Here is a 228,356-nt window from a genome sequence, read left to right on the forward strand (position 1 = left end):
GAATCCGATGTGACTTAACTTATGCGATGAATTCCCTATTCTCAACTCCAATATATGTTTTATGATTCATAAATTCTTCTCGATTATCAGACTGAACAAGCCTCGTCGAACTAAACTGCTGTTGAATCCGATTTGAAAATTTTCTCGCCAGCTTCTCCAAAGATTGACAAGCACCTGTTGATGTGTTGTGGGTCGGCAGAGGGGAAGATGTTTTTTTTTCGCGAACATTTCTCGCAGACGATAGGTACACGAGGAGATGTTCGAGACCATCTTACCGGGCGCTAGCGTCATCGGTTGAAGCCTCCCGAAAAGCCTCACCGCCGTCGGACACCACAGACAACGGGAATGAAAGCGAGTCACCAGCTGCATTCGATCTCTGCATCGCATCAGTTAAACTTGAACTTCGAAAGCGTACGGTTGGTTGTGGAGTGAACGGTAAGGGTCCCATTCAGAGAGCGCGTGTTTGTCCGATCCCCGTTTTGCGAGATTGGATCCCACCGAGTGACTCGAGCGAACAGGTCTTTCGAGCCACGATCGAACATAACCCCATAAGTCACATTTTGAGGTGGTGGGTGCGCGTGCGTGTGACAACAAAAAAATAGTGATGAGAAAAACGAAGGCGACAACCGAATCGCAGGTCCCACGAAGCCTGCCGTGGGGTATGCGGTGTGCACTTGTTTCACATTGAATTGTGGCGTTCGGTGAAAATACTCATAGAGCTATGATGGATTTGTTGCCCGACGGATACATATGCTCACTTGTTTAAATCGAAAAGTGGTGGTACAAAATGGTTCAGCATAGTTTTACTCCACGCTACTCTGCATGCTCTCGAGTTTCGATTCAGTTTTTATAAGTTATTAAGTGGTCTCGAAGAAAGCAGGTACAACCAGCTCCTGGTTCAATGCAACTAGTTTCGCTGGTTTGGAGCTGCTTATGTTTTTTTTACTTTAGAAAAAAGTACGCAATTTTCCCCGTAAAACAACGCGCGCGTTTCATCGCCTGAGGAAAGTGTGTGTATGTCAGTGTGTTTTCTATGCCCCTTTGGAAATCTCTTTTTTCTTGTTTTCAATCGAACTTGATTTCTTTTAGCTGCTCCAGTGATTTAATTAGTTCAAATAGCTTTTTCCCCACAGTCGTGTATTTGTGTGCAGGTTGAGCAGGAATTTTCAGCAGTCGGCCTTTTGTGGTTTTAGTTTTTAGATTTTGGGGATATCAGCGGACATTTTTTTTTTCAATCAAGGGTGTGATGTGGACAAGTGTCATTGCCCCGTTCCTTCTCTGAGAAAAGACAAATTGTGTTTGCGTGAAGAAACCTGTTGAAGTGTGATTGTGGCGTTTCCGAAAAAAAAGACGAGCAGCGGAACTCAACCACCCGGAAAAACGATCGCTTTGCGATGGTTTCCCCACATGCGCACGCTTTGACACAGGCCAACCGACGACCGAAATAATGAATTCAGTAGCAACAAAATCTGTTGAATTATAGCAATTACAAGACAAAAACAGGCGTGACCGCCAGGCGGAAAAGGTGGCTAGCTACTCTGTTTAAGTGTCCGTTTCTATTAATTTCTCTGACATTTCAAGTGCTTTGACGGAACCCGTTGTAAAGTTTAATTTTATTTCTGTTTCAAGTTCTAGGGAGTGTCTAGTGCAATATAAAAACTTTTCACAGCAATGACGAAACCAGTAATTGAGTAATTACATACAGTTAAATGTGCCAAAAAGCACCCAAATAGGTGCAAAATAAACCATCAACCTTGAACAAGCAGAGCTGAGGAAGAAGATTTTCTGAAAAACAGTGCAGTGGAGTTTTTCTCGGCTCGCCACGAATTAACGGGTGTGTGACTATCGTACGCAGACAGGAGCATAACTGTTGCTTCGGTTGGCTGGTGACGGAGACGGTACAGGAAGCCGGCGGTGCTGCTGGTGATCGCGGTCATTAGGCGCTTTTTCGGATCTTCGACCGTAAATGAATAATTAGCGGGAAAGATGAGGCGTCCCGTCGATTTCAATTTAATCATCCGTAAGTATCGTTGAGTTCGAACAACTTCGTGAAAAATTGTTTTTTTTTGTGAATTTGGATTCCAAACTCATTGTGTAATTAATGAGAAATTTGAGTATGTATTTTATTCTTCAAACTACTGTTAATGGTAGATTGAGAAAAGACATTAGCTATTTGAAGTCTGAAAGTTTGTGAGGGTTTTAGATTTTTTTTTATTCCGGAAATAATAATAAAACATGAATTTTTACTTAGAAAATTATAAACTTTAATACAATCAAAATGTTTCAAAGGCTTGTTTTACAATCCAGTTGTCGTATATTCCAACCCTAATATGGAAGCATTCGTAGTCAGTAGGAACAAAATTACAATTATGTCTCAACACACTTCGCAATATTTTTTTAATGTACTTAACAATTACATCATTAGATATGCAATGATTATGTACACACAAAATGGCTGCGAAGTTTGTTGAAATAAAATGGTGTTGAAACAGAATTCCTCATATGTAGTTCAAGGTAATACCAAGACTATTTGCAGTACGCCTTTTATTTAACAATAGTGAATAAACCAAAACCGAATAATTATGAGATGATTTATTTACATAATCTCAGTACTTTTTAAGGTATTTTTTTTAGTTCAATATGAACAATATGCACGAATTATTCAACAAACACCTTTGCATAAAAGCTCAGTTTATTTAAGATCGGATATTTTTGACGATGATTTTTATTTTGTTTTATTGAAAATTGATGAAAACCGATGATGAAAAAAAGAGAAAGAGACAAATCCATTTATTGTTTTCATGGATTTATATTCGTAACGTGTTGTCAATGTTCTTTCTGATGTTTAGTATTTCGAGAAATCGAAATTCGATGAGTTAAAGATTTAAAAGTCTGTAAAAATTTTTTGATTGGAAAAATACAGTTCATTTTTATGGGAAAATACAGTACAAATTAAATTAAGATTTCTACTGCGATTGATTTGACTACTTGACAAAACGATCTTGAATTGTTTTATTATAACAAAATACTAAAGAAAATATATGATTTTTTGAAACTACTGTAACAATAAATTAGTTCCTTCAATTTTATAGACAATGAACTTTAAACGCGTTTTTCTCGAAAGCAGATTTTGAAAGTCCGTGTCTATCGTCATACGAAAACTATTTCACCAATTATTTTTAAATTATGGACACATTTTCTACATGTAAAATACTAGCCCCAAAGTTTTCCTTTTCGTGTTTTATTAGTTTGGGGATGTTTTACAGTTACAAAATGGCGGATTTTTGTGTGGAAAATCGTAGTTTTGACTTTAAACAACCACCAAAAATTCAAAAAATGAAAAACAAATCAAACAAAAACTTTGGGGTCTAGAAATACAACTATTCTGCTTTGATTTGTTTACTTCTGATTAGACTTCTCCACAGTTCGTGCTCGCATCTCAGCCAACACAGTCGAAAATCGTTTGCGGTCGAAGCAAAAGAAACAAAGACAATACAGTGCAGTGAACAATAGAGTGTACGGAATGGTCAAATACGATTTAACAAAGCCTGAAACTTGGCCAACAAGACCAAATTCAATTTGTATAGATTTCAAGCGTTGCAAAGTTAGACCAGCAGCAAATGAAATTGAAATCTTACTTAAAGAACGAATGCATCTAGACGCTAATAATGTAACTGAGATTCAATTCAACAAGGCGTCTAACTGTGTGTACATTATGTTTTAACGTGAAAGCGATGCAATTGCATTCGCTTCGGTTAACAACGAGGTGCACAGCGTTGAGTGTGACAACATTAAATACAAAATCCCTGTGCACATGGTGGACAATGCTATACAAGTACGCGTGCATGACCTTCCCCCGCAGACCAGCGATCAGTGCGTTCGGGAAATCATGTCGCAGTACGGTGAAGTTCTTTCCATCGAAAGAGAAGTATGGCGGAATTTTTTCCCCGGCATCCGGAATGGCGTGCGAGTGGTACGTAGCAACTACGTCAGGCAATTCCATCATACATCATTTGTGGTCAAGGTGGGACACATCCGTGTAAAACGCTGATTACCTTTGAAAATCAGCTGGTTACATGTCAGTTTTGTGAACAACCTGCACACTACGGTAAACCTTGCACTGAAACTGCGAAAAGAACATCTTCAACCAAAGACAAGGTCAACCGTTCAACAACGAAAACTAGTGAGCGTAGTACTCTTGTTTCGCCATCAATGGAAGCTCTTCTCCTTCTAGAAAAAGAGTGACAATGAGATCCACTTCAAAAAATTCTTTATTTAAAAAATCGACTAATTCGGCCACGTAAAGCTTGTACGCAAATAGGTCTGAATAAAAATATCTTTTAAATAAAAAAAAAAGATTTCTCCACGCCTTTTTACACGGATTTCCGAAGTTACACGTTTTTTACGTGGATTTCCGAAGTTACGCGTTTTTTTCACGGATTTCCGAAGTTTCCCGATTTTTTTTCTACGCCGATTTCCAAAGTTACGCGGTTCTAAATTCTCTTCCGATTAAAAAAAAATATTTTTGAGAATACACCAAATCTGGATGTTTCATGCATTTCTAAGACATTTGGTATCAAAAAAATTTCTTCCATTTTGCGGTTTTTTTCTACGCGGATTTACGAAGTTACGCGGTCTCAAATTCCAAAATGGACGTTTCATGCAGTTCTAAAACCGAAGTTACACGATTTCAAATTCTTTATGTTTTAATCGATTTAAAAAAAAATTGATTACACCAGATGTCAAAGTTTCATGCATTTCTAAGATATTTGCACAAAAAAAAATTCTTCACTTTTACGAAGTTACGTGATTTTCTACGTAGTACGTATCCCCCGCGTAAGAAGAGACCTCAGTGTAATCTAAAACTGAATGTTAAATATGTTATTTGATTTTAATTGCCGAATAATGTCTACTTTATCGATTTTGATAGGTTGTTTTCGGCAAGCATTAACGTGGAGAAGAGAAAGATATGAAATGAAAAGACGGATTGGTATTCTAGATTGAATCAGTTATAAATTTGGATGGAAAAGCTAGCCTAGGCAAGCTTATATAAGCATGATCAGAATAAAAAATGAGTTCTATTTTACCGACCGGTGTCAGTAGTCAGTGAAGAACTACACTTATTACACGACTACTCGAATTTAGTGTTCGATCCCCTCAAGTAGAAGGTAAAATAAAAATCAATTGTTCTCAATCGCCTAGACTAGTTTTCCCGTTCTTAACATATATAACATATAATATCTTTCGCTTCTCCCAGTTAATGGTTGGTCAAAAAGAACCAATCAAAATTGATATAATGAATGTTTATTAGTATTTTTTGCGATAATTGATTCAACTAATTGTTTTCTATTCAACCAATACGGTTTTTGATTTGAATATATTCAAAAAGCTTAGTAGTTGAACAATGTATTGTTTTGAATGCTGTAAAATTCCGGTGCCAGCAGAAAGCAAAACGAAACTTGCAATGCAATATCAACCATTTTTTTAGTAGAAATCTGTTTGCGATGCCAAAAACTGAAAATGACATCGAGGGTTATTGTAGAAATTTATGTTTTCATAACAAAGGCTTACCGATCAGCAGTTTAGTGATAAACTCAACTTTGTATTACCAAAATTAGTCAATGCATACAAATTAGTTTTTCGTACATGAAATACATAAATTAATGAGATTGCAAATAACAAAATGAGCCCAATTGAATCTTTAGCCCTAATATCATATGCATCTCAAATTCAGACATGAGGTCTATTACATTGTTTTCGGGAAACCCATGTTAATAAATAATCATCACTTATTCTTCAATGTATGCATCAACATTATATCTTCTAAGCGATTGGTTTAGTGTTGAGTCCGTCTCAATTCATGATTTATCCAAATTATTGGTTGCCTTGCCTCGAAAGACAAAAATAATGCAATAATCTGCTAACATTTACGCCAAAGTGTATTGCCAGCATGGAAGTTAAAATTAATATGAATGTCGTTTATACGGATCTAGAAGATGCTTCCGGCCAAACTGGCCACACAATACTTCCCATTAAATTATCTCATCTCGGATTTTCCGTGAATCTTTTGCTGTGGTTAAGCTCATAACTCTTCGAAAGAGTTCTTCGAATAAAATTGAGCAACAGTAGGGGAGAGGTGGCAATTAGTGCGCACCTAACCTTTTTGAAGTTTTTCAAAAAAAATATTACATCTTTCATAGCCACGTCACGTCTACGTCTACGAAAACTTAAACTTAAAATATCCTCAAGTGTTTGATGTCACGGCGAAGAAAAATTTATGTATATTGCCTATGAAATAAGCATATTTATGAAAAAAATATCCTCAAATGAACGATTACAATTATTATGTTGCTTACGAACACGAAAGCCACTAAATGGTCGTGTTTTGTTCCTAATAATGCTCAAGGGTAAGGTACTAGTGCGCAGTGGTCCAAAATTATGTGCACAATGAATTTTTAGTAATACTCTAACACTCAAATTTTCCATAATACTCGGAATACTCTACGATAACTTCGTTTGGGTTGAAAAACTGTTACTAAACAAAGAAAAATGTGGTTTTATTAGACATAAATATAAAGCTTATTCTCTAATAACAGATCTTATATTTACGTCTGTCGTATTGATATGAAATTAGCAAGGAAGGTGTAATATAGCCGAATAAACAATTTCCCTGTTAATTTCATATCAATACAACAGATATGACATTAACATTATGGCTGACGACAGTACGTAAGAGACGTAAGTTGAATGAAATATCAATGAAGCGATGAATATCAAAAAATTCACCTGACAATGTCTTCGAAATCTAGAGAATATTCTGTGAAATTTTCAGAGTGATTCATTGAGTTTACCGCTCGTGTTGTATTTTTTCTAATGAAAGAACTGCTGAAAATTTCAACGCTTGGAATGGCATACCTCCTCTTGTTCATCGACTATATCGACTTTTAAGGCTTATATCATAAATCTACCATGACAAATCTAGATAATTTGGTTTTGATACGATTTTTACATAAAGCATATATGCTGTCACGATAAAAATTAAATCCTATATTTTTCTGTGAAACACAGTCAGTTTAGATACGTCCGCCATTTATTCATTTTAGTTTCCTAGTAGCGTGCGGAAAAAGGAAAAGAAAGATGAGCGATTAAATCGACCTCAATGATGGTCCTAAACACATAATCGTAAACGGGATTGAGGGAGTCACGTGGTCGATTGAAAATCTTCACGCGGCCTTAAGGGCTGAGGCCAGTAGGTCGCGTATAACCACGTGGCTCGCTCTGCGTATTAAATTTCTCTCAATGCTCTCTCGCAAATGTGCAAAATAACTTTCGATGTGGCCGAGTGACCAAGAAAGTTTCGATATTTTCGGTTACAAGTTTGACTACATCGCATAGAATCCAATAAAGCTGCCGCTTGTTTGGCAGCCTTGCTGAGCCGATTTTATTTCTCTCTCATGTTTCGTTACGTTACCAGGATACAAGAGCAGAAAAAATGGTGCCGCCATAGAAATGGACTTACCTGTACAAAAATAACATTCACTTAATTTTTATCGCGACAACATATATGTTTTTATGCACTAATCGCAAACTAAATTATTTAGACATTGTCAGGATAGATTTTTGAGCCATGCTTTTGAGCGCGAGATATTCAATGAACAAGTCGAAAGACGGCGTTTTCAGCTAAGCAAATCTTCCTTCAGAAAAAAGACTTTCCCGACCGCTAATGTCAATGAATCATTCTGAAATTTTCACCGGATAATCTAAACTAAATTTTTATCTGTCAGTTAAGTTTTTTTATATACCTCACCGTGTTTGAGAAAATCAGATTTGAAGCGTGAAAATAGCCCTCTAAAACGCCCTAAAACACACTGACCTCAGCCCTTAATAGAGCCAAATATCAATGTTTATTGCAGGTAAACAGTGGTAAACATTTACAGGAGCTCACAATGAGATAAACACTAAGATGTACCGCGAACTTTTACTCACCTTATCCCTACATCATCACAATTATCTAACAAATCAAGAATTCTACAGGGCAGTAGTTTGAGACCTTTTATTTTCGTGTTATTTTTTATGATGTCTTATTTGCTTTGGAAAATGGCTACAAACTGTTATATGCAGATGATTTGAAATTGCACCTCGATATTCGTACTGTACAGGATTGTTGGCGGTTAAAACATGCACTAGAATAGTTCGAAAATTGGTGTAGCGGTAACAAACTTTTGATAAACGTCGCAGATGTCAGGTGATCACGTTTCATTGTATTCTGAGTCCTGTTAATTTTGGCTATCGCATCGATGGCTTAGTTTTGAATAAAATCTAGATAGGCGATTTTTTCAGTAAAAATAACGTTTCATCTTATAGGTACCTCGGGGTACTGCTGTCACCAATGTTTTTTTTGTACTGATATTTCAGTAGAATGAAAATGTTCGTTAGTTCCTATGTTCAAAATTCGTAAAAAGATGCAAAAATCGTCGAATGTAGTTTAGTGTGTACAGCATCGTTACAGCTTTTTCTCTCTGCTCAACTTTTTCAAGGATAGAAATATTAATTTGAACAAACTTAGGCTCTTTTGAAGGTACCATTTGGTTTGTGAAACAAGTTCGAAGATTAATGGACTATCATTTATAGCTCCAGAGATAAAATGATATGAGTGACGTAATCAACAAAACGTACACGGGCAAAATTCCGATTCTAGAAATAAGCAAAACGAGTCATGATTTGGGGAAAATAATATATTTTCATGTTATGATAATACACCATGATTAAAATTTCTCGGATCATGATCCATTCGGACTGATTTCGATGAAATTTAAACGTAACGAACTCGAAGTTGTTGGGTTTAACTTCAGGTGTGTTTCTACTACGATGGTAATTTTTACAACATAAATTCAGGCGTTATGTGTGATTTTTGCAACGATGGTCATTTTTGCAATATAAATTCAGTGAAAAGCACGACAAACTTCTTTTAAAATAAAAATTTTCTGTTTTCAGTACTTGAAAAACGACGACGCAAGAGATAACGTGTTTACGTGCGTTCATTACTTCAGTTTTCATTTTATGTTTCAGAATTTAAACACTTAAACGAACTGCATGAGAAAATACGAGTGAACAAGCCTCTTAAAAAGAAACTCTATGTCGAATTCTTGTCTTATTCATAATATTTAGGTGCATCAATACAGCTTGTGTTGTTATATCTATGAAACAAATTAATCAAAGTGGTTGAACAAAATATTTTTCTGATTTTCGTTAGATGGTGTTCCAAATTCACAATCGAATTAAACGTTAGCTCTCGGAATATTGTTCTAGCAACAACGATCACATCAAATATGTAATTGATGTTTGTCAAATGAAAAGCGTAGCCGTGCTTAGTCTCTTATGATGTCAATTTTCGATTCATTAGCTTTATTTTCATGTTATGTTTAATTCTCTATCAGCCGGTGGGTAAAACAACACGATTATTAAATAACATGCTTCAGGATCAAGTAAACATTTTCAATAGGTCTTGCTTTTCAATGTCTGCTTTTTGCTTTACCATTAATCTATTAATCTATCACATCACTTGAGGCAGAGGGTTCAAAATGATATCCTGGTAGAAAATTAGAGTTACGAGCTTTGAAAGAAATGCATTCTTTAAGTAACGCATTTTCGAACCATGATTAATTTTCGTGGGAGAAGAGTTATTGCTCATGATTTCATGATAAGCTAAAATAAATGGTTTCATAATTTTCCAATCATAACAACAGTAACGGATTTCTTTCCGTGTATTTTTTACTCTCCGCTCAATTTCCTCGGTAAAGGCTAAACCGATTTTCACAAACTTAGTCTTGCTTGAAAGCTACCTGTGGATTATGAATGAAATGAGAAGAACATATGACTGTTATTTTTTATTCCGGAGACATAATGATAAAAGTGACCTAACCGTTAGAACGCAATTTTTTCTCTCCGCTTTAATTTTATCAGAGATTGCTAGTCACAAGCTTAGGCTCAGTCGAAAGCCAGGCTTCTGTAAACTATGTTCGAAGACCAATCGGCGGTCTTTTTTGGTTTTAGAAATGTAATCGTGCACGGAACGACCGAAATTAGCTCTGCGCCTAATTCGTATTACTGTTTTTGAATTAGTTGATTTTAACAACAAAATTTCCAAAATAACTATAAAATTAGTTAAAATTGAGAATTTATTTCCTGAAAAAAACTCTTATTTTTAGAGAATGTGTTTAGTTGGCGAATATTCTGGACACAAACCAGCAATATCTCAATCCAACACGAAATTCTCATTGACAACTAATTTTGTTTTTAAAATCATAAAATTTGTTTCTATTTATCTATCACCAGTTTATTAGCCACAAAATTCATGAGAAGTGTCAAAACAAAACAATCCAATAAAAAGCTAAAAGGGACAGTCTTGTTGAAACTGCTTGCAAATTGTTTAGATGTTTTACGCATGTGTTACGATGTATCCATATATAAATTTCTAAACCGGTATGTAAAAATGGCGTAAACTGTTAGTGGAAAGTGTATTTATTCAGAATTGGTGCGCATTTGAAGCGATTGTGCGTAATAATGTTTTTACGCGGAACAGTGAATTGAGTTTCGAATGTTGCACTCTAATTGTACATGTCAAATGATGTTTTTTGTATCTTCTAACCTTCCGGGCCACGCCGTTCGATGTACTACTTGTATTCGGTTTTTATTTTCCGAGTGCTCAAAGTTTTCAGTGAGAGAGTCGATTTCGCGAAGTCGAATGAAGAAAACAGCGATTTAGAATAAAAATGTTCAAAAAGAAGTTTCGCTTTTTCTCCAATACAACATCGTATTTATACCTGCCAATATAGAAAAGACAACCGCGACTGAAAGTTTTTTCGGTAGTAGTGTGCCATCTAGTGGCTAGTAGTCATTACGGTGCGTTATTTCGGCGACAGAGCGCCATATAGCTGCAAATTGCAGAAACCAATTCAACCATTTATGTTGGTTGAAAACAACGTATATTTCTCTAATTAAACTAAAAAATTAGTTGAATGGATATGAAGTGTGCCTTAGCTAAGAAATGACAATTGGTGAATTCAACTAAAAAAATTGCCATTTCAATAAATATTTTATTATTATCAAGGAAATTAGAATTAAAAAATCTAAATTAGCAAAAGTAAGATTTGTTTAGTTGTCTCAAAAAATAACTAACTAAAATCAGAAAATCAACTAATTTTTTCGCCAAAATGCTGATATCGGTCTTTCCGTGTGTAAGTAACAAAACGCATTTTCTCCCTCCGCTCAATTTTCTCGGAGATGACTGAACCAATCCTGACGAACTTAGGCTTATTCGACACTAATATTGGGCTGTGAATCAAGTCCGGATCAATCTGAATGAACTGTTGTCAAAAATCAGTCCAAATTCGTGTCAGAAATTATCTTATTGTAAAAATCATGTTTTCATGAAACTTTTTGAATGAAAGGAAATAGACATTGGATCAAGATCAATTTTTTTTTATTTTAGATACTTATTATTTTGAACCTGTCACCCCGAATGCTTCTACGTGACAATTCATCAAGATTGAGAGAGGAAACCCATCGCCCGTTTAGACAAACATAAATGTTTTCTTCTAGGCAAGTTAGACAATATGTCTTGAAATGTTGAAACAATTTGCACGACTTTTGATTTCATCGCTAATTTCTCGAGGAGTTCGTACAGTTTTGTTAAAGAATAATTGGTTTTTCCATATCTGAACACAGCATGAGAATACTATTATGTTTTAATTTGACTTCACAGTGCAGCCAATTTCGATGGGCTAAGGCCATTCGCTTTCATAAAGCCAAGAGAAATTTTTCTAAAATTAACCCTAGCTTCATTATCTGCTAAAAGAGTTTCACATTAATAGCTGGGAACATAAAACCTTTAAACGACAACATCAGATTACGGTCTGAAGAAGCTCAACCGAATTACGAGTAATGAACAGATAGTTATGTTGTTACTGTTAATGTTCACCGTACACTCAATTGACATCAACCATCACCCCGTCGCCCTTTACAAACTGGAAAACATGGGACAAATGATGGAGAGTTGAGCCAACCGTGACACCAGACATCGAGATATCGTTGGAATCTCGTCAGGGCACAGAAGTTAAAGCTGATGTGATGAATAATGTGCTGGAAAAAGATGGAGCTGGGAGATTTTCTTACATATTGCACATAGCATCTGAGCACCTCATAAAAAGTACGTGGGAAATTTTCAGCCGATCATTACCGTAGTGTGTAACTGTAGTTCAAGTTGGGGCCACATTTTCATGCCCTTTAAAGGGTCGATTTCCATGCAACCGTTTGTCGATCTACGCCCCCATACAGAGTCCCACAGCACGAATGTGAAATGTGAAGGAAAAAATAACGAAAGAAAAGCTTCAGAGATGTACACTTCTTGACCTTGGCCAACATGCCTACCGGTTATTATGTTTTCTTTTTTACCCTCCGTCCTACTAATGTGTTAACTGCTGAGCGAGAAAAAAAACCTAAGACGTAGAAAGACTTGAAAGTGGAAAAGCCTGTAATCGAATGAAAAAAATGACTAACTTTACTGCATGGAACATAAGATGAAGTGCACGGAACGACGTCTTGAGCTAACCTATTGTAATTATCCGGAAGAAAAAATCTTGAAAGGGCCCCGGCTAAAGAGGAACGCAGAAATCTGGCCTCATTTGACACAATTTAATGTAAAATCGGAACTTATCTAGTAAGGTCTATCAATTAAGCGCTTGATAAACAAGCAGTAAATTAAACCTCCGTTACGAAAGAGTAATTTCAGAGTGGCATTCTTTAGTAATGGTACCACAAATTACGGTGTCATTAACAGTGTTATATCACAAGCTCGCAAGGCATTAGAACAAACTATTGCAGTTTGAATTTGATTTTTTTATTGTTGAGAAAAGTACTTATGCTGAGCAATTATAGTTTGAAGATCTAAAGCTTAGAAAAGAGGTTTTGCTGAAGAACTGTGCTTCAAAGATCGGAGATAGTCGGAAATCGATGCTATTATATTTTTTTCTTTTGAAAAGTTATGCAATCACTATGGAAGTCGACGTTTTAACCGTGGCCCAAAGAACTGTATTGTATTTACCATTAGAATCAGTACGACCGACAACTTCTAATGATTTATATGACTTAATTCGTTGTAACGTAAAGTAATCATTAACTTAGCTTAACTTCTAATCAATACCCAACGGAAGACACGGAGACCTTCTCCAATCATTGGAACTGTTTTGTATATCCTGGGATGCGATTAGACGCATCTAAGAAGACAATTCATTTGAACACAGCATCACACATTTACATTTTTCATGGTTGATGTGAAGGGTGATTTTCAAGAGGTATAGGATTTGATTTTCAAAAAACCTGTTTTAATCCACCTAGTGGTGTAATGATGCCTTTCTCATATCAATCATATTTTCATATATAACACTATGGTATTCTATTCAAAATGTTCCCCTTCGATTCTTGAAAGAAGAGTTTTTTTGAGCTTGAGCTTGACCGACCACCCCTGGTTGCTACTCCGTTACTGATCGGGAATAGCTGAAATTGTACAGGGAATTTCTAGATGATCCGACCTGGGACTGGTAAATCATCCTTCCTCTGGCAACCCCAGAATTCTTTGATCAGTACCGGCGCCTGCCAGCCCCGAACGTAGATCGTCTGAGGAATGGGAAGGGATGTTACTAGAGGCCGTATATACTACTGCGCACTCCACAAGTGTCACGGGAGAAGGATATTTGTTAGTAATGGTAGTATTCTCGCGCGTCTCAGTGTGTTCCGGTTTCAAGATGCTCGGGTGAACCACTAAACTCACTGACTTCCATAGTAAACGTTTCAACAATATCCGATACTGAAGTCCCGGGAAGTCTTGATTCACATTGAGGAAAATTTGAAATACTATCGCGTAACGAATAAAAACTTCCATATTTTTCTAAATGGAATTACCTGCTACTAAATAAACGAGTGAAAAGGATTTAGACAATATAGTTGATTCTTTGTAGTGACATATTCAAAAAATTTTCATAAAATCATTTTAAATCACCAAACAATTTATGTTTTCAGACAGCAGAATTGTCAAATGACTAAGTGCTTCACGTATGATTCCATTGTTTTTCTGATTACCTAATCTACAATCAACGGAATGTGACACACACACGCTTTAGCTCAAAAAGAAGTATCACAAAAAATTAATGTGAGCAAATGCACAGGTTGTCATCTCATCCTTCGAGTCAATGAACTGAACAGGAATCCTTCTCTAACGGCTTCGACGGAATGGATATAAGGTGCCACGTTTTCCGTTCTAGATGTGACTCTTACTTCCGGTAATCGAAAAAAAAGCTCACTAACCATAATGTTGGATTGATAAACTTAACACAATGTTGCAGAGGTTCTCTTCTAGAGTTGTTCATTCGGTAGAGTAAGATATATTTACAATTTGTTTATAGCCCAAGTAACCAAAAGTTCGTTAAAAAGGATTTGGCTTAAGTAGAATACAAAACATTCCCAACAGTCCGTTTTTAAGGAACTACTCAAACTTGAATGTTCACCCGACGCAACAGATTAAACTTTGCAGAAGTTCCTTGTACAGCTTTAAAGCAACGAGAAAGTTTTCTGGGAACATTTTCTGTACGTTCTAGTTGCTAAAAAGTACCACGCGTACATTAAGGCTCTAATAAAGTCAATACTTTTCAGGTACTGTGCAACTTTTGGTTGCTTGGAGAAACGCGCTTAAATTTTAATTTGATATTTATCCTACCAATTCCAACATTCTTCACAGAATATGAAATAGAAAATGGCAATCTCAATCCATTATGGTAATCATCTTGAGCATTGATCTAATTGCCACTAGGCGCACATAGTGTAATCTAAAACATTCGAAAGTAAAATGCAAGGAAGATCTCTTAGTTTGGCCTTAGCGCTTCTACAGCACAATCTTTTCTTTGGTTCATTCAAAAATTTTCAGATTTTTTAAACTCGCGCTCACAATGATCAATATTATTCATCTGATTTCATTACACACAATTTTTCAACTGGATATCAGAATTTTTCTTCTACCTGCAGCGGTCATACAATCATATCCATTCTGTCATTAATTTATTTACCAAGCAATAATTTTGATACACAATTAATCACGTATGCATGAGAATTCTCCACACAAAACATCTCGTTGCGCGCCAAAAAAATTATTCGATGATCTAGTATTCTTTTCTTCGACGGCCAGCACTTATGCAACTCGTTGCGCGCCAAACATCAATCGTAGATCTAGCAATCAGTTCAATTTTCAGTGAGAAATTCCATTGTCCATACAAAACAACTTTATGGATTTTTCCCACATTTCCGGAAAATTTTCCTAATTTTTTTGATGTACGAACCCGGTGGGGGTAAAAACTAATCAAACAAAAAAAAAGAATCATGTAAATCCGTCCATCCGTTCTTACGTGATGCGATTACAAAGAATGATCTCTGCATTTGTATATATAATAGATAGTTCATTTTTATCATTCAATTTATAATCTTGAAAGACAAGCAATAACAAAGAAAACATACTTTAGATAATTTGATAATTTAGTAAAATAGAGTAATCAGAACTGCAAAGTTGAAAATACCTGATGACTGAAAAGAGAAAGAAACTCCTGTAATTGTCGCTTTTTACAACATGGACGTAGTACCCAATGGATCTATCCTTGGCTCATTTTTTTCAAAGGATCCCACACGGAATCTAGGCTGGTACTGTCCGGAGAAAGATGTTAGGTACTATCAATCTCCTAGTGGATCCAAGCCACTCTGCCATCTCTGAGGAGAGAAAGTGAGATCCTGTTTTGAGTATATGACTATTATCTTATTTCCGGTGCTCCCGGAACCGGAAGCCGGGAATCAATATGGCTACCGATCAGAGTAGTTTCGAGGCCAGTTTAGATTTTTTTTATGATTTTTGATTCACCGCTTTAAGTGGCAGTATACAATTTTTAACACACTGTACCCTTTAATTCCGGAACCGGAAGAATACCTTTTATTTGTTAAAATCGGTTGCGCCATCTCTGAGAGAAGTGAGGAAGTAATTTGAAAATTAGAATTTTTTCATTAATCACCCTGTAGTTCCGGAATCAGATCGAAACAAAATCCAGGAACTTTGTATGAGACAATCATAACTTTCAGTTGTATCTAAGTTTGTGTAAATCTGATAAAAATTAGTGCACTAATTTTAATTTTTTTGCGCATATCACCTGTAAATCCGGAATCGAATATCAGATTCGAATAAAATTCAGGAACTTTGTATGAAGCTACAAGACCTTCCATTGCAATCTAAGTTTATGAAAAACGGTTCCGCCATCTCCGGAAAAAGTGAGTGCAAAAAAATGTTAAACACGCACACAGACACATACACACATACATACACACAGACACTCATGCAGGTATTATGCGTACTCGACGAACTGGGTCGAATGGTATATGGAATTTTTGTACCTCAGTCAATATTTCTAGAATCGGAAATCGTATTCGGATGAAATTTGGTAGAATTATATGGGGTTGTGGGTCTTTTTATTTGAACTTACGCTTGTGAAAATCGGTTCTCTGGAAAAATCGATGATACGTTTTTAGTTCATTTTGCACATTTTACCCTGTAACTCCCGAAACCCCCTATCTAAATAAATACTAGTAAAATTTGTACGTCGTGTTAGTTGGTGGCCATACGAACCGACTTCGTTTATACTGGTTCTCGGGTTCCGGTGCTGGAGGTACCTGTAATAGTCAACCTACTTCGTTTTCTTTAGGATGGCCTTAGCGATCAAAGCACTGTTTTATTCTGTAGGTTATACTAGTTAATGCACAAACAATCTCTTTGGTTTCTTGCAAGAATCGAAGAGATATATTTTGAATTGAATACAACAGTATTGTACAGGGTCCGCCATGTAACTTTTTTTTTTAACATGCAATAAAACACAAACGGTTCATCCGATTTCAAAATTTATTATTTCATATTAAAGTACAATCCTTCCGGTTAATTGTGGAACATAATTTCATTCAAATGGCTGCCTCGGCCGACCTTGCAGTGCGTAGTACGGTCGGTCCAGTTTTTTAGTACATTTCCGATTGTATGCTGCTTTATTTCAGCTATGGCTGCACGAATGTTGTCCTTCAATGCTTGAATTGTCTCTGGCTTGTCCACATAACACTTATCTTTGACAGCCCCCCCAGAGATAATAGTCTAACGGCGTCAAATCACAGCACCGAGGCGACCAAACGACATCCGAATTTCGACTGATAATTCGATCTTCAAAGACTGTGCGCAGAAGATCAATCGTAGCGTTGGCTGTGTGGCACGGAGCGCCGTCTTGTTGGAACCAAATGGTGCCCAAGTCTTCCTCTTCAAGTAACGGGAAGAACCAATCGCTAATCATGGCGCGGTAGCGCTCGCCATTGACCGTGGCGGCGGCTCCTGCCTTACTTTCGAAGAAAAATGGCCCAATGATGCCGCCAGACCAAAATCCGCACCAAACCGTCACTCTCTGAGGATGCGTCGGCTTCTCCATGATAACGTGCGGATTTTCCGTCCTCCAGATGCGACAATTTTGCTTATTAACATACCCGCCGAGAAGAAAATGTGCTTCATCCGAGAAGATGAGTTTTTGGCACACATTTCGCAACAATACCATGATTTTCAACGTAAAACTGCACTATTTTCACGCGTTCCTCAAGCGTATACACAACCATTTTCTTTCAGCGGAAGAATAAAACTAAGTTTCTGTCAAATCAGAAGTGACATTAAGGTTACCAATGTCGAAATAACCGCTATTTTAAAAAAAGTTAGATTGCGGACCCTGTATATGAGAATATGATTGCTATGAGAATGGCATCATTACACGACTAGGTGGATTAAAACAGATTTTTTATTTAGAGTATGCAAGTTTAGCTTCTCCTCGACGTTACCCCGGTAAACGATCTGCAGAAAAACGAGCATAAAGTTGCAAAAGTTTATTGGATTCTGAGTAACAGTGGGTATCAAGTATCTCGAAGTATACCAATTATTTCACTATTCACTGAATGCAAATTTTTTCTTAACACATAAGAACGATCAAATACGTCATGCTTGTGGTTATTATCGATATGTGGAGGAATTTTCACAATTCCTAGAACTTGTATTCATTTTGAATTTAATTTACATCGGTTTAGCGAAGTTTCTGATCTTCTTGCATATGCCATCGAATATTTATGCGAGCTGTTACTCCTAAATTTGTTTTATATCTCGCACCCCTGTCAGATACAATCAATATTATAGTATTGATTAATTAATTATATTTCTGTATCAAATCGACAAAACTGCTTCCTGCTCTTCTACGTTATTTCGTATCCCTTCGCTGGCCCAGTAATCAACAAGAAACGATCGACACACAACGGGTTTCCATTCATAAATAAAATTATCGTCCATTCAGCGACGGGCAACGAGGCAACGGTTTCATTGATTTCGCGTCCGATGATAAATTTCACACTACGCCAAGTTGAGTCTAAGGAATTTACATATGTTCGGGATGTCATTTTTTGCTAGGTTCTTCACTCATCTCGCAACGGTTTTCAGAGTCTCACGGAAACGACTGGGGTCGTGTTACACGACCGTTCCGAGGGCAAAGAAATGATGTTATATGAACATAATGATTGAAAACTAAGTGAGTTGATTCTACCAGGCTAAATCTTTCAAACTTAAGCTAAATTCACAATAATATTAATTTAATCAAAAATTAAATTAAATCTGTCTTCTCTATAAAAATAATGGTTTCGTCGAAATTTGCCTTCAGACATCTTTTTTTTTATCTGGTAACTGCGAATCGAGTTTGATACATTTTTCGCATTAAAGACAGTGCCAGAAAGTATGGACGCAACTAGGGGAAATGTGTACTTTTTTATTGAATATACTATTAATACAATACTAGTAAAACAGATTGTGATTCTTGTGAATGTTCTTCATTAGATTATTCATTCTGTTGAATAACAGAGACATGCACACCTTTGCCATTACCTAAAATTCTTCAATTGGTCGAATTTGTGAGCGTATATCATTCTACCATTGATTTTGCGTAATGGCAAGGCGCAATATTACAACATAACCAGAATAACCATTCCTTGATGTATATTTCGCTGTTCATCAAAGCAGTTGTTTCGAAGAGTTTCGGAATTTCGCCGCAGCTACAAATAACTTGGCTGGTTTGATACATTTTCTTCTCCTTCTTTTTTTCTCGCATCGTATTATATTGTGGCTCCGGCCAGGATTCGTAATCGAATTTCACATACCTTATGATCAAAAAAGAACCGGAATTTTCATTTTAAAATTCCCGCGCTTGTCCAATCGGTAAACTTTTATTCTCTCAACGTTGGCAACACTTTTATACATATTCTGTCAAATTTTGACGCATATCGTACGATTAGTTTTTGTTTGGCGTCTATACAAAGAAGTTAAAAAAATTTCGTGTGGCGATTTTTATAATGGATGAAAATTTAGAACAACGGCTCGCCTTCGAAGCGCCATTCGGTCGATTGTTGTGCGGTTTCGACGTCATATTCATAGATCCACACCTCATCACCAGTTATGATGCATTCGATGAATGTGGGGTCACTATCTGCGTTGGAAATCATCTCTTTGGCCACATCAACACAACGTTGTTTTTGAATGAAATTCAGCTTTTTTGGCACCAGCCGAGAAGCGACGCGTTTCAAACCCAAAACATCAGTTAAAATGTGTTCGGCTGATCCATAAGAGATGCCAACAACACAGCAATCTCTATAATCGGTACAGAACGATTTTGCAACCCGATTTGCTTCGCCGTGTTTTTCCTAGACCTGTGTTTTTCCTAGACACGATTCACCAAAGGCCTTTCCAAACATTTTGGACGTTTCGGAACACTTAAATCCATCTGCAACACAAAATTTGATGCACGCACGTTGTTCTAAATTTTCATGCACTAGCTTCGGAGGCGATGAATCAGCAACGGGGATCCAGATCCTGCAGCAACTTGGCCTATATGGAACGTAGGCCTGCATTTTGTGCACAACCCGGAAAGTGGTACCGTACACCTATATTCACTAGCAGCAAACTTATCGATACTATTTATTGATCCCTTTGGATCCACTTTGAACTTATCGATGAAGGATTTTTGAAGCGGATTGATCCATTTGGATCGACTTCCACTAACTTTTTTTTTTAAACGCACTGTCACATTGGTTTGTGACCCGCTGCTACGATCTTCACTCTTTCGGGCTGGTAATATACTCGAAACTCCGCAATGGTTTTCCCGCGGGTTTTATAGGCTGGTTGTCCGGTTTCCATCGCATACCCACCGCCACCCTCAAAGCATGCCACCCCGCATAATATGTTGCGATGATGACGATGATGACGACGATGACAGTGTGCAGACAGATGACGGTTACAATAATTTATCGTTTTATTATGGTTGGTGTCATGAACTGTGTATTTGAATTTTAGTACTTCTATAAGTGTATTTTCTATTTTGTTTCCTTTTGCCGAAATAATCATAATTTATTAAATAAATTTGTATAAAGAAATATATGAGCTTACGAATGTAAATAAATGAATAATATAAATAAATAAATAGTGTAAATAAATGAAAATGAATAAATAAATATATTGATAAATAAATAAATAAATAAATAAATAGAATAAATAATTGAACAAGACCCTACTTTTGACACCAACCTTTGCTATTAAGTAAAACTTAAACGTGACTCAAACATGTAAACACGGAGTATGAACGCGATTGACGTTTAAATTCTACTCAGACATTTACTGACAATGAAATAAACAAAAATATACAATATTTGAAAAATATATACAAGCTGGACTCAGTGACCAAAGGAACAACATTGTGACCAACGAATAACAGGTCACATTTTTCAAAATATTCTCGTAGATGATCAATACATTTTTGCTTACGCTTGAACCAATTTTCATAACATTTATTCCACTTTTCTAGAGAAACATGGCTTTTGAACGCTTCAGCAGCTTCTTCAGGAGTATTGAATCGCTCTCCAGGCAGTTTATTTTCTGTACGGAAGGAAACAAATAGAAGTCATTGGGTGCCAAGTAAGGACTATACCGGGGGTGGCCCATCAATTCGACGTTTTGGGTGCACAAATATTCGGTTGTTTGAGCCGATGTATGAGAGCTTACATTATCGTGATGAAGAATGATTTTGCGTTTTGCGTTTGTTTTCCTTATTTCACGAAAAACTTCTGGTAAATGAAAAGTGGTATATCAATCAAATTGACGGTCTTGCGATCCTCTAAAGCAACGGCAGCGATATGTCCGTTCATACCAAAAAAACAAGACATCATTTTCTTTGAAGTACTTCGAGCGCGAACAACTCCTGTTGGACTTAGTTTTTTTGGAACACCCATTAGTCTCGCGCTCATATGAGTAAATTATTGTTTCGTTACCTGTATAGATGTTATACAAAAAAAATTTGAAACACCTCGATTGAATTTTTTAGAATTTATTTGCACCAGTCGACACGAGCCGTTATACCAGTTTTTTACAGTCGCATAGGATGGTGCTACACTGCCAAAAGTCGAATTAAGTTGATTGAAGCACTCTTGTCTTGATAATTAAAGACGAATATCGTAATAAATCATTGCACAAAAATGTTCACAATTCAATGCCATTTTTTTTGCTGAGGTAAAATTTCCAACCCACTGTAAACAAAACAAATAGCGCTCAAATGACAGAATGTTCTGGAGATGGTAATGGTTAAAAATGTCAAACTTTATGATGGAAACGTCAAATCCACCGGTAAAAACTTATTGCTGCCAAGATGCTGCCAACTTTGTGCTCTGAAGCTTTTCATATCCTAAAAGGGACTGGTGTCCACTAGGAGATTGATAGTACCTATTAGCTCTCTCTGGACAGTACCAGCCTAAATGCCGTGTGGAATCCGGCGGAAAAAAATGAACCAAGAATAGATCCACTGGGTTCCTGCTCTCATGTCGTAAAAGGCGACAATTGCTGGAGTTTCTATTCCCTTTCAGTTATCAGATATTTTCAATGTTTCACTTCTGATTACTCTATTTTACTAAATTATCTCTTCATTCAACCTATCAATTTCCGTCTAGCTTCGGAGAAAATTTTTATTTGGAATGTTTTCTTCTATGTTATTGATTGTCTTTCAGGATTATAAATTGAATGATAAAAAAATCTATTGCGCAAATCTGTTGATATTACAAAGTTAATAACAGAGATAACACATATCGGTATTTTGAATTGAATTGAATTCTCGGTAGCCGGCTGTCCAGATCAACCAATATAACCAATTAATAATTTTAATAAATATTTAAAATAATAAAGCGGAAATAATACAGAATCAAGACGCACGTGAAATCTGTTGACCTTTATTTGGTGATTTAAAATGATTTTATAACAACTTTTTAGAATATGTCAATGCAATGAATCAACTATTTTGTCTAAATCTTATTCACTCGTTTATTTTGTATCACATAATTTCATTTATAATAAATAGGGAAGTTTTTTTTTCTTCAGTTTCCTCGAATAAGAGCTGTGAATCAAGACATCCCGGGACTATTATATAGGATATTGTCGAAACGTTGACTCGGGAAGTCAGTGAGTTTAGTGGTGCATTCGAGCATCTTGAAACCGGAACATAATGAGTCGCGCGCGAATAATACCAATACTGAAATTTTTACTAACAAATATCCTTCTCCCGTGACACTTGTGGAGTGCGCAGTAGTATATACGGCCTCTAGTAACAACAAGTGTTGGACTAACATCCCTTCCCATTCCTTAGACGATCTACGTTCGGGCCTGGCTGGCGCCGGTATTGATCAATGAATTCTGGGGTTACCAGAAGACGTACATTGAAAGATGATTTACCAGTCCCAGGTCGAATCATCTAGTACAATTTCAGCTAATCCCGATCAGTAACGGAATAGCAACCAGGGGTGGTCGGTCAAGCTCAAGCTGAAGCTTTTCATATCCTAACAGTTCCAAGACAAATTACGTAGGTTGTTACTTATGTTAAACACATACTAACATAAGTAACAACCTACGTAATTTGTCTTGGAACTGTTAGGATATGAAAAGCTTCAGAGCACAAAGTTCCATTGTGAGATAAACCGAGGATTACTACCACATCGACAGTTGATTAAACGATCATCGGTTTATTCGAAAATAATGAAATAGAAATTCAAATATGCTTACTATCATATTATTTTATGTGTCGCTGAATTTGACATGTTTTTTCAGATTTTGTGTATATTGTAACTCGATTGGTTAGTTATTTAAAAATATATATTGTCATAGTTACGGCGCATATAGCAACTAGACGTTTGCTACTACGATTAATTGAATAATTTAACTGAATCGAGTTTATCGAGGGTCCTATTTGCATGGTACATGGAAAATCATAAATCACTCATCTTGAATAGATTATTGCGTCGATGCTTACGGTTTTTATCCGATAACATACGTGGAATCAGAAATATTAGCAATAATACATTTGAATTTAATCGTTGGACTCTGCAAAAAAGAATGCGAATAGAAAAAACTGCGACTTGTCGGTTACGTCATTTATACGATTATAACTTTGGAACACAAACTGTTCGTCATGGACATTGTGAACTCATCGAATAACCTAATGGTAGCTCACCAAAACGTCTTATATTTTCGAAATCGGTTCAGACAACTCCAGAAAATTATGCGCATTGATATAAACTGCGGTTTGTCGGTTACGTCACCTATGAAATTGCATCTCTCGAAGCGAAAATTCTCATCTTAACCCTCACAAACTCGATCAATGACCTCATAGCTTTTGAATAAGTCTAACTTTCTCGAAAGCCGTTGAACCATCTCTGAGAAAATTAGATGTTTATAAATAAGAGCTGTTCATCGGTTACGTCACTTAATATCTCCATAATATTACCGGAACCAGGAATTAGAGCCATTAAATCTTCAAACTCAATATAGTGATATATTGCATACTGTTGTTGCATCGTTCTTATTATAGAGCTGTACAAGGATTACGCTAGTCGTCTTATTTAGCTGCGACAAACGCACCAGTTTTAAATCTTGATGCCTTTGCTTTTTCAGCAAGGTTTCTGTTTCTTGTACCGATATTTGAACGTGAGCTCGCTAGAAATTTTTTTTTATACTGTTGGCTGCTTTTTTCGTTCGTTTGTTTTACTCATTTCGAAATTTCTAGCTAGACTATGATTGTTTTGAACTAATTTTTTCCTTCAACATTAACATTTTTTTTCTAAATGATTCTCTTTCGTCTTGACAATTGGGTGGAGACTAATGGCTTGCTTTCAGATACACAATTTGGTTTCCGCAGGGGCAAAGGAACGAACGATTGCGTTGCTCTCAACAGAAATTCAAATGGCATTTGCTCGTAAAGAACAAATGGCGTCAGTTTTCCTCGACATCAAGGGGGCCTTTGACTCAGTTTCCATAAACATCCTATCTGAGAAGTTGCATCAGCATGGTCTTTCACCAATTTTGAATAACTTTTTGTATAATCTATTGTCCGAGAAACACATGTATTTCGCGCATGGTGATTTGTCGACAATACGATTCAGTTACATGGGTCTTCCTCAGGGCTCATGTTTAAGCCCCCTTTTATACAATTTTTACGTAAGCAATATTGATGAATCTATCAACACATCTTGCACGCTAAGACAACTTGCCGACGACAGCGTTGTGTCTATTATAGGACCCAAAGCTGCCGATCTCCAAGGACCATTACAAGATACCCTCGACAACTTGTCGACATGGGCTCTTCAAATGGGTATCGAGTTCTCTACGGAGAAAACTGAGCTAGTTGTATTTTCAAGGAAGCGAGAACCAGCACAATTACAGCTTCAACTAGGGGGTGAAACCATAGCTCAGGTCTTCACATTTAAATATCTCGGGGTCTGGTTCGACTCCAAAGGCACCTGGGGATGTCACATTAGATATCTGAAACAAAAATGCCAACGGAGAATCAACTTTCTTCGTACGATAACCGGATCGTGGTGGGGTGCCCATCCAGGAGACCTGATCAGGTTGTACCAAACAACGATATTGTCCGTTATGGAATATGGATGCTTTTGCTTCCGATCCGCGGCGAACACTCATTTCATCAAGCTGGAAAGAATCCAGTATCGTTGCTTGCGTATTTCCTTAGGTTGCATGCAGTCAACTCATACGATGAGTCTCGAAGTGTTGGCGGGCGTCTTACCGTTGAAAAACCGATTCTGGGATCTCTCATATCGATTGCTAATCCGATGCGAAATCTTGAATCCGAGGGTGATTGAAAACTTCGAAAGGCTTGTCGAGCTCAATTCTCAGACCCGTTTTATGTCCTTGTATTTTGATTACATGGCTCAGAATATTAACCCTTCTTCGTTTGTGCCCAACCGTGTCCTATTCTTGGATACTTCTGATTCCACTGTATTTTTCGACACATCCATGAGAGAAGAGATTCGTGGAATTCCGGATCACGTACGCCCTCAAGTGGCCCCCAATATTTTTTATAACAAATTCAGAACAGTCAACTGTGAAAAGATATTCTACACTGACGGATCATACATCAACGAGTCCACAGGCTTCGGCATCTTCAATCAAAACATCACCGCTTCTTACAAACTCAGTGATCCAGCTTCAGTTTACGTCGCAGAACTAGCTGCCATTCAGTACACTCTTGAGATCATTGAAACCTTGCCCAAAGACCATTACTTCATTGTCACGGACAGTCTAAGCTCAATAGAAGCTCTTCGGGCAATGAAGCCAGGAAAGTATCCCCCATATTTCCTGGGGAAAATACGGGAACATTTGAGAACTTTATCTGGACGGTCTTATTCAATATCGTTAGTCTGGGTCCCTTCGCATTGTTCCATTCCAGGCAATGAACAGGCAGACTCATTGGCTAAAGTGGGCGCATTAGAAGGTGATATTTATGAAAGACCAATATGCTTCAATGAATTTTTCAGAATCTCTCGTCAGAAAACTCTCGAAAGTTGGCAAACTTCATGGAGCAATGACGAACTGGGACGATGGCTACACTCCATTATCCCTAAGGTATCGACGAAACCTTGGTTCAGGGGGATGAACGTGAGTCGCGATTTCATTCGTGTTATGTCGCGGCTCATGTCAAATCACTACACCTTCAACGCACATCTCCGGCGTATTGGGCTCGCGGAGAGCGGTCTCTGCACCTGTGGCGACGGTTATCAGGACATCGAGCATGTCGTGTGGTCGTGCGTAGAGTATCGTGACGTCAGGTCGCAGCTACTGGAATCCCTTAGGGCCCGAGGTAGACCGCCTGAGGTTCCGGTTCGGGATGTGTTGGCGAGTCGGGATAGTTTATATATGCTTCTAATATACCAGTACCTTAAACACATTAATATACAAGTGTAACTCGTAATATCCTCTCTCTTGTCGAGGCTAAGAATAATCTTCACCTATAGGTTCGAGACTAACATTCGCCCGATTCTCCCAATCCCTAGTCTGTCCACCATCTCTGTCGAAAATAACAAGATCTTTTTGCTGTCACTAATTTTTTCGTTCCCTTTTCTTCCGTTTCTCCACCATCTCGATGTCAACTAATTAGATCTTTGTCGTATTCAGTCATTCGTTCCCATACTCCCTTTTTTCACTCCGTTTTCCACAAAATTACTTCTCCATGTTTCTTTCAATCTCTTAGGTAACATCACCATCATCGTCCACGGAAAACTGCTCCAATCGATGACCAACATGCGGACCACCCGACGGGTATCCGTGGCCTGGGGGTGTTTCTCGCGGACCCACGTAGAATCGTCATCTGGAAGACACTCGTATTACATTCAATCCATCGACCATTGCCGATCGCCAACTGCAACTGCAACTGAATCTGCCAGAATCGACCATTGCGACCGGAATACGTCACTACCCTAATGATAATACCCTAGTTTTAAGTTAGTCGTTAATCAAGATAAGAAAATACTCTTGGCATCTTAGAGCATTAGCAGTGTGCCTTTAAATATATTATTAATGAATAAAAAAATAAAAAAAAACATTTTTTTCTGTTTGATTTGAACCAAAATTATGGTCTAGTCAAATGAACAAAGTATTTGTTCCGGATGATTTAATTGATGGAGTAAACTAACTATTTATTACATGTCAACCAAAGTTGAGTTGATGTTAACGACCATGTCTACGTTGATTCAATCCTGCTATACGTTTATATCAAGAAAAAAATTGTTTCAATTTATCTATGATCTAATTTATGGAACTAACTACTACTGTTTAAATAAACCTTACTAGTTATATTTCCTTTAAGGCATAGCAATTTTTTCCCGCGTGAATAAGCCGAGCATTTTTTTCCCGCGGATAAAGTTTGAGCGCGTTTTCTAAGTGAAAGTTTGTCTTCTTTTTTCATTTCTCAGGAATTTTCAAAAGTTCAAGCGTATGCATTGTTAACTCATGATATTTATGAAAATTGCATAACATTACATAATAAATTTTCTTTACAATAAAATATTTTATGCATAGATCTTGACCGGACTGATGAAGGGCCAAGTTATTGGATACTAATTCAAAGGCCAGGGCTTGGTGTATGTGAATGATTTGATCGTCTTGCGTAGCGACGAAAGGGCTAAATGCCTTGAAATTGGTAATTTCAGTCAAAAACTTGATTTTTATGAATTTGAAAGCGAAATAAAAGTACTATCATAAATTACCTTCCAAATTAGTTTGAAAGAAATCATTTTATTATTTAAACAAACAAAAATGTATTATTATAACATACAAGAATATTAGTAGAAATAACTAAATTTAAGTTGATTAATTTCAATAAAAAAGTTAGTAAACTCGAAGCGCTACAATTATTGATTTTAACTAGAGTTCGTTTATAATTTTCTAAATTGAATTTACTACGAAATTGTTTGTCAAGAAATTAACAGGAACGCACAAGTAAAATATTTGTTATTGTTATCAAAATATGGATTGACTCAAACTAATCAACTGAGAAAAATAATTATCATGTTTAGTAGTTTCAAGCAGCAATATTTTCTATATCACACCTGATTTTGTTTTGTCACTATTTCAATATAATAAATCGTTGTGTGAACCCCAAATTTTGTTACCTTTACAATTTTTTTCTCTGCGTGTAGTTTACATATTGTATTGTTTTTTTTTTTTGTCTTTGTGTCCCGACCGCAAGCTCATTATTTTAACGACTGTCTTGGACGCGATATGAAAGCAAACTGTTCTATACTATGTGATTCTATAGTAAATTCTTTTACTACGAACAGCACTTCAGCCATAATATTTATTTCAGTCTCTTGATAACTTGTTTTTGGTTAGACCTTTTTTCCAAATCTTCAGTGAATTTTCAAAATTCAAGTGAGGTTTCATCACAGCTGTTAGGGGCTGTCCATAAAAGACGTCACGCCGCAAGGGGGAGGGGGGTGCTTCATAAAACGTGACCTTTTGTGAAAGGGGGAGGGGGGGGAGGTTTTTGGAATGTGACATCCAATATTTTCAATGAGCGCATTTTTGAAATACCTAATTATATTACTGCTTTGCACTATTTCCTGAAAAAATCTCCACAATAAACGTTTACATTCTATAGGAAAACGTGTATTTGTTGATGTAAAAGCTTCTTCTTGTAAATTCGGAAATGAGTGATGCAGGAAATCATTTCTGTTGTGATTAGCAAAAGTGCACGGAGGAGCGAGTAAATTAGCGAAATTAATAAATTTTGCCTAATATGAGTAAAAAAGAAAAAGATGCCTTCAAACGGTTTAACTTAAATTATACACTGACAATTTTTTCAGTAATTTGATTTTCTAGCATTGATAATAGTATATCATAAGAATTTCTCTTATCTGATCTGATTAAACAGATGATTTAAATGTTTCATCAATTCCAACCAAATACTTTTGTTAATTTATATAATTGATATTAATAAAAAAATTCCGATGATTTTGTAGTTTTAGGGATATTTTTCAATCTAATGACAGCATGTAATAAATCGATTTTTCCCTCATATTTGTATGGTTTGTCATACATATTGAGAATGTATTGAGATGAATTTTATTTATTTTGAATTCGTGACATGTGACATAGGGGGGGTGGGGGGTCTTTGCTTCTGTGACAATTTGTGACAAAGGGGGGATGGGGAGTCAAAAATCGCCAAAAAAGCGTGACGTCTTTTATGGACAGCCCCTTAATATAGCAAAGCAAAGCAAAGTCCTGGCATTACATTCCTTGTGAGGAATTTGGCCTTTCTGTTTCAACAGACTTCGCAGCTGATTCTTAGTGCACAGAATCATTGCATGGCTAGTACTATGGATCCTACTGACACTAAGAATCCTTCCAGGTCGGGGCTCGAGCATACGACAACTGGCTTGTAAGACCAGCGCCTTATGCATTGAACCATCAACCCGGGCCAATATAGCACTGTGCGTTAAAAAAATCAAAATAATATTCTAATAGCAAATTTTGACAGATTGTGGTGCAGAGAGAAATTTTAATACGATATAGAGTTGGCAATTGCACTACTCTCATCCAAATCGTGCCAAATTATGTCCATTTCTCAAGCGCAGCAATTTCGGAACAAAGTACCGCTATTTGAGCTTGAAACGACTAACATCCATGTTTAACTGTCGTTGAATGAGGTCTACACCGCGAGAAAACACCGAGGTAAAAGATAAAATCAATCAATTTATCGGGTGCCACTTTGATACAGGTTTTGTTGCCCGCGGGATCGATAATTGGCACATGGTGCGGTACCATCTCGATAAAACCCGCCTTGCATGGGCCCCCTAGAAACGGCGCGTAGCAATGGATTGCAGACAAAGATGAAACCGAAACTAATAATTTATCTTGAAATCTGGACTTAGGTAACGAAGCCGTATTTTGTTCTTCTCAGTTCGCTTACGGTGATGCTCAAATGGTAACACATTAGAGCTTCGAAACAATCGATTAATTTGACCATTAGGGGTGATAATAATCAGCGTTGAGACGGAAATGGGTGAAACTTCCTTGCCAATTTTTCAAAGGCCACCGGGGTAGCGATTTCCCACGAATGGTGGTCTTCCAACAGACAGGTGATCTGCTTTGTGGCATCTATAAGGGCTTGTAGTGGCGCACGCTCATGGATTTTATGGGCCCGTTATATGTCAAATGAATATTGTTGAATTTTGTGTGATTGAACGTAAGAAAATTTATATTTTCAAAGTTACTAACATTTTATATTTCTTTTTCTCTTCGGCAGGAATATGGCTAGTGTTAATTAGTATCAAGTATAGTCAGAGTGAGAATGCTGAACCTAGAGCATTAGATTTATCAGTAAGTATTTAGCAGTTACATTCCGTTGCTGTATTTATTTTTGAGAAGATTCCAATATAATTATAAAATTTCAGAGAACACAATAACATTTCAAAACATAATGTAATACTTATTGTTTCACATGCACATATAATAATGAAATTTGCTGTGTACTGTCAAGTGGATAAAATCCAAATTAATGACGCATTACTTATCCACTTTGTTTCGTGTTATGTTGAGTTTCGCTTAACCCTTCCAAACACTTTCATGGAATCACAGATATCCATTATCATGTTATGGTGTGAAAACAGATACCCGGAAAATCAATCAATTCCTTCAATCAATCTGGGTAATATTTTCTTAATGCTGTGCCATTAGCGATGGTTACGAATAGCGGTAACCTGTTTTCACCATATTTCGCAGTGGACTTGCTCTATTCGAGATGTTAATAAAAAGTGGTGAATACTATTAGTGTTAGTTTCTGAATGGAGAAGCTGAACAATAGACAAATACAGCTAAATTTTTAATGGGATAATTGTTTCAATCATCTGCTTCAGACTTCTAGTTCGAAGTTTAATCACTGTGACCAATATATTGAGACTATAAGTGTAAAAACGCATATCCGATACCAGAAAAGTAGGGGAAACGTTACAAACTTGTTATGGATCGAGGTCAACCAATGGGAAATAAAGAAGTTACGCTTCTTTTGTTTGCGATGCTAATTTACGTCAAACATGTGTTTTACCTGTCTGGTGTCTGATGAGATTCTCCAGCATGAGAAATTGTTTCGGAATCATTCAATGGTGATTTTCTTGGGTTCCTAATGATTTTTTTTAACTTTTACAGTATTGAAAAGCACAAGCTCAGCTTCAATAGGTAAAAGCAATGTCTAGGTAACAGAATGACAGTCGATTTCTATTGGGTAGGATAATTTTATATCCCATTGACCTATTGATGTGATTGACTTCAAGTATCCTATACATATACACTTCTATTTGCTTCAATATATAATATTCTTTAAATTAAATAGCAACGCAATCATTCCAGTGCCGCTCTAACATTTCAATACCACTTTCGTAGCACGATTTATGTTTTGCCTCAAAATAGGCTTCAGTTTCAACGATAACTTCTCCATTCGTGCGAAATTTCTTACCGGTAAGCTTTTTTTCAGGACTGCGAACAGCCAGTAGTCGCTGGGAGCCAAATCTGACGAACACGGTGGATGTGGGAGCAATTCGAAGTTCAATTCATGTAGTTTTGCCATTATTTTGATTGACTTATGACACGGTGTGTTGTCTTGATGAAACAACTTTTTTCATCGCCATATGCGGTCGTTTCTTTGCAATTTTAGCCTCCAAACGCTATATAATATTCACTGTTAATTTTGTATTGTGTATTTCCTTTCTATTTGTAATGTATTTCCTTTCTAACGATAGTCGATAAATATTACACAAATGTCAAACCTAAGACCTCATTGGTATCACTTTTATAGCACAATTCCTTCTTAGTCTCAAAAACGATTCAGTATCATTCGATGAAAATCTCTTTCCAGCAAGATTCTTTTGACGTGAATACGTAATTCTTTCTCCATTCTATCAAAAATATGTTCGGCAGTACTAGGGAATTCGCAAAAACAACTGTTCATTCAATAGAAATCTTAATCTAACAAACTCTACAAATTCTGTTTACCCTGTAGTCCCGGAATCGAAAGTAGTATCTACAATCAATTTAGGAATTCCATATGAAACTGTAAGACTTTTCCTTTGAACTTATGAGTTTGAAAATAGATTTGGCAGCAGCATAAAACATGTATTATTATGTAGTATGATTGTTATTATTATTACTATTATTACTATTATAATTATTTTTATTATTGACATCATTACATCACCCGCACGGTATTACTACACTACCGGCTGTGAAAATTGCATTGACATTCTTTTATTTTACTTTTAATAAAATTTATTATATATTTATTATATATATATATATATATATATATATATATATATATATATATATATATATATATATATATATATATATATATATATATATATATATATATATATATATATATATATATATATATATATATATATATATATATATATATATATATATATATATATATATATATCTATATATATCTATAACATTCTTTTATTCTTTCGGTCGCACTTATAATAAAATAGCTAAAATTTTTATCAACCACCGCACCGTATTTTACCAATACCACACACTAGTAGCAGACATCCGTTAGCGTTTCGTTTTCTTTATATCGTGTACGAAATAGAACAAAGTACGCATTGTTCCTTTTGTTCGTTTCTTCTTCCACCGTACCCCCACGTACCGGTGTTGTACATACTGTCATTCTATATGACGATTTGAAAACTTTGACACTCATCGCCCTGTAACTGCGGAACCGGAGGTCGGATCCGGATGAAATTTCACAGTAGCTTCAAAGATAGTATGAGCTTTAATTCAAAAGAAGAATTGTGAAAATCGGTTCAAGCATCGCAGACAAATCGAAGCAAATTCTCTTTTTGGAGTTTTTGCTCACCACTTTCGGTTCTGGAACAGGATAAGGGGGGTGCCGAATTAAGTTTATATGCCCACAAACTAGCAAGCTCTGCAAACTAGAAGAATATCAGTTTTATGGGATTTGTACCTGGTTGTGACTATCGTTTGTGAAAAAAATGCTAATGAAATTAGGTCCGTAAAGTGTTAAATACTAACGCTTTAGCTCCGGAACCGGAAGTCGTATCCGGATAAAATATTTTACATTTCATTTGAATCTTGGTTTGTGAAAGTCGGTTTAGCCATCTCTGAAAAAAGTGAGTGTATATTTTTTTCCTTTTTTTTTGGTACATATCATCCTAAATCTCCGGAACCGGAAGTCGGATTGGGATGAAATTCAATAGCAGGCTATGGGACCATGAGACCTTTCGTTTGAATCTTATACCGTTTTCGTTTATTGATCAGATAAGCCCAAGAGCTGACCCAGAGTCGCCCAAACAACTTTTGAGATGTTTGTTTTAGCAACCTGGGGTCGCTCTAGATCGGACTTCAATCGCGTAGTTTCGCTTTGAAAATTTTCTCAGGTAGTACCACAACATCCATGCGAGCTTGTTTATTTTTCTTTTTTTTATGAGTTGTTCAGGGCGCGTACCACGTGTTCGTTTTATTCGGAGTTAGAGTCGGCCGCGTGTGGGTTCAAAAACGAAAACGGTATTAGTTTGTGAAAATCGGTTTAGCCATCTCTGAGAAAAGTGAGTGCATATTTTTATTACACACACATACACACACACACACACACACACACACACACACACACACACACACACACACACACACACACACACACACACACACACACACACACACACATTTGATCAGTTCGTCGAGCTGCGTCAAATGGTATATGACCTTGGTTAAAAAGTCAATTTTCACAGTAATTGCATAGCCTTTCTATAGAAGAAACGCAAAACAAATTGATCGTTTTGAAAATGGGCCCTTATGCAAATTTTATGGTATACAATGTTTGAAATATTTTTGAAATATAATCAAATTTGGTCGTGGAGTGCAAACATTATGTTCAAAAATGAGTTCTGTAAACCTATACTGTGAAAACACCGTAAACATTGCCTGTATGACCTTGCTTCGCGTCTTGTAGCACGCCGTGAAACAAAGTTCTTCGTTCTCGTACAAAACTAATGAGAGTGAACCCTTTAATTCATTGCGTTGCTATGGATTGCTTAGTTCATGTGTTAACTGAGTCTGAGAGCACCGGCAAACATCCAGTTTCTTTCCAATATAGGCCTCTTATTCAGCAATGTCAAGCAAAGTGTTCACAGCGGATGATTTCAGTTCCTTCGTTCGTTTGAGGATTCGCAACACAAGCCCCAACTATACCAAGAGATTGCGAATTGAAGTGAATATAATGAATTCGATTTAATCAGAATTCTTTGATTGTCACTATTCTTACGATAATCATGAAATTGAAGCTAACACCGTTTGAGTTAAATATCTTTGTTATCCTTTCTTTAGTTCGCCTGAATTTGGGAATCAGTTCAGTTTCAGTTGGATCAATTAATCTTCAATCATTCGTGTCATTACATGTATACATCTCAATGCATGTACATATTCCAATTTTTAGGGGAAGAGAGATTTGACCTCCTATCTAGCAGTACAATCGAAAATGTTATCAAGTCTACTTTCATTTGTTTCCATCATATTTGTTTTGCGTGTTAAATCAGAAACATGTGTGTCAACAGCAATAAATTTTTGGCACGGTTCGAGACACGATATGTCATGACACGATTCCGCGCGGATCAATTGTTCGAAATCTGTTCTATAAACACTCTTCAAAACTGATACCAGATAAGATTAGAAAATAAGCAGCCACAAATAATTATCATCGATCATATACCCACCGCTTCCGAGCTCGTTTTTCATGTACGCTGTATCTTGTTCAATAGATACATTATATGATCTAAAACACAGGAAATTACCAAAACAAACAAGCTGGGAGCGCAGCAGACTGCGAATCAACAACGAAATTGATCTAATAATTAGATGATACAACGATAATAGCATCAATCAAAAAATTTGACTATCGATTGAGAAGATCTTCCTTCTTCCGTCAAAAAGAAATTCCACTCTTTGACCCCGACGTGATTTGAACACGCAACCTTCTGATCTGGAGTCAGACGCGCTACCGTTGCGCCACGGAGTCCGATGATCAACTAACAGTCAACTCATCATTGCGGTGAAGCAATCGCGGTACTTGTTCAATTAGTTGATAAAAATAGCACTGAAGTGACACAGCGTTGATCACATTCAACGCGTGGGGCAAACTGGTATCGCTTGAGTGAACAAGGGATACGATGCACAGCTAAATTAATAAAGATTTTCTGCTATACACGTCAAACTAAAGGAATTTTTACCGGCTTAGAGAGTATGATAGGATGTGTATTGCACATTGTGAATTTTGTTTATGCATTAGAAATAAATGCTGGTAGTGCAACATAATTTCAATATAATCTCAATTATTGTATTGTGTCCACGTGCATTATTGAACACTGGATCAAAACAAAACATAAATAGTGAATTAGCTCACATTGGATGTTGTGGTTCTTCACGAAATTCAGCAAATATTCAACTTATTTTCATACACCAAAGCTATATAGGTCATCGGGTCATGTTCGCTTGCACGAGAAATCATTACCATTTACCGACCCAGTCGAATGACTATTCGCTTTTCTTCTCGATTATGTCCCGCACTGATTGGAATCGCCGCTGCTTTGATGCGACTAACTATCAACTATTTCCTTCTCGCAAGCTTGAAATAAATTGTTCACACCTTCTGCTACAAATTACCGCGGTCAATCGTCGCTACACATCGTGCTGTCGGCGGGTTCCGAGTCCGATGCTCTCTGAATCCATTGTACGGCGCGAGCATCACCAGTCGCTGCTTTGCCTCTGATCATTTCATGATTGGCTGAGTCGTGTACGGTTTCTTGGCGAGGGAACCAATCAGCTATGTAAATAAATGCAACCCCCTGCCGAGTGACCCCTCCCTGAAAGTTTGATGATTGATGTGAGTTTGTGATTTCGGAAACGTATTTGCCTGCGTGAAGAAACAGCTTATTATCCAGGTGAGTGGAGAAAATGTTGGATAACATTTATATCGACCACGTAAGGTCAATACCTGAATGATCATTACCTCTTCAATGATCTTTGGGATGGTGGTAATCAACGGAGGAGGGTGGGGTCTTGAACTTGGAATGAGGGTCTTGCTAGGAGGGTTCCTCGCCTGCCGTCTACCTCTTAATTATGATTATATATTTTATGATAAACATTAATTTTCATCGCTCTGCTTTGAGTAACAAGTGGAACAAGAAGAAAAATACTGTGATACATTTCAATCCACTCCGATTCAATTTTCATGAACGTTTCGTTGAATGTAACTAATTACTAAGAATATAAAAGCTTATTAAACATGAATCTCAGGACAATTTCTTCAATTTTGCCCAGACGAAGAATAGTTAATCGGACTTGTGGAGGTAAATCACGATGTTAGTTTCCAATGTGTGTAAGAAATTTTACTGCTATTTCAAAAGTGTTCATCTAGTAGTAATTAGCGCACAAAAGATTTTCGAACGTCCCAACAACTATTTACGGCCATTTACTTTCGCGCTGGCGTACAATGGCGAGCAAAATCGAGAGCTTTAAACAACACCTGAGTGTCCATTGACAGGATCTCATTCTGTTCTTTGACGTGCAATGGTGGATCTAGGTTTTATCCATCAATCAACATAGAAAGTTCAACGGACCCCGCATCAGCAAGCCCGTCACTTTTCCGAAGTGCACTCACAGTCATAGTTTTGGTCCGAAGTCAGCATACGCGAACGCATGCATATTTGCATACAACTGTACAATTTTGAAATAATCTGAGCTGTATTGCGTAATTTAACATAGTCAACCGCTTTTTTTTAACGATTCATTTATATGAGATAAGTACAAACCATTTAAAACAAACATGGCTGGTTTTATCTTTTTTTGTAAATATAAAAAGTAGGCATAGAACTTGCTAAAACTTTAGAAAAAAAATCCGAGGCCCGGAGGGCCGCGTTTCATATACCAATCGATTCAGCTCGACGAACTGAATAAATATCCCTGTGTGTTGTCAATAATGAGGTCTAGATCTCAGAGATGACTGGACCGTTTTTGATAAAACTAGTCGTAATTGGAAGGTCTCTTAGTCGCCCTAAACGCTATTGAATGTTTTTGAGATCGGATGTTTACTATTTGAGTTATACGAAGTATCAATTCAAAATGGTTTTAGACGGTAATAGCTCTCCAACAAGCATTAGATTGTTAAAATCCATTGATTTTTAACGGATTTTTTTTTGGGTAATCGACTTTTTTTCCTATTCCAAAGCACAGTGGTTCCAATTACGTTAAGGTTAGTTTTGGAGCCTAAATACCTTCAGAAGAATTTTCGATTCCCCTTCCTTTGATATAATTAAAGTTATCACTAATCCACCTAGAAGTGAAACTAAAGTTATAATTTGTCTACATTGCGTGACAGAGAACTCATTTCATCGGAGAAGTTTCGGCTATTTTTCGGCGAAATGGCATTCGCCGAAACGGCTTTCGGCGAAATGACCTTGATCCGTTAAATTCATATAGTAAAACTAAATTGTACAAAAAAGTAAAAGCGTTCAAATAATTCTGTTTACTGCGAACAGTTAGCGAACAGTTAGCGAAGCTAAAACTTTAGAAAAAAAAAATCCGAGGCCCGGAGAACCAAGTGTCATATACCAATCGACTCAGCTCGAAGGAATGAAAGTCGAGATCTCAGATATGACTGGACCGAATTTGATCAAACTAGTCACAAATGAAAGGTCTCCCCTCTCCCTGAACGCTATTGAATGGTTTTGAGATCGAATGTTTACTTTTTGAGTTATACGAAGTTTTATGTCAAAATTTTCTGTTTTTTGACAATAGCTATCGCAATTGACCTTGAATTGTTTTAGACTTAGATTTCGCACGTTGATAGCTATCCAACAAACCATAGATTGTCAAAATCCGTCCATTTTTAACGGAGGTATCGATATTATTGTGTAAGCGACTTTTCGCCTTATTCCAGTAGTAAGAGTACCAAAAAGACTGTATACAGCATACTATTTCATGAAATTTTGCCTCTTACCGGTTTTAGCACGGTTCGTTTTTGGCAACATAATTGTTCGAATATGACATATGTAAACCAGATGATGGCAGCATTTTCGAGTTGAAAGCAATTCCACAATAATATTGATTTAATCTACTTACAGCAATAAATGCTGGAAGAACATAACACCCATATACCATTCGAATCAGTTTGTCGAGATCAGCAAATGCGTGTGTGAAAAATAATTTCACTCAATTTTCTCGAAGATGACTGTTAAATCGTGTTCATATGAAAAGTCGTATGCTTCCAAACAAGGTTCCTGAATTATGTTTGGTTCCGACCTCTGGTTCCGGAACTACAGGATGATATGTGAAACGAAATTAAAATTGTGTTACTTATTTTTCTCGTAGATGGCTAAACCAATCTAAGATTTAAATGAAATCTAGGAACCATAAAAATTCAAAATGAATGATCTTAAGATCCTATAAAACATCTTGCTAAGACTAAAAAAGTCAGATCCAACTTCCGGTTTAGGTGATACAGGGCCATTAGTATAAAAATGTCCTATTCACATAATTTTATCTGGGTTATCGGGTTTGTAGATTTGAATAGTCGATAACCATATAAACATATTTCAGTTTTAGCGGTATTCAGTTTTCGATTCCAAAGGTACTAAAAAAATAATTTGCACTACAATTTCTCAAAGATGTCAACACTGATTTTCAAACAGTTTGAGTCAAATGTAAACTATACAGCTCCTGAGGTGGATTTAAATGACTTCGGCTACACCGATTTTAAAATTCCGGTTCCAGTATCGAATCGTTTCTCAAAGCTCAATCGTTTTCTCAAAAAAGGCTAAATCGAATTTCAAAAACAAATATTTAAATTAAAGGATTTATGGTCCCATACAAAATTAAAGAATATTATCCGATTCTGGAATTACAGGGTGATGAGTTCTTAAAATGCATACCAATAGAAGATGACAGTACAAAAAAGATTTAGAAGATGACAATACAAAAAAGCTTCAAAGTTGGACTCAAAACTGTTGCAATTTATTCGTCAAAATAATTTATAGCCATACGAATTGTTTTCGGTTATGCTTATTCCTGAATACCGGTTCTGGAAGTACCGTGAATAACCGTAAACTTTAAAGTGGAACTTACTTCGACATCTCATGGAATGTTCAATCAATTATTACACGTTTAGATTCAAATTCGATCCGATTTGCAGTATCGATATTACAGGGTAATGAGTAAATAGAACTTTAAATTGCCGCTTGAAACGACGGTCATTAAAATAATGTCATGAGAACTAAAACACCGAAAGATATTCAGATAAAAAACACATGCGGATGATAAAAAAGGTATCATCTCACTGCTGGATGGATTAAGCACGTTTTTGAAAATATCTGTCACAATTGTCCTTGTAAACAAAATATGTTTTGAAACTATCATGTTACACGGTAATAGCTGTCCAATAAAGTATAGATTATTAAAATCCGGAAAAGAAAAATATCGATGTCTTCGATGAAAATAGACGGATTTTAATAATCTATACTTTATTGGACAGCTATTACCGTGTAAAATCATAGTATCAAAACATATTTTGTTTACAAGGACAATTGTGACAGATATTATCAAAAAACTGAAAATTTTGGCTAGAAGTTCCAGCAGTAAGAGTTCTAAGAGCTGTAAAATAAATTGGTGCTTGGGAGCAAAGTGAAACACGATTTCTTATACTGGTGTATGCAATTTTTTCTAAGTACCTAATAGACTATGCACAGCATCACTATTCATGACGTTTTGCCTCGTTTCGATTTTAGCACGGTTGGTTTTTGGCAATATAATTGTTCGAACATGCCATGTTTTAAATGATATTTTTATTTTCGAATTCAAACAATATCATATTTAAATTGATTCAAACCGGAAGAACAACTTACTTACGAATGATGTATTGGAATAACTTCTTACATCATTCGAATCAGTTCGTCAAGTTCAGCAAATGTATGTGTGACAAATAATTTCTCTCAATTTTCTCTGAAATAGCTTAACCGGTTTTTACAAACCTAGACACATATGAAAAATCATATGCTCCCATAAAAGGTTCCTGAATTGTCTTTGGATCCGATTTCTTTTTCCGGAGCTACAGGATGATATGTGTAACGAAATTATAATAAAGTTACTCATTTTTCTCGTTGATGGTTGAACCGATTTCCTCCATTTAAGAGCTCAAGTTGAGATTTTCATCGATTTTTTTTTTTCAAAAATTTATAAAGAATTGACCGATCTTGATGCATTTGATGTCAAAAAAACCGGGTATTCTTTAATTTTATTCTGTTTTTATCGATGTTAATATGCTCAAAAACACCGAAGTTATTCCAGATCGTGTTGGGGTAAGTCTTTCAGAAGTTATAAATTAAAAAAAAACTTTAATGAAAATCTCGAATCGAGCGCATAAGTGTTAAAAAGAAAGTCCTTAAGATTCCATTAAAGCTTCTATTTTTTTTTATTCAATAGTATAATATATTTTTAGGCACACTGCTTAAGCTCTAAGATGCCAAGGGTATTTTCTAATCTTAATTAACGACTAACTTAAAACTAGAATAGTATTATTAGATTATGTCGTCTCGAATTTTCGAAGATCCAGCTTTCAGCTGGCGTTCGGCAGTGGTCGGTGAATTGAATATTGCATGACTTCCAGATGGCGCTATCTATGGCCGCTTTCTTTCGGTTCGTGTGGGTCCGCGGGAAACAACCCAGGCTACGAAGTCCCGGCGGGTGGCCCGCATGCTGGTCATCGACTGGAGCGTAGGGCCGTAGGCGGTGATGGTGATGTTACGAAGAGAATAAAAAAAAGTAAATATTGTGGAAACCGAGGTAAATAGGGGGTATGGAAACAAAATGTCTGAAAACTACAGAGATCTAATTAGTTGCCATCGAGATAGTGAAGAGACGAGGAAAGGGGGAACGAAAAGTTAGTGACAAAAAAGATCTTGTTAGTTCCAATGAAGATGGTGGACAGGCATATAAGAGATATCCCGACTAGCCAACACATCTCGGACCGGAACTTCAGGTGGTCTACCTCGGGCCCTTCAGGAATCAGAACAAATTGGCTCAAATGGCACGTTCCCCTTGATATTTGGAGATTTGTGCCTTGCCATCAATATGTTTTTAGCATCATTTTCCCGATATATAAGAGGGAAGGATTGAAAGGAAATGGTAAGGGTTGGACTAGGAGGATGGGAAAAATTGACGACACAAAAACACATAAAAGCAGAAGTAAATTCTGCACCCCTAAGGGATGCTGAACAATCTGCTGAGGATCACATTTAGTGGAAGCAGAAGGAAATTCTGAACCTCTTCGAGGTCCCGAACAGTCTGCTGTTAATAAAACCTCCAACCCCCGAGAGGATTTAGAGATCTTACAAAAGCGACACCATTCTGCACTCCCGGAAGAATGCAGAACGACTCGCAGTATGTACGAGCAGAAGTAAATTCGGTACCCCCCAAAGGATGCCAAACAATCTGCTAAACCCTATTTAAGGTGAATACAGAAGGGATTCATTCACTCCAGGAAGAACGATGAACCCTTCTGACTATAGCTCCTTACCACATTGGGTGAGAAACGAGAGAATATCCTTCAATTTTAGCTCCGCATACACAGACTCAACCATGTATGGAGAACCAAAAACCCGGATACGTAGCTGAAATGCAGTAGACACTTTGACATTTTCAGATTTAAATCTGGTAGAAATGCTTTTGTCTGAGCGCAAGTTTGCAAGCTGCGCCAGTAGCTGGCATGTTTGGATGCAGCCCAAGAACGTATCTTGTGCGTTATCCAACTAGTTGAAAGTGGTAAAGCTGGTTCAGGACCAACGAAATCATTCGTTGCACCAGCTCTAGCCAACTCATCAGCCCATTCATTTCCAGTAGTACCAGAATGGCCGGGTACCCATAAGAAGTAAACAGCATTTGAAATGCTGAGGTCTTCAATTTGAGTTCGACATGCGATCACTAGATTCGACCGTGAGTCATACGAACTGAGTGCTTTTAAGGATGACTGACTGTCGGAACAAAAATAAATACGTTTACCACAGATCCTTTGCTGCAGTGCTGATTGCACTCCACACAGAATCGCGTAGATTTCTGCTTGGAACACAGTACAGTATCTACCAAGTGAATGAGACTGCTCCAGCCTCATTTCACGACAGTAGACACCTGCACCTGCACGACCATTCAACAGAGAACCGTCCGTAAAACAAACTATGTGTTCATCAAGTTGTCGTTCCAGACAACCAGACAACCATTCCTAACGAAGAGGATAGCTCACATTGAATGTTTTGAAAGGAAAACTGCATGTGAGAGTTAGGTCACTAGGAGCGAGTAAATACTCATCCCACGTAACCATTTGAGACCACAAGCGAGTGTGGCTGGTAGCATAATCTAATGGGTTACTGTTCCAAAGCCCTGTAACCCTAAGACGGTATGCACAAGATAATGCTTCTTGTTTTAGGAACACATGTAGTGGTTTAATGCACAGTAGCGCCTCTAGAGCAGCAGTAGGAGTTGTCGTGAATGCTCCTGTCATCGCCATTAGGACCATCCTTTGGAGATGATTTAGCTTTGACTGAACTGTCGCGACTTCTCCTTTCTGCCACCATACAAGAAATCCATATGCTAAAATTGGTCTAACAATAGTTGTGTAGATCCAATGAATATATCTGGGTTTGAGTCCCCATGATTTTCCAAAAGCTCGTCTGCATTGGCCGAAAGCCATGCAAGCTCTTTCAATCCTGAAGTCAATGTGAGCAGACCAATTCAGTTTTGAGTGAAGAATAACCCCGACGTATTTAACTTGATCGACCACAGTGACCTCTGAACCAAAGAACTGTAACGGACGAGCTCCTGTAATTATCCTACGATGAGTGAAAAGCACCATTGATGTTTTGCCCGGATTTACAGATAATCAATCCAACCTGACAACACCATTGTTCAGCAGATCGCAGGGCTTGCTGCATTAAATCAAAGAGAGTGTTAATGCTTATACCGGTCATCAATATATGATAATCGTCGGCAAAACCATAAGTCGGAAATCCAAGGTTATTAAGTTTCCTTAACAAACCATCAGCGACTAGGTTCCATAAAAGTGGGGATAGTACACCACCTTGAGGAAAAACCCAAGATATTCCGTTTACGACTGCAATGTTTAACCTCCTGCAGCCATTCAGCCATCGGCACGGAAATACACCTTGACTTAGGAGTTCCTATTTTTGTGGCCTTTTACGACATGGAACAGGAAACCAGTGGATCAATTCTTGGTAAAAAATAATTCCGCCGGATGCCACACGGCTTACCTGTTTGGTGGACTTATACCACCGGTACAGGTGGACCGTAGCGTTATTCTTAGCCAGTTGGGAAACCGCTACCGACACTACACGGCTATCTAGGCTGCTCAGAGAGGGAAGTTAACATTGATGGTCAACTTCCATGGATGGCCGAGCAGCCTTTTTTTTTAAAGCCTGATGTTACGAAGAGAATTAAAAAAAAGTAAATATTGTGGAAACCGAGGAAAATAGGGGGTATGGAAACAAAATGTCTGAAAACTACAGAGATCTAATTAGTTGCCATCGAGATAGCGAAGAGACGAGGAAAGGGGGAACGAATAGTTAGTGACAAAAAAGATCTTGTTAGTTCCAATGAAGATGGTGGACAGGCATATAAGAGATATCCCGACTAGCCAACACATCTCGGACCGGAACTTCAGGTGGTCTACCTCGGGCCCTTAGGGAGTCCTTTAATAAAGACCTGGCGTCACGATACTCCGTACACGTCCATATTCAAGATATCGCATCGGATTAGCAATCGATATGAGAGATCCCAGAATCGAATTTTCAACTATAAGACGCCCGCGAGCACTTCGAGACTCATCGTATGAGTCGACTGCATGCAACCTAAGGCAATACGCAAACAACGATACTGAATTCTTTCCAGTTTAATGAAATGGGTGTTCGCGGCGGATCGGAAGCAGAAGCATCCATATTCCATTACGGACAATATCGTTGTTTGGTACAGCCTGATCAGATCTCTTGGGTGGGTACCCCACCAAGTTCCGGTTATTGTGCGAAGAAAATTAATTCTCTGCAGGCATTTTTGTTTCAGATACCTAATATGACATCCCCAGGTGCCTTTGGAGTCGAAGCAGACCCCGAGATATTTGAATGTGAAGACCTGAGCTATGGTTTCACCCCTTAGTTGAAGCTGTAGTTGTGCTGGTTTTCGCTTCCTTGAAAATACAACCAGCTCAGTTTTCTCCGTAGAGAACTCGATACCAAGTTGAAGAGCCCATGTCGACAAGTTGTCGAGGGTATCTTGTAATGGTCCTTGGAGATCGGCAGCTTTGGGTCCTATAATAGACACAACGCTGTCGTCGGCAAGTTGTCTTAGCGTGCAAAATGTGTTGATACATTCATCAATGTTGTTTACGTAAAAGTTGTATAAAAGGGGGCTTAAGCATGAGCCCTGAGGAAGACCCATGTAACTGAATCGTATTGTCGACAAATCACCATTTGCAAAATACATGTGTTTCTCGGACAATAGATTATATAAAAAGGTTTTCAAAACCGGCGAAAGACCATGCTGGTGTAGCTTCTTAGATAGGATATTTATAGAAACTGAATCAAAAGCCCCCTTGATATCTAGAAATACTGATGCCATTTGTTCTTTACGAGCAAATGCCATTTGAATTTCTGTTGAGAGTAACGCAAGACAATCGTTCGTTCCTTTACCCCTGCGGAAACCAAATTGTGTATCTGAAAGCAAGCCATTAGTTTCGACCCAATTGTCTAGACGGAAGAGAATCATTTTTTCGAACAACTTCCGGATACAGGAAAGCATAGCAATCGGCCGATACGAATTGTGATCGGAGGCTGGTTTCCCAGGTTTTTGAATGGCAATAACTCTCACTTGTCTCCAGTCGTGTGGAACAATATTACCCTCGAGGAACTTGTTGAATAAATTCAGCAAGCGCCTTTTGGCAGAGTCAGGAAGATTTTTCAACAAGTTGAATTTAATTCTGTCTAACCCCGGGGCTTTATTGTTACACGACAAGAGCGCAAGTGAGAACTCTACCATCGAAAACGGTGTTTCGTTTGTATTCGAAGTCGCGGCGCGGGATATCTTCTGTTCCGGAACAGAATCAGGACATACTTTTTTAGCGAAATCGAATATCCAGCGGTTAGAATATTCCTCGCTTTCGTTCGTTGTGTTTTGGTTGCGCATTCGTGTTTCTAGTTTCTCAGATATCGATATTGCGTAGCATTTCCAATCAATATTTCGTGTGAGGTCATACAAAACATTGATTGTTTCCGATGGTCTTAATCCGTTGGCGATTGAAATTACGATAGGCAGATGATCGCTACCATGGGGATCAGGGATCACCTTCCACGTGCAATCCAACCGTAGCGATGTCGAGCAAAGGGATAAGTCCAGCGCACTTGGTATTGCTGGTGGTGCGGGAATTCGTGTCATTTCTCCCGTATTCAAGATTGTCATATTGAAGTTGTCGCAAATATCATGGATCATAGCTGATCTGTTATCATCATGAAGACAACCCCATCCCGTACCGTGAGAGTTAAAGTCTCCTAAAACTAACGTCAGTGCGGGAAGAAGTTGCATGATACTGCTGAGCCAGTGGTACCCAACTGAGGCTCTAGGGGGAATATAGATGGAAGCAATACAAAGGTCCTTGCCTTTAATTGTGACATGACATGCGACAACTTAAATACCTGGTATCGAGGGGAGGTTAATTCGAAAGAAGGAATAGCACTTTTTTATCCCAAAAAGTACTCCTCCGTAGGGATTATCTCGATCCAGGCGAATAATGTTAAAATCGTGGAAGTTTAGTGATACATCAGAAGTTAACCAAGTTTCGCACAATGCAAATGCGTCACATTTCAGATTATCTACTAGGTATTTAAAAGGATCTATTTTCGGGATGATACTTCTACAGTTCCACTGTAAAACAGTGATAGAATCCTTGACCTCGTTCGAAAAATTAGCCATCGAAGGATACGACTGCTGAGAGGAGGGGCCATTTTGCAGTCAGCTGCATTGAAAACATTTTAACTTTTGGTAGGAAAGTCATCAAAATACCTTTTAGGGGGTCAGAAATGTTGAAGACGGAAAATATAAAGTCCACAATGTCAGTGAATTTTACAAGTCCAGCACTTGATGTGTTTTCTGGTTCCTTGGGGACTTTCGGGGTTTTGGGTGTCCCCGGAAGTGTTGGATTTCAAGTCTCCGGAACTAGGAGCTTTTGGTTTCGTCTGTTCGTTTTTTTTTTACCAACACTTCCTTCTGCTGTTACTTTTGGAGGGCCTTCAAGAGATATCTTCGAACCCTTGCTAGGGAGTTTAGGAGATGATATATTTCTCCTCTTCCTAAAACTACGAGGGACAGTTGAAGATGTACCTTCTTGAGGATCGTCAGAGTCGCAATCGTCCGCAGACAAGCAGGTGTAGGGGTTCTGTTCAGGTGGTGTGGCGATTTTCAGCATTTCTGCGAACGAGTCATGCGGGGCCGCCCCACAGTGAAGACACTTTTCAATGTCTCTGTCGCAAACGCCATCCGCATGACTCTCACCACACTTCGAGCAGCGGGGCCGATTTCCACAATGGGAAACTGTGTGTCCTAGTTGTTGACAACTAGCGCAATTCATTACCCGTGGTACGAAAAGTCGTACAGGCAGACGAACCCTGTCCAGGAGAACAAATTTCGGCAAAGCCGAGCCGGAGAAGGTCACCCGATACGAGTCCGAGTGGGGATAAGACTTTGTCCCATCCGCGGCAATCGATACTGAATGCAAACGTTTGCAGTCCAGTATCTTGACATTCTTAAGCAAGGGATCTTTAAAACATCCGACCCCATGTTTGAGAATGTCCTCGCATGTCAGACTTGGATCCGTGATCACTCCGTCTATCTCGACTTCGCGAGCTGGTATGTAAACGCGGTAGTCCCGCGTAAAGTGATCGTTTCGAGCAATCTCATTAGCATGTTTCAGACTGGTCAACGAGACCCTGAGCTTATCGGGACGAATTTTTGAAATACATTTCAAGGTTGTATATTTTGACGCCAAGTCTTTAGAGATTTTCAAAATATTAAGCGGTTTATTCTTCTCTTTGGTCCGGAAATAAACCACATAAAGGCCGGTCGAGGTTGAAGGCTCTTGGGGATACTCTTTAATCCGGTAAGTCTTGCTATTTGGAGCAGATTTAGAATCTGTTTCCATTTTATCTTCGGGGGGCAGGGGAGTACTAAATGGACTTGCCATAGCGCGGTTGAGGTTTCGCGCAAATTATAGGGGGAGTCAAAATATAAGACGATAAAGGGACACGAAGGGAAAAAATATAATACTTAGCTAATGATCCGTAGAAACTCGGCCGCTGAGGCCAAGCGTTAGTTACAACGACCTCTGAGAATTAATAAGCACACAGCACCGGTTCACGGCACCACACTAAACGTCCGTTCACTGTTCGTATTGTTTTAACACAATAACACCCGGCACTGTCTAACGGTATTTATTGTTTATACTGTATTGATCTACTGCACAAGCTCACGAATACAAAAGATTTGATATCAAATGACCTTGAAACTGATTAGAATGGATTAACGCACAGCTGCTTTAATGCAAACTACCATCCGATCGATACGACGGTCATGAAAGGAATGTGATTAAAACTTCTTGTTTTTATTCGGATCTGACTTCCGGTTCAGGAGATACAGTGTGATTAGTGTCAATTGTCATCTCCATATAAATTAATCGGGTTATCGAATTTGCATATTTTGATAGTCGATTTATTTCAGTTTTACAGATGCTCGGTAAAAAAGATTCAAACCGTCATAGAAGATTACGATACCCATAAAAAAAATTCAAAGATGAACTCAAAACTATTAAAATTTATTCATCATAATTATTCATCACCATACGAACTGTTTCAGGTGATGCTGGTCTCTAAATACGGGTTCTGGAAGTAAAGTAAATAATGGAAGTATGGAATGCTCAATCGATTGTCACACGTTTAGATTCAAAAGATTAATTTTATGGTTTCATATGATTTCTCTTTTCGTTCCGACTTGCAGTTCCGAAATTACAGGGTAATGAGTGAAATTTCAAACTGTCATTTAAAACGACGGTCAATAAACTAATTTCATGAAAACTGAAAACACCGCAGAATACACCGAATTAATAAAAAAGTTATCATCTCACTGCTAGATGGATTAAGGATGTTTTACAAAAAGTCTTATTTAACAACAAGCAAACATTAAAACTGAGCAGCTGTAATTGGAGATTTTGATTTGTTTAGCAAAATCACATGAAACTAAATTTTTTTCAGTATTGTTCAAGACAGAAACTCTACGCATATATTAAAATATGACCATAAAGATTTAAAAAAAAATTAAATTCTGAACAAAGCACAAATAAGGATAAAACTCGCTATTGCCGCAAAATGATTGAACGCATCTTTACATCTCGACCACAAGAACTGGTTCAAAATGATCGCAGGGAAAAAGAACTGTTCTTGGTAGTTAAACAGCTCAAAAAGTAACGGAAGATAAATTGCTGTGTGAAAAAAATATTTATGCTTTTAACCGTTTGGAAATGGAATGCTGGCAATTTAATGCGGGACGATCAGAACGAAAGAACAATCACAAATATATACTAGGTCAGTTGCTAATTGAAGAGAACAATGATGAAGAAATGATCGAGAGGTGCGAGAAACAGTTAATAGCTCATGAGAATTCTTAATTAAATTAGATGATGATGTCGGCTGATGGAACTAAACGATTTGATTGGTCTAGCTAGTTATAAGTACTTCCTGTTGAAATTCGTTAAAAATAAACTTCCGTTGAAAAATGTATCAAAGTGTGTTTATAAAGATTTAAATACAGCTAGAACAAATAGTTTGAAAGGAAATATGTTATCGTTCTGTACTAAGGCAATGAAAAATCTTACTCCAATTGATGATTTTAATAAATTGATGAGGTGACATTAATATTAGTTCGGTTACCCTATCGCAGCTTACCAGCCAAGTCAACTCTCATTTCTGTATCAACTAGATCTCCACTACCTTCGTCCGGCAGAGGGGCAGTAACCGAATTCCGTTCAAAAGACGATTTTTTGCCATCATTTTCAGCATATTTATGGGTGTTTCATAAAGCAATAAAAAAAACCCATTCACGCAACCACGGAAAACGGCGTCAAACCAACGAAGTTTCGCACAGTTCAGCTCGCACTTCACTCCCGCTAGGTTGATGGTGCTGAGACTCGAAACATGTTTTTTTTTCTCTAGGAAGCGCTAAAGTTGTCAGTTGGGGACCAGCACTGATCGGTTACCCAGTTTACTAACTAGTTAACGATGAGGATATCCGGTTCGTCTTCATTTATCAATACAACTCCGTAGTGCTAAAAGCTTCAAGCTCGTGAACACTGTTCCACGCATTCCCTGTGGATGTTGAAAAATGTCAGGTGAAATAAAAACGTACAGCATCACGTCAAATGTAGAACACAAATTGGGTGCGCAAAACTTTTAAGAGCTTCCTGGTGAATGTATTCTGCATCCGTGTACCGTAAAAATGGGGCTCCGAAAATCGCCAGAGAAAACAAAAGCAAACATCAACAGTTCGTGCTGAAATGCCGTAACCTAATTATGGGTTCCGTGGCACTTAATTGAATTTTTTGGCACTTTCCTCTAATCAGTGCTGAAAAATTATAGACTGGATGTTTGGATGTGGTAATTGAATTAAAATAGCATCATAACGCTGGCTTCAGGTTAAACTAAGTCGGCCCACTTTTGATGGCCAGGATATGGATGGGCATCGGAGGAAACGTACAGTCGCTCTAGTGTGGCCCAGTTTCCATCGCTTCAGTGAACCCGAACAACAAGGGAAAACAAAATTGTAGCTGAGGTTGTTTCGTTTTTTTTCTATCTAAATTAGTCATAATCTTGGTCTCGTTAATAGTTAAAATAACAGAAATTTAATGTTACCTACATACTTAACCCTAGAACACTCTCGTGACTTTTGCTATACGTAAACGCTCTTTGGGGGTGAATTTCAATTTATTTACAAATAAACGATACACCTCCATTCCAAAACCATACGCAAACAAGCCGTTATCATAATATTTAAATTTTATAACTTTTTCTATGAAATATACTTTTTTTTATAAAACAAGTCCCTAAATACGTCAAAATTCCCTTTTGTCTCAATTTTGGTAACTCCAGCATTCCACAAACGATTTGGAAAATTTTTGTTTCTTTGTAAAGGTTTTGAAATTGTTTTTACCTTTCTCATGTAGAAAGGCTATACAATCACTGTAAAAACCGACTTTTGAATCGAGGCCCGAGGGCCGAATGTCATGTTGAATCTAAAATAAAAATAAAATTGCGGAGTCTCTGCAATGTCTAATTTGATATATCAAATTATTATAGTTATTATCAAAATAGTCAGCAAAAAGTTTACTGTCTGTTCGATATAGCTTTTACTGAATTACGTTACGAAGTGAAATTTCTGAATTACCTGACCCTGTCGGCTTGGAGCGAAATCATTCATCCGTTCAGCAACGCCATCGCACGACATCACATTCAACTTATCATGTCAATTGTATGGGTGCGCAGTGCTGTTATTTTGGCGCGTACGAATTTGATATTTTCTTGCCCTACTTCCATGTGCGAGATTCGATGAGGACTCACCTGAGGGCGTGATATTCGCTAAAAAGGATGTTGCCAATGATTTGTTCGGGAAATGTGAGAGCTTGATATCTTGTTAATATAATGTCTTTGGAATTACTGAGCCTTCAGAATGTAAAAGTAAACCAAAAATTTGTGTTATTTAATTGTAAACATTCAACTGGGGATCAAGTACTCATTTTATTTCATGTTTCGAGGACGTACAATTGTAAAATATGTAATTCGAACTAAACGCTGATTGTCGAATATGTTGGTCGACACGTCTTTGAAGTTTTTAGACATATTCTATAATGACTTTCCGATAATGAAAGCAGGATCTGGAAGCAGCTTTCTATAAGTAATCAAAAATAATTTGTAGTTATTATTCTTGCTGGATAGATAGTCTTCCTTGTGGAATAATTCCATTTTTTCTAATGACCGCCGGAATTTTTCTACAAAATATTTCGACTGAAAATAACTACGTAGTGCCAAACGAAAATTTCAAATGTAAATGACAGTTGTCTAGCCGAGTTTCAGCAAAAGTTAACACATGTTCTGAAATTTCGGCAAACGCATTCGCTAATTTCGAGATACTTGTTAATCACCGATGATTTTAAAACGTCGTTTCAGTATTTTCAATAGCATATTATTGAAAAATTGATTTGAATCGACCTATGTTTTCACGAGCCAATCAAAGTATGTCATCATGATGTCATCCGTTTGATTTTTCTCGCACGGCCGACGGTTTCGATCGTTGCTTACTGCTCGAATTTCATTTATGTCATTTTGAGAAAACTGAAACTGACCCAGGGTGGTTTCATCAAACAATCACTTGATGTCGTGTTGATTTTTTTCGGTAACTAGCGGGCCAGTTTGGAACTATCGATTTTTTTTTTCGTAGCGCTTAAATTTTCGTACCAAATTTAAAGCACTTGTTTGAAGTTGATTTGTTGATGAATTTGCCACATTTAGCTTGATTCGAAAGCATTACTTCAGTATTGTACGCTTAAAATTGGATTGGATTTTCATGTGCATAATGTGTAATCAAATTGTTAGAAATTGAATTTTTTTGCAGTAAACGGTGTACTTAAAGAATATGGTCAGAAATACCGTAATTTTAAAAGCTTATAGCAAGGTGATTTTATGATTAATCTATATTATTCCTTGATGATGAACATTAGGTTCTAATTAAAAATGACAGATTCTCTTTGTTTAATTCTCTTTTAATTATTACGGCGTTATTGGCAAATCATCTCACAATTTGCAGAAAATAATAACTAATACTACCATATTTTAAGCTGCACTGAAAAAACTATAGAAAAATATAAGAATATTTCGTAATAATGGGAAGAGAAAGTAAACAAAGAGCAACTGTCATTTGCACTCAGGACCTAATCTAATGTTAATCGAGAAATAATATAATTCACCTTCAAATCTCTTCGTTAGAAGGGTTTAAAATTCTGATAATTCTGTGCCTGATTATCGAAATTTAACAACCAGTAGGTTTGGAAACATTTCTTCGAAACAAGCGTAGCAAAAGTATTTGATATTTATTATAACTACTTATAATAAATTGGAATGAACTGATGGATGCTTGAAAGTGTCAATTAGCGCGCGTAAACCAGCTTGATAAGTGGATGTGAATGATTGTTGTTGTCGATACTGTTTCAAATCTCTACATATGGGTATTTTGGAACAGGATTGAAGAGAATGTTTCAAACATTGATGTTTTGAGTCACTATTGAACCTAAATTGGTGACATCCACTTTAACGAGGTTATTGGAAATTCTTACCATATTTTTTTTTTTGTGCGAGTGTAATGTCAGAATGCAATCCAATGCAATGAGCTATTTGCTATCGTTCGTTCAAGCCAATCAGAGTAGCTTGAATATCACTTTGTCGTTCGAATATTCTACAGCATCAGTGATTACAGTTTTTCCAATACAGTATGATAAAATGGATCGTCATGGATTCCACTTATTTCTAAGGGATAAATGCAGTTTATCAAAAAGTAGATATTGGTGTCAATTAGATTATAGATTTATGATAAAGAAAACCGGTGAGAAATATTTTTCGTCAATTTAACATTCAAAAGTTATATGATCATACTTGAACAATTCTCAATTTCAATTTTCTGTAGTTTGCTAAAGAAATACATCAAAATACATCAGTTCTAAGAAGTACATCCGTAGAGAAAGTAGAAATCCGTAGATATGCATCAATTTTCATATAGGCTTTTCGAAAAAAAAACAATCTGTTGTTCGGAAAAAACAATCTGTTGTGTGTCACGTACGACCATTATTCAACGTTACCCAATAACATGCATCAAACATAGCAAACATAGCACCGGTAGCGCTTGTCGGGAACAGAAATATCTATTTACGAACGGGAGTAGAAATTCTAAAAAAAAACTTTTGTTATCAATATTATTATAAATACTTGTTGAACGCACTGGCCGATGATATATTAGTAACTGTCGATTTTAACTTCCTAAAATTAGCTTCAGAATCCTAGATAGTATTTCACAATTATTTGCCTATTTTTTAAACTTAAATCTGTTGCATTTTTAATGTTGTTATGATCGGTCGTGTCTCGTACACAATCCTGTTGAAAGAGATTCTTGATCAATTTAAAAGAATGTTCTATTCTTTGAATGAAAATATAATGGTATAAGTGACCTAACCGACAAGGCACGTCGTTTTCTTACCGCTCAATTTTCTCAGAGATGGCAGAACCGATTTCAACAAACTTAGGCTTGTGTGAAAGCCCACTATTGGGTCATTGATTAAGCTCGAAGATCAAATGGCTGTGATTCCTGGTTCCGGAGATATAATGGTATAAGTGCAACTATACGCGCTTTTTGTCTCCGCTCCATTTTCTCGTAACGGTTGAATCGATTTCAATAAAGTTAGGCTCGTTTGGAAATTACTATTGATTTATTAAACAAGTTTGAAGTTCAAATGGCTGTCACTGGCGGTTCCGGTGATTTAATGGCATAAGCGACGTGAACGTCAAAGCTCGTTACTGCTCAATTTTCGTGTATATGGATTAGCCAATATCAATCATCTTAGGCTAGTTTGAGATTAAAATTGAACAATGGGTCGATTTCGAAGATCATATGGCTGACACTTGAAGTTCTGAAGATATAATCGTTCTAGTGACGTAATCGACAAAGTCATATTTTTCTATCTGTATAATTATTAAAGACCTATCAGGTGTACAACTTTGCTTCCGCCGTTTTCCGATAGGTGGCTGTACCGGCTGAGGCTGGTTAAAATACATAGATGATAATGCCTTTAAAGTGAGTATGTACAGTGCTTAACGAATTGTCATCTCCGTTTCAGTAAGTTATTCTTGTTTTCGTATTATTCACGCTCGAAAATGTCTGTTTATGTGGCCAATTCTTGCCACTCGCGGGAAGTTTTACTTTTCTGTTACAATTCGAAAAAAAATACAACTGAAGTGCATCGAATGCTTTCAGAAACTTACGGTGATGCTGCTCTGAGTAAAATAATGTGTCGGGAGTGGTTTCAACGTTTTAGAAATGGTTTTTTCGATGTCGAAGACAAACATGATGGTGGAAGAGAAAAAACCTTCAAAGATGAATAACAATTTACTACGAGCTCTTAAAACCGGGTGAAACCATCACAGGAGATCGCTACCGAACCCAACTGATGCGCCTTAGTCGCGCGCTAAAAGAAAAGTGGCCACAGTATCAAGAGCGACATAATAAAGTCATCCTCCAACACGACAATGCTCGGCGTCACGTCGCAAAAGTGGTCAAAAAGCACCTGGAAACGCTGAAATGGTAAGTCTTGCCCTACCCGCCGTATTCCCCAGATGTCGCCCCTTCTGACTTCCACCTATTCCGTTCGATGGTACACGGCCTGGCAGATCAACATTTTCAATCCTTCGAAGAGTTGGAAAAATAGATTGCTTTATGGATAGCGTCAAAAAAGGACTCCTTTTTTCGAACCGGGATCCGAAAATTTCCGGAAAGATAGAAGAAAGTTGTCGCTAGCGACGGACAATACTTTGAATAATACATCTGTAAGCACTTTTTCGCAATAAAGCTTCAAATTTTGAAAAAAAAACGGAGGAGGTAAAGTTGTACACCTAATATGACTACGTTCTAATGTATTATTGCTGATACGCTTGGTCTGAGAAATGTAACTGAATATGTGACATAAACTTTCGTCTTTGACTCATCAGTGCAGAGCAGTTCAAATTGAACTGCTTAGTGCTAAACTCGGTAGTTAAATTTGAACCGCTAAGCAGACGTAAAGTTTCTGCTATTTGCAGAACACTTTTTGTTTTGCAACGGAGTGCATTGTCTTTTGTGACGTGCCGAACGAAAACGTGTTTTCGACTATTTCTGGCCGATGCATTTCTGGCCGAGTTTAGCACTAAACAGTTCAATTTGATCTGCTCTGCACTGATGAGTCAAAGACGAAAATAATAAAAACGGTTATGTGCCCTAGCACAAAATTTGGCATACTTCATGGTTTTGTGAACTACCCTAATCAAAAATATATCAATAAAAGGTTAATAGTATTTTAATAGGGCTGTGTTTATGGAAGAAAAAGGCATTATCACACCAGTAGACAATCCGAATAGTTTTTAAAATTAAAAATGATGCTTAAACTTAATTGCTCAGATAAATTCCTGAATGAACAGTTCTCGTAAAAATATAATCTATATAAATAATTTGTTACCTTTTTTTATAAATATAAAAAATAGGTATAGAATTCGCTCAACTTTAGAAAAATTTTCCGAGGCCCGGAGGACCGAATGTCATATACCAATCAATTCAGCTCGACGAACTGAGCAAATGTCCGTGTGTGTGTGTGTCTGTATGTGTGTTGTCAACTAAGAGGTCGAGATCTCAGATATGGCTGGACCGATTTTGATCAAACTAGTCGCAAATGATAGGACTCCCCATCACCCTGAACGCTATTGAATGGTTTTAAGATAGGATGTTTACTTTTTGAGTTATGCGAAGTTTTATGTCAACATTTTCAGTTTTTTTTACTGTATCTGTCACAATTGACCTTGAAAACAGAATATATGTTCAGACTTAGATTCCGCACGGTAATACCTATCCAACAAGCCATAGATTGTCAAAATACGTCCATTTTTAACGGAGATATCGAAAATTTTGTGTAAGCGACTTTTTCCCCTATTCCAGCAGTAGAAGTTTTGAGCGCTGTCCGGCAAAGAAGTGCTTGGGAGCAACATAAAACACGATTTTTATGCTGTTACATACATTTGTATCTAAGTACCCAAAAGACTGTGTACAGCATGATATTTTGCCTCGGACCTCGGATAATCGTTCGAATATGCCATATGTAAACCAGATGATGGCGGAATTTTCGAGTTGAAAGCAATTCCATAATTATATTGATTTAAACTACTTACAGCAATAAATGCTGGAAGAACGTAACAGCCATATACCATTCGAATCAGTTCGTCAAGATCAACAAATTCGTGTGTGGTCTGGTTTCGGAACTACAGGATGATATGTGAAACGAAATTAAAACTGTGTAACTCATTTTTCTCGCAGATGGCTGAACCGATCTAAGATTCAAATGAAATCTAAGAATCATCTAAGATTCTATAAAACATCTTGTTTTTCAATCAGATTCAACTTCCGGTTTTGGAGATACAGGGTGATTAGTATAAAAATGTCTATTTCACATAAAATAATCAGGTTTATCGGGTTAGCAGATTTGGATAGTCGATAACCAAATAAACTTATTTCATTTTTGGTTGTATTCAGTTTTCGTTTCGGAAGGCACCCAAAAATTGAATTCGCACTACGATTTCTCAAAGATGTCTACATTGATTTTCAAACATTTTGAAACAAATGTAAACTATACAGCTACTTAGGTGAATTTGTCGGACTTCGGCTACACCGAATTTCGAATTCCGGTTCCAGTATCGAATCGTTTCTCAAAAAAAGCCAAATCGAATTTCAGAAACAAAAGTTCAAATCAAAATAAATCCAATTTTATCCAATTCTGACTTCTGATTCTGGAATTATAGGATGATGAATTTTTAAAATTCAAAGCGATATAGATGATGGCAGTCCTGAAAAGCTTTAAAGTTGGACTCAAAATATTGCAATTTATTCGTCATATGGCCATACGAATCGGTTTGGGTTATGTTAGTTCCTGAATACCGGCTCTGGAAGTACCTTAAATTACCCTAAACTCTAAAGTGGAAATTACTTCGACATATCATGGAATGTTTAATCGATTGTTACACTTTTAGATACAAATTCGATCCGATTTGCAGTTGCGACATTACAGAGTAATCAGTGATTAGAATCTCAAATTGCCGCTTAAAACGATGGTCATTAAAATAATGTCATGAAAACTGAAACACTGAAGAATATTCATGCAAAAAACACAGGCGGATTGATAAAAAAAAGGTATCATCTCACTTCTAGGTGGATTAATCACGTTTTGATTGTTACATACATTATACATTTTATTTCACAATATAAGGCACTGGTTTCGCAAACCATTTAACGTACATATGTTCGACTACCAACCTGAATTCCTGAGCATCAAAATGTTTGTCTCTTAGTTAATTTGTCGAGTTGCTCTTGTGAATTTTTTATCAATACTTCGATTTAATGAGCGAATGCGTTCTTCTAGCACAGTCTGATTAACATAGTAAATGGTGAGTCGCTGGAATTTCTTTTTATTTCAGTGCATCTGTGCTGCATCTCAAACCCTCGGGAGAAAGTGGTATGGAAACGCGTCATAACGCTTTGTAATACAATAATTGTACAGCACATGTACATTTTACCTGATCAGTATATATTTACTAATTTATGAGCTTGTTTTTTGATTCCTCATAGATGGATTATGCACATACATTTTTACGGTTTGTTAAATCTACAAATGATGATAGGTGGTTGCTGTCTGTAACGAACCACCATCCAACTGCGCTTGCAAGCGATGAATATTGGAAATGACTATATTTTTGGTTGAGGTGATAATGATTTTCAAAAGTAATGCAATAACTCAAGCTTACAAGATAGCTTGAAAGCTAATGGTTCGTGTAAATATTAGATTTATTTTGCATGGAAATCATAAGCAGACAGATAAGATACCTCTTGGTAAATTTACTCGGCTAATATTCATTACACACCTCAACATCCAGTGAAAGACGCTGCAGAAAGTAAAACTAATAACTGAAGAGTTTAATAGCATAATATTGCTCTCTTTCTTTGTTCGTTGTTCTGTGATTGCGAACGCCACCGTAGATCGGATTTCATTTTCTCTTGGTTTGTTTTTATTGTTACGCTTCGAGTAGTGGCTTTCAGCGAGCATATTATAAATAAGCTACGGGGATGTTTCAAATTTGATTATCTCGCTTCATGCTTATTTGCATATCAAAATTATATTCCATGATATAGGCATTGAAGCTGGTGGAAACAGTGGTCGGCAGCGCAGACGCCATGAACCAAAGAAAAGCTGATCAACTACAAAGGAAACAACAACACAGCCGTGCAATCACTTTCATTCTCATTTGGAGGTTTATGGTTTATGTAAATGTTAGCGTTACATTTCTCAGCTTATTTTTTTCTTGTGCAGAGCAAAACATGAAGTCAAGGAGGCTGTTGTTCACTAGAAGGTTGATAACTCAATTGTCTGACCAAACTAGCCCTCCTTTACACGGTGTGTCATCCGAAGAAAGATTGTGTTTTCCACTCTTCCATTTCCTGGTTTCCATTATTTATCGTTTTTTATGTTATGTTTGTTGCCACAGTTTAGAATTATCTTCAAATATAGTGTTTGACTCAGTGTAATTTGCTATAGAACAACTGGTGAAAGTTTGATGAAAGTAATCGATCGCGTTCAGAAATAACGTCAAATAGAACTCGAAAGAAGAAAACAAAATTGTTCACAAACACCTGGAAAGGTTTGGTTTCAAACTAGCTAAAATGCTTACTCTTGTACGACCGTATTTTGACGAAACAAAAGAACTGCACATATTTTTTTTATTTAAAAGATATTTATTCAGGCCTATTTGCGTACAAACTTTACGTGGCCGATTGAGCCGATTTTTTAAATAAATTTTTTTTTGAGTTGGATCTCGTTGTCACCCTTTTTCTAGGGGAAAAGGAGCTTTCCTTCTGCGAGGATTGAGGGGCACTTCGTTCGTGGTTCGCCTCGTCATCCATTGCCGTATCGATGGTATTGTTGTTCGTTTTCTTTTCGTTGCTAGTTGCTGTAGATGCACCAAATACAAATAATAATACCCCTAGGTCCCATACAAATCAATCGATAATGTTTGGGTCATCAAAAGATCAATTTAGCCTAGCCTGTTCCTCAGCTAGATAGTGACAAGTTGATATATTGAAAAAATAAATCAACTGGCAACTCAACGACATCAAAGTATGCTGATAGTTGCTATACTAAACGTAATTGTTATGTTTATTTATAAGAAAACGAAGAGCGAAAAGAAACATCCAATCTGAAAACCATTACGAACCATTTATTTTAGTTATAAATTTATCGTTAAAAGACGTTTGGCGAATCAACGCAAAAAACTATCGATAACGGTAGACCCTTCTGAATAACTGTTTTTAAATTACGAAATATCATTCTGTGAACACTTACAATTTTCAGGGCGTGAAACGAATTCGCTTCACTACCAAATATTCACACTGCACATATGGAATCGCACAAAAATATCTATAATACCAGATCTTGAGCAGCTATTAAGTCAGCGGATATAAATATGATCGAAAAGAATCATATAGAACTGCTGAGAGAGCGATGTACTTATATTCCTGGCATCAATAAAGTGGAGTATTTTCCGCAGTTCGGCCACAAAGTTTTTAATTTGGAAAAGTTTTCTTTTAAATTGTTTGCAATGTTCTATAAATAGTAAAATACATCCATATATAGTAGACAACCAACCTGTTTGCTACAATAAATAATGAGTTATCACTATAAATACCACTTTCCTTTTTCTAATTCAAAAAGCACTCTTTACTTTAGAAACTGAGAGCGTAGAAACTGCACTTGAGGTTTTTAAAAATCAGATCGTCTACGCATTCGCATTCAATAACAGAGACAGGATCGATAATTTAATCAAACTTTATTGAATTCATTGCTTTATAGTAATTTCGAATGCTCAACTTTAACGAATGTCGATTGTGGCGAGTTTTATAAACATTTATTCCTGAATCGACATGAAGAACCATCAAATATATTACTATTCAGCTAGCAATCGCTTATGGGAGCTCACACGCAGACTAGAATACGAAAGTGTTACTTATTTGAGGATAGATTTGCTTTGATATACACCAATTACTGTTGCATTTATTTGAACTGTTACTGTGCATTTATTTGAAAGAGTTCATTAGACTTAATGTTTGAAAACCAATTTTAGCACTTGTGATAACATTTCCAGCATTTCTTGTGATAACTTTTCATGTTTTCAAATACGCAACAGCCAACTGCCAATATTCTAGCTGAGTACGTTGTCATGTCTCCGTATTGGGACATAGTTTTGCGAATATATGAATCGGTGACGCTTGAGGGAAGATCATGCACACACACTTCTATAACACTATCTTCCATATATACTGGAATGTTGTAATTAATGTTCTCGTGCTCCACATAGTGCACATTGTTATTGTCTTTTGCGAATTGAAATGCATCCAACTCTTTATTAAACTGGATGTAAACAACATTATTTGTCTTATTGCATTGAAGTAAATGCACATGTTTAATGTCAAGATGCATTTGCTCCTTTAGCAAACCTTCAAGTTCTCGTATCGAAGGTCGAATTTTGCACTGCCTGAAGTCAACAACAATTGTATTCTTTCGTGTCGGCAGTAGCTTTTGTTCGTTTGGTTCACTCATTTCGAGGTCGTTCTATTGTTCACTACACAATACTGTACTTGATTTCTTCTGTCCCGAACGTAAGCGGTTTTGTTTTATCGACTGACTTGGATGAGATGTGAAAGCAAACTGAGAACTGCACATTGATCGATGACGAAGCATACTCGATTTTAAGCTGCTTTCCGATCAAAATTATAACATCGTGACTGGACGTGGGGATGTGCCGGAAAGATTCAAGTTCAGGAAAAATCCCAGAGAAGGCTATAATTTAGTAAGCGATTTGTGGTTACTGCCAGGAAACGGAAACATTCGTCACATCCTTGACAATGACATCCAATATTTTCATCGAAGAAAATACGTGTTTTGCCGTTCATCCACAAAGTCATCTTTTGTCACGGTTTGATCGGCTGCCTCTACTCCAAAGTGGTTTTACAGTTTTATGCTGTCAACAAGATCGGTGTTTTCCCCAAACTAATGAATCCCCCGAATTGGCCATAATTTCGACCGGATCAGGGTCATTTCGCCGAAAGCCGTTTCGCCGAAAGCCATTTCGCTGAAAGGGTCATTTCGCCGAATTCTTCAATAATCCTCATATCGTTAGTGGAATTGATTTGAAACAAATACAAATGAAAATGTTTACTCCCGTTTTGTTGAACTACAATTGTACTTCTGAAATAATCCAGAAATATGATTTATTTATTAATCTTTTCACTTTTTTTCATCTTTAGAACGAAAATCCCAAGAAAACTTGTTGACTTTATTAGAGTATCTACCAGGTAATCGTTTGTGGTATTTCCCGATAACTGCAAATGAAAATAATATCGAATGCTGCTTCGCCACATCGTTTTGCTCGTGTGCTATCCGACCTCGCTACCGCTCGTTCAGACCTAACTGAAGTGAAGAAACCTAGCTTTGAATTGGCCGGACAAACGAGGCGGTTACAAGTTTGTATGCAAGAGGTCGCCGCTTCCGACGGCGGATCGGTGGCCAACTCAGCTGGCGTCGCCTTGGTGTCTTTGTGCCGCCGAGCCATCTTAGCTTCGCTTATGAGGCTGCGCCACATTCAATTATCCAGGAAACATTAAAATAAATAGATGATTTGGTGAAATTTGGTCCATTCGGCTAAATAACCTCTTCGGCGAAACGACTTTCGACGAAATGACCCATTCGGCGGAATGGCATTCGGCGAAATGGTTTTCGGCGAAATGACCTGCTCTTATTTCGACCAATTGAAAACCTTCCATCTATTTCGAAATAGCGATCTATTTGGGACATCTTGCAAATACGGGCAAAATGGAGTGCGAAGTATTATTCAAATCGGAGCAAGTCGATCCTTTTCGGTTGCAAGTTTATGGAATTACTCCTAAATATGTACTTCCCTTGATATCTACAGGGTTGTGCAAAGGAACCTGAAACATTCTGTTCTCCGGTTATATTGGAACCAAACAAGGGAGGGAGAAACTAAACACGGCATCGGAAAGTAGAAGAATGAAGGTTTATGTTCTTAATCTAGAAGTTTTCCATCATGGAGCACTGGAGTGCCGTTCACTGCGATTTTATTTATAGTTCGTTCATGAAGAATAAGTCGTACGTTACAACTATTTGTGAGTTTAAAAAACATTTTAAATTTAAACCGAAAATGCCGACATTCAAAGAATTCAATTTTCCGTTGAAGTATGCTATTCTAACAAGTGCCGCTTTTTGTTTCATTTAAATCTAAAATTATGAAAATCAGTCCAACCATCGCGAAGAAAATTGAGTGTCTATTTTTGTGACACACCCACACACATACAGAGATATTTTGCGATCTCGACGAACTCATTCCCTCCGGGCCTCGGTTCAAAAGTCCAGTTTCTTAATGATTGCTTCTTGATGAGAAAGGCAAAAAATTTAAGGGACTATATTATTTCAGCTCTATCTTTTCGGCAAACTTTCTAATACTTGAAAAAGCGTTAAAGTTTATTCTGCGTAAATTTAGTTTAGAGTGCCTAATCGATTTTCAACAACTTTTTCACAGACATCCTTCTACGATTCACGTGTAGACGCTGGTAAATAAATTCGAAAAACAACAACAGATCGATGCGATTTTGTTAGATTTCCGAATGCAATTCGTTAACAGTTATAACCGATACCTCTTTTGACATAAAAGTTTGTATGACTCGGAAAGTAATCATCAGACCGAAAGTAATAGCGTACATACTTTCAGCAAGACCTTCCATTTGCAACTAGTTTGCTCAAAAGCAGTCCAGCTATCTCTGAGATCCACGCTTCTTTATTCTGCTTACACATACAGATATACATGCTTACACATACAGGCATTTGCAGTTCGTCGAACTGAATCGATTGGGCTCCTGGCTGCGGAAATGTTTTCCAAAGTTTTAGCGAATTCCACACCTGTCTTTTATATTAACCAAAAAAGTAAAACATTTGCAGCAATCACTCATAATTTTTATAGGAGCAGGTCATTTCGCCGAACGCTGTTTCGCCGAAAGGGTCATTTCGCCGAATGGGTCATTTCGCCGAAAGGGTCATGTCTCCTGTATAACTGATGTGGCGCAGCCACATAACCGAAGCCAAGATGCCTGAGATGGCTGAGTTGGCCGCCGACCCGCCGTCGGAAGTGGCGGCCTCTTGCATACAAACCTGTAACCGCCTCGTTGGCCCGGTCTACTCAAAGCTAGGTTTCTTTGCTTTAGTTAGGAAAATACCACATACATTTGCCTGGTAGATACACCTATGCAATTGCTTTGATGCTTAGTAATTAATAGTCAACAAGTTTTCTTGGGAACTCCGTTCATGAATCAATCTTTATTCAACAGTACAAGAATCAATCTTTATTCAAGAAGTACAAGTGTAGGTCAACAAAACGGACGTTAACGCTATTATCTTTAATTTGTCTTAATTTTAAATCAATTCCAATTACGATTTTAAGATGATTTCAGGATTCGACGAAATGACTGATTCGGCGAAATGACATTCGGCGAAATGGCATTCGGCGAAATGGCATTCGGCGAAATGGCATTCGGCGAAATGGCATTCGGCGAAATGGCATTCGGCGAAATGGCATTCGGCGAAATGGAATTCGGCGAAATAACCCTTTCGGCGAAATGACTCTCATTCATTTTTATAACTCAAAACAGTATTTATTTATATAAAAGCGATTAGTGATAGTTCTTATTCTTATCTATGCATTCACTTATTTTTATCTATGCATTCTAAGCATTCATGGCCAACTTGGCTGGCACATGATCTTATAGTACATTATAGTTGGCCTTTGTTGAATTTAAAGTTTTAATATTAGATTTGATGTAACAATGAAAACTGCTGCGATTTCTTTTTTATATTTAAAAAATTACTTGAGCATGCTGTGAAGAGACTGAAAAACGGATTTCTTAGACCTCTTTGATTTCCTCATACCTTACAAACCATATCTTTTGAATCTTCGAAAGGCTTGGAGCTTCGTTTTCGAACAGTTTCAACATCACGTTTGGCATGCCCCAGGGATGTCATCCTGAACCACTATTATTAGTACGCTTTATCAACGACCTCTGTGACAGACTTATGCGTTTTAAAGCTATATACGGGGATGAACGCATTACATCTTTACACCTTAAATTGGCAGTTGTGCTTCGTAAAACAAGCATGGAAAAAATTATGATATGGTGCGACAGAAATGGTATGAAGGTCAACCTCGAAAATTCAAGCATTATATTCAAATATTTTTTGACCCCAATTATTTGACCATTCGATGGAAAGAACGACGAGAAATTTGCAAATCAGCCGCATATTTCTTACCCAAACGCGCTGGACTCTTCACAACAGCGGATCGAACTCGTTTGTTCTACATTTTCTGGTGTCCGGACAGTCCGGATGTGGCTCGGAGGAATTATTTTGGTCACGGAATCTGTTTTTACAAAATTTTTCACCCACCGCTTCACAGTGTTATGCGAATAAACCGGTACTTTCGGCTTTAAGTTATTTTTTTTAAATTCATGAATATTTGTAACCTACGACTGATTCTTCAAAAACGAGTAATAAATAAAACCGTGATGAGCGACACTCCAGTTATTCGTGATGGAAAACTACTAAACGAAAATAAACCTTATTTATTCTACTTTCCGATGCCGTGTTCGATTTCTCCCTCCCTTGTTTGGTTCCAGTATAACCGAAAAACAGAATGTGTCAGGTTTCTTTGTGCTACCCTGTACTTGCTGTCAGCGCTTGATGAACGTTTATATCTCTTTCGAGTTCAAAATTATGATAATACTTTCAAAAGAATGAAAATACTTTCATACTTACCACTGGCACAGGGTTAACCTAGAATAAGACACCTATGCGATAATTTTTTTTATTATTTGACTATAAACAAACATAAAACTTAGGTGACAGTTGTAATATCAGCATAACAACTGATAAACTATTACTTAAAAAGTTTACGAACTGGCCCTAACGGCATCGTTCATTACGTCATAATGTCATTGATTAGTTTGTCATTCGAAAGTTCTGTAAACGTGTTTGGGTTTTCCGGCTGGGTCCATCCAATCTGAGTATAATGTCTCCAAAAGTTGTTCGATATATATTATTCGTTATTGATAAGCTATTTTCTCTAACAAGACGTTAATGTCTGGTTTCCAGTGCCAGCAAAAAATATTACTTTTCCGAAGCGTTTATCCGGCACCATCAGCAAAGACTATCTAAATTACCCAGTAATTTCAGTAGCATGGCATCAAACTGAACAAGTTATCACTGAAGCTGCATTAATCAACCGAGGCCAACATCCATGATTGTTTTCATTGCGCAAGGCCACTCGAAACCTAGCTTGAACCCATCCATCTCTTCACTAAGCCATGCATTCTTACAAACATCTAACAGAAAGTGAAAAGATCATCATTCGTTCATTTTCTTTCACAGTTTTCTTCCTAAGTTCACTTTCTTTCCCACTATTCGCGGTGGTATCACCGTGGGGTCAGCTTATAATAGAAGACGGCTGCCCCACTAATTTCATGCAAACGTGCAATTTGAGAAAATTGTATCCATATTCCTCGGTCCGTTGGCAATGACTGATGGGCATGCCAGAGTGCTACAGACTACAGGCCGGATGCCGACGGTTGCTTGATGGCAAGAGCCAAACATTTGTTGGATTTTTTTCTCCCTCGGAAAGCCACAAACCATCAATGAGTTGTTGGCCAGTTTTTATGGCTATTATTGTTTTGCTTCTGTGCAATATGATGCTGGAAAATTATTTTCACTTGTTTATCACCTGTTCCACTTGATTTATTGACTCTCCGATACGAAAAAAAAACATCCAATGAACAATGGCGAATGTTGTTGTTTTTACTCTGAATGCTGAGGTTTACTTGCCGTTCATGAACTACCAGGTAACCAATAAGGATGTGTTCAGCTAACTACCTATTCAATGGAAAGAGTATTTGTCGGAAGGAATATCCCTTCAGAGCAGAACGACTGGAAAATATTCCTCGTCAAGCAGATTGTAACATTAAAAATATTCGTAAACGGTAGCGGCTTTTCGACAAAATACGTTAATCCAGAACTGTATCAACACCATGCTACTAAATTTGTTTAAATGATTGTCTTTCACTCCATCTACGTTGAAGCAGAGGTGGAAATAAGCCCATTTTGCGCATAAGAATGTGAATCAAGATTTCTGATTGTGAATCAAAAAACCGAACACCGTGAATTAAGAATGTGAATCAAGATTTCTGATTGTGAATCAAAAAACCGAACACCGTGAATTAAAAAATTGGGTAACAAAACTAACATTGAGATTATTTTTTTAATTGTGGGAATTGTACAGCACGCAGAGTAACAGCAGACCTTATACGCTCTTTGTATTGTACTGAGACAAATTTGTTCTCATTCTCAGAAGACAACCGTGCGCAGGCGAAGAGCTTTAGCTGCTCTCACAAAAACTCGTTCGCAGCATAAGCGGGAAAAGTATCTGTAACTATTCAATCATTCTAAAGCTTTTTTATTAACTTCATAAAAATCCTTGTGCGATCTTGCTCAACATCACATTAATATTTATTTAAAACTGTTTGCATGGTCATACATAAAAACTGTTCAAACACGATCTGGAATTAAATATAGTAATCTCGTTAGTAATTTCAATTATACTGAACTTCTTTTCGAACCTGATAATATCGATAATAGGTATAATTATTTGAATTTTGATTCCAAAAAATATTTTAATAGACATATATTATCGAACTTAATTCGTCAAGATAAAAATATTTAATTTCTATACAATTAGATTAAAATGAATGGTTCGTCATAAATATCCAGTATTCAGAAATCTTTTAGATCTCAAACGATTTTGAATCTGTTAGTTAAAATAGATAACATTCGAAATGTGCCCGGTTATCCCCTTCAATTTTTTTCCCGGTTGTTGCACTAAAAATGATTTTAATCGTTTTCTGCTCTGGAAAGTTCTAGTCCGGTTTTGGCACACAAAATATTAATTCGGTTTTCGTATTCAAAGCTACTTAAAGGGGCCGACCCGGCGAACGACCAAAATTAGGTTAAAGCCGGGTATAAATAAACGATATTAAAAAATTTGAAGGGTTTCGACGATAAGTTGCACTTATTAGCTAAATAAATAAACGATATAAAAAACTTGAAGGGTTTCGACAATAAGTTGCACTTATTAGCTAAATAAATAAACGATATAAAAAACTTGAAGGGTTTCGACGATAAGTTGCATTTATTAACTATTCATATAACACTCAATCACTTTTTGAAATCTGCTATGTTTCAAACATTATCACATACATGGATTTTTTGATAAAAATTTTTAAAAATGAATGTTTCATTCATGTCGATTCATGTTAATTTGAATATGTGTATTAGGCCATAAAAAAATTTAAAATCACAGTGGTCTATACCTCCAAAATGAAACTGGTACCGATCGATTTTCACGAGCTTAGATTCAAAGTTTGAATGGTGCGTTTGAATTGGTGTAGCAAAATCCAGCAGTCCTGTTATTTCTGTGTATGATGTTCGAACTAAATAGGGTAATATTAATCAGCTGCATAGCACGCAAAAAATTGGACATGTTTTTTTTATTTTTATAATTATTATTCATCGTGGCATGTATTAGCTGTTTTTATTGATGATATTACTCTACCACGACGGTATTGGTGAATAAATTTCGAATTCATCACGACGCATGGAATTTCGATGCGACCGACGAAATAAAGAAAAAATTAAAAAAAAACAACCTCACTCCGGTTGTAGGGATCCAGAGGCAAGTGTAACTGCTGTAATTTTTACATTTTATTTACCTGGTTGGCTTATATGATCTAGTTGTTTTATAGTCGAGTAATTGCTTGGTTCCGCTGATATGCCCACATAGCATTGCACTTATTTTGTCTTCATTTTATTATATTTCAGTTAAAATAATTGCCATGTTGGATGCATCTGTTAGTACTGATTAAACGGAATTTCTCAAGTTTTAAGTATCGATCTATGCATGTATTTGAGTATAATTTTCGAACATCCTCACTTTTTCATATCGATAGAACCAACGCATCAATTTACTCCGAGGATCGACTCACTTCGATTTGTATGAAACGTAGTACACGTTTTCGGTATGGCAAACCATTAATTTTTCACGGCTAGAAAGACCGATTCGACTGAAAACTAACACTTGAAAATTAATTATTTAATCATTAACAGTTAATCTAACTTACTTAATAAAGGGTGTTTTTTTAAGAGATGACTGATTTGAAATTTAAATAAAACACATGCCAAATTATGAAATTATCAATTTTTTTATTTGGTAGAAAGTTTCTTGGCATTTAACAATTAAATATGATTTCCGGCATATGGCCGTCACAACTTTTTTTCACAGAGGTCATCCTGGAGGTCCAATTTTCGACCACTTTTTCAAGCATTTGAGGGCGTATTTCCAAAGCATTAATCGTTGCTGGTTTATCCACACAAACCAATGATTTCACGTATCCCAAAAAAAAAAAATAACCGGGGTGAAATAAAATAATAATCGAGTGGTGTCAAATTACACTAATGCGAAGATAAATTCACTGGTCTACTTCTCGAAATAATGCTGTCGTTGACAAGTTCTTTCTATGCTTTCGATTGTTTCGGCCTCAGTATGACAAGTGGCACCATCCTGTTGAAACCACATTTCGTTCACATCCATATCCTGAATATTTGGCAATAAAAAAATTCATTGATCATGTTTCTGTATCGATTTCAATTCACGGTAATGCTTCGTCCTTTCTTATTTTTAAGGAAATAAGTACCGATGATTCCACCAGCCCATAGACCGGACCAAACAGTACATTTATAGGGATGCATCTGTAATTCTTGACCGACGTGTGGATTATCTTTAATCCAAATACGGCAATTTTGCTAAAAATGTTTCATCACTGAAGACAATTTCGCGCTATAAACCGTTTTAATCGAACACTGATTTTGAAAAGAAATTTCTACGATTTGGAAGCGTTGTTCTGGAGTTAACCTATTCATGCATGATTTGCCAAACAATACTGAGTAGAGACGTCACTTTACACTGTCAAAACAACTTTCAGATAATATAGTATTCCCTATTGAGGAAACAAACCTCCTAACCCGAACGACCGTAACTAGATTAAAACCGGGTATAAATAAACGATTTAAATTAAATTAACAAACCTTCTACAAATTTATTTTCTACTAACGACGATCTGTTCTCCCTAATCTGTAAATTTATTTAGTAATTGAATAAAAGAATTAAATCTGTGTATTGGGTAGGTTAAAAGTAAATTTAAATCTGTAAAACGTTCTAAGATGTTCATAATTCATTAGACTTCAGTTCTCTAGAGATGTATATCGAATCGTTCTGACCGATTTTCCTTCATACAATCGAAAAAAAACTATGCCAACAGGAACATGAAATCGGATTGATTTTCATTGGCTGGTCCAAAATGAAAGTCTCTCCAGCAAGTCTCTCCAGTTCAGGTTAATGACTACCCAATTAAATGACAATACATAAAATTGTAACCCATTAACTGTACACAAATGGTTAAAATTTGTCATAAAAGCTCTGCACCATCGAATGCCGTATACAAATTATACCCAAGATAACGGGTCAACCGAAATTGGTTTCGGAGCGGCGGTTGATCTTATTTAAATCTGATCGTTTATAGCAGGGTACCGAAGTCAATTAGAATTGTGATTGGCATTTTTCTCATCTCTATCATTTCTCTCGTTTGCTTTTCTTCTTTCCAGGTTCCATGGAGACCCATCCCGTACCACGTGCCTCAGCAGCAGCTGATTAGTGTAGCCAGTTTTGATACTACCAGTAAGGACGAACTAGTTCATATAGCGCAGCACAATGCGCAAATTCTGAAGCATTTCAACCAGCCCATCACACAGTACCAGAATCAGAACACCTTTCAGGTACAATCGGTTAGCCAACAGCAGCAGCAACAGCAACCGCAACGTGGGCACACTCTTGGTCCAAAGTACATGACCACTCCGCTACTGCTGACTAATGTGAGCCCCGCCATCCAGACCACCGCTCGGCATGCAAAGCCGTACGGAAAATCGGACCAAATCACCACGCTGAACATTGTGCACCCATCAACACCGAAAATCGTAACCCAGATCTCTCATCTCGCTCCGGTTGGAACAAAATCCGGCAAATTCAATGCCCAGTTCAGGTGAGTTGAGTAGAAAAAATCCGATGGCACATTCCAGTTTCTGGGAAATCTGTCTTACAAAGTGTTTTAGTTTCCATTTGCATACACGTTTACTTTAGTCCATTTACTTTCACTTACTTTACCCCTGAGAAATTGTCATAGCATTTGGGCAGCGTTTTGCAGGTCTCATCTGCGGGAAAATAATGAAAGCTTCTGATTGTATTTTGTTGTAACTAATCCCAAGATAGCAGTTGTCGGAGCAATTCCAGAAATCAACAACAGGAAAGTTTGCAAAATCAGGATCAACACTTATGTAGTATGGCAAAGAATTTGACTTTAAAGAGTACAATCTTTTTGCATACGAAGTTCGGTTCGGTTCTTATTATCCTAACCTATCTTAGTTTTTTATGTAAGTTGTGAGAGATTTTGCTCGAACCCATGAGACTTGGCATTAAAATGTAAATGAATTTTACCCGGATCAGACTTCCGGTTCGAGAATTACGGGATGAAAAGTGCGAAAAAAAATCTGAATAAAAGAACATTCGATTTTCGCAGAGACCAACTTTCACAAACTAATGAACATTAATGAAAGGTCTTCCAATTCCATTGAACCCTATCAAATTTAATCCGAGTACCACTTCCGGTTCCGGAATTACGGTCTAATGAGTATAAAAATTTCACTTTCAATAGCGTGTTTTATATATGACACTGAAAAATTGAGCAAAATACTTTCAGTTAGCCGTACAATTCTTCAATTTTGGCTCGAAATTGTTTTAATTTGATTTCAGACATGCCAGTTCCCAGTTCCTGGTTCCGAAAATTCCGGAAATAGTAGTCGAAAACTCAAAAGCAGAAGTCTCTTCATTTTTTCGGAGATGCATAGATTTCAACAATTAGGCTCAAATGAAAGGTTTTATGGAATTCTGGTTCCAGAAAAACAGGGTGAAGTTTGTTAAAAAATTATACCGTCATGTAGAGCGAAAATGTCGTCAACTATATGAATGTTAGACATTATCCTGTCTCTACCTCAGCACAGTATTCATGAAGAATCGCACGGTAGCAAACATTCGTGCCTGTGCCGTGATTCTGATTTCTTCAAAATGATTGACAACTCGGACCCATGTGTGCTCGGTGTCGATAGACTCGCTTGTGTTTACAAGGTCGAGCTTCTCTTTTTCTTTATTGTGTGTACGAAATCGAACACCACATACAGCGTGCTTCGTTCGTAGAGGCGGTATTGTGTTTTCTTCTTCCGTATTACCGCATGTACGTATCGGTGCGATTTATGAAACGGTTGGAATTTGTGGGCATTCATAACCATGTTATTTCGGAACGGGAAGTCAGATCCGCATGGAATTCAGGAGTTATATATGAAATCATAAGACCCTAAGCCATGGCGGAGAAAAGTGGATTGGTTCTATTTTAGAGTTTGTGACTACTATTTCCGGTGCTCCCGGAAGCTGGGGACTGGTATATCCGTAATAGAAGTAATTCAGAAGTTTTTTATAGGACCGTAAGCCCATTCATTTGAATCTAAGTTTGTAATGATCGATTAATTATCTCCTAGAAAAGTAACTACTAACCATGCAATGATTTTGTACGCTATGAATCGGCTGCGAATTCTGTCGAAACAGAAAGGTCAATTTTCACACAAGGAATGTTATATTTTTTAAAGTACTATTCTTATGCAATGAATATTTGTTAGAAAAATTGCTGAGGAAAAATACGTATACGTATTTCGCGCTGCTATTATTTCGCACAGCACTGTATTTAGGGGTGTCCAGATTTTGTTGGATAATTTCTAAGTCTCTCAGAGTACATTCTTTAGCGTTCAACATAGGTAAAAATCAACTGCAAACGTCTCACGATGGCAGCTTGTAGAAGAGAATGCTATTTATACTGGTTAGAATACTATACTCTTCGTGATACATGTTCTGAATGCTATGATGGCCAAAGCATGCTTGGTTCTTCTAGCCAATTGGGCTGTATTTTCGTGTGTTTTCATATGCAGTCTCTGTGGTAACATTTTCGCGGCTTTCATTACATAGTTACAACATCTTTTTCCCCCGTTAGATACCGACCAAATTTAAAACGATCTCAAAACGTATTTACATCTTAACAAAACTAAAACAAATCATTAATAAAAATTGTCAAACTGAAAACTCGAACAAATGCAAACGACAAAAATGATCATCAAGAATTCATTTTAAGTCGTATAATTTTGAAACTGTCAAGTAGTAACATATTAACTCTGTTTTTGCAAAGTTGGGTTATTCAAACTACTCTCCTGGGTGAAATTGTCCGCTAGCCATTAAATCTTGTGCAACACTTGCGTTATCTTTCTTACACATTTTCATCCGCTCTTTTTCCAAATCCTGGTGGATTTGAAGATCTTCCCTGTTTTCCGATGCTTGTCTTTCATAAGCACCAAGAATTTTACTGGCGAGTCTTGCCTGTTTGTTTCCTGTGATATTTCAGGAGGCCATCTTCTTTATATAGTTGGCCTTTTATGGTGCCGGGCGTTATGTACACCTTGTTTAAGTTATCGCACCCACAGATTTGCTGCCGCACCAAATACTCCAGGCAGATTTTTACATGGACGATCTGTTAACCGGCTCAAACAATCTCAAAGCCTTGAAGAAAGTGTGCATTCAAGTAACTGCTATACTAGAGTCGACAGGCTTCGCACTTAGAAAATTCTCTTCTAATTCTCAAAAGATTCTCGATCTTATGCCCGTATCGCTAAGAGAAACGAAAACTTTGCTAAAATTTGACAATCATTCGTCTGTAAATGCTCTCGGTCTACTTTGGGAACCAGCTTCCGATTTACTGAGCTACAAAATTCCGGAATGACCAAGAATTGAAACGAATACAAAACGCACCGTACTGTCCCGTATGTCGAGCCTATTCGATCCGTTGGGATTACTTGGTCCAGAAACCGTAAAGGATATTTATGCAGACGCTGTGGAAGACAACGTTATCGTGGGTTTCCAACCTGCCCGTTTCGTATCAAATCGCTTGGGAAGAGATACAAAGCCAAATTCCTCAATTGATATAAAAACCAAAAATCGTCAAAATGCACGAATTCAGTAACGCGTCTGCACAAGCTTACGGCGCTTGCGTCTATATTCGTTCGATCACCGATGATGGATACTGTACAGTTCGGCTTTTCGCAGCCAAGTCAAGGATAGCTCCTTTGGAGGTCAAGTCCATCGCCCGTCTTGAGCTTTGTGCCGCCCTTCTCTTAGCAAATTTATTTTAAATGGTTGCAGACACCATCGCACACAACGGCAAAGTATTTCTCTGGACCGATTCATCCATCGTACCACATTGGCTTGCTTCGTCGCCGTCTAAATGGCAAACATTTGTTGCGAACCGTGTTGCGGAAATTCAAAGGCTGACCACCAGTGGAATTTGGAAACATGTTCCCAGTAGTGACAATTCCGCCGACCTAATTTCGCGGGGAATGTTTGTTTCGGAATTGTACAACAGCTCTCTTTGGTGGAACGGGCCTAACTGGATAATGTCTGTCGATCAGCCTTGGCCTGTCGAAATGCGTGAAACTATGTTAGGCACACGTACGCGTTGTTCAACAAGAGTGCTTTGCCCCTGAGATAGCATCTCTTTCTGTCAACCAAGATGTACCTCGATCGTCGACTTTGCGATTTCTTCAACCCAATCCTCGAAGACAGCCTGATACGTGTTGGTGGCCGGCTACAACATGCATCGATCAGCTACGATAGAAAGCATCCTTTAGTACTACCAGTGAAACATCCATAACGCTACTGATCGCAGAATCTGTTCATCGGCGAACCATGCATGGCGGTACACAGCTTACATTAGCAATCATGAAACACGAGTTTTGGCAATTGCGTGGTAGAGATCTGGTATGACGAGTAGTACACAACTCAGTAACGTGTGCAAAGGCCAGGCCCAGGAATCTCAAGCAACGAATGGGACAGCTACCACCGGAGAGGGTTAATCGAGCACACCCCTTTCAATACGTCGGAATAGATTTTGCGGGACCAGTGTATCTCAAACCAAGCACACGCAAAGGAGCTCCTGTAAAGTCATACGTTGCAGTGTTTGTTTGCCTGGCGGTCAAAGCAGAGCACCTTGAGCTCGTGTCGGATCTCACGTCGGCTGTATTCATCGCGGCACTTCGTCGTTTCATTGCGTGCAGGGAATTACCGAATACCATCTTCTGTGTTAACGCAACAAATTTTACTGCAGCCCACTGGGAACTCAAAGACCATCGACAGATGTTCCTGTCGCAGCATCACAAAAATGCTGTTGTACTGGAAGCAAGTACCCAAAAAATCGCCTTTCACCACATGCCCCTACGTTATGGCTTGCGTCAAGTCTTCCAAGCATCATATTCGCAGAATAGTTGGAAATAGTCAGCTGCCGTATGAGGCCTTTACTAGCGTGCTTGTGCAAACTGAGGCATGCCTTAACTCGCGACCAATTACTCCACTGTCCAACGATCTGAACGATGAAGAAGCACTTACTCCAGGACACTTCATCATCGGACGACCGCTTTTAGCCGTACCTGAACCCGATTTAGCGCACATTGCAGAAAATCGTTTGGATCTTTGGCAGAAAATGCAAAGTCTCACGCAACACTTTTGGAAACGATGGAGCAAGGAGTATCTGTGTACCTTGCAGCTCCGGTACAAGTGGTCTACGGTGAATCAAAACTTGCTGAAAGATTCCATCGTTTTTTTTGTTTTTAATATTACAATATATTTTTAGGCACACTGCTTAAGCTCTAAGATGCCAAGGTTATATTCTAATCTTAATAAACGACTAACTTAAAACTAGAATAGTATCATTAGAATATGTGATCTTAGCTTCTCGAAAATCCAGCGTTCAGCTGGCGATCGGCAGTGGTCAATGTATTCAATATTGCACGAGTCTTCCAGATGGCGTTGGTAAATATTTAGCGCTGGCCGCATCCTTCGGTCCGTGTGGGTCCGCGGGAAACACCCCCAGGCCACGAAAGCCCGGCGGGTGGCCCGCATGCTGGGTTTTCGACTGGAGCGGTCTTCCGTGGGCGGTGATGGTGATGTTACGGAAGAGAATGAAAAATAAAGTAAATATTGTGGAAACAGGGTAAAAAGGGGATGTGGGAACAAAATGTCTGAAAACGACAGAGATCTAATTAGTTGCCATCGAGATGGTGAAGAGACAGGGGAGAGGGAACGAAAAAGTTAGTGACAAAAAAAGGTCTTGTTAGTTCCAATGAAGATGGTGGACAGGGACGGGGATTCCATCGCTTTGATTCGGGATGACATAACAATAGGTACAAAACTGAGTTGAACAATATATTGTCCCCAATTATTAGGATCTTTTACATGTGGCCACGCGTTGTCTATTATAAATCAATTAGTTGAATTAAATAGCTTGGATCGGACACAACGTTGTCGTCATTAGTCCGAAAACCTAATCCGCCTACAGTCAAAGGGCTTAAAAAAAACTCCTTTCCACTCGCGAACCTTGTCGTCGAAAATTTCTTACTGTCGTCTCGAACTCTTTTCTTACGCTGCCAGCTCAATAAAACACATCCAATTCCAATTGGCTAGAAGAAACCTTCGCTGTTTTTGGTCACCATGGCATTCACATACAGTTTTATACCTACGGAAAAAAAATCAACAGAAACACATACACTGACCACAAGTCTATTTTTTCCTTCTGCTTTGCCGCCGACACTAATTCAAGATTTTTCTCTTCTTGTGTTTTCACATGCAGGGTAGTCCCCAAGTAGCAAATGTAACTTATCGAAATTTAAAAATGTTCTACAATTGTTTTTTTTTCATAAATACGTTTATTTCTTAAGGCAGTTTACATAAGTTTTTCTTCGCCGTAGCATCACTTTTACATAATATTCTTATCCTAATTTAATTCTAACATAGTCACAACGTTTTGCATTTATTAAAACATATTCTCTTATTACTTAAATATCATCTTAGGTAACTCGTCATTAATTATGAAATCTACTCGGAAATATTATTTGAACCAAACGATTAACTTCTATAAATTATAAAATAAGCTGTTATTTTCAGACATTTTGTTAATAATTTCATAAACTGTTTCGAGTTTGTTTGTATCATTACATTATTTTTATTCTAATTTAGCTATTGGTTGAACTCATGGACGCAGCTGGGATCAGAACTAAGTCTTGAAAGGGGCCTTTATTAAATTGAAACTCCAGTTTTCTTTATGAAATGATAAATAAGTTTCATGTATGGAAGGTCACGACAAGCAAGAATGTCTCGAACTGGGATATTGGATAGTCTACCTTGGGTACGCAAAGAATTTATTAGTTGAGATCTGACATCACGATACTCCACGCATGTCCAAACGACATGATCAATATCTCGATAACCTTCGCCACAAGCACAATGATTAGTCTCGGAGAGCCCAATTCGAAGGAGATGTGCATCTAACGTGTAGTGATTGGACATGAGTCTGGACATCACACGAATGAAATCTCTACTCACATCCAGTCCCCTGAACCATGCCTTTGTCGATATTTTCGGAATAATTGAGTGCATCCACCGACCCAGATCATCTTTATCCCAAGAAGCTTGCCAGCTGGCAAGTGTTCTTTGGCGAGACGAGCTATAGAATTCGTTGAAAGCAATTGGTCTCTCATAAATTTCACCCTCAATAGCACCACGTTTGGCTAAAATATCGGCTCTTTCATTGCCAGGAATGGAGCAATGAGCCGGGACCCAGACTATAGTGATTAGATAATTATTGTTCAATATGTCGTTCAGGCACTGTTTTATTTTGCCCAGGAAAAACGGTTCAGTCTTGCCAGTCATGTTTGAGCGAATGGCTTCAATTGCACTCAGACTATCTGTGAAGAGGAAATAATGGTTTGGAATTAATGTGACGATTACACTCAAACTATATTGAACTGCTGCTAGCTCTGCTATATAAACAGATGCAGGTTCTTGAAGCCTAAATGAGGCCGAAACATTATTGTTGAACATACCAAACCCTGTCGCTTCTTCAATTCGCGATCCGTCCGTGTAAAACATTTTCTCAGAGTCAATATGCCTGAACTTACTTGAAAATATTTTTGGGATTTCCGTCGAACGTAGATGATCCGGGATTCCACGCACTTCGCGCTGCATGGATGTATCGAAAAATAAAGTTGAGTCAGGGACATTTAGGAGGCTGACACGGATAGGAATATATCTTGAAGGGTTGATTTCCTGTGACATATGGTTAAAATATACTGTCATGAATTTTGTTTGAGATCGAAGCTCGACTAGTCGTTCGAAATTATTAATTACCATGGGATTCAGCACCTCACATCTTATTAGGAGGCGTGATGAAAGCTCCCAAAATCGATCTTTTAATGGAAGAACTCCCGCCAGAACTTCAAGACTCATTGTATGTGTCGAATGCATGCAGCCTAAAGCAATTCGCAAACAACGATACTGAATTCGCTCCAGTTTGATAATATGAGAGCTTGCAGCGGAACGAAAGCAAACGCATCCATATTCCATCACTGAAAGTATCGTTGTCTGATACAATTTTATTAGATCTTCCGGATGAGCACCCCACCAAGATCCTGTTATTGTTCGAAGAAAATTTACTCTTTGTTGGCATTTTGTTATCAGAAACCTAATGTGTCCTCCCCACGTGCATTTGGAATCGAACCACACCCCGAGGTATTTAAAAGTTAAAACCTGTTGGATCATTCTTCCCATCATATGGAGCTGAAGCTGCGCGGGATCATGCTTTCTTGAAAAGACGACTAACTCTGTTTTCTCCGCAGAGAATTCGATACCAAGATGAACAGCCCAATCGGACAAGTTATCTAAGGTATCTTGCAATGGTTTATGCAGATCAATAGCTTTGGGTCCAGTAACTGAAACCACGCCATCATCTGCCAATTGTCTTAGTGTACATGGGGTTACTAGACAGCTGTCAATGTCATTTACGTAAAAATTATAGAGGAGCGGACTGAGGCATGAGCCTTGCGGGAGACCCATGTAACTATTTCTGAGTGTCAAATCGCCATGTGAAAAATGCATGTGTTTCTCTGACAAAAGGTTGTGCAAATAATTATTTATAACCGCTGGGAGTCCATTTTGGTGAAGCTTGTCTGAAAGAACATCAATGGAAACTGAATCAAATGCTCCTTTAATGTCTAAAAATACAGATGCCATTTGTTGCTTTTGAGCGAAGGCAATTTGGATGTCAGACGAAAGTAATGCAAGGCAATCATTCGTCCCTTTATTTCTACGGAAGCCAAACTGAGTATCTGACAACAAACCGTTCGTCTCGACCCAAGTGTCGAGACGTCGTAGAATAATTTTTTCGAACAATTTTCTGATGCAGGACAACATCGCAATGGGTCTATATGAGTTGTGATTTGAAGCTGGTTTCCCCGGTTTTTGAATGGCGATAACTTTCACTTGTCTCCAGTCAGGTGGAACAATATACAATTGTTTTAGAATTATTAATTATGTTATCTATGTTCAGAAAGATTTTTAAACATATTAAAATTGATTGTGCAATTTATCATTGTAAAGTTTCACAATACTGCCGAAAAAATCACTGTAGAACTACTTTCAGTACGTCTAAATCAACTATGCAGCAGATCACCAACTTGTCCATATTGCACTAACAGTTGTAGAAGTTCTGCAAAAATTTTCGCATCGTCATGTAAAATGGAAGTAACTACACCAATTGTGCAACTTATAAAAAAAATTCCAAATGGCTATCATAATTGTATTGGACACAAAATATGTCGAAATGATTATTAATCTCTTGTGGAAGAAAAATTAACAAAATGATGTTCTCCTCAAGATAAAAATTGATAAGCGGAATTAGAACCTTACTGTGAAAAAACAGTTTCTGTTAAGTCTGCATAGTTTTGACTGGCTCATAAAATTGTAGGTCAGTGTGAGTAATTTTCTTCATTTTTAGAAAAACAATGATATGAAATCCAAAACTTACAAAAACGTTATGCAAGATTTATCTATTTGAAATAAAAACAAAACTTACAAAGATGAGAATATTATCATGAATGTTGCGGAAATACATCATTACATACGCAATGAAAACAAAACTCAATCAGCACAATTGTGTTTGGTTTTCATCTTGCTGAAAAAATGAGCAGATCTGACATCACTTATGAAAGAAAAGTAAAGTTCATCAAAGTTACTTTCATGATACTGTTTGTGCAACTCCAACACATGGGCTTGCCAAAATAATACCTACAGTGCGTATCACAAATGTCGGGCCCGTTAAGATAAATCTTTATACTGTATTGTAATTCAACTAGTTTGTTTAAAATAAAAACAAAACGTATAATATTTCTCTCTAAAATATTCACATGTTAAAGTATCCCGTTATTTAGATAATATCATTATCATTACGTTGCGTGAACCATTTTCTATTCAACTCACTGTTACCATCGATGCCATATTGGAAAAGATTGAAGAAAAATTCATTTCGAGAATTTTCAGATTCAATAAAACATTAGTTTGATCAAAACCGTCTGGAAATTTCAAAGTATGTTTGAATATACGTCTTTTAAACACCATTCCGATGATTCTCTTTAAAAATAATAGATTGTTATTTTCACAGAAGTTGGTGTAAATCATCTAAACGCGTTAATTCAAAGGCGCTTGAGAAAATTTCATGCGTACGAATACATGTTTCACCATAAAAAAGCAGTTCGTTGTCGATTTTTCATTTACAAAAACACGAAAGATCATTTCTACAACATGTAGCATTATCATTTTTCATGTGCAGGTTATTTTACAAGATTCATGTTTGTGTTAAGTACAGTTGTTGAAAGTCAAATGTGAAACTTATTTATTAGAAATTAGGTTTGTTATGTTTTTGTAAACGTCATTCCATTTCTCGTTAACATTAGGTCGTAGTTTTCACGAGTTTCACAATTGTTTTTTCGCTGATTTTATTACTGCTTCTGTGATGGGATCGACGCATGAGTTTTGCATCAGTTGCACAATCATTGTGAATAAATGTTCGTAATAACGGAAGAACTTAAAGATATGTTGCACAACACAGAAAATTGCGCATTTTCCATAACACAACAGTTACTAGAATAGTAATATAAACCTACATGATAAATTTCACAATCAGTAGAAAAATACAAGACAGCAACTTAACATGCTACTTGGGTTTAATTGGCAAAACAACTTCCCCGGTTAGAAGTTAGCTACGGGTTCGAGTCCCGTTTCTTCGGAAACATTTGCGCGGTTTTCATTACATAATTACAGTCGCATGTCAATTTTCCAATCTGTTTTCCCCGTTAGATATTGATCATATTGAAAACTAGCTCAAAACGGCTCTAGGTCCTAACAAACTGTGCAACACAAATCGTTGATATCATCTTCGATTCTTTTACGCCCAGCATTTCTAGTTGAACTACTAGTACACTAAAACAGTTTGATATTATCTCCTAGATAAACGCAAAGCTAGTGCTATTAGATAAGTGATCTATGCATGAATATACTATTTCTATGAAAAAAAAACTTCGAAAGTTATACATCGATTATTTTTGTTTCTTTTTTTCCAGAGAGCCTGTTCACAATTCACCACCAGGGATTCATCAAAAATCCACCTTGAAACCACACCCGGTTATGAACAAACTTCAAACACACATGGCGGTTGCCTACAGACAGAAACAACCCGTAGCTGCCACCTCGAATCGCTTGGAGCATTTTGTCTCGCCGAATCAGCTGTACGGTACCTACATCCAATTCGGACAGGCTTCTAGCCCCCTGCAGACAGCAAAAACTAAATTTATCAGCCAACTCGCCAGCCATCCTAGCTTTGATGCTCAGCTCAAAGGTTTGCTGCATGCTGGCGTTGGAGCTGGTTATCCGCAAACATTTTCGCATATGAAAAATTTCCAAAAGATGAATTACCTACAGCAGTCGAACAAACTTCCATCGTACTACAATCATATTTCGGCAGAGGCAGATCTTCCCAAGAAATCGCTTTCTTCTGGGGAAAAAGACTACAATCCGACCACCACATCCAGTCCGCTTTTCCCGCATATTCCTCCGAGTGTCCTTACCCCTTTCTTCCAACAGGTACAGCAGCAGCAGCAACAGAATAAATACAGTTTTAGTTTGAAAACACAGCATCCTGCTCCGCCCGCCGCATCACCAACTCCTACAAATTTCGCCTTTAAAGAGAAACCACACAAAATGCAGCATCCTCATTTCCAATTCGAAACTCATCATGTTCATCCTACCCAATTTGGTTCCTTCAAAGAACATCATGGAGGAGACTCTTTTGGTTTCACTTCATACCAAAGCCACCAACAGCCACCAATCGATCACCAACCTCATGAAGTAGCTAAATTCAAAGAAGTTAAACATCACAACGGATTCAATGAAATTCATGATGAATATAGTAAAAATCTAGTCCCCCCGCCACCAAGCACTCAGCAAGCGTTCCTACCAACAATCCAGCACCATTCAGAACCAAGTAAAGACCCAATAGAAATTCTGAACAAATATAACATAAACCCACATTCACCCCTGCAAGATGCCAATCGTTTTGCGTATGAATCGTTTGTAAAACAAGGCTCGTCCTCTCACGTTCAGACTTCTACTCCAAGTTCGGTATCAACAACCATTTCTTCCACTTCCTCTTACTATCCATCGACGACGACACCTCGCCAACCATATTATTCTCATTCGATTACTTTCGGTGGTGATCACAACAACTACAACAGTCCCGTTCTGGTCACGCCCATCAACGACAACTGGATTGGTCGTGACAAAATTATAACAACTGAAAAGCCCAACATTTTCAAACACCTTTTCCGTTCAACTGAAAGCGAATACAAACAGCACAAGCTGATGCATCCGGGTTATACAGGATTACCGCCGAACAAACGGCCATCAACAACCACTCCGGGAACGGTATCCGATGCCTCAACGGAAGAACCTCTAATTACCCACAGCTTCTTCACGATCGAAGATGCAATATCTGATCCCACATTAATTCCACCTGGAAGTCGCAATAAGTACAAGTACACCACCGAGGCAGAAGAAAATCTATTGGACGAAGGGCATCCGGAAATTGTTACTTTCGGACCGTATCTGGATTCACAGGAGCAAGGCACTACCACGATTTATCCAATGTTCAAATCTAAAGGCCGAAGACGTCGCCCTAAACCACAGCAGAGTACCGAGTTTTCAGCAGAAGCGGACAGCACAGAGAATCCAAATAAAACTCGCGTTCGAGCCCGTCTACGACCGACCACCGAAGCGGAAAATGAAACCAAAACTACTCCGTCACCGCCCACGACTCCCTTCCTCGCCGAAGAAAGCTCAATTCGCAAACAGCGAAAGAAGTTGCCAGCTAATTTCAGCCGTAACCGATTCAGTCCAAGCGGCAACCGTGACGAGCAAGATCAAGATCGACCTACGGGGGATCAGCAGGATGTCTTCACTCAAGCACCACCGATAACCACGACGGCGTCCAACTCGTTCTTTATCTTCAATGGCAATGACAATAATCAGTTTGCTATTGGAGGCAATGGTTTTCGGTCACGCTTTAGACCAACCGGTGGGGACCGAGCAACCAGTGCGGAACCGAAACCCATTCGTCAGAAAACTAAGCTCAACGATGAATTGGACGATCTGTTTAAATCGAGTGAGATTACCAGAGACAGTGACGGGTCACGACTTAATTTCAAGCTCCCTAATACCAAGCCCAGCTTACGGTTACCATCGGTTTCTTATGGCTCCAGTACAACAACGACTTCTGTTAGTTTAACGTCGGCCGAAAGCAGCTCAGAAATTAACAGAACTCGTGGTGAACTCAATCGTCCCCGTTTTAGCATTAAGGAGTACCGCAGTAAGCTGAATCGAACGACAACAACTACACCTTTCGGTACAGCGGACCTAGAACTGACCACACAGGCAGCAACGAAATTGCGTTTCCCCACCAGAAATCGGTTTCTGTTAAACACTCGTCCGAATAAAACAGCTGAATCTAACGAAGTGCTTTTGCTTAGTTCTAGCACTACCGAAAAGTCGACCGCTGCCAATGAGTCCACAACTACGACGAGAACCTCGTTCCGACCGACCGGAACACGAAGCTACAACAATCGCTTCACGGTTAAGAAAGCCACCTCGGACATGCCACCGCAGATACTGTCTTCAACAACCAGCAGAATAATCAACCGTGGACGGATCCGACAGCAGGACACCACAACACAATCGGTAAGATTTTGGCTTGTTGAAATTTCCCGAAACAATTACGATAACATGTCGATATTTTGTGTGTGTTTATGTCAAACTATCACAGTATGATAAAAAAAAATAACTTATTCAAGTCATCTTTTGTCAAACAATAAGCGCCGATTTGGGAGAGGTCGATTTCCTGACAAAAATTATTTTTCAAGATTACACCAGATCTCATGCATTTGTAAGATATTTGGCACCCAAAAAAATGTTTCGATTTTGGAAATCTCCCAAAGTCTCAAAGCCGATTTTTTCCAAACAAACTTTTGTCGAGATAACACTAGATCTCAATGTTTCTTGAATTTTTGAGGAAATTTTTTCAATAAAAAATTTTTATTTTAGTTCTGTGTTTTTTACCTTCCGCATATAGTAATCACTTCATTCGACTCAGTTCGTCAAGTACGCAAAATATCTGTGTGTGTATGTATGTATGTAACGTTTTTTGCACTAGCTGGCTGGACCGATTTTTGCAAATTTAGATTCAAATGAAAGGTCTTGTGGTCTTATACAAAATTAATGAATATTATCTGGATCCGACCTCCGGATCCAAAAATCCCAAATAGGGTAAAATGTGCAAAAAATTGTTAAAATAAGTGCAACAACTTTTCTCGGACATGGCTGAACCGATTTCCTTGAACTTAAATTCAAATGAAAGGTCTTGTAATCCCATATAACATTCCTAGATTTTGTTTGGATCTGACTTCAGGTTCCGGAGTTATGAGGTAAACTGTGCACAAAAATATAAATATGCGTACCTTTTTTTCCCAGAGTTGGTGTGACCGATTTTTACAAACTTAGATTCAAATGAATGACTTTATGGTCCTTCACAAAACTTCTGAACTTCACTTGAATCCGACTTCCGATTCCGGATTTATAGGATGATTAGAGTAAAAATTTCAAATTACATACTTACTTTTCTCCAAGATGGTGTGACCGATTTTTACAAACTTAGACTGAAATGCATGGTCTTATAGTTCTATATAAAACTTTCGAATTTCATCTGTTTCCGATTCCTAGATATTTTTTACCATCACTTAAAGGGGCGGAACAAAAAACTTAAAATAATTCCTAAACTGGCCTCAAAACTACTCCGTTTGATAGTCATTATCAGTAGACGATCAAACAAATCAATTCCGGCTACCATGGTTCCAGGTTTCCAGTTCCGGAAACACCGGAAATAGTGATATTTTCCCAAATGGATCTCACTCACTTTTCACAGCGATGGTTTGACCGAGGTTTCCAGTTTTGGAGGCACCGGAAATAGTGATTATATTTTCCCAACTGAATCTCACTCACATGAAATGGTACATGAAATTTTCGAAATCGAAAAAAATTTTTGATACCAAAAGACTTAGAATTGCATGAAACGTCGAGATTTAGTGTCATCTCGAAAACAATTTTTTTTTAAAAAATCGACTTTCAGAGATAACACTAATTCTCGGCGTTTCATGCAATTTTAACACTTTTGACACTAAAAAAATTTGATGGTGCTGTTGCTTCCTATGGTGCTTTTTCAAGATCGGAAAATGGATCTCACTCACTTTTCACAGCGATGGTTTGACCGAGGTTTCCAGTTTTGGAGGCACCGGAAATAGTGATTATATTTTCCCAACTGAATCTCACTCACATGAAATGGCACATGAAATTTTCGAAATCGAAAAAAGTTTTTGATACCAAAAGTCTTAGAATTGCATGAAACGTCGAGATTTAGTGTCATCTCGAAAACAATTTTTTTTGAAAAAATCGACTTTCAGAGATAACACTAAATCTCGGCGTTTCATGCAATTTTAACACTTTTGACACTAAAAAAAATTTGATGGTGCTGTTGCTTCCTATGGTGCTTTTTCAAGATCGGAAATTTTCAAACCTTAAAAGCCGGGCAGCACCCATGTCCGATTTAGCTCAAGTTTTGCATGGGGACTTTTTTCCAGGTGCTTTAGAGCATTAGTGCTGTACGAAATAAGAGATGCTCCCAAAATAATGGCACCCATATATATAAGCGGTAAAAAACAACGTGTTTTGTCGGTTACGTCACTTATACCATCATATCTCCGGAACCAAAAGTCACAGCCATTTGATCTTCAAACTTGATCAATGGCCTTACAATAGCTTTCAAAAGGTACTAAACTTGTTAAAATCGGTTTAGCCTTCTCCGAGAAATTTGCGCGGTTTAGCCTTCTCCGAGAAATTTGCGTGGTTAAATGTTTTGTCGTTTAAGTCACTCATACCATTATATCTCCGGAACCAGAATTCACAGCCATTTGATCTTTAAACTTGATTAACGGCCAGACAATAGCAATTGAACGAGCCTAAGTTTGTTAAAATCGGTTCAGCCATCTCTGAGAAAATTGAGCGGTAAAAATTTCTTCGAAAAGTGCACAAATACAGACATTTTCCGATCTCGTCGAACTGAGTCGAACGGTATATAACACTATGGGTCTCCGTTCAAAAGTTGGTTATTCCAGCAATTCTAATACCTTTCTATAGAGAAAGTAAAAAAAAGAATTCGACTAATCGGAAGGTTATGTTCATAAGTTGTCATGGATTGTTTTTAATAAGATTGACCGCAAATAACTGTATTCTGTTTTACCCCAAGTCATCTTCTTCCATGAATTTACAGAAAGTAAAATTCTAATGATCAGTGTGTGGATCAACAATGGTTCAACTAGACAGTTTGTTATGTTTCACACATAACCTCATAAAATAATTAACAGATAGTTTCCATGATCGCATGAATCGTGCTACATCGGTTTACGCCAATCTCCCCACCTAAATAGTTTTATATTGAATTCAGATTTATAATTCCGAAGCAGATCCAATATGACCTAACAATATTGGTCTATATTACGTAGAAAACTTCAGTGATTCAAATACACATAATATGAATGACAATACTAGCCCGTTTAACCCCATTTACCCCAACTTTTTTTTATAAGTGGTATATCTGGATGAACTTTCTATCGCACTCCGATAGGAGGCTAATTGCGATTGATTGAAATCGATTGATATTACGAAGAAAGACCTAAAAATAATATCGATAATTAGTATTGGGGTAAAACTGGGGATAAAATGGCATAACAAGATGCGTGCGGTCATTGAATCTATTTGTAATCTTATTTTTAGGTCTTTCTCCGTAACAACATTCGATTTTAATTAACTTCGATCAGCATCCTTTCGGTATGTGAAAGAAAGTTTAAGCCGAAATATGACTTATGAAATAACTTGGGGTAGGACGGTATAACAAGATCAGTTCGGTCATTGAACCTATTTGTACTCTACTTTTTAGGGCTTTCTATATGTGAAAGGAAGTTTATAAGGAAGGAAGAAATACGACTTTTGAAATAAAATGGGATAGAACGGTATAACAAGATTCGTGCGGTCAATCCATTTGTAATTCTATGTTTAAGTCTTTCTTCATAATATCAATCGATTTTCATCAACCGCAATCAGCCACCATTCGGAATCTGAAAGAAAATTAAACCACGACTTATGAAATAAATTGAGGTAACACGGATTAAGCAGGCTACTACTGTTACTCCCATTGTATTCAATTGGATCACGGTTATTGTGTACGTAATATGAACCAATATTGATACATCGTGTTGGATCTGCTTTTGAATTGTAGATCATATTTCAACTGAATATTATAACTAGAAAAGAAATGGGGTAAAACGGCACAACGAGTTTGCTACTGTCATTAAAACTATATACAATCGATTTGCTAGACTTTTTTACACCAGAAACACTTTATTCGCTCTACTGCAAGTACTTCGGTTTAATGTTATATAGCTAAGCTTGAATACAACACAGTAAAATAATGGAGCTTGGGGTAAAATGAACATGACAGCGTTTCGTGCGGTCCTTCTAAATACATAGAATCGATTTTACTGACCATTTGACACCAAAAAAGTATTCTGTGGTCAGCTGTATCATGCCTCTGAAACAATCGTCGCGTTTTTGATCCACTTTTTTCCACTGTGAGATGATTTGACCGATTTCCACAAACTTGGATTCAAATGAAAGGTCGTGTGGTTCCAATTCGTGTGGTACAGAATCAATTAGAGGGGCGAAATAAAAAACGTAAAAAAATTAAAATCGACATCAAAACTACTCCAATCAGTAGTAGACGGTCAAACAAAGCGACTACGGTTATTCTTTCAAAAATTGAACAAAATTATTTTGATGAATGTCACAGTACTATATATGATAAGTGGATTGAAAAACGTTTTTCGCGCGGATTTCCGAAGTTACGTGGTTGTTTCAATTTCGAATATAAATAATATCAAAACTACAGAATGCTAGTACTGAAGGTAGTAACTTCTTTTAGTAACTTAACTTTTACCTTCTTCCAGAGGAGCCGAGCTTGAGCACCTCATCAATGCAAATCACTCGAGTCTTTGGTATGCCGGACAGTACCTTTTACCATTTACTATTCGAACCGGCAAAAGAAAAGTTACCTTTCTGCTTTCGGAAGCATTCTCATGCTCAATGAGTTCCGCAGCGATATCGTAAAGAAGTCCACCTGAATTCAGAACTTAGTTTCAGGTTTAGAACATAGTTTCAAAATTTAGATTCAAAACTCAGTTTCAGAATTTAGTTCCAGAATTCAGAGCCTAAATGCTGGAACTGAATTCTGGAATAGGATTCTAGAACTAGATTTCGGAGCTAAATTCAACTGAATTTTGAGCCTATTCCAAGTTCTGAATTTAGTTCGTGATTTCAAGTCCAGTTCCTGAAAATCAATTCTATCATAATTCTATTGATACATTCCAAAAGAACTCTTCGAAGTTTTCCTACGATGTAAATCTACAAAAAACGACTATAACATTGTTGTACTGACTTGAATACGTCTTACTTTACTTTTGTAATTAGCCCGGTGGAAGAATGGGTAGAACTCAATCGTGGATATCTTGAGTTGTACTAAGCACAACAACGTAATTATTTCTCCATGCCATCAGAAATATGATCAAAAATTTACGTTTAAATTTTCAATTGTGTGAGATATCTACAAATAACTAAAAAATTAAGTGCTTAAACTTTCGGTAACAATGAAAAAAATTCATCACGTTTGTTAGCTTACTTGGAACTGGACGTCGTGGAAAGAACCTTCCACCAACAGAACCTTCTGCGTGGTAAAAAGCCTTATTTGGATTGAATTCTGGAGCTGAGTTCTAAAACGGAATTCAGACCCTGATTGAATTTAAATTTTAGGTTTAGAACTTAGTTTTGGGATTTACCTCCGGAATAGAAGTTCAGAATTTGGAACTAAATTCAGTGTCCTACTAAATTTTAGATCTGAACTCCAAATCTGAATTTTGGAAATCGAGCTGTAAAAGTCGCATAATTCACAAAACTCGGGTAAATGTTATTTGCAAACAAATAACACATTTTATTATTAAAACCAAACGTCTCAATGGAAGAAATTAACATTATTTTGTTTGAAATAAGAGTCAAAATGTCAAAAATCATAACAAAGTGTGCATGAGAAAATAGCAACAAAATATAAAATTCTATCATTGTAATATAAAAGCATGAACAAAAATATTTATAGAAGACGAATTTTTACGTAATGAAATTGGAATATCTCATCAATAACGAAATCAGATATAATAACTAATTTTGATGCTAAACAGATATTTTACAATGTCTCGATTCCTTCGATACAATATCAAGAAACCATCAAGTGTCGCTATGACAGCACAGAAACATCAAGACAAGATATGATGGTAACATTTTTTATTGTTTTGATCTTTGTTTATTATTTACATCTACCCAGGAATCAATTAATCGAATACGAAGGATTATCGATACTTGGAAGTATCAAAGAAGCAAGCATGTTTTTTTTTGTATTCGCGTCTTCCAGTTATGTCTGTGACATTACCTACCCGCCTTTTGTATGCTATAATTTTTATAAACCCTTATAAGAATAAGACTAGCACAGAGGCATCATATTACCAAGATATTTAGCTCACAGTGTTTACGTAAAAAATCTGTTTCGAAACTCGTACATGCTGTCAAACATGTGCACGCGAAAGTTACTTTCACAAATGAGTGATACATTTGAAATAACATGTGAGGTCTTTCTCACTTGAAGCTGACTGGGTCTGAATGCTGTGTAAAACTTTGCTTGTATTTTTCAAGCACATGAATAGGAAAATTTTTTATATTTATTTTTGTATTCTATTCGACACCTCCAGTGCTATCAACTAGAATCAAAACTCAACTTTTAGATGTACTTTCATAGACCATTTCGCTTGTTCGTTTGGCAGTGTCTGATATGCTTATGTTCCATTTATATTTCTTCTCGATTTATTTCTTGTTCCAGTCACTCAGCCGAACTGCCATCCCATCCAGTCTGAATACCAATACACTAGCAAACCGACGGCCAGCCAAAATCAGCCTACGACAGCGCATTCAGAACTACAACCGCAAAAAAGAGCCCGATAACACGCAGAAGGACCCGGAACAGGAGAACAATAGCCTGCTGGCTACCTCGGACGAAACCAAAACGGCGATCGACGATCTGAGCAGTTTGGGTACGGTGGACACGCAACAACGCTACGAGGACAGTGTCCCGGCATCCTCATCGTCCACCACCACGACCGAGATATACCGACATCCGGAGACGGCGATTATGAAAATATCTCCAAAAGATTCTGCGTCCAACTCGTTTACCGACGGGGACTGGGACCTGAATAGTGCTTCGTCTGATTATTCGAAAAGGGTGGTCGAATTGACGCTGTCTGCCAGCAAGGAAAAGGGCTTCAAATCGGTCAATAAGGGCTTGCTGTCTAGGCGGGTTCCCGGATATTTTACCCTAGCAACTGAAGACCCGATTCTGCCGATAGAGGCTTTCTTTCCACAGGTGAAGAAAGTCAATGCGTGATTTTTTTCTCGAGACGCCGAAAGATGCGAACACGTCGCTGCGATTGAGTGCTGAATGAATGAAAGGTGTACTGTGAACGATTTGTGTTGAGTTGAATTATCTGTGCCGTTATGTATGAGTGCGGAAATAGACGTTATTTCAGAGCATTATGTAAATGCTGCGCACGAGGAAATTGATGTCATTGTGCAGTTTGATGCCCAATGGATGGTAGCGTCAAGATGAACAAAAAATAATGATGACGACGAACACGATTAGAAAACATTAGCCTCGTTTGCAATAAATGGAACTGAAGCGGAGCGAAATTTGGATTGAATGATAATTTTTTTGTCTGACTTTTGTCAGAATTACATATTATCAATACAACGCGCAGCAATAGAATTCTTATTGTGTCTGTATTTTCTGTATGTATGCTAGGGTTTTTACTTTTATTGTGCATTATTACCAGTTCACTGTACGTAACTGTACTAAAGAGTTGAAAAACTGTCTCATAAGATCGAAGTGAATTTCAATGCATATTTTTTAGCCAGAGACCGGACGAAAGCTATTTATTCTAGTGAACGAGAGTACCTTAGGGCAGTGTAACTTGGATTAAGTGCGGTGCATACTAAGCATGACAGAGACATATCGTGCTGTTGTATGGCATCTGTAAATTTCAATCAGTTGAATTATTAGGAGTTGTATCTACATTATACGGTAGCGACACGTTCAGTAATAGTCCGATACGAAATTAGATTTAGGAGACTAAAATAAATATAAATCTGTACATATTTCAAAATAATTAATTTTTTTTATAGTTACGATAAATGCATGAACACGCAATCCCTAGGCCTTGTGAAAGAAAGTCTTGCTCAAATTTATAGTTGAAACCGAACACAATATTTTTGTTTAAAGATCTTTGAGAGAATGTTTGTAGTATGCATTATTCACGGTGCTATCCAAATTTAAATCAATTTTATGTTTTCCTAGAATGGTTTAGTAGATTTACTGATTTTTCGGGAAAATGCATCTTTTCGCTAAGATTTGGCAAAATCTTTTGCTGAACTCATCGGCGATAAACAATTAACTCGAAATCAGCAAATGCGTTTGCCGAAACTTCGAAATACCTATGTGTTAGCTTTTGCCGAAATTCGGAAAGTCAACTGTCATTTACGTTTTAAATTTTTACTTGGTGCGGCGCAGTTATTTTCTGACCAAATATTTCGGCGATAATTTCCAGAATTAGTCCAAAACGAAGGCGTGAGAATTTACGATCTACCCAGTAAGTATAGTAATTATTGTTGATTATTTATTGAAAGTAGTTTCCAGATACTGCTTTCACTGTCAGAAAGACATTCTAGAATGTGTCGAAGAACTTCAACGAATCAACCAACATATTTAACAATAGTCTGAATTGCATATTATTTTTTCAATTGCAAGTCTCCGAAACACAAGTGATGTAATGTTTTTTGTACGATTATAAAGAAATAAAATGAAAGCTTAATCCGAAATTGAATGATGACAATTGAATTAAACGAATTCTTTGTTTACTTTTAATTGCTGAAGGGTCAGTAATTCCTAAAATTCACTTCGTTGCATTTTTCGAACAGACTGTAAACTTTTTGCTGACAATTTTGGTAATAGCTTTGCAATTTTATCTTTCGCCGAGATGATTGACGAGTACTCAGCGGCGCAAATCTTGTCAATCATTTGACCGAGATTCAACGAAAAACATTAGTGTGTAACTACTTGTAATTTTATGCAAGTTTTGTTTCAGAAATTTTGACTACTATTACTGATATCGGAATAGCAAAGTAAATTAATAAAACCTAAACTAATAGAACCCATATTTCAGAACAGTCTTTAGCACAGTACCACAGAGTTTACACGTAGTTTGCATCGTCACCTCGAATGCAAGTTTATAATTTATTTGACACTCGGCCCTCCTAACTACTGTTCCAAAGTCGGTCTTCGCAGTGAAACCTTTCTATATAAGAAAGACAAACAGATTCTCGATCTTTGATAAACATTTTTGCGAGGCAAAAGTTAGATGAATGAATTGAGCTCTTTCAGATTACACCGTGAAGTAGTGATTTCGATTCTGCACATGCATACTGAGGACTAAAAAGGCGAACGCTAGCACACTTCGGATACATTTTCGGCTATGGTGATTAGAGTCGGTTGGACTTTTGGTGTCGGTTGGAAACTGTTGATGAAATCCATTATTATACGACAGAGAACAGAAAGATTGCCCATCAATGGACTGACGTCGGCACGAGTGCTCCGAAGCGGTCTAGGGAAACCGCATAGGGCGAAGAGGTCATGAAGTCGAATCTTTGAGAATGTCATGGTATAATTTTAGTGAACTACCTCGAAAAAGGAAAAACATTATTGGAGCTATTGAAAACCGAAAAAATCGTGTTTTCGAGACAATGAGTTCCATTTCGGAGTTCAGACCGCTACTTCCGGAACTGGAAACTAGAAACCGTCAAGGTAAGTATGTATAAACTAATATGACCTACAAACTGAATGAGTTTTGATGCGCGTTAAGAAGACCTTTTCCGTTCTTCACGAGTCGAAACACTGCTTAAGCACTAAGATACCGAGGGCAAGAGAGTGCGCTTTCCTTTGTTAATTATCTGTATTAGCGTTTCTGTTCCTTTTGCTGAGCCTCCCCATCCGAGATTAGCAGTATTCCAATCCAATAGTGCCGATTAGTACGCAGCTAAGCTTGCTGAAGTATAACAAATAAAACATTACTTTTTTCAAGATTGTAGACACGTCTACAGAAACATAAAACTTTGCTTTATAATATCCTCAAATGAACGATTACAATTATTGTATTATTTACGAGTAAGAAAGCCCCAAAATTGTAGTGTTTTGTTCCTCATAGTGCGCAAGGGAAAGGTAATAGCACCATTTCCCTAGCAGTTCGAAAAAATCTTGTGATTTTACATCTTATAAGATGCACATGAATGAAGCGTCGTATTTCACACAAATTTTCATTCAAGAACATGTAAAATTATGTGATTTGAAAATTACATGGCTTGAATTCGAACGAAATAAAAAACAAAAAAAAGTTAGCAGCAGCGCGACTTGAACCGAGAAACATTATATCACAAGCACATCAGTTACTCAACTGAACCACAAAGCTCATATGGATTCATTGAATAATTGATGCATAAAAATCCATACAGTGGCACTTGGTAGCCGAGTGCAAATTTCACTGCGAGTGGAATATTGCGCAATTAAAAAATTAAGTAGTTGAGAATTGTATCGTTCGTAGAATTCTGTTACCTGTAAAATACATTTTTTTAAGTGTACATAAAAATTGAAGATTGGGCAACCCTTAGATTTTAGTAATCCACGTTTAGTTCGAAAAGTTCTTGTGATTTTACATCTTATCAGATGCACATAAATGGAACGTCATATTTCACACAAATTTATATTCAAGAACATGTAAAATTGAGTGATTTGAAAATTACATGGCTTTTAAACGAATGGAATAAAAATCAAAAGATCGACAGCAACAACGCGACTTGAACCGAAAAACATTAGAAACACAAACACAAAGCACACCAGTTAGTCGACTGAGCCACAGAAGCACATATCTGCTTGGCTGGTAAATCGTGCATATAAATTCATACAGTCTCACTTGCTAGCCGAGCGCAAATTACTGTACGAATGGAATATTGTGTCATTTGAGAGGTTAAGTAGTTATGAATTGTATCGTTTGTAGAATTATGTTACCAGTAAAATTCATATTTTTTTCTGTGCAGGAGAAGTTCCCCTTGAGCCACCTTTTAGAAAATTGAGCTGATAGATAAACCGTAGAAATATTCACACATGTACATGTTTTAATATCCCGAATAACATTCGGAGCCTGTAACATTATGTGCAAGTGGAAAATTGCGTCTTTCGGAAAGATAAGTTGTTATGAATTGTATCGTTTGTAGAATTATGTCACCTGTAAAACTCATAATTTTTTACAATGTAATTTTTGAAAAACATTCAGTTTTTTCCAATTTTTTTTTTTGAGAGCACGAATGATTATCTACAACTTCTTGTTGGACACCTGTTTTGCTAAAATAGCAGTTTTCGAGTTACTACGACATGAAAAAAATCTTGAAAAAATCAAATACGCCCTTTTTGACAGTTAGTCTTGAGTCGAATCGGGCTCTCTTTCCGTGAAAAACTGATGGTTTTCCGTACAGGAGTTCCGTTGCATAAAGTACCATCTGAATCGAAACAAGTCGATCCTGATTTTGCCTCCTTTTCTGCTGTTAATATCCGGAACTGCTCGTATGGGTCTTATAATTCTCATAATCCTAATGCTGTAAACAAAAAAAAAATATCGTGACTGAAATATTTGAGAAGTGATTTCAGACAACAAAATCATGGATCAGAAAGCTTACTACAGAAAAACTCAGTACATTTTTTTTGCAAACGCGATTCTCACTGAAACTGACTTCACACGGCAAAAATTCAATTGTAAACAGTTCACTATCGAACGTACTCTTCTATGATATTTAAGAAAAAAGTTCGCACATTGAAAATATCTAATATGATTCTCGAACAAATGGTTTTTGGGAAATGAATTTTCATCACCGTTATATATCAATCTCTCGATAAGTGAATCAATAGTGGTGATGTATTCGAAATTTATTCGGCAATACCGTGATGGTGAAGTAATATCATCATTAGAAGCAGCAATATTATAATGGTAATAGAAACACCAATAGAAAACAATCACAAAGCATGCTATGCAGCTGATTAAAAAATATTAGATTAATCTAAATAGTGCAGCGTAATCAACCATACTGACCACCCTATGTGCATCGAAAATATAGCAAAGATTATTTCTCAGTTTCGATTCAATGACGAATTTATTCAGTAGAGATTTTTTTATTGATAAAACATAATAATTAAATCTTGCACGAATTACTTCGGTGTCGAACTGAATCGATGTGGAAATAAAGCATAGAAATATCATCGGAGACTTCTCCCTTTCGATTATCTATATAGCGATATTTCTGTGACACATAAAATCACTGATGAACTTCGAGGCTTAGAGTTTTGAACTGACAACAACTGATATTCACTGACTGAGTCTAAAACGAATCGCGAAGAATACTAGTATCACTTGGATTCCTAGCAGTACCGAACGAAAGACAAAGTGGAAAATTCTGGGTGATGCAAAAAATTCTAAGTATTTTGGGTCAAAACGAGCAAAACAAAACGAACTACGAGAAAGATTGGGCCACGAATTCCTCTCAAGTACACATGGAGTTCAGTAAGATTCACGAACACATTGTATTGCAGAAATATGACACTCATTGCATTTATTTCTATGCATTTAAATTTTGCAGAATACAATACTTTGGTAGTTAAAACTTTGCTTCATTACAAGGATTCAGTAAATATGTTGTATATATATAATTCCATGCTTACGGTAATAAATGTCGAAACTGTTATTCGAGTAATGTAGATTTATTTGTTTATTTGTAACAATTACATGCGAATACAGTTAGTTTGGGTCTTCGAGGAACCAAAAGATTTGTTATACGATTTAGTTTGAAAAAAGTGTAGTTCTGAACAAAAAATCTTTGAGAAGTTACTGCATTAGTACTTAAAACACTAATAACTTTGCGTGTAGTTGTTGCTCTTATTAGTGAAATTTACATTATAACAGTTCGGCTTTAGGGTTGCCCTCGTCAGATGTCATTGGCGCATTGCTGCTTCACTTAAATTTTTTTTAGAGAACAGCATTCATGTTTTTGTAGCAAGTATTTTACAGTAATTTGTTATACAGTTTTGACACCTTATATTTGGACGCCTTCTAGTTCGGACTGCCTGTATATTGTCTACTTGATTTTTATTTTCAATCGTCATGATTTATGTAGATTTTTCCTACATAGTTTTTATTACTATGTCATTTAAAACACTTTTATAGGGTATTATTTATTCAGTTGTTAGATTTCCATTTATTTTCATCATTTAATACGTTCGCGTCAGCTAGCCTATGGTTTGATTTGATGTTAAGGCGACTTGCCTTGAGTTTTAATCTACATCAGGATGTTTTTGAGCAAGTCGGATAAATTCAAACCATAGGCCAGTATTCTTGGAACATACATACTCGCGCGAAGAAGTTATAGTCAAATTTCTAGTCTGATTTTGTAGACTTGGTTGTGGTCGTTATACTCTGTTGATTTTAATTTGCATATATTACGATGATATTTCATCTGTTTTCTTTGTTCTCTGTGTCTGAATGAAGATGATTTAACTTCATTCATGTAAGTTAGAAATAAAAATAATTTGTTGTACTTCAAGTACGTTAAATGTAGATTTAAGAGTTTTGATAAAATAAATGCCTCATTTTGTATATTTATCCTACTATCGAACTTTCGAAGCTTTCTACAGCCCAAAAAGTATTCTAATTATTTTTTCAAAGTTTTTTATATCATGATACCGGACTGTTACTCACGGCAATGGTACTTATCCTTTCTCGCACTGTCAAGGCCTTTTTAACAATATCAAAAAGAAACATCAACAATCGGGAAAGTGTTTCTGCACATCGCCGCAATATCGGTTCACATCACTCTCTTGAACGAAGCTTTTTCCATGATATGTCTACGATTGAATGTTCTTCATATCGAACGGAGAGCTTCTTTTGTGCCTAGTCAGCGTAAAGCTGCGCTGCGATGGTGTCGCTATCTGCATGCTATATTAGCTGTTTATCAATGTCAGATCATGGCTGTGCCGCCTGTACACCTTTATGGAAGCCTAATCAACGAAGTTTTCAGTTTGCTTTAATAGCTTATTGACATGGCCAGTTGGACACGTTTGAAATAAGTGGAATTTGGGGCTACTCAATACATTATGATGATCTTTTAACTTTTCCTTAGCTTCGGTTTTCGAATGTTGAACAGATTAATCTCCATCATTTTAACTTATGATACAGGTTTGATTTGATTAATTATCGAATGAATGTATTACACACTCTTGGATAGTATGCCAACATTGTAATTATTTCATTGACTGCTGGAAAACATGATGAAATGGGAATCTTCTAGAATCAGGATATCCGGTTAAAAATTGCAGGGCTTTATAGAACTATGGTGCGATTCAGTTGTAATACTTTGTATTGGAATTTTCGGGTATTCCGATGCTACTACTAGCTGCTGAAATTTCAGCACGTAATTTACAATCATATATCTACCTAGATGTTCCAGTGTCATAGTCCTTGTTTGGTGGGCCGAGGTTTTATCATCGACAAGGGAAGGTCCGATTGTCGTTCCATTGATGTTGCGCTAGATCGAAGCAGGCCTAATTCAGTACGTTGTAGCCTTTTTTGGCAGCGATCGGAAGCTTTTCACCTCGCAGAAAGGGATTAGAGCTCTGAGGAAAAAGATACAAAAAATAATTAAGGTTTGGGAAGAGGTGATCAATACATTCACTGAGATATTGATATATCTTAACTATAGAAACATATACGTGATAATTTCATGTATGATTTCCTTCAACCACTAGTGTTTGACTCAATGGGCCGTATGAATGAAACGTAGCATGCTTGAATTTCAGTAGTAGATGCTACATGTGGATCACGTTCCTGTCAAAAGTAGAGACTTTACTACACAACAACGTTCGAACATGTAGTATTTACTACAATTTTTCGGTAGGTTGCTACTCGTGTATTTACTAATAAAGTGAAGTAGAAAAATTAAATAAAATGGCATTTTTGCAGCAGTAAGTACTTTTCTTGCTTTGTGCATACTTATTCCAGCTTTTCCGGTTCCGAGTCGATACGGCGTTCGAACTTGTTTTTTTATTCATACCAAACGTGTTTTACTCTGTGGACTATGTTTTTGAGAAGATACTACAAACAACAGACTTTACTACATTTTATTCATACGGCCCAATGACAAGCAAATATTCACCGCACTCATTTAAGTCTACAAAAAAATATCTTTTTTCCAAAACTATTGAACATTTTAAGCTGCCAATCCTGGGAAACATGACAAAATTACATTTTACATTTCGGGAAGCCTCATTTATCTGAACATAGAACGGGAATATATAAAAACGGAACGTTTTAAAATTTTTAGAATGTTCCTGTATTTCAATGAAACATATGATATCCGGATATGAAATCTTAACCTTGACGCTGGAATGGAAATAAGTAGATAGAGCTTTGACTAAAGAAGTCCTCAAGTTGAACGATTCTATTTGGTTATCAACTAGCAAATTTTAGTAAGTTTTCAAATAATATTTTCATGGGTTTGTTTTTTGCTCAGGGTAGCCGGCTACCGAGAATACGTTGCAATTTGATAGCGTTTTGTATTAATATGTGCTTCTTACTAAGATACGAAATTACTTTAAAAATTCGTAAAATTCCGGACAGCTGTCGGGAGGCTCGATATTAATTCATACATTTAATTCATTGTGTTCTGTTTGTTTTTTCTTCAATAGAAAAGTAATACTGGCAAGGTCGTCGATATCTGCTCTCTTTTACCAATATAATAAAATACAGAATGGATCCTCCTCGCAGTCAAAATTATGTTTACATACGTCCTAGTCAGAGATGCCAGGTTCGCAGATTAATCTGTGTTTCACAGATTTTCAATTTTCTGCACAGATTTTAAAAATGACACAGATTTTCACAGATTTCTGAAAATGATCACAGATTCTGGAATAAATCACAGATTTTCACAGATTTTTGAAATCGAGCACAGTTTAGCACCAAAAAGTACAGAGCGATTGAGGAAAAAGGTACAGAGCGTGTTGGTAGTGAACCCTATTTTTTTGCTCACCAAATTGAAATTTTGATCTGCTATTATGGTACCGGCAAACGGGCACAGATTTTCACAGACAGGTTTTTGGCTTGATCACAGATTTTTGAAATAATGACCTGGCATCCCTGGTCCTAGTTAAGAACGGTCGCAAAAAATATCTGCTGCATTGTTGCAGACCAATTTTAGATTTTCAGGTTAAATCACACGGTTGACTTGTGAGTTTTCACACATTCCCTATAAATCTCCATTTGCAAGGGTTTTCAAGGAATATAGATAAACTGGAAGTCGTCATCTTGGATATCGGAACAACGTCAAATATTGCTTTCTTGTATCTAATCATCAAATGCGTTCCAAAAGTGTTCCAATTATAAGAGTTTTCAATGATTATCTATTAATCGGAAGTTGTCTACCAATCCTACTACTAATCAAATCCGTTCCGAGAATACCCATATTGTCAGGGTTTTCAAGGAATATAAAAAAAACGGAAGTCGCCATATTGGATTCCTGAAGGATTCCTCAATCATATCCGTTTGGAAAATACGGGAGTTAAGAAAATTGTAATGATTTTCAAGGCATTTCTATAGACCGGAAGTCGCAATCAACGACCCCAAACATCATTTTCCGGAATCTATTCTTCAAGCTTGTTCTAAAAATACCTATATTGTAGTGGTTTCCGTGGAATGACAATTACCCGGAAATCGTTTGCATTTTAGGACCGTTTAACCAAATGCAGCCTTTTGAAAGTGATCTTGAAGTGAATCTTTCCCCTGTACTAAGTCAGTTCACTCACAAATATAGAATCATTAGATGGAATGTCACATCAGATCAGGAGTGGTATGTCCCATCTACAAAAAGGGTGATAAGCTAGATTGTTGCAATTACTGCGCAATCACATTGCTGAACGACGCCTACAAGGTACTCTTCCAAATCTATCACCAATAACTAAGAAATTCGTAGGGCCGTACCAAGCGGGATATACTGGAGCCCGCGCCACTGCGGATCACATTTTCGCGATAAGACAAGTACTCCAGAAGTGTCGTGAATACAACGTACCCACGCATCACCTATTCATTGACTTCAAAGCGGCATACGACACAATCAATCGAGAACAGCTATGGTAAATCATGCACGAATACGGTTTCCCGGATAAACTGACTCGATTGGACAAAGCAACGATGGATAGAGTGATGTGCTACGTCTGAGTATCTTAAAACACTCTCGAGTCCCTTCGAATCTCGGAGAGACCTACGGCAAGGTGATGGACTCTCTTGTATCTTTTTCAATATTAACGTGGAAGATGTGATTCGAAGAGCGACACGGGTGGCACGATCTTCCGAAAGTCCTGGTGACCGCCGATAATGACCATCATTAGACCGGTTGTTCTCTATAGCCACGAATATGTTGGCAGAGGACCAACGTGTCCTTAGTATTTTCGAGAGAAAAGTACTAATGACCATCTATGGCGGAGTGCAATTGGAAGACGAAACGTGGAGACGGCGTATGAATCACGAATTTCAACAGTTGCTAGGAAAACCAGCCATAGTCAGAGTTACCAATTTCACAGATTTTTCTGTAAAACCACAGATTTTTGACCTTTTTTGTCACACAGATTCTGTGTCACAGAACACAGATTTTATCAAAATTCACAGATTTCTATAGATTTTTATGAATATTTCAGATTTTTAAAAAGTTTTTCACAGATTATGATCGAAAATATGCAATACAGATGGTACACAGATTTTTCAAGTTAAAACATAGATTTTGAAATGGCAACTCTGCCCATAGTACGGACAGCTAAAATCGGACATCTACGATGGGCTGGGAATGTCATAAGGATGTCGGACGACAGCCTAGTAAAAATGGTTCTTGAATCTAATCCGACTGGTACAAAAAGAAAAGGGGCGCAGCGAACAAGGGGGATCGATCAAGTGAAGGGTGATCTACGAAGCATCCGTGCCTTGAGTGGCTGGCAACAAGCAGCCAAGGACCGAGTTATGTGGAAACGTAGACGTGCTTGATTTAGCAAAGGACACCCCAGAACTATACTTGTTAGCAACAACAACAGCTTTTTCTCTAATATTAACCACCCACCTTTTTACTCAGGTTTCAAAAAAATTAAAATGAGTTAAAATCTACTCTGTGCTGGAGACTCGTTAAAAAAATGAAAAGTAAACAATAATAGAATACTTAAAATCAGTTAGATTTTAAATCATTTATTAGTGTCAAGTTTATGAAAAATGACTGTTACACTGCTTTTTCTGTATTTTATGACAAATGAATATAGAACCTATTTTTGTTGGTAAACGCGTTTAGGAAATCAGCAGTTTTTAATCAATTTAATGGAGTGTGTAATTTTTTTAAGTGGGTAGCATGCAAGCAATCTAAAAAATAACTAAATAATCGAAAGAAATATCGACTTCAAAAGTAAATATTGATCTGCAAAAGTCAATTTTTGAAGCATTTCAAATCGGATGGCAATTTGCAAATAATATTATAATGAATTTAAAATTTAACAGTGATGTTTAATAATTATTTGAATATTTTAAATTGGAATGCTCGATCTTTGAAATCGAGTGAAGATGAATTTTATAATTTTCTCAAAGTTCACAAAATCCATATTGCCATTGTGACAGAAACTTTTCTTAAACCAAATGTCAAATTGAAAAGTAATCCACATTATGTGGTTCATCGATTTGACAGGTTTACTGGAATGGGTGGTGGAGTTGCCATTTTTGTCCAACGGCAAATTAAACATCCAATTTTACCTTCTTTCAATACTAAAGTTATTGAAAGCTTGGGAATCGAAGTTGAAACCATTCATGGAATTTATTTCATCGCTGGAGCATATTTGCCATTCCAATGCACCGGCGAACAAATAAATTTCTTTAAAGGCGATTCGCAAAACTCACAAGATATCGACCGAAATTTTTCGTAATAGGGGACTTAAATGCTAAGCATGTCCAGTGGAATTGTAGGCAAAATAACAGTAATGGTAAAATACTTCATAATCAACTCTCAGCTGGTTACTTCACAGTTCTTCATCTCAGTAATCCTACTTGTTTCTCTTCCGTGAAAAACCCGTCTACAATTGATCTGGTTCTAACGGATCAAAGTTACATTTGTACTGAACCGATTACACATGCTGACTTTGACTCAGATCATCTTCCTGTAACATTCAGACTTTCCAACGAAGCTATAATTAATCCAATTAGTTCTATATTCAACTATCATAGAGCTAATTGGTTGGATTACAGATCTCACATTGAAAATCATGTGGATCATGAAACAATTTTAGAAAATTCTGCGGACATCGACTCAGCAATTGATAATTTGAATCATTACATTATCGAAGCTAGAAATCATTCAGTTCCCAAAGCTCCAACTAAATTAAATTCTCCTATCATCGATGACAATCTTCGGTTGAAGAATGTTCGTCGACGACAATATCAACGTTCTCGTGATCCTGCTATGAAAAACATAGTTAAGGATTTACAAAAAGAAATTAAACATAGATTTACTCTTTTGCGAAATGAAAATTTCGCTAAAGAAGTTGAACAAATTAAATTATATTCTAAACCTTTCTGGAAACTTTCTAAGGTTCTTAAGAAACCTCAGAAACTAATTCCTGCTCTCAAGGAAGGAAATCAAATACTTTTTACAAATGGCGAAAAAGCTCAAAAACTTGCTCAGCAGTTCGAGAGTTTCCACAATTTTAATTTGAACGTTGTGAGTCCTATTGAAAATGAAGTCTCACTGAAATATGAGCATATTTCAACACAAGTGTTATCACACGATGACATTATTGAGACGAATTTTGATGAAATTAAATCAATTATTAGGAAACTCAAAAACATGAAGGCTCCTGGTAATGATGGAATTTTTAAAACTCTTATTAAAAATCTTCCCGATGTTGCCTTGAGACTCCTGGTTAAAATTTTCAACAAGTGTTTTTCATTAGCTTACTTCCCAAAAAGATGGAAAAACGCTAAAGTAATTCCTATCCTGAAACCTGATAAAAATCCAGCAGAAACATCAAGTTATCGACCAATTAGCTTACTTTCTTCTATCAGTAAACTTTTTGAAAAAATTATCTTGTTGAGAATGATGTCTCATATAAATGAGAATTCAACTTTTTTACCAGAGCAGTTTGGATTTCGTCATGAACATTCAACTACTCATCAACTTGTCAGAGTAACGAACATGATAAAAGCAAATAAATCTTCTGGGTTATTCACTGGAGTTGCTTTTCTAGACATAGAAAAAGCATTCGACAGTGTTTGGCACAAAGGTTTAATAGCAAAAATGTCTGATTTCCAGTTTCCTATTTATTTGATCAAAATGATTCAAAATTATTTAATTGATCGTACTCTTCAGGTTAGCTATCAGAATTGTAAATCTGAATTGCTTCCCGTACGAGCCGGTGTATCAAAGGGGTCGAGCGTAGCTCCAATCTTGTATAATATTTTCACTTCTGATCTTCCAAATCTACCCGTTGGTTGTCAGAAATCGCTATTCTGTGACGACACAAGTCTGTTAGGTAGAAATCTAATGCCGTTTTTCATTGAAAAACACTGGTGGCGTGGATTGCTCTGATTTTGCACTTTCGAGCAGAAATGCAACATTCTGACGGTGTTTCATTGCGATTTCTGCTCGAAAGTGCAAAACCAGAGCAATCCACGCCACCAGTGTTTTTCAATGAAAAACGCCATAAGAGTGATCTGCAGTCGCCTACAAAGAAGTTTAAATATTTTCAGTGATTATCTGTCAAAATGGAAAATTAAACCAAACGCAGCAAAAACACAATTAATTATCTTTCCTCATAAGCCAAGAGCTTTTTTTCTTAAACTAAACAATAATCTCATTCTCAATTTGAATGGCTTGGAATTGCCATGGCCTGATCAAGCTAAATACTTAGGTTTAACGTATGATAAAAAAACTCACCTTCAAGGATCACATTGAAGGAATCCAGGCAAAGTGTAATAAATATATTAAATGTTTATATCCTCGTATAAACAGAAATTCTAAGCTCTGTCTAAAAAACAAATTGTTAATTTATAAACAAATTTTCAGACCAGCCATGCTTCATGCAGTACCAATTTGGTCAAGTTGTTGTTCCACCAGGAAGAAAACGCTTCAAAGGATTAAGAATAAAATTCTGAAAATGATTTTGAAGCGGCCTCCCTGGTTTAGTACAAATGAGTTACACAGACTCACAAATATAGAACCATTAGAAGTAATGTCACATAATATTATAAGCAAATACCGACAAAAATCGATGCAATCTTCACGTTGGAACTTATTGTAACTTAATATGATGAGATGTCAATTCTCAATATTATTTTGACTCCATTGTCACCATCATAATATGACTTGTTTCGTCGTGTTTGTCATGCGACCATTATGCAGCATCTGCATCTTATTTTATTTTTTTATGAACAAGTTACATGTGCTACTTGGATAACTTGTTGACAGTTATTAAACTGGTTCCTTCAAGGACTATTCCGATTCAGTTCCGTGACGGTTCAGTGAAAGTGCCTTCAGTGCGCCGTCAGTGTTCTTTTTTTGTCGGAATCCTTCCGTTCCGTTTCCGTTCCGGCACAGCAAAGGCAGTGACAGGCCGACTTCAGTGAAAATAAAAAAATATCGGCGACGACGAATTTGAGTTTGGCGGACGGACGCTACACTGATGGCGAGCTGCACCTAAACGTCACTGTGCCAGATAGGAGTGAATGCGGGCATAGAAAACGAATGAAATAATATCAGTGTCCGTGCACGGTGTCGTGCTGGCACTGAACCGGATCGGATATGTGTGAATAGTCCTTCATTCATGGTACCAGCTCTAGCTAACTCATCAGCCTATTCATTCCCAATAATACTAGATTGTCCGGGTAATTTTTACTTTTCGGTGCATCACGCAATGCAGCAGTGTCGTCCGAGAGAGTTTATGACTAACAATTTCCAGCATCCGAAATTTCAACGACGGGTGGAACCAAATCCGCGTCACCCATCTTATGAGGTCCTGTCTCGTAGGATGAAGATACAATATTAACTTCATCCTACATTTGAATCTCGGATACTGGAGTGAAATGCGTAACCATTTCGAGAAGCCTTACCGAATGCGATATGCTTTGCAGAACCAACAAACGACCCATAATCGAGAGTGTTCATGAAAAAAAGGAAAGATTATGTCGGATATCACACAACACTAGGCAGCGTGATAAAATAACACTATAAACAAAAAAGTATTGTATGAGAGCTAATATATAGGAATGATTTTACTAGTGATGACTTCAGCTCCAATGGAAATTATATAATATGAAGAATATGAACACTCGACGAAGACCGGCTATGCAGCAAATATGCCAAGTAATAGACATATCGACAGACCCACGACAAAAGGGGCTAGATGCAAATGACAGTTTCTCTTTGTTTACTTTTTCCTTCGCGGTTTACCGCACTGAATTGATACTTGACGCCTTACTCTTCGTAAAACTGTCAAGGTAAAACCACAAGCTTTTGATTTATATTGGAAACTTTCGAGAAATTGCTGTAATAGCTCTAATGAACAAAAGAGATAGTAAAAGAAGAGAGGCTCTCATTCGCAGATAGGCCCTTTTGTAGTGGGACTATCGATATTTTCAGTCTATGCCTTCAATTCTTCAGTCTAACTGTGACAGGGAGTTATGAGCTCCGCAAGGGCAAAGCTCACAATTCGTAAGTTTACAAATTCTCAGTAAACCTTTCTATACCCGGGTAGAAGTGATTTGCAAACCAATACCAAATTCTGTCATTAAAATCAAACATCTCAATGGTAGAAATTAACATTATTTAGTTTGAAATAAGAGTTAAAATATCAAAAATCATAACAAAGTCTGCATGAGAAAATAGCAACAAAATAAAAAATTCTGTCATTGTAATATCAAACCAAGAACAAAATATTTATAGAAGATGAATTTGTTCATTATTTTATATTCTAGCATTTAGAATAGAGTAATATCTTAAGTATTTCCCTTATCTGATTCTGATGCAGTTTATTAAATGGTATTTTATTTGAAAATAAAACTACTGGGTCAATTTACTTAATGAAATTGAAATAGCTCATCAATAACGAAATAAGATATTATAACTAATTTTGATGTTGAACAGATATTGTACAATGTCTTGATCCCTTGATGAAATATCACGAAAATATCAAGTATCACTCTGACAACACAGAGACATCAAACCAAGATATGATGGTAAAATTTGTTATTATTTTGACTTTTGTTTGCTATTTACACCTACCCGGGTATAGAAAAGGCAAACACAATATTTGAAAAAAAATGAATAATGTAGTTTTTTTTAATTGAACATAATCTTACGGTAATATTATAGATAACCGGATATTGTAAGCAAACTGAGCTTGAGCTTGCACTCACCTTCTTAGCGTGATATTTCTTTGCCACCAAATTTTTATGCTCCTGTGTATGGAACTGTCTGGCAATAAAGCTCTCCAAGTCTGAATCCATTTGTGAGCTGGGTTCACTCTGCTGCTGGGAAGGGCAGTTGAACATATGCTCAGCGTCGCACATACAATCCTGAGCGGCCTGATATTCGCGACTGAACGCAGCAGTATTCTCGAAATCTAACGTACAACCTTGCTCTTCCGTGTATCCAACTGGACAGGGATTTGGCGGATTGCAGTATGCCGGTAGGCTGGCGTCTGTCTTCACCTGTGGTTTCTGACGGTGAGGTCCCTCTCCCGTTCCACCTGATACGTACTGATGACCCCAGAGAGAACTGTGCTGCAGGTATTCTTGGTCTCGTGGAGACGGGTTCGGATTACCATCCAGTAGTCCCTCGTAGTCCAGTTGCTCAGATTCCAGATCCTTGGTAGCTCGAGCCATCATCGCCAAGCGACCGGGAAACTCATCCATAGGATCCACGTAAGAATCGGCTGCTTCTGCTATGTCCTTTCCCATGCGATCAACGATCTCACGCAACAAGACGTCCGACAGTAGCTGATCCTTTGAGCCCGCTGATAGGTATGCCAGCACCGGCTGGGTGCTGACAACCATCAGCGAGGCAAAAACAAAAAAGAAATACATTTAAGGGTGCTTTCACGCGGAAGGCACCTGTGTTAGGGCTGGAAAAGGGAAAAATGGAATCCTTATTTAAAAGTTCTAATCATAAATCATAAAAATAATGTTTATATTGTTAATTCGGCTTCCCCCAATGATGACGTTTACAAGTACAAGCTTATGAATGAAAAAAAAACATACTTTTCAGCAGTCAAGTACCATCAATGGGAGAACGTTATGCGCAAAAGCTACAATCAAGAGATTTTTTTTGTTGACCTCTAGCCCCTTTTGACATCTACAACAAATTGACATGTGAAGGGGAATACACTTGAAAAAAATTAACATGATATCCATCTGTTCAATGCAACGCATGAAGGTATACTTCTGCAAGTGATCTATCCAGTAATCCATGCACCAAACAACCTATAATGAACTGACTGCCATAGTTTTATGTTGCCAGTTGTTGTAATCAGTGGTATGTACAACGTGATGACGTATGCAGCTCATTCATCCAGATGAAGATGAGAAATTGCATTGTCACAGACGAAGTCACGTCTCAACATTCTCTATCTGGGTTATTCTGAATGTTTGGTTTCGAGAATGATACCCGCACCTTGGATTCAAATCGAATAATAACACAAAATAATCAACCTCAGATTACATTTCTGCTTCCACGTCAGCCAACAAACCGATCGATATGGTTGACAAATCTCAACTCTATCAAAATTGGGAAAGTGTCATCTGTTTTCGTAGCTGATTCACAGGCTACCGAAATTCAGCATCTATTGGAAGAACTTTAGCTTCCAATAAAAAAAAATTACAAGTGCACAATTCTTCACAGCGAACATGACATCATAACAAATGCTAGACATTGTCCATATAAGATTCACTTGGTAAACTTTCGGTCTAATAACTCAAGGAACATTTACAACCACAGCACTAACTGACCTTTAACGTATCCGTAGAGCTAGCTGTGACTTACTGAAGTATCGAAAAGAGACTGCTAATGCGTTGGCATTCAGTCTTAAAACGAACGAAGGAAGCTTTTCCGAAATCGGCACACAGAAAAACATGGAAATAATGGAAACGGTACGAAGCTTTCGACAATGGCGTGCGCGCCGGCGCCGTCGGAAAACACCAGCATTACCAGAGATTCTAAAATGCCTGTGTGTATTTATCCCTTACGCCCTAACTAAAAAAACACACGTTTTTTGTCAAAAATTTTATTCCTCAATGTGATCTATTTCAAAAGCAATTCAATTATTTATATTAAGATTTGTATTTTGCCTCAAAATAGACTTCACATTTAGCAATTGTTGATAGCAGTTAACCAATGAAGAATTTGAGTTAAATTTCTTACCGGCGAGCACTTTTATGAGATTAGCGAATAGGCAGTAGTCACTGGGAGCCAGATCTGGACTATACGGTGGAAGAAGAAGCGATTCGAAGTGTTGTAATTCGTTCAATTTAACCATCGACTGGTGAATCGCTGCATTGTCTTGGTGAAACAGCGGGTTTTTCTTCGACACATTTTGCATTCAAACGATCTATCAATACTCTGTAGTATTGGCTAGTGATTGTTGTTTATTTCTCAAGATAATCGATGGAGATTATATCATGTGCATCCCGAAATACTGAAGCCATAACCTTCCCAGCTGACTGTTGTGTCTTTGAACGCTTCGAACGTAGTTCATCGGCTGCAGTACACTCAGATGATGATCGTTTTAATTCCGTGTCATCCTTAACTCGAAGAGAATCTTGCAGAAACTCGTACACAAAATACTAACAATAAAACACTGTCATTTGTCAAACCAGAAACAACGACTCCAACATCGCGTAAAATATTAGGTATAGTGAATAAATGGAAAGAAATTCACATTCATCACCAACAACCCTTCCTAATCTGCCTAGTGGTGTGATAATTCCTTTCTCTCTTCAGTTAAATAGTCTCGTTAAAACATTTGTTGGATTTTATCCTCGGTCATTAGTATTGTGAGCTTATCAAATAGACTAATAGTAGTTTTCAAATGATCTTTATCTCCGAGAAATTTTGTTGCATTGAAAAACACTGGGATTTGTTGTCCCATATAACATAACAACTCTCGAGCCGGAAATGTTCAGCCGATGAAAAATGTGCGGTTAATCAATTACGTCACTTTTACCATTTTATTTCCGGAACCAGAAGTGACAGCCATTTGAGCCTTAAAGTTAATCAATGATACAGTAGTAGATTTCAAACGAACCTAATCTTGTTGAAATGGGTTCAGCCATCTCCAACAAAATTGAGCGGTAAAAAAAACAACGCGTTTTGCCGGTTACGTCACTTATACCATTATATATCCGGAATCAGAAGTCACAGCTTTTTGATCTTCGAGCTTGATCGATGACTCAATAACAGCTTTTCAACGAGCCTAAATTTGTTAAAATCGGCAAAGTCATCTAGGAGAAAATTGAGCCTTAAAAACGACGCTTTTTTAGTTACGTCACTTATACCGTAAATAAATCGTTGCAAGATACTCACACGGACATTTTCCGATCTCGTCGAGCTGAGTCAAATGGTATATAACACTATGGGTCTCCTAAGCTCAGTTCGAAAATTTTGCTTCCAGCAATTCTTTATAAGTGGAAAAACGCGTTTCGTGAACCAATCAGCTTTTGATCCTTGCTAAAAGTTTTTGACAATTTACATACTCAGCTCTAAATCATATGTAATGGCAACTTGTATCGCTATTGAAAAATATATCTCATTACATTCTCTGTTTCAGTATTCAATATTCTTAGGCCGACCTTTCAAACACCTCATCCCTGCACATTTTGGATGCACGTTCTTGACGCCACTCGATTATTTTTTGTGAAGATACGTGAGATCATTGGTTTATGTGGATAAACCAGCTACCTCCAGAATGACCTTTGTGAAAAATAGGCGTGGCGGTCATACCTTATGATAAAAAAAGAACCGGAATTTTCATTTTAAAATTCCCGCGCTTGTCCAATCGGTAAACTTTTATTCTCTCAGCGTTGGAAACACTTTCATACACATTCTGTCAAATTTTGACGCATATCGTACGATTAGTTTTTGCTTGGCGTCTATACAAAGAAGTTGAAAAATTTTCGTGTGGCGATTTTTATAATGGATGAAAATTTAGAATAACGTGCGTGCATCAAATTTTGTGTTGCAAATGGATTTTAGTATTCCGAAACGTTGAGAATGTTAGAAAAGGCCTTTGGTGAATCGTGTCTAGGAAAAACACAGGCATACGAATGGTATGTACGCTTCAAAGGTGGTCGTACAAGCTTGGATCATGATGAGACCCTGGCCGCCCAACAACATCTGTTTTTTTCGATATTCGTGGTGTGGTGCACTATAAATTCCTTCCGGGCGGTCAAACGGTTAATAAGGAATATTATTTGGCCGTTATGCGTCGTTTGCGTGAGGCCATTCGCAAAAAAGGCCAGACTTATGGAAGGAAAACTAATGGATTTTACACCACGATAATGCGCCGACTCACACAGCGTTGGTTGTGTCGCAGTTTTTGGCCAAAAACTCAACCAATATCATCAACCAAGCACCGTACTCTCCAGATATGGCCCCGTGTGACTTTTTCCTCTTCCCCAGACTCAAATTGCCATTGAGGGGAACGCGTTTTGAGACCATAGAGACCATAAAAGAGAATTCGTTGCGTGAACTAAAGGCCATACCTTCGGCGGCCTATAAAACTTGTATGGAAAATTGGATCAAGCGTTGGCATGCATGTATTCATTAACTTTTCGTTTGAGTGTTTGAACAGAATGATTTTACAAGGATAATTTTTTTTTAAATATTACCATTTAATTCTGTTATAAGTTATAAGTTATAAGTTATAAGTTATAAGTTATAACTTATAACAGAATTAAATGGTAATATTTAAAAAAATTTATCCTTATGCATGTATTGCCGCAGGAGGAGAGTACTTTGAAGGCGATAATAAAGAAATTTATTAAAAATTGAAATTTTGCGTTTTGTAATAAAATTCTTTTTTGATCATAAGGTATGCCCGAAATCATATTTAATTGTAAATTTTCGGAAATTATCTACCAAATAAAAGAAATGAAAAAAACCTTTTTATACAAATTAGACCCTTGAAAAGAGATTTTCTGATCTACTAAAAATTAATTCGTTTACACATATCTTGCTAAGGAAAGAGAGCTCCAATATTGCACAAATGTAAAATTAAGTTCGTACTTACTCATGCTGATAAAACCAATCGTATTAGTAATATTACCCTTATTTTGAACGCTCGAATGATGGAAAAGTTTTGAACGCTCAAATGATAAAAAAAACATCACTAAGATCAATCAAATTTATGCTAATTTTCTGATTCGAATATCTAAGCTCGAATGGACAAATGGCCATCCAGCAACTGCATAAATTGTAACGTTTGCATTTTAAAAAAAAGTTGAAAAATTGCCGATTTTTCATGGGTTTTATTTCACCCGCACTGACGAAAATACCCATGCAGCTTCAACCATAGTAACCCATGAGACAGCTGACAAAATTTGACAGCTTTATCAGTTGAACTGTAACTGTGATGGCAAAAACAATACGAAGAAGCTCCGTGCAGAAGTGTTCATGTCCAAATAACGGCACCCCGCCGCGTCGAAAACGGACATCGTGCGGCACTTTGTGGACGCCAGATACGCCCGTTCCGACATCTACAACATTTGGCACTATTAGACAACAATCAAAGCATCGAAAGAAAACCCGGTTCCGGACCCTGAGCTACACGAAGCTAAAGGAAGCTGAAGAGGAAGACCGTGGGTAAAGTGGTTAAATATCTGCGTGAGCTTGGCCGGAACCGGCCAAACAGTGAGAAATTACCTAGCAGGCTGCAGAATTTTGAATGTCAATTTTTTTGCACTTAATCTTAAATAATCAAAGGGAAATTTATCAAAAGCAATTATCTTTCTAAGCTTTTTTCATCACCATCCGAAAAAAAGTTACTTTTTTTAATGCAAACGTTATCACAAATGAGCAAGAAACTCGTTGTGCGGCTCAAAATTTCCCACGGGAAATAAGTAATGAAATTGATCTCATTTTAACGTCTAAAATCAATAGTTACTCACTAGAGTGCTTGCGAAATGATATTTTTCCATAACAAACTGAGCTAGAAATATATGTAATCTCAGTATCGAATGTAAATGTTCGCTCGAATAAACATAAATGAAAATCAACTTGAAACAAATCACCCTATTTGGCTTAGTCCTGGGTCACTCTTTCGCCTACGCATAAGATATTGAAGAGAATTCAACTTAGCCCGGTTACATTCTCCAAGCCATAAACAGAGGATACATCGTTTGTTCAAAACGACACAAAGCCAAAGACACATTGAGCAGAATTTGCATTTGTTTCATTATTTCCGCTACATTTCTCAACCATGTACACCATCACTTTCCATCGGCACAGAACGGAATCCCATGCCGCCGGGCAGAGGAAAACTCTCTCATTGGGGAGCACAGTCTTACCCATAAGCGCAACAGCCAACTGCAGGCAAACACCCACACGGCAATTCTCGAGTTGGATGGAATTAATCATTGTGAGCAAATTTCAACGAAACCTACGTGCAAAACGAACCGGAATGCCAGGAGAATGCCAGAGTAACGCTGGTTCGGACGAAATATGACCTTTTCGTGCGATCCCCGCTTTGACACTCGTTTTGTCATTTCCTTTCCCATGCTTGTAAGCTTTGTCTTCATTGATACTTTTGGCAATACCCGACTAACGATGTACTATCCCTTCAGTGGGACAAAATTATACGCAAAACGCAATCCTTCCGGAGGATATTGCGCGTGGGCAGGCCCTCTTTTCGGTAGTAGAGGGAAAACGTTCTCGTATTGGTTGATTTCAGAGCCCACACAAACGGAATGTGCCAGAAAGGCATATATTGCGACGGCTGGCTGAACTTTTCACTCTGAATGATACCGAATTTCATGGTTTGGGCTGGGGTTTACAGTTGACTAGTCAGATTCATTGCAGCCCACACATGATTCGTAATGAAGATTGCTGTCATGATACCAGGACGAAATATACAAGAAATATCGAACCCAATATACAATTCTTGGCGAATAAAAGCTTGATTGCAGCCATGAATAACAATGCAAGCAAGCGGTTTCGGTGCCAGCGGATGTTTATCAAACACACATACGTGTGTGTGTGTGTGCTTACTTACATAAAGAATGAACAATACACAGTGCGCAGAATCCATTTTCCGAAAGCGGTTAAACTATTTTATGAATGAAAGCTCTCATCGTATGAAAAGCTTGCCTTCGAATAACGACAGTGGCATCTCGCAGAAAAGATATTAATTTGACAGCTCCTGTTCTGGATCGATTTCGAAACTAGGAAAGAAATTAGCTATTTGCTCTAGTTAAAAAACACAATATAGCTTCTAAAGTTTAAAAATAAGAATGAAAAGTGTTCAAAAAACAAAAATTTCTTCGGTCTGATAATGGCGTGGCCCATCTAACGATGCTGCTAATACTTTTATTTTATCATGCATTCTCATATTGACCGGTCTTCTACATTACGTTGATTAGATAATCGAATAATTCGATTTGAATTTATTCCTTCTTATCTCACAATATATTTTATTTGAAATTGATGGGAACAACGCATGCCACAAATAATATTTATCACTCTACAAAGATATGATCTAACTAAGTGATCCAACATGAAAATTTCCCAAATATACACGTTTACCACGCATATCAGTGTGGTAGTGTATCAAAACTGTGGAAATCATCATCAACTTTCTGTAAACAAGAAAAACGTCTCAGTCAATTTTCAATCTTCAAGTTATCAAAAAGAAAAAAACTGCAGTATCGAAAACCTACATAGAGAATCTATAGATTATCAATTGAGCGATTTTGAGTTATTTATTTACTAGCTGATTTACCCGGCGTTGCTCGGAAATGTTTCGGGAAGGCAAGGCCGAGAAAATTCTAGAAATTGTCCTTCCCACTGATATTCTGAATGTAATGAAACACAACTTAGACGACAACCCGATTGAACAATATTCCGTAATATATAATCATAATTTTCATGGTATTCTTGACAAATTGAGTAAGTTTCATATTCGAACCCTTTTGTTAGAAACATTTAAAACACCTTTCTCTCTATAACTACCTTTACAGTAACCTCCGAGTTTCATATGTATATGTGCTTGTAATGTATTAGAATTATTATGTATACGTGCTTGTAATGTACTTCTCAAGTAGCAAATGTAACTTATTGAACTTTCAAGATGTTTTACAATTGATTTAGAAATGTTATTTATGTTAGATTTGCTCAGAAATATATATTAAAATTGGTTGTGCTTATCACTTTTAAGTTTCACAATACTACAATACAATACAGATTTACTGCAGTAAATCACCAACTTGTTAATGTTTCACTAGAAGCTCTACAAAAAATTTCACATCGTCATGTAAAACGGGAGTAACTATAACAATTGTGCAACTTATCAAAAACTTTCCAAACGGCTGTCATAATTGTACCGGACACAATATACGTCGAAATTGATATAAATCTCTTGTGGAAGAAAAATTGGAAATGATTGATGCTCTCCGCAAGGCAAAAAATGTTAAGTCGAATTGATAACCTTGCTGTAAAAAATATATTTCGGTAGAGTCCGCATTGTTTTGACCTCATGAGTTTTTAGATCAGTGTGCGCAGTTTTCTTCAGTTTTAGAAAAACATTAAAATAAGATTCAAAACTTGCAAAAAAGTTGTGCAAGATGTTTGAATTGAACGCAGACAGACGCGCAGACATGAGATTATTATCATAAAAGATGCAGGAATACAGCGTTATATACGCAATGAAAAAAAAAATCAATCAGATAATTTGTATTCGGTTTTCATCTCGCGAAAAAAATAAGCTGACCTGACATCACTTTTCAAAGATATTGAACGAAAAGTTTATTTCATCACAGTTACTCGCATAGTTATATACTACCGCTTGTGCAACTTGTTTTTGCAACTACAGCACACGGACTTGCCAAAATAATACCTACAGTGCGTATCACAAAAGTCGAGCCCTCTAAGATAAATGACTATACTGTATTGTTGTTTAATTTAACTAGAAGATTAAAACTGATAAAAAACAAAACATAGAGAATTTCTCTCCGAAATATTAACATGTTAATGTTTCCTGTTATTTAGATAATATATGTCATTACGTTGGGTGAACCATTTTCTATTCAACTCACTGTTACAATCGATGCCATATTGAAAAATATTCAAGAAAAAATCATTTCGAGATTTTTCAGGTTTAATGATGGATGAGGTTAAACTAATGGTTTGATCAAAATCGTCTGAGAATTTTGAAGAATGCTTGAATACACGTATTTTAAACACCGTTCCGATGATTCTCATTAAAAATAATAGACTGTTATTTTCACAGAAATTTGTGTACAATCATCAAAACACGTTAATTTAAACGCGCTTGAAAATTTCGGGCGTACGAATACATGTTTCACCATAAAAATGCAGTTCGTTGTCGATTTTTCATTTACAAAAACACAAAAGATTAATTCTACAATATGTGCATTATCATTTTTCATGTGCAGATTATTTTACAAAATCCATGTTTGTGTTGAGACAGTTGTATTGAAAATCAAATGTGAAACTTATTTATAAGAAATTATTTTTTTTTTCCTAAATACGTTTATTTCTTAAGGCAGTTTACATAAGTTTTTCTTCGCCGTAGCATCACTTTTACATAATATTCTTATCCTAATTTAATTCTAACATAGTCACAACGTTTTGAATTTATTAAAACATATTCTCTTATTACTTAAATATCATCTTAGGTAACTCGTCATTAATTATGAAATCTACTCGGAAATATTATTTGAACCAAACGATTAACTTCTATAAATTATAAAATAAGCTGTTATTTTCAGACATTTTGTTAAAAATTTCATAAACTGTTTCGAGTTTGTTTGTATCATTACATTATTTTTATTCTAATTTAGCTATTGGTTGAACTCATGGACGCAGCTGGGATCAGAACTAAGTCTTGAAAGGGGCCTTTATTAAATTGAAACTCCAGTTTTCTTTATGAAATGATAAATAAGTTTCATGTATGAAAGGTCACGACAAGCAAGAATGTCTCGAACTGGGATATTGGATAGTCTACCTTGGGTACGCAAAGAATTTATTAGTTGAGATCTGACATCACGATACTCCACGCATGTCCAAACGACATGATCAATATCCCGATAACCTTCTCCGCAAGCACAATGATTAGTCTCGGAGAGCCCAATTCGAAGGAGATGTGCATCTAACGTGTAGTGATTGGACATGAGTCTGGACATCACACGAATGAAATCTCTACTCACATCCAGTCCCCTGAACCATGCCTTTGTCGATATTTTCGGAATAATTGAGTGCATCCACCGACCCAGATCATCTTTATCCCAAGAAGCTTGCCAGCTGGCAAGTGTTCTTTGGCGAGACGAGCTATAGAATTCGTTGAAAGCAATTGGTCTCTCATAAATTTCACCCTCAATAGCACCACGTTTGGCTAAAATATCGGCTCTTTCATTGCCAGGAATGGAACAATGAGCCGGGAGATAAGAAATTATGTTTGTTATGTTTTTGTAAACGTCATTTCATTTCTTGTTTACATTACGTAGTAGATTGCACGAGTTTTACAATTGTTTTTTCGCTGTTTTTATTACTGCCTTTTCGATGGAATCGACGCATGAGTTTTTGTATCACTTGCACAATCGTTGTGAATAAATGTTCGTAATAACGGATGAACTTGAAAGTATGTTGCACAACACAGAAAAATTTCGCTTTTTCCATAACACAACAGTTACTAGAATAGTGATGTAAACTAACTTGATAAATTGCACAATCAGTAGAAATATACAGGACAGCAACTTAACATGCTACTAGGGTTCCGTACTTCCTCGTCACATTCGATCTACAGGGTTCGTCATGAAACTTTTTTTTTAAAAATGCAATAAAACACAAACGGTTAAAATTAAAGTACTATCCTTCCGGTTGATTGTGGAACATAATTTCATTCAAATGGCTGACTCGACTGACCTTGCAGTACGCCATACGGTCGGTCCAGTTTTTTAATACATTTTCGATTGCATGCAGATTTATTTCAGCTATGGCTGCACGAATGTTGTCCTTCAAGGCTTGAATTGTCTCTGGCTTGTCCACATAACACTTATCTTTGACAGCCCCCCAAATATAATAGTCTAACGGCGTCAAATCACAGCACCGAGGCGACCAAACGACATCCGAATTTCGACTGATAATTCGATCTTCAAAGACTGTGCGCAGAAGATCAATCGTAGCAATGGCTGTGTGGCACGGAGCACCGTCTTGTTGGAACCAATTGGTGTCCAAGTCTTCCTCTTCAAGTAACGGGAAGAACCAATCGCTAATCATGGCGCGGTAGTGCTCGCCATTGACCGTGGCGGCGGCTCCTGCCTCATTTTCGAAGAAAAATGGCCCAATGATGCCGCCAGACCAAAATCCGCACCAAACCGCCACTCTCTGAGGATGCATCGGCTTCTCCATGATAACGAGCGGGGTTTTCGTCCCCCAGATGCGACAAGTTTGCTTATTAACATACCCGCCGAGATGAAAATGTGCCTCATCCGAGAAGATGATTTTTTGGCAAAAATGGACGTTTTCTTCAAGCTGATTGCAAGCCTAGTTGGCACTATTTTCGCGCGTTCCTCAAGCGTATACACAACGATTTTCGTGCAGCGGAACGATAAAACTAAGTTTCTGGCAAATCAGAAGTGACGTTAAGGTTACCAATGTCGAAATAACCGCTAGTTTAAAAAAAAATATGTTAGATGGCGGACCCTGTAGAATACCTTTTGCTTCCATGGCTATAAACACTTCCTACTCCCTCCTCTTTATGAAAATTTTATGACATAATTATTTCCACGTAATTGCTCAATGTTTTCCATCAGATAATAATTATTTTATTACGAAAAACTGTTTAACATCATAACTACATTTGTACTATAGAATAATTTTTGTATACACGGAACGACCGAAATCAGCTCTGCGCCTAATTCGTATTACTGTTTTTGAATTAGTTGATTTTAACAACAAAATTTCCAAAATAACTATAAAGTAGTTAAAATTTAGAATTTACTGTACTGAAAAAATCTATTATTTTTAGAGAATGTGTTTAGTTGGCGAATATTCTGGACACAACCCAGTAATATTTCAATCCAACACGAAATTCTCATTGCCAACTAATTTCGTTATTAAAATTTCGAAAATTTGATTCTATCTATCTATCACCGTCACTACTGAAGGACAGCACAAAGAAAACAAAAATGAAATTGGTTTTATTAACAAGTTTATTAGCCAAAAACTCATGAGAAGTGTCAAAACAAAACAATCCATTGAAAAGCTAAAAATGACAGTCTTGTGAAACTGCTTGCAAATTGTTTAGATGTTTTTCGCATGTGTTACAATATATCCATATATAAATTTCTAAACCGATATGTAAAAATGACATAAACTGTGGAAGTGTGTGTAATGTGCCATCTACTGGCTAGTAGTAATTACGGTGTTAACTTTTTTTCGGTGACAGAGCGCCATATATTTTATTATTATTAAGGGGCCTAGAATTAAAAAATCTAAATTAGCAAAAGTAAGATTTTTTTAGTTGTCTCAAAAAATAACTAACCAAAATCAGAAAATCAACTAATTTTTTCGCCAAAATACTAATTTCGGTCTTTCCGTGTATCAACTATTTCACCCCGGCTTTAACCATTTTGGTCTTTCACTGGGGAGGGAAACCTGTAGAATAACGATTCAGTTAATACAAATGTTGTTGTAAACTTATTTCCATCACCTTGAGTCGACAGTTTTCTCAACTTACATTAAAAAATTCACATTGATTGTATGATTTCGTCAATTCAGATCAATGTTGAGAATACTTATTCCTCCTCCCTCTTTATTTTTATGAACCTCACTTAGTTGGTAGAAATATGCTGTACTCGTAAAGAAGTACCAATTTTTCGTAAAACTCGATCAATTTTCCCTTACGCTTTCCATGTTCGGGTCACTTGCTACATTTCCTAACCCCCAAAATCTTATAATCTAATTTGACCTGTTTGTCAGTGAATTTACTATAGATCTCCTCCATGATTTCCTTGAGTAGTGGAATGGAATGGAACCAGACTTTTGAAATTATTTAAAGAAAATTGCGTTGCACTCAACAGCAACAACAGCAATACTATCTACTTCGACCTTGAAATTCTTTTGTTATACAAAAAATGGGAGATGAAAATTTATTTTCAAAAACCCCTCCTTCTTGTCTAAATTTCGATTCCCCCATGTTAAGGATACTTGCTACACACTCTCCCTCTCTGAAAATGTCCTAATGATCATCTCTGAAGAGCAAGAAGTATCTGTGCCAAATTTGATAGCAATCCGTTCAGTAGTTCCGGAGTTATGCCGTTACAAACATTACATCCCCCTTTTTAGAGGCACGTACTACATCTACCCCACACGAATACCCTTATAATCATATCTAAATCTAAATCAAAAAGTATCCGTGGTCTTCAAAAAAAAATTTTTCATGACTCATGTTATGGACACTTGCTACGCTTCCTCCCCCATCAAAATACCATTACAACTATCTCTGAAGAGCAAAAAGTATCTGTACCAAGTGTGATAACAATTCGTTCAGTAGTTTCGGAGTTATGCCGTTACATTTTTTTAAGGCACTTGCTACATCCACCCCCATAAAATCATATCTAAGGTATACAGAATGTTTCTACGGTCTTATCGATTATATGAATTTTTTCATGACACTTACTACACTCCCTCACCCATGAAGGTGTCTCTACGACCACTTTTGAAGTCAGCAAACCAACGTTTTTGCCTTTCTCATATAGAATGGCTAAGCAACCACTGTGAAAACCAACTTTTTAACCAAGGCCGGAGGGCCGAATGTCATATACCATTCGATACAACTCGACGAACAGAGCAAGTGTCTGTGTGTGTATTCGTCCGTCCGTGTGTGTATCCATCCGTCCGTGTGTGTGTGTGTGTGTGTGTGTGTGTGTGTGTGTGTGTGTTCGTGTGTGTGTTCCGGTTACGGATGCTTGCTACTGGTGTGTGATATTGGTAAAAGACGGTGCCGGTGCGGTGCGGTTGATAAAAATGTTATAATAATAATAATAATAATATTAATAATAATAATAATAATAATAATAATAATAATAATAATAATAATAATAATAATAATAATAATAATAATAATAATAATAATAATAATAATAATAATAATAATAATAATAATAATAATAATAATAATAATAATAATAATAATAATAATAATAATAATAATAATAATAATAATAATAATAATAATAATAATAATAATAATAATAATAATAATAATAGTAATAATAATAATAATAATTATAATAATAATAATAATAATAATAATAGTAATAAAAATAATAATAATAATAATAATCCTACACGTTTTATGCTGCTGATTCATGCTGTTTAGCTCGACTTACATATGCAGAAGTAACAGAAACACAGGTTCGCTTCGTTTATTAGATTTCGTTTAATTGATTTCATCGAAATAGAGCATGAGATAGTAAGTCTAGACTTAGCTAGATTCAAAACTATTCCAATTTGTAGGTCATATTTGTTGCTAGCAAACAAACCAACTCCGGCTATTCCGGTCATCTGAATCCGGTTTCTGGAGAATTGAAAATGGTGATTTTTTTTTTCATAAATACGTTTATTTCTTAAGGCAGTTTACATAAGTTTTTCTTCGCCGTAGCATCACTTTTACATAATATTCTTATCCTAATTTAATTCTAACATAGTCACAACGTTTTGCATTTATTAAAACATATTCTCTTATTACTTAAATATCATCTTAGGTAACTCGTCATTAATTATGAAATCTACTCGGAAATATTATTTGAACCAAACGATTAACTTCTATAAATTATAAAATAAGCTGTTATTTTCAGACATTTTGTTAATAATTTCATAAACTGTTTCGAGTTTGTTTGTATCATTACATTATTTTTATTCTAATTTAGCTATTGGTTGAACTCATGGACGCAGCTGGGATCAGAACTAAGTCTTGAAAGGGGCCTTTATTAAATTGAAACTCCAGTTTTCTTTATGAAATGATAAATAAGTTTCATGTATGAAAGGTCACGACAAGCAAGAATGTCTCGAACTGGGATATTGGATAGTCTACCTTGGGTACGCAAAGAATTTATTAGTTGAGATCTGACATCACGATACTCCACGCATGTCCAAACGACATGATCAATATCTCGATAACCTTCGCCACAAGCACAATGATTAGTCTCGGAGAGCCCAATTCGAAGGAGATGTGCATCTAACGTGTAGTGATTGGACATGAGTCTAGACATCACACGAATGAAATCTCTACTCACATCCAGTCCCCTGAACCATGCCTTTGTCGATATTTTCGGAATAATTGAGTGCATCCACCGACCCAGATCATCTTTATCCCAAGAAGCTTGCCAGCTGGCAAGTGTTCTTTGGCGAGACGAGCTATAGAATTCGTTGAAAGCAATTGGTCTCTCATAAATTTCACCCTCAATAGCACCACGTTTGGCTAAAATATCGGCTCTTTCATTGCCAGGAATGGAGCAATGAGCCGGGACCCAGACTATAGTGATTAGATAATTATTGTTCAATATGTCGTTCAGGCACTGTTTTATTTTGCCCAGGAAAAACGGTTCAGTCTTGCCAGTCATGTTTGAGCGAATGGCTTCAATTGCACTCAGACTATCTGTGAAGAGGAAATAATGGTTTGGAATTAATGTGACGATTACACTCAAACTATATTGAACTGCTGCTAGCTCTGCTATATAAACAGATGCAGGTTCTTGAAGCCTAAATGAGGCCGAAACATTATTGTTGAACATACCAAACCCTGTCGCTTCTTCAATTCGCGATCCGTCCGTGTAAAACATTTTCTCAGAGTCAATATGCCTGAACTTACTTGAAAATATTTTTGGGATTTCCGTCGAACGTAGATGATCCGGGATTCCACGCACTTCGCGCTGCATGGATGTATCGAAAAATAAAGTTGAGTCAGGGACATTTAGGAGGCCGACACGGATAGGAATATATCTTGAAGGGTTGATTTCCTGTGACATATGGTTAAAATATACTGTCATGAATTTTGTTTGAGATCGAAGCTCGACTAGTCGTTCGAAATTATTAATTACCATGGGATTCAGCACCTCACATCTTATTAGCAGGCGTGATGAAAGCTCCCAAAATCGATCTTTTAATGGAAGAACTCCCGCCAGAACTTCAAGACTCATTGTATGTGTCGAATGCATGCACCCTAAAGCAATTCGCAAACAACGATACTGAATTCGCTCCAGTTTGATAATATGAGAGTTTGCAGCGGAACGAAAGCAAACGCATCCATATTCCATCACTGAAAGTATCGTTGTCTGATACAATTTTATTAGATCTTCCGGATGAGCACCCCATCAAGATCCTGTTATTGTTCGAAGAAAATTTACTCTTTGTTGGCATTTTGTTATCAGAAACCTAATGTGTCCTCCCCACGTGCATTTGGAATCGAACCACACCCCGAGGTATTTAAAAGTTAAAACCTGTTGGATCATTCTTCCCATCATATGGAGCTGAAGCTGCGCGGGATCATGCTTTCTTGAAAAGACGACTAACTCTGTTTTCTCCGCAGAGAATTCGATACCAAGATGAACAGCCCAATCGGACAAGTTATCTAAGGTATCTTGCAATGGTTTATGCAGATCAATAGCTTTGGGTCCAGTAACTGAAACCACGCCATCATCTGCCAATTGTCTTAGTGTACATGGGGTTACTAGACAGCTGTCAATGTCATTTACGTAAAAATTATAGAGGAGCGGACTGAGGCATGAGCCTTGCGGGAGACCCATGTAACTATTTCTGAGTGTTGCCAAATCGCCATGTGAAAAATGCATGTGTTTCTCTGACAAAAGGTTGTGCAAATAATTATTTATAACCGCTGGGAGTCCATTTTGGTGAAGCTTGTCTGAAAGAACATCAATGGAAACTGAATCAAATGCTCCTTTAATGTCTAAAAATACAGATGCCATTTGTTGCTTTTGAGCGAAGGCAATTTGGATGTCAGACGAAAGTAATGCAAGGCAATCATTCGTCCCTTTATTTCTACGGAAGCCAAACTGAGTATCTGACAACAAACCGTTCGTCTCGACCCAAGAGTCGAGACGTCGTAGAATAATTTTTTCAAACAATTTTCTGATGCAGGACAACATCGCAATGGGTCTATATGAGTTGTGATTGGAAGCTGGTTTCCCCGGTTTTTGAATGGCGATAACTTTCACTTGTCTCCAGTCAGGTGGAACAATATTTTGCTCAAGAAACTTGTTGAACAATTCCAACAAACGTCTTTTTGCGAGGTTGGGCAGATTCTTCACCAAGTTGAATTTAATTCTGTCCAACCCTGGAGCGTTATTGTTACAAGACAAGAGTGCTATAGAAAATTCCATCATTGAAAATGGGTTATTAATAAAACCATTATTTGGAGGAGATTCCCGTATAATGCTCTGCGTAGGAACAGAATCTGGGCAAACTTTCCTAGCAAAGTCAAATATCCATCGGTTCGAGTATTCATCACTCTCATTGCCCACGGTACGATTCCTCATTCGTCTGGCCGTGTTCCAAAGAGTGCTCATTGAGGTATCTCTTGACAAACCTTCGACAAAATGTCTCCAATAGCTACATTTTTTGGCTCGAAGTATGCTCTTGTACTTGGTTTCTAAAACCATAAGTTTTTCAAAATTCTGAGGAGTTCCTCCTCCCCGTTTTAGAAACGTCTTGCAAGCATTTTGTTTTGCGAGTTTAGCCTCTGAGCACTCTTTGTCCCACCAGGGGTTGGGAGGCCTTCTGTTAGTCGTTGGCCCAGGAAAGCGTTTAGTTTGGGATTGTTCTGCTGCCTCCAGAATCGAACAAATGAGGAAGTCATATTCTTCAAGTGGAGGGAGCTCTTCCATTGAATTCAAAATACTAGAGATACTACTTTGGTATTTAATCCAGTCGATATTTTTTGTCAAATCATATGGAATACTAGCGGAAGTAGCAATGCAATTGCTACTGCTAATTGAGATGATGATTGGTAAATGATCGCTACCGTGTAAATCAGGCAGTATTTTCCAGGTGCAATCTAGTCGAATTGATGTTGAGCAAAGAGATAGATCTAATGCACTTGGGCGTGCCGGAGGTCTTGGGATCCGTGTCATGCTACCCATATTTAATACCGTCATGCTAAAATTGTCACAAATGTTTTGTATTAAAGATGATCTGCTATCATTGTAAACGGAACCCCACATAATACCGTGCGAATTTAAATCCCCCAGAATCAATCGTGGTGCAGGAAGGGCTTCAACCATTTCATTAAGCTGTTGCTGTCCAACTTGTGCTTTTGGAGGAATATAAACCGAAGCTATGCAAATATCTTTGCCTTTAATGTTTATTTGGCAAGCAACAACTTCTATACTAGAAGTTGAAGGGATGTTTAATCTATAAAAGGAATAGCATTTCTTAATTCCCAAAAGCACTCCACCATACGGAGAGTCTCTATCGAGACGTATAATGTTAAAATCATTAAAATTTAAAGCTATGTTTGAAGTAAGCCATGTTTCGCATAAAGCAAATACATCACATTTTTGACTATGCAATAATATTTTAAATGAATCAAGTTTTGGCATGATGCTTCGACAATTCCACTGCAGGACAGTGATTGTATCATTTGCGACGGGTGATAAATTATCCATCAAAAGATACAAAACCTGAGACAATTGGCCATTGAGCTGATAACTGCTTCAAAAAATTTCTAGCTATTGGAAGGAATGCCATTATGAGGGTCTTTAAGGGTTCAGATATATTGAATGCTGAGAAAATCCATTCAACAATTTCCGAAAACTTCAGTAATCCTGTTGGTGGCTGTGAAATGGAGCCCACTGGATTATTATCTTTTTCTGTACTAGATCCTGGATTGGTTTGTGAATTTGACAAACCAGGAGGCACAGTCTTTGGTTTTGACTTTTTTTGTTTAACACGGGGATCTTTTTTTGAAGATGAAATTTTAGGTGTCTTTTTTGGTAATTTGGAGGAAGACTTCTTTCTCTTAACTGACCCTTGGGTAGTGATAAACGAATTACCTTCACTATTTTCGTCAGAGTCAGAGTCCTCTGGTTCCTCTAGATTTGAAAACCCGTGTTCGGTTTCCAAAGGGGGGACATCAATGACCGTTTTAAGCATTTCTGCATATGTGCGCTTAGACCGTGCTTTTAAAGAAAGCTTAATTTTGTCTTTGTGCACTTTAAATGCAGTGCATACTGAAATATCATCATGAGGACTATTCCCACAATAAATACATTTTTCAATTTCCTTGTTGCAATCATTATCTTTATGAGGCCCTTCACACTTAATACATTTTGGTTTATTACTACAGTAAGTAGCTGTGTGGCCGAATTTTTTGCAGTTCGTACAATTCATTACATTTGGAACAAAAAGCCGAACAGGGAGGCGAATTTTATCGACATAGACATGGGACGGCAACGCAGACCCGGCAAATGTCACTCGAAACGAGTCTGATGGGCGATAAACTTTTTTTTCCTCTTCATGAACTACTGAGTACAGTTGTTTGCACTCCAGTATTTTCACACCCTCAAGCATAGAGTTCTTGAAACGACCAACACCATGCTTGAGTAAATCATCTACCGAAAGACTCGCTTCGGTAACAACACCGTCAATTTCGACATCTTTGGAGGGTATGTAAACTTTATACTCTTTATTGAGATGTTCCGAAGAGACAATATCATTCGCGTGTTTCAAATTATTTACCACAACACGAATTTTATCGTTATTTACTTTTATGATCTCTTTGATTGAAGAGTATCGTGATGTCAAACCTTTATTAATTTGAAAAATGTTTAATGGCTTTGATATACGTCTAAAAAAGACTATCCAAGGCCCAGAAGAGCTCTCCTGATATTTTTTCGTTCGTGGGGGTATCGGATTCATGCTAGGATTTACGTCCATGGATTCATCCATTACATTAAAATTTTTAACTAAACTTTAAAATAAAATTTGAAACCAACACTACACAGTACTCAATCAAAAGGAAAAGAAAAAACTTCTACCTTGAAATTGTTGTCTATCTCCGTTGCACTGCCGTGTAGATCCTCGTTGCTCTAGATGTTCTTGTTGGATGTATCTGTACGTTGATACAATGCTGAAGCTCACTGTAGCGATAGAATATGATGTGATGCTACTGCTACCTGACATCCAGCACCACTCGAATTCCGATTTGCTTTCGTCTTCGCCAGCTGTAACCAGCGCAGGTCACCGGTGTATACCTGCGTGTTGTATGGCAGTGGAATGACCGAGTTGTCTTGTCTCCTTCTTCCTAGTGCTCCGCACCGATATGCTTCTGCACCGAAGTGCCTTCGCACCGGTGTACCTTTGCACTCTCCTGCTTCTGTGTGCCTTTGCACTCTTCTTCTTCAATGTGCCTTTGCACTCTCCTGCTCAGCACTTGTGGCTGTATATTGTGGCCTGGGTAGAGCTTGGGAAACGCCCTTTGTTGTTTCCTTCACCAGCTTGGCCCAGCACTAGGGCTCTCTTATGCAGCACGATTTTACGTTTTAACGGCTGCTGCCAACAGGTCTCTACCTGTAGTTCAACCGTTGTCGTATTTAACGCGTGTAAACCAACCAGCGTTATTAAACTGTACGCTTCTATACACAACCTTCTCGGTTGAACGGCTATTACTGAATGAAAATGGTGATTAAACACAGCAAAAAGAGTCTCACTCACTTTTCTTCTAGATGGCCGAATCGATTTTCACAAACTAATAGGTTCAAATTTTTTTCGTGGACACTTCTTCCGATTCCGGAACTACTGGGTAAACAGGATTTGTAGAGTTTGTTAGATTAGGTCCGGGCAAAATTTCCTATTTCTATTCAATGAACAGTTGTATTAGCGAATTCCACAGTAATATTTATGATGTTATGAGTAATATGTGTAAGGCATCATTACACCACTAGGTGGATTAAGATTAAGGTTGAAATACAACACGGTACAAAAAGAAAACTTGGGGTAAAATGAACATGATAACGATTCGTGCGATCTTTCTAAATGCGTGCAATCGATTTTACTGATCATTTTACACCGAAAAAAGCTTTGTGGTCAGCTGTGCATATTGGCTCAAATCAGATAGTTTTTTAGGTTTATGAAGATACGATGAATTACTATTACTATATAAATGTTATTATTTTATTACACATCAGTTCAACATTTTGTAGAATATCAACAGCGAGTATATAAATCTGTACTAAAAAATAAAATTCATGCAGCCAAACGAAAGACACTGAAAACAAATTTCATTTTTAGGGATTGAAACAATTTTTTTTCGCGTTCTCAAATAACACTAATTTTGAATAACCTTAAGAGACCTATATAACCGAACAAAAACCTCAATTTGATCTGAACTTATTCTTCGTGAATGTATTCCATTTCAATAAAGTGTGCATAGTCTTTGCTTTGCTAACTTCTCTCTATCTCCTAGCGAGGAGCTTCACTGGAAGTCCCTTATCGGGTCGTAGTACGAGATCAGTTTTGACACGGAGTTTTGGCAGCGACTCACCGGGCAGAATTTTATAATTGAAGATAAGTTTAATCAGTGTGGTTTTCATTTCTAGCATCGCGTACCGTTGACCGATACAATTCCGTGATCCCACACTGAATGGAATGTAGTCGTAGGGACCTCGTTTAGATTCAGTGGCATCAGAGAACCGGTCAGGATCGAATAGTTCCGGATCGGGATATACCTTGGGATTCCGATGGATCACATAGATTGGAATGAGGAAATCTTGTCCAGCTTTAACAATCGTACCGTCTATCGATAGTTGAGTAAATCATTAGTAAGTATACATTAGAAATTAATTCCACTTACTCATTTCCAAATCTTCCACCAACTTTCTGCCTATGAATGGTACAGGTGGAAACAAGCGCATTGCCTCTTTTATCACTGTTTCTAAGTAACGAAATTCCTGTAGAATCGCACATCTAAGGTCAGTGGTTTCTGGATTGCTCCCAAGTACGGATACAATTTCATTAAAAACGCGATCCTGAACATTCTGATTCAAAGCCAATAAGTAGATGGTAAATGAAATTCCACTCGTAGTCGTATCATGACCCTACCGATGAGATTTAACTAATAATAAAACTGCAGCAAATTATTCCAGAAGATATACTTCAAACATGAATGTATCAACTTCCTCTCGAATGTCAAGGTCAGAGAACGGTTCACCCTGCACGTTTATATTTAGTAACAAATCCAGGAAAGTCAATTTTCTCTTGGAATACAAATTTTCCTCGTTCATGTCGAACTCAACTTTGTTCTGCTTATCTTGTGCCAACTGTTTTCTTCGTAATTTAATAATGGAATCGGTAAATTGATGAAGCTGTTTGATTATTCCCCGTTGTTCATATGCATTTGGGTGAAACAGTGTGTATAATGTTGGAAATCCGGCTAATATGCTGACTATTCGAAGAAGAATCAAAACAGACATTCTGAAAATAAAACAAATTCTGTAAGATACTCATTCATAGGAAAATTGTGCAAAATATTGCCTTTTAACATTTCGAACATATTTATTGTTCGGATCTTTCTGCGCATTAACGGAAGTTCCCATCGATGTTTCTGTAATAAACGATAGTAAATCTCTACCGACCTGAAATTATTAATCATCTGTACCGCATATACTGTCCAACGCCATCAATGTCACATAATCATATATATCAAACTCTTTCCCGCCGACATGCTTCTTCAGATTATCTACCATAATATCTGATTCTTTGTTAAAAACAGTCACGAATTGTTCCAAAATTTTGAAATGAAACGTCGGAGTGATAATTTTTCTTCGTTGGAACCATTTTTCTCCACTGGAAATCAACAATCCAAAACCAAGCCAGGGCTCCACAAATGAATACAGCAGTGACTTTTCGGTTTGTTTAGCCATCAACACTTTCTCGACATTTTTGGCACTGCAAACATCGATTACGCTTAGGTTCCCCAAAGTCCAGAGAATAAGATCAGGTCCGTGACGCTTGTGAATATCAATGATGGTTTCAAATATACCTTTAAAAAAATAAGTAAAATAAAACCCAGGCATGTACAGGAGTGCTCTAGTTCTAGATGCATAATTTATGTCAGTTTAAAAATTTAAATCTAGAAATTATAACAAAATAAACTGGCAGCCCCAACAGCGTTTTATCTGTTTCAAATATAGAAAAAATAGAACGGCAATGTATACCAGTTTTAAATTTGACAGTAGAACTGGTCGAATAAATACAACAAAAACGGATTGCTGGGGATACGTTTGTTCAGTTTCATTTACATTATAGACCACCCATATGAATCTTGCAGCTGCTGAATTTGCTCTAAGTGACGCAACCGACAAAACGCATTTTTTCACTCCGCTCAATTTTTTCGAAGGTAACTTGACCAATTCAACAAACCTAGGTTCAATTGAAAGCTACTCTTAGGTTGAAGTCAGAGTGAGCGCGGAACGCGGACCGAAGCGAAGCGATTCAATGCGATCGCACCGCATTCACTCTGACAGGTTTGCTTTGATCGAACGCAACTAGCTCGCACGCGCACCTAGACGCTTTGCGTGACGCTTTCACTCTGACAACAACCTAAGGTTGATGATTAAACCGACTTCAGCAAGCTTAGGCCAGCTTGAACGATACACAGAATAAAATGTGACGTAATATTATATTCAATTTCCTGCTTCGAATATGCGCTTGAAAATAGATGTGAATCTACAAAATATCTGTGTACTGTTTATTCATTGATCAAGTTCGAATACCAAATGATGAAGCCTTCCGTGTCCGGAGATAATATGGCGTAAATAATGTAATCGAAGAATCATATCTTTTCTATCGGCTCAATATTCTCGGAGATTGCTCATCAAATTTCGAATAACTTAGGCCTATTTAAAGAATATTGTAAAGTCATTTGATCAAGTTTGGAAAAGTTATGGAAAACATTATCTTATAGATGAAGTAGTCGACAAATTGCAGCTAATTTCAATACATTCAGTTCTCGGAGATTTTGGAGACGATTTTGGAAATCTAAGACGCATTTTAAAACTACTATTAGGTTATTCGATGAGCTCACAAGCAAATTGTCGTATGTTCGAACCCCGATGTGGTAGGATTCTTAGTGTCAATAGGATCGTAGCACTAACCTTGCAATGACTCTATGCGCTATGAAGCGGCTGCGAGGTCTGTTGAAATAGAACGGTCAAATCTCATTAAAAGAATGCAATTCCGTCACTTTGCTTTTTTATAATGCTCATGGCAAACACTCTTTGTTTCGAAGATATAATCATATAAGTGACGTAACTGAGAAATCGCACTTTTTTCTCTCTGCATATTTTTGTGTGTGATCAAATTCAGATGTATTATACTTTCGATACGATACTTTCAGGTCCCCGAATGTTACGGACTATCATCCTGAGTGGACTCGAATAAATCTACCTAAATCTTGATCAAATATTAGCTCAATGAAAAAATGTATCAATGAGACTATTTGAATGGCAAGAGAAAGGTGCTATCACACCACTAGGTGGATATTATATTTATAGGAATATGAATACAATTTACATTAAGAGTCGAGTTGGATGTCACAAGTGGCGACCTTTTTATCTAGACTACTAAGAATTCTTTTTGTTATACAAAAGTTTCAATTTTGGCGTACTGAAAGAGTGTGAATGTTGAACCTTCATATAATAGACAACGAAAATAGGATACGAAATTTTCAGTACTGGTCTAAAACTATTTCAATTCGTTGGTATTTGTTAGTAGATGGCCATATAAATTTATTTCGTGTATGCCGGGTAACGATTCCATTAACACCGAAAGTAGAAGTCAAAAACTCCAATATGGAACATGCATCAATTTCCCAAGCAGCAAACCCAAAAGTCGACTATTGGCACTTGACTATTGACTTTTATCACATGAGTTTTTACCGTTTACAAACCAATCTAATCAAGAATTTCACGTCAACCTAACTATCGAATCTTTCAGATCGTACACAAATAGCCTATACTTATATTTTTCAAAGCCCATACAATATCTTTATTTTGACGGACGAATCTAATCTATTTACGATTTGCCGGGAAAAAAAAAGGTTAAAATGAACTTTGCGTCTAGATAAGATTTGCGTGGTGCTGATAAGTCTAAGCATAGATTTTTTGTGACATAACATTTATTCAAGTACGGTCAAGAAAGATTACATCGTTTGTTTATTTGTAGCGGTTTACTATTGACCTTTACTTGAACTAGACATAATCTCAAAATGAAAAGAAGGAAAGTAAATTCTATCAGTGGCTTATTCACATATTCATTCATTCGAAATCATTTCAGATAAGCTGCTTTCCACATATTGATCATATATTATTACAGTGGAATTCTTCAACGTACTTTTCGACACTTGAAAATAAAATAAGAAAGTTTGTTTAAGCGTTAACTTACAAGACCTACAACTTGAAATAGTTTTGAACCAAATTTAGCAGGTATTTTATGTTTTGTGCATCGTTGCTTTCAATGACAGTGTGACATTTGAAACACTCATAACCTTGAAATTGCTGAATTAGAAGTCGGATCCAAATGAAATTCAATAGCGTTTTGTTAGATCATACGATCTTTCATTAAAATCTAAGTAGGCCCGGCTTTAATATTCGTTCAAGCAGCAAGTGCAGCAGTATGAATTAATATTTATCAAATATCGGTGAAGCATACGTGTGCTTCTGTAGCCCAGTCGATTAGTGGAAGTGCTTAGTGATCTAATGAGCCTCGGTTTAAGTTACGGTCACTGCCCTATTTTTTTTTTTGTTTCTCATTTCATTGGATCTCAAATTTCATAATTTTACAAAAAAAATGTAAATTTGCGTGCAAAAAAAATGTAAATTTGTGCATTTTAGAAATGAGAAATCACATGATTTATTCTGTGTAAATTTTTTTGGGAACTTACTACAAACATTACACTTTACTTTTTTTTTTTACTTTTTTATTTATGACTTTTGGTCAGTCAGTAATTTTTACTTTTTTCGGTTTTTAACGATATCAAACTAACTGGAGATTATAAGAAGAGAAAGAATATGAAATCATAGAGCCATAGTACTCAAGGAAGAGCAAGGATGTGAAGACTAAAGTGCGGAAAAGTGAGACGTGACAAGGGTCATTTAAGTAAGCAGAAGGCTTCTCGTATCTAAACTTTTACCTTCTACCAGAGGAGTCGAACTTAGGCATCTTAGCGATACGAGTCATCCGAGTCTCTGATATGTCAGAAAGTAAAGGCAAAGGTCATTTGCCATTTACTGTCCGAACCGGCAAAAGTAAAGTTACGAGAAGTTGTCACATTCTGCCCACGACGGTTTCTCACACAATGTGTTTTCATTGTGTTGATATTTTCTCATACAGTTAGTTATAACACCGGAATGGAAGATTTGTCCGAAACTATTGCTTGAGTGCCTGGAGTTGTAGCGTATGGCTATGCGTCCCAGGGTGCAAGCGGCGCACGGACAGCGCTCCATTCATCGCTGTGTGTGATGGAAACCCATCAAATTTTTTTTACTTTTTTTATTCCGCACTTTAGTCTTCACATCCTTGCTCTTCCTTGAGTACTATGGCTCTATGATTTCGTATTCTTTCTCCTCTTATAATCTCCAGTTAGTTTGATATCGTTAAAAACCGAAAAAAGTAAAAATTACTGACTGACCAGAAGTCATAAATAAAAAAGTAAAAAAAAATTTGATGGGATTCCATCACACACAGCGATGAATGGAGCGCTGTCCGTGCGCCGCTTGCACCCTGGGACGCATAGCCATACGCTACAACTCCAGGCACTCAAGCAATAGTTTCGGACAAATCTTCCATTCCGGTGTTATAACTAACTGTATGAGAAAATATCAACACAATGAAAACACATTGTGTGAGAAACCGTCGTGGGCAGAATGTGACAACTTCTCGTAACTTTACTTTTGCCGGTTCGGACAGTAAATGGCAAATGACCTTTGCCTTTACTTTCTGACATATCAGAGACTCGGATGACTCGTATCGCTAAGATGCCTAAGTTCGACTCCTCTGGTAGAAGGTAAAAGTTTAGATACGAGAAGCCTTCTGCTTACTCAAATGACCCTCACTTTTCCGCACTTTAGTCTTCACATCCTTGCTCTTCCTTGAGTACTATGGCTCTATGATTTCATATTCTTTCTCCTCTTATAATCTCCAGTTAGTTTGATATCGTTAAAAACCGAAAAAATTACACTTTACGAAATATTATTTCTACGTACTGTATTTATCATCATATGTGCATTTGGGTTGAAAAACGCCCACATCACAAAAAGCGTCCGTGTATCGATTGAGTCACAAAAGCACATATCTGTTTAACAGGTAAGTTGTTCATTTAAACTCATACAGGCGATTCGAAGTAGCTACACGTGTAAAAGTGGTAAGTGAAAATTACGCGAGAAGCATGTAAAACTCAATCCGTCATGACGAGAAATACAGACAGAAAAATGCGAGTTATCTTTTCCTGAGTTAATACTGCATAGAAAATTATCTAGAAACAAACTTCACATTAAAATGTGCATAAATATTCAGAAATTTATGTTACATTGAATGGGAAATTACACAGTTCGAAAAATTGTGATTTTACAGCATATAAGATGCACATAAATGAAGCATCATATTTCAGGCAAATTTATATTAAAGAACATCTAAAATTGTGTGACTTGAATAATACAAGACTTAAAATTGAATGAAATATAAAACAAAAGATCTATAGCAACAGCGCGACTTGAAACCGAGAAACATTAGATCATAAAGCAAGGTGTTTAATCGACTGAACCACAGAAGCACATATCTGCAAGGCTGGTAAATGGTGCATATAAATTCATTCAGTCGCACTTGCTAGCCAAGTGCAAATTATACTCGGAGCCTGTAAAATTTGAAAGGTTAAGTAGTTCTGAATTGTATCGTTTGTAGAATTATGTCACCTATAAAGTTCATAATTTTTATCTGTGTATGGCTCATATGATCTTCATTGTATTCACTATTTAAGTAAGTAAATTTTTAGATATTTTTACAGTGCATGTCAATGCCAATACAATTTATCACTTCTGTTCGAAAGAAATTTGTTAACACTTCTGTTCGCTTAGTTCAATGCATACGGCGCTGGTCTTACAAGCCATTTGACATTTGTTCAAGTCCCGATCTGGTGGAAGGATGTTTAGTGTAAGGAGGATTGTATCCATTCAACGATTCTGTACTGTATGAATCGGCTGCAAAATGTGATGCGCCATGACTTTGATATTTTTTTGTTCGAAAAAACAATTTCCTAGCCATTCTTCACACAGGAACAAAAACGATTTGATTGAAACAATCCATAACAAAGTTTTCATATAGATTATCATCTTCACAAAAGGTGTTAGATTGTTTAGACTGGTACTTTCGCCGTTTGTGAATACGAACACAATCACATATTTCTGACAAATATTTTAACTATCCTCCTGAGATGTTGTTTGGTTCAATATTACGTTGCAAGTTTCTACGAAATATTGGTAAAGATTATACTTCTATCCCACCTTCGGGCGACAGTGGGATTTGTGAGATTTGCAGTCCTAATATTGTACCTTACTTATTCCAAGTATAATACAATTCACTCTCGGCAATTCTAGGAAACTCATGAAAATACCAAACAAATATCGGTAATATAACACACAACATTTTGGGCTTCCGTATTAGCAGAGAAATCATAACCCGTTTAAATTTTCAATGTAGTTTCCACACCTGGTATATCCTTATTGAAGAACTCCAACACGTTTCCAAAAACTGCATTGGGCTTAGGTCCGGAGAAATATACTGCCATGTTCTTCATTTCTTTTCGCTTGAGATTTAAACTAATCAACAGGTAAATCAGAATCCCCGCAAGGATAGCTTCCAAGAACATTGTTCCGATCTTCACAATACCCGTCAATAACAATCAGTACTCAATAAACACCTCCCGCGAACAACAACGATAGACTGATAGAAATATTTCGGCGAAAGCCTATTTATCCCAGTGTCTTATCGTTGCTAGAGGATTAGTGGTAACATTTCGATGCGATAAGTTCCCAATATTGCACCCACCGGTTGAATTAAAAAAAGCAACAGAAGTTACAAGTCATGTATGATTTTCTGAACGATATTTTGGTTTCGAGATAATCAAATTTATTTTCTTTCTTTTTATCTGATTTAAAAAAAAAACCAATCCTATCTTTAATTCATGGAAGAAACCAATAGCGTATCATGAAATGTTTTCACATGAACTATCCCAACAACATCATCAGATTGTGTTTACATGTAAATTTCATAATTACATACATCAGATTATAATTTAGATATAGCAATCATTCATTTGTGCCTACGCCTACGTCGAGCTCTAGCCGTAAAAGTTATCGGTTCTCTTCCCATCGGTTGTCGAACGAATGTCTTCACAATGTGTAATTGATTTCGGGGAAGAAAATGTGGGTTAATTGATTATTCTTCTTCGAATCTTGCCAGGATACCAAGAATAAACTCTATTTTGATCATAGCAATCCATTTCGGTAAAACATTGTGTAACTATGTGTCGTTTTGTTCAGTAACGTTTTACGGACTATAATAGAGACTGTACTTGGAAACAATACTACACTTTCTTTCGTGTGTAACTTTTTATTGCATGCGTCAAACTGATGAAATTTTAGGTAAAACTAATTTAAAGTGTAATGTTTTCATGTGCAACATTTCATCACAATCTGTCAAGTGGTTATCGAGATGGTGTTCAAGCAAGACGTACTTTGACACGTGGTCAATCCAGGCCAGTCCTACAGGTGGATCGCGAAACAATCGGGAATCGACAATTCTTCCGTGTCCAGTAAAGTAAAATGCTCAAGGTGATTCAAAAGACCCAGCGAATTTTTAGTTGAATTTTCCATGCTGGCATTTTAGCGAAGACAATTTTAAAATACCAATGGAAACAAGGTTTATTATTTAAAAGCTGTTCAAATATTCAATGTGCCTGGTTTGACGGTTCAATGCATAGGGCTAGTCTTACAAGTCAGTTGTCGAATGTTCGAGTACCGGAAGGATTCTTAGTGTCCGTAGGATCTAGCCTTGCATTGATTCTGTACGCTATGAATTGGCTGCACAGTCTGTTTGAAACAGAACGGCCAAATTCCACAGAAAGAGTATTACAACGCCAAGACCTTGCTTTTTCAAACCTTTGAGAATAAGGATAATTAACTGATTTTGAGCATTCGATATGTCAATTGCTGGTGTGTTCAAAATACTTCAATAGCACTTCACACCAACAGCAGTCGATCATCAGTTGTGCTACTCTTAATTGGTTCTAAAACACGGTACTTGTATTTGAAACTTACTATTGCCAGGTTCCTCAAGAAAATTGAGTTTTTTGGAATTCCACTTATTGTTAAAACAATATTTCTAAATTATACCTGTTACTGTCATGTCCATCTCCTCTGTGTGACGAAGAGCAAGCAAAATTTCTCCCCTCGCACTGACAACTTCAACGAGAGCTCTTCTCTTTCACATATTTACACCACTGTTGTATAAAGTGTGCACGCATCATGAGTGCGTTTGTTTATTTCCTTTTACCTCCTCCACTGAATCGCACCTAAGTGCTAGAGCAGTAGCTAATAAATTCTCTGAGGTGGATGCAGATACTTTCACAGAGGTGTACACGCCGGTGAGCACTCTGCTGTATGGTTTGCGTAGAAGAAGCGTGGACACGCAAAATTAGCAAAATAAAACAATTTATCGTAAAATTTTCGGTTTTCCTTGCAAATTTTTCATAGCAAGGCCAGATCTACTCTCTATTAATTGAAGTTCACAGAAGTGTTCGCTCACCATCACGCGCCAGTGGTCACTTGGGTTGTATTTAGACGAGAGCGCGTGAGAGCGATTCATGCGAAGAGAATGTGTTTCACTCGCGCCAGCTGCTTCAACCACAAGCACACACTCAAATGCTGTCTATTCGACACTGAGAAGAAGTGCGCTTTCCTCTTTGTGCGATGCTTCGTTTTTTGCATCCTCGGTGTGGACAAGAATCTAACGCCAGCGTGTATCACTCTGGTGAAATGCCATCTTACTGGTAAAACTACATATATTGAGCTTCACAAAAAAAAAACTATGCCTTTCATTATTTGCATAAGGAGACTCTAAAACCAGCATCTCCAACTCGTTCGATTTGTTGGTGGGTGTCATCATTTCTAGGAAACCAATCTGAATCGAATTGGCTATGGTCGGAACTAGAATGAAAAATTTCTACCGAGAAAAAACTAATTGGCGGCCATTTTTCGATTTTCGTTCCTTGTTTTGAGCTTTCAATTGTTGATAACTTTTTTTTCAATAAGAATGGATATTTCAGATTGCAGTTCCGTTCTTCGCTAAGGCAGTGTGCCTTATTAAATATATCGTTGAATAAAAAAATGCAGTTCCGACCATAGAGTGATATCTAACGAATAAATTGCCGTTTGGTTCACGTCGATACGTGTAATAGTTTTGGAATACGAGTGATACCCAGTTGATAATACAAGGTTTCGTGTCTTTTTCTAGCAACTTTTCGGTCGCACGTACTTTCGGGACTACTGGAAATACGGATATAGAATTACATTTCTAACAGTATTTTCCAACAATCAAGGGAAAAGGTTTTTTTTAGATTTTTTAGAAATTGTTTGGAGAAACTTGGCCTTAAAATATATGGAGTTACGGTTACGGTTCGATAGGTTGACCTTAAGGGTAAGATGAAAATAGGAGCATACGCTTCGAGTTTTTGCGTTGCTACAACAGCAGTATTGAGTAATTTTCGTACTGTTTTTTTCTGCGCAATTGCATCATAGAGCCGAAGCAAACATGTTGTATTCGATTTTATCACAATTTGTTAATTGGAAGTCCAGTAATCGGCAAAATAGCACGGCGGCTCTACTAATGAGATGCCCAATTGTGCAATTGCCCTAGTCATTATTGAAACTCGTTTCTTTTATCAAGAGAAAACATGGACTAAACGCGAGAGAATGAGAATGATGAGAAAATCATCAATTTTACTTGAAACAGCTAAGGGAAAAATCAACAATTGCACTATTTCAATTTTAAGATTGATGGGTTCTCCGTGAGGAACACAATATAACTTTTCGGGACGCCTAAGTCACTTCCAAACGGAAGATCAAACTTATGTCGTTTTTGCTTGATGCCAAACCTAGACCAGTTTCCACCCTAACTGCTGTCAAACCGATTGTTTGAAACTAGTTTCAAATCTAGTTTCAACGTTGTTGAACTAAAAATCGAATCAGTTTCGAACCTGGTTTTTATATCAGGTGTGCTCAAGCCCCCATTGCTAAGTGCGAACTCAACGGGGCTACCACGTTTGGCATAAAGTCGTTTGGCATAATACCGTTTGGCATAACGCCGTTTGGCATAATGGTTATTTGGCATAATGGTCATTTGGCATAAAAGATGAACATGCTGCTTAATAGAAATTGTTCTAATTTACTGAAACTTTGAAATGTCTAATGCGGCTATGCCTCATCGTTTTCAGTGACCATTTGGGATAGCTTCTAGCTTTGGGTAATTCGGGCAAACACCCGCAACTAAACAGAGGTAATTTCTGCGGGGGCGCTCCCTTTCTCGCAGTAGCCGGTGCACTCGCAACCACAGAGAAATAATGATTACGGTAGATAGTCATGCATGAAACTCTTCCATGTTATTCTCTATAGTTAAGATATAGCTACATTTCCTTAGGGGGTGCATTTTACCCCATCTACCCCTAAATCAAGCTACGACAAGCTGTGCCAAGAAGCAGGCAGCAATCACGGGCGTACTGAGAAGCGATGGGAAGATTAAAGGTCCGTAGATGCCAACCGTCGGCTCGAACAAGCAAAAGGTGATTGCGGAGGGTCTCATACCAATGCACGGCCGACTACGTGGACCACAAAACGGTATGCCGAAGAACGCTGATGATCGGTAAGTTTCGAATGACGATCTTGCAGAAGCGGCAAAGTAACTGAAAACGAGGAAAGCTCACGATTCCGATGGAATACCAACTGAAGCGCAGAAAACTGCGATTCTTGTGTAACCGATTGTTGTGTAACCGTTTCGCCGAAAGCCATTTCGCCGAAAACCGTTTCGTCGAAAGCCATTTCACCGAATGCACTCGGCGAAACGACCTTCGGCGAAATGACCCGCTTCCGTTCAGAACGGTGCTACAGTAGTGTTTGAATGAAGGTAACTTCCCATAAATGTGGAAGAACCGGAAGCTGGTATTGCTGTCAAAGCCGTCACAACCATCAGCCTCGTATTGGCCTATATGTTTACTGAACACACTTAGAAAACTTCTAAGAAGGATTAATCTTATCAGGCTTATGAAATGGAGGGAGAGCGAATATGCAATATGCAATTCGGTGTCCGCCAAGGAATATCGACGGTTGGTGCTTATCGGGCAGTGCTCGAGAGATCCAAACAAAAGCGAAGAGGTGATCGATGGGACTATGCGGAGAAAGGAACTCGAACCCATCGGCCACCCAGGTGTTTCGATTTGGGTAAATAAGAAGCACGTACAGGTGAACTGATACTTGACGCAGTATTTCGGGCCATGGCTACTTCCGGAAGTATCTGCATCGGTGTGGTCTCACAGCGCAATATCATCTTTTTGTCCATTGCGGAAACACTAGAGGAAACACCGGCTCTCCAAGACTTTGGGAAATTGTTCTTCTAAGGATTTCTTAGCCGGTCTCAGTGGTTGATAGTATTGCCGAAAAAATGTGTCATGAAGAATACACGTGAAAGGTAGTGAACATAGCGGTGACATAAATGCTGTCAGAGCTGCAGCAAAAACGCAGAAGAGATCAGTGAACAAGTGTCGGTTCAGAAGAAGCGGGTAGATCGCAACATAGCACCTGTCAGAATCGCCGGTGCGCCAGTAAACCGAAAGTCACCCTTCAACCGGAATCACCGGCCTCGACAGAGTAATCTCACGACGTACCAGTGAACCGAAAATAGTGAGTGAGTTAGTGATTAAACATGAACCGTATACAACGTGCCACTTCACTACCGACCAGGCTTTTGAAACTTAAACTATGAACTTTTTACTATACTTCTCATCGAACTAAATTGAATTGAAGGGGTAGATGGGATAAAATGCACCCCCTAAGGAAATGTACCTATATCTTAACTATAGAAAATAACACGGAAGAGTTTCATGCATGACTATCTTCCGTAATCATTATTTCTCAAAATTACGTACAAATACTCGCTGAATACATTGAGAAACACATGAACTATCTTGTTTTCTAAAGCCCTTAAAATTTGTCTATTGAAATATATGCGGGGCATGACGCCCGATCGTGGAAAACATGAAAAATATACATTCTAAATTACGCGAAGTGACGATTATCTGAACATAGAGGCAGGATGATCTTAAACAACGGGTGAACATCCATCAAAACAACGGATTAGGGCTCATGACAACCACGGGGCAATATGCACCCTCATGAAGCTTCTTCTTCTTCTTTAAAGAAACCTTTAGACTTTTCGTTGACGAAATATCTGCCAGGTGGAAGACTGTTCACTATTATTCATTAAATTGATAACTTATGGATAATTGTTGTGAACAAATTCTTGAGCATTTTGCCTCACACAATTCGGGTCGTTTTACCCCCAAAAATATGAGACGAGAAATTTGACGTTTTTTCTATGAAATTGCGTCTGTATTAGAACTAATTTTAGAAACCCGAATGATTCTCAAAGAAGTTCACTGGTTACAAAATTAATTTCCAGAAACTTTTCCCTATGCTACAACTTCACTTGTCCACCAATATTTAGAAAACCCTGTCATCGTATCCAATCTGTGAACTGACACGGACAAGTGAAAACCCGAGGAGGTGATTTGATATTTCCCCTTATCCTGATTGCAGATTTGTAAACTGATCCGTAACGTTGTCTGCTCCCTTGCTAAATGCTACCGGGTGGGGGGGATATATTTCCATCTGACCTGTGGTTATTACCGTAACGTACATAAACAAATGATGACGGAGGAGTGTCCATGAAGGACATCAGATAACGCTATAGTAGCACCACGCCAGGACGAAAAATTACGCAGCAACATTTCGCAATCATTATAAGCTACGTGCAGATTGCCACAAACGTGATGAAAGGCATTGAAGTGTTGCCATTTGGTAAACGCAATAAAAACAAGTAGAGATGCGCCATAGTGAATGTAATGAATTTGCTTCTTTTTCATGCGTAATTATCAGATTGACCCCGATTAGAAGCTATTCTGCACTATTCGTGGCCAATTATTCTGAAAATGATTTTGAAGCGTCCTCCCTGGTTTAGTACAAATGAGTTACACAGAATCACAAATATAGAACCATTAGATGTAATGTCACATAATATTATAAGCAAATTCCGACAAAAATCGATGCAATCTTCAATTGAATCGATTCGCTCTCTGCATTAGTTAGTAAGTTAGTATATGAGTTCCTTTTCCCCATTACACAATACAAGTAGGTTTAGAATTTTCCCTACGCAAAAATCTCAGAATTGCAGAAGCAAATGATGTCTTCATGGTAATAACCAAATCATATATATAACAGGGCTGAAAAGTCACCACTTGTGGCTGAACACCCAATTTAAATCTTAATAATTTAATTTTAACTCATATTCCAATAAATAGTTATTTAAAAAAAATTCGTGGCCAATTTCCAGGAATAACACAAATGCGTTCACAGAAACTCCGTTATGATCGGCAACACTATCTTTAATTGTGTAGTAGAAACATCAAACCAATAAGGATAGACACCTCAAACAGTTCAGACCCGCTTGAGTGTGCTTCCGGCGGTAGAGCATCTAAAAATAGAATCCCATTCTGCTAGTTCCCTACTAGTATAGTACTTTATAGCGGAAACGACAAGCAACTTGGTGTTCTCTTTTGATTGTCGTTGGGCAATGTTTCGCTATACAAAGGATTCATTTCGAGAAGAAAACTACCTGATGCCGACTATTATTAGTTTATGTTCTCTCTTCGGGCTTTTCCTTCCGTAACCGCGACTGTTAACAGCTTTGTGTGTGGGCGGTAAATTGCTGATTAAGACGAGTTTCGATATTAATATCGGTCTGGGTTGACGGTTCAGAATGCTAGTCTATAGTCCATTATTGTCGTTTGTCTGAACCGTGTTCTGAAAGTATTTTCTGTGTCAGTAGCGTGCTAGTATCAGTTTTGCTATTGTCCGGTACATAAAACGAATCGACACCTGAGCATCATGCGATATCATTCCAACCTCAGTCGTGTTTTACTATCAACTTGTGAGATCCGAATCAAAGCAATAAAAAAATTAATGTTATCACTTAATTCTGGATGGTAAGTAAACTTCCCTGTAAAATCTAGCTACAGCAAATTTTGCCCTTCTTCACATAAGAATTATGTAAAAAAAGGCAAATTTGTTGAAGCTAGCCATTAAATGCCTTTAGTCTGCAGGTATTATTGATTGGTATTATTATTGGTTGATGGCAATATCGATGATCGGTTTCGAAAACACCGAAAGTAGTGGTCAAATATCTAAGAAATGGAAATCGCATTGAATTCTCAGAGATGGTTGAACCGTTTCAGATAGCTTAGATTTAAATGAAAGGTTCCATGGTCCCATAAGTCCATCCGATTTCGACTTCAGTTTTTGGAACGTTGAATGTTGGAAATATCAAATACATGGCGAATCTAGAATGGAATGAAATTTTCAAAACTGATCTAAGTCTTATGATTTCACCTGCTGCCATAAAATTTTATACGGACGCGACTTCCGCTTCCGGGTTAACATAGGGATAAGGTTCGGTTTTGGTAATCAGCAGTGATCAAAAAACTTCAAAATAGCTATCACAATAATTTCACTTATAATCGTAAATAAAAAGACATCGTTTTACCTCCATAGGATTAAACTACACATCTATGAAAAATTGTGTTAATTGAAGTGTTCTGAGGTTGACATATACGAGTCACTTTTACGGTTTACAATTTGTGCTGTGTATTTTTTGTTGTTTTCCTTTTGTGGAATTGGACCTTTCTGTTTCTGAAGACTTCCCAGTCGATTCATAGCGCACAGAATCATTGCATGACAATCCTACTGACACAAAAAATTCTTCTAGGTCGGGACTCGAACATACGACAAACTGACTTGTAAGACCAGCGCCCTATACATTGAACCGTAAACCAGGGCGATTAAAATTGCTGGAGTCTGAGCATTTAACTATTTAACTGGAACGGCGTATTCAATTGCGAAACATACAAATTTTTTCAATAGACATATGACTTCTTGGTGACAGTATAATTATTACGACGAACACCTTGAAGGTAATGTGGCAAAAAACGAAGATGGCAGTGCAGTAACAAACTTGGGAACATGTGTAGAGGACTATAGACTGTCAGTTCCAGACATCCAAGAAGTCGAGAAGGAGGTGTACCAGTTGAAATATAATAAGGCCACTGGCATTGACCCCAAATCTGGGAGGACGAGATTTTACCGATATTGTTCGAGCATCGGGAACAAACCCGAGTCTCTTTGAAACTCGCAGAAGGTTACGGCAAAATAATGGCCTTTCGTTTCTGCTATTCAACATGGCTTTGGAGGGTGTAATAAGAAGAGCGGGGATTCGAGTCAATCCCTTTTGTGGCACGATTTTCAGACAGTCCGTCGAGCTACTTGACTTGACTGAAGATATTGACATTATAGCACGCAACCCAAGTAACAATTTTTGTTACGCTAGCTTATTTGTGACTAGTTTGCAACCAGATATTTGAGTGATTGTTACTAACATCTAACCTCTTGTGTGACTCAAAAAACGCAGTTTATACTAGTTGCTTACTTATCTTCCCTTACCTAACAGCTATAGTCCTGGGGTGTTCTTTGCTGTATCAAGCATACGTCTCCACATCACCTTCCACTTGATCTATCCACCTTGCTCGCTGCGCTCCTCTTCTTCTAGTACCAGTCAGATTAGATTAAAAAATCATTTCCACTGGGCCGTCGTCTGACATCCTTATGATATGCCCAGCCCATCGTAGACGTCCGATTTTAGCTGTCCGTACGATGGGTGGTTCTCCTAGCAGCTGTTGCAATTCGTGATTCATACGCCGTCTCCACGTTCCGTCTTCCATCTGCACTCCGCCATAGATGGTGCTCAGTACATTTCTTTCGAAAACACTGAGGGCTTGTTGCTCCTCTGCCAACATACTCGCAAGATTCCCTGCCAAAATACGTCTCTGAATTTCTCTGTTGGGGTTACTATCACCAGTGAGCCCAAATACACGAACTCGTCAACGACCTCGATATCGTCACCGTTTGTCAATATTCGTGGTGGGAGGCGCAGTGTTTCTTCTCTAGAGCCTCTACCTCTCATGTATTTTGTTTTTGACGCATTTATGGCCAGTCCGATACGACTAGCTTCAGCTTTCAGTCCGATGTAGGTTTCCGTCATCTTCTCAAGGTTACGTGTCACAATATCAATATCGTCAGCGAAGCCAACAAGTTGTACGGACTTTCGGAAGATCGTGCCACTCGTGTCGATCCTCGCTCTTCGAATCACACCTTCCACGGAAATATTGAACAAGATACAAGAGAGTTCATCACCCTGACGTAGCCCTCTCCGAGATTCGAAGGGACTCGAGAGCGTCCCAGATACTCGGACGTAGCACATCTCTATCCATCGTTGTTTTGACCAATCGCGTCAGTTTATCCGGGAAACCGTATTCGTCCATTATCTGCCATAGCTGTTCTCGATCGATTGTGTCGTATGCCGCTTTGAAGTCAATGAATAGGTGATGCATGGGTACGTTGTATTCACGACACTTCTGGAGTACTTGTCTTATCGCGAAAATGTGATCCGTAGTGGTGCGGGCTTCAGTAAATCCCGCTTGGTACGGCCCAACGAATTCCTTAGCTATTGGTGATAGACGACGGCAAAGGATTTGAGAGAGTACCTTGTAGACGGCGTTCAGCAATGTGATTGCGCGGTAATTGCAACATTCTAGCTTATCGCCCTTTTTGTAGACTGGACATACCACTCCATCCATCCATTCCTGTGGTAGAATCTCCTCCTCCCAAATCTTAGAAATCATCCAGTGCAGCGCTCTAGCCAGTGCCTCTCCTCCATGTTTGAGCAGCTCGCCTGGTAACTGGTCATTGCCGCGGCTTTGTTGTTTCTCAGCTTGCCGATCTCCTCATTTATCTCTGACAGGTCCGCCGTAAGCTGGAAATCTGTCGTCGGCTGAGCGTGCACCCAGATTGATTCCTGTGTCGTTCTCTGTATCTTGTGCTTCGCCATTCAGATGCTCGTCATAGTACTGCTTCCACCTGTCGATCACCTCACGTTCGTTCGTGAGAAGGTTACCACTGGTATCTCCGCTCATTTCGACCTGCGGTGTGTAGCCTCTACGTGAGAGGTTCGCTTTCTCATAGAACTTCCGTGTGTTATTTGCGCGGTACAGCTGTTCCATCGCTTCGCGATCTTGGTCTTTCTGGTGGCGCTTTTTCTTCCGGAAACCGTGTTCTGTCTGTATCGTTCCTTGTTCGCTCTCGTGCGGTGTTGCAGCATCCTCGCCCTTGCTGCGTTCTTCTCTTCGACCAACTGCTGACATTCGCCGTCAAACCAGTCATTCCTCGATTCGATAACCTCGTACCTAGTACGGTTGCAGCAGTGCTACTTACGGCGGACCTTATGTTCCTCCAGCCGTCTTCAAGAGTCGCCGCGCCAAGCTACGCTACGTAGCTGCTCGAGATTGAATCCCGGCGTTTCTGTGCGACGAGTGTTGTGCACCGTCGATACTTTTGAGCGTATACAAACCGCGACACGGTAGTGGTCAGAATCAATGTTGGCACTGCGGTAGGTGCGGATATTGATGACGTCGGAGAAGAATCGCCCGTCGATGAGAACGTGGTCGATTTGATTTTCCGTATGTTGATCAGGTGATCTCCAGGTGGCTTTGTGGATAGCTTTGCGGGGGAAGAAGGTGCTTCGAACTACCATTCCTCGGGAGGCTGCAAAGTTTACGCATCGTTGACCGTTGTCGTTTGTTACCGCGTGCAGGCTCTCCAGCCCGATCACGGGCCTGTACATTGCCTCCCGGTCTGCCTGCGCATTCATGTCGCCGATGACGAGTTTTACATCCTGCCGTGGACAGCTACTTCCTTCTCGTCATCGGGTCTTGTCTCATGTGGGCAGTGCACGTTGATGATGCTATAATTGAAGAAATAGCCTTTGATTTTCAATACGCACATCCTATCACTGATTGGGTGCCACCCAAACACGCTCTGATGCATCTTGCCCAACACTATAAATCCCGTTCTTAGAACGCTGGTTGTGCCACAGCTCTGGTAGAAGGTATCCGCTCGATGTCCACTTTTCCACACCTTCTGTCCCGTCCAACAAAGTTCCTGCAGTGCTACGATATCGAAGCCGCGGATTTGAAGCTCATCATGCAGCATTTGGTCGTATCCTGGGAAAACCTACCAATAGCCTACCTACCGAATATAAACCTTTTTTCAACTTGTAGCTAAAAGCCTAGCTGTTATTAAAAATATGTTAGAATCAAGTAACGATAATTTGAACATGATAGTTAGTTAGTTCAATGTTTATGTTATGAAGTAACACTGCTGTCACCTTGCTTTAACCAGTATAACATAAAAAACATATTCGTGCTCTTGTTGCAACATAGTTTGGACTTAGTCGTATCAGAACTAGTTGCGGATTGCTACTTGGGGACTTTGAGAACATGGAAGAAACGTGCATCGGACTAAAAACTGAAAGCAGGCGGATCAGACATCAATGTGTCAAACACAAAGTACATGAAAGGCAGGGAGAAGATAATGTTAGTAACCCATTACGAGTTCTGATTGGCGGTGATGAAATCGAAATGGTCGACGAGTTCGTGTAGTTTGGGTGGGCCGAGCATGTTGATGGAATGTCGGAGAGTAACCCGGTTAAAATGGTCTTCGGCAATGATCCGACCGGCATAAAAGTAATCAAGTTGAGGACGATCTGCAGACTCTTTGCAGCTACCGAGACAGGCGGCGAACAGCAAGTTGAATGGAGACTCCTCATAGACCCACGTGGCCTACAACTGTAAGAGGAAGTATAGTTTCGCCAAAATTTGTCCTGAATGTCATCGAACTATACAATTGGACCATTAAAATACTCGTCGAATAACCGGTGAATTAGTTGACCGTACTACTGAATCAAATTATGCATTCAAAAATTGGAACAAATTGACTCATATGGCAGATTTTAAGAGGATTATTGATTGATTAATTCTATTATTGTTGTTGTTGCCTGTGGTGTACTGATACCTTTCTCATATCTTACATATTCTTATATATAATTGTGTGGTATTCTACAAAATAATTTCTTTTAATTCTTGAAAAAAAGAGGATTGTCCATAAACTAGTCTAATTTACAGATATCTGAGAAAACAAAGTGAGTCCCACTAATACAGGTACTTCCGAAACCGGAATCTGGGAACTGGTATAATCGAAGTCGGTTCGAGAAAAGGGACTGGGATCTATTTTTGAGTCTATGGCAGATTGTGGCCGTCCGTTAATCGAAAACCGGAAGCCAGGAAGGTCGGATTTAATTTGTCAGGTCGATTTCTGACAATGACTACTGATTGCAATAGTTTTGAGGCAAGTTAAGAAATTATTTTACGTTTTTTACTTCGCCGCTTTTAGTGACGGTATACATATTTTAACAATCTACACCCTGTAATTCCAGAACCGGAAGTCGGATCCGGACGAAATTCAGGGATTCAATATGAGACTATAAGAGCTTTCATTTCAACCTGAGTTTGTGCAAATGGGCCAAGCCATTGCTGAGAAAAGCTAGTGAACTCCATTTTGATGTATAAAACCACTGCTATGGTGCTTCCGGAATCGGAAATCGAGAACCAAGATAGCCGAAATCGATTTGATTGTCTGTCAGTCGATTTGAGTAGTTTTAAGGCCAGATTAGAAATTATTTTACGTGTCGGTTTCAAAATTTAAACACATTTCCCCCTATAATTCCGGAACCGGAATTCAGATCTAGATGAAATTTGGGAATTTTATTTGGAACTCTGAGACCTTTCATTTTAATCTAAGATTTTAAAAATCGGTCTCGCTATCTCTGAGAAAAATAGGGAAGTAATTTGAAATAGGAAATTTTTCACTAATCACCCTGTAATTCCGGAACCAGAAGTCGGATTCGAATAAAATTCAGGAACTTTACATAGGATTACAGGACCTTTCATTTGAATCTAATTTTATGAAAATTGGTTTAGCCATCTTCGAGAAAAGGGAGGTAAAAATTGTTACATACATACATACACACATATACAGACATTTTGCGTACTCGACGAACTGAGTCGAACGGTATATAACACTCGACTTTCCGGACCTCAGTTCAAAGTCAGTTTTAACAGTGATTGCATCACCTTTCTATATCAGAAAAGCAAAAAACATCATTTTTGCAATTTTTTTTCAGAACTATTGTTCAACAAAATAAATTCAAACATTTAGTATAATACAAAGCATCATAGGAGTCACATTTTGCAATTTTGTCGTTGGAAAATATTGAGAAATAAGTCAGTGAAGAAGAATTTTTAAGACGCTTCTTAAAATTCATGATTTGCGGGGTCCACTGTATCTCAGCGCAGACTAATCAGAAGTCAACAAATCAAAGCAGCATAGATAGAGTAGATGTTTTTCTAGACCCGAACGTTTCTGTTTGATTTTAATTTTTTTAGTTTTTTTATTTAAAAGATATTTTGATTCAGGCCTATTTGCGTACAAGCTTTACGTGGCCGATTGAGCCGATTTTTTAAATAATTTGTTTTTGAGTTGTATCTCGTTGTCACCCTTTTTCCGGGAGGAGAGGAGCTTCCATTTCCCTCCTGCGAGGATTTAGGGGCACTTCGTTCATGGTTCGTCTCGTCATCCATTGCCGCATCGATGGTATTGTTGGCGATTTCCGTCTTCTTTTCGTTGCTAGTTGCTGTAGATGCACCTTGTTGTACATTGGTTGCAATTGCTGGTTGGTTGGAGGGTAAGCTGTTAACTGCAGCTGCTGTACTTTGTTCTATAGGGGAAGATGATGGATTCGTTGAGGGGGATGCTTCATTGTTGTTGGTGGCTGTCACAGGTGTACTGGGGTTGGTGTGAAGGAAGCACCGTTGTCCTTTGGTGTAGTTGTCTCTTTGTCCAGTTTATCACATGGCTTACCGTAGTGAACAGATTTTCTAGCTTACCGTAGTGAACAGCTTACTGATTGTCATAGGTAACAAGTGATTTGCACGGAATTCTGGTATCTTGACCGAAAGTCACATAAGAATGTATAGGCCTCTTCAAGCGCATGCGTAACAAACGTAGGCAATTTAGAATACTGGGGAAAAAGTTCCTTCTCTTTCTTTTTCGATAGAGAGAATCTCTCCGTATTGGAACATAATTTTGCGAATATAAGAATCAGTGACGCTTGAGGGAAGACCATGCACACGCACTTCTATAGCACTATCTTCCATATACAGGGTCCGCCATGTAACTTTTTTTTATCATGCAATAAAACACAAACGGTTCATTCGATTTCAAAACTTATTTTTTCATATTAAAGTACAATCCTTCCGGTTAATTGTGGAATATAATTTCATTCAAATGGCTGCCTCGGCTGGCCTTGCAGTACGCCATACGGTTGATCCAGTTTTTTAGTCCTCTTCAAGTAACGGTAAGAATCCATCGCTAGTCATGGCGCGGTAGCGCTCGCCATTGACCGTGGCGGCGGCTCCTGCCTTATTCTCGAAGAAAAATGGCCCAATGATGCCGCCAGACCAAAATCCGCACCAAACCGTCACTCTCTGAGGATGCATCGGCTTCTCCATGATAACGTGCGGGTTTTCCGTCCCCCAGATGCGACAATTTTGCTTAATAACATACCCACCGAGATGAAAATGTGCCTCATCCGAGAAGATGATTTTTTGGCAAAAATCGGCGTCTTCTTCAAAGTAAAACTGCACTATTTTCACGCGTTCCTCAAGCGTATGCACAACCATTTTCGTTCAGCGGAAGGATAAAACTAATTTTCTGTCAAATCAGAAGTGACATTAAGGTTACCAATGTCGAAATAACTGCTAGTTCAAAAAAAGTTAGAAGGCCGACCTTGTATACTGGAATGTTGTACTTAATGTTCTCGTGCTTCACATATTGTTATTGTCTTTTGCGAATTGAATTTATCCAACTCATTATAAAACTGGATGTAAACAACATTATGTGTATTATTGCATTGAAGTAAATGCACACGTTTAATGTCAAGATGCATTTGCCCTTAAGCAAACCTTCAAGTTCTTGTATCGAAGGTTGAATTTTGCACTAGCTGAAGTCAACAACAATTGTATTCTTTCGTGTCGGTGGTAGCTTTTGTTCGTTTGGTTCACTCATTTCGAGGTCGTTCTATTGTTCACTACACAATACTGTACTTGGTCTTCCCGAACGTATGCGGTTTTGTTTTATCGACTGCCTTGGATGAGATGTGAAAGCGAAACTGATTTTATTTTTGGTAGTTGTTTAAAGTTAAAACTACGATTTTTCATGAAAAAAAAATCCACCATTTTCTAGCTGTAAATCCTTCCCAAAGTAACAAACAACAAAATAGAAACCGTTGGAGTCTGGTATTTTACATGTTGAAAGTGTATGCAAAATTTGAACAAAAATTGGTGTGGTAGTTTTTGAATGACGACTTTCAAAACCTGTTTTCAAGAAAAACGCATTTTAAGTTTTTTCGTCTATAAAATCGAAGTAAAAATTTATTACTATAGGGCCCATAGGGTCTGAAATATTCATAAAATCATAGTTTTCCAATTGTATTTTGTTACAATGAAACATTTCAAGAATATTTAGTCAAGTTTTTAAGTCGGTCGAAGCAGAAACCTTGGGCCTGTGCACCAACTAAGCAACTTACTGAGTTTTGTTCCGATAGGCTTGAAAATTTCACAAAATATTCTTGAAATGCTGTACTGTACGAAATTACAAAGAAAAAAAATTTTTTTTTTCAAAATATTCATTTATTACTCAAAATCTACGAAAACTTTTTCCAACATTTTAAAATATTTTTTATTGCAAGAAATACATCTTCAAAAAATTAAAAAAAAATTCAAGCCTTTCTAAAATGCTTAAAATATTCCTTTTTTTAACTTTTCAATGTAGCGGTTGCTTAAAAAATCAAATAAAATGAATTTCAATAAATACCCTAGCTCCGTCAATATGGCAGTTGAATGGTTGAAATTGGGAAAACTATCTCCAGTCAGAGTCCTTTAAAATATGTTGAATATGAAACGTGAGATTTGTGAGAAACACTTGAATAGTATTTAATGTCAGAAGCGTATTACTGATATGTGCCTGGATTTCATTTGCAATCTTCATCACTTTACATATTTTTTATTGCAATTTTTTCTACTTAAGAGGAGAAAATGAGGCGACAACTATTTAAAAAATCAAAAACGCTGAGTTTTCTACTAAATAAATAATCAAAATCGACATAAACTTCACCAAAGCATCCGTTAGAGTTTACAGCGTTTACAGATCTGTTGAAAATTCGGTGAATATTTGAACATTCAAGCACAAAGTAAAACGCTGCAACACTCAACTTTTGGAAAGCCATTGCACTTTATTGTTTTTTTTGTTTAGATTATAGAGGTTTTAACCTTAAGGTCATTCGCCTCTTCAGGCCAGAAAAACTGGCCTATGTGCGGGGTTGGTAATCGAACCCAGGCGGGCTGCGTGAAAGGCATCGACTTACCCATCACACTATACCCGTCCCCCCACACTTTATTGTGAAGGGGGAGCTCGGAAAATCGAGTCTCCATTTCTTTTAAGAATTCAATAACAAGGCACGATGGCATTCATAATTTCGACCGAAAAAGACGACATTAACGACGTGGTTCGGTAAAAAGCTAATACACATGGTTGAGAGATAGAAGTGGCGTCAAATCCTTGTTAATCGATTTAGGTTGATTTACAAGTACTTCTTATAAAACGAAAAATATTTGCGTTCAGAGCTAAAGTGCCGTAAGCTTCACATCCAAAGAGCTGCATGTGGCTTGCGAGCCGCAGGTTGCCAGCCCCCGCTCTAAGACACTAGCAGTGCAATTGATGTGTATGATGGGAAGCTTGAAAAGTGTTGTACTTTAAAATATCTACACTTGATTTTGAAAGAATTTTTCCTATCAAGCGTTTTATTGAATATTACAAATGTTTATGACAGTATCCCACTGAGCTTGCACTCAAACTCACCGTCATACATAACACTGCATTGCGTCAGTTGGCACAGCTTGCTGGAGAATACGTAATCTACGTTTCATATCGTCAATGTTATAACCGAGATTTGTTGGTTATGGAGCTTGAACTTTATTGAATCTGAGATGCTTCCAATCAATACCCTGATTATTCAATTAAAATTGTGCGACCAAAAAAAATAACTATAATAATAAAAATAATCAATATTCAACAGAAAATTTGCCTATGACAGCCGACTGATGTACACTGAATCCGACGAAAGGATTAAAGTACACAAACACGAAAAATAAACATCAGATACTGAACCGGACATGGGTGGAGGGGGTGTGAGGAAACTGCTTCCGAACTACCGACTTGGAAAACTCGACTGGCGACGGCCAGACTAGTCATTTTAAAAATAACTTTCTGTGCTATACCAGTCTCATGGAGCAAACGCGGTTTCGGTTATCAGAAGTAGTGCTACAGAAGGAGTGAGTTCGATGTTTGTGTCGAGTGACGGCAGCCGAGCGTCGAAGGAGTAAATTGCTACATACCGACCGCTTCGATAGGATGCGAGTTCCCAAGTAGTTATGTTCACTGAACAGGGCCAACAGAATCTATGATTCGATTTTTGCTTTCATTTCAGCTCCCCGAGTTAACCCGAGTCGGATATATAAAAGTTGGCAGAGTGCACTGTTATTGTATGCTGTTAAATTCGTTTTGTTTTCTAATTCGGAAGCATAAACTCGACAAATGGTTCCGAATCGTACATATATCAGTCACGCGAATAAAAAATAGAGATTAGATCACTGAACATAAAAATGATATGCTTCAGTATATTTAAAAAAAAAACGTTGCGACCCAAGTAGAGTTTAAGCTATGCAGTTTATGTTGGCATAACAGTTCAACTTAAACTGCTATGCACTGACAACTCGAAGACGGAACTTGAAGAGAGTCAAAATTGGTTACGTGCTCTTAGCTAAAAAATTTGCTAACCCCTGAATGAGCATAAAAAGATGTTTTCAAATAAAATTCGTTATAATGCGATCACTTACTGAAGCTATTCATTGGATTGCATGGCTGGTGCTACGATTCTACTGACGCAACGAATCCTTCCAGGTCGGGGCGGTGGTAGCCCGAAAACTGTAAATTGTACAAAATTTATTGGATTTTTTTATTAGCCAACAACTATTAAATATATATATATATATATATATATATATATATATATATATATATATATATATATATATATATATATATATATATATATATAATTCTTATTTGAGGTTTTACATTTTTGTAGATTGTATGAGTACAAAGTGCATCGTCTTCCCAAAACAATGAAACAATGGAATGAAAAAATGGTATTCATGTGTGCCTGGAAGTATTTCGATAAACGATACTCTACTCGGTCACTCCCCGACAGTGATGTCATTTCACTAAAGTAATACACCAATGTGTAAGTTTCATTCCTACACTGCGGTGGGCACCACACAAAAAGGAAAACGCACTTCTTCTCAGTGTTCATTAGACACACTTTGAGTGTGTGCCTGTGTTGAAAGAAACTGGTGCAAGAGAAGAACATTCTCTTTGCATGGATCGTTCTCACGTGCTCTCGCCTAAACACACCCAAGTGATCACTGGCCCGTGATGGTGAGCGAACACTTCTGTGAACTTCTATTAAGGGGGGGCGGGGCGAATTTTTTTCAGCACTATCGTTCAACAAAATAAATTCAAATGTTTTGTATGATAACAAGCATCATTCGAACAACATTTTGTAATATTTTCGTGAAAAAATATTGAGAAATAAATCGGTGAAGAGGTATTTATAAGGACGTTTCTTGAAAATCATGATTTGTGGTGTCCACTATATCTCAGCGCAGACTAAACAGAAGTGAACAAATCAAAGTAGCATTGTTAGAGTAGAAGTTTTTCTAGACCCCAACGTTTCTGTTTGATTTTTTTTGAATTTTTGGTGGTTGTTTAACGTGAAAACGTGAATAATCTACCTAGCAGTGAGATGATACCTTTTTTTTATCAATCCGCATGTGTTTTTTTGCATGGATATTCTTAAGTGTTTTATTTCTCATGACATTATTTTAATTATCGTCGTTTTAAACGACAAATTGAGATTTCAATCACTCATTACCCTGTAATGTCGAAACTGCAAATCGTATCGAATTTCAATCTTAACGTGTGACAATCGATTGAACATTCCACGAGATGTCGAAGTAAGTTCCACTTTAGAGTTTTTCGTCATTATTTATGGTACTTCCAGAGCCGATATTCAGGAACTAGCATAACCCAAAATGATTCGAATGGCCATAAATTAATACGCCAAACAATTTACATCTTCTATATCGGTATGAATTTTAAAAACTCTTCATCTGTAATTCCAGTATCGGATAAAATTCACCAATTTTGTATGGGACCTTAAGTCCTTTAATTTGAATTTTTGTTTTTGAAGTTCGATTTGGCCTTTTTGAGAAAATGATTGAGCTTTGAGAAACGATTCGATACTGGAACCGGAGTTCTGAAATCGGTGTAGCCGAAATCAGTTAAATTCACCTGAGGAGTGTGTAGACATCTTTAAGAAATTGTAGTGCGAATTAAAATTTTGGGGTACATTCCGAATCCAAAAACGAATACCGCTTAAACTGAAATAAATGTATTTCGTAATCGACTATCCAAATCAGCCAACCCGATAAACCTGATTAATTTATGTGAAATGGACGTTTTTATACTAATCACCCTGTATCTCCTAAACCAGAAATCGGATCTGACTAAATTTTATAAGATTTTAAGACCTCTCATTTGAATCATAGATGATTCTCAGATTCTATGAGAAAAATGAGTTGCATTATATTAATTTCGTTTCACATATAATCATTCCGCAATCAGAAGTCGGATCCAAACGTAATTCAGGAACCTTGTTTGGGAGTATACTACTTTTCATATGAATCTGAGTTTGTAAAAAACGGTTTAGCCATCTCCAAGAAAATTGAGTGAAATTATTTGTCACACACGCATTTGCTGATCTCGACGAACTGAGTCGTATGGTATATGGAAGTTATGTTCTTCCAGCATTTATTGCTGTAAGTAGTTTAAATCAATTTAATTATGGAATTACTTTCAACTCGAAAATGATGATTACATATGCCATATTCGAAAGATTATGTTGCCAAAAACGAACCGTGCTAAAATCGGTCCAAGGCAAATTGTCATGAAAAAGGATGCTGTACACAGTCTTTTTGGTACTTAGAAACAATTGTATGCAACAGTATAAAAAATCGTATTTCACGTTGCTCCCAAGCATTGCTTTGTCATACAGCGCTCAAAACTCCTACTGCAGGAATAGGGGGAAAAGTCGCTTATACAAAAATGTCGATATCTCCGTTGAAAATGGACGGATTTTAACAATCTATGGCTTGTTTAATAGCTATTACCGTGTGGAATCTACGTATAGAAACATATTCTGTTTTCAAGGTCAAGTGTGACAGATACTGTCAAACAACTAAAAATTTTGACATAAAACTTCGTGTAACTCAAAAAGTAAACATCCGATCTCGAAACTATTCAATAGCGTTCTAGGTGACAAGGCGACCTTCCATTTGCGACTAGTTTGATCAAAATCGGCCCAGCCATCTCTGAGATCTCGACCTCTTGTTGACAACACACATACACATACAGACACATACACACACACGGACATTTGTTCAGTTGGTTGAGCTGAATCGATTGGTATATGATATTCGGTCCTCGGAAATTTTTTCTAAAGTTTGAGCGAATTCTATACCTATTTTATATATATATAAAAAAAGGTAAAACTACGATTTTTCACGAAAAAATTCGCCATTTTGTAGCTGTAAAACCTCCCTAAAGTAACAAACAACGAAAAGGAAAACGTTGGGGTCTGGTTTTGTATATGTAGAAGATGTGTGCAAAATTTGAAAACAATTGATGCAGTAGTTTTTAAATGACGATGGACACGGACTTTCAAAACCTGCTTTCGATAAAAACGCGTTTAAAGTTTTTTTTCTATAAAATCGATGAAAACAATTTATTACACCAGGGAGCCCGTAGAGTCTAACATTTTCAAAACAACATATTTTTTCTTTTATAATTTATTATAATGAAACATTTTAGGAATGTTTTGTCAAGTTTTGAAGTCAGTCGAAGCAGAAATCTTGGGCCTGTGTGCCGAGCTCTGACTTCTTCGCAGTATGAGATAAGCAAAGATAAAGACCCATAACTTGCTGAGTTTTGTTCCGAAAGGCTTAAAAATTTCACAGAATATTCTTGAAATGTTTTACTATCAGAAAATAGAGAGAAAATAATAAATGATTTTTCAAAAGTGTTAGACCCTACCCGCCCCTTAATAGGGAGTACGCCTGGCCTTGCAATGAACATCTTGCAAGGAAAAACGAAAATTCAACGATAAATTGTTCTTTTTTTGCTGATTTTGCGTATCCTACGCTTTTTCTACGCAAACCATACGCCAGAATGCTCACCGGCGTGTACACCTCTGTGAATGCGTGTACACTTTATACAGCAGTGGTTTATATATGGACAAGAGAAGAGCTCTCGTTGAAGTTGTCAATGTGAGAGGAGAAAATTTCGCTTGCTCTTCGTCACACAGAGGAGACGGACATCTCTGCTCCCCGACACTGTAACTTGTGACACTTAAGGGGTTACACCACTGTAGAAAAAAAAGAGAAGGACTTTTTTGGGAAATATTTTAGGATCCAAAAAATTGAGTAATCCGAATTTTGTATAAAGCAATTTTTAATATGTATATTTAAGTACAAAAAAAAATTATCAGTTTCGAAAATTGAAAAATAAAATGGCGGCTTGGCGGCATTTCCGCGAAAGTGCTGCATTTTGACGGCCGGAAACAAAAATCAAGTAAATCTTGACCAATCGATTCAAAAATTTTACAGAATATTCTTGATAGTTATCTCCACAGAGGTACATAGGAATTTTTTAATTAATTGATTTTCTGTAAAATGGCAGCCCTTTGAAATTAAAACCGCATTTTTTCATCATAAAATTGTTCATAAAAAATATATTCACAATTTTCAAAAACCCCTTCGTACCTCTGTGAAGATAATTATCGATAAGGACGTACGCTAAAAGACGTCACGCTTTTTTTGACGATTTTTGACTCCCCATCCTCCCTTTGTCACAAATTGTCACAGAATCAAAGACTATATTTAGATATATTATTGTTTTAGGTAAAGAATAATATTTCCTTAGTGTAGCATACAGGGCTGAGAAAATAAAGACCTCATAAAAACGAGATCACTGCCGAAGAATCTTTTTAAGATCAGTTGATCAGTGAATCATATCGATCAATATCGGTACTGATCTTCCGTCACACAATGGGTAGTGATTTTGAGCTAAAATGATTCTTGATTTATGTAAGTTTAATCATTGGATGATTCGATAAGCTTTGATGTTGGTGGAGCAAAATCACATATGATCAAGATAAGACATGACATGACGTCTGAAATCGTTGATCTCCCGCCCTTTTTCAAATGGAGTACAATTGAATAAACTGCATCAGAATCAGATAAGAGAAATTTTTATGATATACTATTATCAATGCTAGAAAATCAAATTACTGAAAAAATTGTCAGTGCATAACTTAAGTTAAACCGTTTGAAGGCATCTTTTTCTTTTTTACTCATGTTGGGCAAAATTTATTAATTTCGCTAATTTACTCGCTCCTCCGTGCACTTTTGCTGATCACAACAGAAATGATTTCCTGCATCATTCATTTCCGAATTTACAAGAAGAAGCTTTTACATCAACAAATACACGTTTTCCTATAGAATGTGAACGTTTATTGTGGAGATTTTTTCAGGATAGGGCAAATCAGTAATATAATTAGGTATTTAAAAAATGCGCTCATTGAAAATATTGGACGTCACATTCCAAAAACCTCCCCCCCTTCCCCTTTTCACAAAAGGTTACGTTTTATGAAACACCCCCCTCCCCCTTGCGGCGTGACGTCTTTTATGGACAGCCCCTAATATTCTGTAAAATTTTTGAATCGATTGCTCAAGATTTACTTGACTTATGTTTCCGGCCGTCAAAATGCGGCACTTTCGCGGAAATACCGCCAAGTCGCCACATTGTTTTTCAATTTTCAAAACTGATTATTAGTTTGTATTTAAATATACATATTAAAAATTGCTTTATACAAAAGTCCTTCTCTTTTTTTCTACAGTGGTGTAACCCCTTCACAAAAAGGTATAGTCGTGAATGAGCTTTTCATTACCACCAACCAAGAATCATATGGTCCTTTACCAAAAAAAAAGGCAACCAGCATCAACACGTTATACATTAATTTCTGTTTTTGTACTGTGAGTGTGAAATAAATTCTTGACCCGCAACAGCTTAGCTCTTTTGATACTTTATAATAAATGATTTAGCTCTTCTGATTCTTTATAAAACATTTCAAACGGAAGAATTGTTGACTGATCGTTGCTTCGAAAGTAGCTCGGAATAGTATCCAGGATTTTGAAAAATAAGTGAGATATCGTTTATCGAAATTGGCTAACATGATTGTTTCCAATCATAAGTAGTTTTGGCTTGACCATCTCTCAGGCGGAGGATAGAGGTGGTATTCAAATCAGTTCTGCTAAATTTTGTACATGGCGTATTGAGAAAAAAATTCAAAACATTTTGGGAAAACCTCATTTTACCTTTTGGGGGTTCAGTACCTCAAAATTACCGGTTTGAACTAAAGTGCGCATGACTAGTTTTATCTGTTTTACGCACGGAACGACCGAAATTAGCTCTGCACCTAATTCGTATTACTGTTTATGAATTAGTTGATTTTAACAACTAAATTTCCAAAATAACAATTAAATTAGTTGAAATTGAGAATTTGCTTCGTTGAAAAAAACTTTTATTTCTAGAGAATGTGTTTAGTTGGCGAATATCCTGGACACAAACCTGGAATATTTCAATCCAACACGAAATTCTCACTGACAACTAATTTTGTTATTAAAATCAGAAAATATGTTTCTATTTATCTATCACCATCCTTGCTAAAGGACAGCACAAATAAAACAAAAATGAAACTGGTTTTATTAAAAAGTTTATTAGCCGAAAACTCATGAGAAGTGTCAAAGCAAAACAATTCATTAAAAAGTTAAAAAGGACAGTATTGTTTAAACTGCTTGCAAGTTGTTTTAATGTTTTTGGCATGTGTTAAGATATATCCATATATAAATTTCTAAACCGATATGTAAAAATGCCGTAAACTCTTGGTAGAAAGTGTATTTATTCAGAATTTGTGCGCATTTGAAGCAATTGTGCGTAATAATGTTTTTTCGCGGAACAGTGAAGTGTGTTTCAAATGTTGCACTCTAGTTGTATATGTCAAATGATGTTTTTGTATCTTCCAACCTTCCGGGCTACGCCGTCTGGTGTACTGCTTTTATTCGGTTTTTGTTTTCCGAGTACTCAAAGTTTTCGGTGAAATAGTTGATTTTGCGAAGTCGAATGAAGAAAACAGCGATTTAGAAGAAAAAATTTTAAAAAGAAGTTTTTGTTTTGTTTATGTCTTTTTTTCCAATACAACATCGTTTTTATACCTACCAATATAGAAAAGACAACCGCGACTGAAAAATTCTTTTCGGCAGTAGTGTACCATCTAGTGGCTAGTAGTCATTACGGTGTTAACGTTCTTTTTTGGTGACAATGTGCCATATAGCTGCAAATTGCAGAAGTCAATTCAACCATTTATGTTGGTTGAAAACAACGTTTTATTTCTCTAATTCAACTAAAAAAATAGTTGAACGGAAATGAAGTGTGCCTTATCTAAGAAATGACAGCACGTTCAATTGGTGAATTCAACAAAAAAAAGCCGTTTCAACAAATATTTTATTATTATTATTATTAAGAGAATGAGTATTAAAAAATCTAAATTAGCAAAAGTAAGATTTTTTAGTTGTTTCAAAAAATAACTAACTAAAATCAGAAAATCAACTAATTTTTTCGCCAAAATACTGATTTCGGTCTTTCCGTGCGGTGAGGCTGGCACTGACAGAATAGCCAAAATTTATTTTTATACTGTTGTACTAAATGGAATTTATTTTCTTGTTAAGCAACGTTTGACTTGTTTAAACGGTGTAAATCAACAGAAACTCGAGTTTTGTGACATTCATGACTAAATATCTCGAGAACGGCTGCTTCTATGAGAAAATTCGTTATGTGCAAATTCATTTCTTTTAATCGGTAGAATTATACTCTGGTCTAAATGACTGTTTTCTATAAAAAAACTTGAAGTTATGCAAATGTTGATAAATTGGTTTAGCTGGAATCTCATCATTTTTAATTCTCACTAACCAAGTTTTCACCAAAACTTGGGTAATAAGTAGAAGTTTGAAATTATATAAAATTATAATAAAGAGACTTTTGTTTTCTTAATTGTAGTTTTTCGCTTAATTTTCTAATTCTTGAAAAAAGTTCGCAACTTTTTTTAACAGTGTTTATTTTTTTAGGAGTGCCAAATCGAATTTCCATTTTTTTTACAGTTTACTGTTTCCGTGTTATCACGATTTGAAGAAAGTGCCGAAAAAAATACATACGCCCTTTTTCAAACAAAGTCTTGAGTTGAATCGGTTTCTCCATCCGTGCAAAACAAATGGTTTGCCATTCTGGAATCGTTTGCCAAGTTTCGATCAAATTGAAAAAAGTCGATTCTGATTTTGTCACTGTAAAATTTCTCTGGCAACGACGGCGAATTTTTGTTTTTGCTCAGAAAGTACATGATTTCATTTTACTAGAAGTTGAAAATATGTTTCGTCGGATGTAGCAAAAACTCACTCCATATGTAAGTTAGCAAACAAACGTCGAAACCGTCAGCATGTGATACTGTTTATATAAACTACCAGCCTCAACCGGCACTTGTTACCTCACCATCGAGAAAAGTTTGCGTCATTCATCCTAGCCGTCAACATCATATCAGTGCTATACATGCACACACCGGCTGCAATTCAAATACATCCAGGGCCTAAATTCAATTGGATGTGAGGAATGAAATCTTTACTGTAAAAAGAAGGGATTTATCAGCAATTAAATAAAGTTGTAAAATTACGTTATAAAAACAAAAAGATACTTCTGTGTTCTAGACTGCATGCACCTTCAGATCCCCCACAATGAATCAGCAGCAAGAAATATTATCGTACACCAAAATAAATCTCATTTACTAAGAACATAAATCCAAAAAAAAGCAGTACAATATAACGTGACCAGGAAAATTTCGTCAGTCCCTTACTAACAAAGGATATCTTGTAGAGGTTTCCATTTAAATGTTTCTCAATTAACAAGCCAGCAGGAAAACAGCCCCGGATGCCGCGTGGGCGGCCTACGAGGTAACACATCATATTGCCGAAATTATGCTTCGGCGCAAGCTTTCAACACACGAACACAAGGATAGCTCCGTAGAAACGGTGAACTTTCATATAGTGATGGTCGCCCACGACGAAATTCGTTTTCTTTTGGAAAAAACCAGCTGCTGATACGGGAAAATGGCAGAAATGACAGTGTTCACTACTACAACGCAATAAAGCCTTTTCCTGATTAAGTGGAGCTTGTGGGAAGAAGCTACCAGCGGTGGATGACGGTACAAGAACCAAAAACTCGTAAAATATTTGTTCTTTGGAAGGAGAACACAAATTTTATGAATGAAACTGTTAGCGCGCTAGCGCACACACAGCTCTGAAAGACTGAAGTGTAGAATTAGGTTCAACGGAAGCAGGTTCTACTGATGGGTTCGATGAAAGGGATACTATTCTTTGTATATACATTATTCATTGGAAAATGAATTAATTTTACATTTGGATTTAAGTTTGGTGTTGTGTTACAAATGGTGACTTTTCAGTCCTTAACCATTAGGACATCATTTGCTTTCGCAACTCTGTCGTTTGTTTCGGGCCGAAAAAAGGAAATTTGGTACACGACGCCCATATCGAAAGACGATCGCGACATGCTTGGAAGTCTTCAGTGTTTACTCGAAGTCAAAATTATTGAAACAGTTGTTGAATATGCAGCATATGCTAGCAATGGTCTCATTATATCCATAATTGGTTCTAGCAAAAGGAATCCGAAAAAAAAGGTTCGGAGATGACGGCATCGAATGTCTAATTGTAACAATTGCAATCGCTCGGAGCAATCGAGTTGCGACTGAAGTAGATCTGCCACAAAAGACATAGATTACAGATTACAGATAATAAATCTAGACCAATCAGTTTGCTGGTATAGGTTTGAAGGATATGTCCATGGAAGACGACCTACGAATCGAAGCAGTCGACTCTCCTTTTTGTGTTGAGTATCAAATTATTATTTCTAACCAACTCAAACCTCCGGAACCCGTAGTCGGATTTTAATAAATAGCAGTTATTGTTCTACCTCATATATTACATTTCATTTTCAGGGGCTGGGGTTCAATGAAATTATGTTCAGAATTCAGGTGGACCAAAATCTCGGTTCAAAATTCAGTTTTAGAATTCAGTACTTAACTCAAAATTCTGTTCACCACTGCTCACCCGAGATGGGAATGAGAGAACGACCTGAGTGTTTGAGACATTTTACCGTGCAGAAGGTCTGTCGCCACTGCTGTTTGTCGTAGGTCCTCACCATGACGTCCAGTTCCATCTAAAGTACCTGGTTTACCTTTTTTATTTGTACAGTTGAACATCGGGACTGATATTTGTTTATTTATTTATTTGGGAGCAGGGAAAAATCCGATGCAGATGAAATTTGACAAACTCTCCCTCCAGCAGGCATAAAACCTCCGCATCATTTGTATCAACAGATTACAATGATACAATAGATACATTTGGACCTAACACTAACAATTAAAACTAAATCTATAACCCTATAAATAGATGATGACACCAAGCATTACATGGCAGTAATAGTGCTCTTTCTTAAAAGGTGAGAGACAAGAAAAAAATGGGTAGGCGAATGGAAAACAAGGGTTGGTGGAGGAGGTTCTAAACGAGCGAGGGCTAACGACGGTGTTAGAATCGGCATGTAGAGCTAATTAGTGATCAAAAAGATGGTGGATGGCAGAGAAAACGACGGGGCATGTAGATCGAAGAATGCTATGATATGTGCCTGACTACCTCAAACCCGTCGTCGCGGGTACGAGAAAGACAAACAACCGTGATGAGTTTTCCTAATTGTTTCCAAAAGTTTGAGAAAACCTAAATTTTGAGCTATTTATGGTTATCTCACACTGTTGGAAATTTTGTCATAAATTGCTGATTATATTTTTGAAAAGATAAAGATAGAATCATGTTGTTGCGTTTAGTACAACTCGAAATATTCACGATTAAGCTCTACCCAATCTTTCACAGGGCGAACTTTAGTATTGAAAGAAGACAAAATTCGATGTTTGATCACCCATTACAGTAAAAAATAGGTTTGCTGAATTTTGGGTAAATATTAAGTTAATTTTGCAAATTTCATGATATTGAATTAGTTCGTTTCTGTCTAAGCGAACCAACATTGATTTTTTTGCTAATAATTGATTTTTTTATTAGGTGTACAACTTTGCTTCCGCCGTTTTTTTCCTAAATTTTAAGCTTTATTGCGAAAAAGTGCTTACAGATGTATTATTCAAAGTATTGTCCGTCGCTAGCGACAACTTTCTACCATCTTTCCGGAAATTTTCGGATCCCGGCTCGAAAAAAGGAGTCCTCTTTTGACGCTATCCATGAAGCAATCCATTTTTCCAACTCTTCGAAGGATTGAAAATGTTGATCTGCCAGGCCGTGTGCCATCGAACGGAATAGGTGGAAGTCAGAAGGGGCGACATCTGGGGAATACGGCGGGTGGGGCAAGACTTCCCATTTCAGCGTTTCCAGGTACCTTTTGACCACTTTTGCGACGTGAGGCCGAGCATTGTCGTGTTGAAGGATGACTTTGCCATGTCGCTCTTGATACTGTGGCCGCTTTTCTTTTAGCGCGCGACTAAGGCGCATCAGTTGCGTTCGGTAGCGATCTCCTGTGATGGTTTCACCCGGTTTTAAGAGCTCGTAGTAAATTGTTATTCATCTTTGAAGGTTTTTTCTCTTCCACCATCATGTTTGTCTTCGACATCGAAATCACCATTTTTAAAACGTTGAAATCACTCCCGACACGTTCTTTTACTCAGAGCAGCATCACCGTAAGTTTCTGTAAGCATTCGATGCGCTTCAGTTGCATTTTTTTTCGGATTGTAACAGAAAAGTAAAACTTCCCGCAAATGGCGAGAATTGGGCACATAAACAGACATTTTCGAGCGTGAAAAATACGAAAACAAGAACAACTGTCACTTTAAGGCATTATCATCTATGTATTTTAACCAGTCTCAGCCGGTACAGCCATCTATCAGAAAACGGCGGAAGCAAAGTTGTACACCTGATATTTGCACCACAATTAGATCAATCAGAGATTTTATCAGTGTTCTCTTTCTTTGGGTAATAGTGATTTAATTTTATAAGAAAGTGTATTGTTAACGGCCAAATTCTAAAAAGTGATGTTGATTGACAAAACTTTGCTTTTAGTAGAAATTGTATATATTAACGACTTTTAAAAAGTACAAAAAAGTTAACGACTTCTGGTTCTGGAATTACAGGATGAAGAGTGTTGGAAGTTTAAAACAGTTATAAAGAACGGTAATGCAAAACACTGAAATATATTTCAAAACTGGGCTCAAATCAATTCCAGTCGATGGCCAAGCAAATCGATTTCGGTTACACCAGTCCCTGGCTTCCGGTTCCGGAAGCATCAGGAATATTGTTCACAAATACCAAAATCGGACTATCTTTTCGCAGCAATGGCTTGACCTATTTTATGAAATTCCTGAATTTTATCCTGATCTGACTGCCGGTTCCGAATTTACGGAGTAATGAGTGTCAAAATTTTCAAATCTCCATGTAAAGCCCACCGTTACGCGCTGATACATCAAATCAAAACACACCACCGCCTCTACCGACGAAGCACACAGTGTATGGTTGTCGATTTCGTACACGCGGTAAAGAAAACGAAAACCGACACCGATGTTCGGGTTTGAAAACACAGACGAGTCCTCCGGCAACGAACACACACGAGCACAAAGTGATGATAGAAAAAGCTTGAAAACTCATACAACATACGAATCGTTCTAGTTACAGCCATTAGAAATTCCATCCGGATCCGGCTTTCGGTCCTGAAACTACAGGGTGAGCTGTGTTTAAAATTTCAAACAGTCAATTGAAGCGACGATGCGAAAAAAACGTATTTTTTTTCTTTATTTGCCTTAAGATAGTTTCAGTTTGTAGTTTGTTGGTTGCTGGCTAAACGTTATTTGCTGGCCAAATGATGCAGGTTCCCGGTCTCGGAAGTAATAGAAATAAAGATCATAAACTCTCAGGGACGGCTGAACCGATTTTCACAAACTTAGAATCAAATGAATGGTCTTAGGGTGCCCCAAGCTGCTATTGAATTCCATCAGTTTCTGATGAATATTACTGAAATATGTATTAAATAATGAATAATATGAGAAAGATATCATTACACCACTAGGTGGATTAAAACAGGTTTTTCTTCAGAATTCAGTTTTAATCCGTTTGTGAACAGCGAATTTGTTCTCTGCCCTCGTCCTGGTGCTATAATGCTATGCTGAAATCGCAAAGAAAGTTGGTTATACTGATACAGGTCTATTCGCACTAAGCCGACCCGAACGGTCCATGCACACAATTGCATGTCCAGTTCAGCCATAGTCGAAGCTGAATAAGTCAATAAAATGCAAATTCTTTCTAACATACATTCTAAATTTTGCATTAAATATGGTATAATTTAAAATGACGATGAAGAACAAACCGCAAAATATAGTTCGAAGCAATAAATTTTCCTTGAAGGTGATTTTAACTAGATTATCTACTAGAAGACTTCGACGTCTTGTCTTTCGGCAGTCTGCCTGACCGATGAAAAAGTTTTATGGTGGTATGTAAAAGATGATTTTTTATGGTATCTTTTTGGCAACACTGTTTTTGATAGATCCCGCGTGAATCGTGTCTTGTGTCATTGTCAAACTAGATCAATGTTGTCTTTAATTTAATCATGAATCATTGTTTGGTCTATAATTTAACCATGAATGGGCGTTGCAAAATTGGAGGAACATCCACTTTTTTATCGAAACGTTGTGTTTAGCGACGAAGCTCTTTTTTGGTTGAATGGATACTGCCCATACTCGCATGTCCCATATGGAAAATCGGAGTGTCGAGAAAAAGACGATCAAAATTTTATTTCTGATTTTTTTGGTTTATTGTACTACCCAATGCTAAATCATGGTATTATTACATGAAATATCGGTAATACACCTTTGCTATTCCAATATTGCAAAAAATGAAATTATTGAAAATTGCACTAAATGGGACTGACATGCGGGTACTTTTCATATGGGACAGACATGAGTTGATATTTTTTTCACATTTTACTGAACAAACCCTCAACTTTTATTGCAATCTCTGAGAGTATATTGAGGATAAATTTCATTCCTCAAGCTAACTCAAAATTGGCGAAAATCGATATGGGACTGATATGCGAGTATGGGCAGGATACGTCAACAGCAAAGCCTTGCTTGCAATTAATCCAGAAGCTTTCTACCGTTGCCAAATAATGTTCCTCAGCACAGGCAACAGAACGTAGGCTATTTTTTAAGGTACACCGACGCGTGCAGATGTTTTTGTTTTCTTTAGTTTTTAAATTATATAGAATTTCGGAAAATAAATCCCACTTTACATATAATTTTAATACGGTTACTTTGTTACGTGCAGGGATGGTGATTCAATGCATAGGGCACTGGTCTCACAAGCCAGTTGTGGTATGTTCGAACCCCGACCTGGAAGGATTCTTAGTGTCAGTAGGATCGCAGCACCGGCCATGCAATGGTTCTGTACGCTATCAATCAGCTGCGAAGTCTGTCAGAACATAAGGTCAAATTCCACAAAAGGAATGTAATACAAAGGCTTTGTTTTTTTTACTTTCTTGCTCTATAAGCAAATCTAAAAATGCCACACATCGACTGTACACAGGGTACATGTACAGCGTACTGTCTGTCCTATGGGTTAATGTGATATTCAGTAAAAAAATTCTAGCAAACTACGTTGATCTAAAACGAAACATTTCATTTTTAAAACAAAAAAAAACACTTCCTTCTCCAAGTAAATCTACGTGGTTTATTTGACTCCTAAATTATTGAAAAGAAACCATACGGATCTAGTTTCCTTCATATCAATCAATCATAAACCTTGATGAGTATGAGTCATTTTCTGAGAAACGCATCCTGCCGATTTGGAATGATATGAATCCCCAGTTACCACTCATAAAACCCTACGTTGAATTGTTCAAGCAAGCATACAGTGAAATTTCTGCAGATTGACAACATTCCACTGGATGGTCACGACGCAATCGTTGCCAACAGGAAGACAACAAGGAGATTTTCTTTCATTGACGGGCTCGGGTAAGATGCTTGCCGGCCGGTCGGTCCTGACGGTGAGGAGTTGATTTTTTTTTCTATTCGTACCTATCATCACCAACGATCCGCACATCCGATTTGTCGATGCTGGGTTTGGTAGATACGAACAAAGCGAGCGAGTGGGACTACAACTATGTAGAGGAAAGAGCAAAATAGTGTGATGGAGCCTCGCTGCCTCGACGCAATACAGCTCTGTTCTAAAAATAGATTTTCCACTTTGGCTTTGTTCGAGGTTCCTGGTGGCATTCGCTAGCGGTAGGAATGTGTGAATGTGTGTGTGTGAAAGCGTATGTGCTTTTCGAAAAGACGTCACGAAAGTCCCTTGCCTCATGCTGCCAGTGCAATTTCCTGCTGTTTCATATAAAGCGCACACATACTACCTCAAAATTTGAAGCTTTTACACACGGCTGCGCGTGAGCCAATGGGAGGCTCGCTCGGCAACTTCGACTTACGATTAATGAAAGAAAGCTTCATACTGTCGCAGTAGCACCCATCCGCTATCTGTTAGTGTATGTGAAAAACCATCATGCTGAAATCGCTCAATGGAAACCTCGTCGGTCACGATGGTAGACAGGATGGCTGGCAGCGGTAGGATAGCGGAAGGGGAAAATTTTCATTCAGAATGTGTGGGCGATAGACGTGAAAGATCGGGTGAAAATCCCGAGTACGACCCGAAGTTAAGTCTATAAAAGGAACTGCCCCCCGTCACTTATCACACATTTTGCTAGTGACTACCAACGTGAAAATCTGAAGGAAGGAAAACAGGAATATTCTCAGTAAAAAAAAAGGGTAACCTAGAGTGAATTGTGATAAAGTGAATTGAACACAGCAAACAGGAGAAAATTGTGAGCGCCCCCAGCAGCAATCGGGAGCCTCTGATGAACTGCCACCCACGCAGATGAAAATTTTGCTTCCTACACAACAGCAAATAAGGAAAGCTGGAAAATTTAATAACTTCAGTGCAATATTGATGTGATAAATAGTTAGAGGACACCCTTGAACCCACTCCAACAAACTGTGTACTAGTGTTAAACTATTTTCGTGAACGTTTTTTCATATTCTGAACCAATGTTTTGCTCGGTTTAAATAAAAAAAAGTGAACAAGTGGACTATTTATTTCTTGGATATAGTTCATCAATCCAAACAACTTCTGAATAGGTAAGTACGCACTCAATCAGGCACAGCATTCCATTGGCTGCTCACTGGTTTCGGGTGGTGACCTATATCCTAGCCATCCAATTAACAGCCATTAGTGACATGACAGACTGCAATGCTGCTAACATTGCATTCTACTATCCAGGCCTGGGGAGGTAGTGCAATAAATGAAAACCTGTTGAAATAATATAGGTCACACTAAAGTGCAGTATCACATATCGAGCTCGAGTTTATTAGGCCGTGCTCTATTTTTCACCTGTGCTCAGTTCCACAGTTCAAGTGATTGTTCTGTGTACTGTTTCCATGAAAGATATATAGAATATGTACTGCCGAATTGCCCCCCAAGGTTGTAAGAGATTTCAGCTCAGACAAAAATGGCTTAAATTCGTTATCAGGTATCGAATACCCAATTAAATATGAAAATAAAAATATATTTTGACAAATGGATTATTTTCCAATATCGAAGTGGTAACAACTGTTAGCGCCTGGTTTTAGCTCGCTGCTTGAGCTACATGTTGGGGGTAGTCGGTCCTTGAGCTCTACGCAGGTCATATGCTCCCCCATTGTTTCCTGAGATAATTACGCTTCGATACAGTGAAGGCGACGGTGAGAAACTGGCAATCTGTTGATATCTCAATTTCAATATGTTGAACAATACCAACTCTGACGAGGCGGCCGTGTTCAAATGGTGCGGTAAGGAGGAAGTTCTTCTAATAATTCTAAAAGTCTAAAACGTTCAAACGAAATTATTTCAATTATAAACGTTTTCGAGTTTTGAAAATTCCGGACCTTATGGTCTAGGATAGAGGACAGCGTGAGAAACTAATTTCTTACTAAACGTGCCCATCCACTTCTGTTTCCTACCTTATGAAGAACTAACTAAAAACCGTTATTTAATTATTTTCGTCTCAAACCGATAATTTAATATGAATTCTCATAATCATATTCATTTGGTTTTCCAGGTATTGTGATTAGAAGTGAACTAATCTAAAACCACTTGAAGATGTCTGTTCCTGGGCTTCGTTTTAAACACAAATTTTAGTTTCTTAGTAGGCTAGGCACAGCTGTTTCCATAATATATAGATTTTGTACGTATGTTACTTAGGAATTTTGCAATTATTTCGGAGCCTACAAATGAAGGATTTGGGCTCATTCAAGAATATTCCCTAAGACACAAAATTTCATCAAATTCCTTGATTATATGCCTTAACACTGAAAAATTAATCTATGAATCTTCTGTTAAATCAACACTACAAATATGTCGTTTTTACGAGCATTGAAACATGATAATTAACACGATTTTTTAAATTGTTTATGATCCGTTCTAATCCAAAAGCGGCTACCGAAGTACAATTTTTACTGATGAATGTTTCTTTTTTGAAGCAACATGCTAATTCACATCTGCATTGCCTCCAGATAACCGACGCCAGTCAGTTTCAAATACAAAATTACTAGACGAAGAGAGTTAATCCGATTTCTAAAAGAGTTGAATTTCTAACCACGCTTTAGGGTCAAAGAGTTTTCCTAGAAGAAAAAGCAGATTGCCTTAAATGTTTAAGAGCAATATCAGATATTAACAGAAAAGGTTGCAAAATCAGAATCGACTTGCTCCGATTAGGATGAAACTTTGCACACATCATGAGTATGGCAAACCATTTGATCAGTAGGAATGAAAAGACCATTCGATTCATGAATTTTTGGTCGCATCATTTTCTTCAATCCGTTGTAACTCTGAATCAGTAAATTGTTCAAAAATGAAGTCCCAGAAAATATAAGGCGCTTGGCGTTAATGAGATTTGTACTCTTTTTAAAATCAGTATTAGTGGATCATAGCACCAGTTAGGTAATGAATGCTGCGAAATCTGTTGAAACAGAACTCCAAATTTCACAAAGGGAATGTAATATCAATGCTTTTTCAAAAATTAAGAAGTTACAGCTTTAAAAATGGCACAACTTCAAGGTTTTTATGAAAAATAGCTATTTAAACATCAGAATATGATTTTGCAGGTCAGCAGCACCTTTCTCCCAAAAATGCCATTCTAGAAAAAAGCATACACGACATTGAAAGAACTCTTGGTTTTGATGAAATGAAGAATCCATTAGCATTTAAATTGTTGTCGCTTAGAATTCCTGATCTTATGTGTGTAGCATAACTTGTTGAAGCTGCGCAATTGAAATGAGTTCAAAATTTCATATCTACATATCTCGAGAGCGGTTACTTCTGCATTATGGGCAAAATTTAATCATGTTTTAAAAGACTATGTGTTATCACGATTCTGGACGATTTACCAATTGGCTGCAATCTTACTAGACGGACTCGATAACGTCTTCGAATTGCAAGAATTCATCTGGTTTGCCACAAGATAGCAACCTAGGCCCATTGTTATTCGTCTTGTATTTCAACGATGTGATGCTACTACTTGAGCCTGGTTGTAGGATCGCTTACGCCAATGATTTGAAACTGTATTTTGTCGTTCGTACCACCGAAGATTGGATCCGTCTTCAGTCTACTTCGGACCTCTTTGTCGATTGATGTCATCGGAATAAGCTAACTTTTAGTGTTTCGAAATCTATAGTTGTGTCGTTTCACCGTATCAAGAAGCCACAATTATGTTTGAGTATAACATTAATGGAGATATCCTCCGAAGTGATCTTGGTGTATTGCTTGATCAAAAACTCACTTTTAATGGCCATGGCCATTATCGCAAAAACTAATAGGTTTCATATCGAAAATTGCAAGGAATTTCACTGATCCGTACTGCCTAAAAGCATTATACTGTTCACTCGTCCGTTCAATTGTAGAAAACGCATCTTTTGTTTGATTGCCCTATCAATTGACGTCGAGTTTAAGGATTGAAATTGTGCCACGCAAGTTCATCAGATTGGTACTTCGTATCTACCATGGCGAGATCCCATAAACCTTCCTCCGTATGATGATCGATGCAGATTATTGAGCATGGATACATTAGAACGGCGTCGGCGTATTCATCATGCTAGTTGTGTGGCTAAGTTATTGAATGGTGAAGTTGACAACTCTGAGCTTCTCGCTATGTTGAGTTCCTCCGAGAGTTCTTCGCAGTAGTACTTTGCTTGAGTCACGTTTTCATCGCACTACTTTTGGGTATTTCGAACCAATAACTGCAATGATTCGAACTTTCACGACCGTCGAGGAGTTACATGAGTTTGAAAAACCATCTTCCCGGTTTTTTCATGAATTAAATCATGCATTTAGTTAACTGTTTTAGTGTATAGTTATAAGTTTTTATTTCATGTAGACAACAGTAATATGGAGCTAATAAATAATTTAATAAATAATTCAAAATCTTGTAGTTTTGCTAAAACTTTAGATGTATTTTCTCCAATTCTAAAAGGTACTAATGACATTAGTGCCAAAATTCGATATATTATTAGAAGTAAAAAAAAAACAAAAATTGATAGAGACGATTTTTCTTGCTTTTGTTTGTCCGATTTCTTTTCAAATTGAATAAACAATTCAATTTTTGTGCATTTCAAATTGTGTCCGATTGATTCACTACATCTTAGACACCATTTCAGTACAATTTTCATTCTCCGAGTTGCAGCGGTTCAAAGAAAGTGCATGCAAGAATGCTTACTACCTTTTCAAAAAAGAGTCTTTAGTCGAATTGCTCTCGATCCGTGCGAAAAAAAATGGTTTGTCACTCTGAAAATTGGTGAGAAAGTTTTATTTAAATTGGAATATGTGAACTGCTGACTGTGCTGACTTGTTACTCATTTCTGGAATTTCTCTTCGACTAAAATTTAGCAAAAATTAAGCATTAGTCCTTTACTTGTTACATTCAATATTTTATAAAACGAAATGAAAGATAACGAGTAAAATAAATAGTATAGCAAGTCGCTGAAAATCTAGTAAATGGGGATCCGCGACTTCCTTTTTCTGTTAGCAATTGTTGATAGAAGTAAATTTTGTATGGTTGCCTCAAATTCAATATAATAAAGTTCAAGTCAATATAACGATCATGCTGCCTGGTAAGTCAATTTCCGTTTATACTGTGCAATTTTCGGAATAGACTAAATATACTATCAGCGCACAACATTTAAACGTGGGGATCCGCGGAGTGCTTTTATGGTTTCAAAGAAGATCGCGATATAAAATGGTTGGGAACCGCTGATGTATTTTTAACACTGTATATTTAGACTTTATTTAGTATTTTCGGAACAGGTCTGAATTCTATTTCAATTAGTCGAGCTGGTTTTTGACATGGTTGCCACAAGAGCTAAAATTAAATTTAATGAACAAAATCAGCTTAAATTAATACCATGGTCTCCCGCACAAGCCAATGCCACCACAAAAATTTATGCTAGCACATACAAACCCAACCGACAATGCAAAGTAATATATTTAGATAAATGTCTGATATCGTATTTAACAACCATACGGAATTGGTTGCCATATATATATCGCCACGCTGGTTAAATGCGATTAAATTAGTTGACTTTTGAAACACTTAATAAACATATTTGAAAATCAATTATGTCGGAATTTATGTGTTGGTTTAAGTAGTTAAGACAGAAAACTGTATTAGACACCATTTTACATTCATAGTTATCTAAAGTTTCCACATCTTAATATCGTCTGAATCTTTTTTTCGAGTTTTTTTTCGTTCCATGAATTTCAAGTCAAGCAATAACGGACCCAGTCGGTTAAAAGGTCCTTAATAAAAAAGGTCTAGCAATTTTCAAATTGATCGTCAAAATTTGGTATATATTGTAGATGTCCAATTAAATAACGTCCGTTCACTTGAACTAGATTGTGCAAGAGTAATTTCCGACGGTAGTTTGATTACTGTTATACTCCTCCAACCATGACTATTTTGCTTACACCAACCAAAATATTCGTTGATACTGAACCAATTCGAATGATTTTTGATTTTGATCATATTTTTTTTATTTTTTGAATGTCTAGATAGGTACACACTTGGAAAATTTCGCAGAATTCGATAACTTTTACCGAATTTTCAACAGCTGATCGTTCGGTAATTGAATTGATTACCGATCGTTCGGTAATTGCTGAACTGTCAAACAACTACCGTAAACTATAAACCTGGATCTAACGGATTGCTCGGTAATTTTTTTTGTGTTTGTTTTCTTTTGGTTAAAATGCTGGATTGTCGGATTTAAAAAAAACACTCAAATTTTTCACCAACTATTATTATTTTATTATCCTTTCGATTAACCCTTCAAGATTTTTTTCGTTTGCCTAATACAAAGATACTTACTGAAAATTTTAATAACTGTTAGACAGTTAGTCTCACAACAATCATTTTTCACAGAAGTTCGTACAGTATGGTTTTTACCATACTCGACAACTTCAGATTTACTAAATGAATGGTATATCTATTCACCGAGTTCTGAAATGAAAATATACGTAATACTGATCGTTTGGTGAAAATTTAAATAATTATTGTAAAATAAAACTCATGTACCGAAATATCGGTTATTTCTATTGATTACCGATAGTTCTCGTCAAAAATATTACCGAACAAAGGAATTAAATCTTAGTGTGTACACTAAGACAGGTTTGGATTTGAACAGTAGTCGATTTTGTAGAACTGAACATGTCGAAACATGTACTGTAATAAAACTTGCATGCAATTTTGCTAAGATATTAATATTTAAGTTATAGGGTAACTGCTCCAACAGTCATCTCAGCTCCAGTAGTGATCTCATAAACGAAAACTATTAGTTAGAGTAAGATCTGCTGTCTCTGTTCTATAGACTGACTTTAACTGTAGGGTGAAATTAGGAGCATTTGTTTCTTTTTTTTGCGTCGCTATAACAGCAGTATTGAACAATTTTCGAACTATTTTTTCCTATGGTATTGCTTCGTGCAGCCGAAGTAAGGATATTTAATCGGATTTTATCACAATTCGTTGATGGAAGGTCGAGTAATCGGCAAAATGAGATCTATTAATGAGATAATTATTGGTACAATAGCACTAGTTCGAATCAAGATAAACTTAAAATCCTTGAAACTTATTACTAGCATTTTTAAGAATTATATAAAATAATAAAAATCGTGAGTTATCGCAATGGATTCGCAAGTCGCAGTGCTTCGTAAAGTCTGAACGAAAGGATAGATTGCGTTCGGTAATGCTGCAAAGTGCTAGTATTGAGTTAACCGATGACATGCAAATGAGTTTAGATAGCTCGAATTTTACTGTTTATGTTGAAAAAACCCCTGAGTAAGCCTTGCAAATTAGAGGTTTAAGTTTCTCAACAATAATTGTGATACTCATGTATTTTTACAGTACTTGCTCCGACATTTCAGGAACAACGAAATTACAGTCATTTGAAAATACAGAGAGTTAAAAAGTTAATGTTGAACCATTCCTGTTCTTACTACAATAGGTATTCTATTTAATGGTCGGTGAAAAAACAAATCATAATAAGCTGGAGTTGCAGTCCAGTTGGCATATATTCTATAATCAATCTGAAAAAATGCTTGGATACAAAAGAAATCATAGTACAACGTTTGGTCTTCGACTCATCAATGCATTAGCAGTTTATCTTGAAATGCTAAGTTGCACTAGCAATTCAACATTAACTGCCGATAAACTGATGAGATGAAGATCTGTGTAGATAGTATAATCTAATTATATAAACATCCACACGTAATATTCGTAAACTAGCCACTCATGGTTATTCATGTACAGTTCTAGTTGAACACAGAATGAATAAAAACCTCGAATGAGCTACCATAATACCGACGAATGCTAATTACGCGATTTAGCAGTACGATAAAATGTTTCATTTTATTTTATATGCAAAGTTCAAATTTACAGCACAGTTCTCAATCGATTATGATTTTTTAAATAAATCAATTTTTCATCAACGAATGTTCGATAAATAATCCTAGCATTTTTCCAGTTTATTATATTCGTTGAAAATTAATTTATATTGAATTTATTCTGTAATCATTTACACAGAACGGAAGATTTGTTGAACTAGATGAACTGTACAGTAACAATAAGAACATTCTAAGAAAAAAAATACAAAATAAGTCGATCAATTGTTAAGAAACGGACAAAGGATTATAAATGAAACTATCGCCTTTCACAAAGCATACCTGTTTTCACAGAAAACAGATATACAGGCTCGCATATGAACTGCGTGTAAAATTTGCTCATTCAGCGTGGCGATGTCACAGATGTCACCGCGATCGACACTATTCTGGGCGCCACTTTCACATGAGATACTATTTTGGGTGCTAAACTCACGTAACGCTAAATTTTTGTTTTGCTGTTGGTTAAAATCACAAGTTTATTTTTGTTTTATTCCGATTGAATTCACGTGTGTATTTAACGAAATGGAAATAAAGTTGTCTTTTCCACTTATGGAAATCGTGTGAAAAGTGCGCCAACCGTTGTGGTTGGAATATTTCTTTAATATGCAGGAGAACTTTGTTATTGTTCTGGAACGTAGTGGAACCGTTTTGAAAGATTGAGGCAAATAGTCGAGTAGGTGGCAGTAGTGAGTTCCTTGTTTCCAACGTATAGTAAATTAAAAATTGACACAAGTTTTTGAAAATTTTTGTTATCTGGGGTATAACAGAACTTCAATTTGCAACACTAACAAACTATAAACTAACCATACTGATTTTTGTTCATGCACAACGATACCCAAACAATGAACAAATGTCATGCAATCCATGCGGGTTTAGTGATCTAGTGAATCAAACCCCTTCCAAAATGCCGACGGTAGTTGTGTGACGCAAGTGAGCCGCAAGTTATCGTAAACCAAACAAAAAAAAATATGGTTAGCACCTCGACACGAACAAAAGGGTTAGGGGTTCTCATACCCCTTTGCCAAAATCGAATAGAAGAGAAAACTCTTCCTACAGGGCCGGCACCCGACGTGTTCTCTATCGGTCTCACCCGAAGGCCAACCGGAGCCTCGTTGTTCTGTCTCTGTCTAGTGGTGATGACGCAAATGCCGCTAACGTCCCATCCACACCACTGTTCGACGCGTTGCTCGCACGTCCTTCAGCTGTTGTGCGACGACAAGCAAAACATTTAGTCAGTAACTCAAATTGTATATGTAGATATATATGTTTCTTTAACCTCCATTCGTGTCAGCTCAGTTTCGCGTCTGAGTTTCTAGGCCTGACTTTTCACCTTCTCTCGCGAACAAGAAGGACAAATAAACTCAGCTTTCATCCCGAACCACCATCAATGAGTGTTCAGTTCCAACAGCACAATACATTTTTTTCTTCTCTATTTTGCTCCAGCAGGTTCGAGAGCAGTAATCATGTACATCCTCCTGTTGCCTTTGTTAGGCCTAATCACGCACGGCAGTGCCACACTGAAATACCCAGTGTTTGGTACTAAAAGGTATACCAGAGCCAACTTGCTACCGGCCTCCGAGTATGGCAGCTCTCTCTCAGTACCGGTCTATCCACCGGTTCCACAGTATTATGATAGTCAACCACAGTATATGACGATGCCACTTTACTCGATGAGTCCTTCTACATCGTCAGACTACTACGACGACAGTGGCTATTACAATAATAATTATTACTACGTTCCACCCGTACATCGACGCCACCAACGTCAAGATCGTTATCCATCGTATGGACTTCCGACTTACCGCGGTGAGTACAAACCTACTCCGTACTATTACGCGCATGCACCGAGTTACAGCTACTCGGATGACAGGGAATCCAATAACCCATTGGATGATCTACACGAAGAAATGCTCCAGGAAGACGAGCGAGAGCGTGCCAGAGACTACATTCCAATAGGTCAAGAACAATGGTATGCGAGTCCATCCCGAAACTCAGCTGACTCTGATTTTCTTCGGAACCTCATCATGTACAACAAACAAATGAACGCACTGCGCAGCAATCAACCAGACTCGCAAGAAGAGTACGACGAATACGATGCTGTTGAACCGGAGTACTATGACACATCATACTCTGATCAGCACAACAACTATAACGCATTTATCAATCCCTACACCAGTAATGCAAACAGTGACAGCCGAAGTACACTTAGCAAAATTAATAGCCTTCGGAACAGTATGGTGAAAAACGCAGTAGAAGATGATGAAGAAGTGCAGGAGTTAAAATCGTTGATTCATCAACAGAAAAATAGTCGAGTGTCTCAACAGCAACGGCAGCAGCAACATCTGCTGCAACCAGAGATAGCCCAACAACCATTCGAGATTCCCACCCCGGAACCCATTAAGGATGTCAAGCAGCAACAGCAACGATCACTCGCAAGCGACTACCAACAGTACGGCAGCACCGACAATTGGCAACGAGACAATCCATCACAATACAGCAACTACGACTACGAAAATGACTACGACGATAGCTGGAGCCACTGGGACCGTAAGCGCAATGTTCAACCGAAAAAGGTAGCCATTGCATTACCTCTCAGTAGCACAACTCCGGTAACCATCGTAACCACGACGGCAACGGCGAAAGCTACAACTGCGGCGAGTGCAACCAAAGAACACAGCGGCCAGAAAGAGGTAGCCATTCCACGGCCAGCTTCTCCCGCGAGAAATCCATTTGCGAACCCCAACGGTCTACCGAAGGCTCATCCGGTTCAGGCTGTGGCAGTAAAACAAACGGCCTCAGTCAAGACAAAATCTGGCACCGTATACGACACAATCAAGAAGATCATCCAGATGCAGCAAAATTTGGAGGTAGGCATTTAAACCAATGGGCATTACTTTTGGTTTATTTATATCTGAATTATAAATATTGGCCTTCCGAGATAGATTTTATTTTTATTAGTTTCTTAATTTGCCGTGAACATCAAAGATCCCTCGATCAGTAAAACTACAGTCATTGCTTATAATCATTTTGTTTCACATCAATATCAAATATAGAACATAAATTGCACATACAAAATTCGCACATTACAATCTTCTTTCAAAAAAACTAGTTACCTTATGATCAAAAAAGAACCGGAATTTTCATTTTAAAATTCCCGCGCTTGTCCAATCGGTAAACTTTAATTCTATCAACGTTGGCAACACTTTTATACACATTATGTCAAATTTTGACGCATATCGTACAATTATTTTTTGTTTGGCGTCTATACAAAGAAGTTGAAAAATTTTCGTGTGGCGATTTTTATAATGCTTGAAAATTTAGAACAACGGCTCGCCTTCGAAGCGCCATTCGTTCGATTGTTGTGCGGTTTCGACGTCATATTCATAGATCCACACCTCATCATCAGTTATGATGCATTCGATGAATGTGGGGTCACTATCTGCGTTGGAAATCATCTCTTTGGGCACATCAACACGACGCTGTTTTTGAATGAAATTCAGCTTTTTGGCACCAGCCGAGAAGCGACGCGTTTCAAACCCAAAACATCAGTTAAAATGTGTTCGGCTGAATTATAAGAGATGCCCAACAACACAGCAATCTCTCTAATCGGTCCAGAACGATTTTGCAACACGATTTGCTTCGCCGATTCAATGTTTTCTTAAGTAACAGATGTTGTTGGGCGGCCAGGGATCTCATAATGATCCAAGCTTGTACGACCACCTTTGAAGCGTTTATACCACTCGTATGCCTGTGTTTTTCCTAGACACGATTCACAAAAGGCCTTTTCTAACATTTTCAACGTTTCGGAACACTTAAATCCATTTGCAACACAAAATTTGATGTACGCACGTTGTTCTAAATTTTCATTCATTATAAAAATCGCCACACGAAAATTTGTCAACTTCTTTGTATAGACACCAAACAAAAACTAATCGTACGATATGCGTCAAAATTTGACAGAATGTGTATAAAAGTGTTGCCAACGTTGAGAGAATAAAAGTTTACCTATTGGACAAGCGCGGGAATTTAAAAATGAAAATTTCGGTTCATTTTTGATCATGAGGTATGTGTTGTTCAGCGGATTCGCATCTTATACATTTTTCAATAACTTGAAAACTACCAATAACTATATGTGAAAATAACATTGTTCCGGTATTCGATATGCACAGTGATTGGACCGTTTCGCCGAGTATCGTTTTATTGAAGGTCAATTCACCGAATGAGCCGTTTTTGTGGAATGAATCTATTTGTCAATCAATCAATTTTCTGGAAGTATAATTTTTCTTATTTATTCCGGTGTACTGCTATAATTAAACTAGTCCGTAATTATCTCCGAGCGAGCAATAAAGAGTCACCTATTTGAATAATATTTACTTGAAATTTACTTTGGCATACCATCCTCGGAAATTCTTGATGGCTGATCACGTTATCACTCGAACGGAATTAACAAAGTCTTAGGTTGATGTCAGAGTGAGCGCGGACCGAAGCGAAGCGATTCAATGCGATGTACTGTTTTCGCATCGCATTCACTCTGACAGGTTTGCTTTGATCGAATGGAACTAACTCGCACGCGCGTCACCCTTAGGTTGCTGTCAGAGTTAAAGCGTAACGCGAAGCGTCTAGGTACGCGTGCGAGCTAGTTGCATTGAATCAAAGCAAACCTGTCATAGTGAACGCGACGCTTTCACCCTGACAACAACCCGAAACGAAGCGAAGTGATTCAATGCGATGTACTGTCGCATCGCATTCACTCTGACAGGTTTGCTTCGATCAAATGTAACTAGCTTACACGCGCGTCCAGACGCTTCGCGTGACGCTTTCACTCTGACAGCAACCTTAGGGTGAAGCCAGAGAGAAAGCGACACGCGTCGCGAAACGAAGCGATGCGAAACTTAACGGACCGCACGGAGTCGCGCAGCAGAGCTCCGTCCATTCAAGTTCAGCAGAAAAATGACATGTATGTCAGAGTGAGTGCGTTGCGATCGGTCAATAGTCGCTTCGCAACGCATCGAGTTCACTCTGACATACTTTTCTCCTGAATTTGAAAGCGTCACGCGAAGCGTCGAGTTACGTCTAATTTCCATGGGTTGGACATTTGTCTTAAAAGGTTTCATTTCGTTCGTCGAAAGTTCGACTTGAAGTTATATGGTAATCCTTTCTCAAATTATTTAGAGGCTGTTTCTTTGAAACGGAAACATGTTCTCTTCGTTTGTCCAATGAATATTTTTATGTACGATCTTTCGTAGATTCAAATGCAGTTCAAAAGTTGAGCAATGTCTGTGCATGTGCATGAATCTTATGCTCAAATAAGAGGCCCCATGATCCCGCAGGTATTGCTATTGAGTTTCATCCGGATCCGACTTTCGGTTCCGGAGCTACAGGGTGTAGTATGTTATAATTTTCAATCCGTTATTTAGAGCGACATAAACATAAACGGAAAAAAAACTAATTAATCTTATAACAGTTTCCAAATTGATAAATTTATGTTAGTTTATTGTCGAATAAACTTTCTAGTTTTTATTCAAGTGTAAAAAGTTTTTTTTTAGAACCATTTAATGATATATATGACAATATGAGTAATATGAGAAAGGCACCTTTACACCACCAAGAGGGTTAAAACAGGTTTTTCAGTTTGGTTTTGAGCGAATGTGTAGCATCTAGATACAATTTTACTGATATTCTTTTCAAATGGTCAATAACTGTTTTTTCAACAATTTTAAATGTTTGATTTGATCACTTCGGATATTCATTTCATCAATTCGTACTATAATGTTAGAAAGTGTATCGGTTCTCTGTTTTCTATAAGTGCCGTTATTGATTTCATGATAATAGTAATCTTCTTTGTCGAAAATAATCACTTAATTTCCTATAATTGGCTGTATTATCCTGATATTTAATTTTCTTAAAAGGGACTATTTTAATTACTACAGCTAGAATAGTTCTAGCGTGATTCGTTACTGAAAAGGGAAGATTGCAGTTAGTCAGACCCGTTTTTGAGTCTATAATAATTTGTTCGAGATATAATTTATGACGCAAGTAATGTTCTGGGAGGAACGATTCATCTGGATGACTTCTGGAAATGTTACATTACTTGAGAAAGTTTCAAATCCAAGTGTTTTGCTAGTATTAGGTGAGGGTTCAGAATACTATACGAGTTTTTGATCAATATTTTCTAGAACCTTACAGCACGTAGAAATTAATCTCTTATCTAAAGCTTATTTCGAAAAATGCTATATCATTAGATATAACAGAAATTTTCTTCCTCATCCATATACAATTATTTGGATTATTCGGCTTGGTAGTTATATTCTTTATCACTTTGTAGAGTGGTCAGAAAAACACCACTTCGTAGAAAAAAATCCTTTTATTCCACTATTTAATTTCATCATAATTGTGGTTTGCTTTTAGTGGCCTGTTTCAAGTCTGAAACACTGATGAAGGGTGCAATAGGTAGTCCGAAATACTAGTAAGGAAATTAAATGATACAATAATGGATTTTTTTAAATTTTCTTCGAAGCGATAGAAGAGATGTATTTTTCCTTGCCTTTAAATCGTTGTTATTTTTCTGTAAAATTTAAATTGAGCAAAAATGCCTTAGAAGAAGTTATAGAAATTACATTTATAAAAGATACGCCCTGACAAACTTGAAGGTCTTATTGGGAATAAGGACTGAGACCTAATAAATTAAAAATTATCGATGAAAAAGTGCGTGCAAAACCACATCCGACTTTTTCAAAAATCATTTGTTTCATCCAAATCGGAGTAAGTAGATCCCAATCTTTTCATCTTTTCTGTTGTTGATTTCTGGAGTTGCTCCCCTTTCGGAGAAATAATATATGGCGAATGGCATTCAATGATCCTCTCCGATAGTTTATGTAGAAAAGTTTTCCACCAAATTTCGGTTAACTGACCTTCAGCAGACCTTGTCAGCTTGGAGCGATCTCAATCTTCAGTTCAGCAACGCCATCGCACGGCGTCTCATTCAACATGTCATGTCAATTGTATGGGTGCGCAGTGCTGCTATTTTGGCGCGTACGTATTTGACATTTCTCTCCCCTACTTCTATGTACGTGATTCGATGCGGACTCGCCTGAGGGCGCATTGGTCGCAAAAAAGGATGTTGCCAAATATTTGTTCGGGAAATGTGAGAGCTGGATATCTTGTTAATATGATGTCTTTGCCTTCAGTGAATTATCCTAATCGACGAAACAGCCTTCGGCAAATTGACCCATTCGGCAGAACGAATTTCGAAAGGACATCGTTCAGCGTAAAGATCCAAACCTGTTTGCATGATAAACAATTATGTTATTATTTCCGGGTTAGAATTTCTTTCAAAATTTAAATTCGTTATTTTTTCACATTTAGCATTTGACTAAGGTTTGTTTTCTAATCGCTTTTGTGTAATACTTTCCCCCTCCATCACAGGATGCCGATCTGGCTCAACAGTTGGACAACCAGAAGCACCGAGATCCACGTGTTAGAAAGAGATTTGTTACCAACGAAGAATCCTTGGTGCAGCAGCTGGATGGGCTCAAGCGAACGGCGTAAATATTACTTTCCGTACCAACTCTCAGCCAAATGTATCCAACAACATCCAATCCAACTATTCATTTCACTCGTAACAGCGAATCAAATTCGCGCTTATCCGTTTCGTTTCGTTCAAAGGCTTAAAACTTTTCCAAATAGCAAATTTTTATATAAAAATCATGCAGTGCACTAGATGAAAACTGAATTTCTTTCAACAGTTTGGCCTAATTGCTCGTCATTTTTCTGGTGTGAGACACACCCTAATACGAACGTGTTACAATGATAAAATACAAAAGAGGTTATGAAAAAACAACAACACTGATACACAAATGAAAACACTGATTGAGACTGAAATCATGTAAATAATAACTAAAAACAGGAGTTTAAAATGATTATATATTTATGAAACAGGAGAACTGAACATTTTTAAAAATTTTATTCAACATTTTCCGTTCTATTACAGAAAAGAAAATATTCTCTTCATACTTGAACCTGTTTACTGTACATACATTAAATACCGCTCATGTCAAATGGTTTACAGCTTTCGTTACTGTCGTCAGTAATTTCAAATATTGACGCTCTCTTTTGTCCCCTTTTATACGAGTTGGACTATTTTGAAAGTGCTTGGACAAAATGAGACCGTCATTCAATGAGTTATGCTATACAATGGATCATGTCAATTTGAAACAGCAGAAATATTATCTCAGCTTTTAAACCATTTTGAAGTTTTGAATGCATCATTGCACTGCTAATCGAGTAAGAATGGGTGCTAAGTGTTATATGACTTAATATGGGAGCATTCGTCTCCGGGACAGCCTACACTGATTCTGTACACACACATACACACACACTAACACACTTGATCGATATCGAGCGAACTTTAGATCATTGAAAGAAACAAATAATAAAGCTCACACACTGAAAAAACGAACAAATAAAAACCTAAATAACATGTTTAGAAGGGAATAATCAGACAGCGGAAAGAGACGACAAGACCCTTCCGATGGCAGCTAGAGTCCGAAATTTAATATGAATAACTTAAACACAAAATGTCACTCGCCCCCGGACGGGTTCTCTGGTGGCTCTTTGTTTCCAAAAGGGATACACCTGAATCCGAGAACCAACCGGCAGTGATGGCAATATCAAACACAGTGAACTTTTTTTGCAGTTCCGGTAATACAAATATTCACAATGAAAACAGTTATAATAAAAAAAATACTAATCCATCTGTAGGTTAAACGAACTGATTGTAGATGATGATGAAACAATAGGAGAAGAAAAACTAAACACAGGATCATCCCCTTGTTAACTATCAAACACAGAACAGGGGTGATTTCAAACTGTAAATAATACCAACAGAGCAGATAGTACCGATTAATGTTCCATCATTTTGATCTACTAACTCATTCGCTAAGCTTTTATCATTTGATACCTCAACGATAAAAGCTCAAATCTGTTATACCTTTCAATTAATAATCGTTCTTCTTTGACAGGTTTCTTATTTCTTTGCAACCACGCGCACTTATTAATATAAGCACTGTTTTGTTGGTTAAGGCATGTTATAAAAATGCAATACCAGATTCCAGAAGCTTTACTCAACAGTGTAGATGTATGTAAGTGAAAAATCGTTATCTACTCCTCATCTACAGTGAACAACAATCTATCATCAGTATTTTACGAAAAGATAAGCATTCCTGTTTTCCCGGTAATGCTTTGTGTGGGGAAGAGCTCAGATAGCACCTATTTTCATAAATTCTTTTTTTGCAAATATCACAACATATGAGAGCAAGGACTGTAAGTAGCTGATGTAGCACTAACTATTTTATAAGACAAAATTACTAGAAGTTTACCACTGCTTCACGATTACGCAAAATCGTTTGTTTATTAACGGATACATAAATACCGGATTTAGTTGAACTTTTCGGAGAGCTGGCAGAGCACGACATTATTGAAGTTTTGTATTCTTTTCTCAGAGAAACAATCTGCGCCAATGAGAGCATGAATTGGTGCAGGATGCGGTGTCATGACCAAAGCACACAGCTTCGATTGCAGTGACGTCAATAGGAAATAACCCTAGCTGCAAGGTTATGTCGTCATTCTGCACAGATGATGATTTTGCTTCAATTTTGGACTATGTGAACAGACAGCTTTCGTTTGTTTGCTAGCTGTTTTCAACTGTTGGTTTGTTTTTGCTTAAATTCCTCCAATTTGTTACGTCAGATCACCGGTTCAAACGAAATGCGGAGGCAACGATGCATTAATCATGAAAAACCCTGGGATGAGGGAAACAAGTGAGGATAAAATATGGATATTGTTTTTTGTTCGGATTGAAGAGTATATTGATGGAAACTGTCGTTGGAAGTGACACATTAGTAACATTGATATGTTTGGTGTTTGCGACACATGTTGCATAAAAACGTGTCAATTATAGTATGCCGTATATCAATTATGTTCCTGTCACGTATATATTCGCAGATTTCCTAGCAAATGTGCTTCTTTAGAGCAAATGTGTTTTTTTTTTCGAATGGTAACGAATGACATAATTGTTTTGCTTATCGATTAAAATAGACATAAAATCGATTACTATTTCATATTGAAAAATAATCTTTCCATGTCCTTACAATAGTGTGGTGGACACTGCAATTGACAACTTGATTTCAGAAATTAAAATTTTTCTGTCTACTATGCTTTCAATGCATTCTTTGCCATCTTTAAACCCAAATGTCTTCTTTTCAATAGAAGAATGTAGACATTTGATGGTTTTCAATACGTATATAGGTAAGATCAACTGAGTTCGCCTCTCGTGACTGTCTCAATGTGAACAATGCATTAAATAACGCATACACTCTATAGGAAAATAGCCAAAACATTTAAATTGAAAGAACTAACATTACTGTGAAAATGTGTAACCTAATGCAGCATAAATTAGTTTCGAAGTGTGAATCAGAGCTCCGAAACCACCGATTCGCAGACATTTCGTTACAAATGTTGAAAAATAACTCAACAACCTAATTATTCAATCAAACAGCAACCGTAGAGAATATTTTACTAGCTAGGTATACATAAAAAAATATTAAAACCTTTAGTCTCTAGTGGATTCCTCGAAATAATGATATATATATATTGAACGTACTGCATCATCAAATTCCCTGCAAACACAACTATCCTCTCGTGACCGATTTTCTGGATCATGAAACAGACCAGTCACGAGTTTTTAAATCTCATACCCAGCAGAATGAGAGTACAATCAATGATCCATAGCTCAAGCTTACTAGAGAACAACTAGAGTGGACCCAATTACAAACGAAAGCCGAGTGCTCGGGATCTCATCAAATTTATACCAACAATCATCGTCCCAATCTCGGAACTACAGTACTGACGAAAGCCAAAGCATCAGAACATGTTCCGGTTCAGCTCCGACCGGAAGATAATATGGGGGAGGGTGGGGTGTGAACCGTGCAGTAAACGTGCCTCCAGGACACTTGTTGGATTTTCGGATAACAACAAATCCAACCAACGGTTTTGATGCACGAAGGACTTTTTTCTAACATCGATCGGAACGAAACCCTACTAATGAATGGGAAAGAATGTAGAACAACCTGGCCTGTAAGCACAGTTTGAACATGGCCCGAGAACGAAATCATTATAAGTTGTTTCCGTTTTTATAATATTGTTATCATGCTAACGGAGCCACCTGGTATCTGTTCAAACAAGTAACATCTAATCTGTTTTCTTAAGTCGCGTGATTATCACGACAAGAGAACGGAAAAAGTTTAACTCAATGGACACTAACGATAGGATGTTGCGATGATGTTTGTTTGCTTGGAAAGTGTTCCTTTTCTTTTTCCGCAACTCATCTGTAGTTGTAATTTCACCGTACTATGCTCTCCGTTAAGAAACGATGTCTAGCCGAAAAATGTTCAATAGTGGTTCAATCCCTGTTGCTGCAAAGATGTGAAACAGAAACCAAATTTGACAATAACTAACATTTTAAAAAGGTGTCTTTTTTATTAGAAACAGATGATACTACAAATTTTTTAGCGCAAAAGCAACAAGTTGAAAGGAAACTAGAAAAGCCTAGGCTCCGAAAGAGTTGATGTTTGTCAGTGTGTATTCTCCTGTACAGTTAGCCAAGCTCTCGTACACACAAACCATGCACTGTCAAACTCTAGTTGAATGTTGTAACGGAAAATAAAACAGAATAAATGTTAAAAACTTTTCAGTGTGGTTTTGTTATATTCTCATTTAAGGGAAGCTACCACAGAACCGAGTGCCAACTTTACTAACTAAAGTGATCAGTTTAAGTTTCATGTTGATGCCTAAGCTTAAAATTTTTTTTTTCACGCAGTGAGAAAACAAAATACAATAAATGATAAGTGTTAAGCTCTGTACAAACAATTGGAATGATAGACAATGTTGGTGTTTTGTAAGAACAGAATTTCCTAAGTTGACCAAATTATTATTCGAAACATCGAAATTGGAATTTGGCTTTCAATTTCAAAGTGGCGAAAGCATATTGTCGAATGCACAAAACAAAAGAAATTCGTAATATTTCGGAGTGAAACGCAAAATCGTAGAGCAAATTGGAATCCATTTTCCACTTTGAAATCCCTTGCCGAAAAAGCCAATTAAATAATCGAAATCAGTCATAGTATTGGCAACATACCTAAGCAGTATCAAGCAGCTTCTTACTTAGATCTGTTCAGATTGATAAAACAAATGGTGGACTTGCATACTAGACAAATGTTACCAAAACAGACGATTATCCCCCATATATAATCAGCCTAATATGAACGGAATAGAAAGGTGGATTTTGAGGCTTCTTCTATATACATTAATAAATTGAAAAACACACAAATGTACATATCCTCTCTATATATTTATATATAATCTATAGAAAAAAAACTGCTTTGTATATATAATATTAATTATACTACGATCATGAAAAACAACAACTGAGAATAAAAAAGGCCAACATGAACAAAACTAAACAAAACCGTTTTTTAATTCATTGCATGCGAACATTGACGAAAGAAAATCCATTATTGAAAGAAAATAATACAAAGTGCGTCATCCGAATCGAGTAATTCTATAGTAAATTTGGAGGAGGCGCCCACTTACCGACGTAATTTCATGTGTTTTTGAGTTGTCGTTCGTACGGAAACTCTTTTGTTCATTTTTCGGCACTGGTAAGTAAATTTCCATTTATTTTAGATAATATGCGCAACGCCAATCAATTTACATCCGATTTTCAAAAACGTGGAACCGCTGAGAATGTTATTCGAAATTCCCTACAAAGTGCTATTCAGTTCAGTAAACTCACTTTTATTTTTTTAAATATCTTTTCTGCAATCACTGTGAAAACCGACTTTTAAACGAAGGCCCGGCGGCGGCATTCGACTCAGTTCGTCGAGGTTTTAAAATGTCTGTGTGTATGTAACAAATTATGTCACTCGATTTTCTCAGAGATGGCTGAACCGATTTTCAGAAACTCAGATTCAAATGAAAGGTCTTATGGTCCCATAGATTGCAATTGAATTCTATCCCGATCCGACTTCCGGTTCCGGAATTACAGAATTTATTTTGCATAAAAAAATGAAAAAAACTAAAATGCAAATGAAATGTCCTAAAATTCTTTAAAAAAACTTCGAAAAGCTCATCGGCATCCGACTTTCGGTTCCGGTATCACAGTGCGATAAGTGAAAAATTTTCAATTTCATGAGTACTTTTTTAAAAGTGTAATTTTTTTAAAACTCACTGGTAAATTCATCTAGTTGGCAGACCTTGTTAGTTATTGGCTATAAAAACCTACTTTGGGACTACTAGTCCCCGGTTTCCGCTTCCGAAAGCATCGGTAATAGTTAAGTAAAGCTACATAAACGGAACTTTCTCTGATTTCTCAGAACCGGTTAAACCGATTTTCACAAACCATGATTCAAATTCAAATTCTCAATGTCTTAAAAGATACTGAGCAATTGCATCCAGCTCCGAATTCCGGTTCCGAATTAATAGGCCGATTAGTACCAAATATTTCAAACTGTAATACAAAATGATGTAAAATCGGTACGCATCGGTACGTGCTGGTACTGAAAAAGAAAACACCACCGCCTAGTATGCTTTGTTCAATTTCTTTTGCGTGCAGGATGCCAAATTTAAATCTAAATTAACTTTACTTGACTGTTTGCAAATTGAAATGGTTATGGTAGTTTATACCCAAAGAAAGTTTTTGATTTGATTCAAGTTTGAAAAAAAATCTTGATAGTTCTTCTAGTGATGCTTTTGAAAATATAAGTAATATGATGAGAAAGGAATCATTACAGCACTAGGTGGATTAAAATAAGTTTTTTTTTGTTTTGATTATAAAGGTTTCAACCTTAAGGTCATTCGCCTCTTCGAGGCAGAAAAATCGAACCCAGCCCACCAGCGTGAAAGCATCGACTTACCCATCACGCTAAACCCGTCCCCTTTGTGTAAATCATGATTGTTCGCGAAAACATCCACTGGTGAAGGTTGGCCGAGTTGTAAATTTTGCGTAGAGCAATGTGCACTTTGAAGTTCGTGAAATGTTAACTTTCAGTTCGGTTTTACATCTCATCCAAGTCAGTCGATAAAAAAAACCGCTTACGTTGGGGACAGAAGAAACCAAGTACAGTATTGTGTAGTGAACAATACACCTCGAAAATGAGTGAACCAAACGAACAAAAGCTACCGCCGACACGAAAGAATACAATTGACTTCAGGCAGTGCAAAATTCGACCTTAGATGCGAGAACTTGAAGGTTTGCTTAAGGAGCAAATGCATCTTGATATTAAACGTGTGCATTTACTTCAATGCAATAAGACGAATAATGTTGTTTACATCCAGTCTTACAAAGAGTTGGATGCAATTCAATTCGCAAAAGACAATAACAATGTGCACTATGTGGAGCACGAGAACATTAGGTACAACATTCCAGTATATATGGATGATAGTGCTATAGAAGTGCGTGTGCATGATCTTCACTCAAGCGTCACCGATTCTTATATTCGCAAAACTATGTCCCAATACGGATAGATTCTCTCTATCGAAAAAGAAAAGTGGAAGAATTTTTTCCCCGGTATTCTAAACGGCGTACGTTCATTACGCAAACACTTGAAGAAGCCTATACCTTCTTATGTTATTTTCGGTCAAGATACAAGAATTCCGTGCAAATCACTTGTTACCTATGACAATCGGATGGCCACATGTCAATATTGCCAAAAAGCTGCTCACTACGGTAAGCCATGTGATAAACTGGACAAGGAGACAACTACACCAAAGGACAACGGCGCTTCCTTCAAACCAACCCAAAGCAACCCCAGTACACCTGTGACAGTCACCAACAACAGTGAAGCAACGAAACCATCCAACGTATTCCCTATAGAACAAAGTACATTAGCTGCAGTTAACAACTTACCATCCAACCAACCAGCAACTGCAAACAATGTACAACAATCATCCAGACGAGAACGCGTGCATGAACTCAGCATAGAATCTGCTGCAGATGTAAGCCTCTTTGAAGACATCAGACAAAAACAAAAGCAGCATTGGTGGCGTACGTTGGTGTAAAAAGTATAAAACGGAGTTCTCTTACGCACATTTAACACAAAATGGCGAACGCTAACCGTTTTTTACTAATAAACGTTTTCTTTTGATGCATTTTATGTGTTTCACTTATTTTATCAAACTCGGCAAACCTACCGTAGCCCTGGGTTTGGTTGCCTTTTTTTTTCTACATCTGATTGTTAATTTTTTCCGTAGTTTTCTTTAGAAATGAAAAAAATCACATATGGGTTAAAAAGCTGCATCTGCATGACAACCGTAAACCGCTTATCAAATAGTCTAAACATAATAAGTACAGAAATTCCGAAAGCAAACCCGACCATCTCCGGAATATGACCAGATGAATTATAGATGTCCAAGAACACGCTCAATATTGGACCGCTGTTTATCAACACGATTTAGTAACATTTGAATCAGTATAATTTCAACTACGTATTAGCATACACCGCAGAAACGAGCCGAAATGGTTTCGCTTTGTATTGAAAATACTCAATTTGTTGTGTTTACCCATCGTTCATTAGTCACTGTGACTGCTATAGTTCTGGAATGTTCTATATACGTATAATGCATATATTTCCTACTAACCGTGACGTGATTTTTTTTCATTCATGAGTGCCTCTTTCTCTCAGGTATTTCGTTGAACTACAATTCAATTTTCAGTCCGGTGTATGTTTCCATCAACATCTCAAAGTTACGTGTCACGAATTATTAATCATCGTTACATACCATCGTTGTTAAACCGTATCCGTACATAATCTGTCTTAGCTGTTACCGATCGATTATATCGTATACTGCTTTGAAATAGAAAATAGGGGATTAGTGGGTAAACCGTATTCGAGACACTTTAAGAGTACAGGAGTACTCAACGTAAATAAGGCTAAAGGTAGGTTTTTAATATAGAAAATAAAACTTACAAACAGTTGTCTGCTTTTGAACACTTACAACTCGGTGAACTCGGATCACACCTACTGCTTGAAAATATTTCTACATAAATATACCCCCCCCCTTCATACAGCATAGAAAGCGTTTGAACAGAGTTTCTTCAACGAATCCAGCATTAGGATTGAACTAATTTGCACTTTGCGAGGTTCTTTGAAAATATAAGGTATGAAGTGAGCGTTAAAATACATATGTGTCGATAATGAGCATTTGGTTTGAACGAGCGAACGAATACTTTGTTTTGTTTGGTTGTTAGTCATTGAACAAACAACATCATTTTTTTTTCATCATGTTAAAAATTTCGAATTTTGTACCAGAAAGTGACAATTTGCGAAAAACATTATTTTGTTTTTGCGTCCGTTTGAAGAGAAATACTGCAGCGTCGTATCGAATTCATATGGTGAGCATGCTCTATTATCAGAAGCAACATGCAAAGGAGGGTTTAAATGGTTCGAAGATAATCATTTTGATGTGAAAAACGAAGAACGCGGGAGGCAATCAATAAAGATACCGAATCTCAAGCAATATTGGATGAAGATGATCAGGCCCGTACCCAGGATTTCGTTTCGGGAGGGGCCCACAAATAAAAACTAACGCATCTAACTAAAGATTCTTTATGTGTCTAGTTCTAGGTGTGCCTTTAGCGTCTTTTAATTTTTTTTGAGAGTAAGTGCAAGTAATTAGCAATTTAAATGAACTCTCACCTATTTTCGATTGAACATAGAGACTTTGAAGCAAGAGGCTCTATGTGTCGAAGGGAAGGGTTCGATTTTTTACATATCCTTTATCATATAGCCCAATAGTTCGGATTCGACTTCTGGTTTAAGAAAAACTCAGTGAAGAGTACTGAAACCTTCAATTTCAAGGGTGTGCTCTTATAAGTGCGACGCAAAAAGGAACAAATATTTTGAAACTATTTAGCAAGCTCTTCTAGTTTGCAAAATTTGTTGATTATTTGATTGATTTACAAATTTATATGAAGTGCCTTATAATCTCACATGATCCTATGTATTTTCAGACCTGCAGATTTTTTTGTAAATCAGCAAATTTTTAAAATAATCTGTAGACATGTTTTAGTTGCCAACTTTTCTGTAGATTTTTGATAATCACTTTTTTCGTAGACGTTCGTAAAAATTTACAGACTTTGCTGCGGACTTTTATTTTTGTTTGCTAAACAAATTCCGTGCATCATTCTTTATAGAAAACTTAAAGTTTGCAGACATTTTTTCGAGTTTACAGACTTTTTCAACCCTTCGAGAACATATATGAAATTTTTACCTTACATCTCTGGTTTTGATATACAAGGTGATGAGTATTAAAAATTGAAATTCGTCATTGGGAGTGACGATGCAACAACAGAAAAATCTTTTTAGTAGCGGTCTAAAACTCCAAAACAAAATTCACATAAATTTCTCAAAAACGACCAGGATGATTTGCACAAATGTAAGAATGGGCTCAAATGAAAAGTTTTACGGTTTCATAGACTTCTAAAACGTAGCGGTTAGAACTCAAAAATGAAGCACACACTATGCTCTTGTGCATTGTCTCGAAAACCGATTTTGAATCGCTCCAATAATGCACACTTATACTTGCTGTAGATGGTGTTTTTTTTTTCGAGGTAGTCCATGAAAATTATACTGTGACAGACCTAAAGAACCGACTTCATAACCAATCCGCCCAATTTCCGTATATTGTCGGTTAATCATTCTGTTCTATGGCGTATAATAATGGATCTAGGCTTCGGCAACAGTAACCAACCGACACCAATTTGCATCAGCATAAGCGAACACGCTTCTTAAGTGTGCTCGCGTTCCTCTTTTCAATCTTGAGTATGCAAGTGCGGCGTCCAGCGGCACAACATCTTTTTCATTCGCGGATTCTTGCTGAAACTATGATACGTTTGCTTAGTACTAATCCTTATGGCACTTTTTGGTCATCCAGTACCGTTTCTTTTAATTTCGACATTGATTTTTGTAATCGCAATGTAAGGCCTTCCACTACGGGTTTCTCTCGAAACCACTATTTCACGATGTAGTCCTGTACTAGCTCCGTAATATTTATTCAACTTGTGCCTCCCAAAAAAATGAACAACGAAAATCTTTTTGCCTTTCTCATGTAGACATAGTATGTAATCACTGTGAAAACCAACTTTTGAACCGAGACTTACTAACAAATCGAATAAGTACGTCGAGATAATCCAAACTAAAACTTTTAAACAAACTTAAATTCAGTTGAAGAGTCTTGTGGCCGGCTATGACGTTCCAGAATTTTATCTGACTCCGACTTCCGGTTCCGAAACTACAAGGTTATTAGCGTTCAAAAATGAGAATATGTGAACTAACTTTTCTCCAAGTTAGAGAAACCGATGTTCACAAACTTATTATCAAATGAAAGGGCTTAAGATCCAACAGAAAAATTCTGAATTTCATTTAGATCTGACCTCCGGGTCTGAAAATACAGTGTGATAAGCACCAAAAATTCGATTGCAGGTTATTTAAAACTATTCTAATTAGCAGATCTTGTTAGTTGATGGCCAAAAAACACATTTCTGTTCTCGATTCCGGAAATAGTGATTAAAAATCCCAAAGAGGAAATTACTTCCGACTTCCGGTTTTGAAATTATACAACTTTTCCAATATGTAGGTCTCATAAGTTGATGGCCAAACTAAGTGGTTTTCGCTATATCGGTTCTCAGATTCCGGTTCCAGAAAAACCGGAAGCAGTGGTCAAATGAATGTATAAATAGTATGTATCAAAACAACCGATGAAAGTGTCTGATTTCGGGAGGCGCCAGGGCCTGAAGATGATACTTCTAATAAAAAAAAATGGCAGTAACGTTAAATGTTGCACAACAAACAATTTCTGATTGTTTAAAAGCTAAAGGAAATGTCCAAAAATGTAGAAAATGGGTGCTACATGAATTGAATGGAAGACAGATGGAAATCCGAAAATACACACTTGTGAAACTTTGCTTCAAAGATACGAAAGAAAATCAGTTTTGCTTCGAATTGTTACTGATGATGAGAAATGCATTTATTTTACGAATCCTAAACAGAAAAAATCATGGGTTATTCCGGGACAACCATTAACACCGACTACGAAACCAGATCGACTCGGAAAGATGGCAATGCTCTGTGTTTGGTGGGATCAGAAAAGTGTGATGCATCATAATCTTATAAAACCCGGTGAAACTGTTAATACCAATCCCTGTTCCATGAATTGATCGAAAAACGATCAGAATGGGCTAGAAGACAGGGCAAAACAGTTTTCTTTTACGACAACGCAACTGCACAATAAGCTGAGAGCTGCTACCTCACAGGCCATACTCACCAGACTTGGTCCCTCCCGACTACCATTTGGTTTCACCGATGGGTCAGCCATTAGCGGAGCAGCAGTTCGATTCCTACGAAGAAGTCTAAAATAGGACGTCTGAATTTTGTTTTGCATCTGAAGAAGAACATTTATATTGGCGTGGTATCCATAAATTGCCAGAAAGGTGGTCAAGATATGTAGACGGCAGTAGTCGATCGAATATTTTTGTATATTCTTCCATTCAAAATTAGTATTTCATTTCAACAAAAAAAAACGCTCACTTCATGCCAATGTACCTGGTATTTTGTATTTGACAATTCCTCTCTGGCTTGCAAGTGACGCGTTATCGACTCGATCAGCATTTTGATTAATGGAATATGCTTCGGAATATTTTGAATCAACTTATAATATCCTTTTCATTTGTTGGGCTAATATTTCGAGAGCTTACTTCTCAAATACTCAGTCATGTGACTAGGTGAGCTTTGAATCATTGTCTTGTTGGAAGTAATAACAATGTGCTAATCGTAATTTTTGCACCGCAGGTTTCAGATTGTGTTTCAGAATCATTAAAAAATTCAATTTGTCCTCTACCGTTTCAACGAATTTTACAATATCAGCTCCACTAGTCGTTGACGATACCCACATCATTATGATGCTTCTTAAATGCTTCTCGTTTTTTTACTCCAAACGTTAAAATGTGCTTTTTTCGGAAATTCATGAGCTCATTTGCGTATTCTAATGAAAATTGCTGTCGCTTCTGAACGTTATTTTTTTGAGTTTTGCACAACCTTTTTTGGTCACCTTCCTTACCGCAGAACGCCAGATTGCCTTGAACTGCTTACTGACTCCTGTGTGTCATATTTTCTTGAGATCCCGCTTGACGATGGTCAAATATTTTTCTATTGGGTTGAGCTTTGACGTTTTGGTAGCTTTCATGTCATTGGGCTCGTCATAGACGTTACTCCGTCAGTTTCCGCGATTGTACTCTGATCGGCTTGTTATGCTTATCAGACCATCACGATTTGAAGACGCCACCTTCTTGTAAGTCGGCAGTCTGACTTGTGTTTCAGCACGTAAAACAGCTGTCCACTTTTCTGGATGGTAGATTTTCCCATAATCTGGTCGTTCTGGCTGTCGAAAATCGTTATCAAATTATTTTTAATTTTATTAAGTTGTTGACAGTTGATTTCAACACATTGAACCATTTCGACAAGTAGTGCGAGTTGTTCGGATTTTTGAGGAGCACGATAAAAATTGGGATGTGGGTTTCCTCTTGCTTTGTAGTTACTTGTCAATGCTCTGTATAAAAATATTACAAGTTTACGTTGACAAATTGTTGACCGTAAAACTCTTTCCGTGTCACATATCTGATGGTATTAGATATAAAGGGTCTTTGGACCCTCCAACCTCAACCACCAATTACAGAGCACTTACTGTAAGATTTTGCTTACCACGGTGCTGTCATAGAACATACGGAAATTTTCACAATCATGTTACATTCATAACAATAAACAGAACTCCGGAACGGCTTGTGTTCAAAAAAGATAATATCGCCGAACCGACATCTCTAAATTGAACTTCACCGATCTTCTTTAGTGGGAATTTTGGAAGAGTTAAGTTATCCTGAAAAAAATGTCGAATCTGGGAATTTTTCTCCGAGATCACACTTCATGCATTTTTCCCACATTTGGCATCGAAAAAATGTTCGATATCGGAGTCCCAAGAACAATATTTTTCAAAAAAAAATCAAAATAAGACAAGATCTCGATGCTTCATGAATTTTTAAGACATCTGGCAACGAAAAAACCACCTGCATAAAAAACGTAAGTTTTGTTATATTTGACATAAGGTTCTGTGAAAAGATATAACGACGTAATATACTTATTTATTAAAATTTGCACGATTTCCCCACATAACTCTATTCATCAACATAACTCTAGATTTGTCTAGATAGAATTCATTTAGGGGTTAGCCAAATTTTGTGCTAGGGCACATAACCGTTTTCATTATTTTTACGTTTCGTCTTTGACTCATCAGTGCAGAGCAGTTCAAATTGAACTGCTTAGTGCTAAACTCGGCAGTTCAATTTGAACCGCTAAGCAGACGTAAAGTTTCTGCTACTTACAGAACACTTTTTGTTTTGCAACGGAGTGCAATGTCTTTTCTGACGTGCCGAACGAAAACGTGTTTTCGACTATTTCTGGCCGATGCAGGTATGGTCATTTAGGGGTTAGCCAAATTTTGTGCTAGGGCACATAACCGTTTTCATTATTTTTACGTTTCGTCTTTGACTCATCAGTGCAGAGCAGTTCAAATTGAACTGCTTAGTGCTAAACTCGGCAGTTCAATTTGAACCGCTAAGCAGACGTAAAGTTTCTGCTACTTACAGAACACTTTTTGTTTTGCAACGGAGTGCAATGTCTTTTCTGACGTGCCGAACGAAAACGTGTTTTCGACTATTTCTGGCCGATGCAGGTATGGTCATTTAGGGGTTAGCCAAATTTTGTGCTAGGGCACATAACCGTTTTCATTATTTTTACGTTTCGTCTTTGACTCATCAGTGCAGAGCAGTTCAAATTGAACTGCTTAGTGCTAAACTCGGCAGTTCAATTTGAACCGCTAAGCAGACGTAAAGTTTCTGCTACTTACAGAACACTTTTTGTTTTGCAACGGAGTGCAATGTCTTTTCTGACGTGCCGAACGAAAACGTGTTTTCGACTATTTCTGGCCGATGCAGGTATGGTCATTTAGGGGTTAGCCAAATTTTGTGCTAGGGCACATAACCGTTTTCATTATTTTTACGTTTCGTCTTTGACTCATCAGTGCAGAGCAGTTCAAATTGAACTGCTTAGTGCTAAACTCGGCAGTTCAATTTGAACCGCTAAGCAGACGTAAAGTTTCTGCTACTTACAGAACACTTTTTGTTTTGCAACGGAGTGCAATGTCTTTTCTGACGTGCCGAACGAAAACGTGTTTTCGACTATTTCTGGCCGATGCAGGTATGGTCATTTAGGGGTTAGCCAAATTTTGTGCTAGGGCACATAACCGTTTTCATTATTTTTACGTTTCGTCTTTGACTCATCAGTGCAGAGCAGTTCAAATTGAACTGCTTAGTGCTAAACTCGGCAGTTCAATTTGAACCGCTAAGCAGACGTAAAGTTTCTGCTACTTACAGAACACTTTTTGTTTTGCAACGGAGTGCAATGTCTTTTCTGACGTGCCGAACGAAAACGTGTTTTCGACTATTTCTGGCCGATGCAGGTATGGTCATTTAGGGGTTAGCCAAATTTTGTGCTAGGGCACATAACCGTTTTCATTATTTTTACGTTTCGTCTTTGACTCATCAGTGCAGAGCAGTTCAAATTGAACTGCTTAGTGCTAAACTCGGCAGTTCAATTTGAACCGCTAAGCAGACGTAAAGTTTCTGCTACTTACAGAACACTTTTTGTTTTGCAACGGAGTGCAATGTCTTTTCTGACGTGCCGAACGAAAACGTGTTTTCGACTATTTCTGGCCGATGCAGGTATGGTCATTTAGGGGTTAGCCAAATTTTGTGCTAGGGCACATAACCGTTTTCATTATTTTTACGTTTCGTCTTTGACTCATCAGTGCAGAGCAGTTCAAATTGAACTGCTTAGTGCTAAACTCGGCAGTTCAATTTGAACCGCTAAGCAGACGTAAAGTTTCTGCTACTTACAGAACACTTTTTGTTTTGCAACGGAGTGCAATGTCTTTTCTGACGTGCCGAACGAAAACGTGTTTTCGACTATTTCTGGCCGATGCAGGTATGGTCATTTAGGGGTTAGCCAAATTTTGTGCTAGGGCACATAACCGTTTTCATTATTTTTACGTTTCGTCTTTGACTCATCAGTGCAGAGCAGTTCAAATTGAACTGCTTAGTGCTAAACTCGGCAGTTCAATTTGAACCGCTAAGCAGACGTAAAGTTTCTGCTACTTACAGAACACTTTTTGTTTTGCAACGGAGTGCAATGTCTTTTCTGACGTGCCGAACGAAAACGTGTTTTCGACTATTTCTGGCCGATGCAGGTATGGTCATTTAGGGGTTAGCCAAATTTTGTGCTAGGGCACATAACCGTTTTCATTATTTTTACGTTTCGTCTTTGACTCATCAGTGCAGAGCAGTTCAAATTGAACTGCTTAGTGCTAAACTCGGCAGTTCAATTTGAACCGCTAAGCAGACGTAAAGTTTCTGCTACTTACAGAACACTTTTTGTTTTGCAACGGAGTGCAATGTCTTTTCTGACGTGCCGAACGAAAACGTGTTTTCGACTATTTCTGGCCGATGCAGGAACTGCTCTGCACTGATGAGTCAAAGACGAAACGTAAAAATAATGAAAACGGTTATGTGCCCTAGCACAAAATTTGGCTAACTCCTAAATGACCATACCTGCATCGGCCAGAAATAGTCGAAAACACGTTTTCGTTCGGCACGTCAGAAAAGACATTGCACTCCGTTGCAAAACAAAAAGTGTTCTGTAAGTAGCAGAAACTTTACGTCTGCTTAGCGGTTCAAATTGAACTGCCGAGTTTAGCACTAAGCAGTTCAATTTGAACTGCTCTGCACTGATGAGTCAAAGACGAAACGTAAAAATAATGAAAACGGTTATGTGCCCTAGCACAAAATTTGGCTAACCCCTAAATGACCATACCTGCATCGGCCAGAAATAGTCGAAAACACGTTTTCGTTCGGCACGTCAGAAAAGACATTGCACTCCGTTGCAAAACAAAAAGTGTTCTGTAAGTAGCAGAAACTTTACGTCTGCTTAGCGGTTCAAATTGAACTGCCGAGTTTAGCACTAAGCAGTTCAATTTGAACTGCTCTGCACTGATGAGTCAAAGACGAAACGTAAAAATAATGAAAACGGTTATGTGCCCTAGCACAAAATTTGGCTAACCCCTAAATGACCATACCTGCATCGGCCAGAAATAGTCGAAAACACGTTTTCGTTCGGCACGTCAGAAAAGACATTGCACTCCGTTGCAAAACAAAAAGTGTTCTGTAAGTAGCAGAAACTTTACGTCTGCTTAGCGGTTCAAATTGAACTGCCGAGTTTAGCACTAAGCAGTTCAATTTGAACTGCTCTGCACTGATGAGTCAAAGACGAAACGTAAAAATAATGAAAACGGTTATGTGCCCTAGCACAAAATTTGGCTAACCCCTAAATGACCATACCTGCATCGGCCAGAAATAGTCGAAAACACGTTTTCGTTCGGCACGTCAGAAAAGACATTGCACTCCGTTGCAAAACAAAAAGTGTTCTGTAAGTAGCAGAAACTTTACGTCTGCTTAGCGGTTCAAATTGAACTGCCGAGTTTAGCACTAAGCAGTTCAATTTGAACTGCTCTGCACTGATGAGTCAAAGACGAAACGTAAAAATAATGAAAACGGTTATGTGCCCTAGCACAAAATTTGGCTAACCCCTAAATGACCATACCTGCATCGGCCAGAAATAGTCGAAAACACGTTTTCGTTCGGCACGTCAGAAAAGACATTGCACTCCGTTGCAAAACAAAAAGTGTTCTGTAAGTAGCAGAAACTTTACGTCTGCTTAGCGGTTCAAATTGAACTGCCGAGTTTAGCACTAAGCAGTTCAATTTGAACTGCTCTGCACTGATGAGTCAAAGACGAAACGTAAAAATAATGAAAACGGTTATGTGCCCTAGCACAAAATTTGGCTAACCCCTAAATGACCATACCTGCATCGGCCAGAAATAGTCGAAAACACGTTTTCGTTCGGCACGTCAGAAAAGACATTGCACTCCGTTGCAAAACAAAAAGTGTTCTGTAAGTAGCAGAAACTTTACGTCTGCTTAGCGGTTCAAATTGAACTGCCGAGTTTAGCACTAAGCAGTTCAATTTGAACTGCTCTGCACTGATGAGTCAAAGACGAAACGTAAAAATAATGAAAACGGTTATGTGCCCTAGCACAAAATTTGGCTAACCCCTAAATGACCATACCTGCATCGGCCAGAAATAGTCGAAAACACGTTTTCGTTCGGCACGTCAGAAAAGACATTGCACTCCGTTGCAAAACAAAAAGTGTTCTGTAAGTAGCAGAAACTTTACGTCTGCTTAGCGGTTCAAATTGAACTGCCGAGTTTAGCACTAAGCAGTTCAATTTGAACTGCTCTGCACTGATGAGTCAAAGACGAAACGTAAAAATAATGAAAACGGTTATGTGCCCTAGCACAAAATTTGGCTAACCCCTAAATGACCATACCTGCATCGGCCAGAAATAGTCGAAAACACGTTTTCGTTCGGCACGTCAGAAAAGACATTGCACTCCGTTGCAAAACAAAAAGTGTTCTGTAAGTAGCAGAAACTTTACGTCTGCTTAGCGGTTCAAATTGAACTGCCGAGTTTAGCACTAAGCAGTTCAATTTGAACTGCTCTGCACTGATGAGTCAAAGACGAAACGTAAAAATAATGAAAACGGTTATGTGCCCTAGCACAAAATTTGGCTAACCCCTAAATGACCATACCTGCATCGGCCAGAAATAGTCGAAAACACGTTTTCGTTCGGCACGTCAGAAAAGACATTGCACTCCGTTGCAAAACAAAAAGTGTTCTGTAAGTAGCAGAAACTTTACGTCTGCTTAGCGGTTCAAATTGAACTGCCGAGTTTAGCACTAAGCAGTTCAATTTGAACTGCTCTGCACTGATGAGTCAAAGACGAAACGTAAAAATAATAGATAGAATTGTTTTATTCCTCTACTATTCAGCAATCGATTGGTTCGCTGATCCCATCTTTGTCCATTTTTCGTTATTACTCTTGTTGTTATCAAAAGCTGTTTGGTATTGATACTGATGGTAAAATTGTAATCTTGGCAAACGAACTGAAGATTAAAATCTAGACTAAATAGAGTAACATAATAATAATTATGATTATATTAATGAAGGTGAGTTGTTTGCATTCAACGGCTTAGTAACATGAATCCTTCCGGTTGATAAATTTCGTCGATCACGGTTCCTGAGCATACGAAAATGTCACTTTCAAACTTCAAGCTGAAGATTACTGGCCAAACAAAGTAAGTTTTTGGAAACCTCGATCAATTCCTTATTAAGTCTACCCGCATCCAATCGCAAGTCCTTGAACTGATGGTGGCTTCACCTCACATCACATCACCACGATCAATTTTTTATTTTGTGAACTGTTTTTTATTTCATTCATTTATTTAATACGACTCTAGATCTTGTTGTAACCCGCTTTCTTGAAGGAGAGATGTTCTCATTGCTATCTAATAGCGAAGAAAGGGTAGCAGGTGGTCTGTTCGAATCTTCGATAATTTTGTCATCGTTGTTGTTATCTTTGTTGTCGCTGCAGAAGTTAATTTTAGTTAACTTTTTTGAAAACAAGAAACTTCCCTCAAATCCACTATGAAGCAGTGGAATTTAAAGGAACTATTTTTTCCAAAACGGATCAGTTTTATTTCACTAACCGTTCAAACCCCAAACATTTAATTCTATTGTGTTCGTCTTGTTTCAATGTGATTGTAACAGTTTTTTGGAGGATGAGGGCTGTTGCTTGAGAGTCGCATTACTGTGTTTTTTTTGACTCAGAAATACTGGGTTCAATGGTTACCGTTGTTGAACGGTTGTTCTCGTCTTTGGTTTAAAATGTCCTTTTTGCAGTTTCAGTGCATGGTTTACCGTAGTGAGCAGGTTGTTCACAAAACAGACACCTAATCAGCTGATTCTCGTAGGCAACCAACGATTTACAAGGATGCAACCCATCCTGACCATAAATTACGTATGATGGAATTGCCTCATGTAGTTACACACGCAAAATTCGTTTGCCATTCCGGACAACGGGGAAAAATCCGCCACACTTCCCTTTCGACGCAAAGAAATTCTCCGTACCGTACACGCACTCCTATGGCACCGTCTTTCGCGTTTCACGTTTTGTATGTAACGTTATCAAACTCGACACTGTGCACCTCGTTGTTAACCGAAGCAAATAGCAAATCATTCTTTTACTTCATCATGAGTGAGTTTAGCTCACCTGCAAATCGGTTTCGGAAGCATCACTGAGCGAGTTGAGTAACTGGGTAACCATTTGTGTAGAGAAAACATCGTCTCAACATCGTATTGTCAAGCAATCAGCAGAAGAGCGCTGAGTGCACTTCAAATATTAGAACCCACTAAGAGACGATTTGTGAGTTGTGATTTGATGTGTTCGTACATCAACACGTTGAATCAGATTATTATGACACTGTCTCGCTTGTATTCCTCATCCACCAGAGTTGCCATGGGCGGCCAACGTTCGAATCGATGCCATTTCAATCCAATTCTCAACACATGTTCTCGTATGCTGGAAAACGCATTCGGTTCAGTAGCCAGTTGTGCTCATTACATTAATGCTCGTGCTCGTTTTGAGTACCAGCAAAAACAAAACCGAAAATCTGGGTTGTGTTGGAAGCTCTGTGGTTTAAAAATACACTCACTGGTGTAGCTCAGTACTCACTTCTTAAAACTAGGAATGAGAATTAGATGCTATAAAATCAAAACTGAGAACCATCAATACCATCATAATTTAATGTCAGTGGTGCTCTGTATAGGTGAGTGTGTTTGTTTAGATCCGCTATGAGTTTCATCTTTACCATCATTTCACGGATTGCATCGTAAATCATTAGGTAAGCAGATGAATAGACAAAATCGAGCCCCATGAGCGAATTTTTGTCACCCTTTTTTTTTTATAAAAAATTTTTTATTCAGGCCAATTTGCGTACAAGCTTTACGTGGCCGAATGAGCCATGTTTTTATTAGATAAAATAATTTTTTTACCGTTGGATCTCGTTGTCACCCTTTTTCTAGGGGGAGAGGAGCTTCCATTTTTATCTTGCGATGAGTGAGGGGCACTTTGTTCGTGACTCGTCTCGTCCTCCATTGCCGCATCGGTGGTATCGTTGTTTTTTTGTCACCCTTGTTGACTTGACGTTTAAACATATTGAACACTGAGTTGCCTTGTTGAATTGTATTTCACAAACATCATTTACGTCTAGGTGCATTCGTTTTTTTTTTCCAAAACTTTATTCCTAATTAAACTTGTTTTCGTTGAGCTAAAATTAAATCAAACGTAGTTTTAGGTTTTCGGAAAAGCTACTTTCAATTGTCTTATTTTTTTCGTGTTTCTCAATGACTTAGGTCTAAGTCTTACTTAAAATCGGTCTAGAACTTTCTAGCTTGGTAATTGGGTATGATGAAATAATTTATACAACTCTCTAGACGGCTAGAAATCCGGTACCAGGCGCGCAACCAGAAAAAAAATTCGGGGGGTGTTTTCAAATATAGGAGAGACCGAGACTAAATCGGACACTTTTTAGAAATTGAAAAAAACATCCATAAAAACTGTGTTTTTACCTAAGTCAACTCTACCGCGTCATCTCCAAGCGCGTTCACAAAAAAATCGAGTATAAGCATGTCAATATCATCATTATTACGTATTCAGTGCATTTTTTAGTCTAAACCGATGATTGGGAGTGAAGTGTGTAAGTACAATCGTACACACTTTAACCCAATTCTCGAGCTCGGTAAAGTAAAATGCCGAAACAGATCGGTAACACACAATTTCGCTGATTGCTCAGTAATCAATATTATGTTTTCCAAGATTCGTTTAGTAAATTTACTGATTTTTCGGCAAAGATTTGCCGAGATTTGTCAAAAGCTTATGCTGAACTCATCGGTGATTAATAATTATTCCGAATTCAACAAATACGTTTACCGAAACTTTATAATAGGTTCTAGCTTTTGCCGAAATTCGGCTACACAACTGCCATTTAGGCTTTACATTTTTGTTTGGCACTACGCAGCTATTTCCTGACGAAATATTTCGGAGAAAATTACCGGTGGTCCTTATAAAAAATGGAATTAATTCAAAAGGATGACATGACAAGCTACGATGTATCCAGTAAGTATAATAACTACAAATTTTTGTTGATTATATGCAGAAAGCTTCCAGATCCTGCTTTCTCCATCGGGAAGTCATTATAGGTTATGCAGTAGAACTTCAACGGCGTGTCAACCAACACATGCGACAATCGGCGTTTATTCCGAATTGTATATTTAAAATTGTACGTTCTCAAACATAAGTAGTGTAACGTATATTTTTCGGATCAGGGTCATTTCGCCATAAGCCATTTCGCCGAAAGCCGTTTCGCCGAAAACCGTTTCGCCTAAAGCCATTTCGCCGAAAGGGTTATTTCGCCGAATGACATATCGCCGAATGGGTCACTTCGCCGAATGCCATTTCGCCGAAAGGGTCATTTTGCCGAATTCTGAAAACGTTTTGAAATCGCAATTAGAATTGATTTAAATTGAAGACAAACGAAAGATGATAGCGCTAACGCCCGTTTTGTTGACCTACCATTGTACTTCTTGAATAATGATTGATTGAATTGAATGAATGAACCTCAGAAAGTAGTTCCCAAGAAAACTTGTTGACTATTAGCTACTAAGCATCAGAGCAATTGCATAGGTGTATCTACCAGGCAAATGTAGGTAGTATTTTTCGTTTATTAAGTGAAAATGAAAAAATATCTAAGTATCATTTTGGTTCATGTGCTGTCCGACGACCTAACTAAAGCAAAGAAACCTAGCTTTGAGTAGACCAGGCAAACGAGGCGGTTACAGGTTTGTATGCAAGAGGCCGCCGTCTTGGCTTCGGCTATGTGTCTGCGCCACAACAGTTATACAGGAGACATAACATGTAGGAGATATGACCCTTCTGGCAAAATGACCCTTTCGGCGAAATGACCCTTTCGGCGAAATGACCCTTTCGGTGAAACGACTTTCGGCGAAATGACCTATTCGGCGAAACGACTTTCGGCGAAATGGCATTCTGCGAAACGACTTTCGGCGAAATGGCTTTCGGCGATATGATCCGCTCCCATACTTTTCGTATGTTTATTCGGATAAAACATAAATAAAAAAAACGCTGACGTTTGCCAAATTTGGAACTGCCGAACCTTCGCAATTCTATCTTTTGCCGAGATGACTACCGAGTACTCGGCGGTGAAAATCTCGGTAGTTATTTTGCGAAAAAAAAAGAAGTGTGTAACACTAGGTGTCTCTGTATTTATAATCGGCTGCGGGATCGGTCGAAACAAAAGATCAAGCTGCTCATCGGAATGTAGTACCAGAATTGTGACGACTGCACAAAAATGGTTAGGCTTCAAGAAACAGATATCACCCAATTTATTCTGTTTTTGCTTAGTTCACATGACGAGTTCCTTCTTAAAACACATTTCCTTCAGAGTACTTCGTTCGTTACCTTCACCACCCTTTTTTATTCCATCTTCTCATCATTGAAACATTCCGTGTCTATTTCTTCCAATCTTATTCAGAATGCGCATAAATATTGTCCAATATATCTCGGACGAGTGGATGGGACGAAGTCCATTTTGATTAAAATCGTCCTGTTGTGCGGTTTTTCTGTAGTGTCTCTAGACTGTTACAGTGGCTAGCCAAAATCTTACTGAACTTCTAGTAGGACTAAAATGTTTTTTTCTACGCATTTTTTGGAGAGCTTTGAGTTCAAAAATTCATCTATATTTCCCATGTGAAGTGTTTGTCCACAGTTGCAAGTCGTTTGCTAAATCAAAAATTTATTAAATTTTGATAAAAACAGACTTTTATCTGTTTGGGATGTCTACTTGAATTAAGGGTACATTGTTCGTCGTCTATCAGTATCCGTTCTGGATATCTCGTGAGTATCACTCTTCATAACTTGAGAACTTATATTTTAACCGTTCGGCTCTGTTTCAATGTCCGGTTTGTTCACTTGCTGGCACGATAAGCATCCTCCGGAAGGTGCTTTTATTGAGATTGTACTTTATAACAATGTCGCCATCCGCAGTTTGCTCTTATTGTCGTCAGCAACTTTCTGTTCTGTTGCCGATCGCAAGTTCCATTGCGAATCTTTCCGGGAAGTAGTTTTTCACTCACAAAAACTCGTTGATTGGTGTATCAATATGAGCAGCGTTCTCGTTTGTTTGTAAGCAACGTACGAGGAACCTTGCATCAATAAGTAATTAATGTTTGTCTCACTAACTCGTCTCCATTATCCCTATTTTCATCTTGCATTTAATTTAGTTAAACCAGAAACTAATCGTAAAAAGATAATTCTTGTTTCAACACCACATTCATCCTACGGTGGGTAAATATTCCATCATCCCACAGCTTTTTCAGAAGCTGACCCAGGAATTTTGCCTGATAAACAACTCACATCGCTCACTCAGCCCCAAGAATCAAAACATCGGGGAGTGGGTGGAGCTATCGATGAAGTCTGGAATAAGCAAGCGCTATCGATATTGACCGAAAATTTCGCCCATTAGAATCATATGCGCCCACATTATTTCAAAAATATCCAGAAGCACACTTTTTTACCGCTGGTTATATATTCAATGTATAACTTCCCGACTATTTACTTTGCATGTAAAATTAAACAGTATTTAAGATAAATGATTGATGTGCTCTAAATTAACGCTGAAGAATAGCATAAACTAAGGAGTTAATTTTCTTATCTAAATTAAAGTGCAGAATCGTTGGTGGAATATCGCAAATACTTCGAGATGTTCTCTGATAATTATTGATGTTTTTTTACAGTTAATCAAAGTAGTCGAAGTATATACAACGAGTAGCTTCGAGGCGTTTATCTCAAACATTAGACCTTTTCTCATAGCAACGGCAGTAAGCGTGCGTGTAACATTTCACTTAGAAAACAGAAATTAAGTTCCCAGTGTTTCACCCACACGGCAAATTCTACTCGTAAATGTATGTTGTAGGAAGGGGGCCGGCAATGGACGCAGAAAAAACGATCATCACAAGTAAAAATCTTATTACAAACCTACAAATTTTTTATTAAAAAAAAGAATGAATAAGTACACAGAAATTTCAATATGTACTTGACATAATTACTTTACAGTAAAAACACACTCGAGGCTACGGAATTGAAGATAAAATAATATTAAAATATGTTGGAAGATATGTCTTCTTCGCACCCTTTTCCCCTACGAGATGCTGTCATGATAGGATTCCAGGCAACCAACCCACGCCCACTCAACAAAACGTTATATTGGCAAGGTTTGCTTGTGTTTCATCCGGAAAATGTCAAAGTTCGCCCATGTTTCGGCTCGTGGCATCGCGGAGTTCACAAGGGACAATTCAGTATCACAAGATACGTTGTGTACTGTGCCATATTCCGGGAATCTTCAATAGGCTGTACAAACTATGTGCGGTATATGGAAACGAACTGTTGCAAGGTGTTTAGCTTCATTGGACTGTTCAGTGAGGAAATGATGATTACTGGTGACAGAGATATACTGCTTCCAATAAAATTCCATACATCGCTGCTGATTGCGTAGCACTAATCAAGAACCTATTTGAATTTACAAAACAAGACGTGACTCTCGAATCCAAAAAATAATGCAGATAAAAATTGATGCGACATGAATTACGCCAATTTAACTTGACGTATGAACCTTATGTTTAATGTGTTCTCACAGATTTTTCCAGGTCGAAACAAAAGAGAAAACACACCTGAGTAGATAGAGCTGAAAGTGCGTGGCCTGTTGCTATCTGTACATAGCTTGGTATGTAGGTGGAAAAATATTAGCTTAACTGAATGGTTGGTCCTTCGAGCGAATAAAGGAATCATACTGAATCTCAGCCGTCTGTACAAAATAATCGTATTTTGATCAATAGCTTTATTGATATGGCAAAATAAAAAAAAAAACTTGTTATCTGACAATCCAATCTAATGCAATGCTAGCATTTACGATAAATTATAATTTTTCTTGAAAGCATGTTCGGGCCAACATTATATTTAAAAATAAGAGTTTTGGTACCACGTTGGTGCTAGTTTTTTTCGAATTTTCCTTAACTATTTTCTTATCTTTACGTCTCGTCTGCGTCTCATCAGTGCATTACCTGCTAACGCCGGTACGAATAAAGGCTGTACGGAAACAAATTGTATCATAAGAAAATACTTGGCAAAATTCAACTATTCTACCGATCATCTCGAATTAGTTATATACTACTCCAAGACATCTTTCGAGTAATAGCAGGAGGCTAAATCTAACCAGAAATGCAGTAGGACCATTGGATGCATTCTTAATGCAGTTTTTTCATGTTACCATACTACTTGGATTTCTATTGAAAGCTTGGGCTACTTGCTTTTGATTTTTTTGCACAATACGAAAATCCATTCTGATCGCTTTTTCCTTCCGAACAGCAGATAAACATTCGTTGTACTGATTTAAAACATGATACCGTTACCGTAGATTGTAAAATTCCCAGTTTCCTAACGATGACACGATGAGAAAGATTCGGATTTTCAAGGTGCGTGCACAAAATAATTTAGCGCCACTGCTGTTCTTCTGATTCCATCTTAGCAACGATTGCAATACTGCTACCGTCATTTACCCAATGTAAATATTACACTTGGAACTAGTTTCATTCAAAATTCTGATATGATATGATATATCTTGAAATCATCAGCAAATAAAAGACAAGATCTTTTCGAAATCAAACTAACACCGTTAATTTAAGCTGTTGATACTCTCATCGAGCTTTTTTCAAAAACAACGCCTTACTTCTGAATTTCATCATTTATATTACTATAATTCATGGTTAATTGTTTATTGTTTATTGGAGCAGGGAAAAACCATCTTGAGTTGACCAACTATTAGTACTTACTCAAAAGGGCGCAAAACCTCCTCATCTTTTAGTACCAACAGATAGTACAAAATCCAAATGATACACTTTTACTTAAAACTAATACGAGCTATACTTTACATACAAACATTAACTACATTACACTTAAGCAAAATTAAATGACATACGAAGGTTCTTAAATACATTCAATAATAGGTCAAGTTTTAAAAAAAGAGAGTGACACGAGATAGATTAAAATCGAATATTGTATAACACCGATTAAATATGCGAGCCATACTAGACAGGGGTTCATTCTTCGCGTAATTTATTCTAGAAAATTGGATGACGAGGAAAGAGTTGCTCCGGAGAGTTCTGCGTCGGATGTTTATATCCATTTATCCGAGAAGATCAGGACAGTCTATATGACCAAGTATCAAATCGGAAATAAACAGAGACGTTGCGTCGATCGCTAAGTAGTTCAAGTCCAATTAGGTTACATCTGTGTACATATCTAGGAAGATTATAAGGGTCTCTCCAAGGCAGCTGACGTAGAGCAAATCGGACAAATTTATGCTGCACAGCTTCGATGCGTTGTACTCCATTACGGTAATAAGGTGACCAGACTACTGCCGAGAACTTTAGTACAGAGCGAACCAGGGCAGTATATAATGCTTTTAAGCAGTAGATGTTTTTGAACGACCGCGTCATTCCACAGTGGTTCAAAAGCGCAATTTCACGCTCTTAATTAATAACTCATAGGAACGTGGTTTTTGAGGTACAGTATCTTCAGCAAAGTTGTTCAGAATGATATACGCCATCTTTCGGCAAATTTTTTTTATGTGATTAATTCCCCTAAAAGTGAGATAAAAATATTATTTTAGTTCAGAGCCAACATAGGGGCTAAGTTATTTCGACAAAGTTGTTCAGAAAGTTATTTCAAACAAATTTGCTGAAGGTACTATTCCCGCAACTTGAGTGTAATTCATGGTATAATATATTTTCTGAAAAGGGTGTCCAAAAACCAGTTTTTGTATGAAAACACATATATTATCAATTTATATAAGTTTTTCATGTTCTACAAAGTTTTTCATCATTAAAAACTACACAACTTTCTCAAACATATTATGCTGCTATCATTTCAGTTTAATGAAATAGAGCCATTTTTCATGGTTTTTATTACAAAATTTCAACTTGTCTATCATCAAAAGGCGCAGAAAGGTGCAGATGAGACTATTTATATATTAAACTACTTGACAAGAGCTTTCATACCGCGGTTGAATTACTCGTCTGCGATCGTCTGCAGGCGAGATATGTTCTTTTCAAATATGCTTGTCCTTGACATTTGCAATGATAAGGTTCATTGCATATCAGATCAGACTTCAGTATATATTCGTTGCCATGGTAACTCTCACAATAAATTATTTTTATGGACATCGAAGTCTACAAATAGAAAAGTTTAGTAATCATACCAGACGTTTTCTGAAAGTGAGATAAGAAGGCACGGCTTTGAAAAAAGGCAATCATCATTTCGAATTACGTCATGTTATTTTTTGGTAAGTTTTTCTATAGAAAATCTCTGCGGACAAATATCCTCCATTCATCAATTGAAGTTTTCATCAGATCCATTGGTTACAAATATTCGTGAATGGCCAGTCTAAGAAGAATCTGTCGGATGATGCTAAGAGTCTTTTAGCTGGTTAAAAACATTGTCAGCTATCATAAAATAAATACAAATAACTAAAAATGAGTTTTGATCATACTTTTCTCTACCAGAAAATGACATAACTCAATTCGTTTTAATGATTGCTTTTTTTTAAAAATCGTGACAAAACAGTTACCAAACTATTCAATTTATAGACTTCGATGTGCAAAAAAATAATATTTTGTGGCAAGTAATGAATATATACTGAAATCTGATATGACATGAAGTGCACCTTATCATTGCAAATGTCAAGGACAAGCATAACATATCAAGGACAAAAGAACATATCTCGCCTGCAGACGATCGCAAACGAGTAATTCAACCACGGTATGAAAGCTCTTGTCGAGTAGTTTAATATGTATGTAGTCGCATCTGCACCTTTCTGCGCCTTTTGATGATAGACAAGTTGAAAATTTGTAAAAAAAGAAACATGAAAATTGGCTCTATTTCATTAAACTGAAATGATAGCAGCAAAGAATGTTTGAGAAAGTTGTGTAGTTTTTAATGATGAAAAACTTTGTAGAACATGAAAAACTCATATAAATTGATAATATATGTGTTTTCATACAAAAACTGGTTTTAGGACACCCTTTTCAGAGAATACATTATATCATGAATTACACTCAAGTTACGGGAATAGTAGCTTCAGCAAATTTGTTTGAAATAACTTTCTGAACAACTTTGTCGAAATAACTTAGCCCTTATGTTGGCTCTGAACTAAAATAGTATTTTTATCTCGCTTTTAGGGGAATTAATCACATAAATAAAATTTGCCAAAGATGGCGTATATCATTCTGAACAACTTTGCTGAAGATACTGTACCTCAAAAACCACGTTCCTATGAGTTATTAATTAAGAGCGTGAAATTGCGCTTTTGAACCACTGTGCATTCGGAAGATAAAACCGAGTTGCTTAGATGCCTTTGAGACGATGTACGATATGTGCTCACAAAAAGTTAATTTGCTATCAAGTATGACCAAAGATAAATAATAAAGACATGTACGTGCATATAAATATTTGTGAAAAATGTGGTTCGTTCCCGGTACCTTCTGAAATGACCGCACTCACGGCTTGGTGGAGCGCGAGATTAATTGCATTGTTATCATTTCAACCAAAGTGTGCCATAAAATCTTAATATATACAAATGAGCTACCGAATCGAAAGGGTTCTCACGGTTTGACATTTGCATTATGAATGTATGATGGGAACTCAGCAGGGCAACCAATTTATCACCATTGGTGCCAGTTTCACGGAGGACCGTAGATTTTTTTTTTTTTTTCATAAATACGTTTATTTCATAGGCAATATACATAAGTTTTTCTTCGCCGTGGCATCCACAATACATAGTAGTTTAAACCTAATACATTTCGAATATCATATTAGTATGTTGGTACTCATTAGTTAATCTAAACACTGTTTTTATCAAGCGAGTTGCTATTTTAATTACATTAAATAAAATACATTTATTTTGTACATGATCTTATAACTATTTCAGGATTGTTTGTATCAGTTCACCACTTATATTCAATATCCTATAGTTGGCTATTGGTTGAACTCATGGAAGAGAAAACAGTTTAACATAAAATAAAATTTAAATTGGAACTCCAATGGATTTAATGAAATGATAAAGAAGTTTCATGTATGGAAGGTCACGACAAGCAAGAATGTCGCGAACTGGGACATTGGATAGTCTACCTTGGGTACGCAAGGAATTTATTAGTTGAGATCTGACATCACGAAACTCCACGCATGTCCAAACAACATGGTCAATATCGCGGTAACCTTCGCCGCAAGCACAATGATTAGTCTCGGAAAGTCCAATTCGAAGGAGATGTGCATCTAACGTGTAGTGATTGGACATGAGTCTGGACATCACACGAATGAAATCTCTACTCACATCCAGTCCCCTGAACCATGCCTTTGTCGATATTTTCGGAATAATTGAGTGCATCCACCGACCCAGATCATCTTTATCCCAAGAAGCTTGCCAGCTGGCAAGTGTTCTTTGGCGAGACGCGCTATAGAATTCGTTGAAAGCAATCGGTCTCTCATAAATTTCACCCTCAATAGCACCACGTTTGGCTAAAATATCGGCTCTTTCATTGCCTGGAATGGAGCAATGAGCCGGAACCCAAACTATTGTGATTAGATAATTATTATTCAATATGTCGTTCAGACACTGTTTTATTTTACCCAAGAAAAACGGTTCATTTTTGCCAGCAGCGTTTGAGCGAATGGCTTCAATTGCACTCAGACTATCTGTGAAGAGGAAATAATGGTTTGGAGATAATGTGACGATTACATTCAAGCTATAATGAACTGCTGCTAACTCTGCTATATAAACAGATGCAGGTTCTTGAAGCTTGAATGAGGCCGAAACATTATTGTTGAACATACCAAACCCTGTCGCTTCTTCCATTCGCGATCCGTCCGTGTAAAACATTTTCTCAGAGTTAATATGCCTGAACTTACTTGAAAATATTTTTGGGATTTCCATAGAGCGTAGGTGGTCCGGGATTCCACGCACTTCGCGCTGCATGGATGTGTCGAAAAATAAAGTTGAGTCAGGTACATTTAGGAGGCTGACACGGATAGGAATATATCTTGAAGGGTTGATTTCCTGTGACATATGGTTAAAATATACTGTCATGAATTTTGTTTGAGATCGAAGCTCGACTAGTCGTTCGAAATTATTAATTACCATGGGATTCAGCACATCACATCTTATTAGCAGGCGTGATGAAAGCTCCCAAAATCGATCTTTTAATGGAAGAACTCCCGCCAGAACTTCAAGACTCATTGTATGTGTCGAATGCATGCAGCCTAAAGCAATTCGCAAACAACGGTACTGAATTCGCTCAAGTTTGATAATATGAGAATTTGCAGCGGAACGAAAACAAACGCATCCATATTCCATCACTGAAAGTATCGTTGTCTGATACAATTTTATTAGATCTTGCGGATGAGCACCCCACCAAGACCCTGTTATTGTTCGAAGAAAATTTACTCTTTGTTGGCATTTCGTTATCAGATACCTAATGTGTCCTCCCCACGTGCATTTGGAATCAAACCACACCCCGAGGTATTTGAAAGTCAAAACCTGTTCGATTATTCTTCCCATCATATGAAGCTGAAGTTGCGCGGGATCATGCTTTTTTGAAAAGACGACCAGCTCTGTTTTCTCCGCAGAGAATTCGATACCAAGATGAACAGCCCAAACGGACAATTTATCTAAGGTATCTTGCAATGGTTTTTGCAGATCAATAGCTTTGGATCCAGTAACTGAAACCACGCCATCATCTGCCAATTGTCTTAGTGTACATGGGGTTACTAGACAGCTGTCAATGTCATTCACGTAAAAATTATAGAGGAGCGGACTGAGGCATGAGCCTTGCGGGAGACCCATGTAGCTAATTCTGATTGTTGCCAAATCGCCATGTGAAAAATGCATGCGTTTCTCTGACAAAAGGTTGTGCAAATAATTATTTATAACCGCTGGGAGTCCATGTTGGTGGAGCTTGTCTGAAAGAACATCAATGGAAACTGAATCAAATGCTCCTTTAATGTCTAAAAATACAGATGCCATTTGTTGCTTTTGAGCGAAGGCAATTTGGATGTCAGACGAAAGTAATGCAAGGCAATCATTCGTCCCTTTATTTCTACGGAAGCCAAACTGAGTATCTGACAACAAACCGTTCGTCTCGACCCAAGTGTCGAGACGTCGTAGAATAATTTTTTCGAACAATTTTCTGATGCAGGACAACATCGCAATGGGTCTATATGAGTTGTGATTGGAAGCTGGTTTCCCCGGCTTTTGAATGGCGATAACTTTCACTTGTCTCCAGTCAGGTGGAACAATATTTTGCTCAAGAAACTTGTTGAACAATTCCAACAAACGTCTTTTTGCGAGGTCGGGCAGATTCTTCACCAAGTTGAATTTAATTCTGTCCAATCCAGGAGCGTTATTGTTACAAGACATGAGTGCTATGGAAAATTCCATCATTGAAAAGGGGCTATCAATGGAATCATCATTTGAAGAAGACTCCCTAACAATGCTATGCGTAGGAACGGAATCTGGACAAACTTTCCTCGCAAAATCAAATATCCATCGATTCGAGTACTCCTCACTCTCATTTCCTACGTTACGATTCCTCATTCGTCTGGCCGTATTCCAAAGAGTGCTCATTGAGGTTTCTCTTGACAAACCTTCCACAAAATGTCTCCAATAGCTGCATTTCTTAACCCGAAGTATGTTCTTGTACTTGGTTTCTAAAACCAAGAATTTTTCAAAATTCTGAGGAGTTCCTCCTCCTCGTTTTAAAAACGTCTTGAAAGCATTTTGTTTCGCGTGTTTAGCATCTGAGCACTCTTTGTCCCACCAAGGATTTGGAGGTCTTCTGTTAGACGATGGACCAAGAAATCGTTTGGTTTGGGCTTGTTCTGCGGCCTCCAGAATCGAACAAACGAGGAAGTCATATTCTTCAAGTGGGGGAAGCTCTTCCATTGAAGTTAAGACACTTGAAATATTACTTTGGTATTTAATCCAGTCAATATTTTTTGTCAAATCATATGGAATATTAACTGAATTAGCAATGCCTTTGTTACTGCTAATTGAGATGATGATTGGTAAATGATCGCTACCATGTAAATCAGGAAATACTTTCCAGGTGCAATCTAGTCGAATTGAAGTCGAACAAAGAGATAAATCTAATGCACTTGGACGTGCAGGAGGTCTTGGGATCCGTGTCATGCTACCCATATTTAGTACCGTCATGCTAAAATTGTCGCAAATATTATATATTAGAGATGATCTGCTATCATTGTAAACGGAACCCCACATCATTCCGTGCGAATTGAAATCTCCTAAAATCAAACGTGGAGCAGGAAGGGCTTCGACAATTTCATTAAGCTGTCGTTGTCCAACTTGAGCTCTTGGAGGAATATATACCGAAGCAATGCAAATGTCCTTTCCTTTAATGTTTATTTGACAAGCAACAACTTCTATACTAGAAGTCGAAGGAATGTTTAATCTATAAAAGGAATAACATTTCTTAATTCCTAAAAGCACTCCACCATACGGGGAGTCTCTGTCGAGACGTATAATGTTAAAGTCATTAAAATTTAAGGCTATGTTTGATGTAAGCCATGTTTCGCACAAAGCAAATACATCACATTTTTGACTATGCAACAAAACTTTAAATGAATCAAGTTTTGGCATGATGCTTCGACAATTCCACTGCAGGACAGTGATTGAATCATTTGCGGCGAATGATAAATTATCCATCAAATGATACAAAACCTGAAAGAGCTGGCCATTGAGCTGATAACTGTTTCAAAAAAGTTCTAGCTATTGGTAAGAATGCTGTTATGATGGTCTTTAGAGGTTCAGAAATATTGAATGCAGCGAAAATCCATTCTACAATTTCCGAAAATTTCAGTAATCCTGTTGGTGAATGTGAAATGGAGCCCACTGGATTATTGTCTTTTCTTGAGCTAGTTCCTGGATTGGTTTGTGAATTTGACAAACCAGGAGGCACAGTTTTTGGTTTTAAATTTGGCTTTTTAGCTTTAACACGGGGATCTTTTTTTGAAGGTATAATTTTAGGTGTCTTTTTTGGTATTTTGTGGTTTGTTAATCTCCTCTTAACAGACCCTTGAGGAGTGACAAACGAGGTATCTTCACTATTTCCGTCAGAGTCAGATTCCTCTGGCTCCGCAAGATTTGAAAAACCGTTTTCGGTTTCCAAAGGGGAGACATGTATGACCGTTTTGAGCATTTCTGCATATGTGCGCTTAGACCGTGCTTTTAAAGAAAGCTTCATTTTGTCTTTACGCAGCTTAAATGCAGCGCACACTGAAAGATCATCATGAGGGCTTTCCCCACAATAAACACATTTTTCAACATCTTTATCGCAAAGATTATCCTTATGAGGCCCTTGACATTTGATACATTTGGACTTATTACTACAGTAAGTAGCTGTATGTCCGAATTTTTTACAGTTCGTGCAATTCATAACATGCGGTACGAAAAGCCGAACAGGAAGACGAATTTTATCGATATAGACATGGCTAGGCAATGCAGATCCGGCAAATGTTACGCGAAACGAATCTGAGGGACGATAAGACTTTTTTCCATCGACAATAGATGCTGAGTACAATTGTTTGCACTCGAGTATCTTAACTCCCTCAAGCATGGAGTTTTTAAAACGGCCAACTCCATTTTTAAGTAAATCATCTGCTGTCAGACTTGCTTCAGTCACAACACCGTCAATTTCTACCTCCTTCGATGGAATGTAAACTCGATATTCAATAGCAAATAATTTACAGGTTACAATATCGTTTGCCTGTTTCAAGTCGTTAACTACAACTCGAATTTTATCTCTATTAACCTTACAGATTTCTTTAACTTCAGAGAAATGTGATGTCAAATCCTTTGTAATTTGCATCAAGTTTAAAATCTTTTCTTTTTTTCGAAGATAGACTATCCATGGCCCAGTGGTACCCTGTGGATAATGTTTAGCCCTCGGAGTATTTAAACTTTTACTAGTATCCGGAATCGGATTCGGATGATCTTCCATGAGATCATCCATTACATTAAATTTTTTTTGTAAATTAATAATACCAAAATAAAAACTTATGTTTAGTAAAATTTCAGATATAAGAAATAAAAAATAAATTAAATTAAATCTACCTTGTAGCTGATGTCTCTGTTCCTTTATCGTGAAGAACGACGTGAAGCTCTTCCAACGATTTCCAATTGGCAGTCTTTTGCTGTTTCCAATTGGCAGTCTTCTGTCGTTTACTGCTATCTCAGTTGCTCTGCCGTCGTTGTGAACACCACTGCACTTGCTGTACCTGACCCCAGGTACAGTGCTTTTGCTCTTGGTGGCGATCAAATGCGATGCTTGCAGTGTAGCACCTCGCGATATATGCCGTCTCTTTTGATCCTACGCAGCGTACAAATTCTGGTACCTGGTAGATCAGCACTGGGTTGCTTTAGCACCTCTGTGCCTTTGCACCCCTTCGTCTTCGCACCTTTATGCGATGGCACCTCTGTGACTCGTCACTTCTATGCTCTCGCACCTCTGTGTCTCTACACCTCTGTGCGTATGAACGGGATGGCCTTCGTTGCTAGCTTTCCAGTCGGGAAACGCCCCGAATATTGCGTTTGCTATGGGCAGTTTAACTACCTGAAGCTTAGAATTGTCTCGGTAGCAGCCGTTAACTCACGAGCCAGTACAATCGAAACACAACCTCTTCGCTTGAATGGTTTTTACTGAATGAGGACCGTAGATGTCCGCCAAAAAAAAAGTTCGTGACTGTCATGTCTGGAAATTCGTTTGTGGTACTACCAAAGATAAATAATAAAGACATGTATGTGCTTACAAATATTTAAAAAAAATCTGGTCCGTTCCCGGTACCTTCTTTAATGACCGCACTCACCGCTTGATGGAGCGCGAGATTAATTGCATTGTTATCATTTCGACCAAAGTGTGCCATGAAATCTCAATATATACACGCAGAGAAAAAAATTGTAAAAATAACCAAATTTGGGTTCCCCCCAACGAATATTTTTATTGAAATAGTGATAAAAGAAAATCTGGTTTGATATTGTAAATATTGCTAATTGAAACTACAAAACATGATCGTTTATATTTCTCGGTGGATTAGTTTGTTTCAATAAACAGTTTGATAAAAAAAAAACAAATATTTTACTTGCGCGTTCCTGTCAACCTTTTGACAAACAATTTCACAGTAAATTCAACTTAAAATATAGTTTTAAATGAAACGAACTCTAGTTAAAGTCAATAATTGTAACGCTTTAAATTCACAAAACCTTTTAGTTGAAATAATTTTCCTTGAATTTAGTTATTTCAACTAACGCTTTTGATTGTTGAAACCATACATTTTTGTTTGATTTCAGGAATAAAATAATTTCTTTCATACTAATTTAACGAAGTAATTTTTGATACTACCTTTATTTGTTTTCAATTTCCTAATATACAATTTTTTTAAATTTAGCATTTTTTCAAGACTGTGAGCCGTTTTGTCGCTAGACTATCGAATTATTTACATACCCCACTATCAAGCCCTGATTTTTCAATATTTATAGCATCCAACGATTCATCAGTCAAAATAGAGATCCTGCATGAAATATTTTTTGCAAAGAAAATGTGTTATGTAATGCTATGCAATTTTCAAAATCTTTCCAATTATCGATACATACGCTTGAATTATTGAAAATCCCTTAGTTAATTAAAGAAGCAGATAAACGTTTTTTTATAAAACTTGTAAAAAACTTTATCCGCGGGAGATAAAAAATGCCCTGGAATATTTTCGCGGGAAAAATGCTCTTGTCTATTGGAAATAAAACTATCACGGTTCATTTGAACAATAAACTTAGTTATATCAGTACACAAATAAGATCATAGATAAATTTTTTTTCTTGAAATAAAGATACAGCAGGATTGAGTCAATGAGGATATTTCGATAACGTCAATTCAAATTTGGTTGACATGTAATAAATAGTTAATTTATTTCAACAACAAAATTCATTGGGAGCAAATAAATTTTTCGTTTGGTTAAACCAAAGTTTAGATTCAAATCAAGCAGTGAACATTTTTTATATTTAAGGGAGAAATTGGGTCAAAACAATCATATTCTAGCTTGACATGAACATAAATCATATTAAAAATTCTGCTAACTGTTTTGTTTTTTTAAACATGCTCCATTTCTCTGCGTGTACAAATGAGCTGACGTATCGAAAGGGTTCTCACGATTTGACATTTGCATTATGAGTGCGATGATGGGAACTCAGTAGTGCAACCAATTTATCACCATTGGTGCCAGTTTCACGGAGGACCGTAGATGTGTGCCAAAAAAAGATCGTGACTGTCATGTCTGGAAATTCGTTTGTGGTATGACACCAAGATCTTTGATGCAGCTTACTCTATGTAGCTCAACACCGAGAAGCGAATAGTTGAACATTATTGGATTTCGTTTACGGTTAAAGCTTATTATGGAACACTTTGATGCGTTCAGTACCATTCTGTTGACCTGACACCAGTTTCCGAAAATATCAAGTTGTTCCTGAAGAAACTTAGCATCGTTTTGGCAGCACACGTTGAAGAATAATTTGAAGTCGTCTGCGTATGAGAGTTTAGAGCATTTCAACGAGAGATTGACGTCATTAATGTAAATTAGAAACAGAAGAGGTCCTAGGTGACTTCCTTGTGGTACGCCAGATGTGATAGCAAAGGATTGAGAAGTGATTTCTCCGATTTTTACCGACATTTCGCGGCCAATAATGTCTGACTTTATCCAGTCAAGGAACCTTCCCTGGAAACCGATGCGCTCGAGTTTTGCTAGAGTAATGCCATGATTAATCTTGTCAAATGCAGCTGATGAATCAGTATAAATAGCATCTATTTGATGACCTTTTTCCATTTCACGGATGATAAATGATGTATAACGTATTAAATTTGTATTCGTTGAGCGCCTAGGAACAAATCCATGATGAGAGTTTGTAATTTTTGGAATGAATTGGTCGATGGCATAAAGCAATACGTGGCTCAGTTTTTCAGCAGCTCGGTGAGAGTCACAATGGAGAAGTACATTGTTCCAGTCAATGCTTTCAAAAAAATTATTCATTGATATAAAATCAGATTTACGGAAGTTGTATGATATTGCTTCTGTAACTTCATTAAATGTGACAGGTTGGCTGCAGAGAAAGTTGATGTAAAGCGGTGTATGATGAGTACAGATTTTGACTAGGGGAATGAGAGCTTTCTGAACTGAAAAAGTTTTTGCAATTTCATTGCTGCAGAAACAAAGATCCAGAATTCGATTGTTATCATTAGTACATCCATTCAATTGTACTAAACCGGCTGTGTTATACTCGTCCAACAGCTGAGTAGCCAACGCTCCAATAGATGAACGACTAACATCGGGGAACAGGTAGCGAGATGACTGGGATTGCCATAGAATTCCACTGAAGTTGAAGTCGCCTAAAATGACGATGTTGTAGGTTGTTTGCATCTGAGAGACGATCCAAGACATGGATTGCAAGTGTTCATTTATAAATTGAGTGTCATTGGTACGGTCAGGCGGAATGTAGATGACGCAGATGAAGAGTGTGCAGGTGCGTAAACTGATTGCAACCCAAACGTGTTCGACACTCGATGATTCAGGAGGAACGATTAAACGGCTTTTATAGCACGAGCGAACGGCGAGTAAGACACCCCCACCGCGACGTTTAGAACTATTAGAACTCGAACGATCCTGACGGTATACATTGTAGTTAGAACTTAATAATTGACTAGATCGTGTGTCATTGTTTAACCAAGTTTCGGTAAAAGCACAAATGTCAAATGCGTCGTCGCAGCAGGCATGTGAATATTCTGCAATGGATGAGCTGATGCCGCCTACATTCTGATAGTACAATGTCAGCTCGCCAGTATCCATATTAGAGTGTAAGTCTGGAACGCAAGGGGAGCTATTTAAGGCAGTGTAGTTTTCTGACCCAGCTATGACTGAACATATACGTGTAGCAAATTTACCTGAGAAACTGTGCCCAGTAGCAGTATCTTGATTTTGACTGATGAACGAATCAGGAGATTGAAGAGCGAGGTTTACATCCTTATTATTGATTCCATGAGTGGCTGACTGGTTAAACTCATGGAGCTCACGATCATTGGTCGAACCGGAAACAGCAGCAGAGAGCTGGAAGTGTACTCCACTTTGAGCGTGCGTAGTATCTATCGAAGCCTCGGAAGGACATAAACTTGTTATGTGTTTACCTGACAGAGCAGGAGATTCAACTGACTCATTCGATCTCGTTTAAACATCCTCATCCGGAAGGGCACCATGCATTGATTGCTAGGTAGTGTAATCAATTCTAAGTTTGGCTTTCTCTAGTCGCTTTTTGTAAAGGGGACACTGTGAACTCCAAGAGTGATGACTGATATCAAGTTTCTCTGTGTTTAAAGGATTGAAATGCTCATTCTGGTTGTGACAATTAATGCATTTGGCAATATCAGAAACACATTCGTTAGCTTCGTGAGCCTCCGCGCATTTTGAGCAACACAGCTGTTTCACGCATGTTGCCGCCTTATGTCCATATTCGGAGCATTTTTAACACCGCATCACGTCCACATATTCAAAAACTCTACACCGCTCCCAGCCGATATTGATTCGCTGTAATTTTGTCAATTGGTAAAACGATAGAGCATCGGTTTCCGCTATGACTGTTGATCCACTATTATTCCGGGTTTGTTTGTTCAGCACTCTGATAACTTTCAAATAGCTTGTCTCAGGTAAATTATATTGCAGTTTTTTAACGATTTCCTCTTCTGATAATTCGTCTGTAATCCCGACAATTTTTAATCTTGGTCATAGTGGGCTCAGCAGTTCGATGTCGTAGTTCTCGTGCAACAGAGTTTCGGCACTATCTATCAGTTTTAGTGCAAGCTCATTCGAGTCACAACGTACTGAAACTTCACCGGTATTGCGGTATTGTACTTCTTTCACAGAAAAGGTAACTGGGTCGAATTTCTTGCGAATTAGCGGTTTTGTTGCTTCAATCGGCTGGGTTTTCTTCGGCTTAAACAGAACAGTTTGCTTCATTTTCATGATAGTTTCATTGCATGCTACTTCAGTACTAGCCAGGCTGCTTGTTGATTCTGAAGTGTGGCTTGTCTTGGTGTTAGCTTTATCGGTTTTTAGAAAAACCAATGTCAAAATATGTTTTTCTTCGCTTTTTTATTCAATAATCAATGATGCTAACTACTTTTCCATACACTCCTTATATGAGAGTTTGTATAAGAAAATATGTTGAATAGAAAATAAATGCTCTAAAAAATGTATTGGAGAGAAAAAATGTTACTATAACTTAAGACGATTTCATAAAAAGGCATGTTTAAAAAAAGGTACTCCCAAAGTCATCATACAAACAAGCCAAGAATGGTGTCTAATGGACCAAATCGTCCAGAGATTCGACTCGAACCATTTTCATACCACTGAATCACAAATCACAAATACAAATCCAGAGCAGAAGTGAAGTAAAAAGTGTTTACTTTGAGGTGGTAATGTCGATCTTAATTCAAAAGTTTTTTCTTAGAATAAAGCATTATACCATTTTTCAAATGTCAAATGGTACTCGATCGCTAAACATTCTAGTACTCGATATGTCAACATTACACTCACTGGTTTCTGTTTAAAAAATTGTTTGTTGGTAATAAAAACTGATCTAACCCAATTTTCCATATTTCTAAAAATTTTTCCAATTTTACACATTTCTAAAAAACCCACATACACACACAGAAACATACATTGCTCAGCTCGATGAAATGCGTCGAATGATATAGAACACTTAGTCCTGTGGGCCAATTTTCACTAGTCAATTTTTCAAGTAAATGCATAAACTTTCTATATGAGAAAAGTACTCTTATACAAAAGCATCATTATCATGATCTTGTAATAACACTAACAAGTAGGTACAAATTAAATAAAAGATTTAGAAATTCTGGCAACCCTGCACGCTATACGAAATTTAACAAAGTACGCTGCAAACGGAGCAAAGCTGCACGCAGGGCCGGTGAAACATGTTATGCCCAGGGGGGTAACTTATTTATGTCTGCGAATTTTCGAAATCATTTTTTTGAGAATATTTGCTACCCTGATCGTCTGGTTCGTTGGGATTGATGATGGAAGATGCTGAACTCATTCATCCAGTACTTCATGATCGAGGTCATTCTGAATTTCCTCGAATACAAAGAAACAGCTGATTTTCGTTCAAAATGTGTTCCGTGCGTTTCGAACGGCGCACAAAACAAATTCATAAACAGTCCAGCCGCTTATGTGCTTTACACATTGTTCATAAAGTACCGGGACTGACCCATTACGTTTGTAATGTCAAACAAACTTTACTTTTGAAAGCATCAACCAGATGACATGTGTCAAATTTTTACGTCATTCTTACCACAAACACGCAACTTACCGACATATAAGTGACGTTACCTATTCATTCACAAAAAAAATGTAAACAACGAATTCCTTGTATTGATCAAACATTGCTTTTTAAAGAACAGCTATGAGTTTAGATGTGTTACCCACACTCGGATCCAGTAAAAACAATAAGCGCGTTCGCTCACAATAGAACAAATGCCACAACGCATCAATGATCCAGAAAGCAGTTCAGCACTGTTTAGTCACAATAAAAAAGATTTCTTGCGTTGGTATGGAACAATGAAAACGCAACAGGTAGCTGAGACAATCATCATCGAAAATCAGTTAAAAAATGGTTAAGATGTGGATGTTCAAAACCTAACCACTGTTCATACGGTTTTATTATCTGTATTTCAAATTCGCAACCCGACAAGGTTCATTTGAGCAAGTGGAAATCTTTTAGTAACATAACTTTCATTTTCTACCAGAGGAGTCGAGCTTAAGCATCTCATCAATGCAAATCACTCGAGTCTCTGAAGAACTTATTGTGTATGAGAATAATGTCGCAAGCAGAAAGTAACAACTTCTGGTAACATTTCTTTTGCCGATTCGGGAAGTTAATGGTAAAAGACCTTTTTCGGTACTTACATACAAGATACTCGAGTGATTTCCATTAATGAGATGCGTAAGTTCGACTCCTCTGGTAGAAGATGACAGTTAAGTTACTAAACTATTTCTGCTTGCTCAAATGAACCTTGTCACGTTTCTCCTTACTGTTGTATTTCTTCACATCCTTTCTCTATCTTGAGGCCTAGCATTCTATACTTTTGATTTTATTTGTTATTCCGAGTTACAATAAATATATTCTTGTTTTTATAAATAATACTAATAATACCATTGTTTTCCGCTTGAAACTTCAGGTGGGTAATTACCCATCTTTAGAATTTTCGGATGGGTAGTGATACCCACCGTACCCACCTCTTTCACCAGCCCTGGTCGCACGTACCGTTGCGTACTAGATTTGCATCGTCATTGAACGACAATTTGAATACCCTATAATTTCGGAACCGGAAGTCGGATCTGGATGAAATTGCACAGTATATTTAAAGACAATGAGGGCTTTAATTTGAATCATTATGGCGTGAAAATCGGTTTAACCGTTGCTGAGAAATCGAAGTGAGGTCCATTTTTGAATACGAGTAGTCCCAAAGTAGTTTTTTATATTGTCTAACTAACAAGATTTGCCAACAACATTAATTTAGCAAATAAAAACTGTGCACCTCATTTCGCCATCGCTTGTGAAAAAATACTCACTTTCATTTTCAATTCATTTTGTTTGAGGCCATAAGACCTTTCACTTGAATCTAAGGTTGTGAAAATCGGTTCAGCCATCTCAGAGAAACGTGAGTGACTATTTTTTTGTAATTCAGGAACCAGAAGTCGGAAACATACGAAACTCAGTAACTTTGTATGAGAAAATTGAGTGACATTAATTGTCACAAACACTCACAAACACACACACACACACACACACACACACACACACACACACACACACACACACACACACACACACACACACACACACACACACACTCAGAGAGAGAGAGAGAGAGAGAGAGAGAGAGAGAGAGAGAGAGAGAGAGAGAGAGAGAGAGAGAGAGAGAGAGAGAGAGAGAGAGAGAGAGAGAGAGAGAGAGAGAGAGAGAGAGAGAGAGAGAGAGAGAGAGAGAGAGAGAGAGAGAGAGAGAGAGAGAGAGAGAGAGAGAGAGAGAGAGAGAGAGAGAGAGAGAGAGAGAGAGAGAGAGAGAGAGAGAGAGAGAGAGAGAGAGAGATTTTGTGATCTCGACGAACTGAGTCGAATGATGACACTCGGTCCTTTGGGTTTCGGTTCAAAAGTCGGTTTTCACAATGATTGCATAACCTTTCTATATGAGAAAGGCAAAAAATCGTTTGAACACCAAAAAATCTCCCTTACATGAATTACACAATTGATTTAAAAAACATGTAATAAACGTAAAATAAGTTATATGGATTTATACAGCTTTTTTCCACTACCACAACCCCTATACTAGATGGAATACGGAAATTCAGCGCGCACGATCTGGCATCGTTGAATGGAGCTGAGATGAATGAGGGTACCGTTACTAGTTACCCTATTAGTAACTTCACTTTATTATTCTGTACTATGATTCACACATCAAAATAATCTTTCCAGTGAAGAAATTTTTCACAGAAAAATCCATGACCCTAGTTAGTGAGTTTCTTGGTATCAAAACTTAAACGCATAATTTTACAGCCCGATGTAAGAACCTGTCGGAGTCTTTTGTTGTTTTCGTGCAAATAATTCCTAGTCGCATGTGAACAGGTTTTGTTTTTTGCTCGCATTCGCCAACACGGAACAAACATCGAAACTACCGTAATGGAAAAGCCCTTTCTTCACTTTCAGCTTAATGACGCATAATGCGGGTAAGAATTGTTTACCATTATCCGGAAATGTCATACGGGTTGTGCGTGGGTTTGATGACTTACAGGAGCATTCCAATGAAACGAGCTTTCCAGTAAAACCTAATTGAATAAAATGTTAGTACTTTTGTATGTAGCTTGAATCAATATAATAGCGGAACAATTTCGAAGCTATTATTTGTCAAGTCATTGACCGTTTCCGTACCGTACCGATACAGTCGTTTAACATTTAATCGATCGATTCCTGTAGCATATTCGATTGTGTCTGACCTAATAACAGGCATGTGCATGGAGCTGACCGAAACTTGGATGCCTGCAAAAGAAACTAAAGAGAAAATCAAAAGCCACCTGTTGACTGACTGGAGCTGACAAAACTGTTCACATGCACTGCCAGTCCGTACCAGGCAACATTATTTCGAATCGATAAGAACACAAGCCGGTTTACTTATAACTGCTGGAAAATCGCTGTTCCAGGGGAGGGTGGCCGCCGGGGCCCATTCCATTAATTCAGTGAGTTTAGTGGCTTCTTCTAGCTTACTGCTTACCTCAATCAAAAGTCTAAGAATAGTGATGGCGTGCAAGTAAAAATAAAACTCATACTTTATTTTTATACAGTCCAACGAAGAACGAACTACGTTGAACTGTTGCTATCCAATAGGCTAGCAATATGTGACTTGAAACGGAAACTTAATTCACAGCAAAGCTAGCATGGCATCGGCAGGTGGTTTCGATATAGCTTCTGGTCTTTATACTGACGCCATCCAATGTATAACTTAGATTTTCTAGCCCCTCCACTGAAAGTCTATTTTTATATATCGTGAAAACCGAATCTTTCGGAATGTTTTATCGGGCTGTGCTCGTTGTTCGTAATAACCTAAAAAGTTGAATTTATTTAATGTACTCGGTGATATTTTCCATTTTATCCTTATGGCTTCGATCATGTGAAAAGTTCAAACTCAATTTCTAACAATGAAAAGCAAACTCTTGGTATTACATTCCTG

The 228,356-nt window shown here is 37.4% G+C and overlaps 5 protein-coding genes and 1 non-coding gene across 8 annotated transcripts; 2 read left to right on the forward strand and 4 right to left on the reverse strand.

Moving 5' to 3' along the window:
- The first annotated feature begins 401 nt into the window (after window positions 1-401).
- On the forward strand, window positions 402-91,158 carry LOC131428407 (uncharacterized). Of its 2 annotated transcripts, XM_058592354.1 has the most exons (7): window positions 402-435; window positions 1,630-2,020; window positions 30,270-30,343; window positions 69,843-70,276; window positions 80,829-83,228; window positions 83,289-83,496; window positions 89,843-91,158. In XM_058592354.1, the coding sequence occupies exons 2-7, from the start codon at window positions 1,987-1,989 to the stop codon at window positions 90,401-90,403; spliced, it is 3,711 nt and encodes a 1,236-aa protein (XP_058448337.1). In that variant the 5' UTR covers window positions 402-435; window positions 1,630-1,986; the 3' UTR covers window positions 90,404-91,158. The 2 variants fall into 2 exon arrangements, with proteins under 2 accessions (XP_058448337.1, XP_058448336.1); XM_058592353.1 differs by having other exon boundaries at window positions 80,829-83,496.
- On the reverse strand, window positions 34,989-35,060 carry Trnaw-cca (transfer RNA tryptophan (anticodon CCA)). The gene has a single exon. It is a non-coding gene; the product is annotated as a tRNA-Trp (tRNA).
- Window positions 91,159-96,251: 5,093 nt separating the features above from the next.
- LOC131428408 (neuroendocrine protein 7B2) lies at window positions 96,252-108,312 on the reverse strand. Its single transcript, XM_058592355.1, has 3 exons — window positions 108,180-108,312; window positions 106,590-107,296; window positions 96,252-97,777 (listed from the first exon to the last, which is right to left on the reverse strand). The coding sequence occupies exons 2-3, from the start codon at window positions 107,256-107,258 to the stop codon at window positions 97,706-97,708; spliced, it is 741 nt and encodes a 246-aa protein (XP_058448338.1). The 5' UTR covers window positions 107,259-107,296; window positions 108,180-108,312; the 3' UTR covers window positions 96,252-97,705.
- A 16,589-nt stretch (window positions 108,313-124,901) lies between these two features.
- On the reverse strand, window positions 124,902-127,087 carry LOC131428409 (uncharacterized). The gene is made up of 2 exons (XM_058592356.1): window positions 126,597-127,087; window positions 124,902-126,532 (listed from the first exon to the last, which is right to left on the reverse strand). The coding sequence occupies exon 2, from the start codon at window positions 126,367-126,369 to the stop codon at window positions 125,080-125,082; it is 1,290 nt and encodes a 429-aa protein (XP_058448339.1). The 5' UTR covers window positions 126,370-126,532; window positions 126,597-127,087; the 3' UTR covers window positions 124,902-125,079.
- A 585-nt stretch (window positions 127,088-127,672) lies between these two features.
- Window positions 127,673-135,402, reverse strand: LOC131432755 (cytochrome P450 4C1-like). The gene is made up of 6 exons (XM_058599254.1): window positions 135,181-135,402; window positions 129,077-129,460; window positions 128,953-129,022; window positions 128,574-128,892; window positions 128,273-128,516; window positions 127,673-128,215 (listed from the first exon to the last, which is right to left on the reverse strand). Exons 1-6 carry the CDS (start codon window positions 135,338-135,340, stop codon window positions 127,875-127,877), a joined length of 1,518 nt encoding a protein of 505 aa, XP_058455237.1. The 5' UTR covers window positions 135,341-135,402; the 3' UTR covers window positions 127,673-127,874.
- A 33,534-nt stretch (window positions 135,403-168,936) lies between these two features.
- Window positions 168,937-187,994, forward strand: LOC131428411 (uncharacterized). 2 transcript variants are annotated; one of them, XM_058592357.1, is made up of 3 exons: window positions 168,937-169,386; window positions 177,653-179,076; window positions 183,635-187,994. In XM_058592357.1, the coding sequence occupies exons 2-3, from the start codon at window positions 177,673-177,675 to the stop codon at window positions 183,755-183,757; spliced, it is 1,527 nt and encodes a 508-aa protein (XP_058448340.1). In that variant the 5' UTR covers window positions 168,937-169,386; window positions 177,653-177,672; the 3' UTR covers window positions 183,758-187,994. The 2 variants fall into 2 exon arrangements, with proteins under 2 accessions (XP_058448340.1, XP_058448341.1); XM_058592358.1 differs by having other exon boundaries at window positions 177,656-179,076.
- Window positions 187,995-228,356: the final 40,362 nt, after the last annotated feature.

The sequence above is a fragment of the Malaya genurostris genome, chromosome 2, assembly GCF_030247185.1.
Source record: "Malaya genurostris strain Urasoe2022 chromosome 2, Malgen_1.1, whole genome shotgun sequence".
NCBI lineage: Eukaryota > Metazoa > Arthropoda > Insecta > Diptera > Culicidae > Malaya > Malaya genurostris.

Coding starts and splice junctions, on each gene's coding strand:
- LOC131428411 (XM_058592357.1), top strand. CDS start 177,673: ATGTACATCCTCCTGTTGCCTTTGTTAGGCCTAATCACGCACGGCAGT. Junction 179,077..183,634: donor AGATGCAGCAAAATTTGGAG/GTAGGCATTTAA, acceptor CCTCCATCACAG/GATGCCGATCTGGCTCAACA.
- LOC131428408 (XM_058592355.1), bottom strand. CDS start 107,258: ATGTATTTCTTTTTTGTTTTTGCCTCGCTGATGGTTGTCAGCACCCAG. Junction 97,778..106,589: donor AGAAATATCACGCTAAGAAG/GTGAGTGCAAGC, acceptor CTTTTTCCTCAG/AGCTCTAATCCCTTTCTGCG.
- LOC131432755 (XM_058599254.1), bottom strand. CDS start 135,340: ATGTTCTTGGAAGCTATCCTTGCGGGGATTCTGATTTACCTGTTGATT. Junction 129,461..135,180: donor CTTCAATAAGGATATACCAG/GTGTGGAAACTA, acceptor ATTTTTTTAAAG/GTATATTTGAAACCATCATT. Junction 128,517..128,573: donor TTGATACATTCATGTTTGAA/GTATATCTTCTG, acceptor TCTCATCGGTAG/GGTCATGATACGACTACGAG.
- LOC131428409 (XM_058592356.1), bottom strand. CDS start 126,369: ATGGATGAATCCATGGACGTAAATCCTAGCATGAATCCGATACCCCCA.
- LOC131428407 (XM_058592353.1), top strand. CDS start 1,987: ATGAGGCGTCCCGTCGATTTCAATTTAATCATCC. Junction 70,277..80,828: donor AAATTCAATGCCCAGTTCAG/GTGAGTTGAGTA, acceptor CTTTTTTTCCAG/AGAGCCTGTTCACAATTCAC. Junction 83,497..89,842: donor AGGACACCACAACACAATCG/GTAAGATTTTGG, acceptor TTCTTGTTCCAG/TCACTCAGCCGAACTGCCAT.